This window comes from Castor canadensis, chromosome 6 (assembly GCF_047511655.1).
Source record: "Castor canadensis chromosome 6, mCasCan1.hap1v2, whole genome shotgun sequence".
Lineage (NCBI taxonomy): Eukaryota > Metazoa > Chordata > Mammalia > Rodentia > Castoridae > Castor > Castor canadensis.
This window is the reverse complement of record NC_133391.1, coordinates 5,712,214-6,000,571: the sequence shown is the minus strand read 5'-3', so window position 1 is coordinate 6,000,571 and position 288,358 is coordinate 5,712,214. Positions and strand designations below refer to the sequence as shown.

The window sequence follows — 288,358 nt, the reverse complement described above, 5'->3', positions numbered from 1 at the left end:
TTTTTGAGTTCTATTTAGGGTGTCATTCCCTGTACCTATCTTTTCCAGTGTACTTCCTACTGCATCCTGTAGTTGTTTCAAGTTTTAAGACTTATATTAAGGTCTCTGAGCCTCTATGAGTTGATATTGATACAGGGTGAGGGACAGGGATCTAGTTTTAGTCTTCTACATGTGGATATCCAGTTTTCCCAGAAACATTTGTTGAAGTGGCTATATTTCCTACATAGTGTGTTTTGGGCAACTTTGTCAAAGATCAGTTGGCTGTAACTGTATTGGTTTATGTCTGGGTCTTCTATTGTAATCTATTGGTCTTCATGTCTGTTTTTATACCAGTACCATGCTGTTTGTAGTGTTAAGGCTCTGTAGTATAGTTTGAAGGCAAGTATTTTGATTTCTCCAGCATTGGAATATTGCTCACAATTGCTTTGGGTATTTCACTTCTTTTATGCTTCCATTGACTTTGAAGATTGATTTTTCAATCTCTGTGAAGAATGTCATTTTCTATCTCTGTGACGGATCTAATACAGATTGCATTGAACATGTAGATTGCTTTTGGTAGTATGTCAATTTTCACAATGCTGATCCTACCAATCCAGGAGCAGGGGAGATCATTCTATACTCTGATGTCTTCTTTGATTTCTCTTCAGTGGTTTATAGCTTTCATTGAAATGGTCTTTGATTTTCTTCATTAAATTTATTTCAAGGTACTTTTTTGAGGCTATTGTAAATGGGATTGTTTTCCTGATTTTTTTCTCAGTCTGTTCAATGTTGGTAGGTAAGAAGGCTACTGATTTCTGTATATTAATTTTGTATCCTGATACTTTGCCAAAACAGTTTATGATTTTTAATATTTTTGGTGGATTTTTCAGGGTCTTTTAGGTTTAAGATCATGTCATCTGCAAATAAGGATTGTTTGATTTCTTCCTTCCCTATTTAAATCCCTTTTAGTTCTTGCACCTGTGTCATTGCTCTGGCTTGGAATTCCAAAGCTATACTGAACAAGAGTGGGGAAAGTGAGGATGAGCACTTCTGAGAGCCATTTGCCAACTTGCTTGGGCACCAAACTTAGATCAGGCTGCCCTCCATGTTGATGCCTTCCTCATCCTACATGTTGGTGTTGAAATAGATGTATGAGGACATTCTCCAGTTTTCCAGAAGTGTCAGGGAAGTGATTTTAAATGAAAACTAGTAACAAGAAAATAAGTAGCTAACTTGAGTTACATTTTCTTCAAAACTGGCAGAGCTGAATTATGACTATATTTACTACACAATGTGTAAAGCCAGAGTGGGTTAAGATAATCTATCCAAGGTTCAAGTGTAGTTCTCAAACAGGTCCACACAAAGTATGGCTATGATAATCAGAAATGCTTAGTTTTCATTTCTCACTGATTCAGGATTTAGCTCCCCCATTAATGTCCATAAAACAGCATATAATTTTGGAGAGATATTTATTTACATTCTTAATATAACATTTATTAAAAAGAAAGCAGTTGATATAATTTTCTCTATTAGAGTCTCCACAATAGTTCCCATTCTCATTAATGATTATGAACAAAAATATAGAGAAATGATTAATCATAGCAGAAAAGAGATTGATGGATCTTACTTGAGGTGATAGAGTTTGTCTCATGAGAACCAGAAAAGGTGATCTGTGTATTTGTTATTGACATAACCATTTGCTTTACATTACATAATATATGATAGTCTGCAAAAACATTGACCCAGTTCAATGAATGTCCCAAACTCCAATCATTCATTAAAAGGCAATGGATTAAGGACATCTGCATCTGAGTTTTATTCAAAAGCAAATTAAAGGGCTTGTGGAGTGGCTCAAATATTATGAGTGTCTACTTAGGAATCCTGAGAACCTGAATTCAAACCCCAGTGCTGCTAAAAAAATCAGATTAAAGTTTCTGATGTTTAGGGACACATCATTCAAGAACACAGCAGAACTCCGGAGGAAAATTCATGATTCACTTATACTCCATCTTTTGACTCAACCTTTAGCACAATGGGTTTTTCTGGTCAAAGACCCTTGACGTTGCCTAACACCAGAGGAACCTGTGACAGTTGAACAAGCAATCAATGAACCAGGAGCAAGCACAGAAGCAGAACAAAACAGAAACATTAAGGACAATAATGCGTTGGCAATACATGAAAATCCTTTCACCATCATGTACCTTGACTGCATATTCTTATGCTCTAACTTTATCAAGATTGAGTAGAGAAAGCTTTCATCCCTCTATTCATGCACTAAAATATTTATTGAGCAAGGCCTGAGACAAAATTGTGTAAATTCAGTCTTTGAAGATTTAAATTTTAAGTAAAAAGGCTGAGTTTCTAACATTTGAAGCCTATATATAGATATATGGAAAATTCCTACTAAAAGTCCATATAAAATTATTTTTTGTTTATTGAATCTTGCAATGTATCTCTGAGAAGGGGCTATGCATTTAAAATACATAGGTCTGGACTTCTATTTTTGTATGTTTACTTTTCTTTATTGCATATTTAAGCCAGTAACACTGCCTTTGTTTTGTTTTGTTTTGTTTTGTTTTGTTTTGTTTTATTCTTTTATTCACATATGTATACATTGTTTGGGTCATTTCTCCACCCTACCCCCCTTCCCCAACCTCTCCACACTTTCCCCCACAGTTCCAGGCAGGTCTTGTTCTGCCCTTATCACTGATTTTGTTGAAGAGAAGACAGAAGCATAATAAGGAAGACAAGGCATTTTTGCTAGTTGAATTAAGGATAGCTATATAGAAATATTCCCAGCATTACTTTTGTGTACACATGTGTTATGACCCATGTGGATTCATCTCTAACTGATCTTTACCCTGATTATTGATCCCCTTCTCATGATAACCTCTGTTGCTTAAAGGATTCTGTATTAGCTCCTCTGGAGTGGGGACATCAAATGCTTTCATGTTTTAGGGTTTCTACCTATTTCTATATCACCCAAATGTGCTCTCCCCTTATCTTGTGATCCAAGTCCAACCACATTGCTGCATTTGCCCTAGATCTGAAGTCTGCATATGAGGGAGAACATATGATTTTTGGTCTTCTGAGCTTGGCTGACCTCACTCAGAATGATGTTCTCTAGTTCCATCCATTTACCTGAAAATGATAAGATTTCATTCTTCTTCATGGCTTAGTAAAATTCCATTGTGTACAAGTACCAGATTTACTTGATCCATTCATCAATAGTGGGGCATCTTGGTTGTTTCCATAACTTGGCTATTGTGAATAGTGCTGCAATAAACATGGGTGTGCAAGTTCCTCTGGAGTAACCTATGTTGCATTATTTGGGTAAATCCCCAGGATTGGGATTGCTGGATCATATGGCAGGTCTATGTTTAGATTTTTGACAAGTCTCTAAATTTTTTTCCAGAGTGATTGCACCAGCTTGCATTCCTACCAGCAGTGTAAGAGGGTTCCTTTTTCCCCACATCCTCACCAACACATGTTGTTGGTGGTGTTTTTGATTATGGCTATTCTATCAGAGGTGAGGTGGAATCTTAGTGTGGTTTTGATTTGCATTTCCTTTATGGTTAGAGATGGTGAGCATTTCTTCATGGGTTTTTTTGCCATTTTAATTTCTTCTTTTGAGAAATTTCTATTAAGTTCAGTTGCCCATTTTTTAATTGGTTCATTGATTTTAGGAGAGTTTAGTTTCTTAAGTTCCCTGTATATTCTGGTTATCAGTCCCTTGTCTGATGTATAGTTAGCAAATATTTTCTCCCACTCTGTGGATGTTCTCTTCAGTTTAGAGACCATTTCTTTTGTTGTGCAGAAGCTTTTTAATTTCATGAAGTCCCATTTGTCCACCCTTTCTCTTAGTTGCTGAGCTGCTGGGGTTGTATTGAGGAAGTCCTTCCCTACACCTATTAGTTCCAGAGTGTTTCCAGCTCCTGCCTATAGTAACTTCAGAGTTTCAGGTCTGATATTTAGATCCTTGATCCACTTTGAGTTGATACTAGTACAGGGTGATAGACATGGATCTAGTTTCAGTTTCTTGCAGATGGATAACCACTTTTCCCAGCAACATTTTTTGAAGAGGCTGTCTTTTCTCCATCATATGTTTTTGGCCCGTTTGTCAAAAATGAGGTGGGTATAATTGTGTGGATTCATGTCTGGATCTTCTATTCTGTTCCACTTGTCTTCATGTCTGTTTTTATGCCAGTACTATGCTGTTTTTACTGCTATTGCTTTGTAATATAGTTTGAAGTCGGGTATTGTAAAACCTCCAGCATTGCTTTTTTTGCTGAGTATTGCCTTGGCTATTTGTGGTTGCTTGTGTTTCCAAATGAACTTTAGATTTTTCAATCTCTGTAAAGAAAGTCATTGGGATTTTGATAGGAATTGCATTAAACATGTGTATTGCTTTCAGTAGGATAGCCAGTTTTACTATGTTCATTCTACTGATCCATGAGCACAGGAGATCTTTCCATCTTCTGTAATCTTCTTCGATCTCTTTCTTCAGGAGTTTGTAATTCTCCTTGTAGAGTTCATTCACATCTTTTGTTAAATTTACTCCTAGGTATTTGATTTTTTTTGAGGCTATTGTGAATGGAATTGTTTCCATATACTCCTTCTCAGTTTGTTTGTTGTTGGTGTATAGAAAGGCTAATGATTTTTGTAGGTTGATTTTGTATCCTGCCACCTTACTGTAGTGTTTATGGTGTCTTACAGTTTTTGGGTAGAGTCTTTTGGGTCTTCAAGGTGTAGGATCATATCATGTGCAAATAAGGATATTTTGAGTTTCTTTACCTATTTATATTCCTTTTATTTCTTCTCCTTGCCCAATTGCTCTGGCTAGGAAGTCCAGTACTATGTTGAATAAGAGTGGGGATAGTGGGCACACTTCCATGGGATGCAGAGAAGAATGTGTATTGTGCAGAAGTTGGATGAAACAGTCTGTAGACGTCAACTAGGTCCATTTGATCTATGGTGTGGTTTAGTTCTAGAATTTCTTTATTGACTTTTTGTTTGGATGACTTATCTATTGGTGATAGGGGAGTATTAAGGTCTCCCATTATCACTGTCTTGGAGTTTATATATGTTTTTTGTCCTCAAAGAATATTTGATGAAATTGGGTGCATTGACATTGGGTGCATAGACATTGGGTGCATATAGGTTGATAATTGTTATTTCCTTTTGGTGTATTTCCCCTTTTATTAGTATGGCATGTCCTTCTTTATCTCATTTAATCAGTGTAGGTTTGACTTCTGCTTTGTCTGAAATAAGTGTGGCTACTCCTGCCTGTTTTCAGAGGCCATTGGCTTGGTAAATCTTCTTCCAGCCTTTCACATTCAGGCAGTGCTTATTTCTGTCAATGAGGTGGGTCTCTTGTAGGCAGCAGATTGTTGGATCTTTCTTTTTAATCCAGTTTGCCAGTCAGTGTCTTTTGATGGGAGAATTTAGTTCATTAACATTCAGTGTTGCTATTGATAAGTGCGTGACAATCCCTGTCATGAGTTGTCTTTGTTGATTAAGAGTTTGATTATGTGTAGTTGAAACAATGTTACTCTTTGCTTTCTTGTCTTTTCTTCTCCTGCAGTTTGGTATTGCCTGCTCTTTCATGGTTTTGTTTGCTTTCATTATCTGTGTGCAGAATTCCTTGGAGAATCGTTTGTAGTGGTGGCTTGGTGGTCATATATTGTTTTAATTTCTGCTTTTCATGGAAGACTTTTATTGTTCCATCTATTTTAAATAACAGTTTTGCCGGGTAAAGTATCCTAGGATTGAAGTTATTTTCATTCAGTGCTTGGAAGACCTCACTCCATGCTCTTATTGGCTTTAATGTTTCTGTTGAGAAGTTTGCTGTGATTTTGATGGGTTTACCTTTGTATGATATTTGGTTTTTCTCTCTTACAGTCTTCAACATTCTTTCTCTAGTCTCTGTACTTGTTGTTTTAATGATAACATGTCGTAGAGTAGCCCTATTTTGGACCAAAAGGAAATAACAATTATCAACCTATATGCACCCAATGTCAATGCACCCAGCAGCACAGCAACTAAGAGATAAATGGGACTTCATAAAACTAAAAAGCTTCTGCTCAAAAAAAGAAATGGTCTCTAAACTGAAGAGAACACCCACAGAGTGGGAGAAAATATTTGCCAGCTACACATCAGACAAAGGACTGATAACCAGAATATATAGAGAACTTAAAAAACTAAATTCTCCCAAAATTAATGAACCAATAAAGAAATGAGCAAGTGAACTAAACAGAACTTTCTCAAAAGAAGAAATTCAAATGGCCAAAAAACACATGAAAAAGGCTCACCATCTCTAGCAATAAAGGAAATGCAAATTAAAACCACACTAAGCTTTTCTCCGTTAAGTATAATGCTGGCTGTAGGTTTGTCATATAGAGCTTTTATAATGTTGAGGTACTTTCCTTCTATTCCTAGTTTTCTTAGACCTTTTATCATGAAATGGTGTTGGATCTTATCAAAGGCTTTTTCTGCATCTATTGAGATGACCTAGTGGTTTTTGTCTTTGCTTCTGTTAATGTGGTTTATTATATTTATTGATTTTTGTATGTTGAACCATCCCAGCATCCCTGGGATGAAGCCAACTTGGTCATGGTGAATAATCTTTTTGATGTGTTGTTGAAGTCAGTTTGCCACTATTTTGTTGAGGATTTTTACGTCAATGTTCATTAAGGAGATTGGCCTATAGTTCTCCTTTTTGGAGGTGTCTTTGCCTGGTTTTGGGATAAGTGTAATAGTGGCTTCATAAAATGTGTTAGGCAGGTTTCCTTCCCTTTCTATTCTGTGGACCAGTTGAAGGAGGGTTGGTATCAGTTCTTCTTTAAAGGTCTGATAGAAGTCAGCAGAAAATCCATCAGGTCCTGGACTTTTCTTTTTGGGGAGACTCTTGATTGCTGCTTTAATTTCATTTTTTGTTATAGGTCTATTCAGGTGATTAATTTCCTCTTGATTCAGTTTTGGATGATCATATGTATCTAGAAATATGTCCATTTCTTTAAGATTTTCAAATTTATTTGAATATAGATTCTCAAAGTAGTCACTGATGATTTCCTGGACTTCCATGGTATTTGTTGTTATCTCCCCTTTTGCATTCCTGATTCTACTAATTTGGGTTTTTTCTCTCCTCATTTTAGTCAGGTTTGCCAGGGGTCTATCGATCTTGTTTATTTTTTCAAAGAACCAACTTTTTGTTTCATTAATTCTTTGTATGGTTTTTTTGGTTTCTATTTTGTTGATTTCAGCTCTTATTTTTATTATTTCTCTCCTTCTATTTGTTTTGGGATTTGCTTGTTCTTGTTTTTCTAGGAGTTTGAGATGTATCATTAGGTCATTGATTTGGGATCTTTCAATCTTTTTAATATAAGCACTCATGGCTATAAACTTTCCTCTCAGGACTGCCTTAGCTGTGTCCCATAGGTTCCGGTAGGTTGTGTTTTCATTTTCATTGACTTCCAGGAACTTTTTAATTTCCTCTTTTATTTCATTGATGATCCATCCTTCATTAAGTAATGAGTTATTTAGTTTCCAGCTGTTTGCATGTTTTTTGTCTTTACTTTTGTTGTTGAGTTCTACTTTTACTGCATTGTGATCAGATAGTATACACGGTATAATTTCTATTTTCTTATATTTGCTGAGGCTTGCTTTGTGCCCTAGGATATGATCTATTTTGGAGAAGGTTCAATGGGCTGCTGAGAAGAATGTATATTGTGTAGAGGTTGGATGAAATGTTCTGTAGACATCTACTAGGTCCATTTGATCTATTGCATATTTTAGATCTTGGATTTCTTTATTGATTTTTTGTTTGGATGACCTATCTATTGATGATAATGGGGTGTTAAAGTCTCCCACAACCACAATGTGTTGACATTGGGTGCATACAGATTGATGATTATTATTTCCTTTTGGTCTATTTCCCCTTTTATTAGTATGGAATGTCCTTCTTTATCTCATTTGATCAATGTAGGTTTGAATCTACTTTGTCAGAGTAGGAGTATTGCTACTCCTGCCTGTTTTGGGGGGCCAATTGGCTGGGTAAATCTTCTTCCAGCCTTTCATCCTAAGCCTATGCTTATTTCTGTCAGTTAGATGGGTCTCCTGTAAGCAACACATTGTTGGATCTTCCTTTTTAATCCATTTTGTCAAACAGTGCCTTTTGAAGGGTGAATTAAGTCCATTAACATTAAATGTTAGTACTGATAGGTATGTGGTGATTCCTGTCATTTAGTTGTCATTTAGTTGTTTGAAGGTTTGATTGCGTGTACCTAAGTTGAGGTTACTCTGTACTGTCTTGCTTTTTCTTTTCCTGTGGTTTGGTGCTGCCTGTCTTTTCATGGTTAAGTTGGGTTTCACTTTCTGTGTGCAAAATCCCTTGAAGAATCTTTTGTAGTGGTGGCCTTGTGGTCACATATTGTTTTAGTTTCTGCTTATCATGGAAGACTTTTAGTGCTCCATCTATTTTGAATGATAGTTTTGCTGGGTAGAGTATCCTGGGATTGAAGTTATTTTCATTCAGTGCCCGGAAGATCTCACCCCACACTCTTCTTGTTTTTAATGTTTCTGTTGAGAGGTCTGCTGTGATTTTGATGGGTTTACCTTTGTATGTTACTTGTTTTTTCTCTCTTACAGCCTTCAATATTCTTTCCTTAGTTTCTGAACTTGTTGTTTTAATGATGATATGTTGTGGAATAGTTCTATTTTGATCTGGTCTGTTTGATGTCTTGGAGGCCTCTTGCATCTGTATGGGAATATCTTTCTCTAGATTTGGGAAATTTTCCATTATTATTTTGTTGAATAGATTACGCATTCCCTTTGCTTGCACCTCTTCTCCTTCTTTGATGCCCATGATTCTCAAGTTTGGTCTTTTGATGGAGTCGGTGAGTTCTTGCATTTTCTTTTCACAGGTCTTGAGTTGTTTAATTAATAGTTCTTTGGTTTTTCCTTTCATTACCATTTCATCTTCAAGTTCTGAGATTCTGTCTTCTGTTTGTTCTACTCTGCTGGATTGGCCTTCCGTTTTGTTTTGCAGTTCTGTTTCATTCTTTTTTCTGAGGTTTTCCATATCCTGGGTGGTTTCCTCTTTAATGTTGTCTATTTTTGTCCTGAGTTCATTTATCTGTTTTTTCATCGTGTTCTCTCTTTCACTTTGGTGTTTATACAGTGCTTCTATGGTTTCCTTTATTTCTTCTTTTGCTTTTTCAAATTCTTTATTTTTGTTGTCTTGGAATTTCTTGAGTGTCTCCTGTACATTTTGGTTGACCCTATCCAGTATAATCTCTATAAAATTCTCATTGAGTACTTGTAGTATGCGTTCTTTTAAATTATTCTTGTGGACTTCATTGGGTCCTTTGGCATAGTTTATCTTCATTTTGTTGGAGTCTGGATCTGAGTTTCTGTTTTCTTCATTCCCCTCTGGTTCCTGTACTAATTTTTTGCTGTGGGAAAACTGGTTTCCCTGTTTTTTCTGTCTTCCTGTCATTGTCTTTGGTGTTGTTACTGTCCCTGTACTGTATGCAATTAAGTATTTTCTAGCTTGTAATAATAACAATGGTAATATTTAGAATGGAAGGGTGAGCTGAGATGGAAAGCAAGAAGTTAAAGAAAAGGGGAAAACAAATACACAGACAAGAGGGAGAAAGCAGAACAAGGTTTCAGACAAGAAAGCTTCAAAGGTATAATCAGGGAGCAATAGTGTACTAATTGACAGTAAGCTGAACAGACATTAGAGAGACAGAGAGAGGATTGAAAATCAAAAATAAAAAATAAGAATAAGAATAAAAATAAAAAATAAGTAAATGAAAGAAATATCTATATGTAAAAATGAATTAAAATAAAATGGAAAATAGAAAATTAAAAAAAGAAACCCAAAAAACCAAAAAGCTCCAAGTTCAAATGCAATGAAGTTTCAGTCTTAATAATTTGGGTGTCCGTCTCAGTCTCCAGTCCTGGAGGTGGTGCCTCAGATGTTGTTCTGTAGTTGTCTCATCAAAGGGGATGCATAAAGTAGAACAAAACTACACACACACACACACACACACACACACACACACACAAACCCACCAAGTGTCCCAAGATCAAATGCAATACAGTTTCAGTAAGTTTTTCAGCTTGCAGGTGTAATTCGGTTGTTCTCTCATCAAAGGTAGGGAGAAAAAGAAAAAAAAGAGTCTGGAGACAGTTCTGAGAATGGTGTCTGCAGCTGTGGCTTGCCTGCCCACTGCTGTCAGCAACCTGCTGTTGCTGGAGGCATTGTTTATGCAGACCTCTGGGGTGAGCTTAGTACTCACCTGGCCCCACAGGCTTTGTTTGCTCAGATTTCTCCCATGCAGGAGCCTCTGCTACAAGCTTTCCCCTTTCCAAGCACTGGGAAAGGTGACACTGCACCTGTGTTGTCAGGCCTGCATGTTTATTTACAGTTCATGTGGGAGGTGGGTCTTCCCCCCTCTCCTGTGAAGTTTTCCTCCCACTGCCACTTTCACAAGCTTTCCTGCTCCTGATTACTGGGCAGTGCTGCTGCTCCTGCCAGCCGCCATATTTGTTTACAGTTCACGTGGGAAGTGGGTCTTCCCTTCCCTCCTGTAGAGTTTTCCTCCCTCTGCCACGCTCACCAGCTTTCCCGCTCCTGGTTGCTGGGCACGTGCCCCACTCCCGCTCCCACCAGAGGCTCTCCGGCCCACCCAGCTTGTTTATTTACAGTTTATTTACAGTCCCAGGAAGGATTCCCTTCCCCCAATCTTCTGCACTCAGTGTGCCCCACCCTCTTTCCTGCATGTCTTTATTGCTCTTATTGCTTATTACTCAGTTTCTCTTTTTTTCCCCGGGTGGAGGTCAGTCTGTCCAGGAGGCTATGCTGCTGTCCCAGGCTTCTCTGTGGGAGTACCACAGTACCACAAAGCTCACCTGGTCTGCATCTTCCCAAGCCATCTGGGCACCAGCAACTGGCGGCCCGGGGGCCCTCCTTGTTTCTCCATTTAACTTGAAGTGGAGATTCTCTGCACCGGCTGGAGGTGTGGAGGAGTCAAAGTTATGCCTCTTCTCAGTGATTATGCCTGCAAAATGTGTCTCCAGCGTCTCTAAAAGATTTCACTATAGGAGGCTCACTTTCTGCTTCCTCCCTCTAGCCGCCATCTTGGAATCCTTCTTAGAACACGTTCTTAAATGGAAATGCATTAGGGCAGGGGATGTGGCTCAGTGGTGGAGTGCTTGCATGGCATGAGTAAGGTCCGGGATTCCATCCCCACCACAACAGAAAGAAAAAAAGAGGAAATGGGCCCAGAAACCGGCCTGGCCAGGAACAGCTTGCAAGTCTCTAGTTTCCTTCTAAACGTAGTAAAAATGGGGAACATTTGAGTCTTATGATGTTTGAACTAATCATTTTGCTTCATTCTCTTCAGGGTTGTGGTGTTAGGTATCCTCCAACAGAGTATACTTCTGATCTCAGTAGAGGGAAGGGAGAAAACTGTCAGGTATTTAGAGCTTGCCAGAGTGTATCTTCCTCATCTCAGGTGGTCCAGAGTGGACTAGAGGTGTGGCTCAAGTGGTAGAGTGCCTACTTTGCAAGCATGAAGGCCAGAGTTCAAACCCTGGTGTCTCCAAAAAACTTGCAACAAATGGTCCAGAGTTTTGCCTTTTATGAAAATGAAGACCCATTAGCTAAAAAGGGACCTTAAATCCTCTTCTTCCATATGGAAAGTTTACTGGCAGGGAGAGCTACACATTAAATACATGACCTTGGAATTAGCTTTATCAGTCATTGCTTCATTTGAATCAATGACAATTATTCTTTAAGTTCTTCTAAGGAGATATTTCAACTCTTTCCCTAAATTAACCACTTCATTACTTTAAAAATATAAACACTGTGCACTTCATTTCTATTGTAGACATGCAGATATATACACACCATATAGACAAATATAGACAAATGATAGTTAAATATTCAATTTCAATAGCTTCAACTTTATACCTGTGAACTCCAAACCAACAGAAAACCCCTCCTTATTTACTGAAGTCTTACAATGCACAAGTTCCCTTCCAAGCACAAATGGGAATCTGTGGAAGCAAGAAAATGAGGATAATTAGAAAGGAGGGGAGAATTTTCAAACAGACAAAACATGGAGAACCAAATTGGCTGGTTTAATGATGAAGCCTTAACATAGGTGATGACAGCAGCCTGCAGGGACCAATACACCAGCAGATGAGTATGTGGGACTTGGAGAACATGGGGAAGGCTCCTTGGAGTGGATTGAGGTAAACTTTATTTTGCTGTATTGGGGATTGAACTCAGGCCTCATGCTTACTAGGCAGGAGCTCTACCTCTTGAGCCACTCCTCCATCTCAAAATCAGGTACAGGGGTTTTGGCTTTGGTGGTACTGGAGTTTGAACTCAGGGCCTCATGCTTGCTAGGCAAGTGCTCTACCACTGAGCCATCTTGCCAGCTAGAATGAACTTAAGGGAAAAGAACAGAATGAAAACACAGAGAAGAAGATATATGGACTTAGTATGAGAAACTCAAAGAGTCCACTTATTCAGGAGCAGATATCCTGCAATGTGAGCTCAGGTAGACAGGATGTTCTCAAATGCTTTTATATCAAAGTCATATTCTGAACCCGTGACCACACATGCCAGTGGAGCATGGGAATCCATGCCGAGCTTTGAAAGCCACACTCTGGGTGAATTCTCTTAGAATATCTGGGATGACCAAAGTGTTGTGAGCTGTTGAAGTTCCTCAGTGTACAGCTAGTGGCTGAGAAACACTGTCCTGAGGGAACTTGTGAGTGATCAGTGAAGGTCACCATTCATAAATCATGGCAAGGTGATCATTGCACCTCATGATTGCTCACAACACTTTCCCATCACCAGCTACCTTGAAAAATAATCTAAACCTTCATGAATTTCTAAGAGAGTACACACAGTTATGTCATGCTGATCTGCATTGACTCTACATGAGACAGAGGTTTGCAGGTCCAGAACTACAGGCCCTTAGAGCTCTTAACTGGCTCCAAACAGATCCTTTGACAGATCGAATAAATTATTAAAAGATGAATGAGAATATACTTTTTGTATATAGACTCCTCCATTTTAAATAAACTCCCAATAAAACATCACTTATGCTGTGAGTTTTCTGTCTCACCTGTGTTTCTTTACAAGGTTGGATGAAGTTCTTCAGCACTCTGATGACAGCGAGTTTCATGTACTCTGAGGAAATCTCACAAAGGACATATATGTGTAAGGATCAATGCTCTCCTTGTTTGTCTTGCTGAACCTGGGTTCCACAATAGTAAATGAAAGCACATTAATAAAACATCAAAACCCCAGAGCTAAAACTTCAACCAGGATTACAGCAAGTATTTTTATGGGCTAGTCACTTGAGACCAGGCTATACTTATTTCACTCTGAGAATTGTAAGCTAAAGTCCTTTATGCTCCCCTTACAATATGAGAGCTTTAAGTCTTATTGAAAAGGGAGGAGGAAAATGCTTTTTCAGATAAAATTAATCCTTAAACCCTAAAATTTCATTGAGGATGGTGGTGCATTCCCTCTCTGAAAGGCATACAGGAAGTAGACTAACTGAAGGAAAACAGATCTCTTTCTCCCATAGCGTAGTAAAAGTCAGATAATTTATTACTGTAGGATGTTCTCAACTGTTTTTTCATCACTGAATTTCTTGGGTAAAAGTTTCTGAAAGTGTAGATCAATGCTGTTTTAAAATTTGATTTCTCATTATTTGACTGGATGAATGCAGGGAAACTGGTAATGGCAATATAAATGTATTTTTGAAAGTTTTCTTTTACTTTGGAGTACAATCTGAAATATTTACACATGATGTGTACAAAACAGCAAGGGAGTCCAGGAATAGTTGCGATGTGTGGATGGGGTAGTGGAAGTGAGTGATGGTTATTGAGGTAGAAAAGGACCCTTAAGAATATTGCATAGATTTGTGATATAGATTATACTTCAGTACAAATCAGAGTTTCTGAATAATTTTAACATATAGATTTTGCACTGCCTGGTCCAGTCTCTGACACACAGTGAGCTCTTATTGTCGGTCTGAATGATTGATCTCATCAAAGACAAGTACAGTGAGTAGTCTTTAAGTTAATGATTATAAAGTTAGAAGAGGTGGAAGTGCTGAGACTGACAAGAAAAGAGATCCGTCAGTCAATGCTGATTGACTCCTCCACCGTGTACAATATTTGAACTACATGAGCCATGACTAAAAAGATAAAGTGTCCCTGCCACTCAGGAGTCAGACACACTAGCTCGTTCCTTGTCTTCTTTACTTCTAGCTCTATGATCGAGTGTAAGGATGTGTGGTCAGAGCTGAATCAGCCTGTGCAGGTGAGCCAAGGTCAACCTCTCTAGGCAGACAGCAGGCCATAGCACTGCCAGCGACACCTGCACAGCTAGGTATAATCCAGACACATCAATGATTAATAGTTGTACTTACGTGCCACTGATGTTCTGTGGAAGTTTTCATGTCATGTTATTTTGGTGACAAACAACAGATCTACTAAAGCCAGCACTGTGTTACCAAGGTTTAAGTTTTTCTGTGAATAGAATTCATTTACTGTATTTTCCCTTTATTGTTGTCTCTACATCAGCAATAAATGAATAAATATTGCTGCTGAAGGAACACATGCTTATTCTCATTGTAAAGGAAGTGGAAGCATTCTCGTTATGAGTTTAACTCTCCCTCCCTTTCCAGGTACCATCCACTCACTTATTGGGCAAAGCTGCATAAATCTCCTGTTGCAGTTTCTTCTGGACGTCAGGGTGAGTGACAAATGCATGCGTAATGAAGGAGAGAGTGCTGCTAGTTGTCTCATAGCCAGCAAAAGTGAAGACAAGGATTGGGCTACTATCTCCTCATCAGAGAGAGCTAAAAGGAGGGAAAAGTTTTCAGATACAGCAGGTCAATGTAGAACTTCAATGATGTTTAGATGAGTATATTTTCAAATGAAGCTCCCAGACACACAGGGAGAAACACAGAAAAGTACTCCAAGTTCATACTAGGACTGATTTTCACTCTGATGTCTATCTAACACAGTTAGAAAAAGTAAAATTGATTTAAATGTTTGGTTTTCCCCAAGGTCTACACTATTCTGACCCATTTACTCCTTACCCTGTCATCCTGACCACAACCAGACAAAGCTATTATTTCTGTCTAACATTCATTGTATTATCATTATGCAATTTAGATAATCATACAAGTTCTTTAGCTATAGGTAAAATATGAGGTTGCTTTGTCTCTCAGGAAAAATTTGAATTATTCCAGAAAAAATACAACTGGAAAATTCTTCAGAGCTTTTGTCATGCCAAATATTCATTTTATGGAAAATTAATGGATCTTTCATTTAAAAATTTAAAAATTCTGAGGAAATTTAAGAGAACAATATTGAGCATCACAGCAACTCTTGTGAATCAAAATGTCATCCATGAACTGCAACTTCAGATGCTCCTGGGAGCTTAATAGAAATGCAGAATCTCAAATACACCCAGATCCACAAGTCATATCAGAACTTGGATGGGGATATGGTACTTTTGTGTCCAACCTCACTAGAGAAGCAGGGAGATGTCTTAGATATGCATCAGATAATGCAACACCTAGGTTACCAGTCTTCAAAATGGGTGCTCTCTGGATACACAGAAACTACAGAGAAAAACCAAAAGCTGGGAGAGTTGTGATTGACCATAGTGAAATAAATATCATGAAAATAGTGGGGGGAAAATGTGTCTAGAGAAGGACATTGAGCATGAAATATAGGAAAACTGGGAACAGTGAATGAGTGAAAGTAGCAGTGATTACTCAGTACTGGCCTGAATGTCATCTTCTTGTGCTCATGCCATGATCAGAAAATTGTATTATGAGAGGAAGTTGGCAGGATGGGAGAGAAAAGAGAGAGGGAAGAGGAAGTAGAAGAAAAAGAAGGAGGAGGAGAAGGAGGAGGAGTAGAAATAGAATAAATAGAAGAAGAAAATATAGAAGAAGAAGAACAAATAGAAGAAGAAAAAGAAGCAGTAGAAGAAGGAGGAGAAGGAAGAGGGGAGAGCAGCTTGTTTATATCTCTGCACAGAGATTTAAAAATATTTGTATTTCTCATTTTTGTGTGACTATATTTCATTTCCTTAGTTTTCTCTACTCAAAGCAAATAGATGAAGAAAAACAAACTAGTAAGCACAATTGTACTAGGCAAGAGGTTTTGGTTTCTTGCTATCATTTTCCCTAAAAAGAAACAGGTCTCCTTGAAGGAATTCCTGATTCCAGTACTGTCTAGGGAAATATAAGAAAAACCTGGAATAGCTTCCAGGAATTCATTAATCAGAAAATGATAGCTGAAAAGAGCACAGAGCACTCTGGATGTTATGACAGTGAAGGAACATGTAGGTCATTAAGCATTTTTCAGAGCACGTGGAATGTTCAAATCCAGGATGGAACTTGACATAAACATGGACACTGGTGATAGTAATGTCTCAGTGTAAGTTCATCTATTACAAAACATGCACCACTAGTGTGGAGGATGTTAACATTGGGGAGTCCGTGTGTAACTCAGGGCAGGAGGATATGGAAAATCTCTATAATTTCCTCTCATTGGGGCTTTGAATTGAAAAGTCCCTAAAAATAAAGCCTATCTTATTCATTAAAATTTTATGAAAAAAAGAGGCAAGGACCCAGGTGGTCACAAAACAGATCTTCCAATGGGCAAAACTGAGAGAGTATAAAATGAAAAATGGTAAAAAGAGAGTAAATTGAGGGAGGATCCAAGATGGTGACTAGGGTGCGGAAGCAGACAGTGTGAGCTCCATGAATCAAAAATCTTGCTGAGGTGCTGGAGGCACACTTGGCAGAAATAAAGCCCCAAAGAGAGTCAAAACTTCAACATCCTGAACCCCTAACCCATAGAAATCTTCTCCATGCCACATCACATTGAGAAAACAGGAGGGCTACCACCACCACCAGATGCCAGTGCCAAACCTGCTTCAGAGACATTCAGCAGACCAAACAGGTGAGCACCAAGCACGTGGTATTTCCACAGCCACCCCTAGGATAAACCCTAGCATAGCCCCTGGGCAGACTGACTCCCCACCCGACAAAAAAACAACAAAAACACCCCAGAACAATAAACAAGGAACTGAAAAGTAACACACAGCAGAGGGGGCGGGGTGTTGTAAGTGCACTGGAGATGGGGGAGGGGCAAGAAACTTATCTCTACATGAACTTCCAGTAAACAAAAGCTGGAAAGGCAGAAGGGCCAACAGCAGGCTGATGATAAGCTGCTGCCTGAAGTAGGGCAGGTAGTGGACCACAAAGCTCATCTCCTGAGCCAGTGAGCAACATCCAAAGTCAAATGACACTGCAAAATTGAAAAACGATCAGCAAACCATCACAACATGCTGACAGCAGGGGGCTGGCTGACAGATCACTGACCTTGCCCCAGAGAAAGGGGGCAAGGCAAAGAAAAAAACCCCAGTAAACCAGCACAGCAAAAACCCATCTCCAAAGCAGGACAGCTGGTCAGAGACAGAGTTGATCTTGGAAACAGAGGACAACATACAAACTTAAACTGTCACACCTCACTGAGGGAGGAGCTGACTAAGCAGCTGCTGCTGAAATACAGAAGGAAAAAAACACTACCCAAGAACCTGGTGAGACTATGACATAGCTTCTGCTTAAATACCAACACCAGAACTGTGTGCTGGAGGAGTGACATCAGAACTTAAACTAGGACTGAAATTCTATTGTTCCTAAATCTGAAAGGGGTTTTTTAATGTGTTTGTTGTTTGTTAATTTGTTTTCTTTGTTTGTGTTGTCTGTTCATCTCTCCCCATTGACTTCTTTGGGTCTCTTTTGTTTGTGTTTTTGTTTTGTTAGTTTTACTACTGTGAGTTAGTTAATACTAAGTTACACCCAGACCAGGAACAGAAATAGCACACACATACTAAACTAAAAACCCAATACAGCTACAAAACAAAATTAAACCAAGGTAAAGAAAACAGGTGACTGAAACCACCCGAAGCCTATCAAGAACATAGTTACACAGTACCAAGTGGAGTGATGGGAAAATGATAAAGGGGTGGAAATCCTACTCCCCACAAAAATAATTTAATACAGAATTCAGAGGGAAATGAAGAAAATGGATACCCATATCCAGACTCCAACAAAACAAAAACAAAAAATGGCAAGGACCCCAACAATGCCCACTTGAACACACTCAAAAAAGAAATCTTGCAAGTAATCACTGAGAATTTCATGGAGATGTTACTAGATATGGTCAACCAAAACGTACAAGAGGCACTCAAGAAATTCTAAGATACCAAATATAAAGAAAATGAGAAGACATAGAAACAAATAAATGAACTCGTAAGAGCCCTAAATAGACAACAAAGTGAAACAGAGAACACTATAAATAGAGAGATAAATGAATTAAAGATGAAAATTGACAATATTAAAGAGGAAGTGACCCATGATATGGAAAACCTTATAAAAAAGAATGAAAGAGAAACACAAAACACAATGGAAGGGCACTCCACCAGACTAGAACAAGAGGAAAACAGAATCTCAGAACGTGAAGATAAAATGGAAATTAAAGGAAAAACTGAAGAGCTATTAGTCAAACAACTTAAGACCTGTGAAAGGAATATGCAAGAACTCACCAACTTCATCAAAAGACCAGACCTGAGAATCATGGACACTGAAGAAGGAGAAGAGATGCAAGGAAAAGGGATTTGTAATATAATCAACAAAATAATAACAGAAAATTTCCCAAATCTTGAGAAAGCCATACCCATTCAGGTACAGGAAGCCTGCAGGACACCAAATAGAACTGACCAAAATAGAACTACCCCAAACATAGTATCATTAAAATAACAAGCACAGAGAATAGAGAAAGAATACTGAAGACTGTAAGAAAAAAAATAAATAACATACAAAGGTAAATCCATCAACATCACAACAGATTTCTCAATGGAAACCTTGAAAGCAAGAATAACATGGAGTGAGGTCTTCCACACACTGAATGAAAATAACATCAACCCTAGGATACTCTGCCCAGCAAAACTATCATTCAAAATAAATGGAGCACTAAAAGACTTCCACGTTAAGCAGAAACTCAAACTATATATGACCACCAAGTCACCACTACAAATGATTCTTCAAGGAATTCTGTACACAGAAAATAAAGCAAAGAAAACTATGAGAGTATAGGCAATACCAAACCACAGGAGAACAGGAGAACAAAAGACAAGGAATAAGAGAGTAACACTGATTCAGCTGCACACAATCAAACCCTTAAACAACAAAAACAACTAAATGACAGGAATCACCACATGCCTTTCAATATTAACACTGAATGTTAATGAACTTAACTCCCCTATCAAAAGACACTGGTTGGCAAACTGGATTAAAAAGGAAGATCCAACAATATGTTGCTTACAGGAGACCCATCTCATTGACAGAAACAAGCATTGGCTTAGGGTGAAAGATGAAGAAAATTGACCAAGCCAATGGCCCCCCAAAACAGGCAGGAGTAGCAACGCTTATATCTCACAAAGTAGATTTCAAACTTACATTGTTCAAATGAGATAAAGAAAGACATTTCATACAAATAGAAGAGGAAATACACCAAAAGGAAATAACAATTATTAACCTATATGCACCCATTGTCAGCACACCCAATTTCATCAAACATACTCTGAAGGACCTAAAAGCATATATAGACACCAACACAGTGGTAGGGGGAAACTTAAATACCCCCTATCACCTAGAGAGGTCATCCAAACAAAAAAATCAATAAAGAAATTCTAGACCCAAATCACACCATAGATCAGATGGACCTAGCTGATGTCTACAGAATATTTCATCCAACTTTTGCACAATATATATTCTCAGCAGACCACATAACTTTCTCCAAAATTGATCATATCTTAGGGCACAAAGCAAGCCTCAACAAATATATGAAAATAGAAATAATACCATGCATTCTGTCTGACCACAATGCATTAAAACTAGAAATCAACAACCAAAACAGCAGTAGAAAGCATGCAAACATTTTGAAGCTGAACAACACATCACTCAATGATAATTGGGTCATTGATGAAATAAAAGAGGAGATTGAAAGGTTCCTGGAAGTTAATGTAAATGAAAACACATAATACCAATACCTTTGGGACACCACCAAGGCAGTCCTAAGAGGAAAGTTGATACCCATCCAAACATATATTAAAAAGACAGAAAGATCTCAAATCAATGACCTAATGCTACATCTCAAACTCCTAGAAAAACAAGAACAAGCAAATCTGAAAACAAGCAGAAAGAGAGAAATAAAAATAAGGGCTGAAATTAATGAAATAGAAACAAACAACAACAACAAAAAACATACAAAGAATCAATGAAAACAAAGCTGGTTCTTTGAAAAAAATAAACAAGTTTGACAGACCCCTTGCAAACCTGACTAAAATGAGGAGAGAAAAAACCCAGATCAGTAAAATCAGAAATACAAAAGGGGAGATAACAACAAACACCATGGAAATTTAGGGAATCATGGGAGACTACTTTGAAAACCTATGTTTATATTCTAATAAATTTGAAAATCTTATAGAAATGGACACATTTCTAGATACTTATGACCATCCAAAATTGAACAAAGAAGATATTAAGCACCTGAATATATCTATAACACAAAAGGAAATTGAAGCAGCAAGTAAGAGTCTCCCCTGCAAAAAAGTGCAGGATCTGATGATTCTCTACTGAATTTTATCAGACCTTTAAAGAAGAACTAATACCAACTCTCCTTAAACCTTCCCATAAAGTAGAAAAGGAAGAAACACTGCCTAATTCATTCTATGAAGCCAGTATTACACTCATCCCAAAACCAGACCAAGACACCTCCAAAAAGGAGAACTATAGGCCAATCTCCTTAATGAACATCGATGCAAAAATACTCCATAAAAATGGCAACCCGAATTCAACAACACATCAGAAAGATCACTCACCACGACCAAGTTGCCTTCATCCCAAGATGCAGGGGTGGTTCAACATATGCAAATCAATAAATGTAATACAGCACATTAATAGAACCAAAGACAAAAACCACTTGATCATCTCAATAGGCACAGAGACTACACCACTTCATGATAAAAGCTCTAAGAAAACTAGGAATGGAAGGAATGTACCTCAGCATTGTAAAGGCTATATATGACAAACCTACAGCCAACATCATACTTAATGGAGATAAATTGAAACCATCTCCCCTAAAATCAGGAACAAGACAAGAGTGCCCACTATTCCCACTTCTCTTCAACATAGTCCTGGAATTCCTAGGCAGACCATTAGGCAAGAATAAGAAATAAAAGGATTACAAATAGGTAAAGAAACTGTCAAAACATCCCTATTTGCAGTTGACAGGATCCTATATCTTAAAGACTCAAAAAACTCTACCCTAACTAGTAGACACCATAAACAGTTACAGCAAGGTGACAGGATACAAAATCAACTTACAAAAATCATTAGCTTTTCTATACACCAATAATTAACAAATTGAGAAAGAATATATGGAAACAATTCCGTTTATAGGAGCCTCAAAAAAATCCAATACCTAGGAGTAAATTTAACAAAGGATGTGAATGACCTCTACAAGGAGAAGGACAAATCCCTGATGAAAGAGATTGAGGAAGACTACAGAAGAATCACTTGAAAAACTGGAGCTATTTAATGTGTCATATATTTGAGAAAGAAATGGAAATAAAACTGTAAGAAAAACAGAAAAAAAACTTAATGAAAGTGCAAAATTTTACTTGGAGCATTTCAGTTTTCTGAAACAATCAGAGGGTAAAAGTCAAGGTCAAGCCACTCCCTCAGTGACCTTTGCCTGGCTGAGCAAGGGCCTGTTACCCCTGCATGAGAAGATCAGTGGAATAAACTCATGTGTCTATGACCAACAGTGAATTTTGAGAAAGGCACAGGACCACTGAATGGGGACAATAGCTTTAAAATAGATATGCTGAAATAACTGGCTAGCCTACATGCAAAAGAACCAAGTGTGGCCCTTAAAGCACACTGTCCATAAATCCTAACTCAACATGGGTCAGAGCTCTATATGTAAAAGCTACGATCACAGAACTCTTAGAAGAAAAGCCAAGGGAGCAAGTTTTCATGATCTCAGGCATGGCTATGTATTTTTAGAGTTCAACAAAGCACATGGAATAAAATGGAAATACATAATTTATATGTCATCAGAATTAAACATTTGGTACTGAAACGAACACAATCTAAAAAGTGAAGAGGGACCTACAAAATAGGAGTGATGCTTGCAAGTCATATACCTGACAAAGCAATTGTATGTAGAATATATAAAGAAATCTTAAAATTCAATTATAAAAAGAAATCAAACACAGCTATATAGAAAGAAAAAACTAGAAGAGACACTTAAGTCAAGAAGATATTAAAATCACCTACATTGTTAAATAGCATTAGCACTAGGGACATCAGATCAAAACCACAGTGGTAGACAGCTTCCCACCCACTAGGATGGGATAAACAAAATTATGGAAAAACCAAGTCTTTGAGGGGACAAGAAGAAATTAGAACCCTCATGAATTCCTAGCAGGAATATAAAGTGCTATAGCTTTTGAGGAGAACATTTTGTCAATTCCTTAAGAAGTTAAACATATTACTCTATAACTCACAATGTGACTGCTGAGCATACACACACAAACCTAGAAGACAGAGGCTTGAACACCTTCTTGCATGCTAATATTCATAACAGCATTATATCACACTAGCCCAAAGGTGAAAATTACATCAATGACCACCAATTGATGAATGGATAAATAAAATGTTATGTCTATACAATAGACATTGTATTTTCCAAAAGTTATGAAATAAGTGTATATGTTTCAGCTGACAACATAATGCTAAATGAAAGAATCCAGCCACAAAGACCATACACAATATGATTTCATTTATACAAAATGTCCAAAATACACAAATTTACAGAAACAAAAATTGAATTAATTAGCTTAGGGAAAGGGGGTAAGGGTTGATAAGAAAGGTTCAGGATTTCTTGGTTGATAAAAATGTTCTAAAATTGACAATGATGGTTCGTGCACATGTATTTGAATGTAGTAAAAAGCCATCAAATTGTGCTTCTCAAGTAAGTGAGTTATATAGCATTTGAAGGTATATATCAACAATGCTGCTATTTGGGAGAGATGGAAGGAGGGGGAGAGATAAAACAGCCTACATTCCTAATGAAAGAATCACTGGATGGAAAAATTGGAAGTTTAGATGCTTCTTGACTTCTTCTGGGTTGTTGAGGGAACCGATATTCACTGCAAATGAGGTGCCAGTGGTCACATCCATGCTGTAGGCCCCAAAAATGTTGAGGAGAGAAAGACATGGAGAATTAACACTTGTATTTCTTTCCGATTCTTCAGCTACACATGCAGCAAGGAGCATGAGGTCATTTACATGCCAGGGCAAGACTGGCACAGAACCACATACTGTCAGAACTACCTGTGGGATCAACTGATGGGTCTGTGGTCCCATAATACTCACTCATGAGCTGTTTATCAGATGTCATTATCCAACTGTCCTTGTGCTGAGGGTGACAGGGACAGTAAGTTGAGTTTTTCTCACCTGTGAACTCAGAAACTCAGTCTCAGAGAGACAGGGGCCCATAGCAGACAAACTACATCAGCTTGAGTGTATTGTGGATGAAACAGATGTGTAGGCAGCATGCTTCAAGAAGGCCAGGGTAGAATAAGTGACTCTCCCTGAAGAACTCAAGAAAGGGGCCATTGACCTAGTCTTGCCTTAGACAGAGTCTGACCGGAGATGACTACCTTTCAGCTAATTACAGAAGAGCAACACCCTGTTCAGGGTAGCCAGGAACATCACCCTCCTTCTCCACACCCTCTGCTCCAGCTTCTGATAGACCCTCAACTCCAGGGAGCTGAGGTTGACCACAGGGCACTTGCATTTCTATACATACTAAAGCCAAGAATATTTCTGGTTAAAATACAATAATAAATCTCTATAAAATTGATTTTGGGGGCCACAGAAGCAAGGGATCACATGTCTGTTCTTAGCCTAGTACAATATCAACTTATACCTGTTGTTCTTTTATGAGTCACAATGTACTAATTTATGCAATAACTGGTATGAATACTCTATCCACAGCCTTTCCATGGCCATCTCACTTTGAAATTTAGAAGAAAAAGAACTTGTGGGAATCTTCAGTTTTTAGTATTTTTCTCGTATCCTCAAGAAAAGCATGAAAAGGTTTCATTGGTTTCCAGTTCCACATTGCAATTTTCCTGCTCCACTCAGTACCTTGATGGTATGAAGGACAGTTCTCTCCCACTGTTTCATACTCTTTGCACTCTCAGCTTTGTTATCATCATGCTTTGTTGGAGACCATGCAGTGTTGTGAATATCAGAAGTTCGTGAACTTCTGGCCAGATTGCCTGGCAGACCGGGCACCTGGTTATGGGATGTGATACTGCAGGTGGTGTCCTCCCAGTATTGTTCTAAGAATGATGAATTCCTTGGTTTGATTGTTCCAGCATTCACTAGTGTTATGTGCTGTTTTTCAGAGCACAGAAAATTAAAAATATATCCTGCTTTGCACAGAAGTTAACTATTAAACCACATATGCATCATGATCAATAGCTATACATAGCAACTCAATAAATACTAAGAGAGGTGGATACTCTGGGTCTGAATCCTCTCAGAATCCCAGTCTTCCCCCTTAAATTTCATGCTGATTCTGAGTCTTTCTTTTCAATGCACACTCCATCTCTTTTCTCTTTAGGTCTGTGGTAAGTGGCGCCCAACATCGGGCGATCGCAATGTGGGGCACAAAGACAGGGACCTGAAGAGATTTGTGGTAATCATAAGTAATAAGGTGAGCATAGTCCACCTGATAGAGTTGTGACTATAGGTGTGAGGATTATGTGGTATAGATATCAAAGGCTGGGTAACAATGGGGCAGAATTCGTCTAGTATTAATCATTGTGTTTCCCTTATAAAGTGTCTTTTAAAGAAATCTGGAGCCTCTGTAAGTTCTGATCAGATCAAAGAGTTTATAGATTGGATTCTCAAATATTGTTCTTGGATCCTGGTGGAGGGCATATTGCATGTTGAAGTTTGGGTCCGTATTGGTAAAATATTACAAACGGAGTACAGAAAAGGCTCTCATATTCCAGTGAAGATATTTTCTATGTGGTCACTAGTAAAAACGGTGCTTGAGCCCTGTCAGGAAAATTAAAGGAAAATGCAAACTGTGGCTCAGTGTAAGTGTCCTATGCCTAGTGCTCTGCCACCTCCTCCTCCACAGGAATGGAAAGAAACTAACCCCTTTAGAAATGATCCTGATGAATATTTAGTGAAAGAACCTAAAGCAGAAGAGTTGACTCCTGTCCAAAAGTCTTGGAATAAATATAAAGACACATTCAATTTTACAGATCCAGATGGCTTAATGCTATTTCCAGTTACAGACAAGCTGACAGACAGGGGAGAATCCAAAGAGTACATCAGTGCTTTGATTTAAAAACTCTTCATGCTCTTTGAGATAGTGTGAGGGAGAATGGGGTTCAGGCTCTGTTTACATTAACTATATTGGAGGCTAAGAATAATCTGTGGTTACCTCCTTGAGATTGGTATCAGATAGCCAAACTGGCTTTATCAGAAGGTCTCTATTTGCAATGTAAAACAGCTTTTGGAGATTTTGCTCAAGAAACTGCTAGACTTAATGCTCAAAATAACATGGGTATAACCTTTGAAAAGCAAACAGGAACTGGTGCTTTCTCAACTTTGCAGTCACAATTAACTTATAACTCTCAGGCTTATGAACAGCTCTTCCTATGTGCACATCATGCATGGAAAACTTTACCTGAGCCTGAAAAGCCTAATAAATCTTGCCTAAAATGCTTTCAAGGGCCTTGTGAAGCTTTGCTGATTTCTTAGATCACTTGACTAAGGCTGTACAAAGTCAGGTTGTTCTTGCACAAGCTGCTGATGTGCTTACTTAAACAATTAGCTTATGAAAATGCTAATGCTGACTGCAAGAAAGCCCTTTTGCCTATAAAAGAAAAGGATCTTTGTCAGAGTTTATACGTGTATGTCAGTGTGTAGGGACCCAAGACCATCAGCAAGGAGGTTTTTACAGCCTTAAAGCAGGCTTTGTGTCCTACTAATGGTACATGTTTCAGATGTGGAAAAAAGGAACATATGCAGAAGGAACATAGGCTAAATCGAAATCAAGCACCTGGATCATTGGGTAATAACAACAACAATAATAATAAACCTGCTCCTGGATTGTGCCCTAGATGTAAAAAGGGGAATCACTGGGCCAATAAATGTCAATCTTGATATCATAAAGATGGAACCTTGTTAACAGACTCTCCAAACCAGGGAAATGGGAGGTGGAGCCTCCCCAGCTCCCTGTCAACACTGTGGGGGCTTATTCAGTGATGTCTCACCACAACTACCACAGCGAGCACAGGCTTAGATCTGCCTTGCTTAAATGGGGTATCTCTTACCCCAAGTAGGGAGTACAAAAGGTCCCCACTGGAGTTTATGGACCTATCCCTACAGGAACAGTGGGACTTATAGTAGGTAAAAGTTTTATAAGTATAAAACTTATAATCCTCAAGGTCAGGGCATTGTAGAATGTATGAATGGTGTACTTAAAGGACAATTGTTAAAACAAAAAGGGAGAATAGACATGGAATCCCCACATTCTCAATTACATATGGCCTTACTAGCTTTAAATTGTTTTCATGTTTTCAGATGACGGCTATGCACCTTTTGAATGACATTCTCAAAACACTGTCCAATCATACAAAACGTTGCCTTTGGTTATGTGCAAACACCCAGATTCAGGCTAGAGGAGGGGATCAGACAAGCTATTAACGTGGGGGGCATGGATATGGCTGTATTCAAGAATCTGATCACTTAGATTGTGTTTGGGCTCCAGGAAGAAATATAAAACCATACAACAGATGGAGATATAACAAACCACTCTGCATGATGACCCAACCTCGGCCCCAGACACACAGGCTCTGGTAGCTGACTTTGTAGTCTATAAGCTGAGGCAGAAAGGTTATGTCTGTGGTACTGGTCCTGGGGAGAACCCAGCTGCTGACTCATTGCACCAAGCCATGCAGGCAGCTGGCGATGAGTTTGAGACCCACTTCCAGCACACCACCTCTGATCTGGTGGCTCAGCTACATGTGACCCCAGGCTCAGCCCAGCAATGCTTCACCCAAGTCTCTGATGAACTTTTCAAAGGGGGCCTTAACTGGGGCTATCTTGTTGGCTTCTTTGTCTTTGGGGCTATCCTTTGCTGACAGTGTCAACAAAGAGCTGGAACCATTGGTGGGACAAGTACAGGAGTGGGTGGTGGCCTACCTGGAGACACACCTAGCCAACTGGATCCATAGCAGTGGGGACTGGGCAGAGTTCACAGCTCTGTACTTAGAACACTTTTAAATATTTTTAAATGCATGTATTTAGCCTACTTGGAGATGTCATTGTATGTTTACTTTGGTAGTGTTAACTTCTGAGTAAAGTTTGTTATGCTTACTTTGTTGCAAAAATAAAAAAGGGACATGTTGGAGACCATGTGGTACAATGAATATCAGAAGTTCATGAACTTGAGGACAGATTGCTGGGCAGACTGGGCACCTGGTTATGGGATGTGATACTGCAGGCGGTGTCCTCCCAGCATTGTTCTAAGAACCATGAATTCCTTGCATGCATGATTGTTCCAGCATTCACTAGTACTACATGCTGTTTTCAGATCACAGAAATTTAAAAATATATCCTGTTTTGCACAGAAGTTAACTATTAAACCACATATGAGTCATGATCAATAGCTATACACAGCAACTCAATAATACTAAGGGAGGTGGATACTCTGGGTCTGAGTCCTCTCAGAACCCCAGTCTTCTCCCTTAAATTTCATGCTGACTCCAAGTCTTTCTTTTCAATGTGCACTACCTCCCTTTTCTCTCTAGGTCCGTGACAATGCTTCTTTTCAAACCAAGTATTTTGTCATCTAGAATATACAAGGAGACAAATAAACAGCCAAACTAATCTTGATTTTTACACACAGAGAAAGGATCCTTTCTAGCCCAGCTGGCTTGCCTTCTACTGGTAGCTGGCCCATGGCAATAGTAACTCCACACATCTTTTTTTATCTGGTCCCTGAAGAACTTGACTGTGAGAATTCATGGTACTGGTGGGTTGATAAGAGCTTCCTGACAGAGCTCAGACCCCCAGATGATGCCCTGCTACTTACTTTTGATGGTGACAGGCTGGCCTTTCTCTGCCTCCTGCCTCAGGATTTTCACCAAGGTGTTTCCATACTGTTCAATGATGGGGAACATCTGAGCACAAAACACAATACCACCTGTACTTCAATGCGTTCCAGACCCGAGTTCCAGAAAGACAAGGCATCACCAATCATGAAGCAATAAGTGCCATTTTATCATGAATTTTATAGTATGTCTTCTGGTTATTAAGACAAAAGACCAATTTTAGGAGTTCTGCCTTAGAGGATTCCAGTTAGGAAAAGACTATAATCTTGATTTATGCATGTCATGAGATTCATTCTTTAAGTTTCCAAAGAAAATTCCCCTATTACCTCCTTGAGTTGGAGAGAGAAAGGTTCATATTCTCTTCCATTCTTCACCCTCAGACACTGTGTGAGCTTTTCTCAAAAATTGGGCTAGAAAAATACACTAAAGTTCAAAGAAAAAGATAATTTATCACACATATATTCTGAGGTCTCCATAGTTTTAGAAATTTATTAGTCTAGCATTATATATTTAACAAATTTGCTCAATAAATGTTTATCAATATTGCCTTTGACTTGTGAGAATACATGGGCACTCAGGTACCAGGTGTAGTCTCAACCTTTATATTAAACTCTCCTTTTAAATACAAATCCATCATTTGAAGTGAAGCCATTCTTCCAGGGGTAGAGACAGGAACAGACCTACTGCATCCCTCTAGGCTATACAGAATAGAAATGGGTTGGTGACAGACAACAAGTGGCTCGAGGGTACAGACCAATTCTGTATTTATATCTATTGATGACAAGAGCAATTGATGTGTTTTTTAATGTAGATATTATAAAGGATTAAGAATTTATTTGTTATCCAGAAGAAATAATGCAATTACATGGAAATTATTTTCTCTCCATTCTTTATTCAGAAACCCAAGGACATACTTACCTGGCAGGGGACATACCATGATCACAAAGGTGGATTTCCCAGGGAAAGGTTTATCCATTGCACTCTTGATGTGCTTACCCCTGTGATTTCCCCAAATGTGGGAAACTCGGCTACATAATTTGTAGTAATGGGGGAACTACATTTGTGCTCTCTCCTGAAATTTTAAAGAAAAAAAGAAACCTGAAGACAAAAAATAACTCTACTTCCTAGTTGGAAACTTTATTCCACCTTCCCTAACTACATTTTGTGCTAAAATGGAATCTTCCAGCATTCCTTTATGATAAAAACTTAACAGGATAGGAAAAAACGGAGATTTCCTCCATTTGATAAAGAAAATTTACATAACATTGCCCAATCAAACGCATATTGAGTAATGGACATCTGAAGCTTCCCCTTCAGATCAGGAACAATTGAAAACAGTCTGGTCTCATCACTCTTACTTAACATCATCCCAGAAATGTTTCTTGAAATAAGGCAAGAAAATTAAAGGGAAGACATGTAGATAGTAAAGGAATAAGTAGAAGCATTCCTCTTTTCAGATGACATTATTGTCCCTGCAGGACATCTCAGAGAATGCACAAAAAGAAATTGTAGAACTAGTGAACTCAGCAAAGTGTTAGGATGAAGATAAACACAAAATACGATTGTATTTGTATATAGTGATAATGAAAAGAAAGCTTAAGAAAACAGTACCATTTACAAACACACCTAAAATGAAACATTTCGGATATAAATCTCACAAAATAGGTACAGGGTCTCTAAGCTGGAAGCTACAAAATGTTGAATTTGGCAACAACAGAAAACGTAAAGAGTGGATAGGCACATTATGTTCATGCTTGATGTTTCTCCCTGACATTTATCCATACCTTGATCTCAATTTTCATCCAAATCTCATCTTGAATTTTACAGACATAGAAAAGTTATTCCAAATTTGGATGGAAAGGCAAAGTCACAAGAATAGTTGAAACAATTTTGCAAAGAAATAAAGTGGGAGGAATTATTCCAGATGATGTCAAGACTCTCTGTAGAGATACAGTAATTAGGGGAGTGTGGTTCTGGTGGAAGGAAACACGCAGTGATCAATAGAGAAAAAGTGGAGAATGAGAAGTGGATCCACACGAATAAACCCAACTGGATATCAACAACAGTGCAAGAAGTATCCATGGATGGAAAAGGCTTCCCTAAAATGAGTTTAGAACATAGAGAGAGCCATTGTTCCAAAAAATTAAATCTTGTCCTTAACCTCATTCCTTTTCCAGAAATAACACTGAATAGTTTATGGGTTTAAATGCAGTGTATAGAACTATATAGTTTTTATTTAAAACAACACATAGGTGAAATGGACAAATAATTATAAGTCTAGACATTGAAAGCACAATACATAAAAACAAAAATGGGTAAGACTTTTTAAAAGGAAAAACAGGCTATCCTTGGTGATTCTGAAAGACTGGCAAGTATTAACTTCATTTTGAAGAAGCAGTTCTGTGTCTAGACTGTGCTGGTTGTTATCTAGCCATGTGATAAATTTGAGCAGAGATACAAACATGCACACATACACATACATACATAAACACATAACACATACTCACAGACATATACACACACATACACACACACATGCACACACATGCACACACATTCACACACAGACACAGATACACACACATGAATGAAGACATATAAAACACACAAATCAAGACACCTGAATAAGATCCATGGGTTTTACCCATGTTAATCTCCTTTTAACATATTAACCAGAATATATTTATATCTATGCATGACATTAGAAAAAAACCCAGCATGAAAAAGTACATAATCTCCTGTACATTGTTGTAGCACCTTATTGTGAACCTATAATTATTTCAGCATAAAAACTTTATAAATAATACAGGTTTCCATTTTATTTTTAAAAAGTGATGCCTACCCGTCAGTTTGTGCAGACAGAATAACATTCTTTCACTAGCACTGTTTTGATCATCTCTGGGTCTGTGATAGCTAATATAGGCTGTCGACCATCATTTAACCTGTGTTGGGAAAACAGAAGGGATGAAGAATCTAAAAAGCTAGATTCTGCAGGGTCAGTCACACACACAGGCATCCAGACTTTGATCTTGATGTCACATATCCACACCCCAAGTTCTACAGTGCACGGTAACATTAGCTCCTAGTTCAAATGAAGGATGCGGACCACAGAGGACACTGGAGTGCACAAAACAATAGGTAATATGCGTCAAGCAGGGAAGAGACACTTAACGACAAAATATCCCTTCAGAGACATCATGATCAGAAAGAACACTGGAGCTGTTAAACCTAGGTGGTGCGTACATAGGTACATGGGTATTGCCAATACCACCTGTGTAATTTGGGGGCTGGGGATGTAGCTCAGTTATAGGCCACTTGCCTAACATGAAAGCACAAGGCACTGGGTTCAATCATAATATCACACAAACATTAAAAAATAAAATAGAATATTTCAATTAAAAAACCAACTGGACCAATAGACAAGCTATCAAGTGCTCACAAGTACTAAATGTTGCAAGGGGTGGTTGGGGTTGGGCCAGTGGAGGTCCAGTGCTGTATGTTCCTGCCATTGGATCACATGGTCCTCATGGGCCACACCAACTCAGTAGAGCCTGTGGTCAGCCCTGTGGTTTCTGAGGATAGATGAGGGGAGAAGTAGCTTGACAGCTACTTCATTATAGCGATCAAGCACAACGATTGTTCCTTCCACAGCTCCCACAAAAAACTCCAGCAGCTCTGAAAGGGAAGAACCATTGCCCTTGGTTCACCCTACAAAACCACAGGGAATACAGTGATTTAAAAATACTGTATATCTCATCTTCAAAGTCAGCAGAATTAGATAGACAGGAAGTGTCTGTATACACATCGATCAAATGGCATGATTAAAAAAGAGGGGGCTGTTTAGGGAAGAACCAGTAGGTGCGGGGTACAGGGTGACAGGGTGAATATTATAGAAAAGACATGATATATATGTATGAAAACAGCATAAGAAAATACATCAAAAACTATTATAAAGTGGGAGGAAGGAGTGAGGGGATTTGTAAAGAGAATATAGATGGTGTGAACTTTATTGAGTACATTATATGCACACTGTAAAGATCACAATGAAACCCTGTTGTAAAATTAAATTTTGCTAATAAAGAGTAAACCAAAAATAGCATAATTGGAAATAAAAAAATAAAACAAGAGAAAAACTCTGTACTTCCATAAGGTTTGTTTTTTTTTAAGTTTGGCATAAATCAATTTTCAATCTATTTGCCTGTGTCTCCCAGAACACCTTTCAAAGCACATATTAAATTTAAAGTTGATATAAAGGAATTTTGTCTTTCAATTAAAAGTGAACCAAGGTTGGAAGGGTATGCTATGATACATTTATGAGCATATGTATTAGAAAATTCTGATAACAATGCCTTTTGTGCATTAAAGAAGAATAGCAGCACATTAGAGAGAGTGAGACTGGGAGTCATGGAGAGAAATCATATCCTGCAAAGCTCTCATCCTAATTTAGACTGCAACTTGACATCTGGTGACATATGGGACTCTTGGTGGAACAAGACTCCAAAAGCTTTACAATGAAAAACTATGTTCTAAAAACTTAAGGCTCTAATGAACCAATAAAGAAATGGGCAAGTGAACTAAACAGAACTTTCTCAAAAGAAGAAATTCAAATGGCCAGAAAACACATGAAAAAAATGCTCACCATCTCTAGCAATAAAGGAAATGCAAATTAAAACCACGCTAAGATTCGACCTCACCCCTGTTAGAATAGCCATCATCAGCAACACCACCAACAACAGGTGTTGGCGAGGATGCAGGGAAAAAGGAACCCTCTTACATTGTTGGTGGGAATGTAGACTAGTACAACCACTCTGGAAAAATATTTGGAGGCTACTTAAAAAACTAGACATCGATCTACCATTTGATCCAGCAATACCACTCTTGAAGATATACCCAAAAGACTGTAACACAGGTTACTCCAGAGGCACCTGCACACCCATGTTTATTGCGGCACTATTCACAATAGCCAAGTTATGGAAACAGCCAAGATGCCCCACCACTGATGAATGGATTAAGAAAATGTGGTATCTATACACAATGGAATTTTATGCAGCCATGAAGAAGAACGAAATGTTATCATTCGCTGGTAAATGGATGGAATTGGAGAACATCATTCTGAGTGAGGTTAGCCTGGCCCAAAAGACCAAAAATCGTATGTTCTCCCTCATATGTGGACATTAGATCAAGGGCAAACACAACAAGGGGATTGGACTATGAGCACATGATAAAAGCGAGAGCACACAAGGGAGGGGTGAGGATAGGTAAGACACCTAAAAAACTAGCTAGCACTTGTTGCCCTTAAGGCAGAGAAACTAAAGCAGATACCTTAAAAGCAACTGAGGCCAATAGGAGAAGGGGACCAGGAACTAGAGAAAAGGTTAGATCAAAAAGAATTAACGTAGAAGGTAACACACATGCACAGGAAATCAATGTGAGTCAATGCCCTGTATAGCGATCCTTATCTCAACCAGCAAAAACCCTTGTTCCTTCCTATTATTGCTTATACTCTCTCTACAACAAAATTAGAAATAATGGCAAAATAGTTTCTGCTGGGTATTGAGGGGGGGAAGAGGGAGGGGGCAGAGTGGGTGGTAAGAGAGGGGGTGGGGGCAGGGGGGAGAAATGAACCAAGCCTTGTATGCACATATGAATAATAAAAGAAAAAGGAATAAATAAATAAATAAATAAATAAATAAATAAAAATTAAAAAAAAAAAAAAAACTTAAGGCTGACATCGTTTGCATTTTTCTCATGAGCTTTCTCTAGAATTCTGGTGGAATTGCAATTTAAGGACAGCATTGGCCTCTTTTATCAGTTTGATGTAAGTCTCAGAAACATCAAGTGAGAGAGAGAGGGAAGAAAAGTCAATTTGCCTTCCAGTGTTTTCCTCAACATGGAAAGATGGGCATGTGCTGCCTCCACATATGGAACACAACAAATTAATATTTCCTCTGAATTCTCAATGCTGAGGCTTAAAAATGAAATGAGTTTCCTGTCACAAACTCACAGCTGTGAGTTGTAATGATGCAAAAGAAATTCCTAGGAATGTAGATTTTCTACAGAGGCAGCTATTAAAGTGTTTATCTGGGGAAGATAAAAAGGAAATGGTTGCTTTCTCAGATAGAAAAATATATGAAGTTCTCAGGCAGTTATTAGGTTACCAGAGCCCCCAGTTAGTCTTCAGGCCCTAGAGTAAGCATGTAATTGCACAAATTATGATCTAAAAGATAACAAGGAGACTTTGGGAGAAGCCTGCCTGCACATGGGCTCTGTTGCTGCCCTTTGCATTGTAAGCTCATGAACTTCTATCCGGGGTCCAGGCCCGGGCCCTTCCATCAGATCACTTAGCCAGAAGGACACAGCCAGAATTCAGAATCTGTGTGACACTATTTCATACATTCAGGTAAGCTAAATTTTAACTAATGTTCTTAAACCATCATTTCTCTAGTGATTTCATATGATTCTGCCTTTGTTTAGAAAAACAAAATTCTTTGTGGTCCAATATCTGAAGTCAATGGATGGAGCAAACTGTCTCAGACATTCCCACTGGCTATTATATCTCATCATAGAATGTCACCTTTCAAGGGAAAGATGTAATCTAGAAATTTCTTGCTATATCTCACAAGCACCTAAAAGATGCCATTGGTAGTAAAAGTTGGCGTAGAACCAAGAAAACAACTACAGGTGACTAGGAGTACCTGAAAGAATTCATATGCATGCAAATTCCCAAAAGGTAAATATGTAGGCATCCAATAAACCAATTTTTCAGAGCTTCTCAGTAGGAAGAAAAATTCTGGTAATGCTAACAGGTTGATGAACTAGTACCTGAGAAACCCTTCATGCATTCCTCACCTTCCTTTAATTTGCCCTGAGAGAAAATCAAATGCTCTTTTGGTGGTCACAAAGTCTGAATATCAAGCTGTAATGAGCCTGAAACCTGGGCTTTTCAATTCAGGCAAAGTTGAGTTTCTATACCGTTGACAACAAAGCCCTATGGAAAAACATGGCCATGCTCTGGATGAGGCCTATGTATAATTTTAGAAATATTGAAACCTCAGATCTTGTTCCCAAGAAAAGCCCTTTTCTGATGGAAATAATCCAGTGTTAACAGGACTGTAAAATGGGTACAGCCTGCTGAGATCCTCTTAGTGCTCAGTTGTGATTTAGTGAGACCAGCCAACAATTTCCATATGCTAGGAGAGGATGTACAGCCAGCACTGCAGCCAGCAGAAGGGCCATGGGTGCAGCACCTAGAGATTGATGTCAGGTGCCATCTCCACCTTTTTCCTCACCACCCCTCCTTCAACAGATAAAATGACTTCCATCTCTGGGCAACTTCTATCCCTATCATTTCTATTATTTATTTTCCTCTCTACTTTCTACTCACATTGATGGTTTCCATGCATATTTCACTTCACAGATGGTGAGATTATCAAGGAAACAATCTGAGTATTAATTACCATTGTGTCCCTAGTCCCTGAATGACAGAGCATTCAGGCAGGTGGACTTGGGAGAGGTTGCTGGTCCTTTGCAAATTCAGTCTGACACACTTGCACTATGTGGCCAATGGCCCCTCAAGGAGAGACTGAACTTAGATGACCAGATTGACGGCTGCACTGAGCAGTATTGATTCATGCAGCTCTTAGGTCTCCCCATCAGAGCAATGTACCACACAGCAAGTTAGACAGATTCTTCCTAAAACATGGCAATATTGCCCTAGAACACTGCATGTCTGGAACAATGGATGTCAAAGAATGGATTGATAGAACATCAAAACAAACAACTTAACCACCAATGACACAGCAGAGGTCAGTTCCTGAAGCACACACAGGACCCAGGACTCCAGAGAGATGGTTCCAGCTTTTCCTAATGGCAGCAGAGGTCAAAGCTGGGATCTGGCTTTTTGATGAAAGCTGATGACCAGTAGATGAAGAAGATGCCTTGGAAGCTGGTGAAGAATGTCCTGTAATAGCTGTCTCTGTCACTTATGAGCCCCAGCATGATCCTGATGGAAGGGACTCCCAGATGAATGTTTAGAAATCACACAATTTCATTGTCATAACTCAGACCCATCATCTGTGTATCGTGAGCCCGACTACTACAGGAACACATGATTTAAAAAACCCTCAAAGTTATCAAAATTCAACAGAAATAGAAGACACCTAAGCTGTACTTATGTTCATTGGGTTTTTTTTAATGCTTCCTCAATGTCAGCTTTTCTACAAAATATATGAACTGTGTGTTCCCTATACTTGGAGAAGTCAGGGTTCATATCTATCTTGGCAGTTGGCACAAAATCTTTCTTACCCCTACTTTGATCTCCTTTCAATTCACATTCTGGGTAAAATGCTCACTGATTGAACCATTCAGTCTTCAATCACAATACTAATTATATATCAGTTTACATTGTACATGTCTTCTTGGTTCTAATGTGGTAGGCCATAAGTGTCTAGAAATTTATCCATTTCTTCTAGATTCTCCAGTTTATTGGAATGTAAGTTTTCAAAATATTCCCTAAAGACTATGTGGATTTAATTGCTATCTGTTGTAATGTCCCTTTTTGTTCTCCAATTTTACTAATTTTGAACTTCTCTCTCTCTCTCTCTCTTTTGGTTAGTAAGTCTTCTTATATATCAATCTTCTTTATCTTTTCAAAGAGCCAAGTCTGTGTTTCATTGATTCTTTGTGGTTTTTTTAGTTTCCATTTCATTCATGTCTGCCTTGACCTTTATTATTTCTTTCCTTGTACTAATTTTGGCATTGGCATGTTGTTGTTTTTCTAAGACTCTGCAGTGTATCATTAGGCCATTTACTTAAGCTGTCTCTGATTTTTTAATGCAGACTCTTTTATCTATAAACTTCTGTCTTAGAACTGTCTTGGCTGTATCCCAAAGGTTGTGATATGTTGTGTTTTCATTTTCCTTTGATTCTAGGAAGTTTAAAATTTCCTTGCTGATTTTTTCAATGACCCACAGATGATTTAAATGTGTATTGGTCAATCTCCATGTATACTGGAGTTTTTGCTTGTTCTTTTGAGGCACTGCTCTATGTGATAAATGTATAAAGATAACTAAGACTCAGATGACATCATTCTGATTGTTAATACACACAAGCAGATGACAACAGTATTTGTCCTTATCAAGATCAAATGTCTGAGTTTTTCTCTATGCTCTTGGCAAAGTTCGAACATGGAAGCTCAAATAATATTCGGGAAGCATCAGGCTCAGATACCAATAAAAATGGACAGATTATCTGGACACTAATAATGAATGGATAACCATGAGTCTGATATCTCCATCCATTTATAATTTTAGCCCAAGCATTACCTCAAATGGGAAGTCTATTCCAACTTCCACTGCCTGACTGAATTCTTCTGGTGAGTATACAATTAATGAATATATAGGCTAATAAAATATATATTCCCTTCATTCAAACATAAAATCTTGTGCCATTGAAGCAGTTCCTCGCAACTCTTCTCTGCCCAACCAACTGGTAAAAACCATTTTGTGGACTGGAAATGTGGCTCAAGTTGTACAGCCCCTGATTTGCAAGTGCAAAGCCCTGAATTCAAACCCCAGTCCCACCAAGAAAAATCAAACCATCTTGTGGCTGTTTCTATGGTGTGTCCATTGTAGAATCTTCATATAAATGAGATCATACACGATGTAGACTTTTGTGTCTGGCTTCTTTAACTTACCATGATGTTTTAAGGTTCATCCAGTTGTAGCATGTGTCAATATTTCATTCCTTTTATGGCTGAATACTACTCAATTACATGTATGTGCCAAAATTTATCTACACATTCATCTGTGTATCAGCACATTTGTGTTCTTTGCATCTTTTGCATATTGTGAGTTGTGGTGTATTGGACATATGAGTCCCTGTGTTTGTTTACATAATTGTTCTTAATTCTCCTACATAGGAGTGGAACTGCTGGGTTATATGTCTACAGTATGCCTAATTTCCTGAGGACCTACCAGGCTGCGTTCCAAAGCAGTGGCACCACTTTACATTTTCAATAGCAATGTCTGAGGGTAGCAATTCTGTACATCTTTACCATCACTCATTGTTTTCATTTTGAATAGCTATTCTACTGACAACGAAGTGCTAAATTTTCTGGGATTATGATTTTGTGAAGCCACAAATGCTGAAAAATGTATGAGACAGGCCAGATTCAAGGGACAGGAAAGAGTGGAGTTAGGAACCTAGCCCAGGTGGACACTGGGCTTTCTGTGGACTCCAAGGACATTATTTCTCTCTGTTCTGTGGAAATATGCCAAGTCAGTGTCCTTGTACCATGACTGGTCTGTAGATGATGTAACTCAGCCTCATTTGACTAATTTATAAAATGGGTGCTAATTACCTTGTGTTTCCCTCTAGAAGGAGCACATACACACAAATCCTGGCCTGTGACCCACAGTTGATTTGACATCTAGACCCAAAACTCCAGCTCATTCTGTCTTTTACTACAAAGATCACTGCACCAGCCCAGCACATAACTCAGTAGTCTCTTAACAAATGTTCACTGCAGATAACAAGATTTCAATCAGAGGGCAAAACTCAAATAATTGCATAATGTTCTTTCTTGTCTCAACAAAAGGAGATGTGAGTTTAAATTTGAGTTGAAAAGTGATTAAAAGGTGGGGTGTTTATTCACAGCAGAGATTTCTTATGAAATACTGTGTCACAAACACAGATGTCATATATGGTCAGGACCTGTATTGTTTCTTTCTCTTAAACGCCATGATTCAAGTGAATTCATTCATATGATGTGTTTGTGTGTGGTTTAATTTTTATTTGTTTCAGCCAGGTTCCTTCCTTACTTCATTTACCCCCTCTCTCTCTTTTCCTCCCTCCTTCTTTCCCTCCCCATCCCTTACTTCTTGCATTTCAGTACAAGAATAGTTGTCACTAAGAATCTCTACCCAGAGCAAACCAACTTCATACTCTCAACCTGTTTGAAGTGGGTAATTTTTTAATGAACTTCCTAAGATTTATGTGTTAATTGAGGTCATGATTTAATATTCCAGAAATGATATCAGCGGACAGTGCTGAGGAAAAACACAAGGTATTTGTCATCACTGGTGGCACTCAAGCACCTGGTTTGGGAGTTCTATTTTACTGTATTTTCTTTGCAAGAAAGTGTCCAAAAATCTCGAATTTCATCAGGCTTCCTGCTTGCTAGAGGCCACCTCTATGTATTATTTAAATAAGATTTGTGTGCGTGCGTATCTGTGCATGCGTGTGTGTGTGTGTGTGTGTGTGTGTGTGTGTGAAAAATCTTGAATATTAGTGGTTGGCATTAGAGTTGTTTCAAATGTTGTGTTCCTTGGGTGAATTAAAAATTCTATTCTCAATTAACTTGGAGTAGGGTGATTAGAACCTGAAACGCATAAGACTTTTGTGGTCACTGAGGTCTTTGTTTAATATTTAACAAGGATTATGCCAGTAAGTTACTATGTAAGGAAATATCAGATATGTGTCATCATTTATTAGTTGCAACATAATCTAGTTGACTCTTGGTGGCAGTCACCACTCCACCTTCATTCCCTTTACTCAAAGTTGGCAACCTTGGAAGCACTAGACTTAGTTCATGGAATTGTAGTACACAGGACTTGGGAAGAGGTAGTTCAAAATGCCAGTCATGGTAATCCAGAGTGAAAGCACCTTCCTATGGCCAAGTGAGTGATGGATATGAATATAACCATTCCTTCTAGCTTCAGGTATTATTTGTATAGAGATTTTCCCATCAGTTTACTTTCAATCTATGTGTGTCATTAGAGCTAAAGGGAGTCTTAGATTGAACATATTGGGTTTCTATTTGTTTTTACCCTTTCTGCCAATCTATCTTTTGACCACTGAGTTTACACCATTTACATTTCAAATAACTACTGACAGGGAAGGAGTCGCTACTGCAATTTTGTTGTCTTCTGCATGTCCTGTAGTTTTGTCACTTGTTTCTTTCCTTATAGACATTTTTCTGTATCTTACAAAAGATGTCCATCATCAAATGAAAGGACAGACAAAATGTGACATGTGCCTGCAATGCAATATTATTCAACCATGAAAGGAAGAGGCACAGAGAGCCAAGTCTTCTTCAGGGTTCTTTTGATTTGGATATGGGGAATCTTGGTCCTCTTAGTTCCATTCTGATCAATTTCCTTACAGACAGAGGAGGAAACAAGTACAGTACTGCCTAAGCCTCACACTTTCCATCCTTCAAATTCTGTGGATTCTCAAGTCTTCTGTCTTACAGAGGAGAGTTTGAAGAAAGAAAAAATGGCTCAACTGTGTCAAATGTTGCTGGGAATTTCAGTAAAAAGTTCTTTCACTTCATAGCACTTATTCCAGTTTGCAACTTAATATTTATTTAGTGTTTATGTGATTATTATCTCTTTTTCATCTTGAAGGTTAAACTTCATGAGGGCAAGGATTCTGTCTCATATTCAGAGCTTGACACATGACATGAACACACAGGAATAAAGTGGACCAAGTGCACAATGGTAGTGAGGAGGGCACAGCCTCCTCAAACCCAAGAGAGAGCATTCATGGACCAGCCTCTCTCTTTACCACCCTCCAATATGAGACTCAAAGATCTGGATATTCCCCTCTGCAGCAGAGAAATCCAGACATAATATGCTTCCCCAAATTATCAAGCTTTAGCACCTGCCTAGCAAGCATGAAGTCCTGAGTACAAATCACAATACTGCTTACACACAAAAAATTGTCAAGATCAAGTATAATGCTTGGGAGAGTGATGGGTACTTGATAGCTGAGTTACACAAAGTTATCATTCCATAAAAGTTTTGAACAGTCAAATCCACAGATTGTGAAATTTGAATCTCACACTCAAATGATTCCAGTATTTGTCTGCCTCCCCAACAGTGAAAGCAATTCACTCAAGCAGTAGCACTCTGGAAAGGCTTCCATGAAAAGTAATACTTAGGCTAACAATATAGAATAACAGAAATATCAGACACATGGTGATCCATGTATCTCTGAGACCTTGGAAAACCTGTCCACTTTTACTGGTATCTGAGTCTAGTGCTACTGAAGTTTACTTGAGATTCTACTTTGAACCTTTGCTGAGAGCACTGAGAAAGAAACCCAGACATTCAATGTGGATAAGGACACTTATACCTGTGTGATTGTTGTACTGTAGTTCTCTGTTTGTGTCTGTCTTCAACCAAGTAATGTCTGAGTCTTAGTCATCTTTGTACCTTAAACATTGAGAGCTGTAATTTGAAGTTGCATAGCTACAGCCCTCCACGTGGCATCTTTATTCACGCTTTCAACACAACCTTTGGCATTTAACACTCTTTCTGTTAGATGGTGTTATTTCTGTGAAATAGACTGGCACAGAGAACATTTCTTCTCCTTGGAGATCAAGATGAGTTACATTGGTTAGAACGTGGCTCTGGCTTCATGTTCTGTCAATACAATGACTACTTTTCACTTTTAGCATAGATTCCAATCACACTGACCAGGATATGTGATTAGTAGGATCGGTGATAAGTCATAAATTCCAATCACATGAATCAGGGCACATAATTTATAGGATAGATGGTAGACCAGATAGATCTAGTTATAACATGATGTTAGAAAATACGTGTTTTGGAGAAAGCTAAGTTTCCATGGTGGGTTGGTGACCAAAATAAAATCAGAAATGATTTCAGTTTAGGTGGGCTAACGGTTAATATGAGCTCAAATTCTATCTTACCTTTTTTGGATGCATTCTGTGAACCTGTCTTTTGGGAACATGGAGAGAGTACTCTGCACGTCACTATGCTTAGTAACTTCATGACTTCCTCTCTGGAGAGCTGAGATGGGTCCTTAGTTCAGAAAGAGCTATGGGGGAACTTCCAAAGGAGTAGCCATAGAGTTCAGAACCAGAATCTCAACCACCTTTGCTCTTGCAGACCATAGTCTCACTGTTTCTCATTGTGGCCCCAGTCTGGAATGGCAGGTTTATCTCTTGGTTAACACAAGCAACAGAGGAATTTTCAAAAACCCCATTTGTATCAACTTTATATGTGATAATTTCTGTGATCCAGAGCTATTGGGAAGCCATTTGTAGACACTGAGCCTCAGTTTCTATTTTTGTATTTCAGGTATAGGAACAAAATTATCAATGTCTAGTAATGTCAAGGCATATTAAACTTTCCCAGGCTTTCAGTCATACTCGTCCTGTATCTGTTTCCAACCTTCCCAAATCTGCCCTTTAAATTTAAGTTTTCTGCCACTTCTTTCCTTAACTATATCTCTGTAGGGCTCCTTATTTCTGAGGTTCCATAGGATTGCTACAGGTACTCTCCATCTGAGCCCATTTTTTGTGTCTGTCACTTTAAATGAGACAACTGTGAAGGCAACCCCTTCATCCTTACATGAATGCATGGATGGATAGACATGCTTTACAAAATTAGATTTTACATGGATAAATGAATATTTTATCTCATGTGTCTGGGATAAAGTAGAAAGCCTTCACATATAGAGGACAACCAAAGATTGTAGACATTTCAGGACGTTTTAAATGCTCCCATATAAAGAAAGAAGGTACTGAGACAGTTATAAATCAGTACATTTTTCCTGTGAGATGCCCACACACTCAGGCCAGTGGCCAGGATCCCCAGAGACCTAAAAGTCAGAAGAGGGGAAAAGGTGATGAGGACTGGTAATCCATAACCTTTCAGCTTCTGATGACACTGGCTGAGTTGTTTGTTGATTTCCCTTGGAAAATGAACTCAAAACACATCCAAGTATGGTGTGCACGGTTCAGTGACAACTGCAAATATAGAAAGGATACCTGACTTTTCCACTCCAAGTGACATACACCTGTCAGGTTCTGTAGAAAGATAGTCAATAAGAAAGGAGAAGGAAAAACTTCATGACTGCAAGCACAGCTTAACTATCTTCTATTTAGTTTCAAGAATGTTTCTTTGTTATGTATTCTTCAAATATTCATGCTTAGCATAACACAATCTGGATCAAATTATGGTAATGAACCTATCTCATTTCTAAACACTCTGTCTTGAGGTCTATCCCATCAGGACTGTGGATGAGTTCACAGGTGATGAAGACAACAATTTTAGGACTCATCTGACCACATTCCATGGACCCTTCTTTACTCATTTCAGTAATCACAAAATCACCAAAAACACAGAACCTATCTGCTCTGCCCTCCACTGCCACAAAATAGAAGCTGGAGCTGTCATATGGAATCCTTGATGGTGTGTTATTACCAATAGAGACATCTGCCATGTCATGGTGGCTAGGCTTTTGGGTTCCACCTGGCTATGGAGGTTGCTGTGTTCTATCCTTTCACAGCTGTAGACGTGTGACCTACAGCTTTCTAGAGAGATGGGGACTTTTGTTGCTCAAGGATTTGCTTAATTAGATATCAGAGGCATTCCCTTTGAGGAGCTGCCCCAATACTGTTGGGTATATCCATTAGTTCTATGTCATCCAGTCCTGGTCTCTTATAACCACCACAGCTGCCCAGGATGACAGCAAATCAGCATAGAGTGATATTAGCTGAGCCACAGGAAATTCCTCTTGTCATACAGACAATCCAGGAAGGAGGAGTGGCTGGTGGCTGGCAAGGACTCAAAGTTAAAGGACATGCGGAGGCCCCCTTGGATCTTTCCCAACTCACCTCAACCACTGTGTACTCATTAGGAACTAGGAACATGACAAGAAACAAATCCAGATTAGTTCCTTTATAATCTCACAATCTGGCAAGGTAAATATGCATGTGAACCATCAGCAGTGGTAGAGAGAATTGTAATAGTTGTGTGGAAAGAGTTCTGATAAGAATCATTAACCTCTGGTCATACTGATAACACAGACTGAGTTGTTTATTGATTTCCCATAGGATATGCCCTAAAGGAGATCAAAGTCTCCTGCAACTCTAGGTGATGCACAGCCTTCCTATTCTGCAGAAAGCTGACATGGTAAAAAGATAAAGAGGAACTTTTGAACTTTTGTCCACAAGCACTGCATAAGTATCCTCTGTTTCTGTTGAGTTTTAAGAACTTGTAAGTGTTTTTGTCTTGTATTCCTCACATCATCAGGCTAAGCAGACAAAACAACATGAGTCATACTGGTGATAACTCTGTGATTTTTAATCCCTCAATCTTTGGGTCTCTCCTATCAAGAATGGGTTTGACAGAGACAGCTACTTCAGAATACCACCCACTCGACCATCTTACAAGTTCTCCCCTTCACCCATTTTAGTGATCATGAATTTATCAAAAAGTAAAACGCATATAATACAATCTACATCATCCTAACGAAAAGTCTGGAACCCTCACTTTGGAGTCCTGGGTTCCGTGTGTGCAGCTGTAATGACATCTGTGATGTCATTGGTGATCAAGGTATTTGGGACCCACCTGGCCATGCAGTCCCCTTTTCTTCTCTCCTTTCACATGTGATGACCTCACATGTGCAGTGGTCTAAAGAGATGGGGTCATTCTTCAGTGAAGGACCTGTCTAATTTGCTGCCTGTGGCACACTCTTTGAAGGAATGTTCAAATATTACTTGGTACAATCATCTTCTCTGTGTCATCCATGTCTGGGGCCATTTATCCATAAGATCTTGATAGACCAGCCTGAACTTTTAGTTATGGGGCTCAGGCACAGCAATTCCTATTGTTATAGTAACAATCCAGGAAGATGGAGTGATCATCATGGAGTTACAAGTAAAGGAAATGCAGGGGTCAGCTAACATCTCTCAACTAAACTCAACTCAACCAAGTTTGCTGGATGCCCATTCTGGATAAAGTATTCTGCAAGGGACTAGACACTTAACAGTAAATAATACCCCAACTAGTCCTGTGATGAACTCACAATCTGGTGGGGGAAGCATGCATAAAACACCAATGGTGACAGAGAACAGACAAGACAATAAAAATTCTGGGGGTATAGAAGTTGTCCAAGGGAGAAACAATTTTATTTGTTGGAGGAGGAGATTTGTAAGGAATGGCTCTACCAGATTGATTTTTTACTTGAGCTCAGTTTTGCCCATCAATGTGGCCTTTGTAAAGAGCACACCATCATTGTAAGAAGAGGAACCTGCGTAGGTACAGATCTGTAGGTGTAGCTTGTTTGAATGGATTTTATATATTTTAGAATACATATAACCATGCAGATAAGGGACAATTAGAGGAATTTAATGACAATGACTTCAGCTGTTTCCAATACAAATAAAAATTTTGACTTTACAACAACACCAATTAATGTTTATTTATTACTTACAGAACATGAAGTCAAAGAAGAGGTTTGAATGAGTATTTGCCAACTGCCCAGGTGAAGAGGCATCTGATTCCAAGTCCAGGTTTTGCACAGTGGCCCTACTATTGGCTGCAGCACTACCCCTGCCTCCTTTCCCAGTCCATAAATGATGCATTGCTGGTCTCAATGAGTCATAGCTGGGAACAGAAGTGGTTGCTTAGCAATCACAGCTTTGCATAGGGTGGGACGCTCAGCTGGAAGAGAAACTCAGAGGAGAGAATTCCTGAGGGAATGTAGCCATGGACCTGATCCTGAATTTCTCGGTGGAAACCTGGGTGCTCCTGGCTACCACCTTTGTAGTCCTCTACCTGTGAGTAGCCATCAGGTGTCTCTCCTCTGTATCTCTAGAGTTGGGGTGCTAATCAGGAGCCATATTTTCCTTAGGTGTTTGGGAGATTGAAAGAGATAATAGAGGGGAAGTTGATATAAACTCTTATGTTCCTATTGATCTTTTATAAAGATTCCTTGAGCTCCAACCCTCAGTCCCCTTCCTGTGGATAGGAAGCTTATTGACAAGATTTATTCCTTGTGTATGATATGACTGAATCTTAGTGTGGTCCTAGACTAATCAGCCATAATTTAGTAGATAGAGAATGTAAACCTCTGTTCATCAAGTGAAGGGGAAACTCATCTCCTTCCCAAGCTTTGGGAAACCTTGTGGCAGCTGCGTTGCTTGGATTTTGTCTCATTAACTTTGCTTTCTTTGTTCTGTCTGCTATAAGAGTCTAGTAGAAGCTGTTAATATGTGTTTTTCCTCCTCCTGTCCCTCCTAGCTTTATTCTTGATTTCCATGAGGCTCCACAGTGCACCCCCAAATTCATAGTAGGATCACAGTCCATAGTTCCCCATTTCTGTGACCTCCTGGAACTACCATTCCCTCCTAAAAGTCAGTTTCACTACTCTGAAATACACATTTATTCTTCTATGAATGATGACATTTTGGAGCAGAGTCAGCTGGCACATTTGGAAAGGGAACTCAATCCCCAGTTGAGCTTCCTGAGGTGCCTCCGGTGGATCCTGAAAACAAATGTCCTTTCATAAAATTTTTTGGTGTTGTAACATTTTATGAGATTTGTGCAGAATATTAGCTTATTTGTTTTAAAGAAGAAGAAGAAACAAGGTATTCATTCAACTATCTGGAACATATTATGGTTCATTTCATGTGGCATAATGCATCTGTAGCTATTGATAGGAAGTTACCTGACTTTGGAAGGCCTCCTCTCTTACAGCTAAGATATAGTTCTGGCATATTGAACCATTTAACATACCATGCATTTCAGCCATATATTCCCAATTGTCCATGAAGGGGCCAACCTTGTGAGACCAATATCAACAAGCTTAAACAGCAGCCTCTTTCCTCACTCTGTCTCTTCCCCCTAGTCTAGCATCTGTCAATCACTCTGGAGATGGAAGGTTTGCAGGATTCAAAACCCCAAGCTGTGGGAGTCTGAATATGACACAAAAACAGTTATTTGTGGACAGCCTTGACCCAGGGATTTTATACTCATTGCAGTTTTACAGTGGATGCACAGAAGCAGTAAGCTCACTGCTTTGTAACTGATTCTTTCCATCAATATGAGCGTGACTGGCACTGGGTACACCAGATAACTATCAGCAATTAGAGGTCCAGATTCCAGGAGGAAAGGAGTGCCTGGAAATGAAAACTTAGTAATTATTTCTCTGCACAGTGTTATTATGAGACAAGCATCTTATCTGACAATGGAGGTTTTGATGTCTCTGAAGAGTATTTGAATTTCTCCGAATTCTTGACATAGTTTTCATTCTATGAAAGTAAAAACAATGTGACTGTGCCCAGGTTGTTCTGGGAAGGCAGATTTTAAAAGGGCTCAATCCTAAATTTGTGCATTGCTTATAGGAAATCCTCTAAACAAACTGTAACAATTAATGTCACCATAGGTTCTCCTGACCCCATGTCATTGAATAGATGATATTAATCAGAATCCTACTACTGGAGCAAAAGAATAAAATTTTACCCTTTCTACCTACAATGACCATATCACATCAGAGAAAGTCAATTTCCTAAACTAAAAAAATCAAATTAATTGCCCAGAAAAAATTCCAATTTGAATCTCTTAGAGACACTGAAGTTGGGGACACTTATCAAACATTCATTCTACTATTGGAGCATAAACATTTAAGATTCTTTATCTCATCATTGTGAATTTAGGAGTGTTGGTAGAGGTGGGAAAGGAAATAGTGAGCAAATGTAATTATAGCTCTTTGACTTTCTGCTGTTATTTATCACCTACATGTTACCTCCCTGGCTTTAATGTTTAGTTCTGAGTCACTGATTAGCAAGTCCCCATATGAGTAAAGCAGCAATACTTAAGACTTGGCTTTCTTTTTCACTTTACAGATATGGGACCTATTCACATGGACTTTTTAAGAAGCTGGGAATTCCTGGTCCAAAACCTGCACCCTTTCTGGGAAATCTTGTGTCCTACGATAATGTGAGTGCTGTTTGAGTGCCATCTTTTGTTTCTTAGGGTTGCAAACACCAGCTCAGTTCCATCAGTAAAAGTGCTCCTTGAGAGGAAGGTTTGAGGTTCCAGGCTTTCAGAAATGGTACGTGGGCACCAGCCAGAGCGCAGCCAGTATTCCTTGGGGCTTTCTTGTGAACTTTTTTGAGGTTTAGATTTGCTTCAATGGAGCAACTCAAATATTTCATCAACACTTATTCAGAACATGCTGCTCAGACGTGGTGAATATGAAGAGTGTTTTCTTTCTACCTTGTGAGGATTCCAGGCAGATACAGTTGTACTTAGTATTTGGAGAAAAGCAAGAAAGGCTTCCTCAATAGCACCTCACCAACCGGTATGCACCAGATTCAGACATTCTCTTTTGTACCAGCGTTCACAAGCATCTCCCTTCCTGATAAATGCCTTTGAAATATCAGTTTGTAAGGAATCCCACATGTTTACCTCTGGGGGAATTTAAACATACTGAATTATTTTAAGAACTCCTAAATTCCCATATGGTTATTTGCAGGGATCTATCCCAGCTTTTGTCACCCATGACATCTTTTGTGATTTTAGAAATAGAACAAGAGCATTCTGCTTTACTTCTCTTCCTTCCAAAAGAGAACCTTTTATGTAAATTAAGTATGGGTTTGGGTATATTACACAGGAGAATGGTTGTATAAATACCTCAGGTATTTAACCATGTAATAAGTTTTGTTTTTCTAAACAAAGGCAAAAAACTTACACAAAATCACAACAGAATGGACAATTTGATGAAATCATTAAATTTAAGTTAAGTAAATGGAATATAATTTATGCCAAGAGTATGTTCTGAGCTTCTGTTGCTAACCTGTGTGATATTTTTCCTGGGACTGGAATGAAGGCCAGCAGCAAAGCCCTCCCCTGTGTGGGCTCCTCTCTGGTCAAATTTCCTTTCCTGAAGACTCTAGGCTTCCTCTCTGATCCCAATTCTCCAACAGAGTGTGCTGATGCCTAAAATTCTATACTGTGTTTTCCATCTGAAAAAAGCAATTGATTTTCTCTTCATCATTCCCAGATGAACATTTTTGTAAATTCTCCCCAAGAACTACTATTCTTAGTCCTCCTTTTGCATTGATAACTTTACTAGTATTGCTTTCAAGAGTCAGAGATGAAACAGAGAGCTATTTAATTTTCTGTTTCCTATGTGTAGGGATGGCATCTCCCCATTTCTTTCTATGTTGAGCAAAAGCTCTGGATAGTGAGTATACTTCATCTTCCCTAACCTATCACTCTTAGCACCCAACAACATCCCCGACAGTTACATAAATCTGATATTGCAAAGAGATCCCTGGTGTCTGTAACTTCCTATTCCAGAAATCTCTAGAAAGAAGTCTTGACACAAGTTAAAAGGATACTAAACAGGGAGATGAAACCTTCACGTTTCTCATGTGTTCATGCACAGAATGGTTCAGAGTATGCAGGATTTTAGAGATAACACAGGCACAACAAAAACACCACAGTTACTTAATATTCATAGAAGAGGACACTTCCTTCAAAATGTGCATTATTCAGAAAATTCAAGAGTGACTCTCAGTCAAATACTTCTGTCCTTTCCCCTTTTATGTCCTGGAATAAAGATGTCCCTCTTTTAGTGCAGCATAGTCAGTCTGATTTCATGGAATCTGAGTTTGTAACCCAATTAAATAGGGTTTGGTGCCTTTAAAACAATAATGGATTTTCGTTTTGTTTCTCATCTCAGGGTATTTGGAAATTTGATTTGGAATGCCATAAAAAGTATGGGGAAATGTGGGGGTGAGTATTCTGGAATCTTCCATTGGGTAGACTTGTTAAGATGAGGTTCCATGAGCACCCTGCCAGCTGAGGTCTTGTGATGAGGTCTCTATTGTAAAGAATTGGAGCCCTGTCCCAACAAGGGTTCCACATGTTACCTGGTGTCTAGGTCTACAGTCTAAATTAGGTTGGTTTAGACTCTTCTACAGGTTTTGATGGCCCACACTCTAGCCTCAGTTTGCCCCGTGTCTTGCTAGTCCCTTCCTTCCATTTTCCCCTCCACATGTCCTTTTAAATTTCACTAAAATGCCATATTTCAGACACTTTGAATATGTGCTCATTAAGGCCTGATAGCATCTCCTCCCCACATTGATTCCCTTTTAGATAATAGCCCAAACTCCTTTATACTGATTTAAACATGTGCTTTTGAAAGGAGGGCTGTGAGAACATAATTAAGTGTATCAGGAAATAATCTATGATAAACTTTTAAAACTTTCTCTTTAAGTGTAGTTTATCTTTTTGCTTTGTTTGGTTTGTATTTAATTTCAAGCAAAAACTTTTTTTGGCTGTCCTGTGGTTTAAAGTAATGGTCTGTTCCCCCATTCTTCAAGGCAAGATTTTGTAATACATGTGTATTTTATTACCTAATACATTCTACTGATTTTGAAGAAGAGATGTAGGTAATTTTAAGCATCATCACTGTGCTTGTGCACTGCCACCAGGTGTGAGGAGGTTTTGCCCTTTCCTACCTCTTCATTTTCCTTCATCAGTCCTTGGAAACCACAGGGCTGGTGGGAGGATCTGCTGGGTTGACATGGCCAATAAAGTCCATGTGATCCAATGGCAGGAGCATGCACAACTGCACTTCTAAGACCCAAGTGTAACTGCTCCTTGTAACATTGTAAATTGTGAGCACTCCTTAGCTTCTCTGTAACTTTTCATTGATGTGATTATTTTTGATATTGAAATATTGTATTTATTTTGCAGTGCAGAGGATCAAACTCGTAGCACTGTGTCTTTTAGGCAAGCAGTGTACCACATCTCCAGGCCAGATATTAAAATATTTTAAATCTACAAAAATTCTGGAGAATGGCAAATGCAACACTTGTGTATTCATATCCTAGATTTAACAAAAGTTACATGTTGTTTCTAACCATGATGTGTCTGAAAAGCTATTTTGTCTTTCAATATTTCTTGTCTGCTTGAGCCACTTCAGCCTTTTTTTTTGATGAAGTGGCTTCTGTGATCAGATTCCATAATTGAACTCACCTAATATTGCTGTGTATGTACAAATAGAGAGATGGTTTATGTAACGTCAGAATCAACGTCTGGATCCCAGGGTGTGAGTTCAGCTGCAGAATTCACTCTGTTAAAGTGTAATTAGCTGTGTTTCCCCTCACAGGTATTATGAAGGTCGTCAGCCTATGTTAGCTATCACAGACCCAGAGATGATCAAAACAGTGCTTGTGAAAGAATGCTATTCTGTCTTCACAAACAGGCCAGTAGGCATGCCTTTTTTGAAATGTTAAACTTTTCTGTTAAACTTATTTATTACAATTTTATTTTGAAATAATTATGGATTCACAGTAACTTGATAGAACCATGCTCAAAGAACCTCTATGTACTCTTCACACTGTTCATCTTAATAGTAATATTTTGCATAAGCTTAAGTGTAACATACTCCCCTTACCATGCTAAAAAGTGGATACAACCCACCGATCTGACTCAGTGTTCTTCAGTTTTTCACATCCTTGTGTCTGTGTGTGTTCGTAGTTCTGTGCAAATTTTATCATGTGTCTAGATTTATGTAAAAACCAACACAGTCAAGGTACAGAACATCCTTCACCATGAAACGCCCTCTTGCTAGTCTCACAGAATCACCAAGCACAGCTTAACAGGGTCCACCCACTTTTCCTTTTACATATTGTTCTTTTGTGTCAGGTCTGATCAATATTTTCCCAACTCTCCTGAATGTTCCCTCCATGGATTCTTCTTAGACTATTGTCAAAACTAGTCAGGCCCATTTCTGGGGGTCTGTTTCTCATTCTTTACAACTTTTTTCTATTGGTCATTGTACCTTTCCTGCTTACCATGCCACACTCTTTTCACTGTTGTCCTTCTATAGTGAGTCTTAACATCATGTAGACTGATTTCCCCCACTTCATTTAATTGCAGAAATGTTGTAGACATTTTTGGGCCCTTTTCTTCCAACCAAATTCAGAATGACTTGTCTGTTTCTACAAAACTCTAGGGGAGATTTTGATTAAAATTGAAACAAACATACAGATAAATATGGAGGAAAAATCTCATCATTACTATGTTGACTTCCAATCTATGAACACAGCCTCCATTTCTTGAAGTGTTTTTTGAATGCTTTGGCCAACATTTTGTGACTTTCAGTGTAAGAACACCACAAGTGTTTTAGATTTACCCTTAAAGTTTTTCATTTTGGTGTCTTTGTAAATAGTATTTTCAAAATATTATTGATATATACAAATGGGATTGCATTTGGTGTTGACTTTGTGTTTCACAACTTTGTTGAACTCACTAGTTGTATTTCTTTGCATATGCATTGAGATTTTCTTGTGGACAATGATAGTATGTGACAATAGGGATGATTCTATATATTCCTGTGCTATCTGTATACCTCCTATTTCATTTTGCTTTACTGCACCAGCAAGGACAAACAGGATGATGCTGAATGAGAGTAGTGAGAGCAGATTTTTAAAAATTGTTTCTGGTCTTAAGGGAAAACTTTCAGTCTTTCCCCATTAAGTGTGATGCTAGTAGAAGGTTTTAGTCACAGGCGCTGTTTATCAGGTGAGGGGAGTTACCTTCTCTTCCTATTCTTCTGAGGTTTCATCATAAAGAAATGTTGGATGAATCCATTTTAACATGAAATGTAACTGTGGGAAGATGAGAAAATTTCTAACAGAAAAATGCAATTATCTTTCTTTTCTTTTTTCCCCACATAAAGTATTAGAGTAAAAGAATCTTCACGTAACTCTGTAATCCCATCAGAATGACAAAATTTTCTAATTTTTAATGTATTAACTGAAACTTTCTACAACTGTGAAGAGCTCCACAACTTCTGTAAGACAAACTCTACTTTTCTTTGGACACTAGGATTTTGGTCCACTGGGATTCATGAGTAAGCTATCTCTGTGAGTAAGGATGAAGAATGGAAGAGAATTCGAACATTGCTCTCTCCAACCTTCACTGGTGGAAAACTCAAGGAGGTAATAAAATAAGAGGATTTTTCCATTGGAAATTTTAAAGAATGAATCTGGGATAAGATAGAAACTATGTTCATGTTCCTTTTCCAAGAGGCTTTGTAAAAATGGTCTCTCATCTTTGTATGCAGAAGACCCATTATAAAATTCATCATGAAATCTCACTTCTTGTGTCATGATTGGGGATGTCTTGTCTTTCTGGGACTTCAGTCTCCACACTGAAGTACAGGTGGTGTTGTGTTTTGTGTTCAGATGTTCCCTATCACTGAACAGTATGGAAACACCTTGGTGAAAAACCTGAGGTAGGAGGCAGAGAAAGGTGAGCCTATCACCATCAAAGAGTGAGTAGCAGGGCAGCTGCTGGGGTTCTGAGTTCTGTCAGGAGACCCTCATTCAAGGGAACTGAAATCCCCACTGTTGATCTCTCCAGGGACCAGAAGAAAGCAGGTGTGTTGTGGCCCATCAATGGGGCTTCAAAGAAGCAGTAACTCCCAGGAGAATGCAGGGCAGTGAGAGGTGGGTGTATGGAGTGGTTAGTTTAGCTGCTGATTTGTCACCTTGTATATTTTAGATGAATGAAGAAACACCATTACATCAAAGTTGTGACTGTAGAAGGCTGGGAATGGCAGGAGGGAAATTTACTTTGTGCATTTAGACAGTGGGTGTGGTGGGAAAGCTACAATGTGGAACTTCCAAGAACTTAAAACTCCTCATGATTTGCTGAGGAGAAAAGCAAAACACTAGACATTGAGATTTTCTTCCTTTTCTCCTTCCTCCAAACTCAAAAGAAAAAAGGCTCTACAAAGACTGTGGGCAGTGCAGTCCTATCGTTTATTGTATAAACTGGGGAACTTTGAATTATGCAGAAACCATATATAAACTGAGCCTGATCTAGGCAAGCTGGAGGAAAGGGGTCACTTAATTCTGGGGTCAACAAAATCAATTTTGGAGAGTTTTGTTTGTGCCTTTTATTTATGCTTTGTTGTTTGTTTCCCTAGTACTGAGCATCAAACCAGGACTTTGCACATAACAGGCAAATGCTGTCCCTCTTACCCCTATCTCCAGCAATGGGGAGGTTTATTGTTACACTTAAGCAGGGAATTTCCTTGGGTATAGTTAGTAGAGGAATGCCTCTGTCCTCAGAGAAACCTCAGCTCCTTGGAGTTGGGGAAAAGCTGGTGCATCAGGATCTTGAGCAGAGGGTGTGGAGGAGGAAGGTGATGTTCCTCGCTACTCAGAACAGGGCGTTGCTATTGAGCAAACAGCTAATGGGTTCAGTCCTGATACAAACTCTGTGAAGGGAAAATGTCTGTCATTGTCCCCCTTTCTTTTTGCATTACTTAGGAAGAGTCACTTATCCCACCCTTGTCCTGCTGAAGGACAGTGCCAACAATCTGTTATCATCCATATTCTCACAATGCTGTAATTTTTTCTGGTTCTGGATTTCTGTCTGTCTCTCTGTGACTGAGCTCCTTGTGTCAGAGCGTGAGTCTATCTCCCTTAGTGTCCCTGCCAGCCCTGCAACAAAGGCAGCTGGATCATTGGCGTCTGGTGAACTGACATCTCACGAGTGTGTGTGGTGGGACCATAGACCATCAGATGGCCCAGCAGGTGGTTCTGACACTGCGTGAAGAGGAGCAGATACTAATTTTCAAGGTCTTTCTCTACTCAGCATCTTTGGGACCTACAGCATGGACGTGGTCATCGGAACTTCATTTGGAGTGAATGTCGATTCTCTCGACAACCCACAAGACCCTTTTGTGGAAAAAGCCAAGAAGATCTTAACCTTTAGTTTTTTTGATCCATTGTTTCTGTCTGCGGATATGTAAGCTATTTCTTCTCTCTCTCTCTCTCTCTCTCTCTCTCTCTCTCTCTCTCTCTCTCTCATCTCAGTCTCCCTTCAAAATAACACCTTTATCAAACCATAAATGAAATATCTTACGCTTCACCTGCTTAAAACATACAATGTGCTTAAAACACACATTGGTGACAATGTGGAGAACACTCAACATTTTCACCTGCAGCACACTTTTGTCAACTGAGTTACCTTGAAACTTGTCACTGTCTTTCCCCAATCCCACTTGGTCTAAAGAACCATTAATTCATTTTCTCCTTCTATAGATTTGCCTATTCTGAGCATTTCATATGAACCCAATCATAGAAAATGTGGTCTTTTGTGCCTGGCTTGTTTTATTTAGCACTATATTTCCATGTGAAACATGTGTCTTTACTTCCTTTTTATGTGTACAAATAATATTCTGTATCTGTTGGTTAAGTTTATTCTTACATTTTGAATATTGTGAATAGTGAACATTTGTAGGGAAGAGAGTACTTGAACCTTTGTTTTCAAATATTCTGCGTGTGTGCACAGGGATATATTGCTGAGTTATAAAATGGTATTTGTTTAACTTATTAAGGAACTGAGAAAATGTTTCCTATAGTGGTTTTATATTCCCCCCAGGAATGTGTGACGATTTCAGTTGGCCAGGCTCCATACAAATTCGTGGGTTTTTTCATGTGTTTGATTATGGCTCCAGCCCTGGTGGGTCTGAAGTGTTCTAGCCCTGTAGTTTTGATTTGCATTTCCCTTGTGTTAATCATACTGAACAGCACAGAGGATTTTAAGATCTTATTTTTATTATTATTGTACTTAGGTTACATTGTGACACTTACAAAAGTTCTTACAACATATCATAGTTGAAATCACCCCATACATCCATCCCTCCATTCCTGGAACAGTTTCAATACATCTCTTGTTTCCATTCACATACATGAGTACATAATATTCCACTGTATTTGCCTTCTTCATTCTTCCCTTTTATCCTCCCACCTCACTGGTATTAACGATCCTTCCAGTCGGGACCTGTTTTCCCTTTTTGTTCTGTCTTTGAAAAAAATGACATTTTGGTTTGTTTAGATAGCCATACAGGTTATTTCATTGTGACATTTCCATGTATATATGTATTATACCTTAATTGTTCATTGCTTAAGGTCTATTCAAGCCTTTGCTAATATACAGCTGAATTGCTTTTGTTTTGTTATCGAGTTGTAAGATTCCTTTATGTATTCTAGATTCCAATCCTTTTACATGCGTTAGTGACTTTTCTCCTATTCTGTAGCTATCTTTTCACTTTTTAAAGAGTTAGTATATATTAATTTACAAAATGAGGAAATCGTGACATTTCCATGCATGCCTATAATATACTTTTATCAAATTCTCCTACTTTTCCTTAACCTCTATCTTCTACATCATTCCTTTCTGACTTTCTTATAAATTACATATGGGTTTAATTAGGCCTTTTTAAACATACAATACATAGAAGGTGCTTCAGTCCTGTTCTCAATTCCTTCCTCTCTTTTCTCCCTACCATTCCCACTGATTATCCCACAACAGTCACCCTTTATGGTCAAGGCCTTTCATTTCTTTACCTTAGATCTAGATAACATATGAGAGAAAGCATTTGTCTTTCTGAGTCTGCTTACTTCAGGTAACTTGATCATTTTTAGTTCTACCCATTTTCCTGAAAATGACATAATTTCATTTTTCTTTAGGACAACTAATATTCCATAGTGTATATATATTGCAATTTTTATCCATTCATCAGTGGCTGGTCACTAGGCTGATTCTATAACTTGGTTTTCTGTTTGAATACTTTTTGAAGTAATTGAGCATGTAAAAAGTAAACTTCGAATTCTTTGTCTGGCATCTCAGCTATTTTCCTATCTTTGGAATCAGTTGTTGATGTGTTATAGACTTTTAAGGAGCCATAATGCCTAGATTTTTTCATATTACTTGTTAGGTTGCCACCTAATACCATCACTCAGAGGAATACATGCATATAGCAGTAACCAAGTCACTGATTCAAGACCAAACGTATCTTTAAAAGAAATAAAAAAAATAAGAAATGTCATCTACACCCTCCAATAACATTATAGAAGTAAGGAACTATAGTTCTTATTGGGCAAGCCATGACTTTAAAAATTATTCATGATGTAGGTATAAAAATTAAGGGATAAAAATGAGGGGTGAGTAAAGGAAGGGAGAGAGGGTGTGAAATATGAATATGTATGAATAATATTACATGAAAACACTGTGTAATTATTTCAGAGAAAGACAATATAGTCAGAGAATGAAAAGAATAAAAAATTAGAACAAAATTTAAAACAAAAGTCATTATTTTTTCCTTGCTGAGCAGGAGACTGCATTCCCCCTGTCAGTGAGCAGGTATTTTCCTACGATCTCTGGCCCTCATCTTCTGTCAGTGGCTCTCCTGATGTGTTCCCTCCTGTTTCCCCTCTAACCCCAAGATTGCTGGTGCTACCTGGGCATGGCGGTCAGTGGTTGGCTAAGGCTCTGAGTCTTCCTGTTTGTCTTTATTGTTATCTTCTCCTGCTACTTTTTATTTTCATTTTCTATGCATCTCTTTAGTGATATATAGTGTAAAGTTTGATTATTTATTTGGGACCTTTAAAATTTACCTCTGAGAACTGCCCTTTCTCTGTATCACAATTTTGGTATATTGTGTCTTTATTTTTATTAATTTCATCATAATTTTAAATGGCATTTTGAGTTCTTTATCCCATTGTTTACTTCAGGATATATTTATTAATTTCCACTTATTTTATATCCCTCTTCTTTTCATATATGGTTTCATTGCATCACAGTATAAGCACATAAACTGTATTATTGCTATGTCGATTGCTCTCCCTTTAATTGCTCTCCCTTGAATTGTGCAGTTAATTACAGCACCAGACTATGGACTTGTTTATACAAATGGCTGTAGTTCAGATAAAAGGGGACGAGTCCAGATAAAAAGGCAAGAGTCCAAAAACAGGAAGAGTCCAGATAACAGACTGCTCTTTCTTGAACTGTTCTGTTAATTATAGCACCAGACTATAAACTTGTTTATACAAGGACAGATAAAAGTGTAAGAGTCCAGATAAAAGGGTAGGACAGTAACACTGCTCCAGTTGTCACTCTATATATTCAAAAGGGATCAATGATTTCATTGTAGTGGTGATGTCTCTAGGTATGATGTGCTCCTATTCAGCCAGTGACCTGAAGCCCAAATAAATTTCATAGCCAGAAAGTATTTTGGATGAGAACCTAATGCATTTTGCTCATCTAATTCCTTCAGAAAGCTATAATTACTCCTGGTAAAATTTTTACATTTTCATTAAGGTTTATTTTTTCTCTTTCCTTCTAGCTTTATTTCCATTCCTTACACCAATATATGAGATGTTAAATTTCTCTGTGTTTCCAACTGGTGGTGGTGGTTTCATGAGAATGCTCACAATTTGATGAAAGATTGGGTTGTGCACATGTGATGATGTTTGCACTTCCCTCTATATTTGTATTAAAGGTAGACCCAGAATGAGGGAGTTAGGGAAGGAAAGTGTTTATATTCTGGGGGAAAAGAAGCAGGTGAGGTTGGAGAAGTTGATGGAGAATGAGTCAGAGAGTCCGAGTTCACCAGTTAACAATAGAAAAGAAAATTACTGTGCCATGGCACAAGTAGTGGTGAAATAAAAATTTTGCCACTTTCCTTCTCCTCAAAATATTGTCAAAGATGAAAATTACTGTTTAGAAAATAACATTTATAGCTATTGTCATGTTCCAGAGCTTCTATTGTCAAAGAATCACTTTGATTCTGACCCTCTTTATCAATACATTCTTGAGAGCTTGTTTGGAGGTTCTAGCAGGGGAGTGCAGCTACTCGTATACCCTTGACCAAAGAATGGTCCTCCTCTATCAGGGATGGTCGTCCTCTTTGACCAAGCACACAGCTTTGGGAGGGATGCACATGGAGCGGTGAGGGAGGAAGGGGACACCCGCTTAGCCAGCCAGATCAGCCAAATCAACCCTTGTGATCAATGGGTGAGAGGTGTCACAGCCAGATCGCCCTCACATCCTATCAATACATTCTTGAATGGAAGGCCTTATTAGAATACTGAAATATGTTATATACATTGCAGGAAAACAGAATAGTGAAACACATTAAGATTTTTTTAAAGGAATTTGGGGCTTTTATCAAACATTCTATGTAATTCAGTTTAAACATTAACAAGAGGTAAATCTCATATTTAAAAAGTCTTTTTTGAGCAATACCAATAAAAACAGCATGGTACTGGCACAAAAACAGACATGAAGACCAGTGGAACAGAATAGAGGACCCAGATATGAAGCCACACAACTATAAGCAACTTATCTTTGACAAAGGAGCTAAAAATATACGATGGAGAAATAGCAGCCTCTTCAACAAAAACTGCTGGGAAAACTGGTTAGCAGTCTGCAAAAAACTGAAACTAGATCCATGTATATCACCCTATACCAAGATTAACTCAAAATGGATCAAGGATCTTAATAACAGACCCCAAACTCTTAAGTTGATACAAGAAAGAGTAGGAAATACTCTGGAGTTAGTAGGTATAGGTAAGAACTTTCTCAATGAAACCCCAGCAGCACAGCAACTAAGAGATAGCATAGATAAATGGGACCTCATAAAACTAAAAAGCTTCTGTTCATCAAAAGAAATGGTCTTAAACTGAAGAGAACACCCACGGAGTGGGAGAAAATATTTGCCAACTATACATCAGACAAAGGACTGATAACCAGAATATACAGGGAACTTAAAAAACTAAATTCTCCCAAAACTAATGAACCAATAAAGAAATGGGCAAGTGAACTAAACAGAACTTTCTCAAAGGAAGAAATTCAAATGGCCAGAAAACACATGAAAAAATGCTCACCATCTCTAGCAATAAAGGAAATGCAAATTAAAACCATGCTAAGATTCCACCTCACCCCTGTTAGAATAGCCATCATCAGCAACACCACCAACAACAGGTGTTGGCGAGGACGAGGGGAAAAAGGAACCCTCTTACACTGTTGGTGGGAATGTAGACTAGTACAACCACTCTGGAAAAAAATTTGGAGGCTACTTAAAAAGCTGGACATCGATCTACCATTTGATCCAGCAATACCACTCTTGGGGATATACCCAAAAGACTGTTACTCCAGAGGCACCTGCACATCCATGTTTATTGCAGCACTATTCACAATAGCCAAGTTATGGAAACAGCCAAGATGCCCCACCACTGACGAATGGATTAAGAAAATGTGGTATCTATACACAATGGAATTCTATGCAGCCATGAAGAAGAACGAAATGTTATCATTCGCTGGTAAATGGATGGAATTGGAGAACATCATTCTGAGTGAGGTTAGCCTGGCCCAAAAGACCAAAAATCGTATGTTCTCCCTCATATGTGGACATTAGATCAAGGGCAAACACAACAAGGGGATTGGACTATGAGCACATGATATAAGCGAGAGCACACAAGGGAGGGGTGAGGATAGGTAAGACACCTAAAAAACTAGCTAGCATTTGTTGCCCTTAACGCAGAGAAACTAAAGCAGATACCTTAAAGCAACTGAGGCCAATAGGAAAAGGGGAACAAGTACTAGAGAAAAGGTGAGATCAGAAAGAATTAACCTAGAAGGTAACACCCACGCACAGGAAATCAATGTGAGTCAATGCCCTGTATAGCTATCCTTATCTCAACCAGCAAAAACCCTTGTTCCTTCCTATTATTGCTTATACTCTCTCTTCAACAAAATTAGAAATAAGGGCAAAATAGTTTCTGCTGGGTATTGAGGTGGTGGGAGAGGGAGGGGGTGGAGTGGGTGGTAAGGGAGGGGGTGGGGGCAGGGAGAGAAATGAACCAAGCCTTGTATGCACATATGAATAATAAAAGAAAAATGAAAAAAAAACAGCATGACTCAGTAATCTGACTACTGAGTGTATAGCCAAAGAAAATAAAATCAGTGTGTCAAAAAGAAAAATAAATAAATAAATAAATAAAAAGTCTTTTTTGTTATTCATTTATTCATATATGCATACATTGTTTGGGTCATTTCTCCCTCCTTCCCTACGCCCACCCTCGCCCTTCCAGGGAGAACATGTTCTGTGCTTTTCTCCAGTTCTGCTGAAGAGTAGAAATAAGCAATAATAAGAAAGACATAGCATTTTTGCTAGTTGAGATAAGGACAGCTATACAGAGAGATTCCTAGCATTGCTTTCACGTGCAAATGTGTTACAACCCAGGTCAATTCATCTCTAACTGATCTTCCACTGGTTCCTGACCCCCTTCTCATGTTAACCTCTGTTGCTTTAAGGTTTCTGTATTAATTCCTTTTGAGTGGGGACATCAAATGCTTTCATGTTCTCGATTATCTGTCTAACCCCACACCTCCCATATATGTTCTCCCCTTGTCATGAAACCCAAGTCCTACAACATTTCTGTATTTGCCCTAGATCTAAAGACCACATATGAGGGAGAACACACAATTTTTGGTCTTCTGAGTTTGGCTAACCTCACTCAGAATTATGTTCTCCAGTTCATTCCATTTACTTGCAAATGATAAGATTTCATTTTTCTTCATGGCTGAGTAAAACTCCATTGTGTATAAATACCACATTTTCTTGATCCATTCATCAGTAGTGGGGCATCTTGGTTGTTTCCATAACTAGGCTATTGTGAATAGTGCTGCAATAAACATGGGTGTGCAGGTGCCTCTGGAGTAACCTGTGTCACATTCCTTCAGGTATATTCCCAAGAGTGGGGTTGCTGGATCATATGGCAAATCTATGTTTAGATTTTTAGGAAGTCTCCAAATTTTTTTCCAGAGTGATTGTACAAGCTTCCGTTCCCACCAGCAGTATACAAGGGTTCCCTTTTCCCCACATCTCACCAACGCTTCTTGTTGGTGGTGTTTTTAATGATGGTTATAATAACAAGGGTGAGGTGGAATCTCACTGTGGTTTATATTTGCATTTCCTTTATGGCTAAAGAGGGTGAGCATTTTTTCATGTGTTTTTTTTTGGCCATTTCAACTTCTTTTGAGAAAGTTCTATTTAGTTCAGTTGCCCATTTCTTAATTGGTTCATTGATTTGGGGAGAGTTTAGTTTCTTAAGTTCCCTGTATATTCTGGTTATCAGTCCTTTGCCTGATGTATAGCTTGCAAATATTTTCTCCCACTCTCTGGGTGGTCTCTTCAGTTTAGAGACCATTTCTTTTGTTGTGCAGAAGTTTGATAATTTTATGTAGTCCCATTTGTCCATATTTTCTCTTAGTTTCTGAGCTGCTGAGGTTCTATTGAGCAAGTCCTTGCATATACCTATTAGTTCCAGAGTGTTTCCTGCTCCTTCCTGTAGTAACTTCAGAGTTTCATGTCTGATATTAAGGTCCTTGATCCATTTTGAGTTGATACTAGTACAGGGTGATAGACATGTAGGCAGTTTTAGTTTCATGCAGATGGATAACTACTTTTCCCAGCAACATTTGTTGAAGAGGCTGTTTTTTCTACATCATATATTTTTGGCCCCTTTGTCAAAAATAAGGTGGGTATTGTTGTATGGATTCATATCCAGGTCCTCTATTCTGTTCCACTGGTCTTCATATCTGTTTTTGTGCCAGTACCATGCTGTTTTTATTGCTATTGCTTTGTAATATAGTTTGAAGTCAGGTATTGTGATACTGCCAGTATTGCTCTTTTTGCTGAGTATTGCCTTGGCTATTCATGGTTTCTTGTGTTTCCAAATGAATTTTAGGGTATATTTTTCAATCTCTGTGATGAAAGTCATTGGGATTTTGATGGGAATTGCATTAAACATGTAGATTGCTTTCAGAAGTATAGCCATTTTTATTATGTTGATTCTACCTATCCATGAGCACGGGAGATCTTTCCATCTTCTGTAGTCTTCCTCAATCTCTTTCTTCAGGAGTTTGTAGTTCTCCTTGTCGATGTCATTCACATCTTTTGTTATGTTTACTCCTAGGTATTTGATTTTTTTGAGGCTATTGTAAATGGAATTGTTTCCATATATTCCTTCTCAGTTTGTTCATAGTTGGTGTATAGAAAAGCTAAGGATTTTTGTAAGTTGATTTTGTATCCTGCCTCTTTTCTATAACTGTTAATGGTGTCTAAGAGTTTTGGGGTAGAGTCTTTTGGGTCTATAAGGTATAGGATCATGTCGTCTGCAAGTAGGGATATTTTGACAGTTTCTTTACCTATTTGTATTCCTTTTATTTCAACTTCTTGCCTAATGCTCTGCCTAGGAATTCCAGGACTATGTTGAATAGTAGTGGGGATAGTGGACACCCTTGTCTTGTTCTTGATTTTGGGGGAATGGTTTCAGGTTTTCATCATTAAGTATGATGTTGGCTGTAGGTTTGTCATATATACATATATAGCCTTTACAATGTTGAGTTACTTTCCTTCTATTCCTAGTTTTCTTAGAGCTATTATCATGAAGTGGTGTTGGATCTTATCAAAGGCTTTTTCTGCATCTATTGAGATGATCAAGTGGTTTTTGTCTTCGCGTCTATTAACGTGCTGTATTACATTTGTTGATTTGTGTATGTTGAACCACCTCTGCATTCCTGGGATGAAGCCAACTTGGTTTTGGTGAATGAGCTTTCTGATGTGCTCTTGGATTTGGTTTGCCATTATGTTATTGAGAATTTTTGCATCGATATTCATTAAGGAAATTAGCTTATAATTCTCCTTTTTGGACTTGTCTTTGTCTCATTTTGGGATGAGAGTAATGTTGGCTTCATAAAACGAGATATGCAGTGTTCCTTCCTTTTCTATTTCATGCAACAGTTTAAGAAGGATTGGTATTTGTTCTTTTTTAAACATCTGATATATTTCAGCAGTGAATTCTGAAAAGTCCTGGACTTTTTTTGGGAGACTCTTAATTGCTGCTTCAATTTTGTTTTGTGTTATAGATCTATTCAGTTGATTAATGTCCTCTTGGTTCAGTTTTGGATGGTGATAAGTATCAGGAAATCTGTCCATTTCTTCAAATTTTTCAAATTTATGTAAGAGCATAGGCTCTCAAAGTAGTCTCTGATGAGTTACTGGATTTCTGTGGTGTTTGTTGCTATCTCCCCTTTTGCATTTCTGATTTTACTGATTTGAGATTTTTTTCCTCATTTTAGTCAGGTTTGCCAGGGGTCTGTCAATTTATTTATTTTTTCAAAGAACCAACTTTTTGTTTCATTAATTCTTTGTATGGTTTTTTGGTTTCAATTTCGTTGATTTCAGCCCTTATTTTAATTATTTCTCTCCTTCTGCTTGTTTTGCGGTTTGCTTGTTCTTGTTATTCTAGGAGTTTGAGCTGTAGTATTAGATCATTAATTTGAGATCTTTCTGACCTTTTAATATATACACTCATGGCTATAAACTTTCCTCTTAGGACTGCCTTCGGTCTATCCCATAGGTTCTGGTAAGTCATGTTTTCATTTTCATTAACTTCCAGGAACCTTTTAATTTCCGATTTTATTTCACCAATGACCTATTGATCATTCTGCAATGTGTCGTTCAGCTTCCAATTGTTTGCATTTTTTTACTGCTGTTTTTGTTGTTGATTTCTAGTTTTAATGCATTGTGGTCAGACAGAATGCATGGGATTATTTCTATGTTCTTTTATTTGCTGAGGCTTGCTTTGTGCCCTAAGATGTGAACAATTTTGGTGAAGGTTCCATGAGCTGCTGAGAAGAATGTATATTGTGTAGCAGATACGTAAAATATTCTGTAGACTTCAACTAGGTCCCTTTTTTTTCTTTTTTTTTATTATTCTAGGCCTGTCTGTGTCTCCTAGGCAGGTTAGGAGCCCTCCTGCTGTGGGTGGTAGGTGGGTGGGGTCCCACGGGCCTGTGGGTGGAGGCCTGTTGTTGAGGCAATCTAGCAGGCCTTTGGAGCATGGGCCTGGCGTGCCTGAAGGGTGCAGCCAGTGAAATGGAGATTGTGAATGCCTGTGGATTGCTGGCTTGGCAGGCCTTAGGGGCAGGGCCTTCCAGAGTGGAGATCATACAGGCCTGTGCAGGCCTGAGGGGTGCAGCCTGGTTGATTGGAGATTGTGCAGGCTTGTGCAGGCCTTAGGGGCCTGGGTCCAACAGAGCAGAGATCGCGAGTGCCTGTGGATCACCAGCTTGGCAGGCATTAGGGGCACAGCCCGGCAGAGATCATGCAGGCTTGTGCAGGCCTGCGGGGCACAGCCCAGCAGAGATCTGAATGCCTGTGTATTACCAGCTTGGCAGGCCTTAGGGGCTCAGTACGACAGAGATTGTGCAGATCTGAGGGGTGGGAGTTTGGGGGACCACGGGGCTAAGGAGCAGGCCCAAGGACCAGAGATTCCACAACCTATGGAGCAGCGGATCCACAGGCCTATGGGGCAGGGCTTGGCATGCAGCGCCTACGATTCTTTTAGTAAATTGTGGTGTGGAGAAGCCTTCCATGAGCTAGGGGCTCAGAGTACTGATGTTGCAGCTCTCCCTTGTGCTTTACCTCTGCCAAGTGTGTCTCCATCATCTCAGCAAAGTCCCTGGTTCACAGAGCTAACATGGTCTGTGGCTGTGTCCCAGTCGCCATCTTGGATCTCAAGATTGTTTTAAAATGGGGTTATAAGCAAGTTATACAGGGGGAGCATATGATGAATGGACATAATATACATGTGTGGAACTATTACAATAAATTCTGTTGTATAATTTTAAAATTTAATAAAGTTAACAAAACTGGAGAAACATATCATCATTAGAACAAAAATTAATGTCCTAAAATTATATTTACTCTTAGTATTATGCTCAAGAGCTTATGTTGTCAAAGAATCATCTCAATTTCAAGCACCTTAAGTTGACACGTTCTTAATGGAAGATGCTTTCAGGGTACCTGTATTAAATGTGAGCCCCTCCTGACCTGGAGGAGGCTGTGGTGTTTCTGGCAAGTGCAGCCACCACCTGAAAAATCCAGCTTTGTCACATGCAGCCTGGTGGAAACATGTGGCTGCCATGAAGATGGACAGGCAGTATGGGCTCCTGATGTTACTTAAATTTTCTACTTCTTGGATGGAAGGAATATTCAAAGATCTTACACAAAATTTGGCATTGAGCTCTAGAGCTAAAAGGAGTCTACAGTGTGTGGCCATTGGATAAGAATTAAAGCAGAAGAGAAAAAATTGAGTGCAAGACTTCTTCCTGAGGAAGTAATTGTGACAGGAGGAGGAGGCAGCCACAATTTTGCAAGTAGTCTGTGTTCAGAAGCCAGAGAAGCCCAAGATCACAGAGAACAAAACCCAAAAGTTGCTGGTCATGGCAGCTGGATTTCTCTGAATTACCCTTTTGTTATCCAAGATTGCTTGATCATTGATGACTCAAGCAACACTGCTTGTATTTTTTGAATTAATGGGGCCATTTTCTCAGAAAGGAGGTTAACTTCAGCCATCCTGATTCATTTTTGTCCTAACAAAATGCAATATTTCTTCCATCTTATAGCACAGAGTGAATTTTCTTCAACTGATGATGAATCCCTAGAATTCCAAAGACATGGAATCCCATAAAGGTAAACAAGGATGCTTCATGGAATATGGATGGGAGGCTCAGAGGGTGGGAGTTTTTGTGACAATATATAGGTTTTCCATCAGAGGATATTTTCTCACAAATTTGTGAAACACACGTAGGGATATCATATTTGGTACCCAAAGAAAGTTCTAAAAACACATAGGTATAAGTATGCTGAAAGGATGCAGGGCACACATGAATACACATTTCATACCTTGAAGTACTCAGTGGTCTTGAATAAACAATATCAGAACCAGTGTTGATTCTCATCCATTGAATCAGAAACTCTAGCTATAAATTTGCATCTGCAACAATCGCGTACTGTACAAACACTGTTGATGGTATACCTGATGAAAATGTGCAAACTAGATTTACTTTTTGTTCTTTGAAAATGTTTGTCTCCAGTTTTGTTAACTTTATAATTTTTAAAATTGTACACTTTATTGTGATATTTCCATTTATGTATATTATGTCCATTAATCATATGCTCCCCCTCTATAAATTGCTTATTTCCCCATTTAATGCAATTTTAATGTTTAATTTTTCTATTTTAATGCAATACATATAACATATTATATATTGCATATCCCTTAGGGTAATGAATAAGTCACTTCTGTGAGTTTGTATCTTCTTCATTCTTTTGCTGATAAGAGTTTTATTGTCTATGGGTGTTTACTAAAATCATTATTACTATGATGGTTGAAAAATAATGACTTTCCAGTCCATTATTTCTTCTACATTTGTGAATCAGTACTCAATGTAAGGAGTGTTCCCTTCTTACCTAATTGCTTATTGTTAATATATTCACTTATTTATTTAATCAGTATAATCTTACATATTCTCAATTCACTATCTTTTTATAATTATTTCTTATCTCAAATTATCTCAGATTTGCCCACTTGAAGAAACCACTTGTGGCTTTTCTTCTTTTATTTAACTTTTGATTATTAGAATAGATTTTAATTTTTGAGCACTTTTCACGTGATAGCAGAATTGGGGAATTGTATAGAGATTTCTCATCTTCTCCTACACCAAAATGCACATTCACTCTACCATTTTCAACAACCCCCACCAGAGTGGTAAATGTGTTAGAACTGATGAATCCACATTGAGATATTATTATCACCCAAATCCATAGGTTATGTTAATATTCAATACTGCCCTTGTATATTCTGCAGGTTTTGACAAATCTGCAGTGAGACACATCCTCCTCCATATCACAACAGATTGTTCTGAGTCTTTTCCACCTGTCATTTTATGACCATACTCTTGCTTTCTGGCATAAGATATTCCAAGTTGTTCTTCTGTTTCTCCAAGCAGTAGGGTATCACCCATTTCTCCAAGAAATCTTAATTACTTTTAGTAAGAAATTGTTTCTAGAAATCCAAATCTTGAGAAGCTAGTGTGATGAAGACTACTGGATTTGTTGGGTTCTTTTGTATGTTTGTTCCTGTTTATTTGTTTGGAGGGGTTTTTTTTGCCACTAGGTCTTTGTAGTAGAAAAAGATAATAAGATATAAATTTACACAGATCTGATAAGTTTTTTTCATCTCTATCCATGTGCAGTGATACAGTTTGATACTGTGTGTATCTCAACCTTTCCCTCAACTAAAATAGTCTAACATATAGCCTTATTCTTTAACCTGAATTTCATAGTTCCATTGAAATCAGTTTCAAGATACCAGTGATTTAACAAACATCTCATGAAAGGTATGAATGTTTGACAGTGGGTTCTAGAGAAGAGATGGCCTGACTGCAGGACAGTACTGTGAATATATGTCTCCATCTGCTTCTGTGCACCTTTTGATCTCCGTTTCTTTGATTGATTTTCTGAGATTAAGGCAATATGGTTTTCCTATGGCAATCAATAAGATGAAATTTACACTCGTGACTATAACAATTACCATGTGGGTAAAACCACCAAAGAACAGTACTTTCAATGGCATTTAACTTAAATGTAACTTTAAATATTCACATGTGGCTGCAGGCTACCATAGGAGACAGCCAAGCTCTGAACATTGACTTTTTAGTTCAATTTCAATTCAGTAGCATGGGGTCTGTGGCACCTGGGAGAAAGAATTAATAAGAGAATTCATGAACAGCACCATCAAAGAATGTATGACAGGTAAATCAGAATGCTGTAGCCTTCTCACACCAATTCTTGAAAATTTTGAATTGCATGGGTGTAGTGGGTACCACATTTATTTTCATGGTCCTAAGCACCTAGAAGGACTAATTCTACTCTGGGTCATGAATCCTAATTTTCATAGTTTATGACCAAAGTCCTTATATAGACTGCTATTTCAATACCATTCATAAGACAAGGATCAATCATCATTCCCTTAGCTTTTTTTATTTTTCTGTTTTTCTAGATCCTTATATCACCCTCTGTGAAGACTTTTGCCCTAGGTTTTCTATTACATAGTCATATAAGCCCTGACTCTCCAATGACATTGTATGCACAAAAATCACTGTATTGAAAGAACCTTCAGATACTGACTTAGTAGACATAGGTGACTATGAAATTCTGAATTCCTATCAAGCTCCCATATCCTGCTGCAGCTGCTGGTCCATGGACCTCACTTTTAATAGCAAGTTCCTCTGATACCAATATGGTTCATTTAAGCTCCCCCAGACATGTTTACATGAAAGATCCATTAATTTTCTATACCTTGAAGCCAAACACTCTGAATTTTCACCTGTACTTTTTTTCCTTTTTCTTTTATTATTCATATGTGCATACAAGGCTTGGTTCATTTCTCCCCCCTGCCCCCACCCCCTCCCTTACCACCCACTCCGCCCCCTCCCTCTCCCCCCCAATACCCAGCAGAAACTATTTTGCCCTTATTTCTAATTTCGTTGTAGAGAGAGTATAAGCAATAATAGGAAGAAACAAGGGTTTTTGCTGGTTGAGATAAGGATAGCTATACAGGGCATTGACTCACATTGATTTCCTGTGCGTGGGTGTTACCTTCTAGGTTAATTCTTCTTGAACTAACCTTTTCTCTAGTACCTGTTCCCCTTTTCCTATTGGCCTCAGTTGCTTTAAGGTATCTGCTTTAGTTTCTCTGAGTTGAGGGCAACAAATGCTAGCTAATTTTTTAGGTGTCTTACCTATCCTCACCCCTTCCTTGTGTGCTCTCGCTTTTATCATGTGCTCATAGTCCAATCCCCTTGTTGTGTTTGCCCTTGATCTAATGTCCACATATGAGGGAGAACATACGATTTTTGGTCTTTTGGGCCAGGCTAACCTCACTCAGAATGATGTTCTCCAATTCCATCCATTTACCAGCGAATGATAACATTTCGTTCTTCTTCATGGCTGCATAGAATTCCATTGTGTATAGATACCACATTTTCTTAATCCATTCATCAGTGGTGGGGCATCTTGGCTGTTTCCATAACTTGGCTATTGTGAATAGTGCTGCAATAAACATGGATGTGCAGGTGCCTCTGGAGTAACAGTCTTTTGGGTATATCCCCAAGAGTGGTATTACTGGATCAAATGGTAGATCGATGTCTAGCTTTTTAAGTAGCTTCCAAATTTTTTTCCAGAGTGGTTGTACTAGTCTACATTCCCACCAACAGTGTAAGAGGGTTCCTTTTTCCCTGCATCCTCGCCAACACCTGTTGTTGGTGGTGTTGCTGATGATGGCTATTCTAACAGGTCACCTGTACTTTTGTTGTACAGCAAAATTTAGATTTTTTCCTGAGGGACAAAGCTACCCCACATTTTACTTAGGGCTAAAGTACTTTCATGTTTATCCAAAGCTCATTATAAGAAAACAATGTATAGTAGAGAGAAATCCTGCCTCTTGAAATTGCCCAGCTGTGCTGGTGGTAGGATGGCAGAATGATAACTTGAGGGAAAAGAATAGTGTAGACTTTGGGGAAAGTGACTTAAATCAGTGATTCAGTTTTGTTGTGTGTAGTAGACATCGGAGTGAAAAGTAGTCCCAGTATGACCTTGGATTGTTTTCCCATTTTTCTCCCTAGCTATTTGGGAGCTTCCTTTGGAATTCTCCAAATCTAAATATCAAGGATGATCTATCTTAACCTTATTTATCTGAAGTGTTTCTCATTCATTTTAGCTCTGACTGATCTAGAGATCACAGCCCAATCAATCAACTTTATTTTTGCTGGCTATGAGGGAACTAGCAGCATTCTTTCCTGCGTTACGCATGCATTGGCCACACACCCTGATGTCCAGATGAAACTGCAGGAGGAGATTGATGCAGCTTTGCCCAATAAGGTGAGTGGATGGTACCTGGAGAAGAAGCAAGGAGAGTCAGACTGGACCAGAATGCCTCCTCATTCTGGAGAATAGCCATTGATATTTACTCTCAATATGTGTGAAGGAGCTGAAGAGAGAAATAAAAGGACAAATAGGAAATTAATTCTTTCCACAGAAATGTGAGATATTTGTAATACAGTGCTGGCCATGTGTATTTGCTATCTACTACCACAGTAATACCAAGCAAGAAGCATTCAAAAAACTGGGTGACATATAACAGCTAACATTTTTTAGTTTGATTTCTGGATTTGGCACTGCTGGCTATACTGTAGTGTGGCTGTCAGCAAAGCAAGACGGGCCTTTGTTGGGCTGAGCATCTGACTCAGATTTGCCCTATATAACCTTATACTGTGGTAGAGCTAGAGGTGAACAAACCAAGCTATAATCCAAGTTTTAACCTTTACATTATGTACATCACGCCCTCCCCAATGTTGCACAAGTGATACCACATATTGCCCCCACCGTCTTCATATTTCTACCCTAAATGGGAGGCTGTGGGCTGAAGTTGCCTGAACTCTGAGACTGGAAAGACTGCTTACCTGTGAGGTCAACACAAAGCATCTTCAGAGCCAAGCCCTGAGGGAACAACCAGGAGGCTGGTCCAGCAACCAAAGATGGATGGGGCTATGTACGAGTTCCTGTTTTCTTTGAAACTCTTACTAGAACTGAAATTGGGAGCCCCAGGAGAATCCCATTATAGCCTCCTATTGTCATAATGTTACTAGTTATTCATAGTGTGTAATTTCTGTTCTGTCGTAATGATATATATAAATATCTCTATCTATCTATATGTGTTTTATATATATATACATATATATAAAATTTCTAAGCCAGAATTCTCAGTTTAAAGCTTGTTGTAAGCCAAGTGTGGTGTTATACGCCTATAATCCCAGCTTCCTAGGATGTTGAGAATATGATTTCAAGTTCAAACCCATTCTGGGCAATATAGCAAGACTCCATTTTAACAAAGCCTAATTTTGGAATAGGTATGGGGGATAGTCGTTCTTTCCTTGTTATTAACTTGTGACCTCTCTGTTACAAGGTGGCAGCATTTTAGCATGTATTTATGGAGTACATTTGTTAAAATCTATAACTTACATTTCATCACATGAGGAAGAAAAGCAGTAAATGGTAAGAATGAGAATTTTTGGCCCTAGCTAGGAGATTTTCCCAAACGTCCCCCACATTCATAAGTATACTACGTATCAGCAGTTTGAAGGCATGATGGTTAAAATACTTTGTAAATGCTAAGGTCTTTGGCAAATATTCATTAAACTTTGTAGTTTCCAACACTGCGGTAGTACTACATAGACTCAGTTGAAATTTAATTCCAAATTTGATTTTACCAAAATCTGTTCATCTCTTCCCAGGCACCTGCCACCTATGATGCCCTGGTAGAGATGGACATGGTGATGAGTGAGGCTCTCAGATTATGCAATTGGCAACAGAATTGAGAGGATCTGTAAAAAGATGTTGATATCAAAGGAGTGCATATTCCCAAAGGGACAGGCGTGATGATACCAGTCTTTGCTCCTCATGGAGACCCCAAATACTGGCCAAATCCTGAAGAGTTCCACCCTGAAAGGTCTGAGAATCCCAGAAAAGGGGACCTGCCCTGAGCCAGCCTAGGTCAATCACGTTATGATGTCACTTACTGGAGATAACATACATGGGAATGTGAGTTGACATTCATTTGCATCTATTTCTTTTCCTGGGAACTTTCTTTTCTTTTTACAAAGTGATCATTATTATTGAAACTGCACAACTCTACACCAGAAACAATAACATATAACCTTCCAGAGTCTCAAAGATTTAGAATAAACTTTACTAGTAAATTGAAATTTGTGATCATGGATCTATTTCTACACATATATGCTTTTTTATGGTATTGGGGATTGAGCCCAGGGACATGTGAATGATAAGCAAGCACTCTACCACTTGAGCCATAAACCCATAGATGCAGAGACCATTCTCCATACTTGTCTTTAATTCATCAAGTCATCAAAGGTGGAATAAGTCAGCGCCTAGTGTGTGTCAGGGATTGAGCCAAACAGTTCTAAATTTTAGCCTATTAGAGAAAATAAGCATGAAGTCAGTAAAGATAAAATCATTCAGAAGTGACAGCAATTTCACCTGCTCCTGCCATAATGAGAATATGACCAACTAAAGTGTGAGGCAGGAACCTGCTTTTCTTTCAAGCTGTATAATTCCTCTGTGCCTTTCACAGTGGGAACACACCACCATCCTGATGAAATTTTAGTGTTTAAAGTTACATTCTCTTTCCTATGGCATTCACGTGATCCCATCTCAATAGCATTGTAAGCTCCTATAGTGTAAGGAGAGCAAAAAAGTCATTTAGTGTTCTAACTAGTAACTGAGGCAGAATTTTAATGACCAACCCAGGAAAGTATCCTGTGTGGATGTTTAAGAGATAACCACCAAACATGTACTCCATGTGGTTTTCATGTTTCACGGATGGGATTGCTTCCCCAATTGTGACACTAGGTTCAGCAAGAAGAACAAGGACAACATTGATCCGTACAGATACATGCCCTTTGGAAATGGACCCAGGAACTGCATTGGAATGAGATTCACTCTCATGAACATCAAACTTGGTGTCATCAGAGTTCTGCAGAATTTCACCTTACAAACTTGTAAAGAAACACAGGTGAGACAGAACACTTTCTGTATAAATAATTCTTTATTGGGAGATTTTTCCATCTGGGGAGTATCTATACAAAAAGTTATGCCCTTTCAACTTGGAACAACTTCTTTTTCTTCCTCCTCTTTCTCCTCCTCCTCCTCCTCTTCCTCCTTCTTCTTGTTCTCCTCCTCTTCCCCTTCTTCCTCCTTCTTTTTGACTACTCACATTCAACTTTTAACAATTTCTTCTCTGGCCAAATGATTTACTAGGATCAGGTATGAATTTTGAGGGTCTTTCTCCTCTGGAGTTATAAATCTGTGTCTTAATAAAGCCCAGCTATCATGATTATGTAGAGTAAATGCAAATCTGCATGCTTTGAACTTGAGTGAAGTTTTAAATTCATTTTCATGTCAACTGGACATGGGATATGTTGTGGCTGATCATGAAAGACAATGATCACCTGAGTTATGACTTGTGAGTGGTGCTTTCCTCTACCGTAACTTAGAGAAGCCCTCCTTTGTCAGTTTGTCTCAACCACTAGGTGTACTTTGAATCCCTGAGGAGTTTTAAAACCTCATGATGCTTGGCCATCTTGGATATTCTAAAATAAATTATCCAGAGTGTGGCTTTCAAAGATCACCATGAATTCCCACATGCAGCCAAATTTCAGAATCCGTAGCTTAAAAGTATAAAAGCTAACAAGAAGAACTCCAACCATTGAGCATCATATTGAATATTTGGCCTCAACTATCTGAGCTCTGTTCCATAATAACTGTGATCCTTTTCCGTTCTATATGTCATGTACCTTCTTCCCTCTATCAGCCTCATTCTCTTCTCATCCTTCAAGTTCAAATCAATCCCCAAACTCCACCAAGGAGCAGTCTCCATCTTGTGCAGTGCCCATGTACTACTGTGTCGTTTTATTGTTTCCTGTGCTTTGTTACCATTTCCTGTTGATTCTTTTTCATTAAATAAATGTGCTATATCCCTTCTCATTTTTATACCACGTAATTTTATTCCTTCAATAAACACCCAGTGTTGCTTTAAAGGGACATTAGTGCATTGAAAGTCTTTAGTAAATGCTTAAGATGTCATTCACAGTTATATCAGAGTTCTTCAATATAGCCTTTAGCTCTTTTAACTAAAATAATTTAACAACTGCCATTCATATATACCTGTGTATGAATGTTTTTGTGTGTTTGTCTCCTAGGAAAATGCAATGTATATTATTTGAAATTTTAAAATATTAAGCAGATACATTTCTAAAGTATTGGAATTTTTCCCCTGAAGAACTTAAAAGAACAGTTCTCCTGTTTTATGTGAAACATTTCCTGACAATGTTAATTTTCAGGTCTCCGGCATTTCATATGCAACTCTTTCCTCTCAATAGACTGTTTACATGGGTGAAGGGGAGACAAACTTTGTTATCCCTACAGTGTTGGCTTTCAGTTAGCTGTGTGCATGTTTATACCGTCAGGGGGCTTTGTTTTGTGAGAAGGTTTCTGACACACCTGGGAAGGGGAAGATATCCCCTGACATGTTCCAGTCATCTACAATCTGACATTTCTCAATTTATGACAAATTGCTTACCATTATCTCTACTGACATTAGAAGATTACTGGTGTAATGCCCCCAACACTGAAGATAGTGGGACTGAAAGGTTACTGAAAATTCTGCAGGACTCAGATATTCTCCCATTTGCACTGTTCTTGAAAGCTACAGTTAGATGTTAGAAAAGCAAAGAAAGAAAACATCTTCCTGAAGACTTCTTCCCATCATAAACTGAATGAGTTCAACAAGGAGGGTGACTGGACTCCTTAGAAGTTAAGGACATCCAACACAGATTAGAAGTACAAAATCTGCTCAGAGTTACCTTGTGATATTCAACAAACACAGAGTTAACTTTACACGACTTTCTAAAACAGTATGTACTAATGTCTACGAATCTGGTTTAAATTCCTTAAACTCATCATTTTTGCTTAAAACTTAAATCAGTAAAGAACATACAGAAAATAAACCAATGTCATTTATTCTCAGACCATGTACATAATACATATGGAATAAACATTTTCCTAAATGAATATTTGGAAGAATTCTTTCACTATCCAATCTTGACAATCGAGGTATATAAACTAGAAGCAGTTTTTGTGTTTGTAAAACATTATTGTTTCTCTTAAAATTCTGTCCCTAATGGGCTAAGTTAAAGTAGTTACATCATTCTTATTCAATTTTATTATTGTTATCATTACTATTATTAGCATATATTAATTGAACACACCAAGGCAGTTCTTATTATATTTCCATATATACACACTCTGATCATGTTCACCACCTCTGAAACCTATTCTTAACCACTCCCGTGTTACTCTCTTTCTTTCATGACCTTGTTTTGTTTTGTCCCTTAACTTCCACAAGTGAGGAAAACATCTTGCATTATTGTTCTTAACATTACTGTTCTCCCATGCTACAGTGGTTGTTAATGGTTCAGTAAATGTTTCACAATATGCTTGTTCAACTGTTGCAGGTCCCTCTGAAATTAAGCAAGAACCTATTTATTCAACCAGAAATTCCCATTGTGCTAAAGGTTGTGCCAAGAGATGGACCATAATGGAGCATGAATTCTCCTCAGAAGTTCAACTGAATTCTTCAAGGAGGCTGTGTCCCAGAACACCAGAGACTTTCATTTACTTTGTGAATAAATGCAGATGAAGATGGGCTTAATCAGCTGCCTTGGCTGGATGATTATAGATTCAGTAATTCATTGCACCTGCTCAGTGTCTGTGTAGAGCAGCGGCTATTTTTTAATGGACTGGAAGTGCTTAAATTATTGCTAGATATGTAGACTAATCTTCTCTGGTTCTCATGGGATTGTCTCTATGTATCTTTACCACTTCCATTTCAACTCTGATTAGTGATTATTTCTCTACAGTTGTTAAGGAAAATGGAAATTATTGTGATGATTATAGTAGTGAGATTTTATATCAAATATTTTCCTTATAATTTCTTATAAAAGGTGTTTTTTGAGGATATAAACAACTATGTCTTTTGAAAAAAAAACTGATACTTCCATTTACAATAGCATCAAAAACATAAAAAAATCAGAAAGCAAATTAACAAAAGAGAAAAAGTTATACTCCAAAAACTACAAAACATTATTGAAAAGAATTCAGGAAAATTTAAATAAGTGGAAAAACACCACATGTGCACGGATCAGAACAATTAACATTGTCATAGCAATATTCCAAATATTCACTTGTAGATTTAACACATTCTGTATCAGAAGTATATCAGGGTATTTTACAGAAATTGACTGTTAATTTAAAAAATTCATACGGACTGTCAAAGGACTCACAATATCCAAAACAACTGTGGAAGCAAAGAATACAGTTGTGCTCATTTTTCTTGATTTGAAAACTTACCAGAAAGCAGTAATAATCAAGGCTACATGGTTCTAGCATAAGGACAGCCATGAATGTCAGTGGAATATTTTGGAATAGACTCCAGAAGTAAACTTACATGACTCTGGTCCCCACCATATACTGAGAAAGTCACCATGATTGCTGAATGGGGAAAATTAGATTTTTAACCAATGATGCAGTAATAGGACATAACCACATCCAAAGGAATGAATTGACCCTTGTTTCACTGTGTACTCACTACACACCATCCTAACTTAATGTAGGTCAAAGAACTAAATATGAGATGAAACTACACAACTCTTAGAAGAAAACCAAGGAAGCAAATTTTCATGATTTAAATTGCCAATGGATTCTTAGAGTTTAAACAAAAGACCAAGTAACAAAAGGCAAAGATATACATTATACATCATCAGAAGTCAAAATTTGTACTGAAAGGACACTGGCAAGAAAGTGAAATTGGGTGCAGGTGGCTCACACCTGTAATCCTAGATACTTGGGAGGCTAAGATATGGAGGATTTGTGGTTGGACACCAGCCAAGAGGGAATAATTTCGTGAGACTCCTCATCTCAACCAACAGCTGATCATGGTGTCACTCATTGTCATCCCAGCTGTGATGGGAAGCATAAAATAGAAGTACCATGTCCAAGTCAGACTGGGCAAATGTGAGCCCCTGTCTGAAGATAACCAGAAAATAAAAAGACTGGAAGTGTGGCTCAAGAAGTAGAGGACATGCCTAGCAAGTGCTAAGCACTGAGTTCAAACACCAGTCCCACCAAATAATAAAGTAAAAATACACCTGAAACATCTGCAAGATCAATATTTGGTAAGGCAACTGTGTCCCACATATATAAATAAACCTTACAACCTAATAATAAAAACAAAATCTATTCAGCTATCTATAAGCAAAGAAATGTAGGACATTTATCTAAATGGATATTACCTTCCCCAACATTTTACAGTACAATCAGCATTATGAAAATACAAATTAAAATGCCAGTGTTGGACTCCTTCACACCCACTTCAAAATCACCAAGTGTTGTGCATTTATGCATCCCTGGTAGTGATAAAATGCTACAACTATTACAGAATATTTTGTAACTATTTTAACTTTATAAGTTAAGCATAGAATTATTTTATAACTTAGCAATACCACTCCTGGGTACACACCTGGAAAACCTGGGAAATTGCCCAAACACAGCCATCTCTGTGAATGTTCATAATACACTATTTACACTTACCAAAATGTGAAAATAATTTTAAGGCCCATCAACTAACATGGACTATTATTCACCCATAGAAAATAAAACTAGTAATACATGTTTGACTTGAAAATACAGTGCTAAGTAAAAGAAGCCAGATGCCAAAGACCACATAGTCTCTGATGTCATTCATACAAGGTGTCCAAAATAGACAAACCTACAGAAACAGAAAGTGAATTACTGGCTGTTCAGGTCAAGGAAGGTTGGGGAAAGATAACAACATGGCACAAGATTTCTCAGTGTGCAAAAGTGTTTTATATTTGACAGTGTTGATGTGTCTACACATCTATGCATGTACTGAACACATTTAACTGTACATTTTAACTGATGTACTATATGTCAATTTTGCTATTTTGAAGGGAGACTGAGATGAAGGAACAGAGAGTTTACTTACTTACAGAAAGAAATAATGGATCAGTAAAATTGATTCTTAAAAACTTCTTGGCTTTATCCAATGATTCCCATATCTAAATGGGGCTAAAATGACTGTAATCCCATGAAATTGGGCTTACTTTCTCTCACTGACACTTTCAGGGAGGCTCATATTGAGAAACACCTATAGGGAAATTGGAATACAGAGGAGTAATTTGAAAAGGAGAATGTAAAGTCATCCCTAAAATGGAATTATCCCTGGCTCTGAATACTACGAAGTAACTGTCCTTCTCTCTGAGGTGCTCTTGTTTGAGTACGTTTTGTCACTGAAATCCTGGAACCCTCAGAACTGTCCCCTCCATCAGCACACAAGCGAACCAAACCTGAGCTGAGTGAGTTTCCAAAGGCAACAGATGCTCTTTCATCCTCGTTCACCATCCTTTGCATTTTTTTCATGAACTCTCCCTAGAATTCTGGTGGAATTGCAATTTCAGGACAGCATTGGCCTCTTTTATCAGCTTGATATAAGTCTCAGAAACATCAAGTGAGAGAGAGAGGGAAGAAAAGTCAATTTGCCTTCCAGTGTTCTGCCCAATGTGGAAAGATGGGCATGTGCTGCCTCCACATATGGAACACAACAAATTAATATTTCCTCTGAATTCTCAATGCTGAGGCTTAAAAATGAAATGAGTTTCCTGTCACAAACTCACAGCTGTGAGTTGTAATGATGAAAAAGAAATTCCAGGAATGTAGATTTTCTACAGGGGCAGCTATTAAAGTGTTTATCTGGGGAAGTTAAAAAGGAAATGGTTGCTTTCTCAGATAGAAAAATATATGAAGTTCTCAGGCAGTCATTAGGTTACCAGAGCCCCTGGTTAGTCTTTGGGCCCTAGGGTAAGCATCTAATTGCACAAATTATGATCTAAAAGATAACATGGAGTCTGGGAGAAGCCTGCCTGCACATAGACTCTGTTGCTGCCCTTTGCATTGTAAGCTTATGAACTTCTATCCGGGGTCCAGGCCCTGGCCCTTCCATCAGATCACTTAGCCAGAAGGACACAGCCAGAATTCAGAATCTGTGTGACACTATTTCATACATTCAGGTAAGCTGAATTTTAACTAATGTTCTTAAGCTATCATTTCTCTAGTGATTTCATATGATTCTGCCTTTGTTTAGAAAAACGAAATTCTTTGTGGTCCAATATCTGAAGTCAATGGATGGACCAAACTGTCTTAGATATTCCCACTGGCTATTATGTCTCATCATAGAATGCCACCTTTCAAGGGAAAGATGTAATCTAGAAATTTCTTGCTCTACCTCGCAAGTACCCAAAAGATGCCATTGGTAGTAAAAGAAAACAATAGCATGTGATTAAGAGTACCTGAACGAATTCATATGTATGCAAATTCCAAAAAGGTAAATAAACTAGTATTTCAGAGATGTTCAGTAGTAAGAAAAATTATGACAATGAATGGAAAAGTCTATACCTAAAACAAACAGGTTGATGAACTGGTACTTGGGAAACCCTTCATGCATTCCTCACCTTCTTTAAATTTATACTGGGAAAAAAATCAAATACTCTTTTGATGCTCACAAAGTCTAAATATCAAGCCGTAATGTGCCTGAAAGCTGGGCTTTTCAATTCAGGCAAAGTTGAGGTTCTACACAGTTGACAACAAAGCCCTATGGAAAAATGTGGCCATTCTCTGGGTGAGGCCTATGTATAGTTTTAGAAATGTTGAAACCTCAGACCTTGTTCCCAAGAACAGCACTTTCCATCAGTAAGATGGAAATAATCCAGTGTTGACAGGACTGTAAAATGGCAGGTAAGGGAGGGTATTGGTGGTAGGGGGAGGGGGAATGAAGGAGATGAAGGTGAATATGGTTGATGGAATATGGTTGATGGAATCACATACATATACAAAATACAGCAGTGAAATGTCTTGTAATTGCTTCAAGTAGGACAGGGAGGGAGTCAAGGTGAGGAGATTGTGGGGTCAATCTGACCAATGTACAATGTAACCCTGTTAGGAATTGTCACAATGAATCCCCCTATACAATGAATATATCCTAATAAAATATTTTTTTTAAAATCCAGTGTTTACTTCCATAGAAAGCAAAAGAGGGAGCCCAAACAACACTCACGCCATGGTAAGCAAGAATAGTCCCCTTGTAAGGCAAAGGTTTTGGTCCAGGAATTCCCAGCTTCTTAAAAAGTCCATGTGAATAAGTCCCATATCTATATATAAGAAAACCAGTTCATAGGGATTATCAATATACATATATATTTAGGCGCACTAGTCACCGACTCAGGAACTACAACAGTCAGGCCAGGGAGATAACATGGAGGAAAATAACACCAAAAACTCCAACAGCAACAATGACATTCACACACCATCTCTTTTTTCAACTCCACTGAGAGACCATTGAAAATTCACAATGATTAGAGGAAAGGCACTGGAGTTTTTATGCTCCCAGACATACTTGATAAACATCCCCAAACTTGATTGCTCCTGAGGGATTCAAGCTGAAATATTCCAAGGGGGTTTAAATTGTTATGCTCATTTATAAAACTGATTTTTCTATGAAATGGGGATTCTGATTTTATGAAGGAAGGCAGAAATATTATTTTTCTGTGCAAATGACAAGATTTTACATAAATTCATCTACTCCGTGATGTGGGGTCCTTGAAAGTCTGTAGTAAAGTTGTTCTTACATTTGGTTGGAGATATTTTATGTTTTTCCTTTCTTCTTAGTCATGTCCCTGTTGTAGGACCCAACCCTTCTTAAATCTGTTTTCCCTGAACAACCTGAGTACAGTGACACTGTTCTTAGTTCTTTAGAAATGACATCTGTGGTCATGAACTCCATTGGCCTCAGAGAAATTTGAATAAGTTTCAGAAACACCTTACCCTCTACTGTCAGGTTGTCTTGAGCTATAATGAAGGCTGAGTTCCCATAAGTTTCTTGAAGTTCACTGTACAAGAAATGAAAGACTAAGACTTAATTTCCAGGCCATTCCCCTCCTCATGAATCTGGGTCTCCAACTAGTGATACTCACCTGGTAAGCACAGTGACAGCCATGTTCAAATTGATCAAGAGTGTCAGTAGCAAAACAGTCAGTTTATTGCCGCTGTGCTTCAACTCCTTTTAAGGAAAAACTCACTGATGCTGGTCCTCCCTTGATAAGATGTCTGCGTCTTATCATTGATGTGTCATAACTGAACTACACAGAAGGGGTTTCTGGATCTAGCAAATCCTCTCCAGTGTGATTGACAGATGCCAGACTAGGGAAAGAAGATAGCCTGAGGAAAGAGATTACCAGCATCAATTTTAAGTTTTCTGCTGATGGTTTCACAAAGTTGGCCCCATAGAAGCAAATTGGGAAAACACAGTTGAAAAGATTGGCATGTAAAAATGGTCAAGGTGCTTCAAGAATGCTTTGAGCTGCCATAGAGGAGGAGGGCTACCAAAGGTCAGGCACTTTCCTGTTGATAGCAACAGATGTATATGCAGTGTAAAATAATATGTGCCTCTCAGTTGAATTAATACTTTGTTTCTTCTTCTTTTGAGGCATTAAAGCAATATGGGTTCCAGTATTCAGTACATATCCAGTAAATCTTGTGAAGTGTCATAAAATGAAATGAATAAGGATACAGGGGTTCAAATTCAAGGAATCCTCACAAAATTAACAGGAACATTAGTGTTAATATCAACTTCCCTTCCATTATCTATTTGATCTTTCACAAAGATAAGGGAAATTGGGCCCTGAGTAGCATCAACACTCCTGTATCCCACTCCAAGGATACAGAGGGGAGGAGCCTGAATGGTTACTCACAGACAGAGGAGCACCAGGTTGCTAGCCAGGAACAACCAGGTCTCCATGGAGAAGTTGGGGATCAGATCCATGTCCACTCTCCAACAATTCTGTACTCAGAGTTTTCCTTTCAGGTGAGTCTTCTGTCTTTAAAGGCATTTGCCTGCAGAGATCCCGTTAGTGCTCAGCTGTGATTTAGTGAGACCAGCCAGCAATTTCCATATGCTGGGAGAGGAGGTGGGGCCAGCACTGCAGCCAGCAGAAGGGCCCTGGGTGCAGCACTTAGAGACTGAAGTCAGTTGTCATATCTTCACCTTGGTATTTGGCATAGAATCATGCAAATCCCTTACTTTGGCCTCCTTTGAGTCCACATTCTGGGATAAATCAATAAAGAACTCAATTACTATTATCATATGTCAAAGGATTATTCCTATCAGAAAATCAAGTGCAATTATTAGCAATAAATTTGCTCTGTATTTTCCTTGTTTCCATGCTTCCTTCATTCTCAAATACATGAAATTATCCAACAAGTTCCATCTCTGAGATCTTCAATCCTTCAGGTTCTCTTTCTAGAATGCCCTGGACCCATTAAAATACACCTATTCATGCTTCACAACTCTCTCAGATTAAAAAAAAACCTGATAGTCATTCCTAGTTATTGATTCCAACAAATTAACCTCAGTAACTTCAATCCCCCCTTTCTATTAATGTTATCTCTACTCTCTCCTTGCTATTGGTGATTTCCATCCCTTATCAGACAGTAAGATTATCCAGGGGTAGTCTGAATATTCTTCACTGTTAATCCCTACTCTTTAGCACAGTGGGTTTCCAAATAGGTTTAATACATTGAGTTGAGAGGGATTACTGGACCTCTGCATGTCTTTACCCTGGGAATCTTTGCTAGTCCGTCTCTCTTTTGGGATTGTTTCTGCAATAAGAGGAATTACCTATGCCTCACTACAAATTCAGGCTGACACACCAGGTTGTTTTTTGACAAATAATGCCTACAGAAGAGACCAGAAATAGATAACATGGAGTGTGGCTGTACCAAGCAGTATTTTCACAGCCCCTAAAATGGGTGCACCATAGACAGCAAATTAAACAGATCTTTCCCTGAAGAATGGACCTATCTCTGTGGAACATGGAAGGTCTGAAATCAAAGGGTGTATAAGAAGAGGAGAAAAGAATAGGAACCCTTATAGGTGGACCCCAAACACCTTGGCCACGAATGACATGAAAGGTGTCACTGTAAGCAGTACATGCAGCACTTAGGACTCCTAAAAAGATGATTCCAGTTTTTCCCTGGTACAGCAGACATTAGAGAAGATGGGTTCTGACTTTTTGATGCATGGGTGATTACTCAAATGGCTGAAGAAGAGGCTTTGGAAGCTGGTCAGGGGAGTCCTGTAATAAGTGTCTCTGTCATCTGTGAGCCTCCCTCACAGAATCCTTATGGGATAAAGTTTAGAAATCATACAAGTTCATTCTCACCACTCTGACCATGGTCTTTGTGTGATTAGCCTCACAATTTGAGGAACACATGACAAAGTACCCCTCAAAGTTCTTAAGTCTCAATGGAAACAGAAAACACTTAAGTTGTGCTTGTGGACATTGCTTTTTCTTTACCCTTTCTCTCTGTAAGCCTCCTGGAGAATCGTACAGGCTGTGCATCACCTGGTATTGGAGGAGACAGGGACCCTCTCTACCTTGACAGTTAGTATAGAACCATGCTCGTGTCTGTTTGACCTCCATTCAGTTCACATTCTGTGTGGAATCAACAAATTCAGTGTTATCTCTAAGACAAAAGATCATTTATTCAGAAGAGAAACTTAACGGAATCCATTTGTATTAAATTTTTTCTAACTTTCACTGGTCTCCATGGTTAACCTCATCTCAAAATACGTGAAATCCATCCAAACAAGCTACAACTCCTGATATTTACCATACATATTCTTATAGCTGGAGTGCCTTTTTATGCCCTAGAAGATGTATATTCATCCTTCAAAACCCAGATAAGGCAAGAACTATTTCATTTAGGTTTTTCCTCACCACCCCTCCATCACAGATGGTGAGATTATCAAGGAAACAGTCTGAGTATTAATCACCATTGTGTCCTAGTCCCTGTCACAGAACATTCAGGCAGGTGGACTTGGGAGAGGTTGCTGGGCCTTTGTAAATTCAGGCTAACACACTTGCACTCATGGAGAGACTGAACCTAGATGACCAGATTGATGGCTGCACTGAGAAGTATTGATTCACGCAGCTCTTAGCAGTCCCCTTCAGAGAAAGATGTGCCTTAGCAAGTTAGACAGATTCTTCATAAAATATGGCAATATTGCCCTGGAACACTGCATGTATGGAACAATAGGAGTCAAAGAATAGAATGATAGAACAGCAGCCCAAACACCATGATCACCAATGACACAGCAGAGGTCAGTACCTACAGCACACACCGGGTGCAAGACTCCAGAAAGATGGTTCCACCTTTTCCAAATGGCAGCAGAGGTCAAAGCAGACAGGATCTGGCTTTTTGATGAAAGCTGATAACCAGTCGATGAAGAAGATGACTTGGAAGCTGGTGAAGAAAGTCCTATAATAGCTATCTCTGTCACCTATGAGTCCCCACCATGGTCCTGATGTAAGGGACGCCCCAGATGAATGTTTAGAAATCACACAATTTCAATGTCAAAACTCAGACCCATCTTCTGTGCAACCTTAGCTTGATTACTCCAGGAATACGTGATTAAAGAAAAACCCTCAAAATTCTCAAAACTCAACAGAAACGAAAGATACCTAATCTGTGCTTATGTTCATGTGCTTTTCTTTATCTGTCTTCACTGTTAGCATTTCTACAAAAAATATGAACTGTATGTTACCTAGACTTGGAGAAGTCAGAGTTCCTGTACACTTTGGCAGTTGGCACAAAATCTTTCTTACCCCTACTTTGATCTCCTTTCAGTTCATGTCTGGATACAATCAATAAACAACTCATTTAGTGTTATCAGAAAGCCCAAAGGTTACTGATCATATGCCTTACCAACTCTTTCTAACCTTTTAACTTGTGATTTTTGGAGCTGGTGGGCACTGACCAGGAGTTGGTGAACATGTCACTGGTAAAATATATCCTTTCACCACCATCATGCCTACCTCTTTAATAGGTCATGTGTATTAGGCTGAAATGTCTACTATCATAGTTGTTTTCTTTGTGTGAAGGCTTCCAGCAAGACATATCAGCTAAAGTCAATACTTATCCATGGAGAGCCTAATTTTTTATTATTATTCATTTATTCACACGTGTGTATATTGTTTGAGTCATTTCTCCTCCTTGCCCACCCTGCCTCCACCCTGTTCCCCACTCTCCCCTCACTTCCAGGCAGAACCTGTTCTGTGCTTTTCTCCAGTTCCATTGAAAAGTAGAAATAGGTAATAATAAGAAAGACGTAGCGTTTTTGCTAGTTGAGATAAGGAGAGCTATACAGAGAGATTCCTAGCATTGCCTTCATCAACCCAGGTTGATTCATCTCTAACTGATCTTTACACTGGTTCCTGATCCCCTTCTCATGTTGACCTCAGTCACTTTAAGGTTTCTGTATTAGTTCCTCTGGAGTGGGGACATCAAATGCTTTTCAAATTTGGGTTTTCTACCTATCCCCATACCTCCTGTGTGTGTTCTCCCCTTGTCATGTAACCCAAGTCCAACAACATTGCTATATTTACCCTAGATCTAAAGACCGCATATGAGGGAGAACTTATGATTTTTGGTTTTCTGAGTCTGGCTAACCTCACTCAGAATGATGTTCTCCAGTTCCATCCATTTACTTGCGAATGATAAGATTTCATTTTTCTTCATGGCTGAGTAAAATAAATACCACATTTTCTTAATCCATTCATCGACAGTGGGGCATCTCAGCTGTTTCCATCACTTGGCTATTGTGAATTGTGCTGCAATAAACATGGGTGTGCAGGAGCCTCTGGAGTAACCTGTGTCACATTCCTTTGGGTATATCCCCAGGAGTAGGATTGCTGGATCATATGGCAGATCTATGTTTAGATTTTTAAGAAGCTGGAGAGCGTAATTTAAAAAATCTATCTATTTATCCATGCATTGATAGATGATGTCATGTGTTAATATTGTGACAGCACTGGTCTCCATGGTTGCCCTCATCTCAAAATATGTGAAATCCATTCAAACAAACTACACCAACTGATATTTACTATACATACTCTTGCACTTAAAGTGTCATTTTATGCCCTAGAAGATGTATGATCATCCTTCAAAATCCAGATCAGGCAAGAACAATTTGGTTAAGGTTTTCCTCACCACCCCTCCTTCAACAGATAAAATTACTTCCACCTCTGGACAGCTTCTATCCCCATCATTTCTATTATTTATTTTCTTTTCTACTTTCTGCTCTCATTGATGGCTTCCATACATACTTCACTTCACAGATGGTGAGATTATCAAGTGAACAGTCTGAGTATTAATCACCATTGTGTCCCTCTCTTTCTAACCTTTTGACTTGTGATTCTTTGGGACTGGTGGACACTGGCCAGGAGTTGGTGAAAATTTCACAAGTAAAATATATTCAGTCACAACCATCTTGCCTATCTCTTTAATAGGATCATGTGTATTAGGCTGAAATGTCATGTGTTTTATCACCATTATAGAGGTCTCTTTGCACATAACCTCCTTGCCTAGGAGTTGCCCCAGGTAGAGTGAGAGATACAGGAATGTGCTGAGATGGTGAAGTGCATGTGTCATTCCTTTGGAATCTAAAGAAAAATGGAGCCCTTCAAATATATTAATAAAGAAAGAAGTGACAGAAGGCTCAAATATCAACAAAGACAGACATGAGGTCTTCCAGAACCGACACATATCATCTCACTAGGGATAAAGGGGGATGTAAGTCATAAAGTTACTAAATGTATTGCGTTTTCAATGAAAGAAGCACATAGAATGCATTCCAAAAAGGTAAGTTGGAGTATAATCTTATACTATTGACAATTAAATCACCTAAACCCAAAGCCTTCCTGATTCTCTTTGGGAATCCTTTATGGAAATACATATATTTTCATTTTCCTTCAAAAGTCACAATATTTGTGAAGATATATCATAATTTCTTTATCCATTCTTCTGTTTTCGGGAACCTGGGCTGATTCCATAACTTGGCTATTGCAAACAGTGCTGGAATAAACGTGGTTCTACAGGTACCCTATTGTATGCTGACTTTAATTACTTGGGGTGTATTCCCAGGAATGGTACAGGTGGTTCATATAATAGCTGTATTTTTTATTTTCTGAGGAACCTCCATATTTATTTACATAGTTAATACAATAGTTGATATTCCCACCAACAACATAAAGGTTCTTTTGAGAAGTACATTGTCCCATTTATTGTTTGGATTCTTCTTTTGGTTTTTAATTTTTGAGTCCCTAATATATCCTAGACACTAATCCCTTTCAGATGAATAGCTAGAAAGACTTTTGCCCATTCTGTCCCTTCACTCTGGTAATTGTTTCACTTGCTGTTCAGAAGATTATTAATTTTATGAGTTCCCACTTGTTAGTCCTTGCACTGATTTCTTGAGCCATTGGATTAGAATTCAAAATGTTCTCTATGTCTACATTTTGAAACGTAGACCCCGAAGTTTTCCTCTAATAGTGTCAAATGTTTAAGTCTTAAATTAAGGTCTTTGACCCATTTTGAATCAATATTTGTGTAGGTGTGATACAGGGATCTAGTTTCACTCTTCTACATACAGATAACCAATTTTCCCAAAGATGTTTGTTGAAAAAGACATCCTTTTGTCCAAAAAACATGATTTGGTAAATTTTTTTAAAATTCAGATGTCTGTAGTTTTATGAGCTTGTTTATGGGTCTTCTATTCTGTTTATGTAAATCTCTTTTCATTTGGGTTTTTAGCCGTACTATGCTTTTTATGTTACTTTGACTCTGCAGAATAATTTGAAGTCAGGTATCGTGATACCTCCAATGTTGCTGTTTTGTTCAGGATTTCTTTGCTTTTGGGTGGTCTTGTGTATTTTCATATGAATTTTAGGATTATGATTTCTATTTCTGGGAGGAATGTCCTTGGGATTCTCATAGTGATTTTGCCAAATCTGTAGATAGCTTTGAGTAAGATTGCCATTTTAATATTAATTCTGCCGATGTGGGAACATGAGATGTCCTTGTGTCTTCTAGTTTCTTCTTCCATTTGCCCATAATTTTCTTCTTGGCTGTGCCCTTATCCCATTTTTGGTATTCAAATAATACTGGCTTCATAGTATGACTCCTTTCCTTTCTCTTTTATACACTGATTTGAGGAGCATTATTGCTAATTCTTCCTTAAAGATCTGATCACATTCAGCCATGAATCTGTCAGTTTTTGGACTCCTCTCATTAGAAGGCTGTTTTTACTATTTCAATCACAATACTAATTATAGATCTGTTTACATTGTACATGTTTTCTTGGTTCCATTGTGGTAGGCTGTAAGTGTCTAGAAATTTATTCATTTCTTCTAGATTCTCCAGTTTATGGGAATATAAGCTTTCAACATATTCCCCAAAATTATGTGGATTTAATTACTATCTGTTGTGATGTCCCCTTTTTGTTCTCCTAACTTTATTAATTTTGGTCTTCTCTCTCTTGCTTTTGGTTAGTTCAGCTAAGTATATGTCAACCTTGTTTATCTTTTCAAAGAACCAACTCAGTGTTTCTTTGATTCCTGGTGTTTTGTTTTGTTTTGTTTCCGTTTCATTAATGTCTGCATTGACATTTATTATTTCTTTCCTTCTACTAATTTGGGCATTAGTGTATTCTTGTTTTTCTAAGACTCTGCATTTATTTAATTGGTCTCTTATTTTTTAATGAAGACACTTTTATCTATAAACTTCCATCTTTGAACTGTCTTGGCTGTATCTTGAAGATTCTGATATGTCTTATTTTCATTTTCCTTTGATTCTAGGAAGTTTTAAATTTTCTTCATGATTTTTTCAATGACCCATGGATGATTTAATGTGTATTGGTCAATCTCCATGTACATTGGAAATTTGTCATATTCTTTTCAAGCACTGCTCTATGTGATTAATGTATAAAGATGACTGTGACTGTTGATGCATACAAGCAGATGACTACAGTATGTTTCCTTATCAAGACAGCATTTCTGAGTTTTACTCAGTGCTCTTGGCAAAGGTCCAATATGGAATCTCAAATAAATATCAGGAAGCATCAGGCTCAGACACCAATACAAAGGTACAGATTATCTGGACATGAATGTTGAATGGATAACCATGAATCTGATATCTCCATCCATTTAAATTGTTAGCCCAGTGTCACCTCTCATGGGAAGTCTGTTCCAACTTTCACTGCCTGACTGAATGGCTCTTGGTGAGGGAAGGAAGCATTTTGCTGGAATCATTTGATATTAGATTCAACTTTCACAATTTATGATCTTGATTATGCAAATTGTTTCCAAACATGAAAACACATATGTTGTCTAACTTATCTCTCAATTGTCCATTCTTCTCTGATCTTGACAGCTTGGTAAACCACATGGTGTCTGTATTTCTTTGCTGGAGAAAGAAGTAGCCGCTCTTTGGGGCCTCATGTTTGTGGATGGCAAAGAGACGGGCAGATTCAGGGACATTCTGTCTTGACATTAGAGGAGGTGGTCACTTGATCTCACTGGTATTGGATGTGGGTAAGGCTGTATGCCTGCTCTGCTCTGGATATGTGCCAAGCACTAAATAGAAGAGAGTAAGAATCCTTGCATTTATGAAATTTAAGCTTTGCATTTCATAATTTTCATTGAAGCTTTAAGCTTCAACCCCATACCAGTCATCAGGGCACTTCTTGCTAGACTGAAACACTGAACACATCAGTGAACTTTTCAGGCAAAAATACTGACCTGCCTCATTATGTCAGAAAAAAATTTCTGAGGTTTTATAGGTACAGAGGTAAAATTCATATAAAATAAAAGTAGCCATTTTAAAGTGAAGAAATCAGTGAGACTTAGTATACCCATAGTGTTATTCAACCAATATCTCTAACTCTCAAAAACATTGAATTTTTGTCCCCCAAGAAACAGCAATAGAAGGGATAAATTTGATCAAACTTCATTGTATTCATGAGTGGAAATATCACAATGAAACCCCACTGTACAATTTATATACATTAATAAAATATGTATTCCCTTCATTCAAACATAAAATCCTGTGCCAATGAAGCAGTTCCTCGCAACTCTTCCCTGTCCCATCCACTTGTAAAAACCATTTTGTGGGACTGGAAATGTGGTTCAAGTGGTAGAACCCATGCTTTGCGGTTGCAAAGCCCTGAGTTCAAACCAAGTCCCATCAAGGAAACGCAAGAAATACCAAACCATCTTGTGGCAGTCTCTATGGTGTGTCCATTCTAGAATCTTCATACAAATGAGATCATACACTAGACTTTTGTGTCTGGCTTCTTCAACTTACCATGATGTTTTGAAGTTTAACCGTTTTGTAGCACATGTCCATATTTCATTCCTTTTATGGCTGAATAATACTCAATTCCATGTATGTGCCAGAACTTATCTATACATTCATCTGTGTATCAACACATTTGGGTTCTTTGCATCTTTTGCATATTGTAAATTGCGGTGTTTTGGACATGTGAGTACCTATACTTGTTTACATAATTGTTCTTAATTCTCCCACATAGGAGTGGAATTGCTAGGTTAAATGGCTACAGTATGCCTAATTTCCTGAGGAACTAACAGAATGTTTTCCAAAGTAGTGGCATCATTTTACATTCTCAATATCAATGTCTGAGGGTAGCAATTCTGTACATCTTTACCATCACTAGTTGTTTTCATTTTGAATAGCCATTCTAGTGACCATGAAGTGCTAAAATTCTGGGATTGTGATTTTGTGAATCTACAAATGCTGAAGAAGATATGAGACAGGCCATAATCAAAGAACAAGAAAGGAACCTAGAGCAGGTGGACTCTGGCTTTCTGTGGACTCCAAGGACATTATTTCTCTCTGTTTTGTGAGCTCTTCCTTCTCAGTGTATTCCATATCCTTCTTTGTCTCCTTGGGTTCCCATTTCCTCTGACTTCTAACTTGTTCCCACATTTTGCTAATTTGACTCATGTTTCTCTAATTTATTGAGGCTTGTTCTCCACCTGCTGACTCTCCCAGAGATGACAAGAAAATTTTGCCTCTAGAAAATGTGACTTTCTGATCATTTGACTCTCACAGATGCCTAATGGCAATGGATCTTACTTGTGTTCCCTGATTTTTTTTCATAGCTACTTTGAGTGACACTTGTGTCAAAGTTCTGTGACCTCCATACATAATGCATTCGACAATAGAATTATATTTTGAGGGCCAAGAACAAGCCACTGGGGGTCGATCATCACTGGTTAAGGTCAGATGTCACCAGTTTTCAATTTGTTTTCATCAAGTTTTGATCTGAAGATGGACATGTAGCCACTGCCTATTCTAGCCAGTGAAGCTAAAGAGAAGTCTTCTTGTAACTTCTGAGAAACATTTCCCCCCACAAAAATAAAGTACTGTGTGAAGAGAGAACCCTTACCTTACCTTGCTTCATTTTCAAATTTTTTCTTTCTTTCTTTCTTTCTTTCTTTTCTTTCTTTCTTTCTTTCTTTCCTTTTCTTCCTCCCTCCCTCACTTGCTTCCTTCCTTCCTTTCTTGGTGGTACTGAGTTTTGAATTCAAGGCAAATGTCCTACCACTTGAACCATACCTCTATTCTTTTTTTGCTTTAGGTTATTTTTCATATAGGGTCTTACTTTTGTCCAGGCCAGCCTCAACCTCTGATCTTCTTACCTATGCCTTCTCGCACATAGCTGGGAACACAAGCATGCACAACCCATGTCCAACTTATTGTTTGAGATGGGGTCTCATTAACTTTTTGCTCAGGGTGCTTTAACCACAGTCCTCACAATCTCTGCCTCCCAAGTAGCTCAGATTATAGTTATGAACAACCATGCATAGTCCATTTTCTCATGACGGTGTGATGCTCAGAGCTGTAGCAGTCATCTTACCACCAAATGTGAAGATACTCTGAGGATGGCAGAAATAAAAAGATTATTGTGCTTGATAACTTTATTTTACCCACCCTAGCACTGATTTCCTCCAGACACCTCATTATGGGAGATAATTAATGTCTTCATTGCTACTCAAATCACTATTATTGTTTTTTATCTGAAGTCAGAGATATACTTTCTCATATAATTGGTATTCTGTATCCTTCCACATTTCTATGTGTCTTTCAAGAAAATGTTCCTCACTTCATGTCATGTACACATTTCTTAGTCTATTGAGGTTGAAGTTTATCTATTTAGTCCATCTTTGGAAGAACGAACTATTAATCTGGCAATCTTCTCTACTGTTTTTCTCTACTGTTTGGTTTAATCTGTGCCCTAAACTTCATTATTAAAACTTTATTCTGGATTTGATTTTAGCTTATTCTTTCCTAGTTCCTTCATGTTGTGCACTTCAGATATTTTCTTACTCATTGTAAATAATATCTGTACATTTTCTTCTTAGTACTTCTGTTCCACAGGCGGAATTTTGCTAATTTCTCTTTTCTCAGAACATTATGTAATTTACTCATGATACATGTTTGGGCTCATTGGTTTTTAAAGGGTGTGTTGTTAAATGTCTACATGTTAGTGGATTTTTCCAGTTTACTTTTTGCTATTGATTAGTAGTTTCATTTTAACTGGAAAAGACACTGGTCTGATTTCAATCTTTCCAAATTTATTAAGACTTCTTTTGTGGTATAATATTTGGTTGATCATGAAGAATGCTCCAGGTATTCTTGAGAAAGTCCTCTGACATTGTAGAGGACTACATTGCATAAAAGTCTGTGTGTTCTACTGGACAATGGTGCTGTTCAGCTGTGTTATTGCTGTGTTTCTTGTCCATTATTGAATGTGAACTATTGATGTCTCCTACTCCTATTGTAGACCTATCTATGTATAATTCCATTCCATCAACTGCTGTTTCACATACTAAAGATCTCTAATATTTGGTGCACATGTGTTCATAACTGCTGTATCTTCTGAGTGAATTCACCCATTTGTCATATTTCACCCATTTGTTTTTTGTAAGAGTTTTTATTTTTTTGTATTTGGTGATACTTGGGTTTGCACTCAGCAACTCGTGCTTGCAAAGCAGGCACTCTACCACTTGAGCCACTCCACCAGCACTAAGAGTTTTTAAATTAAACTTTATGTGATTCACATTACTATGGGCAGTCTTGCTATCCTTTATTTATTATTTGTATAGAATATATTTTATCCATCATTTCACTTTTAATTCATATATGTATGTCATTAGAGCTAAAGTGAGCCTCTTGGGGAGAGTATTGTTGGTTCCTACCTGTTTTATCTATTCTCCCCAGATAGTTCTTCTGATCAGTGAGTTTAGCCCATTTGCATTTAAAGTAATTACTGACAGGGGAGAAGTCACTATTACTATTTTGTTGTTTGTTGTCCAACTGTCTTTTATTTTTTGGTCCCCCATTTTTTCCTTATGGTATTCTTTTGTGTAATCTTAGTGGCATTCTTTCTTTGTTCACTTATCATGAAAACATGCTGTGTTTTCTTTGTGGTGACCTTGGGGAACACATGACATGCCTGAATTTACAACTATAACTATTACTGTGGTTAATTAACCTCAGTTAGACAAAACCTTCTGCTTCCTGACAGCTGTGTATTACCCCTTTGTGTACTTGATGTCACAAATAACATCTTTACATATTGTGTATCTATTAAGATAGACAATCATTTTTATCTTTTTATTTCTTACATCTTATCAAAGAATAAAAAGAAAATATAACTAAAATCACAATTAAATTAGTTTTTAGATTTTCTTACACATTTATTTTGCCAAAGTATGTCATTTTACAAATTATGTTAATTTTACAAAGTATGTCATATTTTGATTTACAGCTGACTAAAAGCATATACCAGTGTAGCCTATTATAGCAGTAACAAATTGATGTGTGGCCCCTGCTTCCTACCTGTAAAGTATTTGAAAATGTCTGTCTTTGTTGTTGGTAATGTAACTACACCAGCCTTTCATTTTGTTGATTAAAGTCTCTTTGACAATTTAATGGTTATGAACCAATTGGGATTCGGTGTTTTTCCATATGACATTTTCTTTGGTAGATAAAATTTCTGGGTATGCAGTGAACTGCATTTCAGTACAAAAATAGTTGTCACTAAGAATCGTTACTTTTAGCATACTGACTTCATACTCTCAACCTGTCTTAAGTGGGCAGTTTTAGAATGAACTTCCTAAGATTTATGTTGTTGAAGTCATGGTTTAATATTCAAGAAGAATGTTTTCAGCGAGACGATGCTGAGGAAAAATACAAGGTATTTGTCATTACTGGTGGTACTCAAGAACCTGTTGTTGAGGTTCTATTTTACTGTATTTCCCTTTGGAAGAAAGTGTCCAAAAAATCTTGCGTTTTCGTGGTTGGCATTAGAGTTGTTTCAAATGTTGTGTTCCTTGGGTGAGTTAAAAATTCTATTCTCAATTTATCTGGAGTAGGGTAATTACAACCTGAAATGCATATGACTTATGTGGTCATTTGAGGTCTTGGTTAATATTTCACAAGGTTTATGCCAGTAAGTCAGCTATGTAAGGAAATATCTGATATGTGTCAACATTTATTAGTTGCAACATAACCTAGATGGCTCTTGGTGGCAGTCACCAATTCTTCCCTCATTCCCTTTACTCAAAGTTGGCAACCTTGGAAGCACTGGACTTAGTCCATGGAATTGTAGGACACAGGACCTGGGAAGAGGTAGTTCCAAATGCCAGTCAGGGAAATCCAGAGTGAAAGCACTTTCCTTTGGCCAAATGAGTGACTGATTTGAATATAACCATTCCTTCTAGTTTCAGTTATATTTGCATAGAAATTTTCCCATCATTTTACTTTCAACCTATGTGTGTCATTAGATCTAAAGGGAGTCTTAGATTGAACATAGTGGGTTTCTATTTGTTTTTACCCATTGTGCCAATCTGTCTTTTGACCACTGAGTTTACACCATTTATATTTCAAGTAATTACTGACAGGGAAGGAGTCGCTACTTCAATTTTGTTGTCTTCTGCATGTCCTGTAGTTTTGTCACTTGTTTCTTTCCTTACAGACATTTTTCTGTATCTTACAAGAGATGGAAACAACCTGAAATGTCCATCATCAAAGAAAGGAGAGACAACATGAGGCATGTGCCTGCAATGCAGTATTATTCAACCATAAAAGGAAGAGTAAGAGAGAGCCAAGTCTTCCTGAGGGTTCTTGTCATTAGGATATGGGGAATCTTGGTCCTCTTAGTTCCATTCTGATCAATTTCCTTACAGACAGAGGAGGAAACAGATGCAGTCCTGGTTGAGGCCTCACACTTTCCATCCTTCAAATCCAGTTGATTCTCAAGTCTTCTGTCTTTCAGAGGAGAGATTTGAGGGAAGAAAAAAATGGCTCAACTCTGTCAAATATTGCTGCGAATTTCAGTGAAGGGTTCTTTTACTACATAGCATACTACATAGCATTTATTTCAATTTGTAACTTAGTATTTATTAAGCATTTATATGTTTATTATCTCTTTCCCAACTTAAAGTTTAAAATTCATTAGGGCAAGTATTCTGACTCTCTTATATTCAGGGCTTGACACATGTTCTGTACACAGCAGGTGACAATGAAACCAGTGCACAATGGTAGTGAGGAGGGCAAAGGCTTCTCAACCTGAGAGAGAGCATTCATGGACCCGCCTCTCTCTTTACCACCCTCCAATATGAGGCCCAAAGAACTGCTAGTCTTCTCTGTAGTAACAATAACCAGATGTCATATGCTTCCCCAAGTTATCAAGCTCTAGCACCTGCCTAGCAAGCATTAATCCCTGAGTTCAAATTCCAATACTGCCAAATCAAAAAACACTCTCAGATCATGTTTGGCACTGTGGAAAGTGATGGGTACTTGAAATCTGAGTTACACATTTATCATGCCTTAAATATTTTGCACAGTCAAAATCACAGATGTGAAATTTGAATCTAACACTCAAATGATTCCAGTATTTGTCTGCCTCCCTCACACTGAGAGCAATTCCCTCAAACACTAACACTCTGGAAAGGCTTCCATGAGAGGTAATACTTAGGCTAACAGTATAAAATAACAGAAATATTAGACACATGGTGATCCATACATCACTGAGAACCTGGAAAACCTGTCTAATTGTACTGGTGAGTCTAATGCTTTTGAAGCTTAGTTGAATTCTACTTTGAACCTTTGCTGAGAGCACTGAGAAAGAAATGCAGACATTCAATGTGGATAAGGACACTTATAATACCCGTGTGATTGTTGTACTATAGTTCTCTGTTTATTTGTGTCCATCTTCAACCAAGTAATAACTGAGTCTTAGTCATCTTTGTATCTTAAACACTGAGAGCTGTACTTTGAAGGTCCATAACTAGTGACCACCATGTGGTTTCTTTATTCATATGTTCAACACAACCTTTGGCTTGTAACACTCTTTCTGTTAGAAGATGTTAGTTCTGTGAAATAGACTGGCACAGAGAATGTTTCTTCTCTTCTCCTTGGAGATCAAGATGATCTACATTGGTTATAACATGGCTTCTGACTTCATGTTAGGCCAATACAATGACTACCTTTCACTTTTAGTGTAGCTTCCAGTAGATTCCAATCACACCGACCAGGACATGTGATTAGTAGGACAGGTGATAGGTCAGATAGCCCTAGTTATAACATGATGTTAGAAAATATGTGTTTTGGAGGAAAATAAGTTCACAGTGGGTGGATGACCAAAATAAAATCAGAAAGGATTTGGGTTTAGGTAGGCTAATGGTTAATATGAGCTGAAATTCTGCCTTACCTTTTTTGGATGCATTCTGTAAACCTCTCTTCTTAGGAACAGATAACCCTGCTCATCATTATGCTTAGTATTTTCATGAATTTCTCCTTGGCAAGATGAGATGGGTCCTTTCATGAATTTCTCCTTGGCAAGATGAGATGGGTCCTTAATTCAGAAAGACCTGTGGAAGAGCTTACAAAGGAGTAGCGTTCAGAACCAGAATGTCAACCACATTTGCTCTTGCAGAATTGAGTCTCGCTATTTTTCATTGTAGCCCCAGTCAGGGAATATCAGGTGTTGTTGACTCTTGGTGAACACAATCAAGAGAGGAATTTTCAAAGTTGTGATAATGAACCTGTCTCATTTATAAGCACTCTGTCTTGAGGTCTCTCCTATCAGGACTGTGGGTGGGTTCACAGGTGATGAAGACAACAATTCCTGGAGTCATTTGACCACATTCCATGGACTCTTCTTCACTCATTTCAGTAATCACAAAATCACCAAAAGCTCAGAACCTATCTGCTCTGCCTTTCAGCGCAACAAAATAGAAGCTGGAGCTATCATATTGGAGTCCTTAATGGTGTATTACTACCAGTGGAGACATCTGCCATGTCATTCTTGGTTTGGTATTTGATTTCCCTCTGTCCATGTGGGTTGCTGTGTTCTATCCTTGCACAGCTATAGACATGTGACCTACAGCTTTCTAGAGAGATGGGGACACTTGTTGCTCAAGGATTTGATATTGGATCAAACTGGATATCCAGTGGCATACTCCTCTTGGGGCTGCCCCAATGCTGTTGGGTATATCCAGTAGTTCCATGTCATCCAGTCCTGGTCTCTCCTGTAACAACCATTGCTGCACAGGATGACAGTGAATCAGCATAAAGTGATATTAGCTGAGTCACAGGAAATTCCTCTTGTCATACAGACAATCCAGGAAGAAGGAGTGGCTGGTGGCCGGCAAGGACTCAAAGTTAAAGGACATGCAGGGGCCCCCTTGGATCTTTCCCAACTCGCCTCAACCAGTGCCTACTCTATTAGGGACTAGGAACATGATGAGAAACAAATCCAGATTAGTTCCTTTATAACCTCACAATCTGGCAAGGTAAATATGCATGTGAACCATCAGCAGTGGTAGAGAGAACTGTAATAGAAGTTGTGTGGAAAGAGTTCTGATAAGAATGAGCAACCCCTGGTCTTACTGATAACACAGACTGAGTGTTTATGATTTCCCATAAAATTGACCTCAAAGGAAATCAAAAAGTAGAGGTGAACATGACTATTTAAACATGGAGAGAGCACCTGTCTCCTGCAACTGTAGATGATGCACCACCTTCCTATTCTGCCAAGGGCTGATGCGGTAAAAAGATAAAGAGAAAATTTCATCCACTACCACTAGTTAAGTATCCTCTGTTTCTGCTGAAGCTTAAGAACTTGTAGGGGTTTTTGTCTTGTGTTCCTCAAGTCGGCAGGCTAACCATACAAAAAACATGGGTGAGAGTGGTGATAATGAACTGTGTGATTTCAAAACCCTCAGTCTTTGGGTCTCTCCCATCAGGAGTGGGTTGGGTCTCACAGGTGACAAGAATGCTCCTACAGAGCTCCTCTTTACCATCTTGCGAGGTCTCCACTTCACCCATTTCCGTGATCACCTATTTATCAAAAAGACAAACCCATATACTCCAACCTCAACAGGCCTAATGAAAAGGCTGGAACCATGTTTTTGAAGTCCTGGGTTCTGTGTGTACAGCTGCAATGACATCTGTGATGTCATTGGTGGACAATGTATTAGGGACCCACCTGGCCATGCAGGTTGCTCCACATCTTCTCTCCTTTCACACCTAATGACCTCACCTGTGCAGTGCTCTAAAGAGATGGGGCCATTCTTAGGTCAAGGACCTGTCTAATTTGCTGTCTGTGGCACACTCCTTTGAAGGAATGCTCAAATATTGCTTGGTACAATCATCTTCTCTGTGTCATCTTTGTCTGCTTTCTCTTGCAGGGGCCAACTATCCATAAGATCCTGGTAGACCAGCCTAAACCTTTAGTTATGGGGGCTCAGACACAGGCAATTTCTATTGTTATAGTAACAATCCAGGAAGATGGAGTGATCTTCATGGAGTTACAAGTAAAGGAAATGCAGAGGTCAGGTAATGTCGACTCAACTCAACCATGTTTTCTGGATAAAGTATTCTGCAAGAGACTAGACACTTAACAGTCAGTAATACCCTGACTAGTCCTGTGATGAACTCACAATCTGTTGAGGGAAACTTGAATAAAACACCAATAGTATGGAAGTTGACTAAGGGTGAAGTAATTTTACTTGTTGGAAGAGGAGATTTGTGAGGAATGGCTCTACCAGATTGATTTTTTTTACCTGAGCTCAGTTTTGCACAGGAATGAGGCCTTTGTAAGGGCCAAATTGGCATTCTATGAAGAGGACCCTGCACAGGTACAGATCTGTAGGTGTAGCTTGTTTGAATGGATTTTAAATATTTTAGAATAAGCACAAAAATCTAGATAGGGAAAAATTAGAGGAAATTTAATGGCAATGACTTCAGTTGAGTTTTCAATACAAATAAAAAATTTGACTTTAAAACTACACAGATTGATGTTTGTTGACTACTTACAGAACATGAACTCAAAGGAGGTCAAAGAAGAGGTTTGAATGAGTCTTTGCCAACTGCCCAGGTGGAGAGGCATCTGATTCCAAATCCAGGTTTTGCACAGTGGCCCTACTATTGGCTGCAGCGCTAGCCCTGCCTCCTTTCCCAGTCCATAAATAATGCATTGCTGGTATCAGTGAGTCACATCTGGGAACAGAAATGGTTGCTTACCAATCACAGCTTTGCATAGGGTGGGATGCTCAGCTGGAAGAGAAACTCAGAGGAGAGAGTTCCTGAGGGAACTTGGCCATGAACCTGATCCCAAACTTCTCAGTAGAAACCTGGGTGCTCCTGGCTACCACCTGTGTAGTCCTCTATCTGTGAGTAGCCATCAGGTGCCTCTCCTCTGTATCTCTTGAGAGCTGGGGTGCTAATCAAGAGCCATATTTCCCTTAGGTGTTTGGGAGATTGAAAGAGACAATGGAGAGGGAGTTGATATAAACAATTATGTTCCTATTGATCTTATTATAAATATTCCTTGAGCTCCAAACCTCAGTCCCCTTCCTGTGGATAGGAAGGTTATTGACAAGATTTGTTCCCTGTGCATGATCTGAATGACTCTTAGTGTGGTCCTAGACTAATCAACAAGAACTTAATAGATAAAGAATGTAAACCTCTGTTCACCAAGTGAAAAGGAAACTCATCCCTTTCCCATGTTTTGGGAGTTCTAGGAGCAACCAGATTGCTTGGGTTGTTGTCTCATCAACTTTGCTTTTTTTGTTCTGTCTGCTACAGGAGTCTTATAGAAGGCTTGTCCCCTGTTCACATGTGTGTTTCTCTGTCTTGTCCTTCCCACCTTTCTTCATGGTTTCCATGAAACTCCACAGCATACCCCAGACTTGATAGTAGGATCACAATCCACAGTTCCCCATTTTCTGTGACCTTCCAAAACTACCATTCCTTCCTAAAAGTCAGTTTAACCACTCTGCAATATACAGAGTTATGCATCTATGAATGATGATTTTTAGAAAATTCAGTTGGTATAAGTGGGAAGGGAAATCTATCCCAAGAAGGGCTTGCTGAGGTGCCCCTGGTGGACCTAAAAACATATGTCCTTTCATGAAATTTATTGGTGTCATAAGACTTGTGCAGAACATTAGCTTATTTTTTAAAGGCTTGCCACTAAAGAAGAAGAAACAAGGCATTCATTCAACTCTCTCAAACATATTACCATTCATTTCATGTGGAGTAATGCGTGTGTTGCTATCTATAGGAAAGTGCCTGACTTTGGAGGGCCTCCTCTCTTGTAGTTGCAGACATTCTTGTGGCACATTGAACCATTTAACATACCATGTATTTCAGCCATATTTTCCCAACTGTCTACTAAGGGGACAACCTTGTGAGACCAATATCAGCAAGCTTAAAAGGCAGCCTCTTTCCTCACTCTGTCTTCTTTCCCATAGTCTGGCATCTGCCAGTCACACTGAAAAGGGAAGATTTGAAGGATTCAGAACCCCAAGCTGTGGGAGTCTGATTATGCACAAAAAGAATGATTCTGGGCAGCCTTGACCCAGGGAGATTAGGCTCAGTGCAATCTTCACAGCTGATGCACAGAGGCAGTAAGCTCAGTGGTTTGTGAGTGATAATCTCCATCAATATGAGCATGGGTGGCACTGTGTACACCAGGTAACTATCAGCAATTAGAGGTCCAGATTCCAGGAGCAAAGGAGTGCCTGGAAATGAAGCCTTAGTAATCATTTCTCCTCCGTGTTATTATTAGACATGAGGGAAATCAGCCTTCCATGCAGCTTAAGACAACCACGTTATCTGCCAAAGGAGGTTTCGATGTCTCTGAACAGTATTTGAATTTCTCTGAATTCTCGAATGTAGTTTTCATTTGACAAAAATAAAAACAATAGAACTGTGCCCAGGATGTTCTGGGAAGGCAGATTTTAAAAAGGTTTGATCCTAAACCTGGGCATCCCCTAGAGGAAATCCTCTAAACAAACTGTAAGAATAGTGTCACCATAGGTTCTCATGACCCCATGTCATTGAAGAGATGATATTAGTCATAATCCTATTATTGGAGCAAAAGAATAAAATGTCACCCTTTCTACCTACAATAACCAGGTCCACGTGATTAAAAAGGCAATTTCCTAAACCAAAAAATTCAAATTATTGTCCAGGAATACTTCCAGTTTGAATCTCTTGGGGACACTGAAGTTTGGGGACACTTATCAAACATTCTATTCTACTACAGGGAGCATAAAGATTTCAGATTCGTGAACTAATCGTTGTGAATTTAGGAGTTTTGGTGGAGGTGGGAAAGGAAATAGTGAGCAAATGTAATTATTGCTCTTTGATTTTTTGCTATTACTTATCGCCTACTTGTTACTTCTTTGGCTTTAATGTTTAGTTCTGAGTCACTGATTAGCAAGTCCCCATATGAGTAAAGCAACAGTACTTAAGACTTGGCTTTCTTTTTCACTTTACAGATATGGGACCTATTCACATGGACTTTTTAAGAAGCTGGAATTCCTGGGCCAAAACCTGTGCCCTTTCTGGGAAATCTTGTGTCCTACCGTAAAGTGAGTGCCGTTTGAGTGCCATCTTTTGTTCCTTAGGGTTGCAAACACCAGCTCAGTTCCATCAGTAAAAGTGCTCCTTGAGAGGAAGGTCTCTTTGATTTTTTGCTATTATTTATCACCTACTTGTTACCTCTTTGGCTTTAATGTTTAGTTCTGAGTCACTGATTAGCAAGTCCCCATATGAGTAAAGCAACAATACTTAAGACTTGGCTTTCTTTTTCACTTTACAGATATGGGACCTATTCACAAGGACTTTTTAAGAAGCTGGAATTCCTGGGCCAAAACCTGTGCCCTTTCTGGGAAATCTTGTGTCCTACCGTAACGTGAGTGCTGTTTGAGTGCCATCTTTTGTTCCTTAGGGTTGCAAACACCAGCTCAGTTCCATCAGTAAAAGTGCTCCTTGAGAGGAAGGTTTGAGGTTCCAGGCTTTCAGAAATGGTACATGGGTACCAGCCAGAGCATGGCCAGTATTCCCTGGGGCTTTCTTGTGAACTTTTTTTAGGCTTAGGTTTGCTTCAATGGAGCAACTCAAATATTTCATCAACACTTGTTCAGAACATGTTGCTCAGATGTGGTGAATATGAAGAGTGTTTTCTTTCTGCCTCGTGAGGATTCCAGGCAGATACAGTTGTACTTAGTGAGTATTTGAGAAAAGCAGGAAAGGCTTCCTCAATAGCACCTCACCAAACGGTGTGCACCAGATTCAGACATTCTCTTTTGTACCAGAGCTCACAAGCATCTCCCTTCCTGATAAATGCCTTTGAAATATCAGTTTGTAAGGAACCCCACATATTTGAATATATTTAATTATTTTAAGAACTGCTAAATTCCTTTATGGTTATTTGCATGGATCTATCCCAGCTTTTGTCACCCATGACACCTTATGGGATTTGAGAAATAGAACAAGAGCATTCTGCTTTACTTCTTTTCCATCCAAGGAAGAACCCTATATGTAAATTTAAGTATGGGTTGGGGTATAGGACACAGTAGGATGGTTGTATAAATATCTCAAGTATTTAACCATATAATAAGTTTCATTTTTCTAAACAAAGGCAAAATAACTTATAAAAATCACAAGAGAATGGACAAATTGACAAAATCATTAAAATTTAATTTAAGTAAATGGAATATAATTTGTGCCATGAGTTTAGGCTGATCATTTGTGGATAACCCGGTGTGATATTTTTCAAGGGACTGGAGTGAAGGCCAGCAGCAAAGCCTGCCTGTGTGTGGGCACCTCTCTGGTCAGATTTCCTTTCCTGAAGGCTCTAGGCTACTCTCAGATCTAAATTCTCCAATAGAAAGATCTGATGCCTAAATATTTCAATCTGTTTGATTCATCTGAAAAAAAGCAATAATTTCATCTTCATTGTTCCCAGATGAACATTTTTGTAAATGCTCCCCCAAGATCTACTATTCTTCAGCCTCCTTTTGCATTGATAACTTAAATAACTATAAGTTAATCTCAAGGAGATTTGCTTTCAAGAGTCAAAGATGAAACCCACAGCAACTATTTAATTTTCTCTCCCTATGTGTAGAGATGGCTTCTCCCCATCTCTTTCCATGTTGATCAAGAGCACTGGATAGCAAATACACTTCATCTTTCTTAACCTGTCACTCTTAGCACTCAACAACATCCCGGACATTTACACAAATCTCATATAGCAAAGAGATCCTTCCTGTCTGTAACTTCCTGTTCCACAAAACTCTAGAGAGAAGTCATGAAAGAAGTTAAAATGATGCTGAACAAGGAGATCAAACCTTCAGGTTCCTCATGTGTTCCTGCACAGAATCACTCAGAGGATGCAGGATTTTAGCGGTAACACAGGCACAACAAAAACACCACAGACAGTTACTTAATATTCATAGATGAGGAAATGTCCTTCAAAATGTGCATTATTCAGAAAATTCAAGAGTGACTCTCAGTCAAATACTTCTGTCCTTTGCCCTCTGATGTCCCCAAATAAGGAAGACCCTCTAACTGTCAGTGCAGCATAGCCAGTCTCTTTTCATGTAACCTGAGTCACTTGTTACGCAATTAGACAGGGTTTGGTGTACTTCTCTTCTCAGGGTGTTTGGAAATTTGATATGGAAGGCCATAAAATGTACGGGGAAATTGGGGGTAAGTATTTTGGAATCTTCCATTGGGTAGACGTTGTAATATGAGGTTCCATGATTACACTGCCAGCTGAGGTCTTGTGATGAGGTCTCTATTGTAAAGACTTGGAGCCCTGTCCCAGCAAGGGTTCCACATGTTATCTGGTGTCTAGGTCTACAGTCTAAATTAAGTTGGTTTAGACTTTTCTCCTAGTTTTGATGGCTCACAAGCTTCTAGCCTCATTTTCTGTACAGTGTTTTCGTATTCCCTTCCTCACCATTTTACTGTCCATATGTGCTTTTTAATTGCAATAAAATGCTCTATTTCAGACTCTTTGAATATGTGCTCATTAAGGCCTAATAGAATCTCCTTTACACATTGATTCTCTTTTAATTAAAAGCCCAAACTCCTTTATACTGTTTTTAACATGTGCTTTTGAAAGCCAGGCTGTGAGAACATAATTAAGTATATCGAATATAATCTAACACAAGCTTTTAAAACTTTCTCTTCAAATGTAGTTTTTCTTTTTGCTTTGTTTTGTTTGTTTTTAATTTCAAGCCGGAACATTTTTTGGCATTCCTGTGGTTTAAACTAATGGCCATGAGTTTGCTAGACAGGTGCTCTACAGCTTGAGCCATTCCCCAGATCTTCAAGGCAAGCCTTTGTAATACAAGTGTATTTTCTTACCCAGTTCATTCTACTGATTTTGAAGAAGAGATGTAGGTAATTTAAAATCATGGTGTTTCTCTTTGGTTTACTTATTAGTGGTTTTGTAGGGTCACCTGAGGAAGGGAACCAGTCATTCCCTTTCAGTTGCTGGAGGTTTAATGAGAGCCTTGGAAGAGGCATCATCACTGTGATTGTGCACTACAACCAGGTGGGAGGAGGCTTTGCCCCTTCCTACCTCTTCATCTTCCCTCATCAGTCCTTGGAAACCACAGAGCTGGCAGGAGGATCTGCTCAGGCGTTGACATGGCCAATAAAGACCATGTGATCCAATGCGAGAGCATGCACTACTGCAATTCTAAGACCCAAGTGTAACTGCTCCTTGCAACATTGTTATTTGTGAGCACTCCTTAGCTCATCTGTAACTATTCTCTGATATAATCATTTATTGACGTTGAAATCTTATTTATTTTGCAGTGCAGAGGATCAAACTCAGAGCATCTTGCCTTTAGGCAAGCAGTCAACCGTCTCTAGGCCAGATATTAAAATATTTTAAACATACAAAAATTCAGGAGAGTGGCAAATGCAATACTTGTGTATGCATTGCCTAGATTTTTTTTATTGTTTTTATACTATATCTATACACCCCAAAGACAGGGAAAGGTTTACATTTTTCTATCCCTAGGTTAAATCAACAAGAAACTTTACACAGATATCAATGGACAGTGCTGACACAGGGTATGACTAATTCCCCACTACGTGTCAGTATTTTGTAGGAAAAATATTACAACCTATTAGAGTAACATTTCCTGATGCATACATCATCCACTATATGGATGGCCTTTTAACTTCTCATACATGTTCTAAACAATTACATAAACTTTTTTTTTCTTAGTAAAAATGCACTATGTCATTTATTTGGGGTTTTTTTGGTTTTTTTTTTTTCTTTTATTATTCATATGTGCATACAAGGCTTGGTTCATTTCTCCCCCCTGCCCCCACCCCCTCCCTTACCACCCAGTCCATCCCCTCCCTCTCCCCCCCACCCCCTCAATACCCAGCAGAAACTATTTTGCCCTTATCTCTAATTTTGTTGTAGAGAGAGTATAAGCAATAGCAGGAAGGAACAAGGGTTTTTGCTGGTTGAGATAAGGATAGCTATACAGGGCATTGACTCACATTGATTTCCTGTGCGTGGGTGTTACCTTCTAGGTTAATTCTTTTTGATCTCACCTTTTCTCTAGTTCCTGGTCCTCTTCTCCTATTGGCCTCAGTTGCTTTTAAGGTGTCTGCTTTAGTTTCTCTGCGTTAAGGGCAACAAATGCTAGCTAATTTTTTAGGTGTCTTACCTAAACTTTTTAACAGAAGTTCCATGGTATTTCTAACGATAATATCTGTGAAAAGCTGTTTTGTTTGTCAATATTTCTTCCCTGCTTTAGCCACATTAGTCTTTATTTGATGCAGTTGCTGCTGTGATCAGATTCCATAATTGAACTAGGAGCTAATGTTGCTGTGTATGTACAAGTAGAGGTTTGGATTATGTAACATCAGAATCAAAGTCTGGATCCCATGGCATGAGTTCACCTGCAGAATTCAGCTTATAAAGTAAAAAAAAAAGCTCTGCTTTCCAAACACAGTTATTATGAAGGTTGACAGCCTGTGTTAGTTGTCACAGATCCACAGATGATCAAAACAGTGCTTGTGAAAGAATGCTATTCTGTCTTCACAAACAGGCCGGTAAGCATCCCTTTTTTGAAATGTTAAACCTTTATAGAATATTTATTAAAATTTTATTTTGAAATAATTTTGGATTCATAGTAACTTGCCAAAACAGGATCCATCCACCTTTCCTTTTATGTATTGTGACTTTTGTGTCGGGTCTGATTGATATTTTCCTGTATGTTCCCTCCATGGATTCTTCTTACACTATTGTCAAAAACTAGACAGGCCCATTTCTGTGGGTCTGTTTCTCATTCTTTGCTGTTTTTTCTATTGGTCATTGTACCTTTCCTGCGTACCTGCCACACTCTCTCCATTACTTTCCCTCTATAGTGAGTCTTAGCATCATGTGGAGTGATTCTCCCACTTCATTCCTCTGCAGAATTGTTTTAGACATTTTTGGCCCTTTTCTTCCATCCAAATTAAGTATAATTTGTCCATATCTACAAAACACTAGGTGAGATTTTGATTAAAAATGAGACAAACATACAGATAAATATTGAGAAAAATCCTCATAGTTACTATGATGGCTTCCAGTCCTTGAACACAGCCTCCATTTGTTGCAGATTTTTGACTGCTCTGGCCAACATTTAATGAGTTTCAGTCTAGGACCACTACAAATGTTAGGCTTACCCTTAAAGTGTTTCATTTTGGTGTATTTGTAAGAGTATTTTCTAAATATCATTGCTATATACAAATGGGATTTAATTTGGTGTTGATTTTGTTTTTCACAACTTTGCTGAGCTCACCTAATATCTGTATTTCATTTTTTATATGCTTTGAGATGTTCTGTGTGGACAATGATATTACCTGAAAATAGAGATGATTCTGCATATTCCTGTGTGATCCTTATACCTCCTATTTCATTTTGCCTTATTGCACTAGCAAGGACAAACAGGATTATGTTGAATGAGAAGGGTGAGAGCAAATTTTTTTTGAATTGTTGCTTGTCTTAAGAGGGAACTTTCAGCCTTTCCCTATTAAATGTGATTTTAGCAGAAGGCTTTATTCACAGGTGCTCTTTATCAGGTGAGAGTAGTTTCATGCTAATCTTATTCTTCTGAGGTTCTTTCATAAAGGAGTGTTGGATGATTCCATTTTAATGCAAAATATAGGTAGGGAAGATGGAAGAAATTTTCTAAAAGAGAAATGCAAGTATCTTCTTTTCTTTGTGTCCCTGCATAAACTATTAGAGTAAAAACATTTTCTTATAATTCCGGTATCCCTTCAGGACAACAAATAAATTACTAATTTTAAAACTGTTAGCTGTGATTTTTTAAAATCATCACATCAAGGCTGCCCTTTTTCAAATTGATCATGCTCCAGATATATGTACATATAGACCTAGTCTGAGGCAAAAATTTCCAAGGCCACCCACTATCGGTCACCAAACCATTTCTACTCTGTAAGCCTTGGAGGACACACTAGGACTTCTTTCCTCTATTCCCCTGGTCTAAAAATTTCCCCAATATGTTTTTTTCTGTTTGAATCAATAAGATGAAATCTAGACACACATGACTATTAAATATTGACACATGGCTAGAACCACCAAAGAACAGTACTTTCAATGGCATTTAACTTAAATGTAAATTTAAATATTCACATGTGGCTACAATAGGAGTCAGCCAAGCTCTAAAAATTGACTTTATAGTTGAAATTCAATTCAGTAGCATGAGGTCTGTGATAACTGGAAGAAAGAGTTTAATAGGAGAATTCATCAACAGCACCATGACAGTATGCATGATGGGTAAATCAGAATTCTGTAGCACTCTCTAAGGCCATTTTTTGACAATTTTGAATTCCATGGGTAAGGGGGTACCACTTTATTTTTCATAGTCCCAAGTAACTAAAAGGACTAATTCTAGTCCTGATAATGATCCTAATTCTCACATTTTATGACCTAAGTCCTTGTATAGATACATTCTTTCTTCTGCTACTTCAATGCCATTCATAAGACAAGGGTCAGTCATCAGTCTTTTAGCTCTTTATCTCTGTAGTTTACAAAGATCCGTCATAGAGGATGATCTATGAAGACTGGTGCCCTAGGTTTTCTGTTACCTGGACCTATAAGCCCTGACTCCCCAGTGAAGTTGTATGCACAGAAATTACCATATTGAAAGAAACTTCAGATATTGACTTGGTAGACATAAGTGGATTTGAAATTCTGAATTCATATCAAGCTCCCATATCCTGCTGCAGCTGTTGGTCCACAGACTCATTTTGAGTAGCAAGTTGCTCTGATACCAATATGGTTCATTTAAATTCCCCCAGACATGTTTACATGAAAGATCCATTAATTTTCCATACTAGGAAGCCAAACTCTCCTAATTTTCCCCTGTTTTTTTTGCTGAAATAATTTAGATTTTTCCTAAGGGACAAAGATACCTTACATTTTACTTATAGCTAAAGTGCTTTCATGTTTATCCTAGGCTCATTGTAATAAAACTGTGTATGGTAGACAGAAATCCTGTCTCGAAGTTGCCTAGCTGTGCTGGTTTTAGGATAGCAGAATAATAAGCTAAAGTAAAGAATAGTGTAGACTTTGGGGGAACTGATTTAAGTCAATGATTCTGTTTTTGTTATGTGTAGCAGACATCAGAGTGAAAAGCAGTCCCAGTATGACCCTGGATTGTTTTCCCATGTTTCTCCCTAGCTATTTGGGAGCTTCCTTTGGAATTCTCCAACTCTGTATCAAGGATGATCTATCTTGACCTTATTTATCTGAAGTGTTTCCTCTCTTCATTTTAGCTCTGACTGATCTAAAGATTATAGCACAGTCAATCAATTTTATTTTTGCTGGCTATGAGGGAACTAGCAGCATTCTCTCCTTCATTTTGCATGCATTGGCCACTCACCCTGACGTCCAAATGAAACTGCAGGAATAGATTGATGCAGCTTTGCGGATAAGGTGAGTGGAAGATACCTGGAAATGGAGCAAGGAGAGGAAGACTGGACAAGAATGCCTCCTCATCCCTGTAAATGAGAATTTATCAAGAAAATAGGCATCGAATCTTTCACTCTCAATATGTATAAAGGAGCTGAAGAGAGAAAGAAAGGGTCAAATTGGAAATGAATTCAATCCATAGAAATGTAAGATCTTTGTAATACAGTGCTGGCCTGGTGTATGTGCTATCTACTACCACAGTAATACCAAGTAAGAAGTATTCACAAAAACTGTGTGAAATATAACAACTAAGATTTATTAGTCTGGTTTCTGGATTTGGCACTGCTCGACATACTGTAGCATGGCTGTCAGCAAAGCAAGACGGGCCTTTGTTGGGCTGAGCATCTGACTCAGATTTGCCCTATATAACCTCATACTGTGGTAGAGCTAGAGGTGAACAAACCAAGCTATAATCCAAGTTTTAACATCTACATTATGTACATCACGCCCTCCCCAATGTTGCACCAAGTGATTCCACTGCTTTTTCTGTGAGGCCAACACAAAGCTCCTTCTTCAGAATCAATCCCTGAGGTAACAACCAGGAGACTGCTCCAGCAAACAAGGATGGATGGAGCAATGTATGAGTTTATATTTTCCTTTCTTTGAAAATCTAACTATAACTGAAATTGTGAGCCCCAGGAGAGTGTGTGTGTGCATGTGTGTGTGTGTGTGTGTGTGTGTGTGTGTGACAATATACATATTGTAAGCCAGACTTGTCATTTTAAAGCTTGCTGTAAACCAGATGTGGTGTTATATAATCCCAGCTTCCAGGATGTTGAGAGTATTAGGATTGCAAGTTCAAACTCATTCTGGGCAATATAGCAAGACTCCATTTTTTTTAATTTTTACTTTTCTTTAGCATATTTAAGCCTGTAACACTGGCCTGTGTTTTGTTTTATTGTTTTTGTTGTTGTTTTGGTTTGGTTTTGTTTTTTTATTCTTTTATTCACATTTGCATACATTATTTGGGTCATTTCTCCACCCTGCCCCCCCACCTTCTCTCCCCCTTACCCCCTCAGTTCCAGGCAAGTCCTGTTTGCCCTTATCACTGATTTTGTTGAAGAGAAGACATAAGCATAACGAGGAAGACAAAGCATTTTTGCTAGTTGAGTTAAGGATAGCTATAGAAATATTCCTAGCATTGCTTTTGTGTACACACGTGTTATGACCCATGTTGATTCATCTCTAACTGATCTTTACTCTAGTTATTGATCCCCTTCTCATGATAACCTTTGTTGCTTAAAGGTTTCTGTATTAGCTCCTCTGGAGTGAGGACATCAAACACTTTCATGTTTTGGGTTTTCTACCTATTTCTACATCACCCAAATGTGCTGTCCCTTTATGATGTGATCCAAGTCCAACCACATTGCTGCATTTGCCCTAGATCTAAAGTCCGCATATGAAGGAGAACATAAGATTTTTGGTCTTCTGACTCTGGCTAACCTCACTCAGAATGATGTTCTCCAGTTCCATCCATCTTTTGTTGGCAGAAGCTTTTTAATTTCATGAAGTCCCATTTGTCCATTCTTTTTCTTAGTTGCTGAGCTGCTGGGGTTTTATTGAGGAAGTCCTTGCCTATACATATTAGTTCCAGAGTGTTTCCTGCTCTTTCCTGTACTAACTTCAGAGTTTTGGGTCTGATATTTAGGTTCCTGATTCATTTTGAGTTGATACTAGTACAGGGTGATAGATATGGATCTAGTTTTAGTTGCTTGCAGATGGTTAACCACTTTCCCCAGCAGCATTTGTTGAAGAGTCTGTCTTTTCTCCATCATATATTTTTGGCCCTTTTGTCAAAAATAAGGTGGGTATATTTGTGTGGATTCATATCCAGGTCTCTATTTTGTTCCACTGGTCTTCATGTCATTCTTGTGCCAGTACCATGCTTTTTTTACTGCTATTGTTTTGTAATATAGTTTGAAGTTGGTTATTGTGATTCTGCCAGCATTGCTCTTTTTGCTGAGTATTGCCTTGGCTATTCCTGGTCTCTTGTGTTTCAGAACCCATGGTTTAAAGCATGAAAGCTGACAGGAAGAACTCCAAACACTGAGTACCATATTGGATATTTGGCCTCAAGTATCTGAGCTCTGTTCCATAATAACTGTGCTCCTTTTCCATTCTATATATCATGTATTTTCTTCTTTCTATCACTTCATTCTCTTCTCATCCTTCAAGTTGAAATCAACCCCCAAACCTCTCCAAGGAGCATTCTGAACTGGTCCAATGCCCATTTACTCCAAGATGAAAAGACAGTATCAGGAAGGGATAACAAAGTAGAGAATTAGACCAAACAGTAAAGATCATGAAAGAATGCAAAGAAAATATGAATGCTGCATGCAAGATATCTGGGACACCATGAGAAGAGCAAACCCGTGAATCATAGGTCTAGAAGAAGTAGAGGAGATACAAACTAAAGGCCTTGACACCTGTTCAGTAGAATAATAGCAGAAAACTTCCCTAACCTTGAAAAAGAGAGAGTCACCAGGTGCAGGAATCTTATAAAACACCAAACCATCCAGACCAAAAGAGAAACTCCCCCAGACTGATCATTATCAAAACACTCAGCACACAGAACAAAGAAAAAATTCTGGAAACTGCAAGGAGAAAAGACAAGTCATATATAAAGGCAAACCCATTAGAATAACAGCAGATTTCTCAACTCAAACTCTAAACACAAGGTCACAGAAAGACATAATTCAGGCACTGAAAGAAAACAATTGTCAACCTATACTAGTCTATCCAGCAACACTAACCTTTCTACTTGAAGGAGAATTAAAACATTGCACAACAAGGAAAAACTAAAGGACTGTGGCCAAAAAGCCAGCACTACAGAAGATACTTAATGGACTTTTAAATATAGAAGAAGAAATTAGAGTTAGATAAGAAGACTCAAGAAAGAATAAACCCTCATGTTCAAATCAATCCCAGAAACCCTCCAAGAAGCATTCTTCATCTTGTCCAGTGCCCATGCACTCCTGTGTTGTTTTATTGTTTCCTGCAGATTGTTACCATTACCTGCTGATTCTTTTTCATTAAATTATCCAAATTTTCTCTGGATTGAGGTATGTCCCTTCTCATTTTTATATCACCTAATTTTATTCCTTCCATAAATGAGCAGTGTTTCTTTAAAGAGACATTAGTGCTTGGAAAGTCTTCAGTAAATGTTCAAGAAGTGATTTTCAGTTACATTGGAGTTCTTCAATACACCCTGTAGATTTTTTAACTAAAATAATTTAACAAATGTCATTTGTATATACCTGTGTGTGTAGTTTCTGTGTGTCTGTCTCCTAGGAAAATGCAATGTATATTATGAAAAAATTTTAAATATTAAGCAGATGCATATATAAAAAGTATTGTAATGTCTCCCCTGGAGAACTTGAAGAACAATTCTCCTGTTTTATGTGAAACATTTCCTGACAAGGTTAATTTTCAGGTCTCCTGCATTTAATAGACTATTTACATGGGTGAAGGGGAGCACCAACAGTGTTAACCTACAGATTTTGCTTTTAGTTAGCAGTGTGCATGTTTGTACAGTTAGAAGGCTTTGTTTTGTGAGAAGGTTTCTGACACACCTGGAAAAGGGCAGGTACCCCCTGACATGTTCCAGTTATCTACAATCTGACATTTCTCAATTTATAACTGCTTGCTTGCCCTTCTCTCTACTGACATTAGATTACTCTGGTGTAATTCCCCCAACACTGAAGTGAATGGGACTAAAAGATTATTAAAATTCTGCAGGACTCAGGTATTCCCCAATTTGCACTATTCTTCAAAGCCACAGTTAGATGTTCGAAAAGCAAAGAAAGAAAACATCTCGCTGAAGACTTCCTCCCATCATTACATTAACTGAATGTTTTCAACAAGGAGGATGACTGGATTCCTTATAGTCAAAGGCTTCCAACACAGATCAGAAGTACAAAGTATGCTCAGAGTTACCTTGTGATATTCAACAAACACAGAGTTAACTTTACATGACTTTCTAAAATAGCATGCACTGATGTCTAAGAATCTGGCTGAAATTCCTTAAACTCATCTGTTTACTTAAAATTTAACCACTCCTGGAAAATAATATATAAAATAAACACTACACAACAATTTCAAGAGAGGCAGGGAAAAACAGATATTGTCCAAAAATCCACATGCTTTCTGGACTAAAATCCTGGAAAACTAGGAATAAAAGGGAATTTCATGAAACAATGAAGGTCATACATAAAAACAAAGAGTTAACTCTGAATTAGGTAAAATTTTCTCTTTAGGATCAGAAACAAAACAAGGATACCTTCTTCACCACTTCTGTGTACTTATTAGGACTGAAAAGAACAGGTTCAAAAATATTTCAGGATACATATTAATACACAAAAATAAATTGTAGCTCTCTTGGTGGTGCACACCTGTAATCTCTGCAGTCAGGAGACTCAGGCAGGAATATTGTGAGTTTAATGCTAGGCTGAGGTACACACCTAGTTCAAGGACACATAGAAAGACCATGCCTCAAAAAGGAATTAAGACCTGATTGTATTTCCGTGAAACACAATGAACTATCCAAAAGTAAAGTTAACATGATACTTCCATTTAAAATAGCATCAAAACCAGAAAATATTCAGAAAAGAAATTAAGAAAAGTGCAAGACTTATATTCCAAGAACTACAAAACATTGTTGAAAAGAATTCAAGAAAATTTAAATAAGTGGGAAGATACCACATGAGCATGGATCAGAACAATTACTGTTGTCACAGCAACAATATTCCTAATACTCATCTGTAGATTTAACACTTCTGTATAACAATTGTATCAGGGTATTTTATAGAAATTGACCCGCTAATTTAAAAAATTCATATGGAATGTCAAAGGACTTGGAATGTCCAAAACAACCGTGGAAAAGAAGAATATAGTTATGTTCATTTTTCTTGATTTCAAAACTTACCACAAAGCTGCAAAAATGAAGGCTACATGGTACTAGCATAAGGATAGACAGGAATGTCAGTGAAATATATTGGAATAGACACCAGAAGTAAACTTACATGACTATGGTCCCACTAAATATTGAGAAAGGCACCATGATCACTGAATGGGAGAAAATAAGATTTTTACCCAGTGATTCAGTAATAGGACATAACCACATCCAAAAGAATGAATTGATCCTTGTTTCACTGTGCACTCACTACACACTATCCTAACTTAACATAGCTCAAAGAGATAAAAATACATACCTTTTAGAAGAAAACCAAGGAAGCAAATTTTCTCAATTCAGATTAACAATGGATTCTTAAAGCACGAGAAACAAAAGGCAAATGTATAAATTGTACATCATCAGAATTCAAAATTTTCACTGAAAGGAAACTGGCAAGAAAGTGAAATTGGTTCAGGTGGCTCATACCTGTAACCCTAGCTTCTGAGATCAGGAGGATTCATGGTTGGAGACCAGCCAGGGAAAAAAATTCATGAGACTCCTCATCTCAACAAATAGCTGGTCATGGTGTCACTCATATGTCATCCCAGCTATGGTGGGAAGCATAAAATAGAAGGATCATGGTCCAGGTCAGACTGGGAAAAAGTGAGCCCTGTCCCAAATAACTGGAGAAAAAAAGACTGGAAGTGTGGCTGAAGGAGTAGAGGATGCACCTAGCAATTGCTAAGCTCTGAGTTCAAACACCAGTTCCACCAAATAATAAAGTAAAAAGACACATGCAAAGCAAGAGAAACTTCTGTGATTCTTAGGTGACTCAAGAAATGGAATGCTGATCTAGGTCTTGCTTCACCTCAAAAATGTGTGCCCAGATCTAATTCCTTGTCAGCTCAATACACAACAGTGGGCAGGGACATTGTCCCTCCTTCTCCACACCCTGCAAAAGCCCTTATAGCCTCATGCTTCCCCAACTCCAAGAAGTTGAGGTTGCTTTGGAGGCATCAGTATTTCTATACAATGTAATCTAGAAGATGCATTTGGTAAAAATTAAATAACTCTCTCCAAAACTGACTTTGGAGAATCCCAGATCTAAGTGACCATTTACTTCAGCTTTCTCAGAATAATCACAGTTTATACCTGTGGTTCCTGAGATATTCAAATTGTGTTGGCCTAAAAATCAATGATATGAGCTGGGTGCTGGTGCCTCACAACTGTAATCCCAGATACTGAGGAGGCAGAGATCAGAAGGATCTCTGTTCGAAGCCAGCCTAGATAAATAGTACTCAAGACTCTATCTCTAAAGAAAAACCCATCACAAAAAAGGGCTGGTGGAGTGGCTCAAGGTGTAGTCCCTGAGTTCAAAAGTGTTTTAAACTCAATTATAAGATTGCACTACTCCCAGACTTTCCAGAATCTCTCTCTTTTGAGTTTGAAGGAAGAGGAATTAGAAGGATAATTTAACATTGGATATTTTTTCTTGTATCTTCACAAAGAATTAAGTGTTTTAAGTTATTCCAAGTTCCATGTTGTAACTTTCCTGCTCCACTGACTGCCTCAAGATGTACCAAGTATATTTTTCTCCACCCATTGCTACACCCACAACTTTCTTGTGATCATAAATCTTCTTTCTAAATTTTGACTATGTCATTTAGAATATCTAAGGTGGCAAATATGTGACTTATTCAATATGACTCCTATACACATAAAAGAAGGTTCTTTGTCCTCCCACTTCCTTGCCTTCTCCTGGGAGTTGTCCTGCCTTGTCTGGACCATTGCAGCTGTAACTCCACATACATGCTTTTGTCTGGTTCTTGGAGAATTCAACAATGGAAATTTCAGCTCCCTGGAAGACAGACACAGAGCTTCCTGACAGAGTTCAGAACCCTAGGTGATGCACTGCTACTCACTTTTTCATGGAGACAAGCTGCCTTTCTCTGCCTTCTGCATCAGGGTTTTCACCAACACATCTCCATACCACCAATGATGACAAACTCCAAAAACAAAATATAACACCACCTGGAGTTCAATGTGCAGACTCGAGTCCCAGGAAAACAAGACATTCTGAATCATTAAGAAATAAGTGGAAGAAGGTCAGCGAAGACAGCAGATTGTTGACATTCCTATAGCCCAGTGGCAACTACACTGAAAAAGGAAGATCAGAAGATCCCACAAAGCAGCCATGGTGTCCCATAACCAGTGAGAAGCAAACCCTCTCCAAATTTACAAATTGAGGAAAAACTAACCATGTGGAGAATGGGAAGAGTGAATTTCAGCTGAACTCTCCTGAACGCCCACCCCTGAGTCCCTGAGCAGCTCCAGGCTCCATTATTCTGCACTGGCTTGGCAGTAAGTCCTGGTTCCAGGCACACACAGGAACTTGGAGCACCACGCTCTTCCCTACTACACGACCTGCTACCTTCACCCTGAAACACCAGGGAAACTGGTGACCCTGTATAAGCTTGACCCAGAAATCCCACTGTTCCATGGGTAACAAAAGGTGCAAGCCAGCAGGCTTGGTCCCCCCATTCCTGAAGTGCCATGGTAATGTGCTCCTGTGCAGGCAATCAGGCAACCAGAACTCCTGATCAGAAGCTTGGTTCTCCAGAGCAGAGCTAGCAGCAGCACCATGGAACTGCACTCCCTGAAGCCCATGTGGGAAATCAGGACACAGAATATCTGCTTCTCACAAGCGTGTTTCTCCTGAACTGGCAGCAGAGCCACTGAACAATGCTGTGAGAAGCCTGTGTGGGAAGTAAGGACCCAAAGCCCCCGCTACCTGAAGGATTGGTTCCCCATGCTTGTAATGCTACTGCACTAGCTGCTGGAGCCCACACCTGGAAAGCAAGTTCCAGAACTCTCATTGCCTGAAGGCTTGGTTCCCCCATGCTTGCAGCCATTGTTGTTACTCTGGGTAGTCCAGCACCAGCAAGCAAGCTTCAGGGCTTGTGCTGCCTGCAAATTGTGTCACCCATGTCTGCAGTAGCTTCTGTGGCTACTAGAAGCCCATATCCCAATGCAAGTAGACTCCAGGGATTTTGCTGACTTGTGGGCACCAGATGATTCAAGTCCTCTGACTTTGCTGCCCCACAGGTACCCTCAACTTGGTACTCAGTGCCAGGAGCCTGAAGCCACACACCTAAGTGAATCACAAATTCCAGGCTTTGCTGTTCTGCTGGTGCCAGAAGGCTTCCCGCCCCACAGAGCATGGGGGCCCAGCACTGTCCCTTAGAGCAGGAGAATCCTTGCTCCCTTGTCAAACAGTAAGAATGACAGATCCACCACTAGGGGCAGGAAAACTACAACCTGCTACTCTGCAGACAGCTCCAGAGCCCTGCTCCCCCAACCCACAGAAGCCCAGCACATCACACTGCACCTCCCTACAGAAGAGTCACATCTCTCCAGACCAAGAGCTGGAATCCCAGCTCCTCCACTGAGTGGCAATCCACTTCTCTGCTAGTGCTAGGAGGCCTGCCACTGGCAATACACAGAGACCCAATGTCCCCCCACTTTGAGTGCAGGACAGCACTCCTCTCCCCAAGCACCACAATAGGAATCCTACAAGAGGATTCCTCCCTGAGAAACACTGCTGGAGCTCCAGTAGGAAAAAATTCAAAACACCAATGACAGGGTCACGAAGAATAAAAACCCTAACCCAAAACAACTCCAAATGTGTAAATATCAATTCAGAATTAAACAGCAAGACAATCACTCTCCATCAAAAGCCAGTTCCACCACTAAGGACCCAATCACCTGTGTAGAGGAAAGCTGCCAAATAATAAATTCCAAAAAACAATAGTTAAAATGATTAATGACCTTAAAGAAGAAACATGAAAGTTAGTACTTGACCTCAAACAGAATGTGATTAAACAATTAAATGAGATCGAAGAGAATACAAACAAACAGATGAAGGAAATTAAGAAGACTATCCAGAATATGAAAGAGGAAATCAAAAAAGATATAAAAACTGTAAAAAATAATCAATTTGAAATAAACAACTCAATATCACAAATAAATATTGCAATCAAAAGCCTGGCAAACAGAGTGGAGCAAGCTGAAAGCAGAGTATCAGGAATGAAGGACAAAATGGAGGAATGAGACCAAACAGTAAAAGATTATGAAAGAATGCTAAGAAAATGTGGAACATGCAAGGTATCTGGGACATCATGAAGAGAAAAACCTATGACTTAAAGAGAGGAGGCACAAACGAAGGACATTGACAACCTATTCAATAGAATAATAGCAGAAAACTCTACTAACCTCACGAAAGAGAGACATCCAGGTGCAGGAAGCTTACAGAACACCAAACTGACAGCACCAAAAGAGAAACACCCCAGACACATCATAATCCAAACACTCAGTAAAGAGAACAAAGAAAAAATTCTGAAAGCTGCAAAAAAGAAAAGACAAGTCATGTATAAAGAGAAACCCATAAGAATAGGTTTCTCAACTCAAAGTCTAAATGCAAGATGGTCGCAGAAAGACATAATTCAGGTACTAAAAGGAAGCAACTGTCCACCTAGACTAGTCTATCCAGTAAAACCATCCTACCTAATTGAAGGAGAAATTAAAATCTTCCACAAGAAGGAAAAACTACAGGAATTTTCAATGACCAAGCCAGCACTACAGAAGATATTAAAGGACTTTTAAATATAGAAGAAGAAACTGTTGTGAGACAGGAAGACTCAAGAAAAAATAAACTCTTTTCAGCAGGCAGATCAGTAAACAGGGAATAGGTAAAACTAAACAACCGGAAAACAAAAATGACTAGAAACAGCATGCACTTCTCAAAACTAACACTGAATGTGAATAGCTTCAATGCCCCAATCAAAAGACTCAGAATAACAAATTTATTAAAAAACAAGACCCAACCATATGTTGATTACAAAAGACTCATCTCACTGAAAAAAATAAACACTGGTTTAGAGTCAAAAAGGCTGGAAAAAAGTTTTCCAAGCAAATGGACCCATAAACAGACAGGAGTAGCCATACTCATATCTGACAAAGTAGAGTTCAGACTAAACTGAATCAGAAGAGACAATGAATTAAAGTTCATTTGGAAACACAAGAGACTGTGAATAGCCAAGGCAATACTCAACAAAAAAAGCAATGCTGGAGGTATCACAATACCCAACTTCAAACTATATTACAAAGCAATAGCCATAAAAACAGCATGGTACTGGCATTAAAAACAGACATGAAGACCAGTGGAACAGAATAGAGGACCCAGATATGAATCACACAACTATACTCACTTCATTTTTGACAAAGGGGACAAAAACATACAACGGAGAAAAGACAGCCTCTTCAACAAATGTTGCTGGGAAAAGTGGTTATCTACCTGCAAAAAACTGAAACTAGATCCATGTCTATCACCCTGTACTAGTATCAACTCAAAATGGATCAATGACCTTAATATCAGACCCAAAACACTGAAGTTAGTACAGGAAGGAACAGAAAACACTCTGCAACTAATAGACATAGGCAAGGACTTCCTCAATATAACCCTAGCAGCCCAGCAACTAAGAGAAAGGATGGACAAATGGGACTTCATGAAATTAAAAAGCTTCTGCACAACAAAAGAAGTGGTCTCTAAACTGAAGAGCCCACCCACAGAGTGGGAGAAAATATTTGCTAGCTATACATCAGACAAGGGACTGATAACCAGAATATATAGGGAACTTAAGAAACTAAACTCTCTTGGGCTGGGATATAGCTCGGTGGTACAGCGCTTGCCTAGCATGCGTGAGGCCCTGGGTTCGATCCCAGCACCAAAAAAGAAAAGACAAAAAAAAAAAAGAAACTAAACTCTCCTAAAATCAATGAACCAATTAAAAAATGGGCAACTGAACTTCATAGAATTTTCTCAAAACAAGAAATTCAAATGGCCAAAAAACACATGAAAAAATGTTCACCATCTCTAGCCATAAAGGAAATGCAAATCAAAACCACACTAAGATTCCACCTCACCCCTGTTAGAATAGCCATCATCAAAAACACCACCAACAACATGTGTTGGTGAGGGTGTGGGGAAAAAGGGACCCTCATACACTGCTGGTGAGAATGCAAGCTGGTACAACCAGTCTGGAAAAAATTTGGAGACTTCTTAAAAATCTAAACATAGACCTGCCATATGATCCAGCAATCCCACTCCTGGGGATATACCCAAAGAAATACAACACAGATTACTCCAGAGGCACCTGAACACCCATGTTTATTGCAGCACTATTCACAATAGCCAAGTTATGGAAACAACCAAGATGCCCCGCTATTGATGAATGGATCAAGAAAATGTGGTACTTTTACACAATGGAATTTTACTCAGCCATGAAGAAGAATGAAATCTTATCATTTGCAGGTAAATGGATGAACCTTGAGGACATCATTCTGAGCAAGGTCAGCCAAGCTCCAAAGGCCAAAAATCATATGTTCTCCCTCATATGCGGACTTTAGATCTAGGGCAAATGCAGCAATGTGGTTGGACTGGGATCACATGATAAGGGAGAGCACATTTGGGTGATATAGAAAAAGGTAGAAAACCCAAAACATGAAAGCGTTTGATGTCTGCACTCCAGAGGAGCTAATGCAGAAACCTTTAAGCAGCAGAGGTTATCATGAGAAGGGGATCAGTAACCAGGGTAAAGATCAGTTAGAGATGAATTAACATGGGTTATAACACGTGTACACGAAATCAATGCTAGGAATATTTTTGTATAGCTATCCTCAACTCCACTAGCAAAAACACTTTGTCTTCCTTCTTAGGCTTGTCTCTTTGCTTCAACAAAACTAATGATAAAGGCAGAACAGGACCTGCCTGGAACTGAGGGGGAAAGGGGAGAGAGGGTGGGGGAGGGAGCAGGGGGGAGAAACAACCCAAACAATGTATTCACATGTGAATAAAAGAATAAAGAAAGAAGAGACAATGAAGGTCACTTCATATTAATGAAAAGAACAATTCAACAAGAGGAAATTTCGATCCTTAACATATATGCACCAAACTCAGGGGCACCCATCTACATTAAAAAACTCTAATGTCCTAAGAGCACTGATAGACACTAACATAGTAATAGTGGGAGGCCTGAATATCACACTGTCACCAATAGAGAGGTCATCCAGACAAAAGATCAACAAAGAAACTTCAGAGTAACTCCACACATTAGACCAAATAGACATGGAGTATGCTACCCAACAACCAGGAAATTTGTATTCTTTTCTGTAGCTTAGTGAGCTTTCTCCAAAATACATGATTGTTTAGGACACAAAGCAAGTCTCAACAAAATCAATATAACCCCCTGCATCATATCAGACGACAACAAATAAAACCAGACATCAACAGCAAAAGAAACCCCAGAAAATACTCAAACACATAGACTGAACAGCACAATGCTAAAACAAAAACAGGTGACCAAAACAATCAGGGAAGAAATCAAAAAATTCATAGAACCAGTGCAAATGAAAATACAACCTACCAGAATCTGTGGGACACTGCAAAACCCATGCTAAGGGGAAAGTTTATAACTGTAAGTGCCTACATTAAAAAAAAGACAGTTCTCAAATGAACAATCCAATGATGCACCTTCAGCTCCTAGAAAAATAAGAATAAACCAAACACAAAACCAGCAGGTAGAGAGAAATAATAAAGATTAGGGCTGGATAAATGAAACTGAAACTAAATGAACTACACAAAGAATCAATGAAACAAAAAGTTGGTTACTTGAAAAACTTAACGAGATGGACAAACCCTTATCCAACATGACAAAATGGAGGAGGGAGAAGACCCAAATTAATAAAATCAAAGATGAAAAAGGGGACACAACCACAAATACCAAATGAATCCAGAGAATCATTCGAGAGTACTTTGAAAACTTATATTCAAGTAAACTGGAAAATCTAGATGAAATGGATAAATTGCTGGATGTATATAACCAACCAAAATTGAACCAAGAAGATATTAAACACCCAAATAGTCCTATTACATGCAATGAAATTGAACCAGTAATACGGAGTCTCCTGAGGATCCAAGATGGTGGATAAGGTAGGGAATCCGAAATCCTAAGCTCCATGACTGCAGAAACCACCTTGAGATGTCCAAGCCACACTTGGGTAATTCTGTTTGTCTCTAGCCAAAATAATAACTCAGCAACACATTAGGTGCAGATAAAATTCAAGGGCTGACCATTAAAACAGCTTTTACTTGCATCTAATAGCCAAAAAATCCCACGTGGCACAGCCAGCATGGCATGTCCCACCCTGGGGAAAAAAGCCCAATTGGCCATTTCTTTCTCTTTCTTTCTTTGTTTCTTTCTTTCTTTTCTTTCTTTTCTCGCTCAACAAGCAGAAGATACAGCATCAATCAGAATCAAAGTCTGCAAAATCCTGGACCCCCAACCTGTGGAAGTCTTCCCTATGCCACACCACATTGAGAGAAGCTGCACATCATTTCTCCCCATGGGCCAGCTCCAAAGCTGCTTGCATGAATCTGTAGAATGAACATGTAAACAGCAGGCACCACGCATGACTCCCCTCCCCAGCCCCTGGAAATGCAATCCAGCACAGCTCCTGGGCAGACTGAACCCCACCAAAAAACACTGAAAAGCATAAACAGCAAATTGTAATCTCACAATGACAACAGAGGTGGGGATGGAACATTGAACCTGCACTGTAGAACAGTTTTGGAGCAAGGAGAAGAAATTTCAGTGCAGAACTGTCAGTGAAGGAATGTTGGGGAAGCAACAAAGGCTGAGAGTAGGGATGGGGTAAAAAGCCAAGCTCCCAAAGCAGGGTAAGTGGTGATCCCAGAGCTTGTCTTGCAGGACAGAAGGCAGTACTCAGAGTGAAAGATTAAATGTCTATTCTCTTGATAAAGTCTTATTTACAGTGATGAGGCATTCTTGTCCAGTCTACCTCTCCTTGCTCATTCTCCAGGTACCATCTGCTAACTTTATTGGGCAAAGATGCATCAATCTCCTCCTGCAGTTTCTTCTGGACATCAGGGTGTGTGGCCAATGCATGCATAATGAAGGAGAGAATGCTGCTAGTTCCCTCATAGCCAGCAAAAATAAAGTTAATTGATTGGGCTGTAATCTCTAGATCAGTCAGAGCTAAAATGAAGAGAGAAAACACTTCAGATGAATAAGGTCAAGATAGATCATTCTTGATATTTAGATTTGGAGAATTCCAAAGGAAACTCCCAAATAGCTAGGGAGAAACATGGGAAAACAATTCAAGGTCATACTGGGACTGCTTTTCACTCTGATGTCTGCTACACACAACAAAACCAGAACCATTGATTTAAATCAGTTCCCCCAAAGTCTACACTATTCTTTACTTTAGCTTATTATTCTGCTATCCTAAAACCAGCACAGCTGGGCAATTTCAAGAGACACAATTTCTCTCTACCATACACAGTTTTATTATAATGAGGCTTGGCTAAACATGAAAGTATTTTAGCTGTAAGTAAAATATAGGGTATCTTTGTCCCTCAGGAAAAATCTAAATTTTATTCCAGCAAAGAAAACATGGGAAAATTAAGAGAGTTTGGCTTCCTGGTATGGAAAATCAATGAATCTTTCATGTAAACATGTCTGAGGGAACTTAAATGAATCATATTGGTATCAGAGCAACTTGCTACTCAAAATGGGGTCTGTGGACCAGCAGCTGCAGCAGGATATGGGAGCTTGGTATGAATTGAGAATTTCAAATCCACCTATGTCTACCAAGTCAATATCTGAAGGTTCTTTCAATATGATGATTTTTGTGCATACAACTTCACTGGGGAGTCAGGGCTTATAGGACCAGGTAATAGAAAATCTAGGGCATCAGTCTTCACAGAGGGTGATATAAGGATCTGGAGAAACAGAGAAAGACAAAAAGCTAAAAGAAGGATGACTGACCCTTGTCTTATGAATGGCATTGAAGTAGCAGAAGAAAGAATGTATCTATACAAGGGCTTAGGTAATAAAATATGAAATTAGGATTAATGATGAGGACTATAATTAGTCCTTTTAGGTACTTAGGACCATGAAAAATAAATGTGCTACCCACTACACCCATGCAATTCAAAATTTTCAAAAATTGGTGTGAGAAGTCTACAGCATTTTGATTTACCTGTCATGCATTCTTTGATGGTGCTGTTGATGAATTCTCTTATTAAATTCTTTCTCCCAGGTGCCACAGACCCCATGCTACTGAATTGAAATTGAACTAAAACGTCCATGTTCAGAGCTTGGCTGTCTCCTATGGTAGCCTGCAGCCACATATGAATATTTAAAGTTACATTTAAGTTAAATGCTATTGAAAGTACTGTTCTTTGGTGGTTCTACCCACGTGGTAATTGTTATATCCATGTGTGTAAATTTCACCTTACTGATTGTCATAGGAAAACCATATTGCCTTAATCCCAGAAAGTCAATCAAAGAAACGGAGATCAAAAGGTGCACAGAAGCAGATGGAGACATATATTCACAGTACTGTCCTGAGTCAGGCCATCTTTTCTCTAGAACCCATTGTCAAACATTCACACCTTTCATGAGATGTTTGTTAAATCACTGGTATCTTGAAACTGATTTCAATGGAATTATGATATTCAGGTCAAAGAACCATGCTATATGTCAGACTGTTTTACTTGATGGAATGAGAGTGAGATACACATGGTCAACCTGTTTCTATCATTGCACATGGATAGATATAAAATGTTTATTTCTCAGGTTTTGTAAATATATTAGATCTTATTACCATTTCTACTATAAAGACCTAGTAGAAAAAAACCTCAAAACAAATAAACAGGAACAAACATACAAAAAACCTAGCAAACACAGTAGTTATCATCACCCTAGATCTGTTAGATTTCTAGCAAAATTTCTCACTAAAAATAATTAAGCTTTCTTAGAGAAATGGCTGATGCCCTACTGTCTGGAGAATCAGAAGAACAACTTCGAATATCTTATTGGCATAAGCAAGAGGATGGTCATAAAATGACAGGTGGAAAGGACTCAGAACAATATGTTGTGCTATGGAGAAGGATGTGTGTCACTGTAGATTTGTCAAAACCTGCTGAAGATACAGGGCAATGTTGGACATTAATATAACCTATGGATTTGGGTGATGAAAATATCTCAATGTAGTTTCATCAACTCTAACACATTTACCACTCTGGTGGGAGATGTTGACAATGGTAGAATGAATGTGTGTTTTGGGGTAGGAGAAGATGAGAAATCTCTATACAATTGTGCCAATGATGCTATCAAGTGAAAAGTCATCAAAAATTAGTCTATTTTAATAATCAAATGTTAAATAAAGGAAGGAAGGACACATGAAACCACATTAAAGAGCTTCAAGTGGACAATTCTGAGATAATTTGGGAAAAGAAATAATTATAAAAAGATAGTGAATTGGGAATATATAAGATTACACTGATCAAATAAATAATTGAATATATTAACAATAAGCAAATAGGTAAGAAGGGAACACTCTCCTTACATTGGATACTGATTCACAAATGTTGAAGAAATGATTGACTGGAAAGTGGTTATTTTGTAACCATTATAATAATAATTATTTTGGTAACTACCAATAGACAATAAAATTCTGTGAGTAAAATATTGAAGAGGATACTTACAAACTCACAGAAGAGACTTGTTCATTATCCAAGGGAAAGTAAACCTTGGGTGCACTTTCATCAGATATTCCCATCACCAGTGTATGGATGGTACACGGGACTTGCGCAGATGCAAATTTGTAGCTAGAGGTTCTGATTCAATGGATGAGAATCAACATTTGTTCAGATGTTGTTGATTCAAGACCACTGAGGAGTTCAAGGTAAGAAATGTATATTCATGGGTGCCCTTCAAGCTTTCAACAAGCTTATACCTGTGTGCTTCTAGAATATTCTCTGGGTACCAGATATGGTATCCCTGTGTGTTTCTGAAACTTACCAGAAAATACCCTTGATTGGAAAACATGTATATTGTCACAGTAACTCCCACCCTCTGAGCCTCCTCATCAATATATCATGAAGCATCCTTGGTTACCTTTATGGGATTCCATGTCTTTGGAATTCTGGGGATTCATCATCAGTTGAAGAAAATCCATTTTGTACTGTAAGAAGGAAGAACAATTGCAAACAGAGAAGGTCAATTGTTAGTACAGAAACTAATCGAGATAGCAGAAGTTAACCTTCTTTCTAAGAATATGACCCTGTTAAGTCCACAAAGACGACCAGTGTTGCTTGAATCACCAATGATCAAGCAATCTTGGGGAACAGGAAGGATCCATCAGAGAAGTCCAGGTGTCATGACCAGCAACTTTTGGGTTTTGTTCTCTGTGATCTTGGGCTACTCTGGTTTCTGAACACAGATTCTAGCAAGATAGTGGCCTTGTCCTCCTCCGTCACAACTACTTCCTCAAGAAGAAGTCTTGATCTTCAATCTTTTGTTCTCCTTCTTTAATTCTTAACCAATGGCCACACAGAGTATTCTCCTTTCAGCTCCAGAGCCCAATGCCAAGTTTTTTGTAAGATCTTCAAATATTCCTTCCATCCAAGAACTACAAAATTTAAGTAACATCAGTGACCCTCCTGCCTGTCCGTCGTGCTTCCACAAGACCACATGTGACAAAGCTGGGTTTTTCAGGTGGCAGCTACAGTTCCCAGAAACTCCACAGCCTCCTTCAGGTCAGGAGGAGCTCAAATTTAATACAGATACCCTGATAGGGTCTTCCATGAAGAGTGCATCAAATTAAGATGCTTGAAATTGAATGATTCTTTGACAACATAAGCTCTTGAGCATGATAACAGGAGTAAATACAATTTTAAAACAGTAATTTTTGTTCTTTGACAATGTTTTCCTCCAATTTGTTAACTTTATTAAATTTTAAAGTTGTACAACAAAATTTTTTGTAATATTTCCACACATGTATATTATATCTGTTCATCATATGCTCCTCCTCTATAACTTGCTTGTTCCCCCATTTTAAAACAATTTTAATGTGTTCCATTCTTCTGTTTTCATGAAATGTATATAACATATTTCAGTACTCTAATAGGGCTTTCTATCAAGAATATGTTGATTAAAAGGATCAGAATTGAAATGATTCTTTAACAATAGAAGCTCTGGGACATGACAGTGCAATCAATGTCATTTTCTAAACAATAATTTTCATCTTTGACAATATTTTGAGGAGATGGAAAATGGCAAAATTTTTATTTCACCAATACTTGTTCCATGGCACACCAATTTTCCTTTCTATTTGTTAGCTGGTTAATGCTGCCTCTCTGATTCATTCTCAATCAACTTTCCCAACACCCACTTGGTTCTTTCCCCCAAGAATGTAAACACTTTTCTTCTCTAACTCTCTCATTCTGGGTCTAGCTTTAACAAAATACAGAGGGAAGTGCAAAAATCACATATATATAGCCCAATCTTTTATCTAAACTTAAACATCCTCATGACACCACCACCACTAACACATTTTACCTTCTGGTCAGAATCTAGGTAATTGTCTTTCATTTTTTTTACAAATTTTTGGAAAAAAATCTGTATACTCAGTTGGAAACATGGAAAAATTTAATAACTCATATATTGGGTAAGGAATGGAAGGAAAACTAGATGTAAAAAGAAAAAAAACCTTAATGAAAATGCAAAATTGTTCTGGGAGTAATTATAGCTTTCTGAAGCAATTAGAGGAGCAAAATGCATTAGGATCTCAGCCAAAATTATTTCCTTGTATGAAATTTGGGCTTCAGATCACCTGCTGAACAGGAGTACATCACACCTTGAGCCATCACCATGGCAACAAATATGTCAATCCCTTTTATGTCCTTGGAGTGACCAAAGGAACAGTGTTACTGCTCTTACTCTTTCAGCTGGAGTCTTGCCCTTTTAACTGGCCTACAGGCATTTGTACAAAGAAGTGCATAGTGTGCTCTTCTTTGAACTGTGCAGTTAATTACAGCACAAGTTTTTATCTGGACTCTCATGCTTTCATCTGGACTCTTCCCTTGCATCGGGGCTCTTACCTTTTCATCTAATTAGAGCCACTTGTATAAACAAGTCCATGGTCTGGTGCTGTAATTAACTGCACTGTTCAAGGAAAAGCAGCCTCCATAGCAATAATACAGTGTATGTTCCTATACTATGCTGCAACAAAGCCATAAATGAAGAAGAAGAGAGATATTAAATAAGTGGAAATTAATAAATATATCCTGAAATAAACAATGGAAGAAAGAACTCAAAATGCCATTTGGAATTATGATGAAATTAATAAAAATAAAGACATAATATACCAAAATTGTGATACAGAGAAAGGGCAGTTCCCAGAGGTAAATTTATAGCTATAAATTGTTTTAAAGGTCCCAAATAAATAATCAAACTTTACACTACATATCACTAGAAATGGACAGAAAATGAAAACATAAAGTCAGCAGAAGAAGAAAGTAATGGAGACAAACGGAAAGACTCAGAGCCTTAGCCAACCACTGACCGCCATGCCCAGGTAGCACCAGCAATCTTGGGGTTAGAGGGGAAACAGGAGGGAACACATCAGGAGAGCCATGGACAGAAGATGAGGGCCAGAGATCATAGGAAAACACCTGCTCACTGACAGGAGGAATGCAGTCTCCTGCTCAGCAAGGAACAAATAACGACTTTTATTTTAAATTTTATTCTAATTTTTTATTCTTTTCATTCTCTGACTATATTGTCTTTCTCTGAAATAATTACACAGTGTTTTCATGTAATATAATTCACACATCTTCATATTTCACACCCTCTCTCCCTTCCTTCCCTCACCCCTCATTGTTACTTCTTAACTTTTATACCTACATCATGAATAATTTTTAAATACTAGCTTACCCTATAAGAACTCAAGTTCCTTATTTCTATACTGTTACAGGAGACTGCAAATGAGGTTTCTGATTTTTTTTTTTACTTCTTTTACAGATATGTTTGGTCTTGAAATGGTGACTTGGTAATTGCTGCATACTCATATTCCTCTGAGTGATGGTGTGAGGGATGTCCAACCTAACAAGCAATATGAAAAAGTCTAGGCATTATGACTCCTCAAATGTCTGTAACACCTCAACAACTGAATTCAAAGATAAGGAAATTCTTTGGACAAAGAATTCAAAGTTTTTTTTTACATGCTGAATTACTTCAAAAAGTATTCAAACAGAAAACCAAGTTATAGAACCACCCTAGTGCTCATCAACTGATGAATGGGTAAAAATTGTAGTATATATATACACTATGGAATGTTATTTGTCCTAATGAAAAATGAAATTATTTTATTTTCAGGAAAATGGATGGAACTAGAGATCATCAAGTTACATGAAGTAAGCAGACTCAGAAAGACAAATATCACATGCTTTCTCTCATATGTGATCTAGATCTAAGGTAAAGAAATGAAAGGACTTGAACATAAAAGGGTGACTGTTTGGGGGATACCAGTGGGAATGGGAGGGAGAAAAGAGAGGAAGGAATTGAGAACAGGACTGAAGCACCTTATATGTATTGTATGTATAAAAAGGCCTAATGAAACCCAGATGTAATTTATAAGAAAGTTAGAAAAGTGTGAGGTAGAAGATAGAGGTATAAGGAAGAGTAAGAGGGGGTAAATATGATCTTATATGCATAAGAATACTATATGCATACAAGCAAATATCACAATTTCCTCATTTTGTAAAATTCTTATATACAAATTATTTAAGCATTGAAAAGACAGCTATAGAATAAGAGAAAACTTTGTAACACATATATCTGGTAAAGGGCTGCTGTCTAGAATATATAAGAAATCCTGCAGCTCGATAGCAGAAACAAAAGCAATTCAGCTATATATTAGCAAAAGACTTGAATAGACATTAAGCTATGAGCCAATTCAGTTCATACATCCATGAAATTCAGGTTATAATACATATATATGTGGAAATGTCACAACGAAACGCCCACTATAGGTATCTTAAACAAACAAAAATGTCATTTTTTTCAAAAACAGAACAAGATGGGAAAACAGGTCCTGTTTTGGGGGTGTTAATATCAGTGAGGTGGAGAGGATACAAGGGTACAGTGAAGGAAGCAAATATGGTGAAAATATCATGTATTTATGTATGTAAATGGAAAATGGGACCTGTTGAAACTATTCCAGGAATTGGGGAGAATGATGGAGGGGGTGAATTCAACTATGATATTATTGTAAGCACGTTTGTAAATGTCACAATGTACCCCAAGTACAATAATAATAAAAATAAAATAATAAAAAAGAAGTTATTAAAATCCTTAGTATTAATCAGTATGATTAACACCAGGGAAATACAAATCAAAGCTACAGTGCTAGATGACTTCAGACCCACCAGGGCAGGGCCTATAATCAAAAACATGAAAAATAACCAAGTATTTGGATTGAGCCTGGCTAACTGAAACCCTCATATATTCCTGAAGGGAACATAAAACCATTATAGAAATCATTTTGTCAGTTCCTTAATAAATTGAGCATAAACTCATTTTATAACTCAGCATCCATTCCTGAGCACACACCCAGGAAACTTGAAAACAAAGGTTCAAGCACTCTCTTTTATACAAATGTTCACTATTCACAATATTCAAAATGTAAAAATAAACTTGACTGCCCACCAACAGACACAGAATATTATTTGTACACATAAAAAGGAAGTAAAGACACATGTTTCACATGGAAATATAATGCTAAATGAAACAAGCCTGGCACAAAAGACCACATATTCTATGATTGGGTTCATATGAAATGCCCAGAATAGGCAAATCTATAGAAGGAGAAAATTAACTAATGGTTCTTTAGACCAAGTGGGATTGGGGAAAGACAGTGACAAGTTTCAAGGTAACTCAGTTGACAAAAGTGTGCTGCAGGTGAAAATGGTGCGTTCTCCACATTGTCTTGCATATTTTAAGCAGGTAAAGCATAAGACATCTGATTTATGGCTCATTAAAGGTGTTATTTTGAAGGAAGACTGAGATGAGAGGGAGAGAGAGAAGAAATAGCTTACATACCAGCAGAGAGAAACAATGGATCAAAACAATAAAAGCTAAAGGGCTTCTTGGCTTTTTCCACAAAAGAGTCTTGTGGGTTGTTGAGAGAATCGACATTCACTCCAAATGAAGTTCCCATACCACGTCCATCCTGAAGGTCCCGAAGATGCTGAGTGGAGAAAAACCCTGAAAATTAGTATCTGCTCTTCTTCACGCAGTGTCAGAACCACCTGCTGGGCCATCTGATGGTCTATGGTCCCACCACACACACTGGTGAGATGTCAGTTCACCAGACGCCAATGATCCAGCTGCCTTTGTTGCAGGGCTGGCAGGGACACTAAGGGAGATAGACTCACGCTCTGACACAAGGAGCTCAGTCACAGAGAGACAGACAGAAATCCAGAACCAGAAAAAATTACAGCACAGTGAGAGAATATGGATGATAACAGATTGTTGGAACTGTGCTTCAGCAGGACAAGGGTGGAATTAGTGACTATTCCTAGGGGATGCAAAAAAGGGAATGTTGATAAAGTTCTTCCCGTCACAGAGAGTCTGCACCAGGAACAATTCCCAGTAGCTGCTCAATAGCAACATCCTGTTCTGAGTAGCCAGGAACATCACCCTCCTCTTCTACACCCTCTGCTCAAGATCCTGATACACCAGCTTTTCCCCAACTCCAAGGAGCTGAGATTTCCCTGAGGGCAGAGGCATGCCTCTGTCAACAATAACCCAAGAATATTCCCAGTTTAAGTGTAATAATAAATCTCACCAGGGCAGGGGATATGGATAAGTGGTAGAGCAAATATTTGCCTATTATGTGCAAGGTCCTGGTTCGATGCTCAGTATTGGGAAAGCAAACAACAAAACAAAAACAAAAGGCACCAACAAAACTCTCCAAAATTGATTTGGTTGTTCCTAGAATTAAGTCACCTCTTGCCCCCAACTTGCCTAGATCAGGCTCAGTTTATATCTGTGATTTCTGCATAATTCAATGTGTCCCAGTTTATACAATAAACAGTAGAACTGCACTGCCCACAGTCTTTGTACAGCTTTTCTCTTTTGAGTTTGGAAGAAGGGGAAAAGGAAGAAATTTTCAATTTCTGGTGCTTTGCTCTTCTCCTTTGCAAATCATGAGGAGTTTTGAGTTCTTGGAAGTTCCACATTGTAGTTTTCCTGTCCCACCCACTGTCTAAATGCACAAAGTATATCTCCCTCCTTCCATTCCCGGCCCTCTACAGTCACATTTGTGATGTAATGGTGTCTCTTCTTTCATCTAGAATATAAACGTGACAAATCAGCAGCTAAACTAACCACTCCATATGCCCACCTCTCACTGCCCTGCCTTCTCCCAGGAGTTACTACTTCTTTGAAGGCCCATCAGTGGGCAATAACACACTTGCTTTCCTCTGGTCCCTGGAGAGCTCAACAGTGGGGATTTCAGTTCTCTTGAACAAGGGTCTCCTGACAGACAGAGCTCAGAACCCTAGCAGCATCCCTGTTACTCACTCTTCGATGGTGACAGTCTCGCCTTTCTCTGCTTCCTGCCTCAGATTTTTCACCAAGGTGAAAATGATGTTCAATGATGGGGAACATCTGAGCACAAATACAATACCACCTGTACTTCAATGCAGAGAATCAAGTCCCAGAAAGACAAGACATCCCCAGAAATGACATACGAAGTGAGATTTTTTTACTCTAATTTATAATGGGTCTTCTGCATGTAAAGAGAGACCATTTTTAGGAAGCCTCTTAGAAAAGGAACATGACCTCATTCTCTGTCTTCCCCAGATTCATTCTTTAAAAATTTCAATTGAAAGTCCTTTTATTTTATTACCTCCTTGAATTTTCCACCAGTGAAGGTTGGAGACAACAATTTTCACATTCTCTTCCATTCCTCATCCTTACTCAAAGTGATGGCTTTACTCATGAATTTTAGTGGACCATAATCCTAGATACAAAAAAGGTAGAGATTCTCTTACAAAGGTTGTGGAGCTCTTCACATTTGTAGGAAGTTTGCTAAATAGACATTGGTTACTTAAAAAAATATTCAGTGACATTCTACTAGGTGTTAGACCCCATGGTATATGATCAAAATGTTGATCAAAGCAAATATTGATCAAAATTCCTTTGCCTCTTGTTATGGTGGATGAGCTAAATGCCCCTAGGTGTGGTTTCAAGCCATTGTATTCCAGTCTTAACATGGATACAAAAATGCAAATCGCTTTTGTTCTGGGGAAAATTTTTAAACCAGGGGAATAGAGGGAACAAGTCTTTGTGCATGTTCCAAGGCTAAAGAACACTGAGTCAGATCTGTGGGTTGTGTCCACTTTTTAGCATGCTAAGGGGAGTATGTTACATTTATACTTATGCAAGATATTACCATGAAGATGAACAGCATGAAGAGTACATAGAGCTTCCTTGTACATTGATTTGTCAAGTTACTGTGAAATCATAATTATTTCAAAACAAAAATTTAATAAATATTCCATAAAGGTTTAACATGTCAAAAAAGGGATGCTTACTGGCCTGTTTGTGAAGACAGAATAGCATTCTTTCACAAGCGCTGTTTTGGTCATCTGTGGGCTGTCGACCATGATAATAACTGTGTTTGGAAAGCAGAGCTGACTATACTTTATAAAGTGAATTCTGCAGCTGAACTCACTCCCTGGGATCCAGACTTTTTTTATTTCCTTTATTCACATGTGCATACAATGATTGGGTCATTACTCGCCTCTTCCACCTGCCCCCTCCCTTTCCACCTACGCCCTCCCTCTCGCTCCCACCCCCTCACTTCCAAGTAAAAACTCTTTTGCCCTTGTCTCTAATTTTGTTAAAGAGAGAGTATAAACATTATTAAGGAGGACCAAGGGTTTTTGCTAGTTGAGGTAAGGATAGATACATAGGGAGATTCCTAGTTTTGCTTCCATGTACACATGTGTTATTTTCTAAATTAATTCTTCTCGAACTAACCTTTTCTCTAATTCCTAATCCCCTTCTCCTATTGGCCTCTGTTGCTTTAAAGTTTCTGCATTAGTTCCTTTGCATTGAAGACATCAAACGCTATCTTTTTTGGGGGGATTACCTACCCATTCTCATACCTCCCTTGTGTGCACTCGTCTTATCATGTAATCAAAGTCCTATTCCCTTGTTGTGTTTGTCCTTGATCTAAAGTCTGCATATGAGGGAGAACATATGATTTTTGGTCTTCTGGGCCTGGCTAACCTCGCTCAGGATGATGTTCTCCAGTTCCATAGGATCCAGACTTTGATTCTGATGTTACATAAACCATGTCTTTATTTGTACATAACAGCAGCATTAGCTCCTAGTTCAATAATGGAATCTGATCACAAAAGCCACTGAATCAAATAAAGGCTGAAGTGGCTCAAGCAAGGAAGAGATACTGAAGACAAAACAGCTTTTCAGAGACATCATGGTTAGAAATACTATGTAACTTTTGTTAAATCTAGGTGATGCATATGTAAGTATTGCATTTGCTACTTTCAAGAATTTTTGTATGTTTAAAATATTGTAATATCTGGCTTGGAGATATAGCTTAGTGGTAGACTGCTTGCCTAGAAGACACAATGCTCTGAGTTTGATCTTCTGCACTGCAAAATAAATAAAACATACCAGTATCAAAAAGTGATCACATCAGTGAATAGTTACAGACAAGCTAAGGAGTGCTCACAAGTAACAATGTTGCAAGGAGCAGTTACACTTGGGTCTTAGAAGTGCAATTGTGCATGCTGGTGCCACTGGATCTCATGGTCTTTGTTGGCCATGTCAACCCAGCAGATCCTCCCACCAGCTCTGTGGTTTCCAAGCACTGATGAGGGAAGATGAAGAGGTAGAAAGGGGCAAAGCCTCCTCTCACCTGGTTGCAGTGCACAAGCACAGTTATGATGCCTCTTCCAAGGCTCTCATTAAACCTCCAGCAACTGAAAGGGAATGACTGGTTGCCTTTACTCAGGTGACCCTACAAAACCACTAAGAATGTACATCAAAGAGAAACACCGTGATTTTAAAATTACCTACATCTCCTCTTCAAAATCAGTAGAATGTATTAGATAAGAATATACACATGTATTACAAAATCTTGCCTTTGAGGAACTGGGGAATGGCTCAAGAGTAGAGCACCTGCCTAGCATGCTTATGGGGTAGTTTAAACCCCAGGACTGTCAGAAAAGCTTTTGGCTTGAAATTAAAAACAAACAAAACACAGCAAAAACAAAAACTACACTTGAAGAGAAAGTTTTAAAAGCTTAATATAGATTATTCCCTGATATACTTAATTATGTTCTCATAGCCTGTTTTTCAAAAGCACATGTTCAAATCAGGATAAAGGAATTTGGGCTGTTATGTAAAAGGGAATCAATGACAGAAGGAGATGCTATCAGGCCTTAATGAGCACATATTCAAAGTGTCTGAAATAGGGCATTTTATTGCAATTTAAAAGGACATGTGGAGGGGAAAATGGATAGGAAGGGAATAGCAAGACACTGGACAGAAACTGAGGCTAGAATGTGGGCCATCAAAACCCATAGAAGAGTCTAAACCAACCTAATTTAGACTGTAGACATCGACACCAAGTAACATGTGGAACCCTTTTTGGGACAAGGCTCCAAGTCTTTACAATAGAGACCTCATCACAAGAGCTCATCTGGCAGTGGAACCTCATATTACAACATCTATCCAATGGAAGATAACAGAATATTCACCCCCAAATTTCCCCTTACTTTTTACAGCATTTCATATCAAATTTCCAAAGACCCTGAGAAGAGAATCAAAATGAAAATCCATTATTGTTTTAAATGCACCAACCCAGTCTAATTGGGTCACAGGTGGCTCAGCTTCCATGAAATGAGACCGACTATGCCTCACTGACAGTTATAGGGTCATCCTTATTTGGGGACATCAGAGGGGAAAGGACAGAAGTATTTGACTGAAAGTCACTCTTGAATTTTCTGAATAATGCACATATTGAAGGACATTTCCTTGTCTATGAATATTCAGTAAATGTCTGTGGTGTTTTTGTTGTACCTGTGTTATCTCTAAAATCCTGCATCCTCTGAAAGATTCTGTGCAGGAACACATGAGGAACCTGAAGGTTTGATCTCCTTGTTCAGCATCCCTTGAACTTCCCTCCTAACTTCTCTCTAGAGTTTTGTAGAATGGAAAGTTACAGACAAGAAGGATCTCTTTGCTATATGAGATTTGTGTAAATGTCAGGGATATTGTTGAGTGCTAAGAGTGACAGGTTAAGGGAGATGAAGTGTATTTGCTATCCAGTGCTCTTGATCAACATGGAAAGAGATGGGGAGAAGCCATCTCTACACATAGGGAGAGAAAATTAAATAGTTGCTGTCAGTTTCATCTCTGACTCTTGAAAGCAAATCTCCTGGAGATTAAGTTGTACTAGTAAAGTTATCAATGCAAAAGGAGGACTAAGAATAGTAACTGTTGGGGGAGCAATTACAAAAGTGTTCATCTGGGAACAATGAAGAGGAAATTAATTGTTTTTTAAGATGGAAAAAACAGTATGGAATTTTTAGTCATCAGAACTTTCAATTGGAGAATTTGGATCAGAGAGGTAGCTTAGAGCCTTCAGGAAAGAAAATCTGACCAGAGAGGAACACACACACATGTGGGCTTTGCTGCTGGCCTTCAGTCTAGTCCCTGGAAAAATATCACCTAGGTTAGCCACAAAAGTTCAGACTAAATTCATAAAACAAACTATATTCCATTTACAAAATTAAATTTTAATGAGTTCATCAAATATCCATCTTTTTCTATGTTATTTTGCATTTGGTGAGAAAAACAAAACTGATTACATGGTTAAATATCAGAAGTATTTATACAACCATCCTCATGTGTCCTATACCCAAACTTTACTTCAATTTACTTATAGGGTTCTCCCTTAGAAGGAAGAGAAGTAAAGCTGAATGCTCTTGTTCTATTTCTCAAATCCCAAAAGGTGTCATGGGTGGCAAAAGCTGGGACAGATCCATGCAAATAACCATATGGGAATTTAGGAGTTCTTAAAATAATTCCATACGTTCAAATTCCCGCAGAGGTAAATATGTGGGATTCTTTACAAACTGATATTTCAAAGGCATTTATCAGGAAGGGAGATGCTTGTGAGCTCTGGTACAAAAGAGAATGTCTGGATCTGGTGCACACCTTTTGGTGAGGTGCTACTGGGGAAGCCTTTCCTGCTTTTCTCCAAATACTAATTAAGTACAACTGTATCTGCCTGGAATCCTCACGAGGCAGAAAGAAAACACTCTTCATATTCACCACTTCTGAGCAACATGGTCTCAACAAAAGTTGATGAAATATTGGAGCTGCTCCATTGAAGTAAATCTAAGGTTCAAAAATGTTCACAATTTCCCAGGGAATACTGGCCACACTCTGGCTGGTGCCCATGTACCATTTCTGAAAGTCTGGAACCTCAAACCTTCCTCTCAAGGAGAACTTATACTGATGGAACAGAGTTGGTGTTTGCAACTCTAAGAAACAAAAGAGGGCACTCAAACAGCAGTAATTACATTCACTCACTATTTCCTTTCCCACCTCCACCAAGACTCTGAAATTCACAATGATGAGATAAAGAATCTAAAATCTTTATGCTCTCAATAGTAGAATGAATGTTTGATAAGTCTCCCAAACTTCAGTGCCCCTAAGAGATTCAAACTGGAAGTATTCCTGGGCAATTAATTTGAATATTTTAGTTTGGGAAATTGACTTTTCAATGACATGGATATGGTCATTGTAGGTAGAATGGGTGACATTTTATTCTTTTGCTCCAATAATAGGATTCTGGCTAATATCATCTCTTTAATAACACGGGGTCAAGAGAACCTATGGTGACACCATTCTTACAGTTTGTTTAGAGGATTTCCTTTAAGCAATGCCCAAATTTAGGATCAAGCCCTTTTTAAATCTACCTTCCCAGAACATCCCGGGTACAGTCACATTGTTTTTATTTTCATATAATGAAAACTATGTTCAAGAATTCAGAGAAATTCAAATACTGTTCAGAGACATCCAAACTTCCATTTTCAGATAATGTGGTTGTCTTGAGCTACAGGGAAGTCTGACTTCCTATATGTCTCACAAAAACACTGTGCAGAGAAATGATTACTAAGGCTTCATTTCCTGCTACTCCTTCTTTCCTGGAATCTGGATCTCTAATTGCTGATATTTACCTGGTACACACAGTGCCAGTCATGCTCATATTGATGGAGATGTCAATCACAAAGCAGTGAGATTACTGGCTCTGTGCATCAACTGTAAAATTGCGCTGAATCTAATCTCCTTGGATCAAGACTGCCTGCAATTCTCTCTTGTTTGTCATATTCAGACTCCCACAGCTTGGGGTTCTGAATCCTACAAACCTTCCCTCTCTAGTATGATTGACAGATACCAGACTAGGGAAAGAAAACAGACTGAAGAAAGAGAATGCCATTTAAGCTTACTGATACTGGTCTCACAGGTTGGCCGCTTAGAAGACAATTGGGAAAACATGGCTGAAATACATAGTATGTTAAAGGGTTCAATGTGCCTCAAGAATGTCTTCAGCTACAAGAAAGGAGGCCCTCCAAATCAGATACCTTTCTATAGACAGTAACAGATGCATAATGCAACATGAAATGAATGATAATATGTTCCAGATAGCTAAGAAGATAGAATACATTCTATCTTCTTTAGCAGCAATCCTTTAAAAAATGAGCTAATGTTCTGCATATATCTCATGAACTGTTATACACTAAAAATTTCTTGAAAGGATATGCATTTTCTGGATCCACAGGAGCACCTCACATACCTAGCTGGGGATTGAGTTCCATCCGAGTTATGCCAACTGACTGCTGCTCTAAAATACCAACATTCATAGAAGAATAACACTATATATTGCAGAGCAGTAAAACTAACATTTGGGAAGGAATGGTATTCTGGGAGGTCACATAAAATGGGGAACTGTGGACTGTAATCCTGCTATGAAGTATGGGGTGCACGATGGAGCCTGATGGAAACCAAAAATAAAGCTGGGAGGGAAAGGAGGAAGAAACACACATATGAACAGGGCAGAAGCCTTCTACAAGACTCCTGTAGCAGAGAGAACAATGAAAGGAAAGTTAATGAGACAAAAATCCAAGCAATGTTGGTACCCCTAGGATTCCCAAAGCTTAGGAAGGGGATGAGTCTTCCATAGAATTTTTTGACCTTCCTAGCCACAGGAAGACTGGCTGGGGTTGGAGCTCAAGTAAACTGTATAAAATGATCAATGGGAACATAAGAGTTTGTATCAACTTCCACTCCATTATCTCTTTCAATCTCCCAAACACCTAAAGAAAATATGGCTCCTGATTAGCACCCCAGCTCTAGAGATACAGAAGAGAGGCACCTGATGGTCACTCACAGATAGAGAACTACACAGATGGTAACCAGGAGCACCCAGGTTTCCACAAAGAAGTTCGGAATCAGGTCAATGGCCATGTTTACTCAGCAATTCTCTCTTCTGAGTTTCTCTTCCAGCTGAGCATCCCACCTTTTGCACAGCTATGATTGCAAAGCAATCACTTCTGTTCCCAGCTGTGACTCACTGAGACCAACCTGCATCATTTCTGGGCTGGGAAAAAAGGCAGGGCTAGTGCTGCAGCCAATAGTAGGGCCACCATGCAAAACCTGGACTTGGAATCAGTTGCCTCTCCAACTGGGAAGCTGGCAAAGATTCCTACAAACCCCTTCTTTGACTTCATGGTCTGTAAGTAATCAACAAACATCAATCAGTGTTGTAGTAAAGTCAAAATTTTTATGTGTATTGGAAACTCAACAGAAGTCATTACCACTAAATTTCCTCTAATTTTCCCTTATCTCATGGTTGTGCTTATTCTAAAATACATAAACTCCATTCAAACAAGCTACACCTACAGATCTGTACCAACACAGGTTCCCCTTTCTACAATGCTGTTGTGCCCATTAAAAAGGCCTCATTGATGGGCAGAACTAAGATCAGGTAAAAATAAAATCAATCTGGTAGAGCCATTCCTCACAAATCTCCTCCTCCAATAAATAAAATTACTTCCTCCCTTGGCCAACTTCTATGCCCCCAGCATTTTATTGTCTTGTCTGTTCTCTGTCACTATTGGTGTTTTATGCATGTTTCCCCCACCAAATTGTGAGTTCATCATGGGACTAGCCTAGGTTTTATTTCCTGTTAAGTGTCTAGTCCTTTGCAGAATACTTTATCCAGAACGGGCATCAAGAAAAGTTGATGGAGTTGATTTGATAGCTATTGCCTGGCCCCTGCATTTCCTTTGCTTGTAACTCTATGATGATCACTCCATCTTTCTGGATTGTTACTATAACAATAGGAATTGCTGTGCCTGAGCCCCCATAACTAAAAGTTCAGGCTGGTCTACAGGATCTTATGGATAAATTGCCCCTGCAAGAGAAACCAGACATGGATGACATAGAGAAGATGATTTTACTAAGCAATATTGAGCATTCCTTAAGAAAAGCATGCTGCAGACAGAAAATTAGACTGATCCTTGACCTAAGAATGACCCCCTCTATTTTGGGGAGAGGTTTTTTTTTTTGTCTTTTCTTTTTTGGTGCTGGGATCGAACCCAGGGCCTCACGCATGCTAGGCAAGCATTGTACCACCAAGCTACATCCCAGCCCGACCCCCTCTATTTAGATCACTGCACATGTGAGATCAGTGGTGTTAAAGGAGAGAAGAGAGGAACAGCAACTTGCATGGCTAGGTGGGTCCCAAAAACTTTGACAACCAGTGACATTACAGATGTCATTACAGGCTATGCACACAGAATCCAGGACTCCAAAGTGATGGTTCCAGACTTTTCATTAGGACTGTGGAGGTTGGAATATATGGGTTTTGTCTTTTTGATAAATGGGTGATCACTGAAATGGGTGAAGGGGAGACCTTGTAAGGTGGTCAGGGGAACTCTGTAGTAGCTCTCTCTGTCACCTGTGAGAGCCAATCCCACTCCTGATGGGAGAGACCCAAAGACAAGATTTTGAAATTACACAGTTCATTATCACCAATCTAACCCATTTTTTTGTATGATTAGCCTGATGATTTGATGAATACATGACAAAAACCCTTACAAGTTCTTAAAACTCAACAAAAACAGAGGATACTTAAGCAGTATTTATGGACATCAGTTTGTCTTTATCTTTTTACCACATCAGCTCTCTGCAGATTAGGAAAGCTGGGTAGAGTTGCAGGACACAAGTGCTCTCTCCATGTTGACAAAAAGTCATGTTCACCCCTACTTTAATTTATTTTGAGTTTTATCCTATGGGAAATCAATAAACAACTCAGTCTGTGTTATCGGTAAGAACAAAGGTTACTTATTCTTATCAGAAACACTTTGCACACTTCTTTTATAGATCTCTCTACCATTGCTTATGGTTCACATGCATATTTACCTTGCCAGATTGTGAGGTTATAAAGGAACTAATCTGGATTTGTTTCTCGTCATGTTCCTAGTTCCTAATAGAGTTGGCATTGGTTGAGGTGAATTGGGAAAGATCCAAGGGGGCCTCCGCATGTCCTTTAACTTTGAGTCCTTGCCAGCCACTAGCCACTCCTTCTTCCTGGATTGTCTGTATGACAAGAGGAATTTCCTGTGACTCAGCTAGTATCACTTGATGCTGATTCACTGTCATCCTGTGCAGCAATGATTGTTACAGGAGAGACCAGGACTGGATGACCTGTAACTAACGGATATACCAACCAGTATTTGGGCAGCTCCTCATAGGGGTATGCCACTGAAATTTAATTAGGCAAATCCTTGACCAACAAATGTCCCCATCTTTCTAGAAAGCTGTAGGTCACAGATCTGTAGCTGTAAAAGGATAGAAGACAGCAACCCGCATGGCCAGGTGGAACCCAAAAGCCTAGCCAAGGATGACATGGCAGATGTCTCTACTGGTAATAATACACCATCAAGGACTCCAATGTGACAGTCCCAGCTTTTATTTTGTGGCAGTGGAGGGCAGAGCAGATAGGTTCTGAGTCTTGGTGAATTGTGATTAGTGAAATGAGTAAAGAAGAGTCCATGGAATCTAATCAGATGAGTCCTGTAATTCTTGTCCTCATCACTGTGAGCCCATCCACATCCTTAATGGAAGAGACCTTAAGACAGAGTATTGGAGGATCCAAGATGGTGACTAGAGGGAGGAAGCAGATAGCGTGAGCTCCATAAAGCAAAAATCTTGCTGAGATGCTGGAGACATACCTGTCAGGAAAAACCACCAAGAAGAAGCAAAACTCACACATCCCCAAACCCCTAGCCTGCACATAACTTCTCCATGCCATGTTATATGGAGAAACCAGAAGAGCTCCCACTCAGCCAAATGCCAGCTCCTAGCCTTCCTGGGAGATGTAGACCAACAGGTGAACAGATAAGTGGCACATGGTATCCCCTCAGCCACCCCTGGGATAAACAAGCATAGCCCCCTGGACAGTCTGACTCCTGCCCTGGGAAAAAAACTGAATAATAAACAAGGAACTGAAAAAGACATGCAGCAAAGAGGGAGGAGCACCTTGAGCACAATGGAGAAGGGGTGATGGGCAGTCTTCCATGCAAACTTTAAATAAGCAAAGCCTGATGGAGCAGGTGGGTGTGACAGCTCTCCCAGTAAATTTTAAACACATAAAGCCTGCATCAGGAGCCAGTTGGCAGTAGGTGGCAGGTAAGCTACAGCCTGAAACAGGGCAGATAGTGGTTCACAAAGCAGTCTCCTGACCCAACGACCTGGTGAGACTACAAGAGTGCTACTGCTTAAATACCAACACCATGACTGGATGCTGAAGGAGCAACACCAGAAATACTAAGACTGAAACTTCATTGTTTCTGGATCTGAAATTTTTATGTTTTTATAATTTTATACATCTTTTCTATTTTTTTAATTTATGTTTCCTTTTTTCATTATTATTATTGCTTATTTTTCCCTTTGGTGAGACAACAGAGCTACTACTGAAATACCAACACCAGGACTGGATACTGAAGGAGTAACACCAGAATTATTAAGACTGAAACTTTATTGCATCTGAACCATGATTTTTTTCTCTCTCCTTTCTTTTTTTTTTTCTCTTTCTCTCTAAATGCTTGTTTAGGTCACTGTTGATTAGTACACTATCTTTACCTGTTAATTTCTTTGGTTCTCTAATTTTTCCTTTTTTCTGTTCTTTCTTTGCTTTCTTTTTTCTATTACTCTTCCATTCTAGATATCATTACCTTTACTATTACAAGCTAGATAACACTAAATTACACACAGTACAAGGACAGTAACAGCACCAAGTGGAATGATGGGAAGATGGGAAAAGGATGGAAACCACTTCCCCCAAAAAACAAATTAGTACAGGAATCAGAGGAAAATGAAGGAAACGGATACCCAGATTCAGACTCCAACAACACAACTATACCAAGGAACCCAGTGAAGCCCACAAGAACACTCTGAAAGAAGAAATCCTGCAAGTAATCAATGAGAATTTCATAGAGATGATGTTAGATATGGTCAACCAAAATGTACAGGAGACACTCAAGAAATTCCAAGGGAACAAAAATAAAGAATATGATAAAGCACAAGAACAAATTAAAGAAACCCTAGAATCCCTGAATAAACACCAAAGTGAAGCAAAGAACACCATAAATAGAGAAATAAATGAACTCAGGATGAAAATTAACAATATTAAAGAGGAAGTGATCCATGATATGGAAAACCTCAGAAAAGAACAAAATAGAAATACAAAAAAAAATGGTAGGCCACTCCAGCAGACTAGAACAAGCAGAAGACAGAATCTCAGAACTTGAAGATGAAATGGTAATTGAAGGAAAAACTGAAGAACTACTAGTCAGGCAACTCAAAAACTGTGAAAGGAATATGCAAGAATTCACTGACTCCATAAAAACACCAAAACTGAGAATCATGGGCCTTGAAGAAGGAGAAGAGGTGCAAGCAAAAGAAATTTGTAATATATTCAACAAAATAATAACAGAAAATTTCCCAAATCTAGAGAAAACTATGCCCATTCAGATATAGAAAGCCTCCAGGACACCAAACAGACTTGACCAAAACAGAACTACCCCACAACATATTATCATTAAAACAACAAGTACAGAGACTAGAGAAAGAATATTGAAGGCTGTAAGAGAGAAAAAACAAAGAACATACAAAGGTAAACCCATCAAAATTGCAGCAGATTTCTTAACAGAAACCTTAAAAGCAAGAAGAGCATGGAGTAAGGTATTCTGGGCACTGAATGAAATCAACCTCAACCCTAGGATACTCTATCCAGCAAAAGTATCATTCAAAATAGATGGAGCAATAAAAGTCTTCCATGATAAGCAGAAACTAAAACAATATATGACCACAAAGCCACCACTAAAAGAATTCTTCAAGGAATTCTGCCCACAGAAACTGAAAGCCAACAAAACCATGAAAGACCAGGCAGTACCAAACTACAGGAGAAGGAAAGGGAAGAAAGTAGACAGTAACATCGATTTAGCTGCACACAATCAAACCCTTAAACAACTAAGACAACGAAATGACAAGAATCACCACACACCTATCAGTACTAACACTGAATGTTAATGGACTTAATTCCCCCATCAAAACACACCATTTGACAAACCAGATTAAAAAGGAAGAGCCAACAACTTGTTCCTTACAGGAGACCCATCTTATCGACAGAAACAAGCACTGGCTTAGGGTGAAAGGTGGGAAGAAGATTTACCAAGCCAATGATCCCCCAAAACAGTCAGGAGAAGCAATACTGATCACGGACAAAGTACACTTCAAGCCTACATTGATCAAACAAGATAAAGAAGGACACTCCATACTAATAAAAGGAGAAATATGCCAAAAGGAAATAACAATTATCAACCCATATTCACCAAACGTCAGTGCCTCCAATTTCATCACACATATTCTGAAGGACTTAAAAATACATATAGACTCCAAAACAGAGGTAGTGGGAGACTTTAACACACCCCTATCACCAATAGATAGGTCATTCAAACAAAAAATCAATGAAGAAATCCTAGATCTAAATTGTATCATAGATCAAATGGACCTAGCCAATGTCTACAAAATATTTCATCCAACTTCTACATAATATACATTCTTCTCAGTAGCCCATGGAACCTTCTCCAAAACTGATCATATTTAGGGCACAAAGCAAGCCTCAGCAAATATAAGAAAATATAAATAATACTATGCATTCTATCTGATCACAATGCATTAAAACTAGAACTCAACAACAAAATCAACAGTAAAAAATGCAAAGAGTTGGAAGCTGAACAACACATTCCTTAATGATCAATGAGTCATTGATGAAATTAAAAAGGAAATTAAAAGGTTCCTGGAAGCTAATGAAAATGAAAACATGACCTACTGGGACCTGTGGGACACAACAAAGACAGTCCTGAGAGGAAAGTTTATAGCCATGAGTGCATATATTAAAAGGTCAGAAAGATTTCAAATCTATGACTTAATGATACATCTCAAACTCCTAGAAAAACAAGAACAAGCAAATCCCAAAATGAACAGAAGGAAAGAAATAATAAAAATAAGAACTGAAATCAATGAAATACAAACAAAAAAATGCAAAGAATTAATGAAACATACGGTTGGTTCTTTCAAAAAATAAACAAGATCAACAGACCCCTTGCAAACCTGACTAAAATGAGGACAGAATAAACCTAAATCAACAAAATCAGAAATGCAAAATGGGAGATAAAAACAAACACCACAGAAATCCAGGAAATCATCAGAGACTACTTTGAGAATCTGTATTCTAATAATTTGAAAATCTTGAAGAAATGGACACATTTATAGATACTTATGATCATCCAAAATTGAACCAAGAGGACATTAATCATCTGTATAGATCTAAAGCACAAAATGAAATTGAAGCAGCAATAAAGAGTCTACCAACAAAGAAAAGTCCAAGACCTGATGGATTCTCTGCTAAGTTCCATCAGACTTTTAAAACAAAACTAACACCAACCCTCCTTAAACTGTTCCATGAAATAGAAAGGTAAGTAAAACTGCCTAACTCATTTTATGAAGCCAGTATTACACTTATCCCAAAACCAAAAAGGAGAAGTATAAGCCAATCTCCTTAATGAATACTGATGCAAAAATACTCAATAAAATAATGGCAAACCAAATCCAACAACACATCACCAGGATCACTCACCATGACCAAGTTAGCTTCACCCAGGGATGCAGGGATGGTTGAACATATGCAAATCTATAAATGTAATGCAGCACATCAATAGAAGCAAAGACAAAAACCACTTAATCATCTCAATAGATGCAGAAAAAGTCTTCAACAAGATCCAACACCACTTCATGATAAAAGCTCTAAGAAAACTAGGAATAGAAGGAATGTACCTCAATATTGTAAAGGCTGTATATGAAAAACCTACAGACAACCTCATAATTAATGGTGAAAAACTGAAACCATTCCCCCTAAAATCAGGAACAAGATAAGGGTGCCCTCAAACCCAACTCCTATTCAACATAGTATTGGAATTTCTAGCCAGAGCAATTAGGCAAGAAGAAGAAATAAAAAGAATACAAATAGGTAGAGAAAGTGTCAAAATATCCTTATTTGCAGATGATATGAGCCTATACCTTAAAGACCCAAAAAACTCTACCTAAAAACTCTTAGACATGATAAACAGCTAAGCAAGGTGGAAGGATACAAAATCAACTTACAAAAATCAAGTTTTTCTATACATCAACAATGAACAAACTGAGAAGGAATATATGGAAACAATTCCATTCACAATAGCCCCCCAAAAAAACAAATACCTAGTAGTAAACTTAACAAAGTATGTGAATGACCTCTACAAGGAGAATTACAAACTCCTGAAGAAAGAGATGGAGGAAGACTACAGAATGTGGAAAGATCTCCCATGCTCATGGATTGGTAGAATCAACATAGTAAAAATGGCTATATTACCAAAAACAATCTGCATGTTTAATGTAATTCCCATCAAAATCCCAATGACTTTCATCACAGAGATTGAAAAATCTACCCTAAAGTTCATTTGGAAACACAAGAGACCTGGAATACCCAAGGCAATACTCAGCAAAAGGAGCAATGCTGCAGGTATCACAATACCCGACTTCAAACTATATTACAAAGCAATAGCAATAAAAACAGTATGGTACTGATGCAAAAACAGACATGAAGAGTAGTGGAACAGAATAGAGGACCAGGATATGAATCCACACAACTATACCCACCTTAAACATATGGTGGAGAAAAGACAGCCTATTCAACAAATGTTGCTGGGGAGAGTGGTTAACCATCTGCAAGAACTGAAACTAGATCCATGTCAATCAACCTGCACTAGTATCAACTCAACTGAAAAATGGGCAACTGAACTAAATAGAACTTTCTCAAAAGAAGAAATTCAAATGGCAAAAAAACACATGAAAAAATGTTCACCATCTCTAGCCATAAAGGAAATGCAAATCAAAACCACACTAAGATTCCACCTCACCCCTGGTAGAATAGCCATCATCAAAAACACCACCAACAACATGTGTTGGTGAGGATGTGGGGGGAAAAGGCACCCTCATACACTGCTGGTGAAAATGCAAGCTGGTACAACCACTTTGGAAAATATTTGGAGACTTCTTAAAAAAATCTAAACATAGACATGCCATATGATCCAGCAATCCCATTCCTGGGGATTTACCCAAATAATGCAACACAGGTTACTCCAGAGGCACTTGCACACCCATATTTATTGCAGTGCTATTCACAATAGCCAAGTTATGGTAACAACCAAGATGCCCCACTATTGATGAATGGATCAAGAAAATGTGGTACTTGTACACAATGGAATTTTACTCAGCCATGAAAAAGAATGAAATCTTATCATTTGCAGGTAAATGGATGTTTTGGTGTCCCCACTCCAGAGGAGCTAATACAGAAATCTTAAAGCGACAGAGGTTATCATGAGAAGGGGATCAGTCATCAGTTTAAAGATAAGTTAGAGATGAATTAACATGGGTCACAACACACATGTACACGAAAGCAATGCTAGGAATATTTCTGTATAGTTATCCTCAACTGTCTTCCACTTGTTCTAGTTTGCTAGAGAGGCCTTCCACTGTGTTTTTTGTTTGACTAAAGGAATTTTTATTTCCAGGATTTCCATTTGGTTCTTTTTCTAATGTTTTCCATATCTTTGTTCAACTCCTCTCTTATATTTTGTGTTGTCTTTTTAATTCATATATCTCTTTTTATAGTGTACTTTGTTTCACTTTGCTGTTTGTTAAAGTCCTCTCTGAGTTCATTTAGTTATTTCTGTGTCTTCTGAGGGTCTTTATTTTTTGGTGTCTTGCAGTTTCTTGAGTGCATCTTGTATATTCTGGTTAACCATGTCTAGTACCCTCTCTGTGATTTCTTCCAAGTTTTCCTTTTTGAGGGATTTTTGGTGGGCATCAAAGTGCTCCTTAGTGACATTTATTATGGTATTGGTGGTGTCAGGAAGTGGGTATATATTTTAGATACCTACTAAATCCTTTAATTGTTTTTTTGAGGTGTGCTGTTTCCTTGCCTTTTTCTTCTTCCCATTGCTTTACTTGGTGCTGTGCAACTATGTTCTTGACAGGCTAATTGGTGGTTTTGATTGCCTGTTTTCTTTCCCTAGATTTAATTTTTATGTTGTGACTGACTTGGTTGTTAGGCAGGTTGATGTGCTCTTTCTGTTCCTAGCCTGGAGGTGTAATTTAGCAATAACAAATTCATAGGTTCAATGCCAGACCAGTTGGTCACATATTATATAGAAATCCCCCTGGTGATAACAGTCTGAGTTGGGGAGTAATGGTTATTATGGTAGATATAGAAATTTGGGAAATTGGTAAAGGTGGCACTAGAAGTGAGGTTGGGAAAAGAAGTGGGTAGATGGGGGAAGGAATACGGGAAGTAGCAGGTTGTGTGGCCTTTGTGTGTGTTCGGCTGTATTTCTGCTTTTGTAGTGGAGTGTGCTTGAGTCAGGGTTTGCAGGGCGTAGGGTTTTGTATAATGATTCATTAGGCTAGTCAGTGGGTGGTGAATGTTTAGGAGGGAGTGGTAGTGTGGTGACTGGTTGAGGAAGGATAGGAGGGAGAGGTGAAGAATGGGGAAAGAGTTGATGAGAAGGGGCAGAAAGAATAGTTGGGAGGGAGAATAACGGATTGTAGCACTGGAAAAAGAGGGAAAGTAAAAGGGGTAAGAACAGGGATAAGAGAATGGTGACGGTGAAGTTAATAATACAGAAGAAAAACACCCACCAGGTACCACAACAACTAAAATTTCAGTCTGCTTGGTAAAAGTTCTGGAGTTATTCCTTTGGCATCCAATCCTGGTATCAGCATACAAGCGGGTGCCTTCATGTGGTCTCACCAGATGACTGGCTTGTGAGTAGTATTTGGTTCCTTCTGTCCACAGGACAAGTTGCAATTGTGAGCTGAGGTAACTCACTGTCAGTTCATTCAGAGTAGTCAGATCTGTTCCTTTTTTCACCAAACAGAAGCTGCATTGTCCTGCAGCTGCAACTCTGGTTGGCTCCTCACCCAGCAAGGCAGGAAAATTCAGTGTTGAGCACTGCCTTCTATCCCACGAAATGAGAGCTCTGGAGCCACCACTTACCCCATTTTGGGAGGTTGGTCTTGTCACTGCACCCCCACTCTCAGACTTTGTTGCTTCTCCAACATTCCTTTACTGAAAGTTCTGCACTGAGATTTCAGCTCCACCCTTGTTCTCAGGACAGGTTCAATATTCCATACCCACCTCTGCTGTTAATGTTAGATTATAATTCACTGTTTATGCTTTCAGTGTTGTTGGGGTGGGGTGTTCAATTTGCCCAGGGGCTGGATTATGTTCCCAGAGGGTGGGTAAGGGAGTTTTTCATGTGCCTGCTGCTCACCTGTTCGTTCTACAGGTTCACGTAAGCAGATTTGGAGCTGGCCCCTGGGGAGAAATGGTGTGCATAGGGAGGATTTACACAGGTTAGGGGTCCAGGATTTTGAAGAGTTCAATTCTGATTGATGCTATATCTTCTTCTTGTTAAGCAAAAAAAGAAAAACAAAAGAATTGGCCAGGGGCCTCTTTAACCCAGGGTGGGACATGCTTTGTTAGCTGTGCCACATGGGATTTTTCTAGTTATTAGGTACAATTAAAAACTATTTTAAGAGCTAGTCCTTGAATTTTATCTGCACCTAATGTGCTGCTGGGTTATTATTTTGGCTAGAAGCAATCAGAATTACCCAGGTGTAGCTCCAATGTCTCAAGTTGGTTTCTGCAGTCACAGAGCTTAGGATTTCTGATTCCCTACCCTAACCACCATCTTGGATCCTTGAGAGACTATTACTGGTTCAATTTCATTGCATGTAATAGGACTATTTAGGAATTTAATATCTTCTTGGTTCAATCTGGTTGGTTATATGCATCTAGGAGTTTATTCATTTCATCTAGACTTTCCAGTTTACTTGAATGTAAGTCTTCAAAGTGCTCTCTAATGATTCTCTAGATTTCATTTGCTATTTGTGGTTATGTCCCCTTTTTCATCTTTTATTTTATTAATTTAGGTCTTCTCCCTCCTCCATTTTGTTATGCTCCTAGGGGTTTGTCAATCTTGTCAATCTTTTCAAAGGACCAACTTTTGTTTCATTATTCTTTATGTAGTTCGTTTGGTTTTGATTTCATTTATCTCAGGCCTGATCTTTATTATTTCTCTCCATCTGCTGGTTTTGAGTTTGGTTTAGTCTTGTTTTTCTAGGAGCTGAAGGTCCATCATTAGATTATTTATTTGAGAAATCCCTTTTTAATGTAGGCACTTACAGTTATAAACTTTCCCCTTAGCATGGTCTTTCCTGTGTACCACAGAATCAGGTAGGTTGTATTTTCATTTTCATTGGATTCTAAGAACTTTTTGATTTCTTCCATTATTAATTCAGTCACCCATTGGTTTTTCAGCATTATGCTGCTCAGTCTCCATGTGTTTGAATAGTTTATGGGGTTTCTTTTATTGTTGACAATAAAACATAGATGAACCTGTTCTTTTCAGTTCTAATAAGTACATAGAAGTGGTGAAGAAGGTATCCTTGTTTTGTTTCTGATCTTAAAGAGAAAATTTTACTTAATTCAGAGTTAACGCTTTGATTTTATGTATGACTTTCATTGGTTTATGAAATTCCCGTTTATTTCTAGATTTGCAGAATTTTAGTCAGGGAAGCATGTTGAATTTTTGGACAATGTCTGATTTTTTCCTCTTCTCTTGAAATGACTTTTTAGTGTTTATTTATTTTATATTATTTTCCAGAGGTGACAACTGTTTTTTTAAAACATTTTTGTTATCATATATTAGTTGTGCAGAGGGGTTTCATTGTCACCTTTCCATATGTACTTACAAGGTGCCTTGCTAGATTCATACTCTCCATCATTCTCCCTTGCCCTCTTCTCTACTCAAAAAAATCTTTTACTTTGGGTATGGTGGTATGTGCCTGTAATCTTAGGTCCCACTTCAATTTTTCCTATGCCCTGCCTCACGGGTTCTTGGTTCCTGGATGAAATAAAGTATATGGGAGACCTTAAACAATATATAAGACAAGGAGCATAATGAGGAGTTGGGTGTCTTAGAAACTCCTGTAGGAACTCCAAGGAAAAGAAAAGCAGGCAGTCCTGAAGAGGTCTTGTGATTGGGAGAAGGAGAATCTTGGTCCTCTTTGCTCAGCTCTGATCAATTTCCCTCAAAGACAGAAACAGACCCAGGCATGACCAAGGCCTCATACTTTCCATTTCTAAAATCCCATTGATTCTAAGACGTCATATCTTTCAAAGGAAGAGAGATTTGAAGGAAAGCATGAAGGTCCAACTGTGTCTATCACTGTTTGTTAATTTAGTGAAGAGTTCTTCTACTTTAGAGCATGTAGCCCAATTCATAATTTCATATTTTTGTCACTTTTATATTCATTGGTATCTTACTCCTCTTAAGGGTCAAAGTTTATGAAGGCAACGATTCTGACTCGCATATATTTAGTGCTTGAATACAGCAGGCTTACAGCCTAATAACATATGATAGCAGTGAGGTAAGGCCTGCAGCTCCAACTCTAGTTCTCAGGACTTGGAGAGAAAAGCTTCTAGGTTCATCATCCCAGCCCACAGCCTTCAGGATTGCCAACACCAGAATAGCTATTCTTTGCCTACTTATTTTTTTTTCTTTTATTACTCATATGTGCAAACAAGGCTTGGTTCATTTCTCCCCCCGCCCCCACCCCCTCCCTTACCACCCACTCCACCCCCTCCCTCTCCCCCCCACCCCCTCAATACCCAGCAGAAATTATTTTTCCCTTATTTCTAATTTTGTTGTAGAGAGAGTATAAGCAATAATAGGAAGGAACAAGGGTTTTTGCTGGTTGAGATAAGGATAGCTATACAGGGAGTTGACTCACATTGATTTCCTGTGCGTGGGTGTTACCTTCTTAGGTTAATTCTTTTTGATCTCACCTTTTCTCTAGTTCCTGTTCCCCTTTTCCTATTGGCCTCAGTTGCTTTTAAGGTATCTGCTTTAGTTTCTCTGCATTAAGGGCAACAAATGCTAGCTAATTTTTTAGGTGTCTTACCTAATCCTCACCCCTTCCTTGTGTGCTCTCACTTTTATCATGTGCTCATAGTCCAATCCCATTGTGTTTGCCCTTGATCTAATGTTCACATATGAGGGAGAACATACGATTTTTGGTCTTTTGTGCCAGCTTTGCCTACTTATGATTTCCATCCAAGTAGCTAAAAAAAACCCAGGCAGCTCACTGATAACACCCGGGCCCTATTTTTCCCTGACTAGTCACAATTATGTCATTTTAGCCTTGCTGCCCAATTAATTGACTGATTATCCATATGTACTTAATGTACCCACTACTAAGACAGTTGGGAGTTGAAGGTGGGAGACAAAGACCTATATGAAAATGTTTCCTGTCCTCTAGAAACAACAGAATAGATGGTAATACATTAAAAAAATAATAAAATTATATCTGCTTCACTTGAAGTTTACAAACATGTTTTGAACTAGAAAATTTAAAGTATGAATATATTTTCTAAGCAATAAACACAGTTAAAATGAATTAACTCACAACTATCTTCAATAAAATATGAAACAGGCTAATATGACCCAAAATACTGTTTGCCTGGTTCACCCTGATTATGACTTCTAGCTTCCCCCTTAATGTTCAAAAAGATAATAGGTATTTTTTCAAAAGATATATTTGTTTATATTCTCAAATAACACATTTTGTAAAAAATTATAAGGAAAATATTTGATATAAAATCTCACTACTATAATCATCACAATAATTTCCATTTTCCTTAACAACTGCAGGGAAATAATCACTAATCAGAGTTGAAATGGAATTGGTAAAGGTACATACAGACAGTCCCATGAGAACCAGAGAAGATTAGTCTACATATCTAGCAATAATTTAAGCATTTCCAGTCCATTAAAAAATAGGCACTGCTCTACACAGACACTGAGCAGGTGCAATGAATTACTGAATCTATAATCATCCAGCCAAGGCAGCTGATTAAGCCCATCTTCATCTGCATTTATTCACAAAGTAAATGAAAGTCTCTGGTGTTCTGGGACACAGCCTCCTTGAAGAATTCAGTTGAATGTCTGAGGAGAGTTCATGCTCCATTATAGTCCATCTCTTGGCACAACCTTTAGCACAATGGGAATTTCTGGTTGAATAAATAGGTTCTTGCTTAATTTCAGAGGGACCTGCAACAGTTGAACAAGCATATTGTGAAACATTTACTGAACCATTAACAACCACTGTAGCATGGGAGAACAGTAATGTTAAGAACAATAATGCAAGATGTTTTCCTCACTTGTGGAAGTTAAGGGACAAAACAAACAAAACAAAACAAGGTCATAAAAAAAGAGGGTAACATGGGAGTGGTTAAGAATAGGTATCAGAGGGGGTGAACATGATCAGAGTGTGTATATATGGAAATATAATAAGAACTGCCTTGGTGTGTTCAATTAATATATGCTAACAATAGTAATGATAATAATAATAAAATTGAATAAGAATGGCATAATTATTTTAGGTTAGCCCATTAGGGACAGAATTTTAAAAGGAACAATAATGCTTTACAAACACAAAAACTGCTTCTAGTTTATATACCTCGATTGTCAAGATTGGATAGTGAAAGAATTCTTCTAAATATTCATTTAGGAAAATGTTTATTCCATATGTATTATGTACACAGTCTGAGAATAAATGACATTGGTTTATTTTCTGTATGTTCTTTACTGATTAAAGTTTTAAATGAAAAGGATGAGTTTAGGAATTTAAACCAGATTCATAGACAGTAGTGCATGCTATTTTAGAAAGTCGCAGAAAGTTGACTCTGTGTTTGTTGAATATCACAAGGTAACTCTGAGAAGATTTTGTACTTCTAATCTGTGTTGGACGTCCTTGACTTCTAAGGAGTCCAGTTGCCCTCCTTGTTGAACCCATTCAGTTAATGATGGGAAGAAGTCATCAGGAAGATGTTTTCTTTCTTTCCTTTTCTAACATCTAACTGTGGCTTCCAAGAATAGTATAAATGGGGGAATATGTGAGTCCTGCTTAGTTTTCAGTAATCTTTCAGTCCCATTCTCTTCATGTTGGGGGCATTACACCAGCAATCTTCTAATCTCAGTAGAGATAAGGGCAAGCAATTTGTCCTAAATTGAGAAATGTCAGATTGTAAATGACTGAAACATGTCAGGTGGTACCTTCCCTTTCCCAGGTGTGTCAGAAACATTCTCACAAAACAAAGCCCCCTGATGGTATAAACATGCACACAGCTAACTGAAAGCCAACACTGTAGGGATGACAAAGTTTTTCCTCCCCTTCACCCATGTAAACAGTCTATTGAGAGGAAAGAGTTGCATATGAAATGCAGGAGACCTGAAAATTAACCTTGTCAGGAAATGTTTCACATAAAACAGGAGAACTGTCCTTTAAGATCTCCAGGGAGGCAGGAAAATAGTTTCTGCTGGGTATTGAGGGGGGGGAGCGGGAGGGGGTGGAGTGGGTGGTAAGGGAGGGGGTGGGGGCAGGGGGGAGAAATGAACCAAGCCTTGTATGCACATATGAATAATAAAAGAAAAAAAATAAAGTAAAAAATCAGAAACCAAAATAAATAAATAAATAAATAAATAAATGCATCTGCTTCATATTTTAAATTTTCAAATAATATACATTGCATTTTCCTAGGACACAGACACACAAAAACACACACATAGGTACACATATGAATGGCATTTGTTAAATTATTTTAGTTAAAAGAGCTTAAAGCATGTATTGACAAACTCCAATGTTACTGAAAATCACTTGTTGAACATTTGCTAAAGATAGTCAATGTGCAAATCTCCCTTTAAGTCACCACTGTAAGTTTATGGAAGGAATAAAATGAGGTGGTGTAAAAAGGAGAGGAGTATACCTCAATCCAGGGAAATTTGGGTAATTTAATGAAAACGAGTCAACAAGTAATGGTAACAATGCATAGGAAACGATAAAATAACACAGCAGTACATGGGCACTGGACAAGATGGAAACTGCTCCTTGGTTGAGTTTGGGGATTGATTTGAACTTGAAGGATGAGAAGAGAATGAGGATGATAGAGGGAAGAAGATACATGACATATAGAACGGAAAAGGATCACAGTTATTATGGAACAGATAGTTAAAGCCAAATATTCAATATAGTGCTCAATGGTTGGAGTTCTTCTTGTTAGCTTTCATGATTTAAATCACTGATTCTGAAACTTGACTGAACATGGAAATTTTCATGGTGATCTTTGAAAGCCACACTGAGGATGATTTATTTTAGAATATTCGAGATGACCAGGAATCATGAGATTTTAGTACTCCTCAGTGGTTCAAAGTACACTTAGTGGTTGAGACAAACTGACACAGGAGGGCTTCTCTATGTATGGTAGAGGAGTGCATCACTCAAAAGTCATAACTCAGGTGAACACTGTATTTCATGATTGGGCACAATATATCCCACGTCCGGTTGGCTTAAAAATGAATTTAAAACCTGGCTCAATTTCAAAGAGACTGTATCTAATCATGGCATGATGATTTGCATTTACTCTACATAATCATTAAAGCAAGGCTTTATTCAGACACAGATTTACAACTCCAGAAGATAAAGACCCTCAAAAGTCATACCTAGTCCTAGGAGGTCATTAGGCCAGAGAAGTAATTGTTAAAAGTTGAATGTGAGTTGTCAAAAAGAAGGAGGAAGAAGAGGAACAGAGGAAGAGGAGGAGGAGGAAAAATAAGTTGTTAAAAGTTGAAAGGGCATAACTTTTTTTATAAATACTCCCCAGCTAGAAAAAGCTCCCAATAAAGAATTATTTATACAGAAAGTGTTCTGTCTCACCTGTGTTTCTTTACAAGTTTGTAAGGTGAAATTCTGCAGAACTCTGATGACACCAAGTTTGATGTTCACGAGAGTGAATCTCATTCCAATGCAGTTCCTGGGTCCATTTCCAAAGGGCATGTATCTGTACGGATCAATGCTGTCCTTGTTCTTCTTGCTGAACCTAGTGTCGCAATTGGGGACGCAATCCCATCCATGAAACATGAAAACCACATGGAGTACATGTTTGGTGGTTATCTCTTAAACATCCACACAGGATACTTTCCTGGGTTGGTCATTGAAATTCTGCCCCAGTTATTCATCTCTGAGAATTGAATACTAAAGCTCTTTTGTGCTCTCCTTACTCTATAGGTGGTTACCGTGCTATTGAGATAGGATTAGGTAAAAGTCGTAAGGAAGAAATGTAAGTTTAAACACTCCAAATTCATCAAGATGGTGGTGTGTTCCCTCTGAAAAAGGCACAGAGGATTTAGACAGCTTAAAAAGAAAGCAGGTTCCTGCCTCACACTTCACTTGGTCATATCCTCATTAAGGAAGGAGCAGGTGAAAATTGCTGTGCTTTTGAAATTGTCACCTTTCACTTCCCTTGTGTTTTCATCTCAGATTTTTTTTCTACACTTGGTTTGTCATCCTGATCATCCTCTTGCTTGTTCTCCTCCCTCTCTTGTTCTTCAAAGTTTTTTCCCTGTCTCTTCACTTCCATATAAACATTAAAGTCAATTCACAAATGAGTGAGATACTTCTCTATGATTTTATCTTTACTGACTTATGCCTATTTTCTGTACTAGGCTAAAATTTAGAGCCATGTTTTATTCAAATTCATGATAAATGTTCATTTAGCAAAAATGTTTACAAGAGTTATAATTTGGAGAACATTATGAAATATTAATGTGTGATGTGCTACGGGGCAGCACAGGAATTAGGGAAGCTTTGTGGAGTTGTACATGGGTCCATTGATGTAGGCAGATGGTTTTGGGAGCAGCTGATGAGTTCATATAGCTACGTTAAAACTCTTCTATAGAATTGTGATCTAGATGATAATTGAGTATATGTTAGTTCTCTCTATAATTGATATTTTTCAACATTTGGATTTCTATCTGTGTGACTCATCCCCTGACACACACTAAGCACTGACTTATTCTCTCTTTGATGACTTGATTAATTAAAGGTAAGTACAGAGAATGGTCTCTGCATTTGTGGGGATATGGCTCAAGTGGTAGAGTGCTTGTTTATTATCAACATGTCCCTGGGCTCAATCCCCAATAGCACAAAAAAGCATGCATGTGTAGAAATATATCCATGACAACAAATTTTGACTTATTTGTAAAGTTTATTCTAGGTCTTTGGGACTCTGGAAGGTTATATGTCATTTTTTCTGGCCTAGAGTTGTGCGATTTCAACAATCACGATAGTTTTGCAAAAAAAATTTTTTAAGTTCCCAGAAAAAAGACATAGATGCAAATAAATAGCAAATCCCATGTATGTTATCTCCAGTAAGTGACATCATAACATGATTGACTTAGGTTGGTTCAGGGTAGGTTCCCTCCCTTGGGGTCCTCATACCTTTCAGGGTGAAACTCTTCAGGATTTGGCCAGTATTTGGGGTCTCGGTGAAGCGCAAAGACCGGTATCATGACGCCTGTCCCTTTAGGAATATGCACTCCTTTGATTTCAACATCTTTCTTACAGATCCTCTCAATTCTGTTGCCAATTGCATATAATCTGAGAACCTCACTCACCACCATGTCCAGGTACTCCATCTCTACCAGGGCATCATAGGTGGCAGGTGCCTGGAAAGAGAGAAACAGATTTTGGTAAACTGAAATTTGGAACTAACTTTCAACTGAGTCTATGTAGTACTACTGCAGTGTTAGAAGCTACAAATTTTAATGAATATTGGCCAAGGACCTTAGCATTTACAAAGCATTTTAACTATCATGCCTTCAAACTTCTGATATGTAACGTAGGTATGAATATAAGAGATGCTTGGGAAAATCTCCTACCTAGAGCCAGAAATTCTTACCCTTACCACGTACAGCTTTTCTTTCTCATGTAATAAAATGTAAGTTACAGATTTTAACAAATACACCCCTTAAAAATATGCTAAAATTCTGCCACCTTATAACAAAGAGGTCAAAGTTCATACCAAGAAAAAACAATAACACCCCATTCCTATTCCAAAATTAGGCCTTGTAAAAATTGAGTCTTGATTATTGCCTAGAATGGGTTTGAACTTGCAATCCTAATACTCTCAACTCAACTTCCTGGGAAGCTGGGATTATATAATACCACACCTGGCTTACAACAAGCTTTAAAATGACAAGTCTGGCTAACAACAACAACAACTCTCTCTCTCTTTCTCTCTCTCTCTCTCTCTATGTGTGTGTGTGTGTGTGTGTGTGTGTGTGTGTGTGTGTGTGTGTGTATACACACATTCTCCTGGGGCTCCCAATTTCAGTTGTAGTTATAGTTTCAAAGAAAACAGAAACTCATACATAGATCCAGTCATCCATATCTGCGAGACCAGTCTCCTGGTTGTTAACTCAGGCATTGACTCTGAAGAAGATGCTTTATGTATACCTCACTGACAAAAATGTCTTTTCAGTCTAAGAGTTCAGGTAATTTTAGCCCACAGCCTCCCAGTTTGGGTAGAAATATGAAGAGAGTGGAGGAAATATGTGCTATCACTTGGTTCAACATTGGGAAAGGTATGACGAACATAATGTAGAGGTTAAAACTTGGATTATAGCTTGGTTTGTTCACCTCTAGCTCTACCACAGTATGAGATTGTATAGGGCAAATCTAAGGGAGAGTTCAGCCCAACCAAGGCCTGTCTTGCTTTGCTAATGTCCACACTACAGTATATCCAGCAGTGCCAAATCCAGAAACCAGACTAAATAAATGTTAGCTGTTATATGTCAGGGCCAGGAAAAAGAAGAATTCCAAGATGGCGGCTAGAGGTAGGAAGCAGAAAGCGACCCTCCTATAGTGAAATCTTGGAGAGACGCTGGAGACACACTTTGCAGGCATAATCACCGAGAAAAGGCATAACTTTGACCCCTCCACATCTCCAGCCGGCGCAGAGAATCTCCACCTCACGTTAAACGGAGAACCGAGGAGGGCCCCCGGGGCCACCAGTGGCCGGCACCCATACGGCTTGCGAAGACGCGGACCAGGTGAGCTTTGCGGTACCGTGGTAGCCCCACAGACAAGCCTGGGCCAGAGCATCATAGCCCCCTGGACAGACTGACCTCCACCCGGGAAAAAAAGAGAAACTGAGTACTAAGCAATAAGAACAGTTAAGACACGCTGGAAAGAGGGTGGGGCGCCCTGAGTGCTGAAGATTGGGGGAAGGGAATCCTTCCCGGGACTGTAAATAAACGAGCCGGGCGGGCCGGAGAGGCTCTGGTGGGAGCGGGGCGCGCCCAGCAACCAGGAGCAGGGAAGCTTGTGAGAGGAGGGAAGACCCACTTCCCATGTGAACTGTAAATAAACACGCAGGCCTGACAACGCGGGGCAGTGTCACCTTTCCCAGTGCTTGGAAAGGGGAAAGCCTGTAGCAGAGGCCCCCCGCACAGGAGAACTCTGAGCAAACAAAGCCTGTGGGACCAGGTGAGTGCTAGCTCACCCCAGAGATCTGCATAAATAATGCCGCCAGCTACAGGCTGAGAGCAGCAGGCAGGCAAGCCACAGTTGCAGATACCACTCTCAGAACAGCCTCCAGACGCTTTTTTTTCTTTTTCTCCCTACCTTTGATGAGAGAACAACCGAATTACACCTGCAAGCCGAAAAACTTACTGAAACTGTATTGCATTTGAACTGGGGACACTTGGTGGGGCTTTTTTTTTTTATCTTCTGTGTGTGTGTGAGTGTAGTTTTGTTCTACTTTATGCATCCCCTTTGATGAGACAACTACAGAACAACATCTGAGTCACCAACTCCAGGACTGGAGATTGAGACGGACATCCAAATTATTAAGACTGAAATTGCATTGCATATAAACTTGGAAGTTTTTTGGTTTTGTTTTTGTTTTTTTTTAATTTTCTATTTTCCATTTTATTTTAATTCACTTTTATATATAGATATTACTTTCATATACTTATTTTTTATTTTTTTTATCTTTGACTTTCAATCCTCTCTCTGTCACTCTATTGTCTGTTCAGCTTACTGTCAATTAGTACACTAACACTCCCTGTTTATACCTTTGAAACTCTCTTGTCTGATACCTTGTTCTGCTTTCTCCCTCTTGTCTGTAAATTTGTTTTCCCCTTTTCTTTAACTTCTTGCTTTCCATCTCAGCTCACTCTTCCATTCTCAATATTACTATTGTTATTATTACAAGCTAGAAAATACTTAATTACACACAGTACAGGGACAGTAACAACACCAAGGACAATGACAGGAAGACAGAAAAAACAAGGAAACCAGTTTCCCCACAGCAAAAAATTAGTACAGGAACCAGAGGGGAATGAAGAGAACAGAAACTCAGAGCCAGACTCCAACAAAATGAAGATAAACTATGCCAAAGGACCCAATGAAGCCCACAAGAATAATTTAAAAGAAGACATACTACAAGTACTCAATGAGAATTTTATAGAGATGATACTGGATAGGGTCAACTAAAATGTACAGGAGACACTCAAGAAATTCCAAGACAATAAAAATAGAGAATTTGAAAAAGCAAAAGAAGAAATAAAGGAAACCATAGAAGCACTGTATAAACACCAAAGTGAAAGAGAGAACACAATGAATAAATGGATAAATGAACTCAGGACAAAAATAGACAACAATAAAGAAGAAAACAGCCAGGATATGGAAAACCTCAGAAAAAAGAACGAAACAGAACTGCAAAACAAAACGGAAGGCCAATCCAGCAGAATAGAACAAACAGAAGACAGAATCTCAGAACTTGAAGATGAAATGGTAATTAAAGGAAAAACTGAAGAACTACTAGTCAGGCAACTCAAGACCTGTGAAAAGAAAATGCAAGAACTCACTGACTCCATCAAAAGACCAAACTTGAGAATCATGGGCATCGAAGAAGGAGAAGAGGTGCAAGCGAAGGGAATGCGTAATATATTCAACAAAATAATAATGGAAAATTTCCCAAATCTAGAGAAAGATATTCCCATACAAATGCAAGAGGCCTCCAGGACACCAAACAGACCAGATCAAAATAGAACTACTCCACGACATATCATCATTAAAACAACAAGTTCAGAAACTAAGGAAAGAATATTGAAGGCTGTAAGAGAGAAAAAACAAGTAACATACAAAGGTAAACCCATCAAAATCACAGCAGACTTCTCAACAGAAACATTAAAAGCAAGAAGAGCATGGGGTGAGATCTTCCAGGCACTGAATGAAAATAACTTCAACCCCAGGATACTCTACCCAGCAAAGCTATCATTCAAAATAGATGGAGCAATAAAAGTCTTCCATGATAAGCAGAAACTAAAACAATATGTGACCACAAAGCCACCATTACAAAAGATTCTGCAAGGGATTATGCACACAGAAAGTGAAACCCAACTTAACCATGAAAAAACAGGCAGCACCAAACCACAGGAAAAGAAAAAGCAAGACAGTAGAGAGTAACTTCAGCTTAGGAACACACAATCAAACCTTCAAACAACTAAGACAACTAAATGACAGGAATCACCACATACCTATCAGTACTAACACTTAATGTTAATGGACTTAATTCACCCATCAAAAGACACCGTTTGACAAAATGGATTAAAAAAGAAGATCCAACAATTTGTTGCTTACAGGAGACTCATCTCACTGACAGAAATAAGCATATGCTTAGGATGAAAGGCTGGAAGAAGATTTACCAAGCCAATGGCCCCCGAAAACAAGCAGGAGTAGCAATACTTATCTCTGACAAAGTAGACTTCAAACCTACATTGATCAAACGAGATAAAGAAGGACATTCCATACTAATAAAAGGGGAAATAGACCAAAAGGAAATAATAATCATCAATCTGTACGCACCCAATGTCAACGCACCCAATTTCATCAAACATACCCTGAAAGACCTAAAAGCATATATAAATGCCAACACAGTGGTTGTGGGAGATTTTAACACTCCATTATCATCAATAGATAGGTCATCCAAACAAAAAATCAATAAAGAAATCCAAGATCTAAAATATGTAATAGATCAAGTGGACCTAGTAGATGTCTACAGAACATTTCATCCAACCTCTACACAATATACATTCTTCTCAGCAGCCCATGGAACCTTCTCCAAAATAGATCATATCCTAGGGCACAAAGCAAGCCTCAGCAAATATAAGAAAATAGAAATAATACCATGCATACTATCTGACCACAATGCAGTAAAAGTAGAACTCAACAACAAAAGTAAAGACAAAAAACATGCAAACAGCTGGAAACTAAATAACTCATTACTTAATGAAGAATGGATCATCGATGCAATAAAAGAGGAAATTAAAAAGTTCCTAGAAGTCAATGAAAATGAAAACACAACCTACCGGAACCTATGGGACACAGCTAAGGCAGTCTTGAGAGGAAAGTTTATAGCCATGAGTGCATATATTAAAAAGATTGAAAGATCCCTAATCAATGACCTAATGATACATCTCAAACTCCTAGAAAAACAAGAACAAGCAAATCCCAAAACAAATAGAAGGAGAGAAATAATAAAAATAAGAGCTGAAATCAACGAAATAGAAACCAAAAAAACCATACAAAGAATTAATGAAACAAAAAGTTGGTTCTTTGAAAAAATAAACAAGATCGATAGACCCCTGGCAAACCTGACTAAAATGAGGAGAGAAAAAACCCAAATTAGTAGAATTAGGAATGCAAAAGGGGAGATAACAACAAACACCATGGAAGTCCAGGAAATCATCAGAGACTACTTTGAGAACCTATATTCAAATAAATTTGAAAATCTAAAAGAAATGGACAGATTTCTAGATACATATGATCATCCAAAACTGAACCAAGAGGAAATTAATCACCTGAATAGACCTATAACACAAAATGAAATTGAAGCAGCAATCAAGAGTCTCCCCAAAAAGAAAAGTCCAGGACCTGATGGATTCTCTGCTGAATTCTATCAGACCTTTAAAGAAGAACTGATACCAACCCTCCTTAAACTGTTCCATGAAATAGAAAGGGAAGGAAAACTGCCAAACACATTTTATGAAGCCACTATTACACTTATCCCAAAACCAGGCAAAGACACCTCCAAAAAGGAGAACTATAGGCCAATCTCCTTAATGAACATTGATGCAAAAATCCTCAACAAAATAATGGCAAATCGAATTCAGCAACACATCAAAAAGATTATTCACCACGACCAGGTAGGCTTCATCCCAGGGATGCAGGGGTGGTTCAACATACGAAAATCAATAAACGTAATAAACCACATTAACAGAAGCAAAGACAAAAACCACTTGATCATCTCAATAGATGCAGAAAAAGCCTTTGATAAGATCCAACATCATTTCATGATAAAAGCTCTAAGAAAACTAGGAATAGAAGGAAAGTTCCTCAACATTATAAAAGCTATATATGACAAACCTACAGCCAGCATTATACTTAACGGAGAAAAATTAAAACCATTCCCTCTAAAATCAGGAACCAGACAAGGATGCCCACTATCTCCACTCCTATTCAACATAGTACTGGAATTCCTAGCCAGAGCAATTAGGCAGGAAGAAGGAATAAAAGGAATACAAATAGGTAAAGAAACTGTCAAAATATCCCTATTTGCAGACGACATGATCCTATACCTTAAAGACCCAAAAAACTCTACTCAGAAGCTTCTAGACATCATCAATAGCTATAGCAAGGTAGCAGGATATAAAATCAACATAGAAAAATCATTAGCATTTCTATACACTAACAATGAGCAAACGGAAAAAGAATGTATGAAAACAATTCCATTTGCAATAGCCTCCAAAAAAATCAAATACCTAGGTGTAAACCTAACAAAAGATGTGAAAGACCTCTACAAGGAAAACTATACACTTCTGAAGAAAGAGATTGAGGAAGACTATAGAAAGTGAAGAGATCTCCCATGCTCATGGATTGGTAGAATCAACATAGTAAAAATGTCTATACTCCCCAAAGTAATCTACATGTTTAATGCAATTCCCATCAAAATTCCAATGACATTCATTAAAGAGATTGAAAAATCTACTGTGAAATTTATATGGAAACACAAGAGGCCACGAATAGCCAAGGCAATACTCAGTCAAAAGAACAATGCAGGAGGTATCACAATACCTGACTTCAAACTATATTACAAAGCAATAACAATAAAAACAGCATGGTACTGGCACAAAAACAGACATGAAGACCAGTGGAACAGAATAGAGGACCCAGATATGAAGCCACACAACTATGAGCAACTTATCTTTGACAAAGGAGCTAAAAATATACGATGGAGAAATAGCAGCCTCTTCAACAAAAACTGCTGGGAAAACTGGTTAGCAGTCTGCAAAAAACTGAAACTAGATCCATGTATATCACCCTATACCAAGATTAACTCAAAATGGATCAAGGATCTTAATATCAGACCCCAAACTCTTAAGTTGATACAAGAAAGAGTAGGAAATACTCTGGAGTTAGTAGGTATAGGTAAGAACTTTCTCAATGAAACCCCAGCAGCACAGCAACTAAGAAATAGCATAGATAAATGGGACCTCATAAAACTAAAAAGCTTCTGTTCATCAAAAGAAATGGTCTCTAAACTGAAGAGAACACCCACAGAGTGGGAGAAAATATTTGCCAATTATACATCAGACAAAGGACTGATAACCAGAATATACAGGGAACTTAAAAAACTAAATTCTCCCAAAACTAATGAACCAATAAAGAAATGGGCATGTGAACTAAACAGAACTTTCTCAAAAAAAGAAATTCAAATGGCCAGAAAACACATGAAAAAATGCTCACCATCTCTAGCAATAAAGGAAATGCAAATTAAAACCACACTAAGATTCCACCTCACCCCTGTTAGAATAGCCATCATCAGCAACACCACCAACAACAGGTGTTGGCGAGGATGCAGGGAAAAAGGAACCCTCTTACATTGTTGGTGGGAATGTAGACTAGTACAACCACTCTGGAAAAAAATTTGGAGGCTACTTAAAAAGCTGGACATCGATCTACCATTTGATCCAGCAATACCACTCTTGGGGATATACCCAAAAGACTGTTACTCCAGAGGCACCTGCACATCCATGTTTATTGCGGCACTATTCACAATAGCCAAGTTATGGAAACAGCCAAGATGCCCCACCACTGACGAATGGATTAAGAAAATGTGGTATCTATACACAATGGAATTTTATGCAGCCATGAAGAAGAACGAAATGTTATCATTCGCTGGTAAATGGATGGAATTGGAGAACATCATTCTGAGTGAGCTTAGCCTGGCTCAAAAGACCAAAAATTGTATGTTCTCCCTCATATGTGGACATTAGATCAAGGGCAAACGCAACAAGTGGATTGGACTATGAGCACATGATAAAAGCGAGAGCACACAAGGGAGGGGTGAGGATAGGTAAGACACCTAAAAAACTAGCTAGCATTTGTTGCCCTTAATGCAGAGAAACTAAAGCAGATACCTTAAAGCAACTGAGGCCAATAGGAAAAGGGGACCAGGAACTAGAGAAAAGGTTAGATCAAAAAGAATTAACCTAGAAGGTAACACCCACGCACAGGAAATCAATATGAGTCAATGCCCTGTATAGCTATCCTTATCTCAACCAGCAAAACCCCTTGTTCCTTCCTATTATTGCTTATACTCTCTCTACAACAAAATTAGAGATAAGGGCAAAATAGTTTCTGCTGGGTATTGAGGGGTGGGAGCGGGAGGGGGTGGAGTGGGTGGTAAGGGAGGGGGTGGGGGCAGGGAGGAGAAATGAACCAAGCCTTGTATGCACATATGAATAATAAAAGAAAAATGAAAAAAAAATAAATAAAATAAAATTAGAATCTGCAGGAAAAAAAAAAAAAAACAGGGCCAGCACTGTATTACAAAGATCTTACATTTCTGTGGATAGAATTCATTTCCTATTTGTCCCTTTGTTTCCCTCTTCAGCTCCTTCATAAATATTGAGAGTGAAAGATTCAATGCCTATTTTGTTGATAAATTCTCATTTACAGGGATGAGGAGGCATTCTTGTTCAGCCTTCCTCTCCTTGCTCCTTTTCCAGGTAACTTCCACTCACCTTATTGGGCAAAGCTGCATCAATCTCCTCCTGCAGTTTTGTCTGGACATCAGGGTGAGTGGCCAATGCATGCATAACGAAGGAGAGAATGCTGCTAGTTCCCTCATAGCCAGCAAAAATAAAGTTGATTGATTGGGCTGTGATCTCTAGATCAGTCAGAGCTAAAATGAAGAGAGGAAACACTGCAGATAAATAAGGTCAAGATAGATCATTCTTGATATTTAGACTTAGAGAATTCCAAAGGAAGCTCCCAAATAGCTAGGGAGAAACATGGGGAAACAAGGTCACACTGGGACTGCTTTTCATTCTGAAGTCTGCCACACATAACAAAATCTGAACCATTGATTTAAATCAGTTCCCCCAAAATCTATACTGTTCTTTTTCTTCAGCTTATCATTTTGCCATCCTACCACCAGCATAGCTGCACAATTTCAAGAGAAAGTATTTCTGTCTACCATACACAGTTTTAATATATAAGCCTAGGATAAACATGAAAGTACTTTAGCTGTAAGTAAAATGTGGGGTAGCTTTGTCCCTCAGGAAAAATCTAAATTAATCCAGCAAAAAAAAAACAAGGGAAAATTAAGAGAGTTGGCATTCATGGTATGGAAAATTAATGGATCTTTCATGCAAACATGTCTGGGGGAACGTAAACAAACCATATTGGTATCAGAGCAACTTGCTACTCAAAATGAGGTACGTGGACCAGCAGCTGCAGCAGGATATGGGAGCTTGGTATGAATTCAGAATTTCAAATCCACCTATGTCTACCAAGTCAATATCTGAAGGTTCTTTCAATATGGTAATTTCTGTGCATACAACTTCACTGGGAATTCAGGGCATATAGGACCAGGTAATGGAAAACCTAGGGCACCAGTCTTCACAGAGAATCCTCTGTGAAGGATCTATGGAAACTAGAAAGACAGACAAAAATCTAAAAGACTGATGACTGACCCTTGTTTATGAATGGCATTGAAGTAGGAGAAGAAAGAATGTATCTACACAAGGACTTTGGTCATAAACGATGACACTCAGGATTCATGATCAGGATTTGAATTAGTCCTTTTATGTACTTGGGACCATTAAAAATAAATGTGGTACCCACTACACCCATGGAATTCAAAATTTTCAAAAATTGGCATGAGAAAAGTCTATAGAGTTCGGATTTACCCATAATGCATTCTGTCATGGTGCTGCTGACGAATTCTCCTATTAAACGTTTTCTCCCAGTTATCATAGACCTCATGCTACTGAATTGAATTGAACTATAAAGTCAGTGTTTAGTGCTTGGCTGACTCCTATTGTAGCCACATGTGAATATTTAAATTTACATTTAAGTTAAGAGCCATTGAAAGTACTGTTCTTTGGTGGTTCTAGCCATGTGTCAATATTTAATAGTCATGTGTGTCTAGATTTCATCATATTGATTGCCACAGAAAAAACATACTGCCTTGATCCCAGAAAGTTGATCAAACTAACAAAAATATTATTTCTCAGTTCTGTTTAAATATACTAGATCTTATTACATTTTTCTACTACAAAGACCTAGTAGTAAAAAAACTCCAAACAAATAAACAGGAAGAAGCATACAAAAGAACCCAACAAACCCAGTAGTCTTCACCACCCTAGCCACAAGATTTGGATTTCTAGCAACAATTTCTCACTAAAAGTAATTAAGGTTTCTTGGAGAAATGGCTGATGCCCTACTGTCTGGAGAAATAGAAGAGCAACTTGGAATATCTTATGCCAGAAAGAAAGTGTATGGTCATAAAATGACAGGTGGAAAGGACTCAGAACAATATGTTGTGATACAGAGAAGGATGTGTGTCATTGTAGATTTGTCAAAACATGCAGAAGGTACAAAAGCACTAATATAACCTATGGATCTGGGTAGTGATAATATCTCAATGTAGTTTCATCAATTCTAACACATCTACCACTCTGGTAGGGGAGGTTGATAATGGTAGAGTGAATGTGTATTTTGGGGTAGGAGAAGAGAAATCTCTATACAATTCCCCCAACTGCTATATAATTCCCACAATTCAAATATTCAAAAAGTGCTCAAAAATTAAAGTCTATTTTAACAACCAAAAGTTAAATAAAATAAGGACACATGAAGCCACATTAAAGATCTTCAAGTAGACAATTCTGAGATAATTTGAGATGAGAAATACTTATAAAAAGATAGTGAATTGAGAATATATAAGATTATACTGATTAAATAAATAAGTGACTATATTAACGATAAGCAAATAGGTAAGAAGGGAACACTCCTTACATTGGGTACTGATCACAAATGTAGAAGAAATGTGGACTGGAAAGTCATTATTTTGTAACCATTATATCGGTAATGATTTTTGTAAACACCCAGAGACAATAAAACTCTGAGAGTAAATAACAAAGAGGATATTTACAAACTCACAGAAGAGACTTATTCATTATCCAAGGGAACGTAAACCTAGGGTGCACTTTCATCAGATATTCTCATCGTCAGTGTATGGACAGTACACATGATTCATGCAGATGCAAATTTATAGCTCAAGGCTCTGATTCAATGGATGAGAATCAACATTGGTGCTGATGTTGTTGATTCAAGACCACCAAGGTGTTCAAGGTAAGAAATGTATATTCATGGGTGCCCTTCAAGCTTTCAACAAGCTTATACATATGTGCTTCTAGAATATTCTATGGCTTCCATATGTGATATACCTGTGTGTGTGTTTCTGAAACTTGCCAGAAAATATCCTCTGATTGGAAATCGTGTATATTGTCATAACAACCCTGCCCTCTGAGCCTCCCCATCCATATATCATGAAGCATCCTTGGTTACCTTTATGGGATTCCATGTCTTTGGAATTCTGGGGATTCATCATCAGTTGAAGAAAATCCACTCTGTGCTGGAAGAAGGAAGAAATGTTGCAAAGAGACAAGGTCAATTGTTAGGGCAGAAGCGAATCAAGATGGCAGAATTTAACCTTCTTTCTGATAATATGCCCCATTTAAGTAAAAAAAAAATAAGACCATTGTTGCTTGAGTTATCAATGATCAAGCAATCTTGGGGAACAGGAAGTATCCCTGAGAGAAATCCAGCTGTCATGACCAGCAACTTTTGGGTTTTGTTCTCTGTGATCTTGGGCTTCTCTGGTTTCTGAACACAGACTCCTAGCCAGATAGTGACCACCTCCTCCTCCTGTCACAACTACTTCCTCAGGAAGAAGTCTTGGACTCAATCTTTTGTCTCCTGCTTTAATTCTTAAGCAATGGCCACACAGAGTAGTTTCCTTTCAGCTCTAGAGCTCAATGCCAACTTTTGTGTAAGATCTTTGAATATTCCTTCCATCCAAGAACTACAAAATTTAAGTAACATCAGGAACCCATCCTGCCTGTCTGTCTTCAAGACAGCACATATTTTCACCAGGCTGCATGTGACAAAGCTGGGTTTTTCAGGTGGTGGCTGCACTTGCCAGAAACACCACAGCCTCCTCCAGGTCAGGAGGGGCTCATATTTAAAATAGGTATCATGATAGGGTCTTCCATGATGAATGTGTCAAATTACAATGCTTGAAATTAAATGATTCTTTGACAACATAAGCTCTTGAGCATAATAATAGGAGTAAATATAATTTTAGGACATTAATTTTTGTTCTTTGACAATGTTTTTCTCTACTTTTGTTAACTTTATTAATTTTTAAATTGTACAACAGTTTATTGTGATAGTTCTGCACATGTATATTATGTCCATTCATCATATGCTCTTCCTCTATAACTCTTACTTCCCCATTTAAAACAATTTTAATGTGTTTCACTATTCTGTTTTCATGAAATGTATATAACATATTTCAGTACTCTAACAGGGCCTTCCATTCAAGAATGTGTTAATAAAGAGGATCAGAACTGAAATGAGTTTTGACAATAAAAGATCTGGGGACATGACAATAGCAGTAAATGTAAATTTCTAAACAGTAATTTTCATCTTTGACAATATTTTGAGGAGAAGAAAAGTGGCAAATTTTTTATTTCACCACTACTTGTGCCATGGCGCAGTAATTTTCCTTTCTATTGTTAACTGGTGAACTCTGTCTCGCTGCCTCATTCTCCATCAACTTCTCCAACCCCACCTGCTTCTTTCCCCCCAGAATATAAACACTTTCCTTCCCTAACCCCCTCAAAATACATAGGGAAGTGCAAACATCACATGTACACAGTCCAATCTTTAATCAAAATGTGAGCATCCTTATGAAACCACCACCACCACCACCACATTTTACCTTCTGGTCAGAATCTAGGCGATTTTCTTTCATGTTTTTTACAAATTTTTTGAAAAAAATCTATAGAATCAGCCGGAAACAAGGTGATATTTAACATCTCATATATTTGGGTAAGGAATGGAAATAAAACTAGAAGGAAAGAGAAAATATAAACCTTACTGGAAATGCAAAATTTTACCAGGAGTAATTATAGCTTTCTGAAGGAATTAAATGACCAAAATGCATGAGGGTCTCAACCAAAATATTTTCTGCCTATGAAATTTATTTGGGCTTCAGGTCACTGGCTGAACAGGAGCAAATCACACCTAAAGCCTTCACCATGACTATGGAATCATTGCTCTTTTTTACATCTTTGGAGTACCAAATGAGCAGTGTTTCTTCTTCTACCCTTTTATCTGGACTTAACCTTTTCATCTGGCCTGTAGCCATTTGTATAAACAAGTTCATAGTCTGGTGCTCTAATTAACAGTACAATTCAAGGAAGAGCTGTCTTTTATCTGGACTCTTATCCATTTTCTGGACTCTTACCTTTTTATCTACACTCTTACCCTTTCACCTGGACTACAGCCATTTGTATAAACAAGTCAATAGTCTGGTGCTATAATTAATGGCACAATTCAGAGAAGAACAGTCTTTTATCTAGATTTATCTTTTTTCTGGACTGTGACCTTTTTTACTGGATTATTACCTTTTATCTGAACTACATCCATTTGTATAAACAAGTCAATAGTCTGGTGCTGTAATTAACAGCACAGTTCAAGGGAGAGCACTCACCATAGCAATAATATAGTTTATGTGCTTATACTATGATGCAGTAAAACCATAAAGGAAAAGAAGAGGGATATAAAATAAGTGGAAATTAATAAATACATCCTGATAAAAACAATGGAACAAAGAACTCAAATATCATTTGAAATTAATAAAAATAAAGACACAATATACCAAGCTTGTCAGATACAGGAAAGGCAGTACTTAGAGGTACTATAATTGTTTTAAAGATCTCAAATAAATAATCAAACTTTACACCATATATCACTAAAGAATTGGACAGAAAATGAAATCATAAAGTCAGCAGAAGAAGAAAGTAATGGAGACAAACAGGAAGACTCAGAGCCTTAGCCAACTACTGACCGCCAAGCCCACGTAGCACCAGCAATCTTGGGGTTAGAGGGGAAACAGGAGGGAACACATCAGGAGAGTAATGGACGGAAGATGAGGGCCAGAGATCGTAGGAAAACCCCTGCTCACCGACAGGGGGAATACAGTCTCCTGCTCAGCAAGGAGCAAATAATGACTTTTATTTTAAATTTTCTTCTAATTTTTTTATTCTTTTCATTCTCTGACTATATTCTCTTTCTCTGAAATAACTAAACTGTGTTTCATGTAATATTATTCACACATCTTCATATTTCATACCCTCTCTCCCTTCCATCCATCACCCCTCATTTTCACTCCTTAATTTTTATACCTACATCATGAATAATTTTTAAAGTCCTAGCTTACCCTGTAAGAACTCTAGTTTCTTATTTCTATACTGTTATTGGAAGATGTAAATGAGGTTTCTGATTTTGTTTTATTTCTTTTAGAGATATGTTTGGTCTTAAATCAGTGACTTGTTTATTGCTGTATGCACATATTCCTCTGAGTGATGGGGTGAGGGATATCCAACCTAACAAGAAATATGAAAAAATCTAGGAAATATGACTCTTCAAAAGTCTATAACACCTCAACAACTGAATCCAAAGATACAGAAATGGCTGAAATGCCAGACAAATAATTCAATGTTTACTTTTTACATGCTGAATTACTTCAGAGTATTCAAACAGAAAACCAAGTTATAGAATCAGGCTTGTGCCCATACACTGATGAATGGATTTTAAATGTTTTATGTATGTACTAAAGAATATTATTTTCCATAAAGGAAAATGAAATTATGTCATATTCAGGAAAATGGATGGAACTAGAGATGATCAAATTACATGAAGTAAGCAGACTCAGAACAACAAATATCACATGCTTTCTCTCATATGCAATCTAGATCTAAAGTAAAAAAATGAAAGGCCTTGAACATTTAAGGGTGACTGTTGGGGGATAACCAGTGGGAGGTAGTAGAGAGAAAAGAGAGGAAGGAATTGAGAATAGGACTGAAGCACATTATATGTATTGCATGTATAAAAAGGCCTAATGAAACCCATATGTAATTTAAAGAAAGTTAGAAAGGAGTGAGATAGAAGAGAGAGGTATAAGGAAGAGTAGGAGAAGGGTAAATTTGATCAAAGTATACTACAGGCATGCATGGAAATGTCACAATTTCCTCATTTTGTAAAATTAATATATAGTAATTGTTTAAACAGTGAAAAGATAGCTACAGAATAGGAGAAATGTCTGTAACGCATATATCTGGTAAAGGCTGGTATCTAGAATATATAAAGAAATCTTACATCTCGATAACAAAAACAAAAGCAATTCAGCTACACATTAGTAAAAGGTTTGAATAGACATTAAGCTATGAACCAGTTCAGGCTATAACATATATATACTTGGAAATATCACAATGAAACACACTGTATAGCTAACATAAACAAACAAAAATATCATTTTTTTCCAAAAACAGAACAAGACTAGAAAACAGGTCCTGTCAGGGGTGTGTTAATAGCAGTCAGGGTGGAGGATACAAGAGAAAGGTGAAGGAGTGTGAATATGGTGGAATATTATGTACTCGTGTATGTAATTGGAGAAATGAAATTATTCCAGGAATGGGGGAGAATGATGGATGGGGCAAATTGAACTACCATGTATTGTAAGAACTTTTGTAAGTGTCACAATGTACCCCAAGTACAGTAATAATAAAAATAAAATAATAAAAAGAAGAAATTTAAATCCTCAGTATTGATCAGTATGATTAACATTAGGAAAATTCAAATGAAAAGTACAGTGTGAGACTACTTCAGACCTGCCAGGGGGAGGGCAGTGCTACAATCAAAAACATTAAAAAACCAAGTATTTGAATGGAGGCTGGCCAACTGAAGCCCTCATACATTCCTGCACGGAGCATAAAAGCATTACAGAAAACATTTTCTCAGTTCTTTAATAAGTTAAGCATAGACTTACTTTATAACTCAGCAAACTATCCCTGAGAACACACCCAGGAAACTTGAAAATAAAGGTTCAAGTACTCTCTTCTTTAAAATGTTCACTATTCACAATATTCAAAATGTAAAAATAAACCTGACTGCCCACCAATAGACATAAAGTATTAATTGCACACATAAAAAGTAAGTAATGACATAGGCTTCACATGGAAATATACTGCTAAACAAAACAAGGCAGGGGTACTTTAGGTCAAATGGGATTAGGGAAAGACAGAGACAAGGTTCAAGGTAACTCAGTTGGCAAAAGTGTGATGCAGGTGACAATGGTGAGTGTTCTCCACATTGTCTTCCATATTTTAAGCAAGTGAATTATAGGACATCTGAATTATGGCTCACTAAAGGGAGTCTGAGATGAGAGAGAGAGAGATAGAAGAAATAACTTACATACCCACAGAGAAAGACAATGGATCAAAAAAACTAAAGCTAAAGAGCTTCTTGGCTTTTTCCACAAAAGGGTCTTGTGGGTTGTTGAGAGAATCAACATTCACTCCAAATGAAGTACCGATGACCACGTCCATGCTGTAGGCCCCGAAGATGCTGAGTGGAGAAAGACCTTGAAAATTAGTATCTGCTCTTCTTCATGCAGTGTCAGAACCACCTGCTGGGCCATCTGATGGTCTATGGTCCCACCACACACACTGGTGAGATGTCAGTTCACCAGACGCCAGTGATCCAGCTGCCTTTGTTACAGGGCTGGCGGGGACACTAGAGAGATAGACTCACGCTCTGACACAAGGAGCTCAGTCACAAGAGACAGAAACCTAGAACCAGGAAAAATTACAGCATTGTGAGAATATGGATGATAACAGATTGTTGGCACTGTCCTTCAGCAGGACAAGGGTGGGATAAGTGACTCTTCTTAGGGGATGCAAAAAAGGGAATGTTGATAAAGTTCTTCCCTTCACAGAGAGTGTGCACCAGGAACAGTTCCCAGTAGCTGCTCAATAGCAACACCCTGTCCTGAGTAGCCAGGAACATCACCTTCCTCCTCCAAACTCTCTGCTCAAGATTCTGATGCACCAGCTTTACCCCAACTCCAAGGAACTGAGGTTTCCCTGAAGGTGGAGGCATGAGTGTACCAAATAAAACACAAGAATATTCCCAATTTAAGTATCATAATAAACACCACCGGGAGGATACAGGTAGGAGGTAGAGCATTTGCTTAGTATGTGCAAGGTCCTGGTTTGATGCTCAGTATTGGGAAAATAACAACAAAACAAAAACAATAAGCAGAATGGAGTCACTGCTGAATTCTATCAGACATTTAAAGAAGAACTAATACCAACTCTCCTTAAACTGTTCCACAAAATAGAAAGGGAAGGAACACTGCCTAACTCATTCTATGAAGCCAATATTACTCTCATCCCAAAACCAGACAAAGACACCTCAAAAAAGGAGAATTATAGGCCAATTTCCTTAATGAACATTCATGCGAAAATCATTAATAAAATAATGGCAAACCGAATTCAACAACACATCAGAAATATCATTCACCATGACCAAGTCGGCTTCATCCCACAGGTGAAGGGATGGTTCAACATACAAAAATCAATAAATGTAATACAGCATGTCAATAAAAGAAAAGACAAAAACCACTTGATCATCTCAATAGATGCAGAAAAAGCCTGTGATAAGATCCAACACCATTTCATGATAAAAGCTCTAAGAAAACTAGGACTAGAAGGAATGTACCTCAACATTGTAAATGCTATTTATGACAAACATAAAGCCAACATAATACTTAACAATGAAAAACTGAAACCATTCCCTCTAAAATCAGGAACGAGACAAGGATGCCCACTATCCCCACTCCTACTCAACATAGTACTGGAATTCCTAACCAGAGCAATTAGGCAAGAAGAAGAAATTAAAGGAATACAAATAGGTAAAGAAACTGTCAAAATATCCTTATTTGCAGATGATATGAGCCTATACCTTAAAGACCAAAAAAACTCTACCCAAAAACTCTTAGACACCATAAAAGCTACAGCAAGGTGGCAGGATACAAAATCAACCTACAAAACCATTAGCTTTTCTATACAGCAACAATGAACAAACTGAGAAGGAATATATGAAAACAATTCCATTCACAATAGCCTCAAAAAAATCAAATGCCTAGGAGTAAATTTTTAAAAAGATGTGAGTGACCTCTACAAGGAGAATTACAAATTCATGAAGAAAGAGATCGAGGAAGACTACAGAAGATGGAAGGATCTCCTGTGCTCATGGATCGGTAGAACCAACATAGTAAAAATGGCTATACTACTGAAAGCAATCTACATGTTTGATGCAGTTCCCATCAAAATCCCAATGACTTTCATCACAGAGACTGAAAAATCTTCTCTAAAGTTCATTTGGAAACACAAGAGACTGTGAATAGCCAAGGCAATATTCAGCAAAAAAAGCAATGCTGGAGATATCACAATACCCAACTTCAAACTATATTACAAATCAATAGCAGTGAAAACAGCATGGTACTGGCAGAAAAACAGACATGAAGACCAATGGAACAGAATAGAAGATCCAGATATGAATCCACACAACTATACCCACCTCATTTTTGACAAAGGTGCCAAAAACATATGATGGAGAAAAGACAGCCTCTTCAACAAATGTTGCTGGGAAAAGTGGTTATTCATCTGCAAGAAACTGTTACTAGATCCATGTCTATCACCCTGTACTAGTATCAACTCAAAGTGGATCAAGGACCAAAATATCAGACCTGAAACTCTGAAGTTAGTACAGGAAGGAGCAGGAAACACTCTGGAACTAATAGGTATAGGCAAGGACTTCCTCAATACAACCCCAGCAGCCCAGCAACTAAGAGAAAAGATGGGACTTCATAAAATTAAAAACTTCTGCACAACAAAAGAAATGGTCTCTAAACTGAAGAGACCACCCACAGAGTGGGAGAAAATATTTGCCAGCTACACATCAGACAAAGGACTGATAACCAGAATATACAGGGAACTTAAGAAACTAAACTCTCCTAAAATCAATGAACCAATTAAAAATGGGCAACTGAACTTAATAGAACTTTCTCAAAACAAGAAATTCAAATGGCCAAAAAGCACATGAAAAAATGCTCACCATCTCTAGCCATAAAGGAAATGCAAATTAAAACCACACTAAGATTCCACCTCACCCCTGTTAGAATAGCCATCATCAAAAACACCACCAACAACATGTGTTGGCGAGGATGTGGGGGAAAAGGAACCCTCATACATTGCTGGTGGGAATGCAAGCTGGTACAACCACTCTGGAAAAAAAATTGGAGACTTCTTAAAAGTCTAAACATAGACCTGCCATATGATCCAGCAATCCCACTCCTGAGGATATACCCAAAAGAATGTAACACAGGTTACTCCAGGGGCACCTGCACACCCATGTTTATTGCAACACTATTCACAATAGCTAAGTTATGGAAATAACCAAGATGCCTTACTATTGATGAATGGATCAGGAAAATGTAATACTGTACACAGTGGAATTTTACTCAACCATGAAGAAGAATGAAATCTTATCATTTGCAGGTAAATGGATAGAATTCGAGAACATTATTCTGAGCGAGGTCAGCCAAGCTCCGAAGACCAAAAATCGTATGTTCTCCCTGATATGTGGACTTTAGATCTAGGGCAAATGCAGCAATGTGGTTGGACTGGGACCACATGACAAAGGGACAGCACATATGGGTGATATAGAAATAGGTAGAAAACCCAAAAACTGAAGCATTTGATGTCTCCACTCCAGAGGAGCTAATACAGAAATCTTAAAGCAACACAGGTTATCATGAGAAGGGGATCAGTGATCAGTTTAAAGATCAGTTAGAGTGAATTAACATGGATCATAACATGTGTACAAGAAAGCAATGCTAGGAATATTTCTGTATAGCTATCCTTAACTCAACTACCAAAAACACTTTGTCTTCCTTATTATGCTTGTCTCTTTTCTTCAACAAAACTAGTGATAAAGGCAGAACAGGACCTGCCTGTAACTGAGGGTGGAAGGGAGGAGAAGGTGGGAGAGAGGGTCAGGGGGGAGAACTGACCCAAACAATGTATGCACATGTGAATAAATGAATAAAAAAAACAGAAATGAAGCTCTCCAAAATTGATTTGTTTCTTCCTAGAATTAAATGACTTCTTGTCCCCAGCTGGCCTAGGTCAGGCTGTTTATATATGTGGTTTCTGCATAACTCAAAGTGGCCCAGTTTATACAATAAGTGATAGAACTGCACTGCCCAGTCTTTGTACAGCTTTTCTCTTTTGAGTTTGGAAGAAGGGGAAAATGAAGAAAATCTCAATGTCTAGTGCTTTGCTCTTCTCCTTTGCAAATCATGAGGAGTTTTGAGTTCTTGGAAGTTCCACATTGTAGTTTTCCCACCATGCCCACTGTCTAAATGCACAAAGTAAATTTCCCTTCTGCCATTCCCAGCCCTCTACAGTCACAACTTTGATGTAACGGTGTCTTCTTTCATCTAAAATATACAAGGTGACATATTCCCTGCTAAACTAATCTTCCCTTGGATACAAGGACAAAGACCACTTCATAGGCCCACACCTCACTGCCCTGCCTTCTCCTGGGAGTTACCGCTTCTTTGAAGGCCCATTGATTGGCCACAACACACCTGCTTTCCTCTGGTCCCTGGAGAGCTCAATGGTGGGAATTTCAGTTCCATTGAACGAGGGTCTCCTGACAGAACTCAGAACACCAGCAGCTGCCCTGCTACTCACTCTTTGATGGTGACAGGCTCGCCTTTATCTGCCTCTCGCCTCAGGTTTTTCACCAAGGTGTTTCCATACTGTTCAATGATGGGGAACATCTGAGCACAAAACACAACACCACCTGTACTTCAGTGTGGAGATTAAAGTCCCAGAAAGACAAGACATCCCCAATCATGACACAAGAAGTGAGATTGTATGATGAATTTTTATAATGGGTCTTCTGCATACAAAGATGAGAGACCATTCTTACAAAGCCTCTTGGAAAAGGAACATGAACATAGTTTCTATCTTACCCCAGATTCATTCTTTAAAATTTCCCATGGAAAATCCTCTTATTTTATTACCTCCTTGAGTTTTCCACCAGTGAAGGTTGGAGACAGCAATGTTCGCATTCTCTTCCATACTTCATCCTTACTGAAAGTGAGTGCTTTACTCATGAATCCCAGTGGACCAGAATCCTAGAAACAAAGAAAAGTAGAATTTGTTTTACAAAGGTTGTGGAGCTATTCACAGTTGTAGGAAGTTTGCAAAACAGACATTGCTTATTTAAACAGTAGTCAGTGACTTTCTACTAGGAGCACATTATATGATCCATAAATATTGACCAAAATTGCCTTCCTTCTTGTTAGGGTGGGGGAGATACATGGCTGCCTGGTGTGGTTTGAAGCCAATATATTCCATTCTTGACTTGGATGCAAAAATGCAAATCCCTTTTGTGCTGGGGAAACTTTTAGATGGAGGAATAGAGGGAAGAAGTCCTAGTGCATCCTCCAAGGCTTACAAAGTAGAAATGGATTGGTGGCAGGTAGGGTATGGCCTTGGAAAACTTTTGCCTCAGGCCACGTCTATATGTTCATGTATCTGAAGCATGATCAATTTGAAAAAGGACAGCCTTGATGTGATGATTTTTAAAAAATCATAGTTAACTCTTTAAAAATTAGGGATTTATTTGTCATTCTGAAGGTATAATGGAGTTATGTGGAAATACTTTTACTCTAATACTTTATGCATGGACACAAAGAAAAGAAAGATAATTGCATTTCTCTGTTAGAAACTCTCTTTCATCTTCCATAGCTATATTTTGTTCTAAAATGGAGTCATCCAACCCTCCATTATGAAAGAACCTCAGAAGAATAGAAAAAGAGGGGAACTCCCTTCACATGACAAAGAGCACCTGTGAATAAAGCCTTCCGCTAAAATCACACTTATTGGGAAAGGCTGAAAATTTCCCCTTAAGACCAGCAACAATTCAAAAAAATCTGCTCTCACTACTCACATTCAACACCATTCTGTTTGTCCTTGGTAGTGCAAAAAGGCAAAATGAAATAGGAGGTATACAGATAGCACAGGAATATACAGAATCATCCCTACTTTCAGGTAATATCATTGTGCACACAGAACATCTCAAATCATATGCAAAAGAAATACTAATAGTAAGTGAGCTCAGCAGAGTTGTGAAACACAAAGTCAACAACAAATTCAATCCCATTTGTAGAGAGCAACAATATTTAGAAAATACTATTTACAAATACACCAAAACTAAATACTTTAAGGGTAAATCTAAAACACTTGTAGCTTTCCTAGACTGAAAGTCATGGATTTTTGGCCAAAGCAATTGAATAAAACTTCAAGAAATGGTGGCTGTGTTGAAGGATTGGAAGCCAACATAGTAATGATGAGATTTTTCTCCATATTTATCTGTATTTTTGTTTCATTTTTAATCAAAATCTCGCCTAGAGTTTTCTAGACATAGACAAGTTATTCTGAATTTGGATAGAAGAAAGGGCCAAAATGTCTAAAAGAATTGTGCAAAGAAATGAAGTGGGGAGAATCAGTCTACATAAAGTTAAGACTCACTATAGAGGGACAATAGTGAAAAAAAAAATGTGGTGTGGTAAACAGGAAACATACAATGGCCAACAGCAAAAGTTGTAGAGAATGAGAAACAGACTCCCCAAAATGGGCCTGACTAGTTTTTGACAATAGTGTAAGAAGAATCCATGGAGGGAACATTCAGGAGAGTTGGGAAAATCTTGATCAGACCTGACACAAAAAGCACAATATGTAAAAGGAAGAGTGGATGAACCCTGTAAACTATGCTTGGTGACTCTGGAAGACTTGCAAGAGGGCATTTCATGGTGAAGGACAGTTCTGTTTCTTGACTGTGTTGGTTTTTAAATCTAGACATGTGATAAAATTTGCACAGAGATACAAACACACAAACAAGGACATGAAAAACTGAAGAACACTGAGTCAGATCTGTGGGTTGTATCCACTTTTTATCATGGTAAGGGGAGTATGTTACACTTAAGCTTATGCAAGATATTCCCATTAAGATGAACATCATGAAGAGTACATAGAGGTTCCATGAACGTGGTTTTGTCAAGTTACTGTGAATCCATTATTATTTCAAAATAAAAACATAATAAATAATTTTAACAGAAAAGTTTAACATTTCAAAAAAGGGATGCCTACCGGCCTGTTTGTGAAGACAGAATAGCATTCTTTCACAAGCACTGATTTGATCATCTCTGGGTCTGTGATAACTAACATAGGCTGTCGACCTTCATAATACCTGTGAGGGGAAAACACAGCTAATTACACCACTTTAACAGAGTCAATTCTTCAGCTGAACTCACACCCTGGGATCCAGACATTGATTCTGATGTTACATAAACCATCTCTCTATTTGTACATACACAGCAATATTAGGTGAGTTCAATTATGGAATCTGATCACAGAAGCCACTTCATCAAAAAAAAGGCTGAAGTGGCTCAAGCAGGGAAGAAAATTGAAAGAAAAAATAGCTCTTCAGAGACATCATGGTAAGAAACAACATGTGACCTTCATTAAATCTAGGCGATTCATACACAAGTTGCATTTGCCACTCTCCTGAATTTTTGTATGTTTAAAATATTTTAATATATGGCCTGGATATATAGCTTAGTGGTAGACTGATCACCTAGAAGACACAATGCTCTGAGTTTGATCCTCTGCACTGCAAAATAAATAAAATATTTCAATGTCAAAAAATAAACACATCAGTGAATAGTTACAGACAAGCTAAGGAGTGCTCACAAGTAACAATGTTGCAAGGAGCAGTTACACGTGGGTCTTAGAATTGCAGTAGTGCATGATCTTGCTATTGGATCTCATGGTCTTTATTGGCCATGTCAACCCAGCAGATCCTCCTGCCAGCTCTGTGGTTTCCAAGGACTGATGAGGGAAGATGAAGAGGTAGGAAGGGGCAAAGCCTCCTCCCACCTGGTTGCAGTGCACAAGCACAGTGATGATGCCTCTTCCAAGGCTCTCATTAAACCTCCAACAACTGAAAGGGAATGACAGGTCCCCTTTAGTCAGGTGAAACTACAAAACCACTAAATGAAAGAGAAACATCATGATTTAAAAATCACCTACATCTCTTCTTCAAAATTGGTAGAATGAGTTAGACAAGAAAATATACACATATTACAAAACCTTGCCTTGAAGATCTGGGGAAATGGCTCAAATAGCATCTACCTAGCAAGCTCATGGATCTTAGTTTAAACCACAACTCTTCCAAAAAAAAAGTTTTGGCTTGAATTAAAAACAAACAAAACAAAGGAAAAAATGCTACCTTTAAAGAGAAGTTTTAGAACTCAATGTAGATTATTTCTTGATACACTTAATTATGTTCTCATAGCCCTTCTTTCAAAAGCACATGTTTAAATCAGTATAAAGGAGTCTGGGCTTTTAACTAAAAGGGAATCAATGTGGGAAGGAGATGCTATCAGGCCTTAATGAGCACATATTCAAAGTGTCTGAAATAAGGCATTTTATTGCAATTTAAAAGGACTTGTGGAGGGGAAAATGGAGAGGAAGGGAATAGCAAGATACGGGACAGAAACTGAGGCTAGAATGTGGGCCATCAAAACCCAGAGAAGAGTCTAAACCAACCTAATTTAGACTGTAGACCTAGACACCAAGTAACATGTGGAACCCTTGTTTGGACAGGGCTACAAATCTTTACAATGGAAACCCACATCACAGGAGCTCAGCTGGCAGTGACCTCGTGGAACCTCATCTTAACAAGTCTTCCCCATGGAAGATTCCAGAATACTCACCCCCACATTTCCCCATACTTTTTGTGGCATTCCAAATCAAATTTCCAAACACCCTGAGGCAAGAAACAAAATTGAAAATCCATTATTGTTTTAAGTACACCAAACCCTGTTTAATTGGGTCACAAACTAAGATTCCGTGAAATCAGACTAACTATGCCACACTGACAGAGGGAAATCCTTATTCCGGGACATAAAAGGGAAAGGACAGAAGTATTTGACTAAGAGTCACTCTTGAATTTTCTGAATAATGCCCATTTTGAAGGAAATTTCCTCATCTACGAATATTTAGTAACTGTGGTGTTTTTGTTGTATCTGTGTTATCTCTAAAATCCTGCATATCTGAACTATTCTGTGCAGGAACACATGAGGAATGTGAACCTTTAATCTCCTTGTTCAACATCCTTTTAACTTCCCTCATGATTTTTCTCTAGAGTTTGGTGGAATTGGAAGTTACAGACAGGAAGGATCTCTCTCTTTTATTTATTTACACAAATAAGAGATTTGTGTAAATGTCAGGGATGTTGTTGGGTGTTAAGAGTGATAGGTTAGAGAAGATGAAGTGTACTTGCTATCCAGTGCACTTGCTCAAAATGGAAAGAGATGGGGAGATGCCATCTCTATACATAAGTCACAGAAAAGTAAATAGCTACTGTCAGACTCATCTCTGACTTCTGAAAGCAAATCTCCTTGAGATTAAGTTACACTTGTACAGTTATCAATACAAAAGGAGGACTAAGGATAGTAGATCTTGGGGGAGTATTTACAAAAATGTTCATCTGGGAATGATGAAAAGGAAATGAATTGCTTTTTACAAATGGAAAAAAAACAGTATGAAATTTTAGGATCAAAGAGGTAGCCTAGAGCCTTCAGGAAAGGAAATCCGACCAGAGAGGAGCCCACACACATGAGCACTGCTGCTGGCCTTCAGTCTAGTCCCTGGAAAAATATCACACAGGTTAACCACAAAAGTTCAGCCCAAACTCAAGGCACAAATTATATTCCATTTACTGCTTAAATTTTAATGATTTCATCAAATTGTCCATTTTCTTGTGATTTTATGCAAGTTATTTTGCCTTTGTTTAGAAAAACTAAATGTATTACTGGTTAAATATCTGAGGTATTTATACAACCATCCTTATGTGTCCTATACCCCAAAACCCATACTTAAATTTAATATAGGGTTCTCTCTTGGAAGGAAAAAGAGTAAAGCAGAATGCTCTTGTTCTATTTCTCAAATACCAAAAGGGGTCACAGGTGACAAAGCTGGGATAGATCCATGCAAATAATCATAAGTGAATTCAGGAGTTCTTAAAATAATTCAATATGTTCAAATTCCCCCCAAGGTAAACATGTGAGATTCCTTACAAACTGATATTTCAAAGGCATTTATCAGGAAGGGAGATGCTTGTGAGCTCTGGTACAAAAGAGAATGTCTGAATCTGGTGCACACCGTTTGGTGAGGTGCTACTGGGGAAACCTTTCCTGCTTTTCTCAAATACTCACTAAGTACAACTGAACCTGCCTGGAATCCTCACAAGGCAGAAAGAAAACACTCTTCATATTCACCACTTCTGAGCAGCATGTTCTGAACAAGTGTTGATGAAATATTTGAGTTGCTCCATTAAAGCAAACCTAAGCCTAAAAAAAGTTCACAAGAAAGCCCCAGGGAATACTAGCCACACTCTGGCTGGTGCCCACATATAATTTCTGAAAGCCTGGACCCTCAAACCTTCCTCTCAAGGAGAATTTTTACTGATGGAACTGAGCTGGTGTTTGCAACCGTAAGAAACAAAAGGGGGCACTCAAACACCACTCACGTTACGGTAGGACAGAAGATTTCCCAGAAAGGGCACAGGTTTTGGCCCAGGAATTCCCAGCTTCTTAAAAAGTCCTTGTGAATAGGTTCCATATCTGTAAAGTGAAAAAGAAAGCCAAGTCTTAAGTATTGTTGCTTTACTCATATTGGGGACTTGCTAATCAGTGACTCAGAACTAAACATTAAAGCTTGGAAGGTAACATGTAGGTGATAAGTTAACTGCAGAAAGTCAAAGAGCAATAATTACATTTGCTCACTATTTCCTTTCCCACCTCTACCAACACTCCTAAATTCACAATGATGAGAAAAAGAATCTTAAATGTTTATGCTCCAATAAGAGAATGAATGTTTGATAAGTGTCCCTAACTTCAGTGTCTCTAAGAGATTCAAATTGGAATATTTTCTGGGCAATTAATTTGATTTTTTTAGTTTAGGAAATTGACTTTCTCTGACGTGATATGGTCATTGTAGGTAGAAAGGGTAAATTTTTATTCTTTTGCTCCAGTAGCAGGATTCTGATTAATATCATCTATTCAATGACATGGGGTCAGGAGAACCTATGGTGACATTAATTGTTACAGTTTGTTTAGAGGATTTCCTGTAAGCAATGCACAAATTTAGGATCAAGCCCTTTTTAAATCTGCCTTTTCAGAACAACCTGGGCACAGTCACATTGTTTTTATTTTCATAGAATGAAAACTATGTCAAGAATTCAGAGAAATTCAAATACTCTTCAGAGACATCAAAACCTCCATTGTCAGATAAGATGCTTGTCTCATAATAACACTGTGCAGAGAAATAATTACTAAGTTTTCATTTCCAGGCACTCCTTTCCTCCTGGAATCTGGACCTCTAATTGTTGATAGTTACCTGGTACACAGTGCCAGTCACACTCATATTGATGGAGATGGTCAGTCACAAACCACTTAGCTTACTGCCTCTGTGCATCAACTGTAAAATTGATCTGAGTTTAATCTCCCTGGTCAAGGCTGCCTGAAAATCACTCTTTTTTGTGTCATATTCAGATTCTCACACCTTGGGTCCTGAATCCTAAAACCTTCCCCCTCCATTGTGACTGACAGTGTCAGACTAAGGGAAAGAAGGCAAAGTGAGGTAAGAGGCTACCATTTAAATTTGCTGATATTGGTCTCACAAGGTTGGCCCCTTACTGGACAATTGGGAAAATATGACTGAAATGCCATAGTATGTTAAATGGTTCAATGTACCACAAGAATGTCTTCAACTACAAGAGAGGAGGCCCTCCAAATTCAGGTACCTCCCTATCAGAAGCAATATATGCATTATTCCACACGAAATGAGCCATATAATGTCCCAGAGAGTTGAATGAATACCTTCTTTCTTCTTCTTTAGTGGTGAGCCTTTAAAAATTAAGCCAATATTCTACACAAATCTCATAAAATGTTATGACACCAAAAAATTTCACAAAAGGACTTGTGTTTCCAACATCTACTGGGGCATCTCAGCAAGCCCAGCTGGGGAGTGAGTTCCCTCCCACTTATCCCAACTGATTTCTGCCATAGAAAATTCATTATTCATAGAAGAATAACTCTATATATTGCAGAGTGGTAAAACTGACATTTAAGAGGAAATGGTATTTCCAGGAGGTCACAAAAAAATGGGGAACTGTGGACTGTAATCCAATTATGAAGTATGGGGTGCACTGTGGATCCTAATAAACCAAGAATAAAGCTGGGTGGGGCAGGAGGAGGAAACACACATATCAACAGGGGACAATCCTTCTAGAAGACTCCTGTAGCAGACAGAACAAAGAAAGCAAAATTAATGAGACAAAAACGCAAGCAAAGTGCCTGCCCTTAATATTCCCAAAGCTTTGGAAGGGGTGAGTTTTCCACTGCACTTGGTGACCTTCCACACACAGGAAGAGGGGCTGGGGTACGCACTGAAGTAATCTGTATAATACGATCAATGGGAACATAAGTGTTTATATCAACTTCCACTCCAATATCTCTTTCAATCTCCCAAACATCTAAGGGAAATATGGCTCCTGATTAGCACCGCAACTCTAGAGATACAGAGAGGTTACTCACAGATAGAGGACTACACAGGTGGTAGCCAGGAGCACCCAGGTTTCCACTGAGAAATTCGGGATCAGGTCCATGGCCAAGTTCCCTCAGGAATTCTCTCCTCTGAGTTTCTCTTCCAGCTGAGCGTCCTGCCCTATGCAAAGCTGTGATTGCTAAGCAACCAATTCTGTTCCCAGCTGTGATTCACTGAGACCAGCCTGCATCATTTATGGGCTGGGAAAGGAGGCAGGTCTAGTGCTGCAGCCAATAGTAGGGCCACTGTACAAAACCTGGACTTGGAATCAGATACCTCTCCACCTGGGCAGTTGGCAAAGATTCATTCAAACCTCTTCTTTGATTTCATGTTCTGTAAGTAATCATCAAACATAAGTCAGTGTTGTTGTAAAGTCAAAGTTTTTATTTGTATTGGAAACTCAACTGAAGTCATTGTCATTAAATTTCCTCTAATTTTCCCCTATTTGCGTGGTTGTTTTTATTGTAAAATACATAAACTCTGTTCAAACAAGCTACACCTACAGATATGTACCTGTGCAGGTTCCTCTTCCTACAATGATCATGTGCCCCTTACAAAGGCCACATTGATATGCAAAACTAAGAATAGGTAAAAAATAAAATCAATCTGCTAGAGCCATTCCTCACAAATCTCCTCCAACAAATAAAATTACTTCCTCCCTTGGCCAACTTCCATACTCCCAGCATTTTATTGCCTTGTCTGTTCTCTGTCACCACTGATGTTTCATGCATGTTTCCCTCACCAGATTGTGAGTTCATCACAGGATTGCATGGGTATTATGTACTGCTAAGTGCCTAGTCCAGAATACTTTAAAGTGCAGAATACTTTATCCAGAATGGGTATCCTGAATACTTGGATGAGTTGAGTTGAGAGACATTGCCTGGCCCCTGCATTTCCTTTCTTGTAACTCCATGAAGATCACTCCATCTTCCTGGATAGTTACTATAACAACAGGAATTGCCTGTGCTGGACACCCATAACTAAAACTTCAGACTGGTCTACCAGGATCTCATGGATAAATGGCACCTGCAAGAGAAACCAGACATGGATGACACAGAGAAGATGATTGTACCAAGCAATATTTGAGCATTCCTTCAAAGGAGTGTGCCACAGACAGCAAATTAGACAGATCCTTGACCTAAGAATGGCCCCATCTCTTTAGAGCACTGCACAGGTGAGGTCATTAGGTGTGAAAGGAGAGAAAATGTGGAGCAACCTGCATGGCCAGGTGGGTCCCTAATACATTGTCCACCAATGACATCACAGATGTCATTGCAGCTGTACACACAGAACCCAGGACTTCAAAAACATGGTTCCAGCCTTTTCATTAGGCCTGTTGAGGTTGGAGTATATGGCTTTGTCTTTTGGATAAATAGGTGATCACGGAAATGGGTGAAGTGGAGACCTCGCAAGCTGGTAAAGAGGAGCTCTGTAGGAGCATTCTTGTCACCTGTGAGACCCAACCCACTCCTGATGGGAGAGACCCAAAGACTGAGGGTTTTGAAATCACACAGTTCATTATCACCACTCTCACCCATGTTTTTTGTATGGTTAGCCTGCTGACTTGAGGAACACAAGACAAAAACCCCTACAAGTTCTTAAGCTTCAGCAGAAACAGAGGATACTTAACTAGTGGTAGTGGATGAAATTTTCTCTTTATCTTTCTACTGCATCAGCCCTTGGCAGAATAGGAAGGTGGTGCATCATCTACAGTTGCAGGAGACAGGTGCTCTCTCCATGTTTAAACAGTCATGTTCACCTCTACTTTTTGATTTCCTTTGAGGTCAATTTTATGGGAAATCATAAACACTCAGTCTGTGTTATCAGTAAGACCAGGGGTTGCTCATTCTTATCAGAACTCTTTCCACACAACTTCTATTACAGTTCTCTCTACCACTGCTGATGGTTCACATGCATATTTACCTTGCCAGATTGTGAGGTTATAAAGGAACTAATCTGGATTTGTTTCTCGTCATGTTCCTAGTCCCTAATAGAGTAGGCACTGGTTGAGGTGAGTTGGGAAAGATCCAAGGGGGCCCCTGCATGTCCTTTAACTTTGAGTCCTTGCCGGCCACCAGCCACTCCTTCTTCCTGGATTGTCTGTATGACAAGAGGAATTTCCTGTGAGTCAGCTAATATCACTTTATGCTGATTCACTGTCATCCTGTGCAGCAGTGGTGGTTACAAGAGACCAGGACTGGATGACATGGAACTAATGGATATACCCAACAGTATTGGGGCAGCCCCTAGAGGAGTATGCCACTGGATATCCGATTTGATCCAATATCAAATCCTTGAGCAACAAATGTCCCCATCTCTCTAGAAAGCTGTAGGTCACATGTCTACAGCTGTGCAAGGATAGAACACAGCAACCCACATGGGCAGAGGGAAATCAAATACCAAACCAAGAATGACATGGCAGATGTCTCCACTGGTAATAATACACCATCAAGGACTCCACATGACAGCTCCAGCTTCTATTTTGTGGCAGTGGAGGGCAGAGCAGATAGGTTCTGAGCTTTTGGTGATTTTGTGATTACTGAAATGAGTGAAGAAGAGTCCATGGAATGTGGTCAAATGACTCCAGGAATTGTTGTCTTCATCACCTGTGAACCCACCCACAGTCCTGATAGGAGAGACCTCAAGACAGAGTGCTTATAAATGAGACAGGTTCATTATCACAATTTTGAAAATTCCTCTCTTGATTGTGTTCACCAAGAGTCAACAACACCTGATATTCCCTGACTGGGGCTACAATGAAAAATAGTGAGACTCAATTCTGCAAGAGCAAATGTGGTTGAGATTCTGGTTCTGAACTCTGTGGCTACTCCTTGTGTAGCTTTCCATAGGTCTTTCTAAATTAAGGACCCACCTCAGCTCACCAGGGAACAAGTCATGAAGATACAAAGCATAGTGATGAGCAAGATTCCCTCTCTATGTCCCCAAGTGTACAGGTTCACAGAATGCATCCAAAAAAGGTAAGACAGAATGTCAGCTCATTGTAACCATTAGCCCACATAAACCCAATCCTTTCTGATTTTATTTTGGTCAACAACCCACGATGGAAACTTATCATCCTCCAAAACATGTACTTTCTAAAAACATATTATAACTAGGACTGTCTGATCTATCACCTAGCCTACACATCATGTGTCCTGGTCAGTGTTATTGGAATTTATAACCTATCACTCACCTACTAATCACTTTTCCAGGCCAGTATGATTGGAATCTTTGCTAAAACTGAAAGTTACTCATTGTATTGGCCTAACATGAAGCCAGCACCAAGTCCTAACCAATGTAAATCATCTTGATCTCTAAGGAGAAGAGAAGAAACATTCTCTGTGCCAGTCTATTCCACAGAAGTGACATCATCTAACAGAAAGAGTGTTACAAGCCAAAGGTTGTGTTGAACGTGTGAATAAAGACACCACATGGTGGGCACTAGCTATGGACCTTCAAAGTACAGCTCTCAGTGTTTAAGGTACAAAGATGACTAAGACTCAGACATTACTTGGTTGAAGATGGACACAAATAAACAGAGAACTACAGTACAACAATCACACAGGTATAAGTGTCCTTATCCACATTGAATGTCTGGGCTTCTTTCTCAGTGCTCTCAGCAAAGCTTCAAAGTATAATCTCAACTAACCTTCAAAAGCATTAGACTCAGATAGCAGGAAAAGTGGACAGGTTTTCCTGGGTCTCAGTGATGTGTGGATCACATGTGACTGATATTTCTGTTATTTTATACTGTTAGCCTAAGTATTACCTCCATGGAAGCCTTTCCAGAGTACTACTATTTGAGGAAATTGCTCTCAGTGTGGGGGAGGCAGACAAAAACTGGAATCATTTGAGCATTAGATTCAAATTTCACATCTGTGATTTTGACTGTGCAAAACCTTTAAGTAGTTATAAAGTGTGTAACTCGGCTATGAAGTACACATCACTCTCCACAGTGCATACCTTATCTGACTTTTTTGGGGGGTTAGCACTACTGGGATTGAACAAAGAGCTTCATGCTTTCTAGACAGGTTCTAGAGCTTGATAATTTGGAGAAGCATATTATGTCTGGATTTCTCTGCTGCAGAGAGGAATAGCCAGTTATTTGGGCCTCATATTGGGGTGTTAAAGAGAGAGGCAGGTCCATGAATGCTCTCTCTCAGGTTTGAGGAGGCTGTGCCTTCCTCACTACCATTGTGCACTGGTTCCTCTGTAAGCCTGCTGTGTTCAGGTTATGTGTCAAGCCCTGATTATGAGAGAGTCAGAATCCTTGTCCTCATGTAATTTAACTTTTCAGATGGGAAAAAGATAATAAACACATACAGGCTAAATAAATATTAAGTTGCAAATGGGAATAGTGCTATGCAGTAAAAGAACCCTTCACTGAAATTCCCAGCGATATTTGACACAGTTGACCCATTTTTTTCTTCCCTCAAATCTCTCCTTTGAAAGACAGAAGACTTGAGAATCAACTGAATTTGAAGGATGGAAAGCATGAGGCCTTGGCCACGACTGTACCAGTTTCCTCCTCTGTCTGTAAGGAAATTGATCAGAATGGAACTAAGAGGACCAAGAGTCCCCATATCCTAACCAGAAGAACCTTCAGGAAGACTTGGCTCTCTCTGCCTCTTCTTTCATGGTTGAATAATATTGCATTGCAGGCACATGTCACATTTTGTCTATTCTTTCTTTCATGATGGACATTTTGGTTGTTTCCTTCTTTTGTAAAATACACAAAAAAGTCTGTAAGGAAAGAAACAAGTGACCAAAAACTACATGACATGCCGAAGACAAATAACAAAATTGCAGTAGTGACTCAATTCCCTGTCAGAAATTACTTGATATGTAAATGGAATGAACTCAGTGGCCAAAAGATAGATTGGCACAATGGGTAAAAACAAATAGAAACCCACTATGTTCATTCTACAATAGCCTCACTTTAGATCTAAGGACACATATAGGTTGAAAGTAAAATGATGGGAAAATCTCTATGCAAATAATAACTGAAGCTAGAAGAAACACTTATATTTAAAACCATTTGGCCAAAGGAAGGTGCATTTACTCTGAATTTCCCTTACTGGCATTTTGAACTACCTCTTCCAGGTCCTGTGTCCTACAATTCCACGGAATAAGTCCAGTGCTTCCAAGGTTGCCAACTTTGAGTAAAGGGAATGAAGGCAGGAGTGGCGACTGCTACCAAGAGCCAACTAGATTATGTTGCAACTAATAAATGATGACACATATCTGATATTTCCTTACATAGCTGACTCACTGGCATAATCCTGTTTAAATATTAAACAAAGACCTCAAATCCCCACAAAAGTCTTATGCATTTCAGGTTCTGATCACCCTACTCCAGGTAAATTGAGAATAGAATTTATAATTCACCCAAGGAACACAACATTTGAAACAATTACAATGCTTCTAAAAATCAAGATTTTTTGGACACTTTCTTCCAAAGAAAATACAGTAAAATAGAAGCCCAAAACCAAGTTCTTTAATTTCACCAGTAATGACAAATACCTCATGTTTTTACTTAGCACTGTCTTCCTGATCTCATTCTTTTTGAATATTAAACCATGACCTCGGTTAACACATAAATCTTAGGAAGTTCATTCTAAAACTGCCTCATTCAGACAGGTTGAGAGTATGAAATTGGCTTGCTCCTGGTAGATTTTCTTAATGACAATTATTCTTATCCTTAAATGCAAGGTGGGAGGGAGAGGGGAGAGATAAAGGAAGGAAAGAAGGAAGGGAGGGAGAGAGAGAAAGGGGATGAAGAAAGGAAGGAGGAAACTGGCTGAAACAAAAAAAAGCAAATAAAATTAAACCACCCACACATCATATGAATGAATTTTCTTGAATCATGGTGTTTTAGAGAGAGAAACAATACAGGTCTTAAACATCTATAATATCTATGTTCCTGATACAGCATTTCATACAGAAATCTCTATTGTGAATAAACACCCCACCTTTTAATCACTTTTCAACTACAACTGAAACTCATATCTCCTCTTGTTGAGACAAGAAAGTACATTATGCAATTTTGTGTGACTATGATTTTTGCCCTCTAGTTGAAGTCTTGTTATCTGGAGTGAACATTTATAAAGAGACTGCTGAGTCATGTGCTGGGCTGGTCCCATGATCTTTGTAGTATAAGGCCGGATGAGCTAGAGTTTTGGGTCTAGATGCCAAATCAACTGTGGGTCACAGGCCAGGATTGGTCTGTATGTGCTCCTTTTAGAGGGAAACACAAGATCATAAGCACCCATTTTATAAATTAGTCAAATGAGGCTGAATTACATTAAATCATCTGTAGACTGGTCACAGTGCAAGGACACTGACTTGCTGGATCTCCAAAGAACAGAGAGAAATAATGTCCCTAGAGTCCACAGAAAGCCCAGGGTCCACTTGGGCTACAATCTTAACTCCACCCTTTCTTGTCCCTTGAATCAGGCCTGTCTTATACCTTCTTATGCATTTGTATCTTCAAAAAATCAAAATCCCAGAAAATTTAGCACTTCATTGTAAGTGGAACAGCTATTCAAAATGAAAATAAGTAATGATGGTCAAGATATAGACAGTTGCTATCCTCACACATTACTATTGAGAACATAAAATGGTGCCACTACTTTGGGAAGCAGTCTGGTAGTTACTCAGGAAATTAGGCATACTGTAGCCATATAACCTATGTAAGAGAATTAAGAACAATTATGCAAACAAACACAGGTACTCACATGTCCATAACACTACAACTCACAATATGCAAAAGTTGCAAGAACCCAAATGTGTTGATACACAGATGAGTGTATAGATAAACTTTGGCACATACACGTAATTGAGAATTACTCAGCTACAACAGGGATGAAATATTGACACATGCTACAACATGGTTGAACTGTAAAACATCATGGTAAGTTAAACAAGATAGACACAAAAGTCTACATAGTGTATGATCTCATTTAAATGAAGATTTCTGAAAGAACACACCAATGCTAGAATTAGTACAAGGAAAGAAATAATAAAGGTCAAGGCAGACATATATGAAATGGAAACTAAAACACACACACACAAAGAATCAATGAAACTCTGAGTTGGTTCTTTGAAAATATAAATAAGGTTGTCATACACTTAGAAAAACTAACCAAAAGCAAGAGAAAAGACCAAAATTAATAAAATTATAAAACAAAAAGGAGACAAACACATTTCAATTAAATCCACACAATCTTTAGGGGATATTTTGAAAACTTACATTCCAGTAAACTGGAGAATCTAGAAGAAATGTATAAATTTCTAGACACTTATGGCCTACCACATATAAACAGATCTATAATTAATATTGTGATTAAAACAGTGAAAACAGCCTTCTAATGAGAAAAGTCCAAGAACTGACCAATTCATGGCTGGATGTGATCGGATCTTTAAAGAAGAATTCACAACAATGTTCCTCAAATCAGTGTATACAAGAGAAAGGAAAGGAGTCATACTATGAAGCCAGTATAACTTGGATACCAAAAATGGGAAAACCACACAGACAAAAAGAAAATTATGGGCAAATGGAGGAAGACACTAGAAGATGGAAAGAACTCCCATGTTCATACATCAGCAGAATTAATATTAAATTGGCAATCTTACTGAAAGCTAGCTAAAGATTTGGCAAAATCACCATGAAAGTCCCAGTGACTTTCCTCCCAGAAATAGAAACCACAATCCTAAAATTCATATGGAAATACACAAGACCACCCAAAAGCAAAAAAAGACTGAGGAAAACAACAATGTTGGAGGTATCACGATACCTGACTTCAAATTATGCTGCAGAGCCATAGTAAGAAAAAAAAAGCATGTTACTGCTAAAAAATACAAACAAAAAGAGAATAGAACACCCATAATCAACCTCATGAAACTACAGACATCTGAATTTCAAAAAATTTTTCAAATCATGTTTTTAGAGAAAAAGATTTCTTATTCAACAAATGTTTTTGGGAAAACTGGTTATCTGTATGTAGAAGACTGAAACCAGATTCCTATATCACACTGCCAAAATACTGATTCAAAATGGATCAAAAACCTTAATTTAAGACTTAAAACTTTGAAATTATTAGAGGAAAACATCGGGCCCACCTTTCAAAATGTAGACATAGGGAACAACATTTCGAATAGGATTCCTATGGCTCTGGAAATCAAAGCAAGGACTGACAAATGGGAATGCATCAAATTGAAAATCTTCTGAACAGCACATGAAACAATTACCAGAGTGAAGGGACAGAATGAGAGAAAATCTTTGCTAGCTATTTGTCTGATAAAGGATTAATGTCTAGGATATATAAGAGCTCAAAAATTAAAAACCAAAAGAAGAGGAATCCAAACAATAAATGGGCCAATGTACTTCTCAAAAGAAATTTTATGATGTTGGGTGGGAATATCAATTAGTGTATTCACTATGTAAACTAATATGGAGGTTCCTCAGAAAATAAAAAATAGGAATATTATATGAATCACCTGTACCACTCCTGGGAATACTCCCGGAAGTATGCTTTACTTTAATACATTAATACTTTAATTACTCCCAAGTAATTAAGGTCAGCATACAATAGGATACCTGTAGAACCATGTTTATTCTAGCACTGTTTGCAATAGTCAAGTTATGTAATCAGTCTAGGTTCCTAAAAACAGATGAATGGATAAAGAAATTATTATACATCTTCACAAGTATTGTGACTTTTGGATGAACATGAAAATATGAGCATTTCCATAGAGGTTTGATTCCCAAAGAAAATCAGGATGGCTTGGGTTTAGGTGATTTAATTGTCAATAGTTATAAGAACATACACTAACTTATTTTTTGGAATCAATTCTATTGCTTGTCTCATTGAAAACACAGAAAGGGAGACCAAAGTCATCAATACATTTACTACCTTTATGATTTTCATCCCCTTTATCTCTGGTGAGATGAGATGTGTTGGTTCTGAAAGATCTCATGTCTTTGTTGCTATTCGAGCTTTCTGTCACTTCTTTCTTATTAACATATTTGAAGGGCTCCATTTTTCCTTAGATGCCAAAGGAATGACACATGCCCTCCACCATCTCAGCACATTCCTGTGTCTCTCACTCTACCTGGGACAACTCCCAGGCAAGTCTCTTATATGCAAAGAGACTTACAACTGGCACAATACCAACACAAGACGTCATCTGTTAATGCATGGATAAATAGATGCATTTTTTAAATTAGCATTTACCTGGGTAAGTATTGATTTTAGCTGATATGTCTTGTTGAAAGCCTTCACACAAAGAAAACAAACTGTGATAGTAGACATTTCAGCCTAATACACATGATCCTATTAGAGGTAGGCAAGATGCTTGTGAATGGATATATTTTACCTGTCAGGTATTCACCAATGCCTAGCCAGTGTCCACTAGTCCTAAAAAATTGCAAGTTAAAAGGGTAGAAAGGGTTGGTGTGGCATGTGATCAGCAAACAAGAGGCTTTCCAACAACACTGAATGAGTCATTTATTCATTGCACCCAGAATGTGAACTGAAAGGAGATCAAAGCAGGCGTAAAAAAGATTTTGTTTGAGCTACCAATGTGGACAGGAACCCTGACTTCTCCAAGTTCAGGTAACCCACCGTCCATATCTTTTTATAGAAAGGCTGACAGTGAGGAAGGATAAAGAAAAACTGATGAACATAAGCACAGCTTAGGTGTCTTCAATTTCTGTTGAGTTTTGAGAACTTTGAGGGTTTTTTAAATCATGCATTCCTATAACAATAAGGCTAAGAATACACAGAAGATGGGTCTAAGTTTTGACAATGAAATTGTGTGATTTCTGAATATTCACCTGGGGAATTCCTTCCATCAGGATTGTGGGGATCTCATAGGTGACAGAGACAGCTATTCCAGGACTTTCCTCACCAGCTTCCAAGGCTTCTTCTTCAGCCATTGGTCATCATCTTTCATCAAAAAGCCAGATCAAATCTGCTTTGACCTCTGCTGCCCTTAGGAAAAGCTGGAACCATCTTTCTGGAGTCCTGCATCCTGTGCATGCTGCAGGTACTGACCTCTGCTGTGTCACTGGTGATCATGGTGCTTGGGCTGTTGTTCTATCATTCTATTCATTCACACCCATTGTTCCAGATATGCATTGTTTCAGGGAAATAGTGCCATTTTTATGAAGAATCTGTCTAACTTGTTGTCTATGGCACATCGCTCTGAATGGGTGCCATAAGAACTGCATGAATCGATACAGCTCAGTGCAGACATCAATCTGGTCATCCAGGTTCAGTCTGTCCTTGAGGGGCCATTGGCCACATAGTGCAAGTATGTCAGCCTGAATTTGCAGTGATGGTAGTGAGGCATAGAAAGTTTCTCTTGCTATAGTAACACTACAGGAAGATGGAATGATCAGCAAGGACCCTAATAAAAGGACATGTAAAGAAAAGCCCAGGAACCTCTCCCAAGTCCATCTGCCTGAATGCTTCTGTGCTTGGGACTTGGGACATAATGGTGGTTAATACTCAGATTGTTCCTTGATAATATCACCATCTGTGAAGTGAAATATGCATGGAAACCATCAATGTGGTAGAAAGTATAGAGGAAAATAAATAATAGCAGTGATGAGGATAGAAGTTGTCCAGAGGTGGAAGTCATTTTATCTGTTGAAGGAATGGTGGTGAGGAAAAACCTAAATGAAATTGTTCTTGCCTTATCTGGGTCCTGAAGGATGATCATTCATCTTGTAGGGCACAAAAGGCACTCCAAGTACAAGAATATATATGGTAAATATCAGGAGTTGTAGCTTGTTAGAATGGATTTCACATTTCATTTTTTGAGATGAGAGCAACCATGGAGACCAGTAAAAGTTAGAGAAAATTTAATACAAATGACTTCAGTTAAGTTTCTCTTGAGAACAAATGATGTTTGGTCTTACTGATAACACTGACTGAGCTTTTGATTCCACACAGAATGTGAACTGAATGGAGGTCAAACAGACACGAGCATGGTTCTATACTAACTGTCAAGGAGGAGAGGGTCCCTGTCTCCTCCAACACCAGGTGATGCACAGCCTGTACGATTCTCCAAGAGGCTTACAGAGAGAAAGGGTAAAGAAAAAGCAATGTCCACAAGCACAACTTAAGTGTTTTCTGTTTCCATTGAGACTTAAGTACTTTGAGGGGTACTTTGTCATGTGTTCCTCAAATTGTGAAGCTAAATATGGTGAGAATGAACTTGTACGATTTCTAAACTTTCTCCCGTAAGGATTCCATTAGAGAGGCTCACAGGTGACAGAGACACTTATTACAGAACTCCCCTGACCAGCTTCCAAAGCCTCTTCTTCAGCCATTTGAGAAGTCACCCATTCATCAAAAAGTCAGAACTCCTCTTCTCTAATGTCTGCTGTACCAAGGAAAAACTGAAACCATCTTTTTGGAGTCCTAACTTCTATGCGTGCTGCCTACAATGACATCTCTCATATCACTTGTGGCCAAGGTGTTGGGTCCACCTATGAGGGTTCCTATCTTTCTCTCCGCTTCTTACACACACATTGATTTCAGACATGCCATGTTCCAGAGGGATAGGTCCATTTTCAGTTAAGAATCCGTTTAATCTGCTGTCTACGGTATATCCATTTGTATGGCTGTACAAATACTGCTTGGTTCAGCCACAACTCTGTGTCATCTATTTCTGGTCTCTTCTGTAGGCATCATTACTCCACAGAATTCTGATGGATCAGCCTGAATTTTTAGTTTCTGCATAGATAATTCTTCTTTTTACAGAAACCATCCAGGAAGATGGGGTGACTAGTAAAGATTCCCATGGTAAAGACATGCAGAGGTCCAGTAATCCCTCTCAACTCAATGTATTGAAACTATTTGGAAACTCACTGTGCTAGAGATTAGGGATTAACAGTGAAGAATATTCAGACTATCCCTGTATAATCTCACAGTCTGATAAGGTGTATGGAAATCACCAATGGCAAGGAGAGAGTAGAGACAACATTAAATGAAGACGGGGGATACAATTTGCTGAGGTTTATTTGTGGAATCATTCATTAGAAATGACTCTACTCGTTTTTTTAGCCTGAGAAAGTTGTGAAGCATGAATACCTGTATTGTAATGGGCCCAGGACATTCTAGAAAGAGAACCTAAAGGATTGAAGATCTCAGAGATGGGGCTTGTTTGGGTAATTTCATGTATTTGAGAATGAAGGCAGCATGGAAACAAGGTAAATTAGAGCAAATTTATTGCCAATTGTTGCATTTGATTTTCTGAGAAGAGTAACTCTTTGAAATATGATAACACTGACTGAGTTCCTTATTATTTTCCCCAGAATGTGAACTCAAAGGAGGTCAAAGTAAGGGATTTGCATGATTCTATGCCAACTGCCAAGGTGGAGATGGCACCTGACTTCAGTCTCTAGGTACTGCACCCATGGCCCTTCTGCTGGCTGCAATGCTGGCCCCACCTCCTCTCCCAGCATATGGAAATTGAATGCTGATGTTACCGAATCACAGCTGAGCACTAAGGGGATCGCAGCAGGCACAGCCCTACAAAGGACAGGAGACTCAGCAGGAAGGAAAACTCAGAGCAGAGAATTCTTTAAGGAGAGAGAACATGGATCTGATCCCCAACTCTCCATGGAACCTGGTGGCTCCTGAGAACCACCCTGGTGCTCCTCTATCTGCATGGTTTACATAAAGCACCACACTGCACCCAGACTTCACTCTTCTCCACTTTCTGTCACAATCTTTTCAACCATCCCTCTTAAGAAGCACTCTTTCCACTCTGCAAAGATGCAGAATCATGTGTCTATAAATGGTTGATTTTTAGAGCACAGGACAGCTGCCATAAATCTTTGTGGTGGGACCCACCCCTTAGCTGGGCTTGCAGAGGTGACCCTGCAAGCTTCTGTAATTTTTTTTGTTTCATTTTATGACACTTCACAAGACTTACTGGATGTGTACTGAATATTGGAACCCATATTGCTTTTTCTAATGAAATTTTTTTAGGAAACATTCATTTTACAGGAGGGAATCATAGTGACAATTCCGATTAGACTTCTACTGTACATTACTTACATTGCCCCCATCGTCTCTCCCCTCGGCCCCCTCTACCTCCACTTAAAGCAATTGCAAGAGGACATTTACTTCCGTTTCATATAGGTATTTGATGTTTATCAACTATATACTGTCTCACTAGTCTCCTTCCTTCACCTTCCCCCTTCCCACTAGTACCCTACCTTGCACACACTGTGCCTATTTTTCAATCCTGGTTTTCTTTATTAACATTTAAGTTGAGGTTCAAAGGGGTGTGTCAATGTATGCCCTCTGTGGGTGTGTTTCACTTTGATCAGTTCATTCCCTTCCAATACTCTCCTTTACCCCCCTACTTCTATTCCCCATGTTTTTCAACAGTTTTGAGTACACATCCTTATAACCTCTACCTTCACATCTTATGGTGTGCAATATTACTGATGCTCTATCATTCTCTTTTCCTTTCCTCTTTCGCTGAGATCCACAGAGTAGTTACACTGTTACAAACATGTTCTGCAACTGAGTTTGAATAAGATCTTGCTTGATTTTGTACATATGTATATCTTTGGATCTATCTTCCACATATGGGAGAAAGCATGCAACTTTTGTGTTTCTGATCCTGGCTAACTTCACTTAACATGATGTCCTCCAATTGCATCCATTTACCTTAAAACCTCATGTTATTACTCCTGGTGGCTGAATAATACTCCAGTGTGTATATACTCCAGCAGAATAGCAAAGCTTGGAGCCTGGGGTCACTTAGGTGTGGTGGCAGACTCCTGGCACTGAGTAGCAAGGTGAGGGTATCTGTGCAGTAGCAAAGCATTAGACTTGAATCGTCTGGTGCCCACCAGGCAGGGAGGCCCTAGGGTCTACTTGCATTGGGGAGTGGGCTTCCAGGAGCCATAGCATCACCTGAAGGCATGGGGACACACTTTTGCAGGCAGCAAGTAAGCTGGCACTGGGCTCCCTGGAGCCACAACAACTGCTGCAGGTGTGGAGGAACCAAGCCTCCAAGCAGTGGGAGTCCTGGGGCTTGCTTTCCAGGTGTGGGCTGCAGGGGATAGCGCAGTAGGACTGCAAGCATGGGAGAATCAAGCCTTCGTGTAGCAGGGACTTTTGGTCTTCCTATCCAGCACAGACATCAAGGGTGCAGTTCAATGACTCAAGCCTGCAAGCAGCAGCTGTTCTGGGGCCTGATTTCCACCCAGGCTTCAGGGAGTGCAGTTGCATGCAGCTGCTGTCTCTACTTGGGAGAGCCAGGCCTGCGATCAGAGGAGTTCTGGGACTGATTGCCTGCATGAGTATTCAGGAGCACAGTACCATGTTGCTTCCAGCATAGGGAATCAAGCCTGCGGGGCTTGCACCTTCTGGTATACATGGAGCAGAGGGAGCCCTGGATCCCACTTGCACAGGGGTGCTGGTTTCCTGCTGTTTCAGGGTAAAGGTAGCAGGTCATGTAATAGGGGAGAGTATGGGGTTCTGCATTCCTTTGTGTGACAGGAATCAGGACTTACCACCAAGCAGGTGCTGAGTAATGGAGCCTGTAGCCATAAAGCAATTCAGGGGTCAGGGGTCAGGAGCGCTGAGCTGCTAGTTGTTCTTCCCACTCTAATGTGGTTAGTTGTTTCTCTGTTTGCACATTCAGAGATGGTTCGGCTTCTCACTGGTTATGGACTGGTTATGACTTTGGGAGCCTTCTAATCTTGCAATTGGTTCCTGCTGGGCTGTAGGAATGTCAACAATCTTCCACTTAGTTCTTAATGATTCAGAATGTCTTGTCTTTGTGGGACTCAAGACTGCACATTGAACTCCACGTGGTGTTGTATTTTGTGTTTGGAGTTCACCATCATTGAGCGGTATGGAGATGTGTTAGTGAAAGCCCTGTTGCAGGAGGCAACATGAAAGAGTGAGCAGCAGTGCATCACCTGGGGTTCTGAACTCTGTCAGGAGGTTCTGTGTCTGCCTTCCAGGGAGCTGAAATTTACACCATTGAATTCTCCAAGACCAGACAAAAGCAAGTGTGTGGAGTTACAGCTGCAATGGGCCAGACAAGGCAGGACAGCTCCCAGGAGAAGGTAGGGAAGTGGGAGGACAAAGTATCTTCTCTCAAAGTATGGGAGCCAAATTGAGATAAGTCACTTATTTGCCACCTTACATATTCTAAATGATAAAATCAATCTAAATGCTCAAACTTTCACCATATATCACTAAAGAAATGAACAGAAAATTATATAAAGTCAGCAGAAGAAGAAAGTAATGGAGACAAACGGGAAGGCCCAGAGTCTTAGCCAACGACTGACCACCATGTCCAGGTAGCAAAAGCAATCTTGGGCTTAGAGGGGAAATAGGAAGGAACACATCAGGAGAGCCACAGACAGAAGATGAGGGCCCGAGATCATAGGAAAACATCTGCTCACTGACAGGAGGAATCAGTCTCCTGTTAAGCAAGGAAAAAGTATTAACATTTATTTTAAATTTTATTGTTAAGTTTTTATTCTTTGCATTCTCTGACTATATTGCCTTTCTCAGAAGTAATTACACTGTTTTTACTTAATATTACTTATACATGTTCATATTTCACACCCCTTGTCCCTTCCATCCATCACCCTTCATTCTTACTCCTTAATTTTTATACCTACATCATGAAAAAATTTTAAAGTCCTACCTTACCTGACAAGAACTCTAGTTCCTTATTTATATATTGTCATTGGAGGGTGTAAATGAGGTTTCAGAATTTTTTCACTTCTTTTAAAGATATATTTGGTTTTAAATCAGTGACTGGGTTGTTGCTGTATGCACATATTCCTCTGAGTGATCGTGTGAAGGATAGCTAACCTAACAAGCAACATGAAAACCTCTAGGCATTATGACTCCTCAAAAGTCTGTAACACCTCAACAACTGAATCCAAAGTTATGGAAAGGCTGAAATGCAGACAAAGAATTCAATGTTTACTTTTTACATACTGAATTACTTCAAAAAGTACTCAAACTGAAAACCAAGTTATAGAATCAGCCTAGTGCCTATCCACCGATGAATTTATTAAAAATGTTATATGTATTCTCTAAGGAATATTATATGTCCTTAAAGAAAATGAAATTATGTCATTTTCAGCAAAATGGGTGGAATTAGAGATGATCAACTTCCATACCCTCAGCATTTTTACTATCTTGTCTGTTCTCTATCACCATTGGTGTTTTATGCATGTTTCCCTCACCAGATTGAGAGTTCATCATGGGACTAGACTGGGTATTACTTATTGCTAAGTGCCTAGTCCCTTGAAGAATACTTTATGCAGAATGGGCATCCAGAAAAGTTGATGAAGTTGAGTTGAGAGACTTTTCCTGGCCCCTGCATGTCCTCTACTTGACTCCATGTTGATCACTCCATTTTTCTGGATTATTACTATAACAATAGGAATTGCCTGTGCCTGACTCCCATACCTAACAGTTCAGTCTGGTCTACCAGGATCTTATGAATAAATGGCACCTGCCAGAGAAACCAGATATGGATGACACAGAGAAGATGATTGTACCAAGCAATATTTGAGCATTCCTTCAAAGGAGTGTGCCACAGACAGCAAATTAGACAGGTCCTTGACCTAAGAATGACCCCATCTCTTTAGAGCACTGCACAGGTGAGGTCATTAGGTGTGAAAGGAGAGAAGATGGGGACAGCAACCTGCATGGCCAGGTGGGTCCCAAATACTTTGAGCACCAATGACATCACAGATGTCATTACAGCTGCACACACAGAGCCTAGGACTTCAAAGACATGGTTCCAGCCTTTTTATTAGCCTTACTGAGGTTGGGGTATATGGGTTTGTCTTTTTAATAAATAGGTGATCACTGAAATTGGTGAAGTGGAGAATTTGCAAGATATTAAAGAGGAGCTCTGTAGGAGCTGTCTCTGTCACATGTGAGACCCAACCCCACTCTTGAAGGGAGAGACCCAAAGACTGGGTTTTGAAATCACACAGTTCATTATCAACACTCTGACACATGTGTTTTTGTATGGTTAGGCTGCCGATTTGAGGAACACAAGACAAAAACCCCTACAAGTTCTTAAACTTCAGCAGAAACAGAGGATACTTAACTAGTGTTAGTAATGAAATTTTCTCTTTATCTTTTTACCGCGTCAGCCCTTGGCAGAATAGGAAGGTGGTGCATCACCTGCAGTTGCAGGAGACAGGTGCTCTATCCATGTTAAAACAGTCGTGTTCACCCCTACTTTGATTTCCTTTGAGGTCATATTCTATGGGAAATCAATAAATAACTCAGTCTGTGTTATTGGTAATACCAGAGCTTGCTTATTCTTATCAGAACTCTTTCCACATAACTTCCATTACAGTTCTCTCTACCACTGCTGATGGTTCACATGAATATTTACCTTGCCAGATTGTGAGGTTATAAAGGAACTAATCTGGATTTGTTTCTAGTCATGTTCCTAGTCCCTAATAGAGTAGGCACTGGTTGAGGTGAGTTGGGAAAGATCCAAGGGAACCTCTGCATGTCCTTTAACTTTGAGTCCTTGCCAGCTACTCCTTCTTCCTGGATTGTCTGTATGACAAGAGGAATTTCCTGTGGCTCAGCTAATATCACTCTATGCTGATTCACTGTCATCTTTGCTGTGCAGCAGTGGTGGTTACAAGAGACCAGGACTGGATGACATGGAACTAATGGATATACCCAACAGTATTGGGGCAGCTCCTCAAAGGGAATGCCACTGATATCTAATTAAGCAAATCCTTGAGCAACAAATGTCCCCATCTCTCTAGAAAGCTGTAGGTCACACGTCTACAGCTGTGAAAGGATAGAACACAGCAACCTGCATGGGCAGGTGGAACCCAAAAGCCTAGCCACCATGACATGGCTGATGTCTCTACTGGTAATAATACACCATCAAGGACTCCACATGACAGCTCCAGCTTCTATTTTGTGGCAGTGGAGGGCAGAGCAGATAGGTTCTGAGCTTTTGGTGAATTGTGATTACTGAAATGAGTGAAGAGGAGTCCATGGAATCTAATCAGATGAGTCCTGCAATTGTTGCCTTCATCACCTGTGAACCCATTCACAGTCCTGATAGGAAAGACCTCAAGACAGAGTGTCTAGAAATGATACAGGTTCATTATCATAATTTTGAAAATTCCTCTTGTGTTCACCAAGAGTCAAAACCTGATATTCCCTGACTGGGGCCACAATGAAAAACAGTTAGTCTCAAGTCTGCAAGAGCAAATGTGGATTAGATTCCAGTTCTGAACTCTGTGGCTACTGCTTTGGAAGCTCTCCCTAGGTATTTCTTTTTTTTTATTTCTTTTATTCACATGTGCATACAACATTTGGGTCATTTCTGCCCTCTTCCCCCCGCCCCCTCTCTTTCCCCCCACGCTTACCCTCTGCCCTCCACTCCCTCGCCTACAGGCAGAAACTATTTTGCCCTTATCTCTAATTTTGTTGAAGAGAGAATATAAGCAATAATAAGAAGGACCAAGGGTTTTTGCTAGTTGAGATAAGGATAGCTACACAGGGATTTTACTCGCATTGTTTTCCTATACATATGTGTTACATTCTAAATTAATTATTCTCAAGTTAACCTTTTCTCTAGTTCCTGGTACCCTTCTCCTATTGGCCTCTGTCGCTTTAAAGTTTCTGCATTAGTTTCTCTGCATTGAGGGCAACAAATGCTATCTAGTTTTTTAGGTGTCTTACCTATCCTCATACATCCTTGTGTGCTCTCGCTTTCTCATGTGATCAAATTCCAATCCCCTAGTTGTGTTTACCCTTGATCTAATGTCCGCATATGAGGGAGAACATATGATTTTTGGTCTTTTGGGCCAGGCTAATCCCTAGCTGTTTCTGAACTAAGGACCCATCTCATCTCACCAAGGAGAAAGTCATGAAAATACTAGGAATAATGATGAGCAAGGTTCTCTCTCTATGTTCCCAAGACAGGTTCACAGAATGCATCCAAAAAAAGATATGACAGAATTTCAACTAATATTAACTATTAGCCCACCTAAATGCAAATCCTTTCTGATTTTATTTTTGTCACCAACCCAACATGGAAACTTATCTTCCTCCAAACATGTACTTTCTAACATCATGTTATAACTAGGACTATTTGACCTGTCCTATAAATCATGTGTCCTGGTCAATGTGATTTGAATTTATGACCTATCACTTTCCTACAAATCACATACGCTGGCCCATGTAATTGGAATCTACACTAAAAGTGAAAGGCAGTCATTGTATTGGTCTAACATGAAGCCAGAAGGCATGTCCTAACCAGTGTAAATAATCTTGCTCTCCAAGGAGAAGAGAAGAAATGTTCTCTGTGCCAGTCTATCCCACGGAAGTAACACAATCTAACAGAAAAAGTATTACACGTGAAAGTTTGGGTTGAAAGTGTGGATAAAGACACCACATGGTAGGCACTAACTATGGATCTTCAAAGTTCAACTCTGAGTGTTTAGGATACAAAGATGACTAAGACTCAGATATTGCTTAGTTGAAGATAGACACAAATAAACAGAGAACTACAGTACAACAATCACACAGGTATGATAATTGTCCTTATCCACATTGAATGTCTGAGTTTCTTTCTCAGTGATCTCAGCAAAGGTTCAAAGTAGAATCTCAACTAAGCTTCAGAAGCATTAAACTCACCAGTAAAATCAGACAGGTTTTCCAGGGTCTCAGTGATGTACAAATGACCATGTGTCTGATATGTTTGTTCTTTTATATTGTTTGCCAAAGTATTACCTCTCATGGAAGCCTTTCCAGAGTGCTACTGTTTGAGTGAATTGCTCTTAATGTGGGAGAGGCAGACAAATACAGGAATCATTTGAGTATCAGATTTGAATTTCACAATCTATGATTTTGACTGTGCAAAATTTTTAATGAATGATAACTGTGTAAGTCAGCCATCAATACCCATCATCTTCCACAGTGCCAAACTTGATCTTGACTCTTTTTTTTTTGGTTTAGCCATACTGGGATTTGAACTAAGTGATTCATGCTTGCTAGGCAGGGGCTAGAGCTTGGTAATCTGGGGAAGCATATGATGTCTGCTTTTCTTTGCTACAGAGAGGAATAGTCAGTTCTTTGGGCCTCATACTGAAGAGTGGTAACGAGAGTGATGGTTCCATAAATGTTCTCTCTCTGGTTTGAGGAGGGTGTGCACTGGTTTCACTGTAAGCCTGCTTTGTTCAGTATATATATAAATCAAGCCCTGAATATAAGAGAGTCAGAATCCTTGCCCTCATGAATTTAAAGACTAAGATAGGAAAGTGACAATAAACATACAAACACTAAATAAATATTAAGTTACAAAATAGAATAAGTGCTATGAAGTAAAATAACCCTTCACTGAAATTCCCAGCAATAAATGACACAATTGACCCATTTTTTTCTTCTCTAAAAACTCTTCTGTAAAAGACAGAAGACTAGAGAATCAACAGAATTTGAAAGATGGAAAGTGTGAGGTCTTGGCCAGGACTGTCCCTGTTTCCTCCTCTGTTTGTAAGGAAATTGATCAGAATGGAACTAAGAGGACCAAGATTCCCCATATCCCCATCACAAGAACCCTTCAGGAAGTCTCTCTTTGCCTCTTCTTTTCATGGCTGAATAATATTTCATTGCAGGTACATACCACATTTTGTCTCTCTTTTCATTTGATGATGGACATTTCAGTTGTCCCATCTGTTGGAAGATATAAAAAAAGTCTATAAAGAAACAAGTGACCAAAAACTACAAGACATGCAGAAGTTAAATAATGAAATAGCAGTAGTGACACCTTCCCTGTCAGTAATTGCTGGAAATGTAAATGGTGTAAACTCACTGATAAAAAGACAGATTGACAGAATGGGTAAAAACAAACAGAAACACACTATGTTCAATCTACAATAGACTCACTTTAGAGCTTGAACATATATGACAACTGTGTTTGTGACACAGTATTTCATAAAGAAATCTCTACGGTGAATAAACTCCCCACCTTTTAATAACTTTTCAACTCAAACTTAAACTCATATCTCCCCTTGTTGAGACAAGAAAGTACATTATGCAATTTTTGTGACTATGATTTTTGCCCTCTAGATGAAATCTTGTTATCTGGAGTGAACATTTATTAAGGGACTGCTGAGTCATGTGCTGTGCTGATCCTATGATCTTTGTAGTAAAAGGCAGAATGAGCTAGCATTTTCTGTCTAGATGCCAAATCAACTGTAGGTCACAGGCCAGTCTGTATGTGCACCTTCCAGAGGGAAACACAAGGTCATTAGCACCCATTTTATAACTTAGTTAAATGAGGCTGAGTTACATTAAATCATCTATAGACTGGTCACAGTACTGACACAGACACTGACTTAATGGATCTCCACAAAACAGAGAGAAATAATGTCCGTAAAGTCCACAGAAAGCCCAGGGTCCACCTGCGCTAGGTTCCTAACTCCACTCTTTCCTGTCCCTTGAATGTGGCCTGTCTCATACCTTTTTGAGCATTTGTGGGTTTACAAAATCACAATCCCAGAAAATTTAGCTCTTCATTGTCAGTACAGTGGCAATTCAAAATGAAAACAACTAGTGATGATAAAGATGTACAGAATTGCTTCCCTCAGACATTGCTATTCAGAATGTAAAATGGGGTCACTACTTTGGAAAACATCCAGGTAGGTCCTCAAGAAATTAGGCATACTGTAGACATATAACCCAGCAGTTCCACTCCTATGTAGGAGAATTAAGAGCAATTATGTAAACAAACACAGGGACTCATATATCCATAACACCACAACTCACAATATGCAAAAGATGCAAAGAACCCAAATGTGTTGATACACAGATAATGTATAGAGCAATTTTGGCACATACATGTAATTGAGTAGTATTCAACCATAAAAGGAATGAAATATTAACACATGCTACAGCTGGATGAACCTTAAAACATCAAGGTAAGTTAAATAAGCCAGACACAAAAGTCTACATCATGCATGATCTCATTTATATGAAGATTCTAGAATTGACACACCATACAGACAGCCACAAAATGGTTTGGTTTTTCTTGCTTTTCTGTAGGATTGGGGCTTGAACTCAGGGTTTGCACTTGCAAAGCAAATGCTCTACCACTTGAGCCACTCTTTCAGTCCCACAAAATGGTTTTTGCCAGTGAATGGGACAGGGAAGAGTTGCGAGGAACTGCTTCATTGGCACAGGATTTTATGTTTGAATGAAGGGAATACATATTTTATTAGTGTATATTAATTTTACAAGGGAGTTGCATTGTGATATTTCCACTCGTGAATATAATGAAATTTGCTCAAACTTATCCTTTCTATTCCTGTTTCTGGGGGACAAAAGGCAATGTTTTTGAATGAGCTAGAGATGATGGTTGAATAACACTATAGGTATACTAAATTTCACTGATTTTATGAGATTAAAATGGCTAATTTATTTTATGTGAATTTTAGCTATGAACCTATAAAATCTAGACATTTTTGCTGACATTATGAGGCAGGTCAACATGCTGCCTGCAGATTCCACTAATATGTTCAGTGTTCACTCGCAAGAAGCCTCCTAATGCCTGGCATGGGGTTGAAGCTGAAAGCGTAATTTTCATGAATGCAAGGATCCTCACTCTCTTCTATTTAGTGCTTGTCACATGTCAGAACAGAGCAAGCATACAGCCTTACCCAGATCCAATAGTAATGAGGTAAAGTGACCAACTCCTCTAATGTCAAGATAGAATGTACCTGGACCTGCCCCTTTCCACACCACCCACAAAAATGAGGCCCCAAACAGTTGGTACTCCTTTCTCCAGCAAAGAAATCCAGACACCATGTTGTATACCAAGCTGTCAAGATCAGAGAAGAATGGATATTTCAGAGATAAGTTAGACAAAATTTGTGTTTTCATGTTTGAAAAGAATTTGCATAGTCAAGATTACAATTTGTGAAAGTTGAATCTAATATCAAATGATTCCAGCCAAATGCTGCCACCCCTAACCAAGAGCAATTCAACAAGGAGCAGAAGTAGGAACAGACTTCCTATGAGAGGTAACACTCGCACTAACAATTTAAATGGATGGAGATCTCAGACTCATGGTTATCCATTCATCATTAGTGTCCAGATAAACTGTCCATTTTTATTGGTGTCTGAGCCTGATGCTTCCTGGATGTTATTTGAGATTTCACTATCGACCTTTGCCAACAGCATTAAGAAACTCAGACATTCTATCTTGATAAGGACACATACTGTTGTCATCTACTGTGTGTATCAAAAATCAGAATGATGTCATGCGAATCTTAGTCACCTTTTTACATTAATCACATAAAACAGTGCTGAAAAGAGCATGACAAAATTCCAGTATACATGGAAATTGACCAATACACATTTAAACAATCCATGGGTCATTGAAAAAATCAGGAAGGAAATTTAAAACGTCCTATCATCAAAGGAAAATGAAAACACAACATATCAGAACTTTTGAGATACAGCCAAGACAGTTCTAAGACAGATGTTTATAGATATGAATGTCTACATTTAAAAAAAAGACAGAACTTAAATAAATGGACTAATGATACACTTCAGAGTCTTAGAAAAACAAGAACATGTTAATGCCAGAATTAGTACAAGTAAAGAAATAATAAAGATCAAGGCAGACATTAATGAAATGGAAACTAAAAAAAAAAAAACACCAAGAATCAATGAAACACTGCATTGGTTTTTGAAAAGATAACACACGTTGACACACACTAGGTGAACTAACAAAAAGCAAGAGAGAGAAACCAAAATTAATAAAATTGCAGAAAAATGGGGACATTACAACTGACAGCTATTAAATCCATACAATCTTTAGGGAATATTTAAAAACTTACATTCCAGTAAACTGGAGAATCTAGAAGAAATGGGCAAATTTCTAGACACTCATGGCTGAACCAAGAAGACATGTACAATGAAAACAGATCTATAATTACTATTGTGATTGAAACAGTGAAAATAGCCTTCTAATGAGAAGAGTTCAAGAATGGATAGACTCATAGCTGAATGTGATCAGAACTTTAAAGAAGAATTCACAACAATGTTCCTCAAATCAGTGTATAAAAGAGTAAGGAAAGGAGTCATACTCTGAAGCCAGTATTACTTGGATGCCAAAAACAGGATACGCACAAAGATAAAAAGGAAATTATGGGAGGGGATTCTAAGATGGCAGCTAGAGGGGGGAAGCAGAAAGTGTGCCTCTTATAGTGAAATCTTGGAGAAATGCTGGAGACACAACTTGCAGGCAAGGCCACCAAGAAGAGGCAAAACTTTGACCGCTCCACACCTCCAGCCTGCACAGAGAATCTCCACTTCACTTTAAATGGAGAAACCAGGAGGGCCCCCAGGGCCACCAGTCACCCATGCCCAGATGCCCTCAGAAGACGCAGACAAGGTGAGCTAAGCGGTACATGGTATTCCACAGACAACCCTGGGCCAGATCAGCATAGCCCCCTGGACAGACGGACCCCCACCCGGGGGAAAAAGAGAAACTGAGTAATAAGCAGTAAGAACAATAAAGACACATGGCAAAGAGGGTGGGGCGCCCTGAGCTCTGAAGAGGGTGGGAGGGGAATCCCTCCGAACTGCAAATAAACACGCTGGGCCTGGCCGGAGAGGCTCAGGTGGGAGTGGGGGCGCGTGCCCAGCAACCAGGAGCAGGAAAGCTTGTGAGAGTGGCGGAGGGCGGAAAACTCCACAGGAGAGGGAGGAAGACCCACTTCCCTCATGAGCTGTAAACAAATACACGGGGGCCAGCAGGAGCAGCAGCACATGCCCAGCAGTCAGGAGCCAGAAAGCTTGTAAAAGCAGCAGTGGGAGGAAAACTCCACAGGACAGGGGGGAAGACCCACTTCGCACATGAACTGTAAATAAACACGCAGGCCTGAGTAAGCGGGTACAGTGTCACCTCCCCCAGTGTGCTTGGAAAGGGGAAATCTTGTAGCAGAGGCTCGTGCACAGGACTCTGGGTAAACAAAGCCTGCAGGGCCAGGGGAGTGTTAAGCTCTCTCCTGAGATCTGCATAAATAATGCCTCCAGCAACAGCAGGCTGACAGCAGCGGGCAGGCAAGCCAAGCCGCAGATAGCCATTCACAGACCTGTCTCCAGACTCTTTTTTTTCTCTCTCCCTACCTTTGATGAGAAAACAATCAAACTAAACCTGCATGCTGAAAAACTTACTGAAACTGTATTGCATTTGAACGTGGGACACTTGGTGGGCTTTTGTGTGTGTGTGTGTGTGTGTGTGTGTGTGTGTGTGCAGTTTTGTTCTACTTTATGTCTCCCCTTTCATGAGATAACTACAGAACAACATCTGAGGCACCATCTCCAGGATTGCAGGCTGAGGTACGAACACCAAAATTATTAAGACTGAAATTTCATCACATTGGAACTTGGAGTTTTTTATTTTTTATTTTTTATTTTTTACTTTTTATTTTGTTTTATTTCATTTTATTTTATATATTTTTTTTCTTTCATTTACTTATTTTTTTATTTTTATTCTTATCTTTACTCTTTTTATTTTTTATTTTCAATCCTCTCTCTGTCTCTCTAATGCCTTTTCAGCTTACGGTTGATTAGTACACTGTCTCTCCCTGTTTATATCTTTGAAACATTTTTTGTTTGTTTCTTTGTTTTTTTTTCTACTTGATTATTTGTTTTTCCCTTTTCCTTTAACTTCTTTGCTTTCCATCCCCTCTCACCCTTCCATTCTAAATATCACTAGTGCTATTATTACAAGCCAGAAAATACTTAATTGCACACAGTACAGGGACAATAACAATATCAAGGGCAATGATGGGAAGACAGAAAAAACAGGGAAAACACTTTCCCCATGGCAAAAAATTAGTATAAGATCCAGAGGGCAATGAAGAAAACAGATACTCAGATCCAGACTCCAACAAAATGAAAATAAACTATGCCAAAGAACCCAATGAAGCCCACTAGAATAATTTAAAAGAAGACATACTACAGGTAATCAATGAGAATTTTATAGAGATGATACTGGATATGGTCAACCAAAATGTACAGGAGACACTCAAGAAATTCCAAGACAACAAAAAAGAGAATTTGAAAAGACAAAAGAAGAAATAAAGGAAACCATAGAAGCACTGTATAAACACCAAAGTGAAACAAAGAACATGATTAATAAAGAGATAAATGAATTTGTTTGGGCTACCAATGTGGACAGGAACCCTGACTTCTCCAAGTACAGGTAATCCACGGTTCATATCTTTTTATAGAAAGGCTGACAGTGAGGAAGGATAAAGAAAAATTGATAAACATAAGCACAGCTTAGGTGTCTTCAATTTCTGTTGAGTTTTGAGAACTTTGAGGGTTTTTTAAATCATGCATTCCTATAACAATAAGGCTAAGAATATACAGAAGATGGGTCTGAGTTTTGACAATGAAATTGTGTGATTTCTGAATATTCATTCACCTTGGAAATTCCTTCCATCAGGATCATGGGGGATCTCATAGGTGACAGAGACAGCTATTCCAGGACTTTCCTCACCAGCTTCCAAGGCTTCTTCTTCAGCCATTGGCCTTCAGCTTTCATCAAAAAGCCAGATCAAATCTGCTTTGACCTCTGCTGCCCTTAGGAAAAGCTGGAACCATCTTTCTGGAGTCCTGCATCCTGTGTGTGCTGCAGGTACTGACCTCTGCTGTGTCACTGGTGATCATGGTGCTTGGGCTGCTGCTCTATCATTCCATTCATTCACACCCATTGTTCCAGACATGCAGTGTTCCAGGGCAGTAGGTCCATATTATGTTTAACTTGCTGTCTATGGAACAACACTCTGAAGTGGTGCCCAAATAGCTGCATGGATCAATTCTGCTCAGTGCAGCCATCAATCTGGTCATCTAGGTTCAGTCTGTCCTTGAGGGGCCATTGGCCACATAGTGCAAGTGTGTCAGCCTGAATTTTCAGTGATGGTAGTGAGGCATAGGAAGTTTCTCTTGCTATAGTAACACTACAGGAAGATGGAATGATCAGCAAGGACCCTAATAAAAGGACATCCAAAGAAAAGCCCAGCAACGTCTCCCAAGCCCATCTGCCTGAATGCTTCTGTACTAGGGACTAGGGACATAATAGTGGCTAATACTCAGATTTTCCTTTGATAATCTCAACATCTTTGAAGTGAAATATGCATGGAAACCGTCAGCACTGGTAGACAGTAGAGAGGAAAATAAATAATAGCAGTGATGGGAATAGAAGCAATCTTGGGCTTAGAGAAGGAACAGGAGGGAACACATCAGGAGAGCCACAGACAGAAAATGAGTGCCAGAGATCATAGGAAAACACCTGCTCACTGACAGGGGGAATGCAGTCTCCTGGGCTAAGCAAGGAACAAGGACTAACATTTATTTTAAATTTTATTCTTAAGTTTTTATTCTTTGCATTCTCTGACTATATTATCTTTCTCAGAAATAATTACACTGTGTTTTTACTTAATATTATTTACACATGTTCATATTTTCACACCCCCGTCCCTTCCATCCATCACCCCTCATTTTACTCCTTAATTTTTATACCTACATCATTAAAAATTTTTAAAGTCCTAACTTACCTTACAAGAACTCTAGTTCCTTATTTATATACTGTTATTGGAGGGTATAAATAAGGTTTCAGAATTTTTTCACTTCTTTTAAAGATATATTTGGTCTTAAATCAGTGACTTGGTTATTGCTGTATGCACATATTCCTCCGATTGATGGTATGAAGGATAGCTAACCTAACAAACAACATGAAGAAATCTAGGCATTATGACTCCTCAAAAGTCTGTAACACCTCAACAACTGAATCCAAAGTTATGGAAAAGGCTGAAATGCCATACAAAGAATTCAGTGTTTACTTTTTACATACTGAATTACTTCAGAGTATTCAAACAGAAAACCAAGTTATAGAATCAGCCAAGTGCCCATCCACTGATGAATGGATTAAAAAATCATATGTATGCACTACAGAACATTATTTGTCCATAAAGACAAATGAAATTATGTGATTTTCAGTAAATGGGTGGAACTAGAGATGACCAACTTCCATACACCCAGCATTTTTACTATCTTGTCTGTTCTCTATCAACACTGGTGTTTCGTGCATACTTCCCTCACCAGATTGTGAGTTCATCATGGGAAAAGCCTAGGTATTATTTCCTGTTAAGTGCCTAGGCCCTTACAGAATACTTTATCCAGAATGGGCATCCAAAAAGGTTGGTTGAGTTGAGTTGAGTTGAGAGATGTTGCCTTTACTTGTAACTCCATGATGATCACTCCATCTTCCTGGATTGTTACTATAACAATAAGAATTCTTGTGCCTGAGCCCCCATAACTAAAAGTTCAGACTGGTCTCCCAGGATCTTATGGATAAATGGCCCCTGCAAGAGAAAACAGACATGGATAACATAGTGAAGATTCTTGTACCGAGCAATATTTGATCATTCCTTCAAAGGAGTGTGCCACAGACAGAAAATTAGCCAGGTCCTTAACCTAAGAATGACCCCATCTCTTTAGGACACTGCATATATGAGGTCATTAGGTGAAAGGAGAGAAGAGGGGAACAGCAACCTGTATGGCCAGGAGGGTCCCAAATACTTTGAGCACCAATGACATCACAGATGTCATTACAGGCTGCACACACAGAACCCAGAACTCCAAAGAGATGGTTCCAACCTTTTCATTGGGACTATAGAGGTTGGATAATAAGGGTTTTGTTTTTTTGACAAATGGGTGATCACTGAAAAAGGTAAAGCATAGACCTTGGAAGATGGTCTGGGGGAGCTCTATAATATCTGTCTCTGTCACCTGTGAAAATCAACCCACACCTGATACAAGAGACCGAAAGACTGAGGGCTTTAAAATCACACAGTTCCTTATCACCACTCTGGCCTATGTTTTTTTTTGTATGCCTAGCCTGACAATTTGAGGAATACAAGACAAAAACCCCTACAAGTTCTTAAAATTCAACAGAAATAGAGGATACTTAACTAGTGCTTGTGGACATCGGTATGTATTTATCTTTTTACCGTGTCAGTCCTCTGCAGAATAGGAAGGCTGTGCATCACCTACACTTGCAGAAGACATGTGTTCTCTGCATGTTGACACAGTCATGTTCACCCCTCTTTGATCTCTGTTGAGGTCATCTCCTAGGGGAAGTCAATAAACAACTCAGTCTGTGTTATCACTAAGACCAGAGGTTGCTTTTTCTTATCAGAAACTCTTCCCACACAACTTCCATTACAGTTCTCTCTACCACTGCTGATGGTTCACATGCATATTTACCTTGCCAGATTGTGAGGTTATAAAGGAACTAATCTGGATTTGTTTCTCGTCATGTTCCTAGTTCCTAATAGAGTACACACTGGTTGAGGTGAGTTGGGAAAGATCCAAGGGGGCCTCCGCAAGTCCTTTAACTTTGAGTCCTTGCCGGCCACCAGCCACTCCTCCTTCCTGGATTGTCTGTATGACAAGAGGAATTTCCTGTGACTCAGCTAATATCACTCTATGCTGATTCACTGTCATCTTGTGCAGCAATGTTGTTACAGGAGAGACCAGGACTGGATGATGGGAACTAATGGATATACCAATCAGTATTGGGGCAGCTCCTCAAAGGGTATGCCACTTACATCAAATTAGGCAAATCCTTGAGCAACAAATGTCCCCATCTCTCTAGAAAGCTATAGGTCACAGGTCTATAGCTGTGAAAGGATAGAACAAAGCAACCTCCATGGCCAGGTGGAATCTAAATGCCTAGCCACCATGACATGGCTGATGTCTCTACTGGTAGTACATACACCATCAAGGACTCCATATGACAGTGCCAGCTCCTATTTTGTGCAGGGGAGGGCAGAACAGGTAGGTTCTGAATTTTTGGTGAATTGCTGATTACTAAAATGAGTGAAGAAGAGTCCATGGAATCTAATGAGATGAGGCCTATAATTGTTGTCTTCATCACCTGTGAAACCATCCACAGTCCTGATGGGACAGACCTCAAGACAGAGTGTTTAGAAAGGAGACAGTTTCATAACATAATTTGATCCAGATTGTGTTACACTCAGCATGAATATTTGACAAAAAACACCTCATCATTCTTGAAACTAAACAGAAACAGAAGATAGTTAAGCTGTGCTTGCAGACATGAAGTTTTTCCTTATCCTTTCTTTTTGACTATCTTTCTACAGAACCTGACAGGTGTATATCACTTGGAATGGAAAAGTCATGTATCCTTTTTATATTGGCAGTTGTCACTGAACTGTGCACACCATACTTTGATCTCTTTTGAGTTCATTTTCTGAGGGAAATCAACAAACAACTCAATCAGAGTTATCAGAAGCAGAAAGATTATGGATTACCAGTCCTCATCACCTTTTTCCCTCTTCTGACTTACAGGTCTCTGGGGCTCCTGGCCACTGAACTGAGTGGGCATCTCACAGGAAAAATGTACTGACTCATAACTATCTCAATGCCTTCTTTCTTTACATGGGAGCATTTAAAACATCCTGAAATGTGTAATTTCTTTGTGTGTCCCATATATGTGGTGGCTTTCTACTTTATCCAGGACACATGAGGTAAAATCCTTACTTATCATTGTAAAGTCTAATTTTGTAAAACATGTCTATTCCATCCTTGCCTTTATACAAGGATAAGGGGGTTACCTTCATAGTTGCCTCAGGTAGAGTGAGGGGCACAAAAATGGGCTCAGATGGAGAGTACCTGTAGCAATCCTATGGAACCTCAGAAGTAAGGACCCCAACAGAGATGGAGTTAAGGAAAGAAGTGGCAGAAAATTTTAATTTAAGAGGCAGACTTGGGAAAGTTGGAAACAGATGCAGGAAAAGGAGGATTGAAAGTCTGGGAAAGTTTAATATATCCTTGACATTACTGGACATTGGTACTGGGTAATATTTGTGTCTATACCTGAATTACAGAAGTAGAAACTGAGGCTCAATGTCTATAAAAGGCTTTGCAATAGCTCTGGATCACAGAAATTAACACATATAAGGCTTATACAATTTGAGTTTTGAAAATTCTTCTGTTGCTTGTGTTCACCAAGAATCAAACCTGCCATTCCAGACTGGGGCCACAATGAGAAACAGTGAGACTATGGTCTGCAAGAGCAAAGGTGGTTGAGATTCTGGTTCTGAACTCTATGGCTACTCCTCTGGCATCTTCCCCATATGTCTTTCCAAACTAAGGACCATCTCATCTCACCAGGGAAGAAGTCATGAAGATACTAAGCATAGTGATGAACAGGGTACCCTCTCTATGTTCCCAAAAAGACAGGTTCACAGGATGCATCGAAAAATGTAAGAAAGAATTTAAGCTCATATTAACCTTTGACCCACCTAGACTGAAATCATTTCTGATTTTATTTTGGTCACCAATCCACCATGGAAACTTATCTTCCTCCAAAGCATGTATTTTCTAACATCATGTTATAACTAGGACTATCTGACCTATCACCTATCCTATAAATCATGTGTCCTGATCAATGTGATTGAAATGTATGACCTATCACCTATCCTACTAATCACATGTCCTGGTCAGTGTGAATCTATGCTAAAAGTGAAAGGTATTCATTGTATTGGACTAACATGAAGTCAGAGCCACGTTCTAACCAATGTAAATCATCTTGATCTCCAAGAAGAAAAGAAGAAACGTTCTCTGTGCCAGTCTATTCCACAGAAGTAACATCATCTAACAGAAGGAGTGTTACATGCCAAAGGTTGTGTTGAAAATGTGAATTAATACACCATGTGGTGGGCTCTAGCTATGTAACTTCAAAGTACAGCTGTCAGTGTTTAAGGTACAAAGATGACTAAGACTCAGATATTACTTGTTTGGAGACAGACACAAATAAACAGAGAACTACAGTAGAACAATCACACAGGATAAGTGTCCTTATCCACATTGAATGTCTGGGCTCAGATATCTTTCTCAGTGCTCTCAGCAAAGGTTCAAAGTAGAATCTCTACTAAGGTTTAGAAGCATTAGACTCAGATAGCAGGAAAAGTGGACGGGTTTTCCAGGGTCTCAGTGATGTATGGATCACCATGTGTCTGATTTTCTGTTACTTTATATTGTTAGCTTAAGTATTACCTTTCATGGAAGCCTTTCCAGAGTGTTACTGTTTGAGTGAATTGTTCAAATACTGGAATCATTTGAGCGTTAGATTCAAACTTCACAATCTGTTATTTTGACTGTGCAAAACTTTTAAGGAACAAAAACTGTGTAACTCAGCTATCAACTACCCATCATTTTCAACAGTGCCAAACTTGATCTAACATTTTTTTTGGTGTAGCAGTACTGGGGTTTGAACTCATGGCTTCATTCTTGCTAGACAGTACTAGTGCTTGGTAATTTGGAGAAGCATATGATGTCTCGTTTTCTTTGCTGCAGAGAGGAATAGCCAGTTATTTGGGCCTCATATTGGAAGGTGGAAAAGAGAGAGGCAGGTCCATGAAAGCTCTCTCTCGGAGTTGAGGAGGCTGTGCCCTCCTCACCACATTGTGCACTTGGTCCACTTTAATCCTGCTGTGTTCAGGTCATGTGTCAAGCTCTGAATATGAGACAATCAGAATCCTTGCCTTCATGAAGTTTAACCTTCAAGATAGGAGACAATAAACATATAAACACTAAATAAATACTAACTTACAAATTGGAATAAGTGCTATGAGGTAAAAGAACTCTTTACTGAAATTCCCAGCAATATTTGACACAGTTGAGCCATTTTTTTCTTCCCTCAAACTCTCCTCTTTAAGACAGAAGACTTGAGAATCCACAGAATTTGAAGGATGGAAAGTATGAGGATTGGCCAGGACTGCACCTGTTTCCTCTTCTGTCTGTAAGGAAATTGATCAGAATGGAACTAAGAGGACCAAGATTCCCCATATCCCCATCACAAGAACCCTTCAGGAAGACTTGGCTCTCTCTTCATCTTCCTTTTGTGGTTGAATAATATTGCATTGCAGGCACATGCCACATTTTGTCTCTCCTTTCATTTGGTGATGGACATTTCTGTTGTTCCATCTCTTGGAAGATATACAAAAGTGTCTGTAAGGAAAGAAGCAAGAGACCAAAAACTACAGGACATGCAGAAGACAAATAAAATTGCAGTAGCAACTCCTTCCCTGTTAAAAATTATTTGAAATGTAAATGGTGTAAACTCACTGGTCAAAAGATAGATTGGCACAATGGGTAAAAACAAATAGAAACCCACTATGTTCATTCTACAATAGCCTCACTTTAGATCTATGGACACACACAGGTTGAACGTGTAATGGTGGGAAAATCTCTATGCAAATAATAACTAAAGCTAGAAGGAATGGTTATACACAAATCAGTCACTCATTTGGCCGTAGGAAGGTGCTTTCACTCTGGATTACCGTGACTGGCCTTTTGAACTACCTCTTCCCAAGTCCTGTGTCCTACAATTCCATGAACTAAGTCCAGTGCTTCCAAGGTTGCCAACTTTGAGTAAAGGGAATGAAGGCAGGGGTGGTGACTGCCACCAAGAGCCAACTAGATTATGTTGCAACTAATAAATGATAACACATATCTCATATTTTCTTACATAGCTGACTCACTGGCATAATCCTGTTTAAATATTAAACAAAGACCTCAAATTCCCACATAAGTCTTATGCATTTCAGGTTCTAACCACCCTTCTCTAGGTAAAATGAGAATAGAATTTTTTAACTCACCCAAGGAACACAACACTTGAAACAATTACAATGCAATACTAAAAGTCAAGATTTTTTGGACACTTTCTTCCAAAGAAAATACAGTAAAATAGAACCCAAAACCAGGTGCTTAAGTGCCACCAGTGATGAGAAATACCTCATGTTTTCCTCAGCACTGTCTCACTGATATCATTCTTCTTGAATAGTAAACCATGACCTCAATTAACACATAAATCTTAGGAAGTTCATTCAAAAACTGTCCACTTCAAGCAGGTTGAGAGTATGAAGTTGGCTTGCTCCTGGTAGAGATTCTTAGTGACAACTATTCTTGTACTGAAATGCAAGAGGGAAGGAGGCATGAAGACAGGAAGGACGGAAGGGAGAGAGGGGGGTGAAGGAAGGAAGGAGGAACCTGGCTGAAACAAAAAAAAATAAAAATAAAAAGTAAACCCCACAAACACATCATATGAATGAGTTCCCTTGAATCATGGTGTTTTACAGAGGGAAACAACATAGGTTCTGAACATATACGAGATCTGTGTTCCTGACACAGTATTTCATACAGAAATCTCTGCTGTGCATAAACTCCCCACTTTTTATCACTTTTCAACTCAAGTTTAAACTCATATCTTTCCTTTTTGAGATAAGAAAGTGCATTATGCAATTTTCTATGACTTTGATTTTTGCCCTCTTGTTGAAGTCTTGTTATCTGCATTGAACATTTATTAAGGGACTGCTGAGTCATGTGCTGTGCTGATCCCATGATCTTTGTAGTAAAAAGCAGAATGAGCTAGCATTTTCGGTCTAGATGTCAAATCATCTGTGGGTCACAGGCCAGGATTGGTCTGTATGTGCGCCTTCTAGAGGGAAAGACAGGTCAAAAGCACTCTTTTATAAATTAGTCAAATGAGGCTGAGTTACATTACATCATCTGCAGACCAGTCACAGTGCTGGGACCCTGACTTGCCACATCTCCACAGAACAGAGAGAAGTAATGTCTGTAGAGTCCACAGAAAGCCCAGGGTCCACCTGTGCTAGGTTCCTAACTCCACCCTTTCCTTGTCCCTAAATCTGGCCTGTCTCATAACTTCTTCATCATTTGTAGCTTTACAAATCAAAATCCCAGAAAATTTAGCACTTCATTGTTAGCAGAATGGCTATTCAAAATGAAAACAACTAGTGATGGTAAAGATGTACACAATTGCTACCCTGAGACGTTGCTATTGAGAACATAAAGTGGTGTCACTACTTTGGAAAAGTCTGATAGTACCTCAGGAAATTAGGAATACTGTAGCCATATTACCCAGCAATTCCACTCCTTTGTGAGGGAATTAAGAACAATTATGTAAACAAACACATGGACTCACATGTCCATAACACCACAATTCATAACATCCAAAAGATACAAAGAACCCAAATGTGTTGATACACAGATGAATGTGTAGATTAATTTTGGCACATGATGGAATTGAATATTATTCAACCATAAAAGGGATGAAATATTGACACATGCTACAACATGGTAGAACCTTAAAACACCATGTTAAGTTAAAGAAGATAGAACAAAAGTCCACATAGTGACTGATCTCATTTATATGAAGATTCTGGAACAGACACACAATAGAGACAGCCACAGAAATTTCTGGTTTTCCCTGGGTTTTTTTGGTGGTACTGGGGTTTGAATTAAGGGCTTTGCACTTGCAAACCAGGGGCTCTACCACTTGAGACACATTTCCAGTCCAAAGTGGGACTGGAAGTTGATTGGACAGGGAAGAGTTGCAATGTACTGCTTCATTTGCACAGGATTTTATGTTTGAATGAAGGGAACATATATTTCATTAGTGTGTATTAATAGTACTCTCACCAAGAGCTATTCAGTCAGGCAGTGGAAGTTAAGACAGACTTCCCATGAGAGGTGACACTTGGGCTAACAATATAAATGGATGGAGATATCATACTCACGGTTATCCATTCAGCATTCATGTCCAAATAAAGTGTCCATTTTTAATGGTATCTGAGCCTGATGCCTCCTGAAATTTATATGAGATTCCACACTGGACCTTTGCCAAGAGCACTGAGAACAACTTAGTCATTCAATCTTGATAAGGACACATACTGTTGTCATCTGCTTGTGTGTATCAACAATCAACAGCCATCTGAGTCTTTGTCATCTTTATACGTTAATCACCTAGAGCAGTGCTTCAAAAAAACAAAACAAACCTCCAAAATATATGGAGATTGACCAATACACATTTAAATTATCTGTGGGTCATTGAAAAAATCGGCAAGGAAATTTAAAAATTCTTAGAATCAAAGGAAAATGAAAATAAAACATATCAGAACCTATCAAGGCAGTTCTAAGACAGAAGTTTATAAGTAAAAGTGTCCGCATTAAAAAATCAGAGACAGCTTAAATAAATGGCCTAATGATACACTGCAGAGTCTTAGAAAAACCACAGCATGCCAATGCCAGAATTACTACAAGGAAAGAAATAATAAAGATCAAGGCAGACATTAATGCAATGGAAACTAAAAAAACCACAAAGAATCAATGAAACACTGCATTGGTTCTTTGAAAAGATAAACAAGGTTGACAAACACTAGGTGAACTAACAAAAAGCAAGAGAGAGAAGACCAAAATTAACAAAATTGGAGAACAAAAAGGGGCCATTACAACAGACAGCTATTAAATACACACAATCTTTAGGGAATATTTTGAAAACTTGCATTCCAGTAAACTGGGAAATCTAGAAGAAATTGACAAATTTCTAGACACTTATGACCTACCACAGTGGAACTGAGATGACATATACAATGTAAACAGATCTATAATTAATATTGTGATTGAAACAGTAAAAACAGCTTTCTAATGAGAAGTGTCTAAGAGCTGACAGATTCATAGCTGAATGTGATCAGATCTTTAAAGAGAATTGACAATAATGCTCCTCAAATCAGTCTATAAAAGAGTGAGGAAAGGAGTCATACTATGTAGCCAGTATTACTTGGATAGGAAAATGGGATAAGGACACAGGCAAAAAGAAAATTACGGGCAAAAGGAAGAAGACGCTAGAAGATGGAAAGACCTCCCGTGTTCACACATGAACAGAATTCATATTTAAATGACAATCTTACCAAAAGCTATCTACAGATTTGGCAAAATCACCACGTAAATCCCAATGACATTCCTCCCAGAAATAGAAATGATAATCCTAAACTTCATATGGAAATACACAAGACCACCCAAAAGCAAAGAAATCCTGAGCAAATCAACAATGTTGAAGGTATCACGATACCTGACTTCAAATTATGCTGCAGAGTCATAGTAAGAAAAAAGCATAGTACTAACAAAAACCCAAAGGAGAAGAGATTTAATAAATAGAATAGAAGACCCATAAGTAAGCGCATGAAACCACAGACATCTGAATTTCAAAAAATTTGCAACTCAGGTTTTTTGAAAAAAATGTCATTTTCAACAAATGTGTTTGGGAAAACTGGTTATCTGTATGTAGAAGACTGAAACTAGATCCCTATATCATACCTGCACAAATATTGATTCAAAATGGATCAAAGACCTTAATTTAAGACATAAAACTTTGAAACTATTAGAGGAAAACATAGAGACCACCTTTCAAGATGTACACATAGGGAACAACATTTGGAACATGATTCCAATGACTCAGGAAATCAGAGCAAGGATTGACAAATGCAAACACATCAAATTTAAATTTTCTGAACTGCAAGTGAAACAATTACCAGAGTGAAGGGACAGAATGGGAGAAATCTTTCTAGCTATTCATCTATGGATTAATGTCTAGGAATTATTAAAAGCTCAAAAATTAAAAACCAAAAGAAGGAGAATACAAACAGTAAATGGGCCAAAGTATTTCTCAAAATAAACTTTATGTTGTTGGTAGAAATATCAATTAATGTATTCACTATGTAAATTAATATGGAGGTTCCTCAGATAATAAAAAATAGAACTGTTAAACTAACCACCTATACCACTTCTGAGAATAAACCCCAAGCATACAATAGTATACCTGTAGAACCACGTTTATTCCAGCACTGTTTGCAATACCAAGTCATGGAAAATGGGTTCCAGAAAACAGATGGATGGATAAAGAAATTATGATATATCTTCAGAAGTATTGTGACTTTTGGAAGAAGATGAAAAATATATGCATTTCCATAGAGGTTGATTCCCAAAGAGAATCAGGAAGGCTTTGGGTTTAGGTGATTTAATTGTCAATAGTTTTAAGATCATGCTCTAACTTGTCTTTTTGGAATCTATTCTATGTGCTGTCATTGAAACACAGAAAGGGAGACCAAAGTCATCAATACACTTACTACCTCTATGACTTGCATCCCCCTTTATCCCTGGTGAGATGAGATATGTTGGTTCTGGAAGACCTCATGTCTGTCTTTGTTGATATTTGAACCTTCTGTCATTTCTTTCCTTATTTACAAAATTGAAGAGCTCCGTTTTTCTTTAGAATCCAAAGGAATGACACAGAACATTCATGTGTCTCTCACAGATTTCTTCTAGATTCTCCAGTGTACTGGAATGTAAGTTTTCAAAATATTCCCTAAAGATTATGTGTATTTAGTACCTGTCTATTGCAATGTCCCCTTTTTGTTCTCCAATTTATTTAACTCAGACAAGGAGGTTATATGCAAAGGACCTACACCTGGCACAGTACCAACACATGATATCATCTATCAATGAATGGATAAATAGATGCATTTTTAAAGTTACTTACATGGGTAAATATTGATTTTAGCTGATATGTCTTGCTGGAAGCCTTCACACAAAGAAAACAAACTATGATAGCAGATATTTCAGCCTAATACACATGATCCTATTAAAAAGGAAGGCAAGATGGTGGTGAAAGGATGTATTTTACCTGTCAGATGTTCACAAACTCCTAGCCAGGGTCCACCAGCCCCAAAAAATTGCAAGTTAAAAGATTAGAAAGCGTTGGCAAGTCATGTGTTCAGCAACCTAGAGGCTTTCTTATAATACTGAATGAGTCATTTATTCATTGTACCCAGAATGTGAACGGAAAGGAGATCAACGTAGAGGTAAGAAAGATTTTGTGCCAAATGCTGAGGTGGCCAGGAATCCTGACTTCTCCAAGTATAGGTAACACACAGTTCGTATTTTTTGTAGAAAGACTGACAGTGAGAAAGCATAAAGAAAAATCAATGAGCATAGCACAGCTTAGGTGTCTTCGGTTCTGTTGAGTTTTGAGAACTTTGAGGGTTTTTTTTAAATCTTGTATTCTTGTAGTAATCAGGCTAATGGTGCACAGTAGATGGGTCTGAGTTATGACAACAAAACTGTGTGATTTCTAAACATTCATTGGGGAGTCCCTTACAACAGGACCAGTGATTGGAGCTCACAGGTGACAGAGACAGCTATTACAGGACTTTCTTCACCAGCTTCTAAGGCCTCTTCTTCATCTACTGGTCATCAGCTTTCATCAAAAAGCCAGATCCATCTGCTTTGATCTCTGCTGCCCTTAGGAAAAGCTGGAACCATCTTTCTTGAGTCCTGGGTACTTGTATTTGCAGGTAGTGACCTCTGCTGTGTTATTGGTGATTCATGTGTTTGGGCTACTGTTCTATCATTCCATTCTTTCACACCCATTGCTCCCGACATGCAGTGTTCCAGGGCAGTAGGACCATGTTATGTCTAACTTGTTGTCCATGGCACATCACTCTGAAGCAGTGCCCAAAGAGCTACATGAGTCAATACTGCTCAGTGCAGCCATCAATCTGTTCATCTAGGTTCAGTCTCTCCTTGAGGGGCCATTGGCCACAAAGTGTAAGTGTGTCGGCCTAAACTTGCAGTGATGGTAGTGAGGCATAGGAAATTTCTCTTGTTATAGTAGCACTACAGGAAGATGGAGTGATCAGCAAGAACCCTAAAAAATGACATGCAAAGGCCCAGCAACTTCTCCCAAGCCCACCTGCCTGAATGCTTCTGTACTAGGGACTAGGGACAAAATAGTGATTAATACTCAGATTTTTCCTTGATAAGCTCACCATCTGTGAAGTGAAATATGTATGGAAACCATCAATGTGGGTAGAAAGTAGAGAGGAAAAGAAATAATAGAAATTATGGGGATAGAAGTTGCCCAGTGGTGGAAGTCATTTTATCTATTGAAGTAGGGGCGGTGAGGAAAAACATTGAAGGATGAATATCTGTCTTCTAGGGCATAAAAAGGCACTCTAGGAACAAGAACATGTATGGTAAATATCAGGAGTAGTAGCTTGTTTGGATGGATTTCACATTTTTTGAGATGAAGGCAACCATGGAGGCCAGTGAAACTTTCAGAAAATTTAATCCAACTGGCTTCAGTTAAGTTTCTCCTGAGAATAAATGATATTTGGTCTTACTGATAACACTGACTGAGGTTATTGATTCCACAGAATGTGAACTGAATGGAGGTCAAACAGACACGAGCATGGTTCTATACTGTCAAGGTGGACAGGGTCCCTGCATCCTTCAGCGCCAGGTGATGCACAGCCTGTAATGATCCTCCAGAAAACTTATGGAGAGAAAGGATAAAGAAAAAGCAATGTCCACAAGCACAACTTAAGTGTTTTCTGTATCAATTGAATCTTTAGAACTTTGAGGGGTATTTTGTCATGTGTTCCTCAAATTGTGAGGCTAATCACACAAAGAACATGGTCAGAGTGGTGAGAATGAACTTGTACGATCTCTAAACTTTCTCCCTTAATGATTTCATGAGGGAGGCTCACAGGTGACAGAGACACTTATTACAGGACTCCCCTGACCAGCTTCCAATGTCTATTCTTCAGCCACTTGAGTACTTACCCATTTATCAAAAAGTCAGAACCCATCTTCTCTAATGTCCTCTGTAGCTGGGAAAAACTGGAACCATCTTTTTGGGGGTTCTAACTTCTGTGTGTGTTGCCTTCAGTGCCATCTCTCATAGAAACAATCCAGGTCAATGGAGTGACTAGCAAAGACTCCCAGGGTAAAGACATGCAGAGGTCCAGAAGTCCTTCTCAACTCAACTTATTGAACCTGTTTGGAAACCCACTGTGCTAGAGACTAGGGATTAACAGTGAAGACTATTCAGATTATCCCTTGATAATCTCATAGTCTGATAATGGGATGGAAATCACAAATGGCTAGGAGAAAAGACAACATTAATAGAAGAGGGCAGATAGAAGGTACTGAGGTTAATTTGTTGAAATCATCAATTAGGAATAACTCTACCAGTTTTTTTAACTTGAGAGAGTTGTGAAGCATAAATAGGTGTATTTTATTGGGTTTAGGGCATTCTAGAAAGAGAATCCTGAATGAGTGAAATCTGGGAGACAAAGCTTGTTTGGATAATTACTTGTATTTGAGAATGCAGGCAGCATGGAAATAAGGAAAAGCTAGAGCAAATTTATTTATTTATTTATTGCCAGTAGTTCCATTTGATTTCTGATAAGAATAACATATGATAACACTGAGTTCCTTATTGATTTCCCCCAGAATGTGAACTCAAGAGAGGTCAAAGTAAGGGATTTGCATGATTCTAAGCCAACTGCAGGTGGCACCTGACTTCAGTCTCTAGGTGCTGCTCCCATGGCCCTTCTTGTGGCTGCAGTGCTGGCCCCCCCCCTCCTTTCTCACCATATAAAAATTGCAGGCTTGTCTCACTGAATCACAGCTGGGCACTAAGGGGATCTTATGACTTATGGTCATAGAAGGCTGTTAATGTGTATGTAGAGTGCAGCAATTGGTGGTGAAGGATACACTTGGTACATCTTGAGGCAATTGGTGGACCAGGAAAGTTACAAGGTGATTAGTAGAATAACTTAAAACACTTCATTCTTTGTGAGGATACAAGAAAAATATCCAATATTAAATTATCCTTCCATTTCCTCTCCCTTCAAACTCAAATGAGAGAGACTCTGGAAAGGCTAGATGTAGTGCAATCTTATAATTGATTCTGACAACACTTTTATTTTCCTGTACTGGGGTTTGAACTCAGCGCCTACACCTTGAGCCACTCCACCAGTCCTTTTTTTATGATGGCTTTTCTTTCGAGATAGAGTCTCAAGAAATATTTTCCTGGGATGGCTTCAAACCAAGATCCTCCTGATCTCTGCCTCCTGATTAGCTAGGATTACAGGTGTGAGGCCTCAGTGTCCACTCATATCATCGATTTTTGAACTAGCACAATTTGAATTACTCAGGAACAATGGGTGTAAACTAAGATTATTCTGGAAAAGCTGGCAAAAAATGGCCACTTAGATCTGGGATCCCCAAAATCAGTTTGGGAGAGAGTTATCAATTTTAACCAAATGCATCTGGGTGAATACATTGTATAGAACTACCTGTGCCCCCAGAGCAACCTTAAGCTCCTGGAGCTGGGGAAGCATGAGGCTATAAGGGCTTTTCATGGGGTGTGGAGAAGGAGGGACAATGTCCCTGCCCACTGTTGTGTATTGAGCTGACAAGGAATTAGCTCTGGGCACACATTTTTGAGGTGAGGCAAGACCTAGATCAATGTTCCATTGCTTGAGTCACCTAGGAGTTGTCTCTTGTTCCAACCTTGTCCTGCTGATGCACAATGCTGAAACCAGGTATTCTCATCCACATTCCACTCTCAGTGCTGTAATTTGGGTCTTTGTCTCTCTGTGACTGAAATCACTGTGCTCAGAGGTGAGTCTGACACATATTCATCACTTCTAACACAGCAACAGGATCACTGACAACTGATAAATATCTCATGAGTGAGTGTGATGGGACCATAGATCCATCAGGTGATCCAGCAGGGACTTCTGACACTGTGTGGCACTCTCCGTCTTGCCCTGGCGTGTGAATTACTTCACATTTCTTGCTCCTTGTGTAGCAGAAGAATTAGGAAGAGGTGAAGATGTTAATTTTCCGTGTCTTTCTCTGCTCAGCATCTTCAGGGCCTGCAGCATGGATGTGATCATTGGCACTCAATCGGACTGAACGTCCAATCCCTCAACTACCCACATACCTTGAGAACAAATAATACAATTTCATTTTGTTTTTCTTGCAGGGATCATGCAATTTTGACAGAGAATGTAACAAAAAGTATAGGAAAATATGGGGTGAGTTTTCTGGAAACTTCCATGGGTAAACTTCATAGGATAAGGCATCTGATTGCATTAGGACGATGTCAGCCTTGAACTTTTAGAATGCAATTTTCCATTGTAAAGCTTTTGGAGTCTTGTTCCACCAAGAGTCCCATATGTCACCAGATGTCAAGTTGCAGTCTGAATTAGGGTGAGAGCTTTGCAGGATATGATTTCTCTCCATGACTCCCAGTCTCACTCTCTCTAATGTGCTGCTATTCGTCTTTGATGCACAAAAGGCATTGTTATCAGAATTTTCTAATACATATGCTCATAAATGTATCATAGCATACCCTTCCAACCTTGGTTCACTTTTAATTGAAAGACAAAACTCCTTTATATCAACTTTGAATTTAATATGTGCTTTTGAAAGGTGTTCTGGGAGACACAGGCAAATAGATTGGAAATTGATTTATGCCAAACTTAAAAAAAAGCCTGCAGAGGTTTTCTCTCTGTTTTATTTTTTTATTTCCAGTCATGCTATTTTTGGTTTAATCTCTATTAGTAAAATTTAATTGTACCCATGTACGTACCACTTAGGTTTAACAACAGCTCCAGTGTTCTTTCTGATCATGATGTCTCTGAAGGGATATTTTGTCGTTAAGTGTCTCTTCCCTGCTTGACGCATATTACCTATTGTTTTGTGCACTCCAGTGTCCTCTGTGGTCCGCATCCTTCATTTGAACAAGGAGCTAATGTTACCGTGCACTGTAGAACTTGGGGTGTGGATTATGTGACATCAAGATAAAGTCTGGATGCCTGTGTGTGTGACTGACGCTGCAGAATCTAGCTTTTTAGGTTTTTCATACCTTCTGTTTTCCCAACACAGGTTAAATGATGGTCGACAGCCTATATTAGCTATCATGGACCCAGAGATGATCAAAACAGTGCTAGTGAAAGAATGTTATTCTGTCTGCACAAACTGACAGGTAGGCATCACTTTTTAAAAATAAAATGGAAACCTGTATTATTTATAAAGTTTTTATACTGAAATAATTATAGGTTCACAATAAGGTGCTACAACAATGTACAGGGAGATCCATGTACTTTTTCATGCTGGGTTTTTTTCTAATGTAATGTGCTGCATAGGTATAAATATATCCTGGTTAATATGTTAAAAAGAGGTTGATATGGATAAAACCCATGGATCTTATTCAATATTCATCGGTTTTATGTGTCTTCGTTTGTGTGTGTGTGTGCCTATGTGTGTATGTGAATATGTGTGTGTATGTGTGTGCATGTCTGTGTGTACATGTGTATATGTTTGTGTGTATGTGTGTGCATGTATGTGTATGTGTTTATGTGTGTATGTGTGTATACATGTGTATGTGTGTATGTTTGTGTGTATGTACGTATGTGTATGTGTGTGCATGTGTGTATTGTGTGTTCATATCTCTGTTCAAATTTATCACATGGCTAGATAACAACCAGCACAGTCTAGACACAGATCTGCTTCTTCAACATGAAGTTACTACTTGCCAGTCTTTCAGAATCACCAAGGATAGCTTATTTTTCCTCTTAACAAGACTTACCCATTTTTGTTTTTATGTATTGTTCTTTGGATGTCTAGACTTATAATTATTTGTCCATTTCACCTATGTGTTGTTTTAAATAACAGTTATATAGTTTATACCCATGAACTATTCAGTGTTATTTCTGGAAAAAGAATGAGGTTAAGGTTAACCTCAACAACAATGAGGTTTAGTTTTTTGGAACATGGTTCTCTCAGTGTTCCAAATCCATTTTGGGGAAGCCTTCTCCATCCACGGATACTTCTTGCACTGTTGTTGATATCCAGTTGGGTTTATTCGTGTGGATCCACTTCTCATTCTCCACTTTTTCTCTATTGATCACTGCGGGTTTCCTTCCATCATAACTACACTCCCTTAATTACTGTATCCCTACAGAGAGTCTTGACATCATCTTGAATAATTCCTCCCACTTAATTTCTTTGCAAAATTATTTCAACTATTCTTGTGACTTTGCCTTTCCATCCAATAACTTTTCTATGTCTGTAAAAATTCAATATGAAATTTGGATAAAAATTGAGATCAAGATATAGATAAGTGTCAGGGAAGAGCATCAAACATGAACATAATGTACCTATCCATTCTTTAGGTTTTCTGTTGTTGCTGAATTCAACATTTTGTAGCTTCCAGCTTAGAGACCCTGTACCTATTTTGTGAGATTTATACCTGAAATGTTTCATTTTAGGCATGTTTGTAACTAGTATTGTTTTCTTAAGCTTTCTTTTCATTATCATTATATACAAATACAATTGTATTTTGTGTTTATCTTGCATCCTAACACTTTGCTGAATTCACTAGTACGACAATTTCTTTTTGTGAATTCTCTGAGATGTCCTGCAGGGACAATAATGTCATCTGAAAATAGGAATACTTCTACTTATTCCTTTACTATCTACATGCCTTCCCTTTCATTTTCTTGCCTTATTGCAGTAGCTAACATTTCTGGGATGATGTTAAGTTAAGAGTGGTGAGACCAGACTGTTTTCAATTGTTCCTGATCTGAAGAGGAAGCTTCAGATGTCCACCAGTATGAATTTGGTTGGACAATGTTATGTAAACTTTCTTTATCAAATGGAGGAAATTTCCATTTTTTCCTATCCTATTGAGTTTTTATAATAAAGGAATGCTGGAAGGTTCCTTTTTAGCACAAAATGTATTATGGAAGGTGGAATAAAGTTTCCAGCTAGGAAGTAGAGTTATTTTTTGTCCTTGGGTTTCTGAATAAAGAATGGAGAGAAAATAATTTCCATGTAATTGCATTACTTCTTCTGGATAACAAATTCTTAATCCTTCATAATAGCTACATTAAAAAACTCATCATGGCATCCCATTTTTAAATTGCTCTTGTCATCAATAGATATAAATACAGAATTGGTCTGGACCCTCCAGCCACTTATCTGTCACCAACCCATTATTTATTCTGTACAGCCTAGAAGGAAGAAGTAGGTCTGTTCCTGTCTCTACCCCTGGCAGAATGGCTTCACCACAAATGATGGATTTGTATTTAAAACAAGAGTATAATGTAAAAGTTGAGACTACACTTGGTGCCTGAGTGCCCATGAATTCTCATGGGCCAAAGGCAACATTGATAAACATTTATTGAGCAAATTTGTTAAATATATGATGCCAGTCTAATAAATTTCTAAAACTATGGAGATCTCAGAATGTATGTGTGACAAATTATCTTTTTCTTTGAACTCTAGTGTATTTTTCCAGCTCAGTTTTTGAAAAAAGCTCTCACAGTGTGAGGGTGAAGAATGGAAGAGAATATGAACCTTTCTGTCTCTAACTTTCACAGGTGGAAAACTCAAGAAAGTAATAGAGGAAACTTAAAAAATGAATCTCATGACATGCATAAACCAAGATTATAGTCTTTTCCCAACTGGAATCCTCTAAGACAGAGCTCCTAAAAATGGTCTTTTGTCTTAATATCCAGAAGATCTGCTATAAAATTCATGATAAAATGGCACTTATTGCTTCATGATTGGTGATGTCTTGTCTTTCTGGAACTCGAGTCTCCACGGGTGGTGTTGTGTTTTATGCTCAGATGTTCCCCATCATTGAACAGTATGGAAACACCTTGGTGAAAATCCTGAGTGGGGAGGCAGAGAAAGGCGAGCCTATCACCATCAAAAGTAAGTAGCAGGGCATCATCTTGGGGTCTGATTTCTGCTAGGAGGCTCTTATCGACCCACCAGGACCATGAAATTCCCACAGTCAAGTTCTTCAAGGACCAGATGAAAGCAGGTGTGTGGAGTTACTATTGCCATGGGGCAGATCCCAGGAGAAGGCAAGCCAGCTGGGCTAGAAAGGATCTTTGTGTGTAGAAACTAAGATTAGTTTGGCTGCTTATTTTTCTCCTTGTATATTCTAGATGACAAAGTGCTTGGTTTTAAATGAAGCATGATGATAACAAAGCTAAGGATGCAAAGAGTATGAAACAGTGGGAGACAACTGTCCTTCATATAAATCAAGGCATTGGGTGGAGCAGGAAAATTACAATGTGGAACTGGAAACCAATGAAACCTCTTCATCCTTTTCTTGAGGATACAAGAAAAATACTAAAAATTGAAGATTCCCACAAATTCTTTTTCTTCTAAATTCCAAAGTGAGATGGCTGTGGATAGAATAACCATATCATTTATTGTATAAACTAGCACATTGTGACTCTTATAAGAACTATAGGTATAAATTGAGAGTGTCCTTGGCTAAAAGCAGACATGTGGTTCCTTACCTCTGGGATCCCCCAAATCAGTTTTAGAGAGATTTATTACTGTATTTTAACCAGAAATAGTCTTGGCTTTAGTATATATAGAAATGCAAGTTCCCTCTGGTCAAGTTCAGCTCCCTGGAGTTGAGGGTCTATCAGAAGCTGGAGCAGAGGGTTTGGAGAAGGAGGGTGATGTTCCTGGCTACCCTGAACAGGGTGTTGCTCTTCTGTAATTAGCTGAAAGGTAGTCATCTCTGGGCAGACTCTGTCTAAGGCAAGATTAGGTCAATGGCCCCTTTCTTGAGTTCCTCAGGGAGAGTCACTTATTCCACCCTGGTCCTCTTGAAGCATGCTGCCTACACATCTGTTTTCATCCACAATACACTCAAGCTGATGTAGTTTGTCTGCTATGGGCCCCTGTCTCTCTGAGACTGAGCTCCTGAGTTCACAGGTGAGAAACACACAACTTACTGTCCCTGTCACCCTCAGCATAAGAACAGTTGGATAATTGACACCTGATAAACAGCTCATGAGTGAGTGTTATGGGACCACAGACCCATCAGTTGATCCCACAGGTAGTTCTGACAGTATGTGGTTCTGTGCCAGTCTTGCCCTGGCATGTGAATGACCTCATGCTCCTTGCTGCATGTGTAACAGAAGAATCTGAAAAGAGATACAGATTCTAATTCTCCATGTCTTTCTCTCCTCAGCATCTTTGGGGCCTAAAGCATGGATGTGACCATTGGCGTCTCATTTGGAGTGAACGTAGATTCCCTCAACAACCCAGAAGACCCCTTTGAGGATAAAGCCAAGAAGCATCTAAACTTCCAATTTTTCCATCCAGTGATTCTTTCATTAGGAAAGTAGACTGTTTTATCTCTCCCCCTCTTTCCATCTCTCCCAAATAGCAACATTGTTGATATATACCTTCAAATGCTATATAACTCACTTACTTGAGCTGCACAATTTGATGGCTTTTTACTACATTCAAATACATGCGCATGAACCATCATTGTCAATTTTAGCACATTTTTATCAACCAAGAAATCCTGAACCTATCTTATCAACCCTTACCCCTTTCCCTAAGCTAATTAATTCAATTTTTGTTTCTGTAGATTTGTCTATTTTGGGCATTTTGTATAAATGGAATCATATCGTGTATGGTCTTTGTGGCTGGATTCTTTTACTTAGCATTATGTTGTCAGCTGAAACATATGCACTTATTTCATAACTTTTGGAGAAACACAATGTCTATTGTATAGACATAACGTTTTATTATCCATTCATCAATTGATGGTCATTGATGTAATTTTCACCTTTGGGCTAGTGTGATATAATGCTGTTATGAATATTTGCATGCAAGAAGGTGTTTAAGCCTCTGTCTTCTAGGTTTGTGACATTGTGAGTTATAAAGTAATTCTATGTTTAACTTATAAAGGAATTGACAAAATGTTCTCCTCAGTAGCTAAAGCACTTTATATTCTTGCTAGGAATTCATGAAGGTTCTAATTTCTTCTTGTCCCCTCAAAGACTTGGTTTTTCCATAATTTTGTTTATCCCATCCTAGTGGGTAGGAAGCTGTCTACCACTGTGGTTTTGATCTGATGTCTCTAGTGGTAGTGCTATTTAACAATGTTGGTGATCTTAATATCTTCTTGACTTAAGTGTCTCTTCTAGTTCTTTCTTCCTATATAGCTGTGTTGATTGTCTTTTTATAATTGAATTTTAAGATTTCTTTATATATTCTGCATACAATTACTTTGCCAGGTATATGACTTGCAAGCATCACTCCTATTTTGTAGGTCCCTTCTCACTTTTTAGATTGTGTTCGTTTCAGTACCAAATGTTTAATTCTGATGACATACAAATTATGTATTTCTATTTTATTCCATGTGCTTTGTTGAACTCTAAAAAATACATAGTCAAGCCTGAGATCATGAAAACTTGCTCCCTTGGCTTTTCTTCTAACAGTTCTGTGTTCATAGCTTTTACATATAGAGCTCTGACCCATGTTGAGTTAGGATTAATAGACAGTGTGCTGTAAGGGCCACACTTGGTTCTTTTGCATGTAGCCTAGCCAGTTATTTCAGCATATCTATTTTAAAGCTATTGTCCCCATTCATGTAGGGGTAACAGGCCCTTGCTAAACAAGGCAAAGGTCACAGGGGGAGTGACTCAACCTTGACTTTTACCATATGATTGTTTCAGAAAACTGAAATGCTCCAGGTAAAATTTTGCACTTTCATTAAGGTTTTTTTTTCCCTCACAGTTTTATTTCCATTTCTTTCTCAAATATAAGACACATCAAATAGCTCCAGTTTTCCAAGTGATTCGTTAACATTTTTTCAAAACCTTGCAAAATGGACAAAAGAAGAACTGTCAATGCTAAGGAAAAGGTAAAATGTGGCAAAGAATAATTTCCATTTTAGAAAAATTTATTGGCACAGGTTAAACTCTAATTAGAGTGGGATTTCATCACGACATTTCCACATGTACATTTAATATACTTTGAGCATCTTCACCCCCTCTATTATTCTTATCCCCCACCCATGTCTCCCCTTATCCCTTCTCCTTCCACCTTCCAGAAATCCCCCGTTTTACTTTCATGACCTTTGTTTCTAGATTTTTTGATGACATGTGACATTCTCCAATGCAGACAGGTAAGTGCCTGGTGGAGTTTGGTCTATGTTAAATGTGACCCTCTCTGGGTATGGGATTGAGCCTTGTATTGAGACTGCAGCTTTGCCTCAAGGGTCTGGAAACCATGCAAGAACAGCTGCAGGCCAGGGAGCTAGTATGGGTACCCAAGGTCTCACGGAAGATTGTGCAGTGTTCTGGCACTGTGGAAGATTTGATGATAGTGTTGCAAAACATGCTGAAGAGAGCTCAGAAACATAAGAAAATTAATCTATGGGGCCACTGATTAAGAAGTAGGCAGAGATCAAAAAAGACTGAAATCCACACTTCTTTCTGATGTAGCAGATTATAGGAGAAAGAGCCCATATCTATGGTCCAGGAGTCTGTGTTCAGGAGCCCGAGAAACTCAGGATCAGGGACAAGAAAGACCAACAGCTGTTGGAATCAATACCTGGTTTCCTCTCAGGGAAACATTCCCTTCTGCAAGGTTTGTAGGTGGATAGTTTTGCTCACCAGTGATTCAGGCAGCAGCAGCCAGACTTCTGGAAGAACCTATGGTCTCATCAGGGTTAAATGCTGTACTCCTGACTCACTTCTAAACTAACAATTGACTGTGTCTCTTTGGAATTTCTCTTTCTGATTCCAGCACCAAGTGGGTTTTCTTCAGCTTATGATTAATACCTGGAATTCCGAAGATGTGGAGTCCAATAAAGGTAACCAAGGATGCTTTGTTAACCTATAGACGGGAGAGTTCAGAGATGGGGTTGTTCCAGAAATTTGCAGGAGGTTTTCTAGGCAGAGAAGACTTTCAGACACATTGTGGAAAGACACACACTGGGGTATTATATACGACAGGCAGAGGAACTTTTTCTAGAAGCACACAGCCATAAATATGTTGAAAGTCTGAAGGGCTCCCATGATTACCCATCTCATGCCTAGGAGACTTCAGTGGTTGTGGATCACCTGCATCAGAACAAATGCTAACTCTCAGCCTCATGGGACTTACTGAGTCAAAACCTCTATCTGGAAATTTTCATGGAGTCATTCAGAAGGAGCCCTGTCCAAACAGTGAGAATGTGGTGTCCACTAGCTTAATCTAAAGATCTATTTTTCCTTCCACAATCAATTAATAGGTTTTTGGGTAACCTTTCTGACTATTATCTATTACCTATCTATCTTTCTTTAAAGAATCCCTATTCATGCTTGCTAGGCAGGCTGTCTACCCATTGAGTGATTTCTCCAGCCCTGAACATTTTAGACGAGATCAGGTGCATTCAGGATGGTATGGACATAGACAGCACTGAACTATTTTTTAACTCATATGTGCATACAATGTTTGGGTCATTTCTCCCCCCTTCCCTTCACTCCTCCCTTACCCCCCAGCCTCCTCCCTTAGCCCCCCAACCCCTTGCTACCCGGCAGAAACTATTTTGCCCTTATCTCTAATTTTGTTGAAGAGAGAGTATAAGCAATAATAGGAAGGACCAAGGGTTTTTGCTAGTTGAGATAAGGATAGCTATACAGGGCATTGACTCACATTGATTTCCTGTACATGTGTGTTACCTTCTAGGTTAATTCTTCTTGAACTAACCTTTTCTCTAGTTCCTGGTCCCCTTCTCCTATTGGCCTCAGTTGCTTTAAAGTATCTGCATTAGTTTCTCTGCGTTGAGGGCAACAAATGATATCTAGTTTTGTGGGTGTCTTACCTATCCTCATACCTCCCTTGTGTGCTCTCACTTTATCATGTGATCAAAGTCCAATCCCCTTATTATGTTTGCCCTTGATCTAATGTCCGCATATAAGGGAGAACATACGATTTTTGGTCTTTTGGGCCAGGCTAATCTCACTCAGAGTAATGTTCTCCAGTTCCATCCATTTACCTGTGAATGCTAACATTTCATTCTTCTTCATGGCTACATAAAATTCCATTGTGTATAAATACCACATTTTCTTAATCCATTCGTCAGTGCTGGGGCATCTTGGCTGTTTCCATAACTTGGCTATTGTGAATAGTGCTGAACTTTTTAATTGTCCTGTTCTTCATCGTTTTACCCAATAGAAATATCATCCACAGATGGTTTTATCATCCACTCTTACTATGATGGTTGCAAAAACGATGACTTTCCAATTCCATCATTTCTTCTGCACATGAATCAGTACACAGTATAAGGGGTCACTCCACCCTTACCTATTTGTTTACATTTAGTATATCACTATTTATTTGTATAAGTGTGAGCTTACATTTTCCAAATTTACTCTTTTTTTTACAATTTTTCATTTTGCATTTCATACTTTCTCACTTTTGCCCATTGGAGGCTCTGTTTTGTGACCACTTGGGTCCTTGCCTCTTTGTTTCATAAAATTTTAATGGATAAGATAAGCTTTATTTTTAGGGAAGTTTTCAATTCAAAGCCCCAATAAGGGGAAAGTATTGGTATTTGCCATATCCTCCTGCCGTAAGTTACACACAAACTCCCCCATGTTAACATCCTCCACGCTAGTGGTGTGTGTTTTATAATTGTTGAACTTACACTGAGACATTACTATCACCAGTGTCCATGTTTACATCAAGTTCCATCCTGAATTTGAACATTCCATGTGCTGTGAAAAATGTTTAATGACGTACATCTTCCTTCACTGTCAAAAGATCCAGAGTGCTCTGTGCTCTTTCCAGCTATCATTTTCTGATTAATGACTTCCTGGAAGATATTTCAGGTTTTTCTTGTGTTTCCCTAGACAGTACTGGAATCAGAAGTTCCTTCAAAGTTACCTGTTTCTTTTTAAGGAGAAAAGATAGCAAGAAACCAAAATCTCTTGATCTCTTGCCTAGTATGATTGTGCTTACTGTTTGTTTTTCTTCATCTGTTTGCTTTGAGTAGAGAAAACTAAGGAAATGAAATATATTCACACAAAAATGAGAAATATGAATATTTTTAAATCTATGTGCAGAAATCTAAACAAGCTGGTCTCCCCTCTTCCTCCTCCTCCTTCTTCTACCACTTCTTTTTCTTTTTTTCTTCTTCCTCTTCTCTCTCTCTCTCTCTCTCTCTCTCTCTCTCTCTCTCTCTCTCTCTTTCTCTCTCTCTCCTCTCCCCCCCAACTCCCTCTCATAACACGATTTTCTGATCATGGCATGAACACAAGAAGATGACATTCAGACCAGTACTGAGTAATTACTGCTACTTTCACTCACTCACCGTTCCCAGGCGCAGTTGAAGTTGCTGTTTCATGGACCACACTTTGAGTCACAAGAGTTCCTGTGATGCTCAATATTGTTCTCTTAAATTTCCTCAGATTTTTTTTATTTTTAGATGAAAGATCCATTAATTTTCCATAAAAAGAATACTTGGCATGACAAAAGCTCTGAAGAATTTTCCAGTTGTATTTTTGCTGGAATAATTCAAAATTTTCCTGAGAGACAAAGCAGCCTCATATTTTACCTATAGCTAAAGTACTTGTATGATTATCTAAATTGCATAATGATAATGCTATGAATGTTAAACAGAAATAATAGTTTTGTCTGGTGGTGGTAAGGATGACAGGGTAAGGAGTAAATGAGTCAGAATAGTGTAGACCTTGGGGAAAACCAGACATTTAAATCAATTTTATTTTTTCTAACTGTGTTAGATAGACATCAGAGTGAAAATCAGTCCTAGTATGAACTTGGAGTACTTTTCTGTGTTTCTCCCTATGTGTCTGGGAGCTTCATTTGAAAATATGCTCATCTAAACATCAGTGAAGTTCTACATTGACCTGCTGTATCTGAAAACTTTTCCCTCCTTTTAGCTCTCTCTGATGAAGAGATAGTAGCCCAATCCTTGTCTTCATTTTTGCTGGCTCTGAGACAACTAGCAGCACTCTCTCCTTCATTTTGCATGCATTTGTCACTCACTCTGACGTCCAGAAGAAACTGCAACGGGAGATTTATGCAGCTTTGCCCAATAAGTGAGTGGATGGTACCTGGAAAGGGAGGGAGAGTTAAACTCATAACGAGAATGCTTCCACTTCCTTTACAATGAGAATAAGCATGTGTTCCTTCAGCAGCAGTATTTATTCATTTATTGCTGATCTAGAGACAACAATAAAGGGAAAACACAGTAAATGAATTCTATTCACAGAAAAACTTAAACCTTGGTAACACAGTGCTGGCTTTAGTAGATCTGTTGTTTGTCACCAAAATAACATGACATGAAAACTTCCACAGAACATCAGTGGCACGTAAGTACAAGTATTAATCATTGATGTGTCTGGATTATACCTAGCTGTGCAGGTGTCGCTGGCAGTGCTATGGCCTGCTGTCTGCCTAGAGAGGTTGACCTTGGCTCACCTGCACAGGCTGATTCAGCTCTGACCACACATCCTTACACTCGATCATAGAGCTAGAAGTAAAGAAGACAAGGAACGAGCTAGTGTGTCTGACTCCTGAGCCTCTCCAATGTCACACAAAGTGATAGCCACCTATTACAACCAGACTTCCTTCACATCTCTGTTCAAACTGGGAACCTGGGGCTGATGAAGGGATTTGGCCTCTGGGGCTGCTGTGGCTTGTTTGTCCATGAGCTGGACACAAAACATCTTCTGCAGACATTATGATCAAACCATGAAGCAACAACCAACACAGGCAGGTCCATTAACAAAGGATGGGAGAGAGTTTGGGTTCCTGTTCTCACTGGAACTTTCACTGGAACTGAAACTGCATGCCTTGGTAGAATTCTCTCATAAACTTTTATCATAAAAAGATAGTAAGGTACTGCTCTACCAAATACAGTGTTTAATTTCATATATGCAAACATTATATATGTATGTATGTATATATACACATTTATATAATCCTTGAGTTGCAAAAAAAGAGTTTTCAACTACAAAGCCTATGTGAAACATTTAGGGCTTTTGTTCTATTTCCTTGTCCTCTCTAGTGAGATATGAATGATGTCAGCATATTTTGCTTGAATGTAATTATCATAATACATTACTCACATAATAAAGAAAAGCAGCACATAGCAATGCTGAGGATTTTGTGCCCTGAATAGGGGATCATCCCATTCTCATGCTACATATCTCAGTGGGCCATGAGTAAGTCAAAGGACATGATAGTTATTATTTTTAAATAATTTTTAGTGGTACTTGGGGTTGATCCCCCAGGCATTGCACTTCTAGCCACACCTCCTGCCCAACTTGACAGTTACTACAATGTGTTCCAAAAGTTCAGGTTCTTTGTTAATTGCAGAGAAACTTTGGAGCTACTAATAGTGTAATCATAGTGTTAATTCCAAATCTCAATTTAAAAACTGTTTCTCTCTTCCCAGGCACCTGCAACCTATGATGACCTGGTTGTGGTGGAATCTTTTGACATGGTAGTGAATGAAACTCTCAGATTGTATCCAACTGCTAACAGAGTTGAGAGAGTCTATAAGACAGATGTTGAAGTCAATGCAGTGTTTATTCCCAAAGGAACAGTGGTAATGGTACCAACCTATCCTCTTCACCAGAACCTGAGGAGTTCTGCCCAAAAAGGTACAGGGATGTTGGGAAGGCAAACCTACCTACCTTGAACCAGGCTGGATGAAGCTAGCTATGATGTCTTTACTGGAGGTGACATACATGTGATTTTGCATTCCTTGGCATCTATGTATTTTTATTTTAGAACTTTTTAATTGCAAAGTAATCATTGTTGTTGAACCTGCATAAATATTAATCCTGAAAAAAATAGACATCTCCTGTACTAATTTTTTGCTGTGGGGAAACTGGTTTCTCTGTTTTTTCTGTCTTCCCGTCATTGCCCTTGATATTGTTATTGTCCCTGTACTGTGTGCAATTAAGTATTTTCTGGCTTGTAATAATAGCACTAATGATATTTAGAATGGAAGGGTGAGAGGGGATGGAAAGCAAATAAGTTAAAGGAAAAGGGAAAAGCAAATAACCAAGTTAAAAAAAAGCAAAGAATCAAACAAAAAATGTTTCAAAGATATAAACAGGGAGAGACAGTGTACTAATCAACCATAAGCTGAAAAGGCATTAGAGAGACAGAGAGAGGATTGAAAATAAAAAATAAAAAGAGTAAGGATAACAATAAAAATTTAAAAAATAAGTAAATGAAAGAAAAAAAATATATATAAAATAAAATAAAATAAAACAAAATAAAAAATAAAAACCTCCAAGTTCAAATGCAATGAAATTTCATTCTTAATAATTTTGGTGTTTGTCCCTCAGCCTGCAACCCTGGAGATGGCTCCTCAGATGTTGTTCTGTAGTTGTCTCATCAAAGGGGAGCCATAAACTAGAAAAAAACTGCACAAAAAAAAAAGTCCACCAAGTGTCCCAAGTTCAAATGCAATACAGTTTCAGTAAGTTTTTCAGCATGCAGGTGTAGTTCAGTTTTTGTCTCATCAAAGGTAGAGAGAGAGAAAAAAAAGAGTCTGGAGACAGGTCTGTGAATTGCTATCTATGGCTGTGGCTTGCCTGCCCACTGCTGTCAGCCTGCTGTTGCTGGAGGCATTATTTATGCAGATCTCAGGGGTGAGCTTAGCACTCACCTGGCCTTGCAGGCTTTGTTTACTCAGAGTTCTCCTGTGCATGAGCCACTGCTACAAGCTTTCCCCTTTCCAAGCACACTGGGGAGGTGACACTGCACCCGCTTTCTCAGGCCTGTGTGTTTGTTTACAGCTCATGTGGGAGGTGGGTCTTCCCCCCTCTCCTGTGGGGTTTTCCTTCCTCTGCCACTCTCAGAAGCTTTCCTACTCCTGGTTGCTGGGCACAAGCCCTGGCTCCCACCGGAGCCTCTCTGGCCAGGCCTGGCTTGTTTATTTACAATTCCAGGAAGGATTCCCCTCCCCCCCTCTTAAGAGCTCAGGTCGCCCCACTCTCTTTCCCACGTGTCTTTATTGTTCTTACTGCTTATTACTCAGTTTCTCTTTTGTCCCCGGGTGGGGGTCGGTCTGTCCAGGGGGCTATGCTGATCTGGCCCAGGGATGTCTGTGGGAGTACCACGTACCACTTACCTCACCTTGTCCACGTCTTCCCAAGCCGTCCGGGCATGGGCGACTGATGGCCTGGGGGCCCTCCTGGTTTCTCTGTTTAACGTGAAGTGGAGATTCTCTGTGCAGGCTGGAGGTGTGGAGGGGTTAAAGTTTTGCCTCTTCTCCGTGGCCTTGCCTGCAACGTGTGTCTCCAGCATTTCTCCAAGATTTCACTGTAGGAGCTTTCTGCTTCTTCCCCCTAGCCACCATCTTGGAATCTCCTTCAATCTTTTTCAAAAAATAGACATGTCATCATGCATAGTCCCCAAACCTTAATCTGATCTCTACTAATATGGTGAAATATGTTCTCATACACATCTCTCTATGAATACATAAGTGTTTAAAAAGTACTACTTTTGCTTAAAGTAAACCATAAACTGTCCCTAGAAGATATGTGTTAAATATATATTTCTTGTGTATTTCACACACATGTTACTTGTTGAATATGCTCTTGCACAATTCACTTAAATATGGTCCAATTTGGGTACGTCACCTTCCCATTTCTTGCAACTACAATGAACTCTCTGAATTTGCCACCAGTCTTAGGAAACTTTTCCACTTTCCATTTGATTGAAAAGTGTTCTCATGTCCTCCAGTGTAATTATGAAAGTGCAGGCTGAGAGCCTGAGTAGTCCTTCTCCCTAATTCAAGCAGCCTCATTGGAGGCAGAGGGAAACACAAGTTCTCCTGCCTTGTCCATGGCTGCCATTCTGAGACTACTTCCTCTAACTCTGTGTAGTTGGTGACTCTTTGAAAACCAAGTCATCTGCTTTTGAAACATCTGAGACAAACTTCCTTGAAGCTAGCTTTAGCATTCTCCTTAGGGATGAAGACTCAAGGTCAGGCTTTAGACACCATTTTCAGGCTGGAAATGGTTTGTGTTTTCCTATTATTTTATCATTAAGCAAAATAGAGAATGAATTTCTTAAGACAATGATGGTGAGCAAGAAGGTCTGAGATCTAGACTTTTGTTAGATCCAACTGTGCATTTCTTGATGACAGGGACATGTTACCTTTTTAGTCATGGCTCACGTAGTTCAAATATTGTACACGGTGGAGGAGTCAATCAGCATTGACTGATGGATCTCTTTTCTTGTCAGTCTCAGCACTTCTAACTTTATAATCATTAACTTAGAGACTACTCACTGTACTTGTCTTTGATGAGATCAATCATTCAGACAGACAATAAGAGCTCACTGTGTGTCAGAGATGGGACCAGGCAGTGCAAAATCTATGTTAAAATTATTGAGAAAATCTGATCTGTACTGAAGTATAATCTACATCACAAATCTATGCAATATTCTTAAGGGTCCTTTTCTTCCCCAATAACCATCACTCACCTCCACTACCCCATCAACACATCGCAACTATCTCCCTTGCTATTTTGTACACATCACATGTAAATATTTCAAACTGTACTCCAAAGTAAAATAAAACTTTCAAAACACATTCATATTGCCATTATCACTTTCCCTGAATTCATCCAGTCAAATAATGAGAAATCAAATTTGAAAACAACATTGATCTACACTTTCAGAAATTTTTACCCAAGAAATTCAGTGATGATAAAACAGATAAGAGCATCCTATACCTTATAAGTTATCTGACTTTTACCACTCTATGGGGGAAAGAGGTCTCACTTTTCCATCAGTTAGTCTACTTCCTGTGTGCCTTTCAGAGGGGGACTCCATCACCATCCTCAATGAAATTTTAGGGTTTAAGGATAAATTTTATCTCAAAAAGCATTTTCCTCCTCCCTTTTCAATAAGACTTAAAGCTCTCATATTGTAAGGGGAGCATAAAGGACTTTAGCTTACAATTCTCAGAGTGAAATAAGTACAGCCTGGTCTCAAGTGACCAGCCCATAAAAATATCTGCTATAATCCTGGTTGAAGTTTTAGCTCTGTGGTTTTGATGTTTTATTAATGTGCTTTCATTTACTATTGTGAAACCCAGATTCAGCAAGACAAACAAGGAGAGCATTGATCCTTACACATATATGCCCTTTGCAGTAGGACCACAAAACTGAATTGGAATGAGATTTCCTCAGAGTACATGAAACTCGCTCTCATCAGAGTGCTACAGAACTTCTCCTTCCAACCTTGTAAAGAAACACAGGTGAGATAGAAAACTCACAGCATAAGTGATGTTTTATTGGGAGTTTATTTAAAACTGAGGAGTCTATATACGAAAAGTAAATTCTCATTCATCTTTTAATAATTTATTCTATTCTCTTTGTCAAAGGATCTGTTTGGAGCCAGTTAAGAGCTCTAAGGGCCTGTAGTTCTGGACCTGCAAACCTCTGTCTCATGTAGAGTCAATGCAGATCAGCATGACATAACTGTGTGTGCTCTCTTAGAAATTCATGAAGGTTTAGATCATTTTTCAAGGTAGCTGGTGATGGGAAAGTGCTGTGAGCAATCATGAGGTGCAATGATCACCTTGCCATGATTTATGAATGGTGACCTTCACTGATTGCTCACAAGTTCCCTCAGGACAGTGTTTCTCAGCCACTAGCTGTACACTGAGGAACTTCAACAGCTCACAATACTTTGGTCATCCCAGATATTCTAGGAGAATTCACCCAGAGTGTGGCTTTCAAAGCTCGGCGTTGATTCCCATGCTCCACCGCCATGCATGATCACGGGTTCAGAGTATGACTTTGATATAAAAGCATTCGAGGACATCCTGTCTACCTGAGCTCACATTTCAGGATATCTGCTCCTGAGAAACTGGACTCTAAGTTTCTCATACTAAGTCCATATATCTTCTTCCCTGTCTTCGTTCTGTTCTATTCCCTTAAGTTCATTCCAGCAGGCAAGATGGCTCAGTGGTAGAGCATTTGCCTAGCAAGCATGAGGCCCTGAGTTCAAACTCCAGTACCACCAAAGCCAAAACCCGTGTACCTGGTTTTGAGATGGAGGAGTGGCTCAAGAGGTAGAGCTCCTGCCTAGTAAGCATGAGACCTGAGTTCAATCCCCATTACAGCAAAATAAAGTTTATCTCAATCCACTCCAAGGAGCCTTCCCCATGTTCTCCAAGTCCACATACTCATCTGCTGGTGTATTGGTCCCTGCAGGCTGCTGTCATCACCTATATTAAGGTTTCATCATTAAGCCAGCCAATTTGGTTCTGTCTGTTTTGTCTATTTGAAAATACTCCCCTCCTTTCTAATTATCCTCATTTTCTTGCTTCCACAGACTCCCATTTGTGCCTGGTAGGTAACGTGTGCATTATAAGCCTTCAGTAAATGTTTAAGGAGAGGTTTTTCAGTTGGTTTAGAGTTCACAGGTGTAAAGTTGAAGCTATTGAAATGAAGCAATGACTGATAAAGTTAATCCCAAGGTCATCCATTTAATGTGTAGCTCTCCCTGGCAGTAAATGTTCCATATGAAAGAAGAGTATTTAAGGCCCCTTTCAGCTGTCCTATAAGTCTGTACACTAAGGGGTCTTCATTTTCAGAATAGGCAAAACTCTGGACCATTTGATGCAATTTTTTGGTGACACCACAGTTTGAACTCTGGGCTTCATGCTTGCAAAGTAGGCACTCTACCACTGAGCCACACCTCTAGTCCACTCTGGACCATTTGGGATGAGGAAAATACACTCTGGCAAGCTCTAAGTACCTGACAACTTTCTCCCTTCCCTCTACTGAGATCAGAAGAGTATTCTGTTGGAGGGTACCTCACACCACAACCTTGAAGAGAATGAAGCAAAACGATCAGTTCAAATATCTTAAGACTCAAAAGTTCCCATTTTCACTACCCTTAGAAGGAAGCCAATAGGAAATGTCAGGGAGCAAAAGGATAAACTTTCCTGAAGTTCACTTCTCATCATTAAATGGAATGTGTTCAGTTGGGATGTTGACCAGATACTTTAAAAGTCAAGGCCTTCATTTACTTGTGAATGATAAGATTTCATTCTTCTTCATGGCTGAGTAAAATTCCATTGTGTACCACATTTTCTTCATTCATTCTCAAGTAAATGGATGGAACTGGAGAACATCATTCTGAGCGAGGTTAGCCAGGCTCAGAAGACCAGAAATCATATGTTCTCCCTCATAAGTGGACTTTAGATCCAGGGCAAATACAGCAATGTTGTTGGACTTGGGTCACATGATGAGGGGAGAGCACATACAGGAGGTATGGATAGGTAGTAAATCCAAAACATGAAAGTGTTTGATGTCCCCACTCCAGAGAAACTAATACATAAACCTTAAAGTGATAGAGGTCAATACAAGAAGGGGATCAGGAACCAGTGTAAAGATCAGGTAGAGATGAATCAACTTGGGTTGTAACACATTTGTACATGGAAGCAATGCTAGGAATAGCTCTGTATAGCTATTCTTAACTCAACTAGCAAAAATCCTTTGTCTTTCTTACTATGCTTATGTCTTCTCTTCAACAAAACTAGAGATAAGGGAAGAACACTTTCTACCTGGAAGTGAGGGGGGAAGGGAAGGAGAGGTTAGGGGTGGGGGATGGGGAAAATGACCCAAACAATGTAAGCACATGTGAATAAATGAATTTAAAAAAAGAAGTCAAAGCCTATGTATTTGAAATGCAATTTAGCCTTTTTACTTAAAATTTAAATCTTCAAAGACAATGAATTTACACAATTTTGTCTCAGACCTTGCTCAATAAATATTTTGCTGCATGAATAGAGGGATGAAAGCTTTCTCTACTCAATCTTGATAAAGTTAGAGCATAAGAATATGCAGTCAAGGTACATGATGGTGAAAGGATTTTCATGTATTGCCAATGCATTATTGTCCTTAATGTTTCTGTTTTGTTCTGCTTTTGTGCTTGCTCCTGGTTCATTGATTGCTTGTTCAACTGTCACAGCTCCCCCTGGTGTTAGGCAACGTCAAGGGTCTTTGACCAGAAAAACCCATTGTGCTAAAGGTTGAGTCAAAAGATGGACTATAAGTGAATCATGAATTTTCCTCTGGAGTTCTGCTGTGTTCTTCAAGGATGTGTCCCTAAACATCAGAAACTTTAATCTGATTTTTTTTTACCAGCACTGGGGTTTGAATTCATGTCCTCAGGCTTGCTAAGTAGGCACTCTTACTGTTTGAGCCACTCCACAAACCCTTTAATTTACTTTTGAATAAAACCCAGAGGCAGACGTGTTTAATCCTTTGCCTTTTGTTGAATGATTAGCGTTTGGGACATTCATTGAACTGGCTCAAGATTTATGCAGACTATCATCTATTATGTAATGTAAAGCAAATGGTTATGTCAATAACAAATAAGCAGGTCACCTTTACTGCATTGAACATGTAGATTGCTTTTGGTAGTATGGCCATTTCACAATGCTGATCCTACCAATCCAGGAGCAGGGGAGATCATTCTATACTCTGATGTCTTCTTGATTTCTCTTCAGTGGTTTATAGCTTTCATTGAAATGGTCTTTGATTTTCTTCATTAAATTTATTCTAAGGTAATTTTTTTGAGGCTATTGTAAATAGCTATAAAAGAGATGCAAATCAAAATTACACTAAGATTTCATCACACCTCAGAATGACCATATTTAAGGACAATAACAACAACAAATGCTGGCAAGGATGTGGTGAAACATGAAACCTTTTACACTAGTGGGAATGTAAAATAGCACAACCATTATGAAAAGAAGTATGGAGATTCCTCAGAGCTGAAGACAGAACTGCCATATGATGGCATATCCCAAAAGGAATGTAAGTCAGGATACAATAGAGACACCTGTACACCACTGTTCATGGCAGCACTATTCACAAACTACGGAAACACCCCAGATGCCCTACAACTGATGAATGGATCAAAAAATTGTGGTATATATACACAATGGAGTTTTACTTATCCATGAGGAATAATGACTTGTGGTTTGAGGTAAATGGATACAATTGGAGGACATGATGTTAAGTGAAGTAAGCCAGGCTCAGAAAGACAAAGGCCACGTGTTTCCTCTCATACATGGAAGATAGGTCCAAACATAAACATATAAATATAAACAAGCATGAACATATACAAACTGATCTGTAGAACATGGTTGTAACAGTGAAATTACTCTATGGAACTCAGGGGAGGAGATGAAGGAAAAGAGAATGATAGGTCATCAACAATATTATGAAACATCACATCTGTGAAGGTAGAGGATATAAGAATGTGCATGGAAAGCTGTTGAAAAATTGCAGGTGAGAGGTAAAAGACTAAGGGACAGCAACAGAAGGGGTTGAACAGACCAAAGTATACTCACAATGGGGACACATTGAGAAACCCCTTTGAACATCGACTTAGATATGAATAATGAAAGACAGGACTGTAAATAGGTACAGAGTATGAAGGGGATATAGCTTGTGGGAGGTGAGGGTATAGAGTTGATGGACTTTACATATTTATACAAATAGAACAAAGAAGCCTCTTGCAATAGTTTCAAGTGGGACAGGGAGGGGGTTCAGTGGGAGAGATGGTGGGGGTAATCTAACCAATGTACAATATAAGCCTATTTGGAATTGTCACCACAAATCCCCATGTAAAATGAATATCCCAATAAAAAAGCATTAATGGAGGGGAAAAAAAGAAATGTACAACTTGACCAGCATCCTTTGCCTGAATAAAGTTTTAGAATGCAGGTGAGGTGAGGAGGGCATCTGTGAAAGAGAAAAGATGGATGGAAATCAGCTGAAGAATTTATTATATAAATAAACATGTCAAGAGTAATTGAAGATAAGTTTGTCAGTGTTGGTGAAGGAGTCACTGATTCAGAAATGTAAAATCTAGAATGATCCCTATGAAGTCAAAACTGGAATGGGAATTTTCAGTGTAAATTCTTACTTTTCTAAACGAAGAGATGGAAAATGTAATTGTGTGTGTGCATGCACACGTGTGTGTAAACATGTGCACACGTGTGTATGAAAATGAATATCCCTACACCTTTGTTCTGAGCTGACTAGACCACAGTAACATCCTGACCACAATGAACACACCCATTGTCCAGACCCTGACTTCTGAATACCTTCTCCACTGTAGGAACCAAAGGCAGAGAAATATCTGATTCCCAGACCAAGATGATCCCAGGATATCTTGTTTTGCGATAAAGCAAGGAAATACTAAAAAAAGAAGTGGATATGTCAAAAGGACACAGAATCCAACTTAAGGTGCTTCCTCTGACATACTAAGAAATCATTTTCTCATAAAGTAGTGATATTAAAGACTCCCACCCATTGACTTAAATAATAAAATAAAGCTGCAATGTGGTATCCTGATAAATACATTAACTGAAAGCATAAAAACATGTTTACACAATTTCAGGCCACTTCCACTGTGTAGTTTGGAAGAGCAAAGGATTACATTACAGTGGAGAGACCTGGACAACATCTCCTGAATCACGTGACCAGAGGGGATGTTCTCAAAAAGGAAACAAATTACTTATGGGGTACTGGTAGAAGAAAGAAAGAAGGAACCGGGATCAAGATGGTGACAGAGACAGAGCCTCAGACCTCATGAGCTTCTGAACCAGAGACCCTGCAGAGAAGCTGAAGACACACATGGCTGAGGTAAAGCACCAGGGAGAGCAAAAAATATGGCACTCTGAACCCTTAGATCATGGAAGTCTTCTGCACGCCATGATCTAATAAAAGACCACCTGGTCTACCAAATCCCCACCCTTAGGCCTACAGAGCCACTGCTTCATTATGCCGGGCTATCTGCCTCTCTGGTTGTGCCAGGCCACAGCCCCATGCCGGACCCATGAGGAAGGATTCCCATCTCTCAGGCTGTGCCGGACCCGTAACCACTGGGATCCCGGCCAGTCAGCTGCGCTGGACCCCAGCCCGGAGCCAGTCCCACAGTTAGCTGGGATACCCACCCCCTGAGCCCACCACCTTTCAGGCCCTCCTGAGCCCCAGCTACATGTGGGATGACCAGACCCCTGCCCCTCAGACTCCCGGCCATCAGTCCCTGCAGGGCTCCAGCTCTTGGTGGAATTACTGGAGCCTAGCCCCGCTGGGACAGGCACCAGCCTGGCATGAGACAACCACATCCACCAGCTCACCAGGAACCCTGCCCCTCAGGCAGAGCTGGCCCCAGCTCTACAGGCTTTCCAGATAACTGCTTCACCAGACTCCCGCTAGGGCACCACTAGAGGACTACAAGCATGCCTAAGAGACACATACAGACTGGACTGGATGCTAAAGGATTAACAGAGCAACTAAGCCTGCAATTCTACTGTTCCAGAATTGTTAATTTTTTTTTTCTTTTTCTCCCTTCTTTGAGTGTTTGGCAACCTGGTTAGCTCTTTGATCACCCACCATCTCTCCCATTTTTTTTCTTTTTTCCTCTCTTCTCTCTTCCTTTTATCTCTCCTTCTCGTTCTCTTTCTTATCTTTCTCTCATGATTTTTGTTAGTATTAATATTGTAACCCAGCTAATACTAAATTACACATAGTCCAAGGACACAAATGGTACCTAGTGGAAGTATGGGAAGAAGAAAAAGGCATGGAAACTGTTCTCCCCCCAAAAATAAAGTAGTAGAGAATTTACAGTGAAATTAAGAAAATGGATACCCAGATCCAGACTCCAAAAAAACAAAGATAAACTATACCAAGGAACCCAAAAAAGACCACAAGAACATCCTGAAAGAAGAAATTCTACAAGTAATTAATGAGAATTTCATAGAGATGCTACTATACATGGTCAACCAAAATGTACAGGAGGCACTAAAGAAATTCCAAGAAAACAAAACTAAAGAATATGAGAAAACACAGAAAGAAATAAATGAAATCAAAGGAGCCCTAAACAAACACCTAACTGAAACAAAGATCACCATAAACAGAGAGATAAATTAATTAAGGGCAAAAACTGACAATATTAAAGAAGTAACTCATGATATGGAAAACCTCACAAAAAAGAATGAAACAGAAATACAAAACAAAATGGAAGGCCATTCCAGCAGAATAGAACAAGCAGAAGACAGAATCTCAGAACTTGAAGATGAAATGGCAATTAAAGGAAAAACTGAAGAGCTATTAGTTAAACAACTCAAAACCTGTGAAAAGAAAATGCAAGAACTCACTGACTCCATCAAAAAACCAAACCTGAGAATCATTGGCATTGAAGAAGGAGAAGAGGTGCAAGCAAAAGGAATGTGTAATAATTTCAATGAAATAGTAACAGAAAATTTCCCAAATCTAGAGAAAACTATGCCCATTAGGGTACAGGAAGCCTCCAGAACACCAAACAGACCTGACCAAAATAGAACTACCCTACAACATATTATCATTAGAACAACAAGTACAGAGACTCAAGAAAGAATATTGAAGGCTGTAAGAGAGAAAAAACAAATAACATACAAAGGTAAACCCATCAAAATCACAGCAGACATCTCAACAGAAACATTAAAAGCAAAAAGAGCATGGGGTGAGATCTTCCAAGCACTGAATGAAAATAATTTGAATCCTAGGATACTTTACCCAGCAACAGTAACATTCAAAATAGATGGAACAATAAAAGTCTTCCATGATAAGAAGAAATTAAAACAATATGTGACACCAAGCCACCACTACAAAAGATTCTCCAAGGAATTCTGCACACAGATAATGAAATCGAACAAAACCATGAAAGGGCAGGCAATACCAAACCACAGGAGAAGAAAAGGCAAGAAAGTAAAGAGTAACATTGATTCAGTTACACATAATCAAACCCTGAATCAACAAAGACAACTAAATGACAGGGATCACCACATACTTATCAATACTAACACTGAATGTTAGTGAACTAAATTCCCCCATCAAAAGACACCAACTGGCAAACTGGATTAAAAAGAAAGATCCAACAATCTGCTGCCTATAAGAGACCCACCTCATTGACAGAAATAAGCACTGGCTGAAAGTGAAAGGCTGGAAGAAGATTTACCAAACCAATGGCCCCTGGAAACAGGCAGGGGTAGAAATACTTATCTTGGACAAAGTAGACTTTAAACCTACATTGATCAAATGAGATAAAGAAGGACACTCCATACCAATAAAAGGGAAAATACACCAAAAGGATATAACAATTATCAACCTATATGCACCCAACATCAATGCACCCAATTTCATCAATCATACTCTAAAGGGCCTAAAAGCACATATAAACCCCAACACAGTGGTAGTGGGAGACTTTAATATCCACCTATCACCAACAGATAGGTCATCCAAACAAAAAATCAATAAAGAAATCCTAGAACTAAATCATACCATATATCAAATGGACCTAGCTGATGTCTACAGAATATTTCATCCAACTTCTGCATAATACACATTCTTCTCAGCAGTGCATGGAACCTTTTCCAAAATTCATCATATCTTAGGGCACAAAGCAAGCCTCAGCAAATACAAGAAAATAGAAATAATCCCATGCATTCTGTCAGACCACAATGCATTAAAACTAGAAATCAACAACAAAAACAGCAGAAAAAAACACACAAACAATTGGAAGCTGAACAACACATTACTCAATGATGAATGGGTCACTAATGAAATAAAAGAGGAAATTAAAAGGTTCTTGGAAGTTAATGAAAATGAAAACATGACCTACCGGAACATATGGGACACAGCAAAGGCAGTCCAAAGAGGAAAGTTTAGAGCCATGAGTGCATATATCAAAAGGACAGAAAGTTCTCAAATCAATGACCTAACACTACAGCTGAAACTCCTAGAAAAACAAGAACAAACAATCACCAAAACAAGCAGTAGGAAAAAAATAATTAAGGGCTGAAATCAAAGAAATAGAAACAAAAAAAACCATACAAGATTCAATGAAACAAAAAGCTGGTTCTTTGAAAAAATAAATGAAATTGATAGACCCCTAGCAAACCTAACTAAAATGAGGACAGAAAAGAACCAAATCAGTAAAATTAGAAATTCAAAATGAGAGATAAAAACAAACACCATGGAAATCCAGGAAATCATCAGAGACTACTTTGAGAGCCTACACTCTAATAAATTTGAAAATCTTGAAGAAATGGACAGATTTCTAGAAACTTACAACCACCCAAAACAGAACCAAAAAGATATTAATCACCTGAATAGATCTATAACACAAAAAGAAATTGAAGCTGCCATTAAGAGCCTCCCAAAAGAGAAAAGCCCAGGACCTGATGGATTCACTGCTGAATTCTATCAGACATTTAAAGAAGAACTGATACCAACCCTCCTTAAACTGTTCCACAAAATAGAACGAAGAAGGAACATTGCCTAACTCATTATCTGAAGCCAATATTACTCTCATCCCAAAACCAGACAAAGACACCTCCAAAAAAGGAGAACTACAGGCCAATTTCCCTAATGAACATTGATGCAAAAATCCTCAATAAAACAATGGCAAACTGAATCCAACAACACATCAGAAAGATCATACACCATGACCAAGTATGATTCAACCCAGGGTTGCAGGGGTGGTTCAACATATGCAAATCTATAAATGTAATACAGCACATAAATAGAAGCATAGACAAAAACCACTTGATCATCTCAATAGATACGGAAAAAGTCTCCGACAAAATCCAACTGCACTTCATGATAAAAGCGCTAAGAAAACTAGGAATAAAAGGAATGTACCTCAATATTGTAAAGGCTATAATGACAAACCTACAGCCAACATCATATGTAACGGTGAAAAACTGAAACCATTCCCCCTAAAATCAGGAACGAGACAAGGGTGCCCACTGTCCCCACTCTTATTCAACACAGTATTGCAATTTCTAGCCACAGCAATTAGACAAGAAGAAATAAAAGGAATACAAATAGGTAAATAAACTGTCAAAATATCCTTATTTGCAGACAATATGATCCTATACCTTAAAGACCCAAAAAACTTTACACAAAAACTCTTGGACACCATAAACAGCTACAGTAAGGCAGGATACAAAATCAACCTACAAAACCATTAGCTTTTCTATACAACAACAATGAACAAACTGAGAAGGAACACATGGAAACAATTCCATTCACAATAGCCTCAAAAAAGTCAAATACCTAGGAATAAATTTAACAAAGGATGTGAATGACCTCTATAAGGAGAATTACAAACTCCTGAAGAAAGAGATTGAGGAAGTCTACAGAATTTGGAAAGACCTCCTGTGCTCATGGATTGGTAGAATCAACATAGTAAAAATGGCTATACTACTGAAATCAATCTACATGTTTAATGCAATTCCCCTAAAATGCCAATGACTTTCATCACAGACATTGAAAAATCTACCCTAAAATTCATTTGGAAACACAAGAGACCACGAATACCCAAGGCAATACTCAGAAAAAAACGCAATGCTGGAGGTATCACAATACCCAACTTCAAATTATATTACAAAGCAATAGCAATAAAAACAGTTTGGTACTGGCACAAAAACAGACATGAAGACCAGTGAAACAGAATAGAAGATCCAGATATGAATCCACACAACTATACTCACCTCATTTTTGACAAAGGTACCAAAAACATGCGATGGAGAAAAGACAGCCTCTTCAACAAATGTTGCTGGGAAAAGTGTTTATCCACCTGCAAAAACCTGAAACTAGACCCATGTTTATCACCCTGGACTAGTATCAACTCAAAATGGATCAAGGACCTAAATATCAGACCTGAAACTCTGAAGTTACTACAGGAAGGAGCAGGAAACAATCTGGAACTAATAGGTATAAGCAAGGACTTCCTCAATAGAACCCCAGCAGCCCAGCAACTAAGAGAAAGGATGGACAAAAGGGACTTCATAAAATTAAAATCTTCTGCACAACAAAAGAAATGGTGTCTAAATGGAAGAGACCACCCACAGAGTGGGAGAAAATAATCACCAGCTATACATCAGACAAGGGACTGATAACCAGAATATACAGGGAACTTAAGAAACTAAACTCTCCTAAAATCAATGAGCCAATTTAAAAATAGGCAACTGAACTTAATAGAACTTTCTCAAAAGAAGAAATTCAAATGACAAAAAAGCACATGAAAAAATGCTCACCATCTCTAGCCATAAAGGAAATGAAAATCAAAACCATACTAAGATTCCACCTCATTCCTGTTAGAATAGTCATTATCAAAAACACCAACAACAACATGTGTTGGTGAGGATGTGAGGAAAAAGGAACCCTTGCACACTGCTGGTGGGAATGCAAACTAGTGCAACCACTCTGGAAAAAAACTGGAGTCTTCTTAAAAATGTAAACATAGTCCTGCCATATGATCCAGAAATACCACTTCTGGGGATCTACCCAAAGGAATGCAACACAAGTTACTCTAGAGGCACCTGCACACCCATGTTTATTGCAGCACTATTTGCAATAGCCAAGTTATGGAAACAACCAGATGCCCCACTATTGATGAATGGATCAAGAAAATATGGTACTTGTACACAATGGAATTTTACTCAGCCATGAAGAATGAAATCTTATCATTTGCAAGTAAATGGATGGAACTAGAGAACATTATTTTGAGTGAGGTCAGCCAAGCTCAGAAGACCAAAAATCATACGTTCTCTCTCTATGCAGACTTTAAATCTAGGGCAAATGCAGCAACGTGGTTGGACTGGGATCACATGACAAGGGGAGAGCACATATGGGTGATATAGAAATAGGTAGAAAACCCAAAACATGAAAGCGTTTGATGTCCCCACTCCAGAGGAGCTAATACAGAAACCTTAAAGCTACAGAGGTTATCATGAGAAGGGGATCAGTAACCTGGGTAAAGATCAGTTAGAGATGAATCAACATGGATCATAACATGTGTACATGAAAGCAATGCTAGGAATACTTCTGGATAGCTATCCTTAACTCAGCTAGCAAAAGCACATTGTCTTCCTTATTAGGCATATCTCTTTTCTTCAACAAAGCTAGTGATAAAGGCATAACAGGACCTGCCTGGAACTGAGGGGGGAAGTGGGAAAGGTTGGGGGAGGGGGGCAGGGGGGAGAAATGACCCAAACAATGTATGCACATGTGAATAAATGAATAATAAAAAAAAGAAAGAAAGAAGAATCCACTGCTGCCTCTGTGATATTCTGGACAAGGAGACAATGTTGAAAAAAAATGTCAGAAAAAAATAGATTTAGATATATTCTACTATTACAATGTCAATATTTTGTAACCTTCAAAAGAATCGAGGTCCAGAAAGCCAAGATAGTTTAGAAGTGTCCCAGGCACATTAGGCACAGCACTTGGGCTGATCCTTCTACTACAAAGGACATATTGAGACAGTTAGGGGAATGTGAATGGGCTCTGAGGACTAGATGGCAACGTTGTATCAATGGTAACTTCCTGATTTTGCAAGGATTAAAGACGTTAATGCCTGCAAGGCTTTATGTGACTTATCCAGTCACACAGAAATTCACTATGCAGGCCATGTTACTCACATCCGTTATTCCCTGAAGTCCTCTTCTGATTGCAGAAGTGGTGGGATCCAGCCAGTGTGCCATGGATCAATGTGTAAAAGAACCAATCTGCTCAATGACTCATTTATTGGATTCCAGAGGATACTTTCTGAGTTCTCATTCTTCTCCCTATCTCCCTACCTCTCAGATGCTACACTATAAAATAAGAAGAGGTGGGTTTCCTTGCAAACACACTTTACAATTTTTATGAAGTCCTGATCTGACATCTGCCCTATGAGAGGGAGCGGCCATGTTAAAAAATCAGAAGTCAGAGCTTAGGAGATAAGCTCCCCTATATCCTCTCAGTAGGCCCCACCTCTTAAAGGTCCCTCTACCTCTTTAAAATTGCTACAATGCATTTCAAGCATACAACCAGTGAACCACTTGGGTGAATAAGCACATTCAAAACATAATATTCCAATCTTGGCCCCCACAGCTCATGTCCACCTCATGTTGAAATGCTCACTAATTCCATCCCAGTAGTACCAAAGTCTTCCCTTGTTCCAGCCTCATTCATCTTTAAAAAGTCCAAGTCCAAAGTATCATCTGAACTTCAAGGCAAACTCTTCATGGTTATCATCAAAAATGAAGAACAAGTTACATAGTTCCAAGATACAATGATGGGATGGGCACAGTGCAAACATTTCCTATTCAAAAAGGACAAAACTGGGGAGTAGAAAGGAGTAATTCAACCAAAGAAAACCAGACCAACAGGCCAGACACTAAATACAAAAGCTTTGAATATGAATCTAGTGTACATTGCAACAGGGTGTGAGCCGCAGGACAAAGGCAGCACTCTTGTCAATTTTCTGTCATGGGCTTCATGGCTACTCTTCAATGAGCTGGGTACATTGTCTGAAGTTTTCTCAGGTAGATATAGCTCACTGCTGGTAGTTCACCTTTTCTGGAATTCAGATATTGGCTTCACTTACACAGCAATCATGCCTCCATCACTTCAGTGACCCCAACTTAGAGGTAAACTCCTGCCTATGCTTTTAGATTTCCCTTTGAAATCTCAGTGGAAGCCACCATGACCTCATAACTCTTGCATCTTGCATGCTGACAGAATGTCATGCTTGGCAGGGATGCCAACATCTACCACAAGCAACCTGAGCACACTTGAAGCATAGCGAAAGGTGTGGGGTGCTTTTCTGGAAAGCGTAACAGAACACAATGGGTTCTCCTCCAAATGATTACAAAAGCAATCACAACCAGAAGATAAAAGATAGAGAAAGATTCGTTGCCTGTAGCCAGTAATGAGAGTACTGGAGGTATCCTAAAGCAGTGCCCTCCTTGAAGAAAGTAAGCACACAAATTTTATTTGGAAGATTATACATATTCATAAATGAAAACAGTGTTGGGCACTTTCAGAGCATGCTTAGTTTAAAATCATATTCAGAAGAAAAGATGGTAGACACAGTACTGTGCATGCTTAGTTCAAGGTCATGGTGCACATGTTTGAAAAGTTAAAATGGTGGACAGGAGTACTTCTGGACATGTTCAGCTTGGGGCATAAGAATGGCAGATGAGAATATCTTCAGATACATTTAGCTTCTTTTTTCCTAAAAATATTTTACTAGAAACTAAGAAAAGGACACTGAATTTGTATTAATATGGGAATTTGCCCCAAGGGCATCTGCTTCACTTAGCTGCTAACAAATGCAGAGAGATGAGTCTCTATGGAGATCTGAACAGCAAGCAATTTTAGGTCACCTCAGATTTGGTCCCTGAAGCAATTCCTTCCCTGAAAAGTTCCTGGGCCTATGATGGGAGATGACACCTTACAGATTTCTGAGATGCTTTTAGTGTCTTTTTCTCCTTGCCCCAAAACAAAACATCTGGATCCCCTTTGTCAATGGTAATCCCTTCAGCAAACAGTGTCCTTTGTTCTCTTACAAGCTTTTCTACTCTCTTCCTGGTTAGACTCAGTATTTCCCAAATATTTATTTTCTAGCCTTTCTTTAAATTTGATTAAAAATGGCCCAAAAAAACTATGCTGCTGCTCAAGTGCTCTGCTGTCTAGATATTTCTTCTACTAACTAAACTAGGACATCATTTTTAATTTGGGCCTTCCATGAAGCTTTGCAGCAGAGGCACAGTTCTCCCAGGTCCTTGGCAACAGTATAAGGATTGCCTTTATTCCAATTCTTAAAAGCACCTCATTTCCAACTGAGGGTACTTCTCTAGTCTCCTTGTCTCTGAGCCACCATCACAATCACCCCTAATGCTGTTCTGGTAAGATTGTAGGCATTTTCTAGTCTGTTCCTCCAAACTCTCCCAATCTCTATCAGGTACCCAATTCCAAAACTGTGTCAACAATTTCAGATATAGTTTCTAGTTAGGATACACTCATCTCCACCGATTTCTATACTATAATGAAGTTCCTTAGTAGAGCCTGAGACTTTCACTTCTGGATGAGAAGAGCCAACTGAGAATGTGACAAGATTGTTAGGCTGCCCTGCAGGAATCTTTCTACTTAGCTCCAGCTGTTCTCCAACTGTCAGTCTTCCTGCCTCTGCAACATAAGTGCTGGATTTTTTTTCCCTTCCTATTATGAGGAGAGATAATAGCAAGTTTGTAAGATTAAATGAGAGACCCAATAAAGAGAAGAGAACTTATAATTGAGGGGAGAAGACAGATCCTGGAGCAGCATCCTTGGATGAGAATAGAACTAGTGTTCAAGAGAAGAGGTGGGGTTTGCCAAAAATTATGTTTGCATCTACAGTAATGGGAGAGAAGATAGAGCAGCCTATGAGAGCAGATATAGGAAACCCAGTGTTTGCTGGTAGAACCAATTAAAGCAAAACCAAATGGGAAAAAACACCTGTTGTTTATTTTTCACATAGTCATTGTTTGCCCTCAAGATCCTCCCTTTCTCAAAAAACTAAACTAATCAGTGAACCAATAAAGAAGTGGGCAGCTGAACTAAACAGAAATTTTTCAAAGGAAGAAATCCAAATGGACAAAAAATACATGAAAAAATTCTCACCATCCCTGACCATAAAGGAAATGCAAACCAAAACCATATTAACATTCCACCTCACTCCTGTTAAAATAGCTATCATCAAAAACACCACCACCAACAAGTGTTGGTGGGGATGCAGAGAAAAAGGAACCTTGTACACTGCTGGTGGAAATGTAAGCTAGTACAACCACTTTGGAAAATAATATGGAGGCTTCTTAAAATGCTAAACATAGATCTGCCATATGTTCCAGTAATACCACTTCTAGGGATATACCCAAAAGAATGTGACTCGGGTTATTCCAAAGGCACCTGCACACCCATGTTTATTGCAGCACTATTCACAAGAGCCAAGTTATGGAAACAGCCAAGATACCCCACTACTGACGAATGGATTAAGAAAATGTGGTATTTGTACACAGTAGAATTTTACTCAGCCCTGAAGAAGAATGAAATGTTATCATTCACAAGTAAATGGATGGAACTGGAGAACATCATCTTAAGTGAAGTTAGCCAGACTCAGAAGGTCAAAAATCGTATGTTCTCCCTCACATGTGGACTTTAGACGTAAAACAAAAGCAGTAATATTATTGGACATGGGTCACACACTAGGGGGAGGACGTGTGCAGGAGGAATAGGGAAAGGGAAGGAAACCTAAAACTTGAAAGTGTTTGATATGTCCACTGTCGAGGAGCTAATAAAGTAATCTTAAACTGACAGATGCCACTATGGAAAGGTGTCTAGGAAGTAGTGAAAAGATACGGTAGAGATTAACTAATTCAGGTTGTAATACACATGTGAATGAAAGCAATTTGCTAAAAATCTCTCTGTATAGCTCTTTATTTCAAGCTAGCAAAACAGCTATGTCTTTCTTATTATCTCTTATGTTTTCTCTTCAACAAAATTGGAGAAGAGGTCAGAACAGGATCTCCCTGGAAGCGAGAGGATGAGGAGAGGGGGAAGGGGAGGGGAGGGGGGGAAAGAGGAAAGATGGCCCAAACAATTAATACACATAGGAATAAATGAATAAACAATAAAAAAAAATCCTTCCTTTGAGGAAAGGACCTTTGAACATGAACTCTTTCTTCCAGGATAATACCCAATGGCAGTCCCTAAAGTATTTTTCCTCCTGATAGAGAGATAAGTTGGGAAGTATATGTTTAAAATTTTTTTGAAAAGTTGAAAATTGGTTATCTTTTATTTATTTATGTTATCATATTATTATTGTATTGGGTGCATTGTGACATCTACAAAAGTTCTTGCAATATATCATAGTTGAATTTACCCCTTCCATGAGTCTCCTTCATTCCCTCCTCTCCCCATTCCTGGAATAGTTTCAACATGTCCTATTTTTCCACTTTCATACATGGATACATAGTATTTCTACCACATTAGCCATCTTACACCTTTTCCTTATCTCCTCCTCCCTCACACTGGTACCAACCCCCAGACAGGACCTGTTTTCCTTCTGCATATCTACACAGTTGTGCTATGAACCTAGCCTTTATCCAGTGTTTCTAATCTATATGATCCCATGGGACATGATGTAGTCAATCAGTGGAAGAGCAATGACTCCCAAGCCATAGAAACATGTACTCAACTACATGCCATGAATTGTATTTAAGTCACTCTGGTCACCAAGTGTGCACCACTTCTGTTCTGCCAAGACTTCTTCCTTTTTTGTTGTCATTTAGTGGGCAGTCTTAGAAACACTACAGAATAAAAGTCCAGCGATCTTCAGCCTTTTGGTGATTAAATGCACATCAGCAAATCTATGGGTTGGCCTGAGTCACTATTGGAAAGCATGAGCAGGTTATAAGACTTTTGCAAAATGCTTGGAAGGAGTGACTGTACTTTTGATTCATTTCTCCCCATTGTAGTGTAAGTTTAAAGCACTGTGAATGAAGTAGCTGTCAGGGATTGGAATGGGTGTTTTTCTTTATTTTTATTCTTTTTTAAAGGGGAAGGAAGTTTGACATTTTTAAAAATTTTTTATTCATTTATTCACATGTGCACTCATTGAGCCATTCCACTCCCTGCCCCTTGCCCCCTCCTTCTCCACCCCATCCCCATTTGCTTCCATGCAGACCCTGTTCTACCCTTATCACTAATTTTGTTGAAGAGAAGACATAAGCAATAATAAGGAAGACAAAGCATTTTTGATAATTGAGATAAGGATAGCTATATAGAGAGATTCCTAGCATTGCTTCCATGTACAAATGTGCTACAACCCAAGTTGATTCATCTCTACCTGATCTTTTACTAGTTCCTGATCCCTTTCCCATATTGACCTCTGTCACCTTAAGGTTCCTGTATTAGTTCCTCTGCAGTAGGGACATCAAATACTTTCATGTTTTGGGTTTCCTACCTATCCCCATACCTCTCGAATGTGATCTCCCCTTAGCATGTGACCCAAGTCCTATAACATTGCTGTATTGGCCCTAGATCTAAAGTCCACATATGAGGGAAAACATACGATTTTTGGTCTTCTGAGCCTGGCTGACCTCGCTCAGAATGATACTCTCCAGTTCCACCCATTTACCTGCAAATGATAAGATTTCATTCTTATTCAGAGCTGAGTAAAATTCCATTGTGTATAAATACCACCTTTTCTTAATCCATTCATCAGTAGTGGGGCATCTTGGCTGTTTCCATAACTTGGCTATTGTGAATAGTGCTGCAATAAACATGGGTGTGCAGGTGCCTCTGGGATAACCTGACTCTCATTCCTTTGGGTATATCCCCGGGACTGGGATTACTAGATCATATGGCAGATCTATGTTTAGATTTTTTTTTTCATTTTTCTTTTATTACTATATTTAGATTTTTAACAAGCCTACATATTTTTTCCAGAGTGGTTGCACTAGCTTGCATTCCCACCAGCAGTGTATGAGGGTTCCTTTTTCCCCACATCCTCGCTAACATCTGTTATAGTGGTGTTTTTAATTATGGTTATTATAACAGGGGTGAGGTGGGATATTAGTGTGGTTTTGATTTGCATTTCCTTTATGGCTAGAGATGGTGAGCAATTTTTCATGTATTTTTTGGCCATTTGAATTTCTTCTTTTGAGAAAGTTCTGTTTAGTTCAGTTGCACATTTCTTTATTGGTTCATTGATTTGGGGAGAGTTTAGTTTTTTAAGTTCCCTGTATATTCTGGTTATCAGTCTTTTGTCTGATGTACAGATGGCAAATATTTTCTCCCACTCTGTGGATGGTCTTTTCTGTTTACAGACCATTTCTTTTGTTGTGCAGAAGTTTTTAATTTTATGAAGTCCCATTTGTCCATCCTTTCTCTTAATTGCTGAGCTGCTGGGGTTCTATTGAGGAAATCTTGGCCTATACCTATTAATTCCAGAGTATTCTCTGCTCTTTCCTGTAATAACTTCAGAGTTTCAGGTCTGATATTAAGGCCCTTGATCCATTTTGAGTTGATACTAGTCCAGGGTGATAAACATGGATCTAGTTTCAGTTTTTTGCAGGTAGATAACCACTTTTCCCAGCAACATTTGTTGAAGAGGCTGTCTTTTGTCCATCGTATATTTTTCGCACATTTGTCAAAAATAAGGTGGGCATAGTTTTGTGGCTTCATATCTGGGTCCTCTATTCTGTTCCACTGGTCTTCATGTCTGTTCTTTTGCCAGTACCATGCTGTTTTTACTGCTATTGCTTTGTAATATAGTTTGAAGTTGGGTATTGTGATACCACTAGCATTGCTCTTTTTGCTGAGTATTGCCTTGGCTATTCCAGGTCTCTTTTGTTTCTAAATGAACTTTAGGGCAGATTTTTCAATCCCTGTGATGAATGTCCTTGGGATTTTGATGGGAATTGCATTAAAAATGTAGATTGCTTTTGGTAGTATAGCCATTTTGGGTATGTTGATTCTACCAATCCATGAGCATGGGAGATCTCTCCACCTTCTGTAGTCTTCCTCGATCTCTTTCTTCAGGGGTTTGTAGTTCTCCTTGTAGATGTCATTCACATCCTTTGTTAAGTTTACTCCTAGGTACTTGATTTTTTTGAGGCTACTATAAATAGGATTGTTTCCATATATTCTTTCTCAGTTTGTTCATTATTGGTATAGAAAAGCTAATGATTTTTGTAAGTTGATTTTGTATCCTGCCACCTTGCTGTAGCTGTTCATGGTGTCCAGGAGTTTTCAGGTAGAGTTTTTTGGGTCTTTAAGGTATAGGATCATATCGTCTGCAAATAAGAATATTTTGACAGTTTCTTTACCTATTTGTATTCCTTTTATTTCTTCTTCTTGCCTAATTGCTCTGACTAGAAATTCCAGTACTGTTGAAGCCAGCAATGGGACCTTGACTGTGTGAGTTGGTACCTGGCCTTGTGAGAAAGCTCCAAGGAACTTGGGTAAAAGCCTCAGGACCACACTGTGCCTGTGTGAGTTGGTATCTGGCCTTGTGAGGAAGCCAGATGTCCAGAAAAACCACGGTTCCCAGATGGTTTCGTGTCCTTCAGATGTAAATAAGAAAGTTATGTTCACTGTGTGCTTCTCTTGCTTCTCTGTTCCCGTTTTAAAGGAGACATAACAGAGTTAATTTTAACTGTGCTTCCCTGTGCTAATGTAAACTTGACATGTAATACTTGGCATGCTTTTTCTGACCAAATGCTCTCTGTGTAAAAGGAGTTTATAAAAAGCAATGTACATTTCATTAAAGCGGCTATTGAGCAGGACTCAGTAGTCCCTGCATCTCTTCCGGCTTCAGTTACCCAGGTTCCGCCAGTAAATGGCATTACATTGGCACCCGAACAGAGACCTGAAGAATTTTGAAAGTGCCGCGAAGACCCTCACAGAAGGAGGTAAGTGAGACAAGATGGGGCAAAATCAATGCAGAGTCCAGCCTTTTCTTTCACACGTTCATCATTTTTTATTATGAGGAGGAGCTTGAGTTTCCAAACAGCAGTTAAAGGACTGCTTAGAAGTAAATTGTGAGTGTAATCCTTGGTTTCCTGAGGAAGGTACTTTAGATGAAGAAGTTTGGGAGCGAGCACACACAGGGAGAAAAGATACTTGCTCATTTTTGGATAACATTGGCTCTGGTTAGGTCTGTAATTCCTATACTTGGAGGAGACAGAAGGGAAGAAAATTTAGAAAAAGATACTGTAGGCTCCTTTCATGAGTATAAATTAGATGCAGGTGATATGGAAAAAATCACTAAGGAAAATAAAAGGTGCTTTACTTATGGCTTTACTGTGCCAGAGGACACTGAAAGTAAACCCCTGCTGCTTGCAGTGCCAGCAATTGCAATGCCCCTCTGAGAGAAACTGCTGATTTTTTTCCTCTTCCCCCACAGGAGGAAGTTTGGAATGAACATCCTGAAATGGGAAATATTGAAGAGGAAATGCATTACTTACATATTTGCCCCGACAAGGGCTTGGGAAGAAAGAATGACCCTTCATTAGCAGCTCACATTCCTATCCCCTCACGGCTGCATGAATTGCGACTGCTGTTTCCTGTTATGTTTAATACGAAGGGCAATAGCACTTGTAATGGATTGGATATGAATCTTATAAAAGACTTTAAAAAGGCTTGTGTAACTTATGGTCCTGATTCTCCCTTTTTTTTATTTATTATTCATATGTGCATACAAGGCTTGGGTCATTTCTCCCCCCTACCCCCAGCCCCTCCCTTACCACCCACTCTGCCCCCTCCCTCTCCCCCCCACCCCCTCAATACCCAGCAGAAACTGTTTTACCCTTATTTCTAATTTTGTTGTAGAGAGAGTATAAGCAATAATAGGAAGGAACAAGGGTTTTTGCTGGTTGAGATAAGGATAGCTATACAGGGCATTGACTCACATTGATTTCCTGTGCGTGGGTGTTACCTTCTAGGTTAATTCTTTTTGATCTAACCTTTTCTCTAGTTCCTGGTCCCCTTTTCCTATTGGCCTCAGTTCTTTTAAGGTATCTGCTTTAGTTTCTCTGCGTTAAGGGCAACAAATGCTAGCTAGTTTTTTAGGTGTCTTACCTATCCTCACCCCTCCCTTGGGTGCTCTTGTTTTTATCATGTGCTCATAGTCCTGTCCCCTTGTTGTGTTTGCCCTTGATCTAATGTCCACATATGAGGGAGACATACGATTTTTGGTCTTTTGAGCCAGGCTAACCTCACTCAGAATGATGTTCTCCAATTCCATCCATTTACCAGCGAATGATAACATTTCGTTCTTCTTCATGGCTGCATAAAATTCCATTGTGTATAGATACCACATTTTCTTAATCCATTCATCGGTGATGGGGCATCTTCGCTGTTTCCATAACTTGGCTATTGTGAATAGTGCTGCAATAAACATGGGTGTGCAGGTGCCTCTAGAGTAACCTGTGTCACAGTCTTTTGGGTATATCCCCAAGAGTAGTATTGCTGGATCAAATGGTAGATCAATGTCTAGCCTTTTAAGTAGCCTCCAAATTTTTTTCCAGAGTGGTTGTACTAGTCTACATTCCCACCAACAGTGTAAGAGGGTTCCTTTTTCCCCGCATCCTCGCCAACACCTGTTGTTGGTGGTGTTGCTAATGATGGCTATTCTAACAGGGGTGAGGTGGAATCTTAGCGTGGTTTTAATTTGCATTTCCTTTATTGCTAGAGATGGTGAGCATTTTTTCATGTGCTTTTTGGCCATTTGAATTTCTTCCTTTGAGAAAGTTCTGTTGAGTTCACTTGCCCATTTCTTTATTGGTTCATTAGTTTTGGGAGAATTTAGTTTTTTAAGTTCCCTATATATTCTGGTTATCAGTCCTTTGTCCGATGTATAGCTGGCAAATATTTTCTCCCACTCTGTGGGTGTTCTCTTCAGTTTAGAGACCATTTCTTTTGATGAACAGAAGCTCTTTAGTTTTATGAGGTCCCATTTATCTATGCTATCTCTTAGTTGCTGTGCTGCTGGGGTTTCATTGAGAAAGTTCTTACCTACACCTACTAACTCCAGAGTATTTCCTACTCTTTTCTGTATCAACTTTAGAGTTTGGGGTCTGATATTAAGATCCTTGATCCATTTTGAGTTAATCTTGGTATAGGGTGATATACATGGATCTAGTTTCAGTTTTTTGCAGACTGCTAACCAGTTTTCCCAGCAGTTTTTGTTGAAGAGGCTGCTATTTCTCCATCGTATATTTTTAGCTCCTTTGTCAAAGACAAGTTGGTTATAGTTGTGTGGCTTCATATCTGGGTCCTCTATTCTGTTCCACTGTTCTTCATGTCTGTTTTTGTACCAGTACCATGCTGTTTTTATTGCTACTGCTTTGTAATATAGTTTGAAGTCAGGTATTGTGATACCTCCTGCATTGTTCTTTTGACTGAGTATTGCCTTGGCTATTCGTGGCTTCCTGTGTTTCCATGTAAATTTCACGGTAGATTTTTCGATCTCTTTACTGAATGTCATTGGAATTTGATGGGAATTGCATGAAACATGTAGATTACTTTAGGGAGTATCGACATTTTTACTATGTTGATTGTACCAATCCATAAGCATGGAAGATCTCTCCAATTTCTATAGTCTTCCTCAATCTCTTTCTTCAGAAGTGTATAGTTTTCCTTGTAGAGGTCTTTCACATCTTTTGTTAGGTTTACACCTAGGTATTTGATTTTTTTTGAGGCTATTGTAAATGGAATTATTTTCATGCATTCTTTTTCAGTTTGCTCATTATTAGTGTATAGAAATGCTAATGATTTTTCTATGTTGATTTTATATCCTGCTACCTTGCTATAGCTATTGATGATGTCTAGAAGCTTCTGAGTAGAGTTTTTTGGGTCTTTCAGGTATAGGATCATGTCGTCTGCAAATAGGGATATTTTGACAGTTTCTTTACCTATTTGTATTCCTTTTATTCCTTCTTCCTGCCTAATTGCTCTGGCTAGGAATTCCAGTACTATGTTGAATAGGAGTGGAGATAGTGGGCATCCTTCTCTGGTTCCTGATTTTAGAGGGAATGGGTTCAGTTTTTCTCCGTTAAGTATAATGTGACATATATAGCTTTTATAATGTTGAGGTACTTTCCTTCTATTCCTAGCTTTCTTAGAGCTTTTATCATGAAATGGTGTTGGATCTTATCAAAGGCTTTTTCTGCATCTATTGAGATGATCAAGTGGTTTTTGTCTTTGCTTCTGTTAATGTGGTTTATTATATTTATTGATTTTCGTATGTTGAACCACCCCTGCATCCCTGGGATGAAGCCTACTTGGTTGTGGTGAATAATCTTTTTGATGTGTTGTTGAATTCGGTTTGCCATTATGTTGTTGAGGATTTTTGCATCAATGTTCATTAAGGAGATTGGCCTATAGTTCTCCTTTTTGGAGGTGTCTTTGCCTGGTTTTGGGATAAGTGTAATACCGGCTTCATAAAATGTGTTTGGCAGTTTTCCTTCCCTTTCTATTTCATGGAACAGTTTAAAGAGGGTTGGTATCAGTTCTTCCTTAAAGGTCTGATAGAATTCAGCAGAGAATCCATCATGTCCTGGACTTTTCTTTTTGGGGAGACTCTTGATTGCTGCTTCAATTTCATCTTGTGTTGTAGATCTATTCAGGTGATTAATTTCCTCTTGGTTCAGTTTTGGATGATCATATGTATCTAGGAATCAGTCCATTTCATTAAAATTTTCAAACTTATTTAAATATAGATTCTCAAAGTAGTCTCTGATGATTTCCTGGACTTCCATGGTGTTTGTTGTTATCTCCCCTTTTGCATTCCTGATTCTACTAATTTGGGTTTTTTCTCTCCTCATTTTAGTCAGGTTTGCCAGGGGTCTATCGATCTTGTTTATTTTTTCAAAGAACCAACTTTTTGTTTCATTAATTCCTTGTATGGTTTTTTTTGGTAGAAATTTCGTTGATTTCAGCTCACATTTTTATTATTTCTCTCCTTCTATTTGTTTTGGGATTTGCTTATTCTTGTTTTTCTAGGAGTTTGAGATGTAGCATTAGGTCATTGATTTGGGATCTTTCAATCTTTTTAATATATGCACTCATGGCTATAAACTTTCCTCTCAGGACTGCCTTAGCTGTGTCCCATAGGTTCCGGTAGGCTGTGTTTTCCTTTTCATTGGCTTCCAGGAACTTTTTAATTTCCTCTTTTATTTCATCGATGATCCATTCTTCATTAAGTAATGAGTTATTTAGTCTCCAGCTGTTTGCATGTTTTTTGTCTTTACTTTTGTTGTTGAGTTCTACTTTTACTGCATTGTGATCAGATAGTATGCACGGTATAATTTCTATTTTCTTGTATTTGCTGAGACTTGCTTTGTGCCCTAGGATATGATCTATTTTGGAGAAGGTTCCATAGACTGCTGAGAAGAATGTATATTGTGTAGAAGTTGGATAAAATGTTCTGTAGACATCTACTAGGTCCATTTGATCTATAGCATATTTTAGATCTTGGATTTCTTTATTGATTTTTGTTTGGATGACCTATCTATTGATGATAATGGAGTGTTAAAGTCTCCCAAAACCACTGTGTTGGCATTTATATATGCTTTTAGGTCTTTCAGGATATGTTTGATGAAATTGGGTGCGTTGACATTGGATGCATACAGGTTGATAATTATTATTTCCTTTTAGTCTATTTGCCCTTTTATTAGTATGGATTGTCCTTCTTTATCTCGTTTGATCAATGCATGTTTGAAGTCTACTTTGTCAGAGATAAGTATTGCTACTCCTGCCTGTTTTGGGGGGCCATTGGCTTGGTAAATCTTCTTCCAGCCTTTCATCCTTAGCCTATGCTTATTTCTGTCCGTGAGATGGGTCTCCTGTAAGCAACAGATTGTTGGATCTTCCTTTTTAATCCATTTCATTAAGCGGTGCCTTTTTTTTTCATTTTTCTTTTATTATTCATATGTGCATACAAGGATTGGTTCATTTCTCCCCACTGCCCCCACCCCCTCCCTTACCACCCACTCCGCCCCCTCCCTCTCCCCCCCCTCAATACCGAGCAGAAACTATTTTGCCCTTATTTCTAATTTTGTTGTAGAGAGAGTATAAGCAATAATAGGAAGGAACAAGGGTTTTTGCTGGTTGAGATAAGGATAGCTATACAGGGCATTGACTCACATTGATTTCCTGTGCGTGGGTGTTACCTTCTAGGTTAATTCTTTTTGATCTAACCTTTTCTCTAGTACCTGTTCCCCTTTTCCTATTGGCCTCAGTAAGCGGTGCCTTTTGATGGGTGAATTAAGTCCATTAACATTAAGCGTTAGTACTGATAGGTATGTGGTGATTCCTGTCATTTAGTTGTCTTAGTTGTTTGAAGGTTTGATTGTGTGTACCTAAGTTGAGGTTACTCTCTACTGTCTTGCTTTTTCTTTTCCTGTGGTTTGGTGCTGCCTGTCTTTTCATGGTTAAGTTGGGTTTCACTTTCTGTGTGCAGAATCCCTTGAGGAATCTTTTGTAGTGGTGGCTTTGTGGTCACATATTGTTTTAGTTTCTGCTTATCATGGAAGACTTTTATTGCTCCATCTATTTTGAATGATAGTTTTGCTGGGTAGAGTATCCTGGGGTTGAAGTTATTTTCATTCAGTGCCCAGAAGATCTCACCCCACGCTATTCTTGCTTTTAATGTTTCTGTTGAGAAGTCTGCTGTGATTTTGATGGGTTTACCTTTGTATGTTACTTGTTTTTTCTCTCTTACAGCCTTCAATATTTTTTCCTTAGTTTCTGAACTTGTTGTTTTAATGATGATATGTCGTGGGGTAGTTCTATTTTGATCTGGTCTGTTTGGTGTCCTGGAGGCCTCTTTCATCTGTATGGGAATATCTTTCTCTAGATTTGGGAAATTTTCCGTTATTATTTTGTTAAATATATTACACATTCCCTTCGCTCGCACATCTTCTCCTTCTTCGATGCCCATGATTTTCAAGTTTGGTCTTTTGATGGAGTCGGTGAGTTCTTGCATTTTCTTTTCACTGGTCTTGAGTTGTTTAATTAATAGTTCTTCAGTTTTTCCTTTAATTACCATTTCATCTTCAAGTTCTGAGATTCTGTCTTCTGTTTGTTCTATTCTGCTGGATTGGCCTTCCATTTTGTTTTGCAGTTCTTCATTCTTTTTTCTGAGGTTTTCCGTATCCTGGCTGTTTTCCTCTTTTATGTTGTCTGTTTTTGCCCTGAGTTCATTTATCTGTTTATTCATTGTGTTCTCTCTTTCACTTTGGTGTTTATACAGTGCTTCTATGGTTTCCTTTATTTCTTCTTTTGTTTTTTCAAATTCTCTATTTTTGTTGTCTTGGAATTTCTTGAGTGTCTCCTGTACATTTTGGTTGACCCTATCCAGTATCATCTCTATAAAATTCTCATTGAGTACTTGTAGTATGTCTTCTTTTAAATTACTCTTGTGGGCTTCATTGGGTCCTTTGGCATAGTTTATCTTCATTTTGTTTGAGTCTGGATCTGAGTACCTGTTTTCTTCATTTCCCCTCTGGTTCCTGTACTAACTTTTTGCTGTGGGGAAACTGGTTTCCCTGTTTTTTCTGTCTTCCCATCATTGTCTTTGGTGTTGTTACTGTCCCTGTACTGTGTGTAATTAAGTATTTTCTAGCTTGTAATAATAACAATGGTAATATTTAGAATGAAAGAGTAAGCTGAGATGGAAGGCAAGAAGTTAAAGAAATGGGAAAAACAAATACACAGACTGGAGGGAGAAAACAGAACAAGGTGTCAGACAAGAAGATTTCAAAGGTATAAACAGGGAGCTTTAGTGTACTAATTGACAGTAAGCTGAACAGACATTAGAGAGACAGAGAGAGGATTGAAAATCAAAAATAAAAAAAAAGGTAAGAATAAAAATAAAAAATAAGTAAATGAAAGAAAAATCTATTTATACAAATGTTTTAAAATAAAATGAAAAAATAGAAAATTTTAAAAAAACCTCCAAGTTCAAATGCAGTGAAGTCACAGTCTCCAATCCTGGAGATGATGCCTCAGATGTTGTTCTGTAGTTGTCTCATCAAAGGGGACGCATAAAGAAGAACAAAACTACTCACACACGCACAAAAATAACCCCACCAAGTGTCCCAAGTTCAAATGCAATACAGTTTCAGTAAGTTTTTCAGCTTGCAGGTGTAATTCGGTTGTTCTCTCATCAAAGGTAGGGAGACAAAGAAAAAAAAAAGAGTCTGGAGACAGTTCTGAGAATGGTATCTGTGGCTGTGGCTTGCCTGCCTGCTGTTGCCAGCCTGCTGTTGCTGGAGGCGTTATTTATGCAGATCTCTGGGGTGAGCTTAGCACTCACCTGGACCTGCAGGCTTTGTTGCTCAGATTTCTCCTGTGCGTGAGCCTCTGCTACAGGCTTTCCCCTTTCCAAGCACTGGGAAAGGTGACACTGCACCCACATTCTCAGGCCTGCGTGTTTATTTACAGTTCATTTGGGAGGTGGGTCTTTCCCCCTCTCCTGTGCAGTTCTCCTCCCACCGCCACTTTCACAAGCTTTCCCGCTCCTGGTTACTGGGCAGTGCTGCTGCTCCTGCCAGCCACCATGTTTGTTTACAGCTCATGTGGGAAGTGGGTCTTCCCTCCTCTCCTGTGGAGTTTTCCTCCCTCTGCCACTCTCACCAGCTTCCCCGCTCCTGGTTGCTGGGCACACGCCCCTGCTCCCGCCAGAGGCTCTCTGGCCCACCTGGCTTGTTTATTTACAGTCCCAGGAAGGATTCCCTTCCCCCAATCTTTGGCGCTCAGGGTGCCCCACCCTCTTTCCAGCATGTCTTATTTGTTCTTATTGCTTATCACTCAGTTTCTCTTTTTTCCTGAGGTGGGGGTCAGTCTGTCCAGAGGGCTATGCTGCTCTGGCCCAGGCTTGTCTGTGGGACTACCGTGGTACCGTGAAGCTCACCTTGTCCACGTCTTCCCAAGCCATCTGGGAGCTGGCAACTGGCGGCCCAGGGGCCCTCCTTGTTTCTCCATTTAATGTGAGGTGGAGATTTTCTGCACCAGCAGGTGTGGAGGGGTCAAAGTTATGCCTTTTCTCAGTGATTATGCCTGCAAAGTGTGTCTCCGACGTCTCTCCAAGATTTCACTATAGGAGGCTCGCTTTCTGCTTCCTCCCTCTAGCCACCATCTTGGAATTCTCCTGATTCTCCTTTTTGTAGAAAATATTTGGCATGATGCTGGGTTAATTCCCTATGATTTTCATATTGTGGCAAAAATGACATTAACATCAGCAGAGTTTTTGCAATGAAAAATGTGGTTATCTGATGAAGCCCATAAAAGAGTTAGAGCTTTAGGGCAGCAAGGCAATCTTGGGGCTGTTTCATATGAGATGCTTACTGGTACAGGTGCTTGGCTCTCACAAGCCCATCAGGTTAAAAATATACCCTCTGCTGCCTTGCCTCATGTACGTGATGTTACTTTGGCTGCATGGGACAAAATAAATATAGGGGCAGAATATCAAGGCAGCTGTACAAAAATACAACAGGAATGAACAGAACCTTATTCTGATTTTATAGGAAGATTGGAGGAGTCCATAGAAAAACAGGTGAGAGGAGATCAAACGCAAAAATATTTACTGCATCAATTGGCTTTTGATAATGCTAATGAAGATTGCCAAAGTCTTATTCGGCCAATTAAGGAGACTGGCGATATTATGGACTATTTAAAGGCCTGTCGTAATGTAGGTATTTTCAAACATAAAGCCAGAGTTGCTGCTTTAGAAACCATGGCAATACAGAAACAAAAAACAGCCAAATGTTTTAATTATGGTAAACCAGGACATATGAAAAAACAATGCAAATTACTGGCACAAAATAATAATTATAACAGACCTGGTAACCCTTCCCTTCCTGGGATATGTACAAGATGTAAAAAGGGATGGCATTGGGTCAAAGAATGTCGCTCAAAAACAGATAGAGAAAGCAATCTGCTACCAATAAAATATGTTCAGTTGGGAAACAAGCAACGGGGCCACCCTCAGGCCCCAACAAGTATGAGGGCTACTTTGTTCCCAGTTCAGATGGATCTCGATTAACTGTTTCATCTCTGAAGCCTGCTATTGCCAGGAGTGCTGCCCTTGACATTCCTTGTCCAAATGATTTGACATTTATCCATTTAAACTTTCAGTGTCCATTTAAACTTTCAACTAATAAATATGGCCCTATTCCTGAAGAGAGAATTGGATTGTTGTTGGGCCAAAGTAGTTTAACTATGAAAGCAGTGACTATACATACTGGAGTAATTGACTCTGATTAGAAAGAGGAATTGAATCTTATGGCCTCTGTCTCTACTCCTTGGTCTTTTAAAAAGGGAGAGCATATTGCTCAATTGCTGTTGTTACCTTACATTAGTATTTCTAAATCTTCTAATGTGAGGCACAGATGATTTGGAAGTATAATAAACAAATTAATTATTCAACATTGATATAAGAACAAAATCGACCTTTGTGCACTTTAAAAATTAATGGAAAAACCTTTACTGGTTTGTTACATTCTAGAGCTGATATTTCTATTATTTCTTCAGACCAGTGGCCTCACACCTGGCCCACTAAAGATGCTGATTTTTCTATACAAGGAGCAGGCAGTATGACAGCATCACGATTACAACAAAGTGTACAAAAACTTAAATGTGAAAGTCCTGAAGATTTACAGGCCATTCTTCAACCATATATTGCCCCAATTCCTATGAATTTATGGAGCCAAGATCTCTTACAACAATGGAATGCTGAAATTCATTTTCCCACTACATATTCTGAACAATCTTTACAAATGATGAAAAGAATGGGATATGTTCCTGGGAAAGGTTTAGGGAAAAATTTACAAGGACAATTTGATATCACTACACCAAATATTAAACATGATCACCAGGGACTGGGTTTTTCTTAGGGGCCATTGAGTTTATAAAGCCTGAACCTAGTCCCATTGAACAGAAGACAGATTCTCCCGTTCGGACTCCTCAGTGGCCCCTGAATAATAAAAAATTACAGGCTTTAAAACAATTAATTCAAAAACAATTAGAACACAAGCATATAGAACCTTCCTTTTCTCCTTGGAATTCCCCAGTGTTTGTTATTAAGAAAAAATCAGGAAAATGGAGACTTCTTATAGATTTAAGGAATTTAAATGCATTTATGGTAACTATGAGAGCTTTACAACCTGGATTGCCTACTCCTGCATGTGTTCCAAATTAATGGCCTTTGATTGTTTTAGATTTACAAGATCACTTTTATACTATATCTATACATCCCAAAGATAGGGAAAGGTTTGCATTTTCTGTTCCTAGCTTAAATCAGCAAGAACCTTTACAGAGATATCAATGAACAGTGCTGCCACAGGGTATGACTAATTCCCCACTATGTGTCAGTATTTTGTAGAAAAAATATTACAACCTATTAGAGTAACATTTTCTGATGCATATATCATCCACTATATGGATGACATTTTAACTTCTCATACATGTTCTAAATGATTACAAAAAATTTTTGAAACCACACAAAAAGCTTTACAAGTAGAAGGATTGGTAATAGCTCCTGAAAAAACACAAACTACTACTCCTTTTCAATATTTAGGTGACTCACCATTCGCCCTCAAAAATCTGCCATATGAAGAGATTCATTAACAACTCTAAATGACTTTCAAAAATTACTAAGTGACATTAATTGGCTTCATCCTTCTTTAGGTGTGCCAAATTATAAACTTACTAATTTGTTTTCTATCTTAGAAGGTGATACCGCCCTGGACAGCCCTTGAACTTTAACACCTGCTGCTGAAAATGAATTACAATTTTTTGAGTCACGGTTACAGACTGCCTTTCTATCAAGATTTGATCCCTTAAAACCTATTTCCTTGTTAATATTTCCTTCTCCACATTCTCCTACAGGAATTTTAGCCCAAGAGAACTCTTCTTTAGAATGGTAATATTTAAAACAAAAAGAAACTAAAGTGCTAACTTCATATATTGATCTAATATCCTCTTTAATTATACAGGGAAGAACAAGATGCCTACAGATTCTGGGATTTGATCCACAACTCATTATTTTACCCCTCACTAACAAACAGTTTGAAAATCTGTTTACCCCTCAATGATAATTTAAGTAATAGTATAAGCAATTATTATGAATATATAGGTAATCATTACCCAACAGGTAAGTTGTGGAATTTTTTAAAAGAACTCCATTTATTGTTAATACTATAGTAAGATTAAATCCTATATCTCATGCTTTAGTTTATTATATAGATGGATCATCATCTGGTAAAGGAAGCATACAGGACCTGATTTACATAAAACTATTCAAACTAATTATTCTTCTGCACAAGTAGAATTAGAACTTCTGATTTATTTATTGCAAAAAATTACAGATAAACCATTAAATATTACCTCAGATTCAGCTTATATAGTAGGACTGTTTCCTGCTACTAAAACTACTCTTATTTCTACTACTCATAAAGTTATGAAAACATTGCTCATGTCACTGGGCTCCCTTATAATCCACAAGGACAAGCTATTGTTAAAAGGACACATAGAACTTCAAAAACACAATTGTTAAAAAATAAAAAAGGGGGAATCCCCCGAGATACCTTAGCATTAACACTTTTTACTTTAATTTTTTAAATTTACCTCAGGGTGATATTTTGACTGCAGCAGATAAACATTTTTGTGAACCTCCCTTTTTGCCAGACATACAAATCCTGATTTGGTATAAATCTTTTAACTCTTGGTTGCCTGGGCTCTTACTTAAAAAGGGCAAGGGTTATGCTTGTGTTTCTACAGATGTCCATGGATCCCCTGAAACATTATGGTTTCCTCTTCGGAGCATCAGGCCCAAAAAAGCCAATGAAAATGTCCAACAAAGCAATGACCACCCCTCAGAGGGAGACTCTTAAAGATGAACAAATGGAACAGGCCACATACAAGACTATATCATACAAACATTGGAAATATTCCCCTCCTCATTAGAGCAATTGTCACACCAGCACTGGAAAGTTACTTGTATATACTCATAATCTCTCTTTTATTGATTGGGGCCCTCATGGATGCTTTGTACACAATTGTCCTGAAGACAGGAATAGAACAGTCTGTGATTATATTAACAAAATTGTTTGGCAAAATAGTCCATTACATAGAGAACATCATATGAAAGGACTAATGGCATGACATGATGGGGGAATGACATCCCCAAGGCCCCAATTTCTAATACAAAATATTACTTATCCAGAACAACCTGAGATCCGGAAACTGGTTGCTGCCTCTGAGCCAATGACCTATTGGAAAGGAAACTTTTCTGGAAGCAAATATTCCTGGTCTGACCTCGTCTTTGACTATAATGCATCCTTTAATGTGCAAGCATATGTCAATTTACCATATGTCTTAGCTCTTGGAACTTTTAGTTTTAATTTTACTCTAAAAAGTGTTGATTGCTTTGATTGTAGACTATACTCCTGTGTTAACAATTCTTTGTCTATTAATTGGTCCTCCCAAGCATTTTGTATATTACGGGCAAGAAAAGAGGTTTGATTGCCTGTAAACTTAACAAGAGAATGGCAACACTCTCTCTTAGAAGGTTTAATGACTAAAGTAGTGTCTAAATTATTGACACAATCAGAAAGATTTATCGAATGGATTATTCTTGCTATGGTTGGTCTGATTGCCATTGTTACTATGGCTGCAGTGGCAGGAGTAGCATTACAGACTTCCATTCTAACACATGAGTTTGTTACACAATGGCAAAATCAATCATACATGCAATGGAGTACCCAATCTAAAATCAATGAAGAAATAGAAATCAAAATAAGGGATGTACAACAAGCTGTTTCATGGCTAGGGGATCAGATAGTTAACATACAACATCAACTAATGCTTTCTTGTGATTGGAATGTTACATGTATTGTGTTACTCCAGCAAAATATAATGCTTCCCGATATAGTTGGGAACAAATAAAATACCATTTACAAGATCTTAGAGGTAATATCACCCTAGATGTGAAAGAATTAAAAAGGGACATTTTTAACACATTCAGAAGTAAATTGCCTGGCATTTCTTATGAAGCCTTGGCAAAAGGTATTGCAGATGCTTTACAAGGTATGGATCCTAGGTCTTGGCTTCAAAGCATCATGCATAGTTTATTAGGAGCCAGTATTACTTTTGTTGTTTGTCTTGCCAAATTTGTATAGTATACTCCTGTCTCCAATGACAATTAAATTCTTACAAAACTTCTGAAGCCACAGTCACATTGGGATTGCTACGTTTAAAAAATAAAAAAGGGGGAATTGTTGGAGCCAGCAATGGGACCTTGCCTGTGTGTTGGTACCTGGCCTTGTGAGAAAGCTCCAAGGAACTGGAGCAAAAGCCTCAGGACCAGACTGTGCTTGTGCATGTGTGAGTTGGTACCTGGCCTTGTAAGAAAGCTCCAAGGAACTGAGGCAAAAGTCTCAGACCAAACATTGCCTGTGTGTATTGGTATCTGGCCTTGTGAGAAAGCCAGATGTCCAGAAAAACAATATCCAAGGTTCCCAGATGGCTTCATGTCCTTCAGATGCAAATAAGAAAGTTATGTTCACATGTGCTTCTCCTGCTTCTCTGTTCCCATTTTAAAGGAGACATAAGAAAGAGTTAATTTTAACTGTGCTTCCCTGTGCTAATGTAACCTTGACATGTAATACTTGGCATGCTTTTTCTGACCAAATGTTCTCTGTGTAAAAGAAGTTTATAAAAAGCAATGTACATTTCATTAAAGTGGCTATTGAGCAAGACTCAGTAGTCCCCTCATCTCTTCCAGCTTCGGTTACCCAGGTTCTGCCAGTAAACAGCATTACACAGTACTATGTTGAATAGGAGTGGGGATAGTGGGCACCCTTGTCTCGTTCCTGATTTTAGGGGGAATGGTTTCAGTTTTTCATTGTTAAGCAATGAAAAACCTATTGGCCATAGGTTTGTCATATATAGCCTTTACAATATGAGGTGCATTCCTTCTATTCCTAGTTTTCTTAGAGCCTTTATCATGAAGTGGTGTTGGATCTTGTGGAAGACTTTTTCTGCATCTATTGATTTTTGTCTTTGCTTCTATTGATGTGCTGTATTACACTTATTGATTTGCATATGTTGAACCACCCCTTCATCCCTGGGATGAAGACCACTTGGTCATGGTGAATGATCTTTCTGATGTGTTGTTGAATTCAGTTTGCCATTATTTTTTTTGAGGATTTTTGCATCGATGTTCATTAAGGAAATTGGCCTATAATTCTCCTTTTTGGAGGTGTCTTTGTCTGGTTTTGTGATGAGTATAATACTGGCTTCATAAAATGAACTAGGCAGTGTTCATTCCCTTTCTATTCATGGAACAGTTTAAGGACGGTTGGTATTAGTTCTTCTTTAAAGGTCTGATAGAATTCAGCAGAGAATCCATCTGGTCCTGGACTTTTCTTTTTTGGGAGACTCTTCATTGCTGCTTCAATTTCATTTTGTGATATAGATCTATTCAGATGATTAACATCCTCTTGGTTCAATTTTGGATGGTCATCAGTGTCTAGAAATCTGTCTGTGTCTTCAAGATTTTCAAATTTATTTGTATACAGGTTCTCAAAGTAGTCTCTGATGGTTTGCTGGATTTACGTGGTTTGTTGCTATCTCCCCTATTCCATTTCTCATTCTACTGATTTGAGTGTGTGCAGCTGAATCAATGTTACTCTCTGGTTCCTTTTCTTTCCTTCTCCTGTGGTTTGGTATTGCCTGCCCTTTCATGGTTTTGTATGCTTTCATTTTCTGTGTGCAGGATTCTTTGGAGAATCTTTTGTAGTGGTGGCTTGGTGGTCATATATTGTTTTAGTTTCTGCTTGTTGTGGAAGACTTTTATTGTTCCATCTATTTTGAATGATAGTTTTCCTGAGTAGAGTATCCTAGGGTCGAAGTTATTTTCATTCAGTGCCCAAAAGACCTCACTCCATGCTTTTCTTGCTTTTAAGGTTTCTATTGAGAAATCTGCTGTGATTTTGATGGGTTTACCTTTATATGTTATTTGTGTTTTCTCTCCTACAGCCTTCAATATTCTTTCTCTATTCTCTGTACTTGTTATTTTAATAATAATATGTTGTGGGGTAGTTCTATTTTGGTCAAGTCTTTTTGGTGTCCTAAAGGTTTCCTGTACCTGAATGAGCATAGCTTTCTCTAGATTTGGGAAATTTTCTGTTATTATTTTGTTGAATATATTTTGAATTCCTTCTGCTTGCACCTCTTCTCATTCTTCAATACCCATGATTCTTAGGTTTGGTCTTTTGATGGAATTGGTGTGTTATTGCATATTCCTTTCACAGGTCTTGAGTTTTTTGACTAATAGCTCTTCAGTTTTTCCTCTAGTTTCCATTTTATCTTCAAGTTCTGAGATTCTGTCTTCTGCTTGTTCTATTTTTTCCATTGTGTTTTATGTTTCTGTTTCATTCTTTTTTCCTAAGTTTTCCACATCATAAGTCACTTCCTCTTTAATATTGTCTATTTGTAAGGGAAGGGGTAGGGGGAAGGGGGGAGAAATGACCCAAACATTGTATGCACATATGAATAAAAAAATTGTCTATTTTTGTCTTTAATTCATTTATCTCTTTATTTATAATGTTCTCTGTTCCACTTTGGTGTTTATTTAGGGCTCCTATGAGTTCATTTATTTGTTTCTATGTCTTCTCATTTTCTTTATTTTTATTGTCTTAGAATTTCTTGAGTTCCTCTTGTACGTTTTGGTTGACCATGTCTAGTAACATCTTCATGAGATTCTCAGTGATTACTTGCAGGATTTCTTCTTTGAGGAGGTTCTTGGGGACATCATCAGGTTCCTTGACATCATTTATCTTTGTTTTATTGGAATCCAGAGCTGGGTATCCATTTTCTTCATTTCCTTTGAATCCTGTATTAAATTATTGTGGGGGGGTGGGAAATGGTTTCAATCACTTTTTCTTATTCCCATCGTTCCTATTGGTATTGTGTAACTGTTCTTGATAGGCTAGTTGGTGGTTTCAGTCACATGTTTTCTTTCCCTTGGTTAAATTTTGTTTTGTGGCTGTATTGGGTTTTTAGCTAATTGTGTGTGTGCTGTTTCTGTCCCTGGTTTGGGTGTAATTTATTATTAACTAATTCACAGTGATAAAACAAAAAAAAATCAACAAAAAAAGAAAAAAACCCAAAGAAATCAATGGGGAGAGATAAGCAAACAAACAAACAAACAAAAACTCCATGTTCAGGATCAATAAAATTTCAGTCTTAGTAGTTCTGGTGTTACTCCTTCAGTGTCCAGTCCTGGTGTTATATTTAAGCAGAAGCTCTGCCTTAGTCTTACCAGGTAGTTGGCCTGTGGGTAGATTTTTTTTTCTTCTGTCTTTCAGCAGCTGCTGCTTGGTCAGCTTCTCCCCCAGTGAGGTGTGGCAGCTCTGCAGTCTACTAGTTGTCTTGCTTTGGAGTTGGATTATCTCTGTGCTTGTTTATGAGGGGCTTGTGTCTTTGCCTCACCCCCTTTCCCTGGGACAAGGGCAAAGTCAGTGATCTGTCAGCTGGCTGCTGTGATGGTTTGCTGTTTGTTCCTCAATACTGCAGAGCCGTCTGACTGTGCATGCCCAGGGACTGGGCCCTGTAGTCTGCCACCTTCTCCCCTTCCCTACTTCAGGCAGCAGCCTATCACCCACCTGCTCTCAGCCCTCTTGCCATTTGTTTACTGATGGTTCACACATGAGTTAAGTTCCTTGCCCCCCCCCCCATTCTCCTGTACACTTTCAGCAACCACTGCCCCCTCTGCTGTGTGCTAGTTTTCAGTTCTGTTGTTTATTCAGTTTTATTTTTTTGTGGGGGGGGGATCAGTCTGTCTGGGGGGGTGGAGTTGCTTTATCCCAGGGGTGGCTGAGGGATACCGCATGATGCTTGGTGCTCACCTGTTTGGTCTGCCAGAGTTCTCCCAAGCATGTTTGGAGCTGGCAGCTAGCAGCAGTGATGCTGGAGGCAGTGCCATGGGGGTGGTGACCCACCTGTTCTCTCAGTGTGTTGTGGTGTGAAGAAGTCTTCCATGGGCTCTAGGGTGCCAAAGTTTCTACTCTCCCTGGTGCTTCACCACCACCAATCATGTCTCCAATGTCTCAGCAAGGTCCCTGATTCACGGAGCTCACACTGTCTGCGTTTGTGTCCCAGTCACCATTTTCTGCTTTGTCTTGACATTCCCAGGAGACATGACACATATGTGGCTTTGTTACCCAGGACCAAATCCCCCATGTGATGCTGGCATCAGATCCAGCTTTGTGCAGGCCTGCAAGCTGAGTTCTCACCCTCAGTCCCTTTTCTGTATGACCCTGAGCAAACTAACCAGAAAGCTTGGAAGTTTGACTTTAATTACAGGATCCTCTCCCTCCGTTTTATCATGATCTAAATGCAGTGGTTAAAAGCAGCTAACCACTTCTTTAGAATATGCTTTCTAGTCAAGTTTAAATTTATTTAGATCCTTAAGATGGACAAGCTTGATTGTTTAAGCCAAAATGTGAGCACAATTCACAGCCCTCACTAATAACATTGTGACTTTGCTATCAAGTGTAGATTCCTACCTTCAAAAAAAAACCTTGTGACCATTTTTGATGACTAGTCTGAAAAGCTCTGTAAATATTATATGCTAGTAAACTTTTCTTGTTATTAAAAAAAGTACATTTGTAGAAGTACTGACTGAGACAAAACTGAAGAAGTCAGCTGTGGCTGGGGAAGAAGAATTTTTGTCATTACCTAGAGGCAGTTAGATTTTATCTTTTAAGTTGTGGGAGCAATTAGAATAACTTAAACAAATGAGGAATTTCATAAGATCCATGATTTATGGAGCTCTGTCTCATGACCAACAGAGAATCCCTTAGATAAGTCCACCCTGGGGCCACACAAAACAAGTTAGGGAAGGTTATTGCAACAGTTAGGGGGAGAGAGAGCAAGAGGAGAGAAACAAGATAAGATTTGCTGCTCTTTTCAACACACTCCATCATGGTCATCTTTTCCTTCTGCAATTTCCTGTTTGACTAATTCCTTTCCATATGGTTTTAGAAAGTTTCCTCAAATTCTTTGATTTTTCTTCAACTGGTTGATATTCTTGCCTTTCATTTTCTGTTGTCCCAGCTATGTAGTGAGGCAGGCAAAAGTAGGGAAAGTTCAGGACTCACAAAAAAATATTACATCTTAGATTAACCATGCTTAGGCTCAGGAACCACCCTCACCTGGCTGGGAACTGCCCATGCCCCTCCCAATCATTGATTATTGGGTGGGAATCTCCTTTTCTCCTTTCCCATAGGTTATCATAGGTTTGTAAGGCACCTGAAGAGCAGAAACAGGCTCCCTTGGCTTCTGGGTTCCAGCTTCCACCTGGGCCTCACCATGCTTCCTTTTGTTTTTCCCTTCCCTAACTTTTAATAGACTCCCTTTGCACTCAGTTGTCCTGACATGGATTCTTCCCAGTGGGATACAAAGAATTTGTAAGTCTTCTAATCACAGACTGCACCAGCACTGATAACACTAGATGATTATACTTGTGAAATGTCAGAAGGTTTTGTCACATCTACTTTCTCTTGATCCCAGGACTTCAGAGAATAAGGAATTTAGTAAAGAGTTCAAAGTTGGGCACAGTGTATTTATGCTCAAACCAGTTCTGCAACATTTTAGAACTACATTGGGTGTGTTCTGGAAATGGCACAAGGAAAGCAGCCTGACAGGTTATTCATGAGGCCCTTTTGTTATCTGAGCAAGCATACCAGAAGCACAATTTGGAGTTGACAGGCAGCAGCTAGACAAAAGTGATTTTCCCAAGATAAAAGAAAGAAAAAAAAACATTGTAATTCAACTTCCCAACTCTACTAGTTTATTAAGATCAAGTTGCCAGAGGCCAGGAGAATCACAGAGTGCTTTAAAGTAACCTAAATTTTAATCCTTTCTTTACTCAAGAGTAAACCACATCCTAAATATCAGCTGAGGCTGGTGCTAGGAGTTTACACCAGGTAACAGAACAAAGACCCAGACCTAAACGCTGCATCTATAAAAGTGAAGGTTAGGAATTTCAAACAGAAATTATCTATCAATTAGAGCAGAAACTTGTAGTTTACACAGGTAATCTCCCTCATTTAACAAGACACTAGCCCGAGCCCAGACACCTATCCTAGGGGCCAAAAGGAGTTAAAGTTAAGAGTCTCCCAATACATATTCTTACTTTAAAACCTGACCTGTCCTCACCCTATGATAGATGGCAATTAGACATAACTGGTGGCCATCAGAGGAGACAGGGAAATCATATTATTTTAATAAATATTTAAAGGGCCAGACTCTGACATTGGAATGAGGAGAGCCAGAGCAGCTAGCCATCTCCCATCTTTTAGAAGCTAAAGTTACAGGATCAGTAAACAAAGAGGAGTTACTGCTTTTGCTTTCCTCTTTGAGATGTTAACAAGCTGTCAGGATACTTGGATGGGTATAGAGTAATGAAAGGAAATTTCTAAAGCACACTATTGTCCCTGTGACTTGGGTGGGATGTGGGTTTGACTGGGTGTGATTTGGGAGGGTAACCCCTCCCTGTTTTGTCAGCCATATTATTGTAGGAAGGCTCAGACAGAGAGATGGGGCACCAAAGCTTTCAGGAAGCCAATTTATTAGGCAGGCCAGCAATGACTCAGCGGATTCACATCCAAAAGCTGAGCCCCAAGAACAAAGAGGGCCTTCCTTATATACCACTTAGACAAGGTTTCAGAAACAGAGTGTGCAGCTTGTCCCATACGTGGTCACGTGTTATTTCATTGGCCATTTTTACCTCTGGGGTGAGTTGACACTTCCCTGGTCTTGCCCTGGGTGCTACTTGATATTTCTCAAATCCAGTCATTTTGTTTGTTTGTTTGTTTGTTTATTTTTGCACTCACTGTCTCTCATTATCTCCCTCATTGTCTCTTATTGTCTATCCCTCCCCCCCACCTTCCTGCCACATCCCCCACTTTGATTCTCAGACCCACTTCTGAGAGCGTCATCTTGATCTAGAGGTTTATATCTCCACAGCAACATTACATGAGCAGCTGTCTTCCCGGCACATACACTTATCATTTGACATACAAGTTTTCTCCCAGACTAGACCTCCACAGGTGTTTTGAATGCCCTGAGGTCGACAGATGGAGTTTTTAGCTATTACAGTGCACACATCAAAGTATATAGATACTGGTGTTTGAGGATTGTAAACCTGTGTTTGACTAATAAGCTCCCCAGTCTTGGTGAATCTTTGGACCTCTAGCCATTGCTCCAGATGGGGTTAAGACAGATATACTGACATCACAACAGCACACTGAGTAGGTGGTATGGTTGTGGGTGCATGACCAACAACTGTGCCTGCACAAGAATAAGTATGGAAAACCAGAGTTTTGGTAACAACACTTCCTGCTCTGGTAGTGTGCATGCATGAATCACAGTCTGAGGCCTGGGTGTCCCCAGGTAGAGACCAAGTTGGGTAAGAAGAAAACATGGAAGGGATTCATCCTCAATAGCAAGATGGGGGGCTGCTCAAGCTTCTGCTGTGTATAGGCTAGTCAGCATTTAGAGTGACTAGAGCAGGGCTGACATTTCATCATTCATGCTCTCCTGTTGTCTCCTGGGAAGCAGGTTCCTCCTGGGGAATGGCACTGGCATTCTGGAGGGTGATCTTGCATGATGAGGCTGGGTCAGGGATGCACCCCCACTCGGGGGAAGCTGGATTCACTCGGTGGATCCAGGGAGTGATCTCTGCTACCTTAACTGTGGTGGAGGAGGATAAAACAATGAAAAAAGGGCCCCTCCAGTGGGGCCTCAGTGGTTGGACATTCCATTCCTTTACCTAAACAGCATTCCCTGGTTCATAAGGGTGCATGGGAGTTGTCAGGCTAACAAGGAGTCTCTCCCTCTTACCCAGTCATTGATTTTTGAGACAGTGGACCCAAGGGCATGTATCTGCTGTCTCAGGATGAGGTCACCAATTTCCTTAAGGTCCCTTTGAGGCTCCTGACTAAAGGGAGTTTTCACCCAAAAAAGAATTTCAAGAGGGGAGAGACCCATCCACTTGATGGGGCTAGACCTAATCCTGACCAAGGCTATGGTCAGTAACTGATCCCATTGTAGGTGGGTCTCCTGGCATAGTTTTCCCAATTGCAATTTTAGGGTCCTGTTCATATGTTCTACTCTCCATAACCCTGGGGACAGTAAGCCATGTGCAGCTTCCAAGTTATTTCTATGCCCTTAGCCACCAACTGCTCCACCTCAGCCACAAAGTCCAGCCCATGTCGGAGTCAATAGACACAGGTATTCTGAACCGAGAGATGATTTCCTTTCACAGGTACCTGGCTACTTCCCAGGCTTTCTCAGTCCAAGTAAGGAAGACTTCCACCCATCCTGAGAAGGTGAAGACAAACACCAGCAAATATTTACATCTTCTGACCCATGGCTTCTTGGTAAAGTCCACAATCAGGTTTTCAAAGGAGTTCCTCCAACACTTTGTACTTGGGGTGGCGCCCTTGGCCCTTCTCAGGATTGTTTTTGGAACAGAGACTGCACCTTTCACATATTGTCTTACTTATGCTGGAGATCTTGGGGACATATAAATGCTGGGCCAGGATGGTCTTGAGGGTTGTTCACCCTGAATGGGTCCATTCATGGAGCTGCTTGACAAACGTGGGAGCCAGTGACTTAGGGATTGCAATGTAACCACTGGCAAATATATGCCATGCATGCAGTAGAATCATTCCTTTTGCAGTCCTGAACCAGGCCTTTTCTTGTGGTGTGCACCATGGTTC

The 288,358-nt window shown here is 38.8% G+C and overlaps 1 non-coding gene and 3 pseudogenes across 1 annotated transcript; 3 read left to right on the top strand and 1 right to left on the bottom strand.

Moving 5' to 3' along the window:
• Positions 1-29,228: 29,228 nt before the first annotated feature.
• Positions 29,229-29,393, top strand: LOC141424344 (U1 spliceosomal RNA). Its single transcript, XR_012449294.1, has one exon. It is a non-coding gene; the product is annotated as a U1 spliceosomal RNA (small nuclear RNA).
• A 16,362-nt stretch (positions 29,394-45,755) lies between these two features.
• On the top strand, positions 45,756-76,271 carry LOC109677006 (cytochrome P450 3A25-like; annotated as a pseudogene).
• A 23,834-nt stretch (positions 76,272-100,105) lies between these two features.
• LOC109675872 (cytochrome P450 3A4-like) lies at positions 100,106-249,240 on the top strand (annotated as a pseudogene).
• Positions 153,988-187,700, bottom strand: LOC141423992 (cytochrome P450 3A11-like; annotated as a pseudogene).
• Positions 249,241-288,358: the final 39,118 nt, after the last annotated feature.